The sequence below is a fragment of the Lycorma delicatula genome, chromosome 13 (genome assembly GCF_047948215.1).
Source record: "Lycorma delicatula isolate Av1 chromosome 13, ASM4794821v1, whole genome shotgun sequence".
NCBI lineage: Eukaryota > Metazoa > Arthropoda > Insecta > Hemiptera > Fulgoridae > Lycorma > Lycorma delicatula.
Genome location: NC_134467.1, coordinates 52,197,361 through 52,410,642, shown reverse-complemented (window position 1 = coordinate 52,410,642; position 213,282 = coordinate 52,197,361). Strand labels below are relative to the sequence as shown.

The 213,282-nt window shown below is 33.5% G+C and overlaps 5 protein-coding genes across 6 annotated transcripts; 4 read left to right on the top strand and 1 right to left on the bottom strand.

The window, feature by feature from the left end:
• Positions 1–16,240: 16,240 nt before the first annotated feature.
• LOC142334079 (ATP-dependent translocase ABCB1-like) lies at positions 16,241–114,175 on the bottom strand. The gene is made up of 26 exons (XM_075381756.1): positions 113,793–114,175; positions 94,392–94,473; positions 88,702–88,839; positions 74,227–74,342; positions 73,650–73,779; positions 69,966–70,105; positions 65,691–65,862; positions 62,974–63,098; positions 61,216–61,387; positions 58,650–58,898; positions 56,592–56,717; positions 52,498–52,743; positions 50,521–50,772; positions 47,306–47,451; positions 45,058–45,175; positions 43,328–43,489; positions 41,398–41,499; positions 39,594–39,755; positions 36,863–37,066; positions 33,385–33,485; positions 29,054–29,194; positions 26,940–27,096; positions 25,389–25,583; positions 23,081–23,311; positions 19,192–19,338; positions 16,241–16,494 (listed from the first exon to the last, which is right to left on the bottom strand). Exons 1-26 carry the CDS (start codon positions 113,924–113,926, stop codon positions 16,300–16,302), a joined length of 4,143 nt encoding a protein of 1,380 aa, XP_075237871.1. The 5' UTR covers positions 113,927–114,175; the 3' UTR covers positions 16,241–16,299.
• Positions 114,176–118,763: 4,588 nt separating this feature from the next.
• LOC142333606 (uncharacterized) lies at positions 118,764–119,276 on the top strand. The gene has a single exon (XM_075380927.1). The coding sequence runs from the start codon at positions 118,764–118,766 to the stop codon at positions 119,274–119,276; it is 513 nt and encodes a 170-aa protein (XP_075237042.1).
• Positions 119,277–123,652: 4,376 nt separating this feature from the next.
• On the top strand, positions 123,653–153,781 carry LOC142333672 (tumor protein p63-regulated gene 1-like protein). 2 transcript variants are annotated; one of them, XM_075381084.1, is made up of 6 exons: positions 123,653–123,936; positions 129,668–129,839; positions 132,311–132,487; positions 147,042–147,191; positions 151,170–151,300; positions 153,440–153,781. In XM_075381084.1, exons 1-6 carry the CDS (start codon positions 123,762–123,764, stop codon positions 153,649–153,651), a joined length of 1,017 nt encoding a protein of 338 aa, XP_075237199.1. In that variant the 5' UTR covers positions 123,653–123,761; the 3' UTR covers positions 153,652–153,781. The 2 variants fall into 2 exon arrangements, with proteins under 2 accessions (XP_075237199.1, XP_075237200.1); XM_075381085.1 differs by lacking the exon at positions 132,311–132,487.
• Positions 153,782–177,488: 23,707 nt separating this feature from the next.
• LOC142333727 (replication protein A 14 kDa subunit-like) lies at positions 177,489–183,839 on the top strand. The gene is made up of 3 exons (XM_075381173.1): positions 177,489–177,736; positions 180,183–180,369; positions 183,714–183,839. Exons 1-3 carry the CDS (start codon positions 177,641–177,643, stop codon positions 183,773–183,775), a joined length of 345 nt encoding a protein of 114 aa, XP_075237288.1. The 5' UTR covers positions 177,489–177,640; the 3' UTR covers positions 183,776–183,839.
• A 14,987-nt stretch (positions 183,840–198,826) lies between these two features.
• On the top strand, positions 198,827–201,908 carry Rpn6 (regulatory particle non-ATPase 6). Its single transcript, XM_075381937.1, has one exon. It carries the CDS (start codon positions 198,874–198,876, stop codon positions 200,122–200,124), a length of 1,251 nt encoding a protein of 416 aa, XP_075238052.1. The 5' UTR covers positions 198,827–198,873; the 3' UTR covers positions 200,125–201,908.
• Positions 201,909–213,282: the final 11,374 nt, after the last annotated feature.

The window sequence follows — 213,282 nt, the reverse complement described above, 5'->3', positions numbered from 1 at the left end:
TTTGTGAGCGGTTGAAGTAACTTATTTGTACAATTACAGTTGCAGCTGAGCGGTGAATTTTCTGTTCTCATAATTGAGCGGTCTTGAGTTGGAGTTTGTGGTTTTTTTTAACTTTAACTCTTTTTTTACTTGTATGCTAACACAGATGATCTATTTTAATTTAATTATATAGAATTTATAATAATATTTATAAGAATCTGTAAAAAAAAAAAATTCACGTTTGCCGATTATTATTTTATTTAAATGTGTTAATCTCTGTTTCATTAATTATTATTCCCTTAGCCGCAGAAACGGGTGAAATTTTTACAGGAGGCATTTTTGTAACAGAACTTTTTGATTAATAAACGGTAAGTGGACAAACAAGAGCGTTTGAAAATTTTCCCTTGAAAACTTAATTGTCGGTTGATCTTTCAAGGTGTATTTAGAATCTGTATCCCTGTTTGTTGATGCGCTTATAAGAAATAATTATGAAATGAGAAGCACACATAACGAGCACTTGAACACTTTTGATGACAGTTTGATTTCTACGACGCTGTCACACTGTAATGATTGAATGCTCTCTCGTTATGCGGAGAAGACTCAGAACGAACTGGATTTGGTTTCAGTTAGGTAGCGATAATGGGAATCTATTCAAATAAGATTACAGGAAAATTCCAGTACTACTCATTATTTATTAGACAAAAAGATTTACATAAATAATCCTACAGGGGTAGTCACACTGTAATGATTGAATGCTCTCTCGTTATGCGGAGAAGACTCAGAACGAACTGGATTTGGTTTCAGTTAGGTAGCGATAATGGGAATCTATTCAAATAAGATTACAGGAAAATTCCAGTACTACTCATTATTTATTAGACAAAAAGATTTACATAAATAATCCTACAGGGGTAAATAAAATTAATTATCTGACGAAGGTCTGGTTGATAAATACCTAAAAATCGATAAATTACATTTTTAAACGGTAACAGTAACATATTTAACAGTAACTCATGCGATAAGAATTATCAAGATCTAATTACAAGGATTTAGTTGTTTTTATTTTACTTTTTATACCTTAGATCTTAATCTTTTAATTTTTCTTTGCAGTAATGTTGTTTATTTGATAAAATTTTGAGATCATTTGATCGGCTGTTATATATTCTAATACTTATAATATAACTATTTTTATTAATCTTTGCTTTCAGTATATGCTTATTAGTTGTCCTACTGTTTGTGTTAAGAAATTTGTGTATTTTTTGTTATAATTGTACCGCAAAGACTAGAAAGCAGCGGTTAAGATCATCAGATAGTCTTTTATAATAAACGTGATCTTTTATAATTTTCAATAGTATTTTGAAGTCTGTAATAAATTTAGGTAATTCCTCTAAGCTCCTCCCCGATCAGTTATTCCTTAACTGATAAGACTGAAAAAAAAGCATAGTAAATCGTTTTCAGTGTTTCTGTTTGCATGTTCGTAGCTATTTTAAAAACGTAGATACAAATCTAATAAATATTAATGATTTAATCATTATATTATTAATAAACCGATTATCTAATTTTATTATTAAAGAATCCGATGTGCTTGTTCCGTTTTAGATAGAACTAAGATAATCCACAAGTACTTAAAGTTGTTCACTCTTTTCAATTATTTTCACTTATTTTATATGTAGATTTTTTCAATATAGATTTTTTCCTATATTCAGAGATTAGCTAATTAATGCTAACCGGTTAGCTATCCTTTCTAAGTATTTGTCCATTTTCAACTCTACCGTATTCTACGAATCATCTGTATTGTCGGTGTAGATTGGAATAGTGTTTTCCGGCATATCTTACTAACAGATTATTATTAACATACAGACTACTAAATAGTAGCGGTCCCGGTAGGTATTGTTCCTTGAGGGTCAATCCATATCATATCATCCAGGTCGTGAAAACCACGGTCTCAGAATGTCATGAAAATTTTTTTATTTGTTCTATTTGCCATCCTTATTAACCGTGTAAAGTTTTATTTTGTTATCTTAAATATTTTTTAAGTTTGTTATAAAATACGTTATTGTTGTTTCTGAGGCTTTTAGTGACTGACGATTTAGTAAAAAACTAACGACTTTTCAATTTTCATCGCATCACAATGGTTTTTTCACTAAAATTTTCAGAAAAATATATAGAATAAGGTAAAAATGCATTTAGCAACTTATCTCTCAATCGCTGCAGTAAATATAAGTTCAAACCTGGATTTTATATTTTTTTTGAAGGAAAAACGTAAAAATTAAAATTGTGATTTAAGATAAAAGGCGCTACAAAAACCAAAGTATTTTTTTTTTATGAAAATTGACAAAGTTGTGAGTTTTTTTACTAAACCAATGTCGCCATCGCTAAAAGCGTCAGAATCATCAGTAACATATTTTTTAACAAATTTAAAAAATTAATAACATAAAAAGTAATTAAGTATCAAAGTAAAATTTTACACTGTTAGCAAGGGTGGCAAATAAAAAAAAAAATTTATGACATACTGAGATCATGGGTTTCCTTTTAATTTTTAGGTGGATGATTTGAAACGGACTGACCTTCAAGGAATTCATGTTGCTATTTTGTTGTAATCTCAATTATTTTTTCTAACTTTCTGTTGTCTGTTATATAAATAACCTATCAGTGGTTTGTGTACATTTCCTTAGCGATAAAGTTTCTTTCAATAGAATTTTGTGATTTAATATTGTATCAAACATTTTTCGTGAAATCCAAGAATGTTATTGCTATTGGTTTACTTTTACCAGGTTTGCGATATATGTTGTCAGTAATGTAACAAATGATTGATTTAATTTTTTTTAATAAAATCAGATGTCCCATTATAGATTGTACTTTCCAGGAAGTTTTGGTATATTTGATATAGGTTTACAGTTAAATGCGCCAAATCAGCATTATATGTATCATCTTAGCTTTATTCACTGTATCTGGCCAAATAGATAAATAGATTTTTCTATACCTATATTAAAATATATGATTATCTACTCGATCATTTTTAATTTTTATATTATCAATTAATTTTCGTATTTCACTGCGATCAATAGGTTTAATAAATAATCTCTGTTCGTTTTATTTTTAAAATAAGAGATCGCTTAATTTTTATACTTATTTTGTTCTTACTTTACAAACGTATGAAGAATCCACCGAGTTAGCTATTTCCATCAGTTTGATCATTTTTTGATCGTTTTCATCATATATGTGACTTACGACACATCTTTCTTACAGAGTTTAGAATTTATGATTTTCAACAGTCGCCCGTTGTTAATATTATTATTCTTATCAATAAGGTTTTTTAATGTTTAATTTTAGCAGCCTTGATGACCGTTTGAAATCTTTACTTAGTATTTTATATCAATTATTAATTTCAGTGAATATTTTAATCTTTAAAAAAGTCCTCTGATGTTCAACCCTCAAATTTTCCCCAAAAATATATTATTTGAAATGCGATGCTAATGTACTAATATTAACAAATTTTGGTTATCGCTTTATTTTGTTGAGCGACTTTGCTTCAAAAATTAAAATTAAAAGCTCTAAATATTATCAAAATGCATTTACAAGTATATTCGATTCACCGAATTGAAAAACTAGTCGCCTAACTTGACCGGCAACCGGGAAAGTTATGCTATTCATCGCCGGCTTTATTTCATCTATCAGTAGCTTTGTTTATGCGTCGATGAAATAACTTTCCAATTTTTTCGACTAGTTTTATCGTACGGTTTATTTAGTCTGTTAAACTGTACGCCTCTTTCTCCATTTTTAGTTTTGACTTTAGTAATATTTACAAATAAAGGATAACGATCTGTAATAGGGTTCATTAATCTAAGGGTTTCGGTGATTTCAATAACCGTTTCATTACAATTGTTCTCAGACGGTCTGATTATATTATGAAAACCTGTTACTATGACCTTTTAATAAAAATTCTTGGTTAACACTATTCAGTTACAATAAATCAGTACCGTAATCTCTGAGAATTAAATTATTTTTAATATTTATTTTTATTTTAAGAGTATTTCAAAGTATACGAATTCTGGTTTCGGTAGATCATGAGAACTACATGATGAAGAAATCTACATATTGTTATCTATTCTTATATAACAGTTAGGAATTGTGAAACTACCGGTTTCTATTCGGTATTTTTAACATTTTCTGCGATAACATTCAACTGCATTGTGTGATTTATTTATCTTTAGTTATTGTAATACATTTCACAGCCAGATATTGATAGTCGTTATAATATTCTTGATTCTACGTTTCAGGGCATACTATAACGTTTGGTTTGTTTTTTAAACTCTATAAATATTTCAAGTTTAGAAAAATTGCCGTTTAGGCTTCTTATATTAAGATGTAAAATCGATTTATCTTTATTATTTGTGTCTTTATTGAGAGTTTGAGATCACGATAAAAACCTTTGTTGTTGAACGGTTTCTTGATGATTAGTTTCAACAAAATGGCTAATAATACCGATTGTTGGCTAATAGTATGCATTGGCTGTAGGATGATCTTAATGTGCTAGACGGTGAAGTTGGCTTCATTGTCTTTCCTTTCTGTTGAAGAATTTCTACTTCATTTGAGTACGATAAAGCAGGTTTTGCGGGATAATCCATTTTCAATCTTTTCAATTCGGCCTTTAAAAAATCTTACACGCAGCGATATCAATTGTGATATTATATATATGTCGTAATTGATTTTATATCTTGTATTACTGAAAATACAGTTTGGAATTTAATATTTTGGCTATTGCAAGTACTAAGTTTACATGGCCTTGGAACAGTTTAAGCAAATTGAATTGTTAGGACATTTTGTACTATTTTGTCCAAATCTTCCACAATTAAAACACGGTCTTCCATTTATAATATAATGCGCCTTTGATATACTACAAACACTTAATTTCTCTGCTATGCTTTTATATTTCAGCCGGTGCTTCCATTTTTATTTTTTATTTTTTTTTTTTTTACTTGCACACATATTTTTTTACAGTTTTCATATTTGAAATTTCTTTCATTTATTACCTTGTTTGATTCCTTGTAGGTCCATTTTCAAATTATCTCCAGAGTATTTTTAATTTTAGTTAATTGGCCGTTCGGTTTGAATCTTGAAACCTATTTGACGATATGTTTTTTGCAACATTTTTTCAGCGATATTTTTTCACTTTCATCATTAATGCGGTTAAAAATTACTTCATCATCATTTTTCTAAAATATTTTGTTTGTAACTTTTTTACTTTGTTAAAAAACCGAGTTAGATATTCCTTGATGTCTGGTTTACGATCTTTATATTTTTCACTATTATTCTAGGAACACGCTTCTGTTGAAGTTTAATATTAATAGTCGCTTCAGCAAACTGTTATTTTTTTTATAATTAACATTAGATCCTTTTTGTCTTACGAAGTTCTTTCAGCAGTGAACTTTTATGTTATAGTTAAGCGATACATTAACCTTTTTAGTAAACCATTTTCGGTTTTCACGGTATAAAATTCTGCGTTATTAAGATAACGCAGAATTACATTTTTAATTTCATTTACTATAGCCATTTTTGTCGTCTTATTTAGCATAATGTCATAAATTTTGGAGTTTAGATTCTGACGCATATGTTAAGTATATATTACTAATGTTTCAATGTTAATTTTACAAAATCACTGTGTCAGTACACATTTTCACAAATAATACATGTAATTGTCTCTGTATTTTTTTTGGGGTGATATTTGTAAATCTTTCATTTTCTACGGGTAGAGTCTTTCCCCTCCGATGCCATCTATTAGCGTATTGTAATAAATATGATGGGGGGTTTTTTTGGGGATATTTTCTTTAATTTGATGTATATTGTTATCTTCTTATTCTCTATAAGTTCATAGTTTATCTTTCTGTAAAAGTCTTTAGTAAAAGGTGAATGATTTTGAGAAATAAGTTGAGACCAGTATAATGAATTTAAAATTTGTGATAAAAAAAAGCCTCATTAGCGATTAGAATTGTTCACTAGCAAATCAAATTGATGTTGCTGATCGTTCGATAGCCTCTGTAAATAACTGAATATACAAAATTAGATAACAGAGTTTTGACGACCGAGCCGCCAATTATAGGCCCAAAATGCCGGTAGAATCGATTAATCTACTGCCGTGATCAAAGACAACAAAACAATTTATATCGATTTCTTTCGAATGTAAAATAAAAATTTTCTCGTACTTATTTGATGAAAAAACGCAGTTTAGTTGATTACTGAACTGCAAAATACGGTCTAAAATTTATTTAAAAACTTCATTGTTTTCACAAAAGAAAATTAAAAAAAAGCTCATCCCCTCCAATAGTAAGCCTATAAAATTATAATTCTTTAATATTTAATATTATATTTTAATTATTAATAAAGAGTACGAAAAAGATATAGTATACCTAGAAAAAATATAAAATTTGAAAAAATTCAATTTCATTAAAATTATTTTTCAATTATCATATGTTTAGATTATTTAAAGACTTCTGATTTAAAAAAAAATATCGTAATATATGTATACATAATTATACACGCTATCTGAAAAGTCCCACACGGTAGGTGAAATCACAGTATTTGTTCATTATCCCTTCAATTGAATTCCGGATAGGTCTGGAGCTGAATTGCAGGTTTGAACATCCTGGGACGATAATAAATGTTTACGGCTCGGCATCATATGAGGCACCAGGATGGAGGTCATATGATGCCGATATACTGACATACAGGATAGGACATACTGTACACCTGGAACTTCAGATACCTCTAGAATGAAAAGTCCATTCCGTTCAAATCTGGAAACCGCGGATCCCATTCGACAGGTCCTGTGTTCAAGAAAGGTTTCATCCGACCGGTGTCATACAGCACTTGTAATGCGGTGAAGCTCCGTCTTGCGTGAGCCGTTCAGAATGCTCCGTCGATATTCAGCGCGGGTATCGGCCGATCTAAGCGTTTTTCTGGTATTTTTTGCCGTTCACATTTCCTTCAAAAAAATACGGGCCGATGATAAAATTGTTCCAGATGTCTCACCGCACCGCTGTACGATCAGACTCCTGCTGTATGCAGGGATGATACCGATGGGGCGACCAGTAGCACGGATTTTGTCCGTCGTCTTCACCTTCCGCATAAAAATTAGTCTCTTAGAAAACATTACAGACGATGGGGAAGTCTGCGTTCTCCGGTAGAAAAGCCAGCTGCACGTTTCCATCGTACGATCAGGATTATATTTTGATAAGCGTTTCGCGAGTCGGAGCTGGAACGGGGGAAATTTTTCCTTCCTCAGGATATCGTGGACGGTGGATCGAGCGGAACGTTTAGTTCCGGATCGGATCGCCGTAGACCTTGGCGGTTACGGCTTCCGGTTAAACGTAGAAAAACATGGTGCTTCTACCTCGAAATAATTTATCGTTTGGGGTATGACAGAGTTCTAAGTACCGGGGAAGCGGGCGACTCAAAGCGTTATGTATTTTAAAGGACATTGGAATACAAAAAAACATTTCAGGCACTGACAACGCGCACCAAAATGATCACGATTTCATTTTCTATAGCGGTAGCGGCACTAGTTAAATTTGTTTATTTTAAGATTTCCGTATTTATTAATACTTTCTTTTTCCTGTTTAGCCTCCTGTATTACCGTTCAGATAATACTTCAGAGGATGATATGTACGAGTGTAAATGAAGTGTAGTCTTGTACGGTGTCGGTTCGACTGTTCCTGACGTGTGCGGTTAATTGAAACCCGACCGCCAAAGAACACCGGTATTCACGATCTAATATTAAAATCCGTGTAAAAATAACCGACTTTACTAGGACTTGAACGCTGGACTCTCGACTTCCAAATCGGCTGATTTGGGAAGACGCGTTCACCACTAGACCGACCCGGTGATTTATTCTAATTAATAATTAATATACTAATTATACTACGTATAATTATCGTAACTTGGCAACAAAACAATTTTATTGTTTAAATACTTTTTTTAATGAAATATATCCAAATTTTACATAAATTCAAAGGTAGTAATGAAGTTTTTTTTGAAATAAACAATGTTTTGTGAATAAAAAGAGAAAATACGATTTAATTCCGACAGTATATAATGCCGTTAAATATCTACAAAAGTATAAAATAGGACAAAATTATAAATTTACGAGCATATCATCGTCATCGTTATTTTACAAAATTATGATAAAATGTTAGAAAACGAGAACAACGTAAAATACATAGAAAGAGAATGTTTGAAATTGGTTAAGTATGCAATTTATCGTGCTTTATCTAAACAGTTATTAGAAACATCATCGTCCGGTGGATTTCTATTAAAGTTAGGCGCTAATTTTGATAATAACAAAAGAGAAAATGAAGAAAATAAAATTAAAAAACAAATTTCAGCAAGAGATGATACGCGCATAGATAATTCAAGCAAAAAAACTTGTAGAATAATAATAAAAAAAGTAGTGCGGCAAACTTGTAACGCTAGATCAAAAAAGAACCGCGATAAAAGTAAATTAAAAATCAAAACTAAAACGAAAAATAATAAAACGTTAACTTCAAGTTATAAACAAAAATTAAGTAATCGTGACGATACTAATACAGATGACACCTGTATAAACAGACATTATATTACGATGCTGAAAAAATATATTCTATCCGACGGCAAAAAATGGACTCGATGCGCTTCAGATGTATTTACGAATAATAATTCACCTGTTAGTTCGAAAACGATACGTTTAAGAAGAAATGAAAGTCTATTAGCCAAAGAAGTTAAAAAAACAAATAAATAACAGTAAGAACAAAAAGGAATGTTAATCGGCCGATTTTTAGTTTATCAATATTTAAATATCAATAAATCTCGGATAAAATATATAATAGAATTTATTTCAAAATAATTTGTTTTCTGCACACCGTGTCCTGCTGATTAATTTATTAATTAGTTCTCTTAAGTAATCGACAAATCACGGTGTTTTTTTCTTATTTGCTTCAAATAATCTTTATTTTCAACGTTTCGTTTTATTAGTTATTTTAAAAAAAATAATTTTTCAAGTCCAAAAATTAAAAAAGCTAGATACCGCTGTTTAGTTTATATCGAGAAACGATTTCGTCGTATCGATGTTACATTCGTTCCGGCTACGTTTCAAAATTATTCCTTATTTATTTAATACTGCGGATACTTCTCAAATAAGGAAATGTTTCGTCGACAAATATTCTTCTAGGCCAGTGTCCCCAGCCTCCAAACTCTTCTATCCCGCCGATTTTCCTCCTTCAAATTCCTTCTCTCCATCGCCTTCAGATATTCACCGCTTTGGAGGCCGTCCACGTTTCCTCCTCTCTCCTGGAGTCCGTTCCGATATACTCCTCCGTTCTCAGAACACCCCCGTATCGTTTTAATCTACTCCCCTCCAAAACTTCTTCTGATCTCGTTTATTTCGCGTCGCATTCTAGAAACTCCACGACTCCTGCGCGGCACATTCGTCTCCGCAACCGACAACCTTCCTTCATCTCTTTTTCTAATTTCCCGAGCTTCTGACCCGTACAATAAAATGCTCTCGATAACGCTCTTGCGTGACCTATATTTATACCTTCAGAACGCAAAAAAGAGTTGCGCTTCTGGATAGCCATCCGCTCCCAAAGCTATACGATGATTTACATCTTTTTCATTATCCTGTGACAATATAGAGCCGAGGTGCATCAGCCTATCGACAGTCGTCTTTTGCACCGGCCACTAGATACTTCGTCGTACTAAAATTTATCTTCAATTCCCGCTTGATAAAGGTTTTCGTCAATTTTCTTGTGTAGGTGTTATCAAACCGATCTGATGCTACGATGACCCGATCGTCTGCAAACGACGTGTATATAATATATATATATATATATATATATACTCGCCATTTACCTTCGCTTCCATCCTTCTACATTTTTTCCGCCATTCTTTCATTACTTATCCAAGTAAAGCTTGAACAGAGCGGGAGAAGGGCATCAACCTTGAGGTAAACCCTTATTAACTTTAAAAAACTTTGACAGAAGTTTTCCTACTTTAACAGCGCTTACTTGTTTCTCATACGTACGTCAGATGAAGTGTTGAGAGTGTGCGAATGGAGTATTGTAGAGTATTTTTAACAGACGTCTCGAGGGGCAGGAAATGCCAAAGGTATGGATACCGGCATATATTATTTCAATATATAAGAACGAAGCTAGAACAGACTGTAGGAACTATAGAGGGATAAGTGTCACGTCGTCTATCGGGTTTTACATTTATAATTCGTACGGACGAATTATAAATGAGAATAGAGAGGGAGATAGTGATCGGAGAGCCGGCTGGTTTTACGTGCAGTAATATTTTTATTCTGAGACGACTATTAGGTAAAAGGATAGCGAGAAGTTTGGAGAGCCACCCGGTTTTCGTAGACCTTTTTTTCCTGTTTAGCCTCCGGGAATCACCGTCGGGTATTACTTCAGAGGATGATACGTACGAATGTAAGTGAAGCGTTGTCTTGTACGGTCTCAGGTCGACCGTTTCTAAGATGTGCGATTAATTGAAACCTAAGTGCCAAAGAACACCGGCATCCACGTTCTAGTATTCAAATCCGTATAAAAGTAACCGCCTTTACTAGGATTTGAACGTTGGAATTCTCGACTTCGAAATCATCTGATTTGTGAAGACGCGTTCACCGTTAGACCGACCCGGTGGGTATCACATTATCTATTAACTTCATTATTCTTTTTCCCTTCCGAAGCGGTTGTCGGGATTTCTTTTCCTACGACCGCATGTCCTAACCGGTTCCCTTTTCTTTTGTGTACTTTCCACGTAAGCGCTCTTTCTTCTTGAATCCTGTTCGTTACTTCATTTCTTTATTTATCCTTCTTACTTTCTCCATATCCGCATCCAAAAATTTTCAATCCGGATCCTGTTCCTCTTTCTCTTCGTCCGCGCTTCACTTCCGTACAATAAAACGCCATACATAGCGTTTGGCTTATCTCTTCCGTAACTCAAATCCAGACTTTTACCGTATTGTAATTTCTTCTTTTTATCCGAGGGATTCCTTTGTACACTCATAGTCACTCGCGGTTTTTACATAAATCATCGCGTACGATTTATTTTATTTTATTTATCGATTCGTCTACTTTTTCCATCGATAGGATGGCTCGCAAAAAACAATACAAATTAAAAAAAGTAACGTTATATTGGTCGTCGGTTCTGACGAGTCGTAATCGTTCGTCGAGAATAATTCGCTATTCGACAAAGGTGCCCGTCACTTGTTTTTCGTTTCAAAGCCGGTTTGGCATTATGCGCGATAGTTACTGGTGTTTAACGTTGTCTGAAGCGGGGGTTTTCTTTTCGATCTTCAATTCCAGCGTTTGCTGCACCCGGTAGTCGTTTGAAATCGGTATTTTCATATTCTTCTAGAAGGCGTAAGAGATGTTTCTCCCGATTTTACTGGGGTTTTTGCCCGTTTTCTGCTCGTTTGTCCTCTTTTTAATTTCACGCTTCATATTATCAAGCGTTTTCTTTATTTTTTCGATACTTTCTTTTCTGTAGACCGTTAAAATTCTTTTAAAATGTATGCCCGTGCTTTTTCTTTAGCGTAAATAAATTTAGGCCAAAACCTTATTTAAACTTCTCAATACGTTTACTAACATCGCCGTAGCCGTGATTCGGATGAAAGTTGCGTCTCTTTTTTGCTCGACCCTGTAAACGGTATTGAACGGCGCGGATTATACGATATAAATGAGGCGATTTATTTAACGCGCGATCGAATGACATCATCGTAGACGGAGAAGAATCGTATTCAAATAAATAAAAATGAATACGTGTCATCAGAAAAAAATATACTTACGGCTATAAGTAATCGTTTATTCACCTACTTTTAAGAAATTACGACCGGTAATCTGTATACTTTATTGACATTATCCGATGTCTGCTATTATTAGTTCAGCCTATTATATTTAAAAAAGGAGATAAAGTAAACGCTACAATTACGGTCGTATACCTTTGTCGCGTGCCGATTACAAGATCTTCTCAAAGATTTTAACGGATTGGGTGCAAGTTATATCTGAAGCGACATCGTTGAAAAAACAAAATGGTTTTTTGAAGGGGCGTTCACCGCATCGATAACGTTTTCACTTAGTAGCAGATTATTGAAAAAAATAATCTCTCCAGAAAATTATGAAGCATTTCTCCAACTCGGTTTCTTTAAATATGCAACATTCAATCATACGTTCAATTCATTTTTAATCTCATCTGCCTGAAGGTGTTAAATTATGTTTCTACCGCATTTACAGTAAGTAGTTTTATTCTTGTACGTTAATATTTACTAATATAAATACAGATATTTACTACTAATATAAATTAGTAGACGATTTATTGTATATAAATTACGCGACAGGGCAGCGGTGCGAAGGGTTAATAGATATCTAAGGAGGAATCTTTAAAAGAGTATTATTTTAAAGCTCTTATCAGATTTTCGACACTTCCTTATTAACTCATCGTGATGTGGCGATAAAAATCTACATAATTACCGATTTTATTTTAATAAAAACGACTGCGTGTAAGAGCTTTTGGTTTGCTTGGCATTTCTTTCGCCACCACCCCGTTCGGTCGTCCTAAAGCGTAAGACCGAATGTCTGTGCCGCAAACGGCTGCTGAGCCTCGAACAGTTTAGCGATCGGTATCCTAAATAGCTCCTAGAGCTTACCTAACAGCGTGAGCGGACTAAGCGCGGTGCCGTACACCATCGGCTTACGCGTCCTAACCGCTCAGTTGTCATATATTTGCTAAAACGGGTAGCGCACCCCCTCGATTACTAAAAATATATATGACATCGTAAATTAAAATTTTTTTCGTCTGGACAGCAATTCGCTGCCACGCCCAGGTCGCTTTAATACGGTGGACAGGTCGTACCTGTCCACCGTATTAAAGCGCTTGGAGCCTTAATTGCTTGGTGATCAGCCATAATATCTCTAGGTTAGTTTCCCACAGCGGTACGGTCGGAGTCTTTTCCCCTTAGGTAAACTACTGATGTCGGTTGAAAAAAGCAACCGCATCAAGGAACTCCTACACGGATCGACAATGCGGCTCTCGCCTCGTGTGAGCGGCCAATTTTCCCCTTGACCTCTAAGTTCCAAGGTGGCCCGGTTTCTGGCCCTCCCCAAGAGCAGGGCAGTGTGCAAGAACCGAAAAAAGTATGTGCGGCAGGCCGGCATAGAGTTGTATAACTATATCGGGTTTGTCCTGTATAAGTTTTTGTTTCAAATACGCCGCACGGTTTTTAGACGTACATAATTATACGATATTTATAGTAGAACCGAGGAAAAGAGGAGATTTTCAGTAAAAAAAACCGGGTACCGATTTGATCAAATTACGTTTTTACCTTAAAAGACATGCGGTATTAAAATTATATTATCGCTTAACATAAAAACATAATTTTTTTAATAAAAAAAAAAGTGAGTTCCATTTAATTCCCTCCCTCCCTTGCTTGACTGCTACCTCGTATATCATTTCTAATAACGCCCACGACTTAAAAATAATAGTTATAATTATAAAAAGAAATTATAAAAAGATTCAAACAAATTGTTAAATTCTCAATTCCTGTGTCACGGGCATTTTTTTTAAAAAAAAAAAGGTTTCCCGGCGTGCATTAATATTTATTAGGAAATGTTTATAAGGAAAGTAAGTATTAGGAAATATTTATTTAAACTCGATGGTTTTTGTTCTGAAAAATTGAATAAAATGGACTCAGAATTTTACCTCCGTATTTTCACAAGTGTGTGCTTGTGTATGCTAGCTAAACTTATAGTTATTTTTGTGTTACTATATAGCTGTCCGACGGTTGAGACGTGTCCATGTATTCGACGTAGGATCTGCGTAGCGGTTTGGAATCTAACACCGTCGTATCTAATTTCTTGTTACTTTTTCTTTTTATTCTTTGTTATTAATGTTTGTTCTGTGGACTATACGGCGCTGAAATTAATGTTTTGTGATTTATTACGGCTTGAAATTTCATACAGGACTTTAACTTTAATTACAACTATTGTATATTACTTATTTTGGGGATTCCTTAAAGATCTCCTTACCGCGTGGTTTTGCCAGAAAATTTACCTACGGCTCCGCAGGGGACCCGATTGTAAATATAATAGTAAACAAGTATTTTCACGATATCCATCGTAAAACAGAAAAATTCGGTTACGAAAAACATTTTTTTTTTAGGTTTGATGTACAACTTTGTAAACCGACTAATAAGCGCGTAAATTTTATTATCGAAACTTTTAGACTTATAATAAAGTCTGTTAAAAACGAAAAAAGAAGAAAACTTTTAACGCTAAAACGTTATGAATTTGTAAAAATTGAAAAACAGCTGTTTGTAGAAAAATAAATTCAGACGTTTGAAAAAGTAAAATACTTTTAATTTACTTTAAAAAGAATATTCACCGAGTTTTATACCCTCTCCTTTTCCGTTTAGCCTCCGGAACCGCCGTAAGGTATTTCTTGAGAGGATGACGTGGTGAATGTAAACGAAGCGTAGTCTTGTACGGTCCACGTCAGCCGTTCCTGAGATGTTCGGTTAATTGAAAAACCCGACCGCCAAAGAACACCGGTAGAAAATTATTTGCACCCTCTGAACTCGTAAAACAAATTTTTTTTTCCGTAACGCGAATGTCCCAACTTCCGGTTGTTTATCGGGTTTTGATTTTTAAATTGAATTCTATAAAAAAAACCTAAAACAGAAATTCAATCGGAAAACGGAACGACTCGATCGCGGGATTAAAACTAAAAACTATACTTTCGGTTCCGTTTTGAAAGAAATATTAATTACAAAAATGAATCGGCGCGTTTGAAAAGTAACAACTATATACCTGTCGTGCACTACGTAACGTCGAATTGCGTTACAATAGTTGTTGGAAACGGTTCTCGTGAACGTCCAAACGTATCCGTACACGTTTCTTCTTGTTCTCGAAGACTCTCGTAACTTTTTCACGCGGAATGTTTTCGTTGATTTTATTTTACGAGTAAATATATCGGTAACGAGACCGATATCACCATCGCTAATGAACCGACTCGCTCGGTTTGTTCTACGATTTCTTCGACTTTTTCAGCGATAAGCCGACCAGAGCGAAGCGCATCGTCAGATTGAAAACCGTCGAACCGGGTTTGTATCGCACGTATTTATACCGCATCGTGTCCGTAAACATCCTACAGATAGCGCTGTAGTAGAGCTAATCGCACTAAAAGAGAAAGTATTGTAATCGGTCTGATTTCGGGATACCAAAAAACCGGACGAAATGTGTGTTTTCCGGATCTGTGTGTTCGGTGTCGGCCTCTAAATCACCTTATATTTCTACAACTACCGGACGGATTTCGACCAAACTTTGTCAGATTACTTCTATATATGGGGCATCGATGCCGTTAAATTTCAACAAAAGGTCAACGTTTTGATACTGTAGACCAAGGTCGCTCTCAGTATCTCGAGATCGACCGATTAAGGTCGCATTTTTCTTAGGCGTATTTGTTAACGGTTAAAAAATAACAATATTTACAACAAAAAACATTTTTGCACGATCGCAACCCTCCTTCAATAAACGCTGTTGTTGTCATCTGCTGTGTTGTGACGTCGCAGGTGAGCGGTAGAATTAAATAAATTAATAATATTTAAAGCGCAAAAACGTAACTCGCTCTGGCCCGATCTCGAACTCGATTTTCCGCTTGACTCGGTACCTGATGCGTTAAGCCTCGCGACTACACGGTCTGCCGACCGTACAAGCCAAATTTTTTCTACGTAAGTAGTGAAATTACGTTAGTTTGGTAAGTGCCGCTAGTAAATACGCACCCGCGTGAATTAAATACGGTATGCAAGCGCGCTTTAGTTAGAATCGTCGAATTAAGTAAAGGAAAAAATATTTATTTAAATAAAATGTAAATATTTTAAATTAAGTTTCGAATATACGTACGTGTGTGTAAGCCGTGCGTAAGACACTACCCGCAGTTCTAGGACTTTCCCGGAACTCGGCTTTAGCCGCGTGACGCGGTTTTTTTTTAATGCGACTTGAGCCGCATTCTTCCCGTTTTTTCAGAAAAAATTCAAAATTCATTTCTTCATTTTCATTCGTTCTCAAGCCGCAATAACTATTAAATAACCTTTCAAATCGTGCAAGTATAACCAAATTTTATTAAAATTATCAAAGTTGTACGACTCTAAAAAACCGTTTACCGGAGAATACGAATAAACATTCTCCCCGATCGCATATTTAAGAATCGAACGGATTAAAATAAAAAGCGAATAAAAACACTCACTGTGTATTTAATTTTCATAATAACAATAACTATAACGATAAAAAACGATCAAATATTCTGTCTTTTTATTAACTGATAATATCTCTGTTGTTTGTTTTTCAGTTCTTCATGAGTTCCTTGTTCGACTATAACACCGTGATGTACGACGGCAATCGTATCTGCATTTTGAATCGTGGAAAGTCTGTGCGCTACTATAATACAAGTTCTGCCTTGCCGTGCTCGATCCAAAGCTTCTTGAACGACCTGTTATAACAAAATACAATTAAATAAAAAACTATAACAGCAGTCGACACGGTTATTTGGTTCAGACAAAAATAAAATATTTACCGAAACAACTCTTTTTTTTTTTGGTCGAGGATATCACGTAAGTTTCAAATTTGAGCGCGGGATATGGAAATTAAATTTTGTAGCGTGCGAAAAATTCCGTGTTCTGTTATCGAACTTGGGACCTCTTTTCTTTCACATATAAAAAAAGCCACTAAAAAACTCCGTTTTTTCCCTATTATTCTACATTATTACCGTAAACTACGCACAGCCGACGGTGGATCTCGGCTGCAGATGTTTCTTCCGCTTACGAGAAACGATCGAAACTGGATGGTTGGGACAATCGCCTCCTGATTTCACCGCGTACTATTGAACGGGGCACAGAGTGAAATGACAACCGATAGTATTTTTAACGACGGTTAAGCTCATCTGATTGCTACTGCGCATGCAGTATGTTGCTATGGAAACCGGTTTGTTTGTAACGCTTGACCGGACTTCATTTATAAATAACCTGTGGACGTTACGTAACTTCCTTGTATGCCGATTAAATTACACATATATATTTTTTGTTATTATTGAATTATTGTTTATCGTAATTTTTTTTTACGATCGGAGGTTAATAATTATTAACGATAAATCGATATATTTAAATTAAAAAAAAGAAATGAAGTCGCATTCTTACCGATGTGTTTTCCGCTTGTAAGATCAAAATATTTCATTAATTAAAATTTTATCGGGCTATAACTCTGGAACCGTTGAAAATCTTGCTATGTATGCGGTTAAGAAAAAGTCCAAAATGAAATTTTGTTGGATTTTGGGCTTTTTTTGGACACTCGGTCCGGTCGTGCTATCAAAAGGGGAGGTGCATAACTAGATGTTACAACAGTCCTAAATCCAAAATTTCAACATTCTACTGCTAATCGGTTTTAAGTTATGCGAGATACATATGTACCTACAGACGTCACGCCGAAACTAGACAAAATTGATATTTCCGTTGAAATATGAAAACCGAAATTTTACGCCATTACAATACTTGTACGCAAAATTCAGTAGATGTCACAATTAATGCTTAATTTTGTGGAAGCGATTAAAAAACATGAAGATTTCCACTATAATGTGTCATTTGTATCCTTTATATGACATCTAGCGGTAATATTTGAAATTGTAATAATCAATTTAAACGCGTTGCAAGCTTGAACCGGACCGGGTAGATTAATCCATTACAATCCCTGTCGAGACTCGGCGATGGAAACAAAGTTAGGGTTTACGCAAACATCTTTTTTTTTCATATAAAGGCCAAAAGATCTTTTAATTTTTGCGAATCAGAAGTACTAAATATTTAATACTATTCTATTGAAATACAAACAAATAATAAAAATAATCTGCTATCAAATACAAAACAGAAGTTTGTAAATTACGAATAAGTGAACGTAGTAAAGATGAAAAAATGATATAGATGCGACGGTGTCGTTGTAAGGTTGCTGTTAATCCACAGAAAAGAACGAGAATGCTCACAAGCAGACCGTTCTTCTTTACCCGGGAAGTACGCGACATCTATTTAGGGCGAAATAATGAAGCGAACATTAGAATAAAAGAGAGACCTGTGTAGGTGCGTCTACTCATTTTTTCTGAGATATTTGCTCTCCTCTTCCAGTCGTCTTACGCGTGAGCTGACAAATCTGTATCTATCCCTTCTCAAACACAGATCCCTGTTTTTAAACTTATAAAATACGTATATGGATATTTATCGTAATAATTCGACTAAAAACAAGGTTTGGCCAAAACTAAAGAACGTAATTTAAATCGGGGTCTCTTTATTTTACGGTACTTTTTCGTTTTACGTCGTCCACTTTTTTTCGCGTAGACGTTACTTAATACAGCGCGGTTTATAATGATCGATGAATAAAACATTAGAGAAAACACACTAACGTGCTGATTTATACCGTTCGTTTTAGACGCTCTTCGTATTAGCGTATTTTACATATTAAAATTGTAAGCATTATCGCTTACAATTATATATATTATCTCGACCGCAGTTGACCTATTCTCGCTTCGCTCGCTAACCTTGACTAATTAACAGTAATGTTTTGATTATTTAAAAAATAAATTCAGTAATATTTTATTTAAGTAATAAAATATTACCGTTAATTAGTGAAGGAGAGCGAGGTTTTATACCTACAGATTTGGAAGAACTGTACCTTTAAAATGATGACTCGTCTATTTGTACCGTCCTTCCTGGACCGCCTTTTTAATAACGATCGGCACACACACTTCTCTCAGGTATCCGTTATCGCTTCGCTTGACATTAACCTGCGCTCGCTAACCTTGACTGATAAATTAATATCTTTAAAATGACCGGTATAAAACTGTACGTTAGTGCGTTAATGTTTTATTCATCGATTATTATAAAACGCGCTGTATTAAGTAATTTTTTTTACGAAGAAAGAAAACGAAAAAGTACCTATTCTATAACAGATACGTGAATATATATTATTTATTTCGGAGCTTAAGGAAATCCTCAGTCGATCTCAGAATTCTGTGGGAGTAACCGTCTAAACTATAAATCGTTCTCAGCCGACCGCATAAAAATAATTTATTATTGTTACCGTTACGGGATGAAGAATGATTTGTAATCGATTCAAGGTTTACACCGCGATTAGTAAATTATTTATTCACCTTTTCGCTTTCGGTATCTAAAGCAGAAGTTGCTTCATCCAGTAGTAATATTTTTGGATCTCTAATTAGAGCTCTGGCAATCGCAATTCGTTGTTTTTGACCACCCGATAATTTACTGCCTCCAGCACCAACAGGAGTATCATATCCCTGAAATAAGAAAAAAAAAAAAATATATATATATATATATATCAATAAACTAGATTAACAAGCTTTTATTAAACTTACTGATTTTCATGAGCTTTCTGAATCCATCGGTTGTAAAATATTACGATTATCATCATTACATCGGTTGTTACAGTCAACCGGTTAAAATAATGTTTAGAATTATTAAACAGGTGAGCGACGTAACTAGTTTTAATGTTAAAAATTTACTTCTCGTTCGTAAGTGTTGAACGATAATAGTATAAATATAATATTCAAAATTATTAATTCATATTACTGATTTCTTATATCCGTCGATCGGCAAAGTTTAAAAAATTATTTCTTCGATCGTAAAAATATTATTTTAAAGAACTTAATAGTTTTATCGATGTTTAAAATCGATTCGATAATTCCCCTTATGCGGTGTTTATCGCTTTAAAATATATTCTATAATTTTAACCCTATTTTAGCCGTTAAATACGATTTTATTTATATTTTTATTAACGTTGCTATAAGTAATATATCCTAGAACAGTGATTCTCAACCTTTGTTCCACGACCCCGAGAAAGTAAAAAAAAAAAAAAAAAAAACTCGTATGAATAATTGGTGACTGTCCGATCCCGAGCAGATGAAACTTATTAAAACTATTTAACCGCGTTGATAGCGACGGGTATGAACGCGCGTGCGTGAAGTGTAAAAACACGAGCGACTTACAGGTTCCTCATAGTTTGGTCTGCTTGCATGATATTCGCTGTGAGAGCGGCATGTTCTCAGCAGTATAAAAGATGCGTAAGGGATTACAGAACGTCGGTTTAGTTCGTGCGTCGGTGCGAAGCGTGCGTCTGACTTTCATCGAGAACGATGATAATTATTGACGTTTCGGTTTTTTAATGTCCGGTCGAACGGTGTAAAGATTTTTTTCGATTAGATTCTTACGCAAAACGGATAAATCTGTGAAAAATGACGACAGCCATCAACATCCGGCGAATAGATTAGTAAAAAGACAAGATTATACGATGATATCCTGACCCCGTAGGGGAAGATACCCTACGCCACCCCCTACGTTACGAGCTCTTATGGGCTTTACCGGAGGTCCTCTTCGAAACCTCGCAGTCCGCCTCGGCCAGGATGCCACGATTAACATTCCCATCGGTATACTACTAGTTAATGAACTCAAAACAAAACGCGTCTCGCCGAGTCTTAAGCGAGACTGAAAATACCTGACTAACAAAGGAATCGAACTACCTACCCGTAGAAGGTTATTGAAATCGTCCTTTTACCGCGTCGGATGGAAACGAACAGTGCGTTGTTTGCTTTCAAGTCATCTCCGATGAAAGTACGAAGCCGTCGAAATTAATTCGACGTTCGGAAAGTAAGCATCCGGATCGCAAAAGCAAACCGTTGGAAATTTTCGAAAGAAAATTACATATTTTGAAAAGTCAACAAGCTTCTGTCTATAAATAAAGCCGTACCGATAAAAGGACACTTGAAACATCTTATTCGTAGCATTAAGAGTACCTAAGACGTTCAAACCCCATGCGATCGCAGAAAACCTCGTATTGCGTACTGTAATTCATACGGCCAGTGTTTTAAGAGGCGCGGAAGAAGCAAAAACGTTGAAAAAAAATCCCGCTTTCTAACGACACAGTATCGAGGCGAATCGATGACAATTAGATGAGTCAAATTAACAGATGGGGCAAACGTTTCACGGTTTTTATATTTCGTGAGATATGAATGCGATAAGCGCAGATCGACCGAAGAAAATATGTTGTTTTTTAATAAATATCTGGTCGTGCAGGAGGATAGTCTTTTTGATGTTTTTTTTATGAAACTACTAAAAACTACGCATAGGTTAGACAAAATATATTGCGGTATGTAGTGACTGTAGGGAAAGAACAATGGATTTCTGAAAAAAATAAAAGATCGTCTAATACCGAGGGCTTTCTTCACAGACATGTACTTGCATTTCAAACAAATTCTTTGTAAAGCCGTAAAAAAAAGGTTAATTTTATTACAAGTGGACCGTTACCGAACAGGCGGTTTTCTAAACTATCCGATGAAACGGGCGAAAAGAAAAAATCTCATCTTTTTCGTACAGAATTCAGACGGTTATCGCGGAGGAAAGTGTTAACCCGGTTGTTGGAATTTCGACATGAATTAATAATATTTTTCAAGAATAAACAAACTGCACTCGATTTTTTTTTTACAGAATAATAAGTGTATGTTGCTGTCGGCTTACTTAGCGATGCGTTTTCACATTTAAACGTCTTGAATGTGAATTTACAAGGATGTGATAAAAACACTTTATTCACGACAAAAGTTCGCTTTCAAGATTTCTTTAAGAAGCTTCATACTTGGAGTATACGCCTTCAAAGAAAACATTTTGATACGTTTCCGCCTGACTATATAGAACAAAAATTTGGATGAAGACGCTATTATTCGCCGCAGTTTGAATACCGTGAAGATTCATTTGCGCGAGCTAAAAATTCACTCGGCGGAGTGTTTTTCGGAAGATAAAAATGGTTTTCGGAAGAGACGGCTATCGAATACGTTCGGCGATAAAGTTGGTACAGCTGCTAAGTTACGGGTCGACCGGCTAATCGAAATGTCTGCCGGTAAAACATTACAACTACGATCCGCATCTAAAGATTTAGGTGCGTTTCGGGTCGCCCGTCGAAGTGAATATGAAAATTTAGTCGCAGAAGTGTTGAAAATATTAATCCTTTTGCCACGTCTTATTTGTGCGAAAAGGGTTTTTCGTCTACGGCTGCGCTAAACCTAAATAAAAAAATCGCTTTTTATCACCGGAATTTTCTTTCGTGTTTTTCTAATAACGCTGATCCGCGTTTAGAGAAACTTTCAAATGAAAAACAAACGAGACCGTAGAGCATTAATTAATTTTTTTTCGTTTGTATTTGTAAAATGTTTATAATAAATAATTTTTTCCTCGCGAACGAGGAAAAAATTATTCCTCCTTCCTTAAACGATTTCATTATCGTTTACGTGTAGAGTTGCAGGCAAATTTCGCGACCCCCATGTTGAGAAACGCTGTTTTAGAATTATGCTTTTTTTTCAAATTTGTACAAAATAACTTGCAGTTGCGATTGATCCGACGTGAATAGCAAGTTATTAAAATGTTACAGCCAAGCTCAACAATTTCAATTTCATCCCTTACTAGGCTTATAAAGGAAAGCGAGGAGCGAATCTGTCTCCCGAAGTCTTTACTAAACGAAATATATGGTCGCATAACAACAACATATTCCGCCCGCTGAAACGAATAAGAAAATTGTTAAGACTCGGGTTTCATTTGCTCCTTTTTTATTAAAAGTAGGAACTTTTACATTTTTAAATAAGAATTATCACTTTTTCTTACGCTTATTAATTGGATTGGTTTAATGACTCAACATGTTTTTTGTTACGAACGTATAATTGATGTAATAATGATATATATATATATATATATATATATACATATTATTATTATAAAAATAATTTATATTATAAACGAAATAAAAACTTTTATTCATTTACTTGAACCAGGGAATATTAAATATTTAAAATAATTAAACCTAACCGAGGTATTGAACCACGGCTTCAATAAGTGTAAATAGAAAAGCTGTAAAAAAATTTCATATTCGAACATTTATTTTTTAATTCACCACAAACTTTGTTTGTTCATTTGTTTAATATTGCCTTTTGAAATCGGATAATCTTTTAGATAGGTGCTGTACAATAAGTGTAAATTTACCTGAGGTAAATTGATAATGAAATTGTGTATGTTGGCAGCCTTGGCAGCACCGATTACTTGATCCATGTTGTATATATCATTATCGTTATCTTCGTCTAAATCGTCTTGAAGCCCGTACAAAATATTATCTTTTATCGAACAATTAAATAACACTGGTTCCTGGGTTACTAAACCGATATTGCTTCGTAAATATCGTACATTAATCGAACGAATATTAAACCTGTCGATCATCTGAAAAACACAATAAAAAATATATCATAATCGATAAAAAAAGTTAACGGTGTTTTTATTTACAAACGTGCAGTCTTTGCTATAAAGAACTGTCAAAAAATAAATAAAACTACGATAAAATAAAACACCCTTAAAAAGTCATTATATTTCCCTGTACAATTTACACGGATTAACGCTAATTAACAAAATTAATTTTATAAACGTCGAGAATATTATTATTGAATATTATTATTATTATTATTGAATATTATTATTATTATTATTATTATTATTATTATTATTATTATTATTATTATTATTATTATTATTATTATTGAATATAATATTATTATTGAATATTATGATTACCAAAATAAAATTTAAATATCAAAATTTCGAATAAAAAAACTTTTGATTTTCGGGGCTTCCTTACTCTACGGAGAAAATTTAGGAAACATTTATTTATAAAAAAGCTATCCCTGACAGAAATAAAATTAATTTAAAAGATAATTGTTAAAAATATTGAAAAAAGCTGACAACACAATTGACTTTCCCGTCACGCGTGTACACGCAGTTCAGTGCTACACTAGCGCTCGTTCTGGCGACAGGGGGTACTATTAACGCTGTATACCCGCTTAGCCTCTAGTTCAGAGAATTTTTTTGGGTGGGGTGCGATTTTGCAAAAAAAAACTTTTTGCAAATATTATTTTTTAATCGTTAACGTATGATTTTAATTAGGCGAAATTTCGCGTTAGAGTGATCTTGCTCTACAGCCTCACCCTATAGACGTTTTAACTTAAAAATTTAATGACATTAATGTCTCGTATACAACGCGTCATATATAAAAGTAATCTGTAATGACGATCGGTAATGACAAGTCAAATCGATCAAAATCTTAATAATTGGATGTACGAGGCTCGGCTGATAAATTTTGCACACTAGCGTGCTACACGGAGACAAAAGGTACTACCGAATTGGGCGTGGCAGCACGTGATAGCTAAGATCTCCCTCTACAAACCTGCAGTAATACGTTGAAATCCGTTCACCGGTTTGTTTTCAGTAGCGGTTAAAATGGAGTCGAGTACGGCCAATACGTCAACTCGGTTTAAACAGCGCGCAGTGATCGAACTTTTAACAACGGAAAATGTGAATCCTACGAATATTTTTCATCGTTTAAAGTCGGTTTACGGTAGCGAAACAGTGGACAGGAGTACTGCGAATAGGTGGGCCGGTAAAGCGACAATCGAGGACGCGCCTCACATCGGACGACCTGTTTCTGCTGCTGACGAGAAACGTCGAAAGGAGGTGGACGATTTGCTTCAAAGCGACAGGCGAATCGTCCAGGATCGCATCGCCATTCGGTTAGGCGTATCTGAAGAACGAGTAGGCCGTATTATCGACGATCGGGTTACCGTAAAATCTATGCAGGATGGGTACCGCGCAAACTGACGGACGAACACAAGCAGCGTCGTGTCGAATGTTAAGAAGAACTTTTACAGAGCTATCGTCCCGAAAAAATAGAATGAAATGAGAGAGAGGTCCGCCATGTAATGCTAAAGATTACAATAAAAACAGTTTTTACCCGCAATAAAAGCAGCCTAGGCGTGGGAGAGAATTGACCTATTCTCTTCGATTTTCCCTCATTTAGCAGCGCGATTAAAAGAATTGGTTCGTGTATTAAATTATCAAAAAAACATTCAGTTTTATAAAATATTTTTATTCATCGATTTAAAATAACTACGAAAACAATAAACCTTGACTGTTTTTTCTACGTTATGTAATTCTGATGATAAAAAATTGTTTTACTAATCGAATAACAACTGAAAGACTTTAAAATAATCTGAAATTTTGTAGGCGATAAAATAATATAACGGGACAGCTCGTGGAAAATTTGAACGCAATCGGTCCAGTAATTCTTTAGTAACAAATTATCAAAGTCAAGGGACGAAAAAAAAAAAACGGTAACTTTTCATTCGTGACTAACGGTGATAATTAATATCGCCGAAAGTAGTCTAAAATAATTTATAATTAAAGTACGATGCAAACGTGGTGGTATTTAAGAATACATACTTTCTTCTGCGCCGATCGTAAAACTTACCACAGAACCAGATAACGGATCGTAGAAACGTTCTAATAAAGATACAATTGTACTTTTACCGCAACCAGATTCACCGACCAACGCTAGAGTCTTGCCGGGTTCAAGAACAAAACTCATTCCTCTTAAAATTTTCGTATCTGGCCTTGAAGGATAACAAAAATGTACCGAATCGAACTCGATCCTTCCGTTTATTATCTGTAATCATACGAACAAAAATAAATAAATAAACAATTATAAAAAATAATAAACAGTCGTCAAATAATTCAGTATTTATTTATGGACGTAAGAAAGTCGGAAAATTTTACACAGTGTTGTATTTAAAATTTACGTCCGCTTTAGTCTACCCTGATTTATAAATTCTGGCACTGCTACTATTACGTAAAATCATGATAAACGGTTCCACCGAATTATATATTCATTCAAAGGTATATCTACAACGATTTTTATCGAATACTAGGTAACATCTCGAGTAAAACTTCTACCGATCTCCGCGGGGGAGATCCGCGCCTCGACCTTTCTTCCAGAGGTTCCGGGTTCGAATCCCGGTTAGTCATGACGTTTTTTCATACGCTACATAAATTCCATTTTCATATCCTACGCACAAGCTTCGAGCTTTTATGAGGATATAGCCGAAAAAGTAAAATAAAAATGATACGCGAGCTTTAATAAAAATTTGGCACCGATGCTATAAAGGTACACAGATAGAAAAAATAGAGTAACAGTTTACCGTTTGCTATACTTTGGTATAAAATAATAAAATGTTGATACGACCTATAAGTCAAATCGTTGACATTATTAAAAAATAAAATTTGTAATTTAATCGTAAAAAATATATAAAATTGTAAAAAATTCGACCGAGGAAATGCAAAATCCGTTTACATCATCGTAACAGGAGACGAAATTCGTACGAGCTGGAAATTAAGCGACAATCAACCGTTCAGGTGTTCCAAGTGAACCGAATCCAGCAAAAGCGGTTCGTTCGCGAACCACTTTCAAGAAAATGATCGGTTGTTTCTTTGGTTATACTGGACGTGTAGCGACCCCGTTTCTTTAAAGGATCGAAACACAATTAATGCCGAACGAAATCAGGAAAAGCAACCGAAAACGTCGCATCATTCTTCATCAAGACAGTACCAGCTCTCGCACAGCACGTCAAACAATCGAATACTTGACGGAGAAAAAATACTGACGTAATCTCACCGCCCGTATTCATCCGATTTATCGCCTAACGATTTCTTTTTGTTCCCGAATGTCAACAAAAAATACGCGGACAGCGATTTTCAAATCGCTTCAAGAAACTGTTGAATCCTTCCAAAACCGTTTTTTTGAGGTACCGACTTCACAGTGAAAAAAATGTTTAGAGAATTGGTTTGAACGCACGCAAAAGTGGATAAATCTTAAAAGCGTACAATAAAACGATTTATACAAAAAAATTATTTTTCTTTCATTGTTTCTGTAAAAACTTAAAAGCCACTGATACACACACACACACACACACACACACACACACACACACACACACTTGTTTTAATAAATAAAAAAAGAACTTACTGGTTTTATTCCGATGCGTGAATCGACATCAATACTTGATTTAGTGTCGATTAATTTAAAGAGACTCTCGGCGGATAATTTTGCTTTTAGATAATCTTTGCCATAAGCAGCTGTCTGACCGATGGCCGCTGCACAAAATGCCAGTGCAAAAAATACTCTATATGAACAAAGCAAACATAATTATTAATTAGATTATACAGTATTAGGTAGATTTCATAAGAATACTACCTATTGTAACGGGTACCGTGATTTGTCTTCCGGAAAATTTTGACAGTTCTTCGCGTTTCACATCCCTCAGACCCCAAAACCACAGCCCGTTCGAAAATAAATATATCTATTTACATATATTTCACTTTCTTGTGGACACGATAACTGCTGTAATTTTGTATCGGTCGCTTTCAAATTGTTCCTTAAAAAAAACTCGACCCAAAATTTCGGTCGACTTTGTTAACGGCTAAAATCGGACCACGGGGGTGGAAACGGGGTGGCTTTTTCGAAAAAACAAAAGTCGCTATAACTTTTTTAATAAGTAAAATATCGAACTCGTTTAAAGTAAATCAAATTATCGCGTATAAGTTTAGTTGTAATGTTTCTAGCGTTTTAAAATTCTGGAAATAAAAGTTTCCGTAAAACGTAAAAAACATGACACTTTGCAAGAAGATGCCATTAGCCGATCTGTATTTAGTCGGTTGTTGTGATAGATGGGACCACTGAAAGAGAAAATGAATAGTACATATCTTTCTTTTTAAATACATACATTGTACTTAATATCGTTAAAATATTACCACGATAATGTAATAATAAAATAGTAAAATTAAGTACTCTATTTTTTGAGTACAGTAATATACCGTATATCAAAACAAGAACCTACCCTTTTATTCTGGATTAAATGTCAGTCTCAATTTACGCGATTTCATTATACGCGGAAATTTTCCGGAACGTAACACCCGGGTAAATCGCATGCGAACGATTTTTTAAAACGGCACTGTTTATACCAAACAAGTATTCAAAGTGAAATAAAAAACGGTAGTTATGATACGATGGAAATAATTTACGTCAGAATTAAAAGAAAATCGAAAAATACAAAAGTATTTGTACGCGGTAAACAAGAGTGCACGAAACAAAAAATAACTACACTACTCAAAGTATAGTGCTAGTATCTGGCGGGGAGAAAAACTGTACTAAAGAAGACAAAATAAGCTTTAAAATGAGTCCTAAATGAACAAAAGTGAAGCGAACGTAAACGAACAAATATAATTATTAGTAAGATATGATTTTATTACAGAAGTGACCTTTACGTTAAAAAGTATAGCGCTTAATAAAAGCGCTATTCGAGCAATTCTAGTCGCAGAATTAAAAATAAATAGTATCGGTTGTTAGCAAGTAAAATATATAATTCGATTAAAATACGTTAAACATTCTAAGACATCGGTCGGCGTCTCGTTATCCACGGTCGCTATGAGACAAAAATTAACGTCTCAAATTTATTTTTTAATATTTCAAAAATTAAGTCGCAAAGTGAAACCGGTATCAAAAATTATTAATAAGGTAACAAAATCTTCATTGAAATTGAAAAAAATAAATAAATGGCAGCAGCGGTGGATATTTTTAGCAAAATAAGCGTCGCGGCCTTAGAAATGTTACATTTTTCAGTGCGGCTGTCAACCTGTTAACAATAAGCGGGTTGGAGAAATTTACACCGGTCGTTTTAAACATTCTCCGTATTGACGTATTTTACATATTAAAAATATAAGCGTTATTGCTTATAATTATAAATATAATCTAACAAAACTTAATCTACGCTCGCAAACCTTGACTGATTAACACAGCAATATTTTCATTATTTAAATAATTAATAGAAATACGGTAAGCGTGCGCGCTTTATTTAGAATATTGAATTAAATAAAGAAAAAATATTACATTTAAATCAAACGATAACTGTGATTGTAAGCCGTGTATCAGAAACGATCCACAGTTTTAGGACTTCCGGGAAAGTCCTAAAACTGTGTTGTCAGATTTTTTCCATTTCGTACATAAAATGTTACACTAGTCGGTTTTACTTTCCCTTCGTGACTGTTTATTAATAGATTAAAATATCAAGGAAAACAACTAACCTGTAAACATCGGTCGGAGTCATATCACCGTGTTCGATCAAATAAGCGCCGAATCTGAACGCCGCTGCGTACATGACGAATATAATCGCTTGTGAAAATGAAAATACCATTGCGAATACGACTCCTTGGTATTTAGCCTCTCTGCAAATAAATAAATACATTTATAGCAGATTAGTAATTCTGCGGACGGCAGATAAACAAATAATAATTTTTCTGATCGTAAAACTAGCGGTGGGGTGCGCTTCGCTCGCCCGACCGTCTAGCCGGCGGACCAGGTCGGCGCAGGTAAGCCCCGAGGGCTCCCAGGGCTGTAAAGCTCGCTTAGCCGGCCGTTCCCGACCGGCCAGAACACTAGCAGCGTTCGTTACCCTCATTGTCGTCAGAATAATAAGAATTAAAACGGGCTTTATAGAAATCTGAAAAAGAAATTTAATTATAAAAGCCAGAATAGCAGCGACTAAAGTATAGAGACTTTTGACGGTCTAGGTCTTCGGTTTACGGCTTAAAACTTTCCCTGAGATAACACGAATCCTGCAAACTGAAAGTAATCGGTCGGTTGTATGTTGTCGCGACACGCGATAACATACTAACAGATAGATAAAGAAACACACTTTCGGCTACGTATATAAGAAAGGTGTATTTATATTTTATTCAACGTATTTGAGAAATGTTGGAACGTTTTATTTTTATCGAATATTTTGTTTTAACCTTCTAACGGTTACGTTATTAAAGTATTAATTAATCGTTTTTTAATTTTCTTTAAATAATTTCTTCTGAAACGCGTATTGAAATTATTTCAAAATACGAATACCGACGATCCTTTTTTCAAAGACGTATAAAAATCCTTTTTCAAATTTATTTAATTTTATAACTATTCCGAGTCGATATATTTCATATTAAATTAGATATTTTATCTTATCGTAAACTAGTCGTTTCCCTTTAACCTATTCGGTAAATCAGGACCGGTGAACCGATCCTGGAAATTTTGAGATAAAATATAAAGATTCGCATAAGTTTAACAAATTGTCGACACGACTATTGTTTTAGCCCTTTCCGCAGTAATCGGACTTGATGAAGCCCGATGGCGTTCCAAATTCAATCCTCGCAAAGCTTTACGCTTACTAAGAAAACTTTCTGGTGGTGCAAATCTTGTTTGAGGTGAGCCTGTAGGTAATTACGTGTCAGATGTAGAGGAAGATACGAGGGGAAAAGATAGGTACGATGAAACCTGAAATAATATCGAAAGGTAAACCGGATAAATTAAAAGATATAGGTTTACTTCTAGGTAAACGTTATAGTGAAAATTGAAAAGAAGACGGCCGGTCGCTATTTTATAGAAACTTAATGTCCGTGACAACAGTAATAATTCTGCGGCTAATAACTCTGATGAAGACGACTGCGGTTGTCGTCTGTTTCGTAAGTCTATTCCATAAGTTCCTCTGTCCAATCGTTTATAAAATAACGCGGAAAATATTTTTGAAAAATTCAGGGCTTGTTTCGTCGAATGTTTTTACGAATTATAAAAAAATTCATACGTTTATTTTTCCTAGCGGCAGAGTTTTCTGTGTTTTCCTCGACTTCAGATTCGGTGAACGTAGAAAGTTTTGGAACCGGACGACTCGTTTATTAGTCGGTAGATATTTATTAATACTTAGCGTATCTCAATACGTTCTATATCTCAATCTTCTTTTATAGCCCTACGTCGATACGTGCTTGTTGCTGCTCCATTATATTGCTAATTACACAGCAGAAAGGTTTTGATGGGAAATACTGGAACGTACTTTATACGATTCAGATTTGGTACCGTCTGGTTTTAATCTTTTTCTTAAACTAAGGGCATTGTATAATGGAAAATTTATGTAGAATGATTACACCGAGAAAGGATCATTAGAATCGTCTTTGAGGTTCTGTTTTCGTAAAACTCAAATACGTATTGTTTTATCGACCTGTTGTTCATTCTGTACAAACGTCTATAACATTTTATTTACTTTCTTGTAAATTCCATCTTTGTATTGTTTTTGTAAACTCTACTTTTCAATTTGTATATCCATCTTCATGTTTTGATCGGTATACTCGTATTTTTGTTCGAATTCTTTTCTCTACTTTTGTTATTTGTCGTTAAGTGTTTACGGTAGGACCGTAGATTAATAATTCCTTAATTTTGAATTAAACAGGGGTTTTTTGTTATAAACATTCTTTGTCGGATGACAGGCGATTTCTATTTTTCGCATTTTGCTTTTCATTCCGCTGTTTTTCAGTCGTATTTGGAGAAATGATTTTTCCCAGATATTTAGATTTTTTGGATTCAATTTATTTTTTTTGTTTTATGAAATTTTAACGGTTTGAATTTAATTCTCTTTTTTGTCGAAAAATCCCGTTCTGTTTTTTCTTAAGAAATTACTAGATAAATTTTGGTGACGTATTCGTCTAGTTTTTTTTTAATTTTGAGTTTCGCTTCCTCTATATCTTTTTAAAAAATTACAATCGCTAATAGGCTAATAGGTTTGTATTTATGTCCTTTTTATATTTTCAAGTACGTCTAACTTTTTCTTCCATGTCCTTACAGTCTTTTCTAGAGCACAATTAAAAACGATCGGTGACAATCCATCTCTTTGTCCGATTTCATTTCAGTTTGAAACGGTTCTGAAAGTTCTCCTAAAAATTCTACTTTAATTTTTCGTTTAAAACTTGTTTTTATAATATTTATTGTTTTGGGATCGTTTTAAGGATTTTAACTAGTCATTCCCTGAGGCTTTCTTAAAATCTAGAAAAAGTATACTAAGTTTAAGCTTTTTATTTTTGGTATAGTTAGATTTGTTTCAGATTAAAAATTTGATCGGTTCAACTTCTTCCAGATCGTAATCCATTTCGATATTCTCAAATTTATTTTTCTATTGTCGGCTGAATTTTTGTTTAATAGTGTTTTAAACAAAATTTTGTACGAAACTGACAACTGTGAAATCTCTCTGTAATTTTTTATATTTGTCCTACCTTTTTTTTTCTGTATCGAAGCTTTTATTATTAATATTCTAGAATTTTTTCCGTTTCCAAAATTAAAAAGAAAACATTTTTCAAATCTTTCTCATCGTTTATCGCTCGATATTTCAACATTTTTTTCGGTTTGACGGTACAGTTACGTAAGCTTGAAGCTTGTGTGCGGATACGATGTAATTCCATTTCTGTATCGTATCTCATGCACAAGCTTCAAACTTATGTAGCGGTATCATAAAGCCAAAAAAATTTGTAATAAAAAAAAAAAATTAATTTGTAATGAAAAATGCCACGCCTGACCGGGATTCAAATACGGGACCTCCAGATGAAAGGCCGAGACGATACCGTTCCGCCACGGAGATCGGCGGAAATTTTTGTTAGAAGTTTTATTATTTATTTTATTTCTTGTGCGCTCGGTGGTCGGGAATTTTGTCTTTTTCCCTAGGATGAGGCGGTTGAACGGGTTTTCAAAATATTTAACCGATCGTTTTATTCCTTATTCGTTTTTAAAAGTTCAAATCGGGTTAAAGCCGGCCTGATAATTCGGATTTAAAAATTTGCTGTAAAACTCTTGTATTATATTTAGTCCGATATGGAGTTACTGATCTCCCGTCGACGCCTCATCGGGTCCAAAATCAAGGCTGCTGTCTTGTTAGCGGTTGACTCTCCAAAGGGTCGGGGAAGAAAACCCGTATAAAAAATCCCGGTCTCCAAGCGGGTGGTTTTGCGTCCGACCGGTAAACAAGCCTCGGAAACGAAACGGAAGGATGATCTTATAAGGACGGAGCGATGGATAGGCCAACGCTCAACGTCGGACTGTAATATCGAAGAAGAGACATTTTTAGTGAAAATTTCTTGGAAAATTTACATTAATGTTTTTCGTACGTAATGATTTTAGAGTTTATTTTTTCTCCGTTTTGAAGGCGTTCTCGCAGACGTTATTCCGTGAAAATTATTTTTTTCTTTTTAGGGTCTATACTGACTTTCATTTTATTATAGTATCGTAAAAGTAAATATTTGTTTTTCGTCGCGATAATGAAACATAGAAGACGCTCTAAACCGTCTTTCATACTTAGAGGGAAAAATGTGTTATGTTAAGTGTTTTACCATCGATGTTTACTTGTAGCTGTGGAGATTTCTGCTGTTGATTGTAGAATACTCGTTAATAAATATTTAAAATTTTCACTTACTGAAATATTAATTCGTAAATTATTTGTGTTTGGAGATAGAGAGAGAGAGAGAGTGAGAGGATATTTACGGATAAAAGTCCGGTGGGCGTGGGCTCCCACCGGACTCGCACGAGTCCGTGAAAGTAATAATATTTTAATAATAACGTTTACCTGTAGGGTTCTATAATGTAATCTGTATACAACTGTAAAAATACTTTCTCTTTACTCAACGATTGAACCGTCCTAATATTCGATACGCATTCTGATGCGACCTGAAAAAAATAAAAAATACAACATTAATAATTGTATAATTTTAATTATCGTCTTATAATATATTTGTCATATAATAGACCGATAGACTAATATATTGTCATCAGAGAACACATCGAGGGGTCTGACGATATGAAAATGTCCCGTTAATTATATATAAGCCGATTCCTATCGACTGTACGACCAACATTTTCCATCCTTTAATATAATTAAAAGATGTAACAGCAAAAACTGATTTTTGATTTTTAGCTCGCCGTATATTTTAAAACACTCAAATGAGAAATTGTGTGCAAAGTACAAATTTAGTTCACAAAAATTTGACAGACTAAAAATTACTTCGGTTAATTACTTTTTTAAATACTGAAAATTTTCTACGTTAATAGATTTACGTAATCGGTAGATATTACTATATTTTACGGGTGGGGGGATAAGATACGTTGCCCTTATTGTAAAATTTTAATAAAACTGTGTATTACGTCGTATAAAAATCATTTATAAGTTTCAGCAGTCGATTTTTACTTCCTTGTACGAAGTAAAGAAAATGTTGTGAAATCTCGGTTTCCAGATTCCAACGGAAATATCTATTTTGACCATCCCTGAATCAATTTTGACTAGTTTCGGCGTGACGTCTGTACGTACGCGTTATCTCGCATAACTCAAAAACGATTAGCCGTAGGATGTCGAAATTTTGTATTTAGGACTGTTGTAACATCTACTTGTGCACCTTTCCTTATGATTGCAATCGACCGAACCAAAAGCGTCCAAAAACCCCCAAAATCCAAACAATTTGGACTTTAGACTTTTTGTTAACTGCAGTAAAAAGCATTCATCGAGAGCTTTTCAACGATATATCACAAGCGCTTCTTATTTTTATCGGTTCCAGAGTTAGAGCCAAATGAAATTTTAATTAATGAAATATTTGGATCTTACAAGGGAAGACGCATCGGTTCGAATCGGATTCATCTTCATTTTTTTTTAACTTTTTTTTTTCATTTAAATATATCGATTTATTAATAATTATTTACCCGTAATTATAAAAAAAATTATAATAAATAATTATTCAATAACAAAAAAAAAAGAAAAAATGAAAAAAATCAGCAGTTATTAGCGCAATAAAATTTTATAACCTTTAAAAATGTGTATATGTAATTTAATAAGTATTATTACATATGTGTATGTGTAATAGAGTCGGTGAAACATCTGATTATTTAATATTAATTGAAAATTATAATTTAGAATCGTATTATTTTTGGATTTTACAGTTTAATTTCTGTTTAATTTTATGTACATTAAAGTTAACTACAGAGTGACAGAAAAATAAACCACCGCAAGAACAACATATACACTGAGGCATACAGGCCCGATCTTTGATAAATTGCAAAAAATTCTTATCTTTTAGTTCGTTACTCCTCTGATGTTGTAGGACAATATTCTCCCGAAGTCGGAGTCGATTATCATTTCGTTTATTTGTTTTTTGTTGTCGAATGATGTTTGGTTTGATATAATTCTTCCGATCTTAATCTGCGTACACGTTCTCTAGTTTTCAAATTCCCTCTCTTTATATTTTTATATACTCTCCTAATCTTTTTATTCTTTCCTTGGTCTTGACGTTTTCTTCCTCTTTATATTTATCATCTTCTTTTAATATTCTTGTTCTTAATAATTTCTTCAGCTTCATATTCATCTTTTTGTCGTTTTTAGATATATTTCTTTTTCGTTTTTGATTATTCACCAAATATTCCGATAATAAAAACTGAATATTTTACGGTCAGGTCGAAATTAACATTTGTAACCGGTATACAGGAGTTCATTAAACGAAATAGTTTAATTATTATTAACATTTATTTACGGTTAATCAGCAACTCACGAGGATATTAATAATGCTGATCTAGTAATACGAGTAATAAATGGAATTTTACTCTATCCTAATATTTCATGAATTAATAATCATATAGATATTTGATGTTAATAAAAACTAATATTTCAGCAATTACGTAACTGTCCGCTTTATTAAAGAATTGGAGGATCGTATCTCACTTTCAAATGAGATAAGTTATGAAGTGCAGCAAAAAATGTGTATATATAATTTAATAGGCGTACATGACTTTTAAAAAAAATATCACTAGTTTTGTAACAAATCTATTTATTGTTAATTTTAATAAAATGCTATTTATTTTTCAATTTTCGCAATAATCTTCTTTTTTTTATTGAAACGATTACAAAAATAAGAAAAAAAATTGATATGGCCATCACATGACTTTCTTGTACGGCTATTAAATTACATATATTTTTTTTTGTTATTATTGAATTATTTTTATTGGAATTTTTTTTTTACAATCGGAGGTTAATAATTATTAATAAATCGATATGTTTAAATTAAATAAAAAAGAAATTAAAAAAAAAAGAAAATAAAGTCGCATTCGAACCGATGTATCTTCCCCTTGTAAGATCGAAATATTTCATTAATTAAAATTTTATTCGGCTATAAATCTGGAATCGATGAAAATAAGTACCACTTATGGTGTATCGTTTACTCCCCCTCCCTCCTGAAGTAATGCTCAGGAGGTGGGGTCGCCAGGGTTCGAGGTTTAGTCGGTAGTGCGCAGGAATACGTACGCAATTTCTGTAACAGCTTGCGGAACCTGTTGTTAGCAAGTCCGACACTGCTTCGGCGCCCGTAAATGGGGTTCCTCCACCTCAAAAAAAAAAAAAAATGGTGTATCGTTAAAAAACTCTCGATGAGGGCTTATTACTACGATTAAGAAAAAGCCCAAAATCCAAACGATTTGGATTTTGGGCTTTTATGAACGCTTTTGGTTCAGTCGATTGCAATCAAAAGGGAAGGTGCATAACTAGATGTTACAACAGTCCTAAATACAAAATTTCAACATTCTACGGCTAATCGTTATGTACTTACGTACGTTCAAACGTCATGCCGATTGGATATTTCCGTTGAAATCTGAAAACCGAAATTTTTCGCGATTATAATACTTCCTTGTACGAAGTACAAAGGAGAAAGCCAGAATTTTCTACGTGTACATAAATATGTTCTCGTAATTGTGAATTATTTTGTAAAACTCTTTTACGTTATTTAATACATTTACCCGAATATTATTTCGTGTATCGGGGTTTTAATTTATTATTTTTTTATTTTCCTGGGGATAATAAATTTTGTACTTTTTTATTATAAAAACAGAACATCACATCTACCGCTGAGAGTTCCACATTAACCGACCCGTTCTAGAAACCGGTTCCTCTCCGAATGGAAGTTTCAACTATTGTAAAGCGGCAGGGTTATTACCCCACCTTTGTAAACAGCATGCATCGACATAACATATCGTTCCGTATAACATATAAAAGACTGAATTATCTTATTTACCCTGCCGGCGTTATCCATGTATTTTAAATCCCGTAACTGATTCCGTCTTATTATTGCCGTTTGGTGATACGAAGCGCCGGCGATTAACGGTATTCCTATTAGTAACATACATGCTAGTTGCCAGCCGTATATAAACGCTATAGTTAATGCAGCCATCAAAGTTACACCGGCTGAAACTAAATGTCCTGCTCGAACCCCTGCGGCCTGAAATCAATAAAAAGTGTTAGTAATTAATAATAAGTTAACAATTTTTTTATTATTTGTAATTTTTCTCCAAAATAACAATTTAAAAAAGTCAGATTGATTCTCCACGAGGTGCGCCTGGATATATCCGGAACAAATAGGAGAAATTTGTCCGATGAACTGAATCTAAACAAACTTCACGGCTTCTTTTACCATCACCTTTCACGATCACATTTACAGTTGTAACTCGGGATCTAGTCCAACCGCAGGCGACCCCTTGACAATATTATCAAAGGCGGATAAACTCCAGAAAATCGGAAGAACCTGCATCGATAAAAAGTACCAGAAAGACGGGCGGTGATGGATCGTGCCCGACAAAGTCGTGTACAGAGAGTTAGAATCCGTCACCGATACTGTGCGTAAGAGGAGACTATGTTTCTTTGGACGTAATATGAGAATTCAAGATTCAGGACATCTGAAACGGCTAGTACAGCACGGTCTCGACTCGAAAAACACCGAGACAGGATGCAGATGGATCGGAGAAATAAGAGAGGATCTGAAGGAAATCGGTTTTACACCAGAAGACGCCACAGAGCAGATGCGAATCTATAGAGACTTGGAGTTGGATGACGGATGATCAAGGGAGGCCAGCTTCTGGGGATGGTCGCCGGGGGCTCCTCGGAGTCGTCGCTCGTCGATCGCTCCCTGGGGACGCCTTCCGGTCATACGGATTCGGATAGTAGAGCGCCTGGGTGATCATACAGGGGCTGTACGTAGCATATGGCTTAGATCCGGCCCCTGCATGATAGAGGGAGAGGTTTTTTAGCGAGTGAGAGCCCCGCACTGCCGTCAGTGCGGGCCTGACGGCGGCTGGCAGAGCTTTTTCCTCAGTAGTAGAGTTACTTACAGTAGTAGACTGTAAAAATACAAATAAGCTTAGCGGACCACTTGAAAACCTTTAAATAGAATTATTTTAAAATGCAGACAGAATGAAAGCTGCCGTTTTCGATTTAAAGTAAAGAACCTCCTCCTCGATAAGTTCCATTGAAAGCCGACTGACTGCCTCTCCTTACCGTTTTACTTATTCAATTTTCCTTCTTTTCTATAGACATTCATTAGATTTTAATCTTCTATGTTAGAAAGCTAATTTACTTTTCCGATAACATCATCTTTTCTGTGAATCTTATAAAATTTATTCTACTTCCTCTTCATATTTTTGTATAGCATTTTTGGGTTTTATCTTCGATGCGCACATTAAACAAAGTCGCCGGTAGGCAACATCCTCGTTTATGTCTCTTACTTTGTCAAACCGGTAAGTTTGCGGCCTCCTATTTCTGTAACTATTTTACGATTCAGATACAGTTCTGTAATCGAACTTATATCATTCCGGTGTACTGTATCTTTGGCTTTAATGTTTCCATTAATTTCCTATCTGACACGGAGTCAAACGCTGTTTTTTCCGTATCTACGAAACACAGATTTTTTCTTTATCTGTGTATATAGCTCAAACCGATAGTTCTGGTCAAATTCCCCTCCTAAATCGATGTTGTCTTCTGTAACTGTTTACTCGTTTTTCCTCGGCTTTCTGTTCAGAATTCAAAGAAATACGTCTTTATTAAATGTAAAATTAAAGTAATTCTGTTTTCCTTTTATCTTGACGTTAAATGCGTTATTTACGGTCTGAGAATTTCGGATCGTGAATGTTTTAAAATAATCTTCTGGCCGCATCCTGCTGTTTTATTACACTGTTTCAACATCCTTTGTAATCCTTCTTCATTAAGATATTAATCGCTCCTGTCGGCGGCTCATGTTGTCTCTTGGTTTTGCCGACCTTCATTCCTTTGGTTGTTTACAAAATTTCTGATTTTAGAATTTTTGCTCTTACTTCATCCTGATCTGAACGGAGATCATTCGGTTTTCTGTTCGACCGGTATATTTCTAAGTATTAGTTCCACCTTTTAAGTACCGTCACATTTTGCCGTTTTTAGCGGCGATTTCTTTAGCGTCTAAATTATTTCTTTATTTACGATTTTCTTCTCGTAAAGTGGACGCTCAAACGTGATGCGAGGGTTTTCAGTCGTGCGGTACCCGGTGCTGCGGGAATTAACACGCCCAGACGAACCGTCCCTTCTGACTTGAATACAGCGTCGGATCTATTTGTTGGTCAGAAATGTTTTTGAGAAGCCGGCGCAATAATTAAAACGTTTCGGTTTGTCTGTTCTCTTAAATCGTTGAGCAGTCGTGAGATACGGTTTCAAATTTAAGTCGTGAATAGTTTTACGGCAAACCGGAGCCGGTAGTAATAGTAGAGGTGTTAAACACGACCTTAAATAACTGCAGTTTGCTCGGTTCGGTTTGAAGTCGCTCTGCCGATGTAATATGTATGTTTTATAGGATAATTTGAACTAGAAACGACAAAAGTATCGTTTCAACATCGGATATAAATATAATGAAAACCGCAAAGAAGCGAACATTTTAAGTATAGATTCCTGCAGGTTTCTTTATACCGATTCCACTATCTAATCTAAAAATAAACGATAACACTTACATATCTAAGCATCGGTGCGTCCCTGGCTAATTTCGTAATTAATTTACCAGGAGAATTTTCATCGCTATCAGACCACCCGACCGGCTGCCTTAGTATATTTTGAAATGCCATTAATCGAATTCTAGAGAGCAAATTCTCTGCTGCAGATGACAGACTCAAAATCTGAAAAAAAAAATTGTAATTAATCTTATTATTTACTTTAATATTTCGTAAATTATAGACCGATTAATTTTAAATGTACTTTTAAAACGTAAATTTATTTTTTTAATTAAATCGTTAAAAAATATAAATCTATTACGCGGCGGACTAAGAATCGGTTTTCTGTGCGCGAGTATTTAAATTCTTTAACGAATAGTAAATTTTGGTTAAAGATATTTTGATAGTTATCATAAAATCACTTTTCGGTCGTTGTTATTTCATTTTTATACCTTTGTTGAGATTAACCGCGTTTAAGTATAAACAAGTACAAGTTTTTAACGCTACTGTCGTCATTCGTGAAGAATTCCGTGCGATATTTCTGATTCTCCGCCGTCAACCTATCGGCATTCGCTTAAGTTAAACGTACATCAGAGACGGTCCACGTCAGGAACTAGCTGCATTTTACAAGATGAACAACTCGTTACGGAGGTATCGGTATATCACAAGAGCTCTCGAATGCCGACCGGAAAGGCTTCTGTTACGCTGGAAATTCCCAGAAAAACCTTACAAAAAAATTCTAAAGGAATTGAAGTTTAACCGTAACCGATGAGATCGCATCAGGAAAATTATTTACGAAAAGAATAAGATTTCGCGAGGAATCTGTTATTCGTCGTGAATCGCGCTCGCGCCAAAAAATCGTATTTATTAGTCCGATGAAAATATTTGCAAAATTATGTGGAATAGAGGTGAAGGATCGCGGAAAAAAGCGTCGGCATCTTATTTCTTTGACCCGGCGATTCGTTATTCGATACGGTATGAGGTGTGATTTTTCCAAGCTATCGCAACAACCGTGTTCAGCGGCGAGACGGGTATCTCCTTACCTTGTCGTTCGAGCCGGAGACTAGCTCCATCGCCTAATCGATTGCGATTTGACGCCTTACGATATTTTATCCACAGGGACTCTTCAAAGACACGGTATTTTCAAATCGAAATTGCTCGGTCGATTTTATAAACAAGGATGAAAAAAGTTCATCTTAATAAACGTATAATGTATAATACAGCGCTTAACATTTGCTACGAACGCTTTAATGAAGAAGGATGACCGCTTTCTCTACGTCATTTAATAATAAAATAGTTTTTGTTTTTTCTGGTTGTCTTTTACTCCGACCGAATCGTTAAAGTGAAAGCAGAGTTTACCGAATAATATCTTTACTCGCCGCAAAAGTTTTGTCGAGCTTAGACTAACGTTTTCGTCGTTTCGTTTTACCGTTGAATCGACTCCAGGAAAATTTTTAAAGGTTGAAACCGGAAAACTTATATAAAGTACTTACGTATTTTATTTGTTATTTAATTTTACATTTGGAGTTAATTTTAGCGCGAATTAAACGTTTGAAAAAAATATTCGGACACGTAATCCGTGTTTTTCATGTTTAAACGATTACTCAAATCTTTGTATATTACAAGAGTTTTTAACCGATTTAACATAAGCGCCGTAAACAGGTGCCGCTATCGATACCGTCAGAAAAGAAGCGGTATAGCAGCTTCAGAAATATCTGGAAGTACTCTTTCGTTTAATTAATCTTTTAACGAGGTTTTTATTTTTAAAATATTCAATGAAAATTAATTTAAAGAAAAAAATCTATATAAATTTGAACGTACTACTTACCTGTAGTATGTAAAACGATCCGCTAATTAGTGCCAATGCGAAAAACATTAAAGTCCAAAATCTTGCGGCCGATTCTAATTCATCACCCAGTAATGTGAACGTCTAAAAAAATAAAAGAAGATCGATTACCGATCGCTCTTTTTAAACCGATTTCACAGACTTTAAAAAAGTAAAACTATAAACTAATAATAATAATAACGACGGAAATCATTACTGCATCTTAATTTCCTTAATCGATGTATCTGTAAAGGGCATTTTTAAATTCGTACATATGTTTATATGTATGTAGGAACATCCTGATCGATTTAATCGTTATTGATTTTCCCGCTTTCAAGACGGTTTAAGTACAGAAAAATTATTCTAAATAGGGCGGCTAGAATAATTTCAAATGTATAATTTTGGATTAATATTCTAAATGTAAAGATTCGCTTTAAAAGAAGCGCTGAGAACGGAAGAGGTGAAAATTAGCGTGAATGTTTTCCTATTAGTAAGCTACTGCGATGAGATCTTTTCCTCGCTTACTCCTGAGATAAAAAGAAGTGGATACCGAGTACGAGAAAGGTGGAAAAATACAAAGTGAGAAACGTAAAGCCGAACCCGTAACGTAGCCGCTGCAGAATCGGTAGGTTATATTACAAAAGATGTTCAAAACGACCACTCTGGGCGTCGATGCGCTTTTGTGCTCGACTGATCATATCGAGAGTCGTCTGACGCAAGACGTTGTTCTCTATCGCGTTGAATGTTCACCTTCGGTTCATTAATATTGTGGGGATTAGATGAATAAACTCTCTCCTTTAAGTAGCCCCAAAGGAAAAAGTCGCAAGTAGAAACGTAGAGGCCACGTTGTCTGTACCCTTCAGTTGTTGCACGGTTGTAACGGGGTACGATTTCCATCTTAATTCGTGAAGAATTTTACGATATGATGTGCATTTAAGACCGGATTGTCATCGTACTGATTTTTTTCTCCTTTCGATACGGGCGATGGCCTGTGGAGTTCTAACGGAAGGTTGCCTATTTCGTTTTGCATTTGAAACTGAACCGTTTGTACGCCATTTTTTAATTAAATCGTGTACGCTACTCTTCGCTGGGATAAAGGCATTCGGAAATTTTTCTACGAATACTTGGCGTGATTCTTCAAATATAGGCCTCGACTATAGCTATCCTCTCCCGGATTGAATAAGGCATTTTACACAAACACAACTGCACTGTAACAAAACGTATACTGCACCGACACGTAACAACCACCTGTCAAACTGCAGTAATAATCGGTAGTAACATAATTGTGTGAGAATCTTTCATAAATAGTGTCGGATAGCGGTTTCATTATAGGTTGCTCGCTCTGTATAAACTTGAAATTCTGCACGGTTCCGAAGTCTGGGAAATACACCTGCCGGAGTGAAAGCCAAATCGCGAAAGTCAAAATCGACTTTCACGGTTCCTAAATACATTTCATTCGACTGCAGTTAGTCGGCTAAAATTTGGCTTTAATAATAATTTTAACGATACCTACAAAAGGTTTTTTATTCCTTTTTGCTAATCCTGTAAAAGGGTTGTCTGTTTATCGAGAGGATCGAATTCTAAATACGGTAATTAATTAACTTATTAATTTGTCTTCGCACGATTTATTAAGGATAAGGATATCTCCATATTCCTTAGACGCTAAAATATCAAAAGGCTAATAATAATAATAAAATAAATTTCCAGATGGAGCTAGAGCCTAGAGCGTTTATAAAAGTCGTAGAATATTCTTTTTCTCTTGCGGCAAACGATAATTGTCAAATCTCTCTGTCAACGTGAAATCGAACGTGGAAAAATTGAAATCCAGAGATTTTAACGATTTGGTAAAATAATAAATTATAAACGATAATTTATAAAAAATTAAATTAATATACTAGTCATCGCTAGGTTAATGCAAAAAAAGAATACTTACGGAAAACATTTCGCCGTAGAAAAATGCAAAAACCGGCATTGTTATACCGGATACTGAACACCCAATTAAGCCGAAGAGCACCCAATACCATTCTGGAGAATTGAGTTTTAATAAACGCCACATCACGTCGGTTTGGTTGTCATCGTCAGATTTTTGTTCGTACTAGAAGAAAAAAGTCAAAAAAATATAAAATATACACTAATAGTAAAATATGCGCTAAATTTGTTAAGCTTAAACTCGGAGAAATTTTTTAAAATCTTCCAGTTACGTCCGATAAATGTATTATTGGACCGGTACGGGGAATTTCCCCTATTCCCCAAAAATAAAACAAAAAACAGCTCGTTTTTTGTATATCGGTCTTTAGTATAATTTTACAAAAATTATTTAATAAATGAACACAAGAATCTTCGAACGGAATTAGAAATCTGTCTCGTTATTCTAAAAACGAAAACAAAAGAAATCATTACCCTCGTCTTTTGCGGTCGATTTAGCATCTCTAACCCAAAACCCGGAATAAACAGAAATTCAACATAATCTCGACAAAGAGGTGGCGGAAAATACCAGATTACAAATTACCATAGAAAAAACCAACATCGATTTAATATGAATTTAATTTACGCGTTTTCTATTTATAACTTTGCTGTTTAATTATTTTGTAATTTCGTGAAAATTTACTAAAATTGTAAGAAATTATTCGGTAAATTTATTTACTCTAGGAAAATATTAATCGAGGTACGATTTATAAATCGTAAAATAATTGGAATGTACACAAAAAAAAATCTTGTAGTCTTGGCTCTAATATATTTATTAACGGCTAAAAAAAAATCAACCTACCGTCTTAATACTTTTTAACGAAGATTAAAAAGACATTAACCCCTACAAGTGACATCGGTAAACTTCCTACTGAGGGTTATTCTAGATATAAAAGTAACTTAGTAATTGTTTTGTATATTATTTTAAAGTCGACTTTTTGAATTTTTATTTAGAAATAACTACGAAACCGTGTTATCATGCCTGTTACACAAAAGTCTGAAATTTAAGAATCGTACATGAAAAATATCTCATCGTCATCCGGTCGTACTCGGATAATCTCTGCGTTCCGGATGACCCCGGTTACTGTAACAAGAAATCATGTTAGAAAGAAGGATATCTATTTCGTAGAATATTACAGAGCACTAACGGCATAGACGTTCATTTTCATTGATATCTGATAAATCCCTGAAATTAATTCGCAAATAAACTTCGATAATAATTTATGTAATTCTCTTAGCTCTCCCGCATAATGCGAGCCGCTGCACAGACCAAAGGTTTCATTGATCACTGAATCCAAGGCCGCATGGAACCCGACCGCTATTGTCCCGCAATCCGCAAACAATATTTCTGACTCGAGATGAGACGTTAAATACTGCACACTATAATATAATTATGCGGGGAACACGGTTACCGCGTAATAAATGTGAACGTATAATTTTGAGCTGTGCACGTTAAGCGTGTAATCGTACTTTCTTGTTTAAACTAGGCCGGTGGGCCGTCTATTAATATATCCAAGTTTAGATAATTTGGTATTAGAGAACACGTAAAACACCAGACCGGAAGGTAAACGAAGATAAAAATTGCGGTGCGTAAAGCGTATTAATATTAAAAAAATAATAATTTTATCTGTCAGCGGGGGACGGATCAACATACAAAGCAAAAAAAGATATTAACTACAGTCGTTTGTAAATATGTACCTCATCATTAATGCAATTGTACTCTGATTTATCGTGCGGCTTTTTCCCTGGAGAATCCATTTTCTTTATCGAGCGACTCATTTTTTTCCATTCTTTTGATGTTAAAGTGATCTCATTTCTGAAAAAAAAAACAACAAATACATTTTTAAAAAAATACACGTCGAAGTTAAACTGAACTTCTACCGTAAAACATCGAGGTAGTAAAATATTTTTTAACGTATCACGACTAAAAATGTCGGATCGTAATTTTTTTAATAATGAATATTTAAAGACCTATTCCTTTTCAGTTTCCTTTAATCCAAGTTTCGGAATGAATACAGGTCGCTACATCATAATGACCACTCCTTGCGGTATTATAACGTAGGACACGTTGTGACCGCCGTATGATCATAGCTTGCCGAAGAGCCCTAGCACTCGCTAGGTATCAGCACCCGACGGCACAAGTGGAACGTAACAATATATATATATATATATGTTTGTCTTATTGTATCGCGTTTGGTATTTGTTTAGTAATCTATCTACTGAGAGGCGGGGAAAAATTTATTTGTGTTCTCCTAGTAGGTGGCTTTAGGATCGCATAACTCTGGTAATAACAACACTTGGGTACTTTTGAAAGGTAACATATCCCCGACTATTTTTACAAAGGCTATGATTTATTAAAAAGTTATCGAGTCTTGAAAAAACGAATGAAAGCGAAGCAGAAATTCGATAAGTTTTATCACTAAAAAGGGAAGAATGAGACTTAAGTTTTTAAAAAAATTTGTGGTGTTTATAGACACGATGCGGTATCACTTAGCTGGCGCTAACGCGGTTCAATGTTTGCAATCTGGAAATCCTTACGTCGATGATGCGACTCGCTCTGGTCGGTCGGTGACTGAAAAAGTAAATGAGATCGTGAGAAAAAATGAGAACGGTCACCGCATTAGCGGTTATGATTTCAGCATCGAATTAAACGTCGACCTCAAAACGGTTTTAAGCCGTTTGAAGAAGGCCGGATATGTTTGGGTACCGCATTTTTTAACAAAGAAGAATTTAACGGATCGAATTTTCATTTGCGAATCGTCGCTAAAACGGAACGAAACGGAACCGTTTTGAACCGGCTTATTACGTGCGATGAAAAACGGCGCACCTGCCGCAATAAAGTATAGAAAATACCGATTGAAGCTAGGTAAAGCTCCACAAAAGGCGGCAAGGAAAGCTATGCTGTGTACGTAGCGGGATCGGAAAGAAATCGATCGTTCATTACGAGCTGCTGTCGCTCCGTCGAACGATCGATTCTAACAACTGAAAAGATTACGGCAAGCGATCAAGATAAAGGTTCAAGACTAGCCTGCGGTACTGCCGTAAGGTATTACTTCAGAGGATGAATGAGGATGATGTGTATAAATGAAAATCAAGTATCTCAGTCGCGTAAATCAAGTCTCAGATCGGTCGTTTCTGAGACGTACGGTTAATTGAAATCCGATCGCCAAAGAACACCGGTATCCACAATCCGCTATTCAAATCCGTATAAAAGTAACCTGCTTTTACTAAAATTTGAATCTCACAACTCTCGACTTCGAAATCTGCTGATTTGCGACGACGTGTTCACCATCAGACATTTTTGGTGAGGGGGTCGAAAATTAAAAGAGCTCCTCCAGCCGCACCTCGAGTTGCGACAATCGCCTCTGTATTTCACCGCGTACTACAAGAGCGATACAGAACGAAACGGCGAAATATAGCTAAAGTCGACTGTGCTTTCGTAGATTAATCTATAGATACTCTACGTATCATAATGTTTACACAGTATCAAGTCGGTAATTCGTTTAAGATTCAAGTAGTAAACTTTATTAGATGTTGTAAAGTGTGATTTATCCGTACGATTTAAAGATTTATAATTTTTTAAATCGACGGTGAATATTTCTTGAGAAACGGGAAGTTTTAAGGGAGCTGAAAAATACTCTTTATTGAAAGTTACGTGAATTAAAGTTCTAAGAGTGAAAATAACAGCTTGATGATTTTTTTAAATACCGACAGAAATTTCGTCGATAATCGTCGAATGTTTAATAGTTTTTATATATTTAAAATATTTCTGAACGTTTTCACGATAATATCTGTTAACATTATTAAAGAACAATAATTTATATATAATTAGGATCGCATTCTTATACGAGATAAAAATATTCGATTTGATATTTTGAATCTCGGTATCAAAAAAAGCTTAATATTTAAGGAATAAAATTTTCAAATTGACAGTAGTAACAGTTACTTGTGTTTGTCCGATATCTGATCACCGGTATCTTCGTCATCACTGTCTTCCGGTGTATTCGCAGTCTGAGACGTCACCAGATTGTAATATAAACCTTGCGCTGACATCAGTTCATCGTGATTTCCAAATTCACCGACGACGCCATCCTGTTAAAAAAATGCAAACATCGGTATATATTTTCAAAACCGCATGAAAATAAAGCGATTACTGGAAAAAGAATAATTTCAAACGCGACAAAATTTTAAACGAAAAGAAAGATAAAAAAAGAACGAATATAATTATTATTACTATAAGAATATAATTTACAGAAGAACGAAATAACTTAAATTACTTTATTGTACAGTCTTAAACATCACAACGGTCATATACGTGAATCGAGATAATGATTCTTGTGACGACTTTGTCGCACGTTTATACCAAACAAACTTGTTATCCGATCCGTTAGTTAATGATATCCGAGTACTGCCGTTATACGGAGGTCGTTCAGTAACTAGAGACAAACGCCGTAACAGAAAAACTATTTAATTATACGTATAAATTAAAAACGTCTATCGTTGAAGTCGGTACCCGACATTGAAAATATTAGTTTTCATTATTACAACTTATTTTTTTCTTTCAAAAAGGTCGGTTTCGTTTTAAACGAGTATGCGGCAGAACGGCTGCTATGAAATTTATATTTCCCGGTCGGTTTGCTTGGCATTTCTCCCGCCGCCACCCTATTCGGTCGCCTTAAAGCATAACATCGAATATCTGTGCCGCAAACGGCTACTGAGCCGCGAAACAGTTTAGCGACCGGTGTCCTAACTAGCTCCAAGAGCTAACCTAAAAGCGCGGTACCGTACACCGTTCGCAAGCGAGTGGTGTTGGAACCGCGCATTACGGCCAAAATTCACTAGCGTGTGTTAAAACAGGATACGCAGTAAAAAGTACATTAACTGTGGAAATTTTTATAAGCGCACCGAACAGTTTAAATCGGCAAGAACAGACATAACGGAAGACAGGTGGAAGTTTCGGATTTACGTGACAATTAGACATCTTTACCCCTTAAAGGGAAGACACCCGCCTTGTGGGTGTCATCCGGTCCTCGCACCGACCCTCCGTTCACAACTCTGATGAAATTTTCTGGAGGTCGTCTTATTACCCTCAGACACCGATTACATATCGGTGATCGGCTAGGCCTCTGTCAGGATGCCACCGATGTAAATATAGATATCGGTAGACGTTTCCATCGGCGAGTTTTAACTCGTCTTTGTCTTCGATGTAGGCTTCTTCGGACAGCTTCGCTCTTCTGTCGTATTTCGTAGCCCTCACAACTATTTAACAGAGTCCGCGGAAGCGCGATCCCCTTGCCTCGCTCTAACGCAGAAGCGTTCTAATTCTTCTGTGAAGAATTAGAATGTCTGATTAATTAGAATTAATCAAAAATCGTTAAAAACAGATGGCTGTTTTTAATGCGCTTTTGTATGGAGCCGTACATTACCTCAAACGCGATAAAGTGTCTTTACAAAGAAACAAAGAAATAGAAATAACCAAAAGCATTGCCGTTACAATATTAATGCTTTAAAATAAATTATATAATAAAATTATTATTATCGGATAAAACTGAAAAAAATATACATAAAAAATGAATACACTCCATACAGTCAAAAAATCGAAAAGAAAATTAACACCTGCTCAAACTACAAATAATAAATTAATGAAATATATTAATAATAATTGCGATAAGACAATAGACATTAATGGGGGTTTATAGTGTGGCTTGTGAGGATCGCGTATGATTTACGTCGTTATGACCAATCGTAAATTTGGTATACGTGCAAAGAACACATTGGTAATATTAAGAGCAATAAACCCGAAAATTCTAATTTTTCTAAACATATTTTAGATAATACTATCCAAATACGTTTACAAACGTTTTAGGTATTTCTTAAAATCGTTTTAATACACATAATTTTAAGAAATTACACGTATATAATAAGCGAAGAATTATAATTGATGAACAACAATTTTTTAAACAAGATAAATTATTTAAACGAGTACTAAATACAAAAATAAAGAAATAATAATAATAACGACTAAAATATAACACTGTTTTCCTTTTAATTACCTTTCTATTCCGTTCGGCATACTCTTAACATGCAAACAGTCATCGCTGTATACGTATTTTAACTTTGACTTGTTTGTAATATTTTAACTCCTGATGACGGTTTGAAAAAACCGAAAGATTTCAACGACTAAACGCTTATTTACCGGTAAGGTGGCTATATCGGTTATTATTACTTTTAATTATTTTACAATTAGAATTATAATTAATCGTTTAATTATAAACAAACTTCTGGACTGCAGCGACAAGAAATTTAGAATAATTTGAGTGCGATAATATCAAAGGTGTTTCTCTCACACCTCACAAAATTGTTGATCGGACCGGTGGTAGTTTTGATCTACAACTGTGATTAATTAAATTATCAAAGTAACAAAGCGGGAAACTTCACAAGCGTCCCATCATTCCGATGAAATTTCCACCGACTTATCAAGCGGGTTCGCTTTCGGAGGCGAGGTCAGTGCGAGATTAGGTCCATCGGAGAGGAAAAAAATAGTTAATTCCAACATCTAACTTAACAGAGGCCGAAACGCCTATCTTGGCGAAGTAAGCGCCCAAGCGGGCCCCTGTCTACCGGGCCACAAATGTATTACAACATCAAACCCTCTGTGACTCTCCGCAAGCCTAGAGACCTAAAAAAGCCGACAATCGTGCTCCATTCTGTACGAGTGTTCCGATCGGTTCGCAGATCTAGAAAAGAATTAATATTCTCAAGCTCCCTAAGTACGTTCAGTCTCGTACTTGGGACAAACGTACAGGACACGGTTCGCATTGTCATATATTCACAGACCGGGCGTCAAACCAAACCTTATCGACTTGGCCCTCCAGACGGAAATCGTGTAATATGTCGATCGGGGAAAACCCCGCCTAACAACTCGTAAACCTTTAATATTAAAAAAAAAATACCGTGCTTGTAACGCGCGGCAAACTTGAAAAAAACGTCGAATATTAAGATCGATTATCAGGCTATGTAAAGAACAGACCGTGAAAGTAGATTCGGTATATACATTAATCCGGTGGAAAAAATTCTTCGACTCGTATGTAGGAGTATATAAAAGTAATTAGGTGATGAAATTTAAAAGTAATCTAAACGAATTAATTGTCGGAAACAAACCTTTAAAACGTAAATAACATCGGCGTTACGTATAGTAGACAATCTGTGCGCAACGATTATTGTCGTACGTCCCTTCATAGCCTTTTCTAACGCCTCTTGTACTAAACCTTCGCTATGAGAATCTAACGCTGAAGTCGCTTCGTCTAAAAGTAGTATTTTTGGATCTCGTATTATCGCACGGGCGATAGCGATACGTTGCTTTTGTCCACCTGATAATTGGGCGCCATGATCTCCAACCTTTGTTCGGTAACCCTGTCAAAAGACATTAAATTATAATAATTTTAATCGGTTTTTTTCACATCACATTTTTGTCAAAATTATATTACAAAAGTTATTATTAATTGATCCTAAAAAGGTTTTTTTTTCGATTACTGTGAACCGCATCTCTGAAAGCTACACGCATGCGCTGTTTGATATTTCATTTTCAATTCCACCCAGAATCATCGTTAATGTTTTTTTTTTCATTAAAAAAGTAATACGTTTAGGAAATGAGTTCTACCCGAAAAGATTTCCTACTTTAGGACTGAAATTGCAGCCTATTCTTCCGTTTTATCCTTTACTGGAGCTTCTTTATTTTTTTGATAAAAATAGTTTCTTATTATCGCATAAGTGTTACCGTTTACAGTAGGCTGTTCAAAGATATAATATTATAGACTCTAAAATGCCTTGATGACCCGTATTTGTTGTAATTGTTCAATGAAAATGCAGCAAACTGTACTTTACACCTACTTTTTCAAATTAAAAAAACGATTAACCCGACCTTATTATCCGAAATATACAAAGTTTCTTCCAGGGTAAGGTTCTTCCGCGGTAACGATGTTAATTAATATCCTTCCCGTGACCGCTATTTAATCCTAACACCTGCCCCCCGGCTCTAAAAATAAAAATGAATCGTCTATCGCACCCGTTCATTGTGTCATCTCTCGCCCAAATTCCATCTCGGTTTTGAATACGAATTCTCATACTGCGACTGCCAGCCCCTTCCGAACTAACGCTTCGTAATATCCTGTCTCATCCTCCATTCACGCTTTGTGACGATCCCGGTCGCCGCAACAACTCCTCCGTTCCCAGCCTTGACGGGCTTTACTGGAGGTCGTCTTTTAGAGCCTCAAAACTCATCTATTTGGCCTCTATCAGGATGCCGCCGATGCGAATGCAGACAATTCGGTCGGTGTATTTACACAATCTATTGTCGCCTTCGTACGGTCACTTTCGACCACGACCACCTATTATAATTTACAACCCTCGACTGTCAAATTAACAAATTCGCGGAAGCGCGGCCCCACGTCTTCCTCTAAACCCGGAGTTTTCACAAAAAACATCCGGATCATTACTCGATCGATTTTTTAAACCCCAAAAATACCGTCCTCATACCGACAAAACAACTGCTGATCGCAACATCGAAATTCAATACGATCAAAGTACTGTTGAGTACACCGTCGGTTTACATATAACGGGCTTGAAAAATTCTCGGCCGTTTTTCATACCATCCGCGCTTTCCGTTCGATTCTCATTTTAGCTCGTTCACGATATAACCTGCTCTCCGACCGTTTAAATATTCGATAATAATTAAAACTCATTTGCAATAAAAACGAGCTTAATAAATCGATTCCCGTTTCCAGATCGATAATGCATTTCGGAGTGTCAAAAATCTTTTGTCAGGAAGCGGCACCGAAAGCGTTCCGGCTTCTCACACGCCTTAATGCCCCGTATTTGTACTCCGCATGTAACGCAGTATTCCAAGCAGCCTCTCCAGGCTGCTTGGAATACTGCACTCTTAAACAAAATCGGAAAGGAAAAATGTATAGCGCACAGTATTCAGCGCGAATTAAGCGACCGTTGTCCTCTCTTCACGATGTCGCGCAAACGATAACGGTGTTGTACTTTTACTCCCAAATATTTTAATAATAATTAATAACGCGTATACTATTACCGATATTAATAATTTAAAAAAAAAAAAAAATACTATTTACTTACCTTTGGTAAAGCGGTGATAAATTGGTGCGCATTAGCGAGAGTGGCGGCTTTAATAATGTCGTCCATAGACACATCTGGAATGCGACCGGCAAATTTATTTGTCTCATTAAAAGCTGTAGGAAAACCGTATTTAATATTATCCGCTATAGTCATGCCGAATAATACCGGTTCTTGTGAAACAACTCCGATCTGATTGCGAAACCACGGCACATTATATTCTCTCAGCGGTATACCATCAACAACGATCTGTAAAAAAAAACAAAATTTCAATAAAACATTGAGCAAGTTACAGACGAACCGCTTCAACTAAACGCAATTGAAATATGTAAGCGTTTGGCACCGTTGGTATTAATACAATTGTATAAATTAAATTTCCTTCTACCGATAATTTTCAAATATATTTCCAAACGCTTTCGGAGTGGCTACTCCATCATCAGGGATTTCTTATAAGGTGTTAATTAAAAATTCATGTCATTTGTGTAATTATATTTCAATTAAAATTGTTACGTTCATAATAATCGGTCGTCAAGAAATAAAAAATAATTTATACGTCAATAAGACTGTAACTTCATGTCCGTAAGATGTTTACGACTATTATGAAAGTAACAATTTTAATTTAAATATAATTATACACTCGACATATGAATTTTAAATTAACATCTTATAAGAAATCTCTGATGATGGAGTAGCAACGCCGAAAGTACTTGGAAATATATTTGAAAATTGTTGGTAACCGCAACTTTAATTTACACGTAATTTTAAGAATAAAATTAAAAAATTAAAACTTAATAAAATAAAATTTTGTATTTACGTTGACAAAAGTTTACATATTTTTATAAAAAATGTTTGAAGCGATCGACGTGCACAATAATGCACTCTTATGCTCGATCATATTGAGAGTCACCTGACAAAAAACGTCGTTGTCGATCCCGTCGATTTCTTGTTGAACGTTCTCCTCCGATTCATCGATAGTATGGGGATTCGATTAATAAACTTTATCCTTCCAATAGCTGCGAAGAAAAAAATTATTAAAACATTTTTTTTTTAAATTAGTGGTGGATTGTGCCCGACAAAGTCGTGTACAAAGAGCTAGAATCCATCACCGATACCGTGCGTAAGAGACTACGTTTCTTTGTACGTATCGTGAGGATGCAAGATTCAGGACTTCTGAAACGGCTAGTACAGCACGGCCTCGACTCGAAAAATACCGAGACAGGATCGTGATGGATCGGAGAAATAAGAGAAGATCTGAAGGAAATCGGCTTTACATCAGAAGACGCCACAGATAAGATAGAATTACACAAGAAAATCAAGAACAAAAACACTCGCTTCACACTCGCAAGAAAAAACTCCCGACACAAACATTTTGAACACTACAAAAGGCACAAAGATCGGAACGTATGAAAAAGTTCTAGGAGGACCGCAAGGCCTAAACAGTTCCATCGAAGAGACTTGTATAATAGACTGAATAAAGTCATCCTGTGCGGTCGTAAAAGACAATAATAATTAATACGTTTCGGTTTTGTCTGTTCTCTTAATTTGTTCCACGATACGTTTTCAAATTTATATCGTGATGAATCTCCCGGCAAGATAAACTATTTTACACGGTTGTCTTGTAATAACTTAGGTAAATATTTTTTCGTATCGGCAGAAATTCTTCTTCGAATACGGGCTATGATTTCTAGATTTCTAATGAAAGGTTTCGTTTTACGTGTGAAATCGACCTCCGTGGTATACCGTTTTACTGGAACCGAGAAATTTTTGTGAGAATATTTGTTGAAAGGATCCAGAACGCTTATAAGCTTCCGATGTAGCAACCAGCAACCCGTTCCTCAATCGAATAAGGTATTTTTTTAGAAAAACAGAACCGTAAAGAAGGATGTGAACTGTGCACATCTCATACCGATAGAATTGAGTAGTAACATAAACAACCGATTAGTAACTGCAACTGTAAACTGCAGTTCGAGCCGGCTCGGTTTTTAAGTTACACGGTTTTTTTTAAACGACACATCGTAATCGTGTATAATCGTAACAGCGAGTTCAGCTCTTTAAAAGATTTCTAGGTCCAGAATTTAGTTTGTCGAGTAAAACATATACGCTGTTGATCTTGTACTAATCTGACATTTCATTGTATTTATTCCAGCTATTGCCGGGTCTGGGTGAAAGTGTGAATAGGGAATTGTAATTACCGCCACCGGATCGCCAGACCTGACGTAGCTGTTATGTTAAATGTAAACGTACCGGTAAACATATAGTCTGGAACAGACTCAGGTCGACCGCTCCTGAGACGTGCGCTCCAGATCGACGGTTAAATCGAAACCCGACCGTCATAGGACACCGGTATCCACCGTATATCATTCAGATCCATACGAAAGCGACCTGCCTTCATAAGGATTGGAACCTTAGAACTCTCGACTTCAAAAATCAGCTGATTTTACGACGACGAGTTTAACCGGCAGACTAACCCGGGGGCGGGTTACTTTATAAGTATTAAGTAAATTCAATTTTTACTGCGAATAAAACGATACGCCGTATTGAAATCGATCGATTAACGACTGTACCGCTCTTTTTTTTAATTGAAAAACGTTTTATTAAAATTACAAACTAGCCGTTTAATTTTTGAAATAAAATTGCGTAGTTAAGATTCCCTTTCTCCGACGTTTTGTCCTCTATTCTTTCTTCTCAGTCTTTCACGATGTTTGGGATGTCGCATTAATTTCTTTCATTTTTTCAGAATTCAAAATTATAAACCCTTTCCTACATAATTCTCTTCGTGAAATATAAAAAATATCTAATTATTCTGTTTTGTTTAAGTTTCTTGCCGCCGTAAAAATCAAATACGTTTACTTAATCTATTATTATTATTAATTCGGAAAAAATAATATTCGCTACTTAATACTTTGGAAAATATTTTCATTTTTTTTTATAAATTCTCGTTAGATTTTAACGATCGAATTATATGTTTGATTCTCGGGCCTAATATTTTTCTTCTTTTTCATAATATCTAATTGTTCGTTTAAGTATGGAGTTAAACGTACAAACTTTCCGGTTTTATCCCTCGATTACAATATCTTAATTTTCGGTGATGCTTTATAAATATTCTTTTTTTGTAAATCCGTTGTGTTAACTCGTATTAATTTTTTATTTATTCGCCCGAATTCCATCGGCTTTTTTTTACCGCCCGCTCGAATTATTTCTCCCAGGTATTTAAAACCGTTAACTTTTTTGTATATTGCGTTTAAAAAAAGTAAGGTGAATTTTTTTTGTAATTCTGTTTGTTGTGCATTTTATTCTAAAGTAATTATTTTTTTAATTTTCGACTTCTATTTTGTCGTTCGGTAAAGTCGCAAGATCTTCCGCAAAGGCCAAAAAATTTATATCGATTCTACTTTTCTAGTGCCGATTTCAAAACTTATTTTACTTTCATCCGATTTTGATCGCCAAACTTGTGGTGTTTTTATCAAAAACGCTTTAAAAAGAAGCTGTGCTCTTTATTATTAAAATAAATCGGAAAACAAGATGGTAATAAAATTATAATACTATAGTATAATATAATACAATACACGTATATATATCATATTTCCCGTAAAAAAAGGACGGCGCGTGGGTTTATTTGTGCGATGTAGGTTCTCACATTTTTACTTTAGCTCCTATCGGTGCAGAGCAAATACCTGGTGCGCCATGTGGCTGCGCGCAGAACACAAACGATTCATTCGTTCGTACCATTTATACTTCTCGATACGAACGACTTATCTGAAATTATATTTGTGTTTTGGAGATAAAAAAGGAAAACGTCGGGGTTAAAGCAGCGTTAAAAAACACAACTCGAGAAACAGCAAAAAATGTTCAGAATTTTGAAGCTTTTTGTGTTGTTAGTGCGCTAAATTCACGAACATTATTTAGTTACAACCGGCAAAAACATTTAATGAAACGTAAACCGTGTAACGTTTTCTCTTAGTCTAATATTTTACTGTTATAATATACTTAAATTATTTACAAAAATGTTACTTAAAATCTAAAACTAGATGTTACTAAAAATAATATACTTCATCCGACCGGATTGGTTTTCTAGAACGCGATAAATATTTAATTACCTCTCCGCATGTAGGATCGTAAAATCTTAACAGTAGGCTGACAACAGTGCTTTTACCGCTCCCACTTTCACCGACCAACGCCACAGTTTTACCAGATTCTATGTTCAAATCCAATCCTCTTAAGACCTGACATTAAGGAAACAAAACATAAATACATAATTAATCAAATATTTCCGTTTTTTCAAACAATATACGGAGTGTTCCGGGACGTATTCGCCCGACTTCAAGTACCGATTCGACCTAAGTACTCTCTCGCTTTGTTTTCCTTCGACGAAAAAATTATTTCTCGGGGACGGTAAACCTACTTTAATTAAATTTGACAGATCTAAGACTAGCGTCTTGTTCTACAAAATAAAAAATTCTGAAAACGTTACCTTCAAAAATGCCAAAATGGCGGCCATCATTATCTTTGTAATTATTTGTTTGAACCGATTTTTCCCTATTAAAAAATCTATTAAGCATTATATTTTGAACCTGATTTGTAAAAATTCTTTGACAAGCGATCGAGTTATTGCAGACAGTTGTCCCGTCATTTGCAAGCAGATAATCTTTATTAATTTACTATTATTAACGGTTTTTATTACATTTAGCGAAGGAAATAAAAAAGACAATAAATTATCGGCTTGCATTACGGTGCGCAAGAGTTCTTCCGGGTTGCATTAATCGTCTACGGATTTTTATAAACGAGGTGTCATTTTGTTCAAAATAAAACGCTTAATAAATTTCGTAACAAAATAAAGTGTCGATCGAAAAAATAATTACAAAGAATGATGGCCGCCATTTTGAGATTTTTGAAGATGACGTTTTAATTTTTTTTTATTTTGTCTTAGATTTTCCTAATCTAATTAAAGCAGGCTTACCCGTTCCAGAGAAATAGATTTTTTTTTTAAATCACGAAATGGCGTCCAGAAGGAAAACAAAGCAAAATAGGACTTATGTCGATATGAACTTTTTTGTTCGTTTTGGAACCTGAAGTTCAGGGAATAAGTCTTGGAACAATCTGTATAAAAAAAATCTACCGACTATTTGGTGGATCTCAACTTCAGGTTTGTGGACCTCGGTAAATATATTAACGTTCACAGCAGCTTTTGATGAATATCATGTTTTTTTTTTCAGAGCGATCGATCTCTTTAATTAATTAATTTTAATTGTTACCTTTCTCTAAAATTTTACCTTCTACACAGCACTCTTATCGCCAAATTAACTTGGATATATTCATAAATTTGCTTCAAAGATCTACTTTATCTCTGTTCGCGACTTCTGCCGCATATTTCTCACCTATCTCTCCTCTCGGTTCTCCTCTTCGGTTCAGATTTTGTCGATGCGATTTTCCCTTTTGAAAAGGGAATGATAGAACGCCATACGAAGAGAAAGAAGTAGAGAAAGACGGAAGGAATACACGGAGGGCCTATATACGACAAGAGAGAGGAACTAAACGCAGAAAAGGAATGCCGGGTAGTCGATGAAGGTAAAGGATGAAGCGTAGAAAGCGATTAAAAAGATGAAGAATAAAAAACCGACTGGAGAAGATGAAATACAAATAGATTTTTATAAACCGTGCGCTCTGAATACCTTGGTTTCTCACAGTCGGCAGTTCTCGAAAGATAGCGCTGAGTCGATGAGGTTGTTCAACGCACGTTAGAATACATGAAAAAATGTCGTATGCGCTGTGACGGTGCAGTGATGATTTCGAGTAGGAATTCCACTCGGATGCATCCGAGTAAGCGGTATCAAACATCGTATTACTTACCTCGGGGAACTTGTAAGGATATTGTTTTTTCCTCCCCCCTACCTGCTGATCTCTTTGAAACCGTACTATCGCCATCGCTGTTGCAATATTGATCGAGCGTATAGGATACATTTTTACATCATATATATGTTGTAAATCTACAAATCCGTCGTACCTACAAAGATGATTATCGATCTTCTTTGAGACGCGTAGTAAAAAGTCGGGGAGTTTGCCTTAATCTTAATGTATAATGTAAAATTTGCATTATAATTTGTTAAAAGTGACTGTTTATAATGCGTCTTTTACTTACGATTAACCCTCGTACTTACCTGTACGTCTGGCCTAGCCGGATATGAGAATCTGACGTTATTAAATTTAATACGACTTGTTGGATCGTCGCTCATAAATTTACGATCGACTGACGGTATAAATCCGGTTTTTGAATACGGATCGATATCTGGTAATCTGTCGATAACATTAAATATTGTACTTGCGGCTCCAACAGCTGTACTCACTGAATTTACAAACGGTAACGCGTTACCGACTGAAAATGCACCTGCCATTACGCTAAAAAATACCTGTAAACGAAAGAATACATTAATTACGATATAATTATAAATAAATTTACAGTATTAATCGAAAATATAAAATACATCTTTTTATCTAACATTTTATAAAACCAGATTTCAAAGTACCTCGTTTTCAAAGTTTTCAAAGCGGTTACAAAGTGTGAATTTAATTCCCCCAAAACTATCGGTTAGTGTTAAACTGTCAAACGATTTAATCGGAATTATTTCGGTTAATATTTACGTACGCGTTTTAACTGATGCGGCTGTAAACCTCAAGCTAACAGAAGCCACTGGTTAGTTGATATTACAAAAGCGATTAATATTTACAGGTAAACATCTGTCTAAAAATGAATGACCAAATTTAAAGTAGTTTGTTAACAATACATGTTGTATGAAATTTAGCAAAATGCTGAAAGCGGGCTACGATATGAATATTCAGAAAGAATCAAGAGGCTGTACCTAGAAGTAGACAGCCAAAACAAAAATAGCGGTTGCTAACATGAATAAAGTGCAACATTTGATAGAACTCTACCGATGTGGAACCTGTGACAAAAGAGTGATGATTTAAAAACGAATCAAGAGTCGGCAGAATTTAGAATCCGGCACGGGAAATTTGTACCTTAAAACTCGAGAAACAAACGGAAACAACAATCGGTTAAAAATGTTCTTGCAAATAAAATAAACACGTTTCCTAGTAATTACGGTGACCAAATATGTTTTTGGATCGTATTTTCCAATATGACTACAAAGCAATATTCCAGAGTACCTAGTGGAAATCCCTAAGTTTACGACACATGAAAAGAGCATCCTTGCCGTATTCATAGTTTGAAACTATGGCGGTACACTTCCTCAATCACGAGCAGCTAGTACGATATGAATTTATTGAACGGTAACAAAGTCAACTAATTCTTTTCAACTTTTTTTTTTTTACTTCAGAGGATGAATGAGGATGATATGTATAAGTAAGTGAAGTGAAGTCTTGTACAGATCGTTTCTGAGATGTAATAATTTACGATTAACACATCTCAAAAAATCGATTACCGTTTAGGACATTCTGTTTATTTGCTAATTTACTCGCCTTAGCCTCCTGTGACTTCTGGTTATTCCTAAATAAAAAAGATGAAGATTTTCTGAAGTCGCTGATATCCAGCACTATGCGGTAAAGGAACTCAAGCACGGGGGTCGGTGAAATATATTCCGGACGTTTTATCTTCAGGTCTTGAGAACGAACACAAACGGGCTGGCAAAGAGAGATACTGATGGCGGAGATGTGGCGGCGAGGGATTACGCGCTCCAACCGCCTTGTCATTCGCATTTCTCCGATCAAGAGCGTCTCGTCAAAGCAAGAGATTCCATCATCGGTTGCGCAGTGTGTTATCGTGATGTTTTTGACGAATGAATGCGTCAAAATTTTCCAAAATTTTGACTAGATGATCACCATCTTTGCGTCGATGAAATCGCTTCGAAAGCGGGTATCGGTCGTGGAATCACCCGTTACATTATCATCAGTAACTCTGTCCGTTTCTAAATTCTGTGATCCTTCACTCTGGGATCATCTTCCGTCGGCCTTTTAGGAATCGATTTTCATCGTGCGGTACAGGTCTGTATCGGGGTATGCGCTCAAATGTTTTCTTATGGATGTAAGACCGGCAGCCTGGGTGAGACAAAAGTAACAATCTGAAATGTGACGGCGAGGTTCCCTCCAGATTTAGTTTTTTAGGCAAAGCAAAAAGTATCGAGCTTTTTTTTCCAGTAAGCCGTGCTCTAAGGTCGTTTGCACAAGCTAAACAATACATATATGGGGTTTGTCTTGGTCTCCGACCGCGCAACAAAAATAAGTTTATACCAAGTCATTGTCTTCCTTAGTACCTTAGTACTATACTTGAATATAAGTATTTGGTTAGCTGGCATCTCTCCCGCCCACCCCGTTCGGTCGCCCTAGAGCATAGACCAAATGTTCCGTGCCAAATAACGGCTACTGTGCCTCAAAACAGATTTGCGACCTCGTTATTCCTAATGCTCCTAGTGAGCTCCTATCTTGCGTGATACTGGAATATATTACCTTGTAATTAAGGTAGTCGCTGTACTACCACGCATATGCGCGTGGTCAGCAGGTTTCATGGATTCATAGAACACACGCCCGCAATTCATCGGCACTGAATGTGTAGTTCTATTCTCGACACTCGTTTTCAAAATTACTTATAAGAAGTTAAATTCAAAATTTGTTCGGTCGCTTGACGTAAAACAATCAAGAAACACAACGTTCTAGAAATCGCATTTAAGTCTTTAATTACTATGAATATTACTATGAAAATTAATTACTCACTGTGAAAACACTTCCAGGAGTCGATACGCCGGCACCAATAAGTTCAGCACCGAACCAGAATGCAAGACCGAATGAGGCGTACATTATGAAGAATACAGCTCCGATACCGAATGCTATTATGTAATATTTCTTCATCGCTATTTTTTTACCTTCTTCCAATGCCACGTGATATCTAGCGGTAAAAAATAAATAAATCAAAATGTTAAATGCGTTAAAACTTTTGTTTAATGTGTTTTTTGAAGGTATTTATATAAAGTGAACAACTTAAAACAGATCGCTATCGCTACAGTTTAAACACGGTTGCGATACGTAACAATTTATAAATGAAAACGTAATTAAATTGAATTCTGTATTTACATTTGCAAACGTTTACGTATTTGGTATACCGGGTGATTAAAAAAGGACTTGGCAACTTTAAAAGCGTATAAAGATTTATCGAGATAACTTACAGATTCGGTTGACCTCTCATTTCGTAGCAAAACAATCGAGTTTGTCCCGCGACATTCGCTTCAATTTGTAATGCGATATAAATCCCTTGCTTTTAAAGTTGTGAAGTTCTCTTTGAATCACCCGTTATTTTTATACGCTTTTATTTTTCGTATTCTGTGGACTTTGTTTCACGGCGAGACGGTCAAAATTTTGTCAGCGATATTTAACCTACTTCCGGACGATAGAAGGCTAAAATTGTGCACACGTGTTTGTCGTCGACGTCGATGCGTTGTGATAACAAAAAATTCCATAAACAAATCTATTTTCATAGAAAATTTGTTTTTGCAAAAAACGGAAATTCAAATAACCGCGCGTGCGTACGAAAGACCTGGACGCCGAGTGCCTGACAGCTGTGCTTTCTGCTACGCACAAATGAATAGTCAGTCTGTAATGTGAAGATGGGTTATACAGTATAATCCGCGAAGATAGGGATAAACTTTTAGGACATCGCCCGCCTGATGGGCAATGTTATATCTACCTGAGAATTAAAATGTAACGGTTTTATCCGCATTTAAAGTAGACGGTTACATACAATCCGTGAATAATTTTTTGAGGTCCTGTCGTACGATTTTCAATTTTTTTAAAATCATCTTCGGAAATAGATTCGGTTTAATCGTCCGCGAAAAGGATTACAATGAACGGCTCACGAATTTTAGGCGGGTCATTAATAAACAATAAAAAAAAGCAACGGACCGAGAACACTTCTCTGCGGCGCTCCGCGGTTTACATGTTGAAGAGAAGACTTAAATTTTTTCAAAAGATAAAACTTCAACCGCTTGTTTACGACTTTAATTAATCGTATACCGTGTTGATATCTGTCATACGACAAACTTTAAAAGATTTCCTGGGAAACCGTTAACGTGTGCCGATTTTTAAAATAGTTTTTTTTCAAAAGTTTCATCAAAAGATCTGTTTCATTTGTAATCGCTGTATTACCCGATGATAAATTTACGCGTTCAAAATAACGCTTATTAAATAAACGGAATACAATGTACGAATGTGGGGAATAGAAAACCTTGAAGAAACCGTGTAAATTATGCGAGAAATGAACATCTTTTGCGATTTCCTTCAAAAAGGTACGTGGAATATACTTTTTTTCACAAATACACAGTAACTTAATACGAGTTTACATCGAATGTTATTTGATGTCTTTATACGCGGTTTTTATTAATTATTACAACACACGCATACACGCACACTTTCGCGTGCGCGAAAGTGTGGGTGTATGCGCACCTTTTATTTTTTACCTTTTTTCTTTTCTTTTTTTACCTTTTTATTTCTTTAAATTCTCCTCCGAATGCGACAACAGTTCTAAGTGAATTTAATACTTCATCTGCAATGCAACCGGCAAAGGAATACTTCTCTTGTTCTCTGGCTGCTGTGGATGATGATGTCTTACCACCGTAAAACATAAAACAAAAATAAACCGTCAAACAGAAATAAAATTTTCTAATTATTAAAAAAATGTAACAAATTATTATTACTCGTATAATTTTCAGGAAATTATTCCTGAAAAAGGATGCGTTCCTTCCTCGGTTGAAACCGGGCCGTGTAAAAATAAAGCTAAGCGATTTACACCTAAAGGTCATTCGAAAAAGATATCCTTATAGTAAATATTAAATCCGTTTCTTTAAGGCAGAATGACTGTAATCAACCTGGTAATTTACACGTAGCTAAATATGTGGCATTTGTTTAATTTAATTCGCATTAAATCAGACATTCAATATATGGCCATATGCGAAACTAAAACTTTCTTTTTGTTCTTTGATTCTAGCCTTAAATCGACACTTCATCTAAGAAACACCGTAGCAAATTAGAACGTTGATTTTTTTTTCTTTTTTTTTTGTAGAACCGTCGTTATAAATATACGATTAATTAATTATATGGGAAAATTTAAGTTCTACTATAAAATTAATATTTTGTCGATGTCAGCTTAATAATTCGCTTTTCTTTGCTTTGTCCTAAACTTGTATAAATACGGGAATAAAATTTTCAAATAACCTGTAAAAGGAATATATTTTGTTCACGGTCAAAATAAATAATTTTTTTGAGGTATTTCAGCTGTTACAAAATCATGTTGAATAGAGTCACCAACATCTGCATGCGCACATATAAATTATATATCCGTACCGTTATACGGTATTCTTTTAAATTTCTTTCTTTCTTTTTAGATTTGGAGCGCGATAAAATTAAACAATAATGCATAATCAAGAACCTTTTACCACCAGATGACCCTTTCGTGCGTGCAAAGTACTTCCGATCTTACCTTCACGCGTAACGTTCGTAGTTCGTACTTATAATTTTCTGTAAAATCACCTAATAAATTAAATTTTTATTTCGATTATTATATGAAATAATAATTATATACATAGGTGACGTAAGGAACTGGTATATGTGCTACTTCACGGGTAAAAGAAAAGGAAATTCTCCAACATTTGCCTGGATAAATCAAGGGAAACCACGTGGAAAAATTGATCACAAAAATAAAACTAATTTTAAAAAGTTAAAAATAAATAAACGATTAAACGCCGTAATAATTTGTTCGCGCTAAACAAAGACGAAGAAGATTCAGGGTATTAAAAAGTATTTTCTTTTCAGCGCTTTCTTCGGTCCTAGAAGAAAAAGTATTACGTCGGACCGATTTGGGCATATGCGGTTTTTACCGGATCTTGACGTTGACACCTAAGGAACCCAAAGATGTCGATGTTCGTATGTACGTATACGTGTTCGGTGAAGGCCTCTAAATCAGGACCGATTTTGACCAAAAACGGTCAGATTACTTTTACATACGGGGCATTTATGCCGTTAAATTTCGACTTAAAATGTCAACGGGGTGAGGCTGTAGAGCAAGGTCACCCTCGGTATCTCGAGATAGCCTAATTAAGGTCGTCTTTTTGTTATGCGCATTGTTAAACGATTAAAAAATAACATCGTTCCAAAAAATCTTTTAATTGAAAAATCGCACCCCCATCCCAAAAGAATACTCTACTAGCGCCTAAGTGTGCATACTGCCGTCAATAGTACCCCTATCACCACAAGGAGCGCTTGTGTCGCAGTTCGCCATCTTGGAATTTCCCTTTTCTCCGTCCACTTGAACCGGGAAATTTGAAATTCCATAGGGTCGCCGACCATATTATTTTTATTTTTTAGAGTAAAGATATAATTCGGTCTGGACGGGTCCCGAACTCGATCACCCGTTCGACTCGGTACCTGGGGAATTAACCCTCGCGGCTACATCGGTCTGACGACCGTACAAGCGAAACTTATTCTGTATAAGTTGAGAAATTTCATTAGTTTAGTTAGTGCCGACCGTAATTAGAATCGTTGAATTTAATAAACGAAAAACTATTATATTTAATTAAAACGATAAATATTTTAAATTATATTTTGTGTGTGTAAGCCGCGCATCAGAAACAATCAACAGTAATAGGACTTTCCCGGGACGCGGCTAAGCGGGGATGTTGTCAGCTTTTTCGAATTAATGTTATTTCAAAATTCATCGAGTAAAAAAAAAATCTTATATTTTAAGTAGACCAGCGGTAGAACTTTTTAACTGGCTTCTGAGATACCGTCCTAAAATTATTTTTTACCTTTTAGTGCGTTTAATTCAAGAGCGGTGTTTTAAAAACATTTTTGAAATATTTTTAAAAATTATTTATGCGATCGATTGTCCTCGTAAAATATGAATTGTAACTAAAAGTAGTCACCGGAATGTACCGATCGCTAGCGGAAAATCTCGATTCGTTAGAATCAACTTTTAGAGTTAAATTTCTAATTTAACTTTCTTTATATCGATTTTCATCGTTCAAAAAAAAAATGTACAAAAGGTAATCAATTTTAGACACCTAACAATCCATTTATCATTAAGGTGTAGCTGCGGAAGAAATGAGCCGTAGTCACGCCCTATAGCTAGTTAAATAAATAATTATTAATTAATTATCGATACAAATAATTAGGTGAGTAAACAAAGTATTATAAACACTTACCCTAGCCATGTATGCAGAGGTACCGATTAGAATCGGTCCTATACATAATATGGCTGAAGTTAGTTGCCAGTTAGCGATAAAGCCGACTGCAATTCCAGAAAAAAATGTTGAGATATACTGGACGACCATACTGAATTTACTTCCGATACCTTCGCGTATACGTTCCAGATCACTGTAATCAGTTAATATACATTTTTGTGTGAATCGATGAAATCTAAATATCGCTAGAGAAAAAGCTTACAAATATCTACGCTATACACATTAATCTAGAAATTTAGCGGTAGAGAAAAATGCGGTTACTGCAAACGAGAAATACAAATGTATGATGCGCTTAAATATAAACAGACTTTTGGAAAATTAAATCAGAACGTATTAACATCTAGCAGGTGAAGCTGGAAAATCAATTTTAGGCAAACGAAACGAGCTAACAGAGAGTAGGAACATATAGAGAAAGTCGACGTACTTCACACGCGTATTCGTCTCGTCAAAATAACGGATAAAGTTCACATAAACGTAGTTCTGGTAACGCTTCGTTAGCGAGTAACAGCTAGCGAAATATTTCGCCCGGAATTCAGCTCCCCCGGTGAAATGACGTCGTACTGAAATTGTGAGGACGTTAATTGAGGGGCGAAGTTAACGGTTTCTGTGGTTTTTGACCTAAAAAATTGAATAGAATAGGTTCAGAACTGTATCTCAAAAACTTTTCGTGATGTACCAAGTAAAACTGAAATATCTGTTGTCTGAAGACCGTTTTTCACTTCCTTGTACAAAGTAAAAGAAATGTTGTGATCGCGAAAAATTCCGGTTTTGAGATTTCAACGGAAATATATTTATTTTTACTAATTTTGGCGGTGTCGTCTGTACTTACGTACGTATGTATTTCGCGTAACTCAAAAACGATTAGCCGTAGGTCGTTGAAATTTTTGATTTAGGATGGTTATAACATCTAGTTGTGCACCTGCCCTTTTGATTGCAATCGACCGGACCAAAAGCGTCCAAAAAAGCCGAAAACCCCCGCAAAAATGATTTTGGACTTTTTTTTAACCGCAGTAATAAGCCCTTATCGAGATCTTTTCAACGATATATCATAAGCGGTACTTATTTTCATCGGTTCCAGAGTTATAGCCAAATATAATTTTAATTAATGAAATATTTTGATCGCACTTCGGTTCGAATCCGACTTCATATATAAATATATTTTTTTTTAGATTTAAATATATCTATTTATTAATAATCATTAACCTCTGTAAAAAAAATGTCTACAATAAATAATAATTCAAAAATAAGAATAAAAAAATTAAAAATACGATAAAATATCAGAAATTATGATCGAAATAAAATCACGGTTACCGCTGTTATATTTAATAAATTATTTAAAAAAATATTAAAAAATTAAAAATCCACCTTACCAACAAATTAAGTGTGACTCAAGATCTTTCGGTTTATTTCAAAACCGAATCGTAAGGAGTTAAAAATATTGTAATAAGTTAAAATATTAAAATGTCAAAGGTTAAAATACAGTCGTGGCTGTATTAATGCTAATAATATACTCGTAAATACAATAAAATAATAAAATAACATATAAATATAAGAAATAAAATTTTATTTACTTCTAAAAATGTATATATGTAATTTAATAGGTGTACAAGGAAGTCATGCGGTGTTCATATCAGATTTTTAGGTTTGCAACACATAATTTTGTTCAACGACTAGCAAATGAGTAAAATGTATCAACAAAACTTGTAGAGAATTTAATTCTAAAAATAGCGGTAAAATCGCGAGTAGGTATTCTTCTATTCGGCAATCTTCTTTCGCATTCACGTTTTGCTATTTCCATTAATAAAACCGTAAACGAAAACAATAATTGCGTATTCTTGATTTAAAAATTTCAGTGGCGTCTCAATTTTTAAAGTCATAAAAAGTGGACGTACACTACACAAATCGCAGATAACAGACTGATTATGATTAATGATAAGTTAATTCGATTCAAATTTTCTTTCTGAAAAAAACAACTTTAGGTTTTCAATAAACTTAAACAACTTCAATTAATATAGTATTCTAGAAATGCTGTTTTTGTAAAACGTTTTGTAAGTATTTAATTAACTAAATCTTATAGTATTTGTTTATTATTAACCGTCTTTTTTAAACGAAAAAATGAACGGATCGCAAAAATTTCCAGAATAAATCATTTCATTTATTTTTGTTCTGTTTCTTCTTTAGTAAAATTTTATTTTTTTAAAACGTTTATTTGATTTTTACCGTACTTATTTTCAATAATATTTTTACAACTAAATTTTCTACAAGTTTTGTTTAAAATTTTACGCGTTTATTAGTCGTTTAACAATTGTATTTTATTACAAACCTAAGGAACTAACAACATCGTTAAAATCTTTGTTACGCGTAATTAGGGAGTAACTTTTAACTTTTTTTTTTTTTAATCGTAAAAATCATATTTCATTGTCCCACGAAGAAATAGAGAAACTTTCAGGACATTTTCTACCGTTGATAATAATGAAAAAGGTTCGCGTAAACATAGGTACGGAAATACTTTGTTTTCGAGTTACGAATAGCGAAAGATTTCGCGGGAATTTCAATTCTTCTAATTAAAATAAGACCTGCTGTAATTTTTGAGAACCAAAATTAAGGAGTAAAGTAGGTGGTTTTTTTAATGTATTTTGAGCTGGGAAATAGGATAAAACAGGTCCCAGAACTGTTACTTCAGGAGCTTTTAACATATCCGATGTAAAACACAAAATTCGGCGTCGAAAATAAGTTTTATTTAGGTTTGTAGGACGGTAGCTTCGTTAAACGATTAATAAATGCGGAAGATCGAGGAACAAAATTTGTAGACATTTTAATCGTGAGAAAATTAATATAAATACAGCCGATAAAAAGAAAATAAAAAAATTTAAAATTGTCCTTTATCGAAGCAAAATAGACCGAAATTCGTATTATTCTTTTTGAACCTGATAAAAATTCTTCGGTGTATCGGTATTTACGAACGAAAGGATCGCTTCCAACGTGTTCGTTTTCTGTGAACGCAAGGTAAATCGACGAATTAGCGATGAACATCGTGCGATTCAGCGCAGCCCAGGCGATGCGATAGTTTGTAAAAATATTTTATTAAAGAAAATATTACCGTTGCACCATCCAGCCGGAAAATCATTTGCGATTTAGTTTGTAAACACGTTCCAAAAAAGCCGGCGACTTATTTTTCAAAAAACCAACTTATGCATCTCCCGTAACGTTTTCGTTAAAAACAAACGGTCTTAGAATTTTTTCATAATAATGCCACGACAAACATTAAAGTGAAATCTACGGTGGAAACTAGTTTCCGCATTGTCATGTGGATCGTCTTAATGCGGCTCCGTAAATGACTATTATTAGAATTAAACATTCCTTTTAAAAGCGGCTTTATCCGTAAATAAAATTGAATTTATCTATCGGCGTTGTCTAGAAACCGATGACAGAAGTTTAACCGCCGGAGGTAATCTGTCGATCGCAAATTTTGATCCTTTTGCAAGCGGAAAAGATAAAGATTTTCTTTGCATAGGATGCGCCACACTTTGTTTTTGACAAACAAGTGCGACATGAATTTTGAATCGTACTAGTGCCTGGTCTACGAAAATTATGCCGAACCGCACGACGATTTACTTCGTTGGAACCGACTATTTCGTTCGTAAATGCCGATACTCTGAAGAACTTTTAAAAAGAATGTTTATTAGATTTCCTGTCTATTTTTCGTCCGTTTTGCTTCGATAAAACACCGATTTGTAAAACGTTTTGTTTACTTTTTACGGGATATATTTACATTAATCTCAGAATTAAATTATCTACGAGTTTTATTACCGACTCTTTCGGACTTATTAGTCGTTTGACAAAGCCGCTCTACTACAAACCTAAAAAAAAAACTTGTTTTTCAACACCGAATTTTGTGTTTTCGTCGGATATCTTAAGAAATACTGGAGTTACAGTTCTGGGAACTATTTTATCCTATTTCTCGCCTAAAATTCCATAAAAAACCACAGACTTTACTCCTTAATTTGGGTCTCAAAAATTACAGTAGACCTTCTTTTCATTAGAAGAGCTGAAATCCGGGCGAAATCTTTCGCTAGCAGTAACTCGAAAAAGAGTTTCCAAACCTACGTTTCTGTGTTCGTTTTTCATTATTTTAACCGGTAGAACGTATACCGAACGTTTGTTTGTTTCTACGTGGGACGCTCCGTATACGAATTGATAACTGTTAAAATTAATTTATTATATTTTTTTACTTACTCGGCTAATTTTGTGGTTAAATCGCCGTCGTCTTTAGTCCTTAAATCGTACCAGGTAATATCTTGTCTTAAAACTTGTCCGAAGAATACCTGATGAAGACGGTGAATTTGTTTCTCAGCCGCCAATTCCCAACAGACCACCTGTAAAATAGTCGTATTTTAATATATTTTTTCTTTTTTTTATAACGACTTGTTCGTGTAATTATGTATTTATATAATTTATTACAGTCGAACATCCGTATAACGAACCTCGATATTACAAAAAACTAGATTTTGCAAATTTGTTTACTGCACCGTGACATTTTAATAAAGCTACATATAGATTTACCTCTAATAATGAAATGTTGACGGATCGCGTATAATACGGTGTGTAGTAACATACAGTAATTTTTACGAAACGACATTAAATTTAGTATTTTGGACATCTCTGTGAGTTTAAGGTAGTTGTTATTTTGGTTTCCGTACCTAAATTGTAACTGTACACGAACGCAAAGTACGCTTGACAATAGTCAAGAGTAACAGATTATTTTTATCGAACCGGTAAAGCGAGAATTCCGAATTCGTTAACGATAAAATTCTAAAAAATATTTAAACAGGTGTTCTGCAGTCGCCTGCCTGTACGTTAAGGTACAGGCAGACGGTATTAAGGTATTTCGCGAAATACATTAACTAACGCACGTCGCTAAATTACTTTGGAAACTTTTATTCGTTTATCTAAACGAGACCTTCACCTTCAGTACGTAGACGTAAGAAATAGAATTCTTAGAGGATATTTAACGCATACTCCCATGTTGTTCAGCGCGTACGTACAGTTCAGTATTGATTTTTCCTAGGATTAATTCACTCGATCTGTGTCTTTAGTAAATTCTATTAACGAAAACCTCTATTTAACTAATTTTCCGGGATTCTCGATTCGGTTATTTAGAGGATCGACTGTATTATGTACCGGAGAGAATGAAAGATTTAGTTATTAGTTCGTTCGTACACACTACTGCGTACCTAATTCCTAGGTTTAAAATTTTGTGAAAATTATTCAAACGCGATTTACTACTTTTCATTCTCGCTGTCGATAGTTGAAATCTGACCCGATAAGAATCTGATCTCACTTTTTTTACATTTTCAATAGATTTTGATCCGGACGGTCTTTCGGAATTTCGGCTCATCTTATGGCCCTCTAAACGTACTTTATCTACCTGAAAACTTGTAATCTACATAAAACAGAAGACCCGTTTTCACAGACCTGTGTAAAAAATTATAATAAATGTTAATTACGACCTCACCGTATACGATAAAAAATTAACAACGCCTCTCGTCTTTTATCAGACGAAAACGCAGACGCAGTAGAATACACAGATGGGTCGAGGCAGAATGACAGAACCTATGTGTTCGATCTACCCGGTCTACGATGTTGAACTTTACGCCATCAAAATATCGTCACGTCCTTATCTGTAGCGATCCAAGCTATAGAGGATTTGTATTCCAGACGTCCTATCATCACCGAAATACATAATATAATCTCTAAATTAAATCGTCACAACACACGGGAGAACGTGCGGATTCCGCTGTTAAGGATGCACGTAGCCGATCGTCTTTCTCCATTCGAGTTACTATTACCGATTTTATTAATTTCATTAAACGTACGCTTCGATGACCGAACCGCTACAGAGAATAATAAACACCGATACATCAAAGATACGATGTTACCGAGGAATTCTTCACGCCGAGAGGAAGCGGTCCTGCGCCGATTACGATTAGGACATACCAGAGCTATTCACGGGTACCTGATGACGGCGGAGAGCGCACCACTGTGCGTGCGATGCGACTGCCGCTTGACTGTGCAGCACATCTTTGTAGATGGCATCTGCTATGAGGCTTTATGTCGCAAATTTAAATTTGCCGAGGGGCATACGGCGCATCCTAGGAAACGATAAGAACTTACTAGACCGAATATTACGACTTCTAAGAAGAATCTATATACTAGATAAGATTTAATGATAATCGACCGTAAATTTTATGTCGTTATTCGTGTTACGCATTTTATCCTGACGGTTACGATTCTTTATTATTTTAGTTTTAAACTTGTTTTATTCATATTTTAATATCTGAGATGGGGCTTTTTGTTAGTTTTTGACTCGGGCAATAATAACGCGAAAGCGTGTCCCGCCCCTCAAAAAAAACACAGACCTGTTTCATATTCTCCTGTAAAGTTTGTACCGCATTTTTTCAAATCCTCAACAACATTATAAAATTGTTCAACATTTTTCAATTCATAAATAACTTAAACCGGATGTTTGTTTTAAAACGTAACGTGAGCAAAATACCTTTTAGAAAATTTAATAAGATAATTTCGGATGAAGGGGGAGGCACCTATACCTATTATTGTTTTATAATCGGCCGATGTAATTCTGTGTTTATTTTTTGTGAACTATTAATTATTTTTGGTCATCTGTGTTTTTTATTAAGAAGAAACGGTCTTGAACACGGAAGAAAGGATTTCTATTGTGGAAAATTATTTAACGACTAAATGTTTTGTTTTGCGGCAAGAAGTGTTACGATCGAAGTTTCCGGGTAAGAATGTACCAAACAAATCTTCGGTTTATCGTTTGATAAAATGTAGCGGGACCGATTTTGTTTGCGATCAGAGACGCGGTCGAAAACGTTCAGTACTTGACGACGAAACGTCGGAAGATTTTAGAGTAAACTTTTTAAACTCGCCTAAAAAATCATTACTAAAACTTGCGCGACAAAATGGAATGCATTTACCCGGCTGCTTAACTTAAAACCGTACCGAATTAATATATCGCTACTGCAGCTCCTACAATCTTCACATCATCCGTTCACGTCCTGCACACTCACAGAAAATCGTGCGGTGTGTAATTTCCAAGCGAAAAATAATCGCCCGCAGATTCTTTGAAAACACTCTTACTGCAGACGTCTACCGAGAAATTGTAACGCAGTCTATTGCAGATTTAGAATTAAACGAGAGAGATTTGTTATTTCAAGACGGGGCGACAAGTCAGACGGCAAGAGTAACAGTGGACCTTTTGAGAAATTTCTTCGGTGAAAAATAAATATCGACCGGCTTGTGGCCAGCCCGGTCACCTGATCTTTCTCCTGCAAATTTTTCTCTGGGGATATCTATAAGGTTGTGTATTCCAAAATAATACACAAACCGTTGAAGAATCGGAAGGTAACGTAACACAAAAATTCAAGAATTACGAGAAATCGGAAGAGGTACTTTTCGAAAGTTTGCACGGAATACGGAAAAGCGGGTAAAGGCTTGCATCGATGAAAACGGGGGACATTTCAGCATTTGTTATAAAAGAGGATTTGATCTCGGTATTAGTTTAGCACGAGGAATTGTAATATTTTCATGAAATCGCGATAAATATTGCGCGTTACCTTTCTTTAAATCGGTTGCGTTTTAAAACAAACACTCTATAAATTGAAATGAAAAAGGACCCTTTTCAGATGTACCAGGGATGTCAATACTGTACGGGTAAACAAAATGAAACAAATAATTAAAAATAAAGGATATAAACAGTACGTTGAAGTTTAAGACGCGAGAACAAAATACTTAGAAAGAATTTCAGAATTTTAGCGGTCGAATGAACGACCACAATAAATAATCTCGTTACGATAAAATTAGAGAAATCCATATTAAAATACAATTATATATACGTACCTGTATATATGAGGTGATTAAAACTCCGAGTCCGATGCATAAATAGTACATCGAGAAGGTGCCCATGTAATGTGTAAATTGGACCGGCGTCATCGGTGATGACATTTCATCTTCTAAACTTGATGACTCGCTGTAAAACAATAATCAATTACGTTAATTATTTATCCATCCGTTCAAATATAATTCATAGTATTTATACGTTCCATTAAACTGTAGTTCAACCGGGCCGATACACTCCACTTGATGTTAATTACCACACACGATGCTGTAATTCTCTGTGTTTCTAACAGAAATATTACAATAAAAAACAAACATCTTTAGAATCTACAATTTTTTTTTGAAAGACGTTAACATTTTTTAATCGACTTAAAAAAAGAGGCGGTTCTTCGTTCAACCTGTTTTTGTTTTTTTAAACGCTTATTCCAGTTTCCAACTAGACCGGAACGTTGAATTTAACATGCTGTTTCACAATAGAAAGGAATCGATTACAGTCCTTATATCTACAACACATGTAAAGAAAAATTATATGTCTACGACTAAAATATAAATAGAAATTTTCAAAATATTAATAAATTACCTCGTAGTTGATAGTGTAGCGGATGGTATTCTGTCGTTATATTCATTAATAACGTTTTCAAAATGTTTTACGGAACTATTTAAAATTGAAATTTCATTTTCTGGTAACTTGAAACCCTGAAAAAAAATTAATTTTAGATGAAAAATCGTTTGAAATAAATAATATATTTCGTATACTACGATACTCTTCTTCTGAGTAAATCTTAATCGAAACACATTTGAAGGAGCTGAAAGTAAAATGTCTATAAGTGTTAGACGTACTGAGAGTTCTATGTAATACTCGTCGGGAAGCCATCTTGACCCCGGGAGGAAGACACCCGCCATGTGACGAGTGACATATCCATCGGTGTACCGCGCCTAGCGCGTAGATGTTAAGCAAGACCGTTCGATCGAGCTGCACTAGAATCCTACCCGGAGTTAGGGTGAGCTCAACACGCAAAACAGGCTTTAAACCCTAATCCAAAAATTAAAATCCATAAATATGAAAATCTAACCGAAACAAATAACAATAAATCGCAAAAACACTAACGCGATATTAAAAACTAAACCGAGAATAAAAGAAACCTAATAAACCGCAAGGAAGAATCGACTCCATGTAAAACAATAAATAAATAAAAAAGTTAAAATATATAATTAAAACTACATAAAGATTCGACAAACCTGATAAAACTCAAAAAATAAATCGACACAAGATCCTAAACAGAAAACAGAAAAATACTAAACCGGGTCGTAAAACCTTAAATCACAACAAATATAAAGAAATCAAAAACAAAAACCAAACTGATCTAAAGCCTAAAAAAATAACGTGAAATCATTAAATTAAAAAATAAAACAAAACAAAAAGAAAACGTAAACCAAAAATTAACACGGTAACTGAATACAGAGAATCAAAACAGAAAAACCTAACAACTAAAAACTGCCAAAACGCTAATCCTAAAGCGACTAACTAAATGTCAATCCTACCACTTAATAGGTCCCGCGCACGCTTGTGCGGTAGACCTTCTGAACGACAATCGCGGTCGCCTGGCTTCCGAACACGGCAAAATATCTCCACGCCCCAAGAAATCGCGTCGGTTCGATTCGATGTCAAAATGATGCTCTGTTTTTTCGATTTTAATGGAATCGTGCGTTTGGAATTCTTGCCGCGAGGTGAAGCGGTGAACCGTACGTACTATCAAGGCGTTTTATAACGGTTACGAGAAAAAATCCGCAAAAAGAGATCGGTGTTGCGGGCGAGACGAATCACGGTTCTTTCGCCACTCATCGGGACGATGCGCCCGCACACTCGCCTTTGTCAATTCGTCAATTTTATGCCAAAAATCAAACGACTGTCCTCCCTCAGCCACCCTACACGCCAGACCTGGTTCTTGTGATTTTTTGTTATTTCCAAAATTAAAATCGGCGATGAAAGGACGCCGTTTTGAGACTATCGATGACATTAAACCGAATTCGTCCCGAACCTTCAAGGCCATTTCGTATGAAGCTATCGAGAACCGCTTCGCGAAGCGGAAACACCGCTGGGAAAAGCGTGTAAATCGGTGAGGGGACTACTTTGAAGGGGACAAGGATCAATAATCTGTAAAATTAAAAAAATATAAAGTTCCGTTATTTTCTGAACAGACCTCGTATTTCAGACGCTAAGAAAAATATGAATTGTTTGTTACATCTCGAAAAAGAAAAACGATGTAGAAACATCAACAAAGACGTGGACTCTTCCTGAGGGTTTGTTCAAAAGCGATCGTCGGTGAGTCAATTCTAGTACAGAAATCCATTGATTTTGATGAGAAATTTATATCAAGATGAAAGTGTTAACGGGGTTCGAAGGTCGTACAACTTGAAATTCATGAAGAAAGTTTATTATCGGTAAACATCCCGGCAACAAATGAATTTATTCGACGATTTAATGATCTGTAGAAATATTATGACGGATACTTTGTTCGTAACGCTGACAAAACGGTCCTTGAACGGAAAGCTTTTTCCAAGAAAACTTAGTTTCCTTGTAAAGAAGAATCGGTTCCAGGCTGCAAAATGTCTAAAGAACGCGTGACGTCGGTAACGCGACTAGATCGTGGATACCGGTATTCTTTGGTGTCGGGTTTCAACCGACCGCACTTCATTTACATTCATACATATCATCCTCTGAAGTAATACCTTACGGTGGTTCCGGAGGCTAAATAGAAAAAGAAAGGCAACGCGATCGGAGATTACATCTTACGCCGATCGACAAATTAATTAGTATATTTTCAGCAGTCTTTTTATTAAACCGATATCCAGGCTGTAGTTAGAATGATACGTCCGGCCCGAATATCTATATTTATGATTATCCGGATTCGCGCTTGCAAAAGGTCAATCTGTTTCATTTTACACGCGTATGTTGCCGGTAATATCGTCGAGCAATGATTTAGAGAAATATTAGATTCGATTTGCAATTTTAATTGTCCGACTTACAGCACCTTAAATATCGATTAATCTTTGCCTGCAACGGTAAACAATGTCCGATTTATTGGATATTAAATATAAAAACGATTTATATCGTTTTTAGTTTTTTCCTTTTGATTGTAAAAGAAAAGAAATATAATAATGTTGTACAGTACAGCAGACCCAAAGGTCAAAAAAAAAAAAAAAAACAATGTTCACACAATAAATTAATTAACACAAATTATTTAAAAATTATTCTTTTAAGTAATCTTGGAAAGATATGTATGAATACAATAGGTCGTTTATAACAGCAATTAGTTACTAATAAAATGTAAATATATATTATATAAATTGTACTGTATTATATAATCGATTCTGATATTGTTGATTGTTGAACAACAGTATAAAAAATTTTACGCTACATTTCATTTCTTTAATTATCCGAAAGAATGAAATATTTTTACGAATTTTTTTTAACGATGCGATCAAAATAAAATGTCTTAATTTTTCTAATATATTTTTTTTCTAGAATCTCTGATAATAAAATTCATAAATCAAACAAATAAATTTATTCGATATAATAATTGTTTATTTCTTCATAAAACGATAGAATTTCACCCGATTACGACAAATTTACGACATATGAATTTTGTAACGTATGAAAATAGGTCAGGATTTCAACTCAAAACCTTCAGAATGAAAGACAAGACATCGACAATAATAATAATAAAAATAATAAAATCGATTTTTTTAACTGTAATTTTATCTAAAAAAATCAATATGTGAACATAGATAAAAAGATTACATTTAAACAAAACGCTAGCAAAAGGATACATAATTTCCCGGCTTAGAATATTATTCTAAAATACGGCATAGATATTAATGACTTAATTATGAAATATTTAGAGCACAATCGCGAAAAAAAATCAAAATGTTTGGTTCCGATTTTAGGATTTGATCGACTGAAATTTTTATCTTTCTGATTACTTCTGTACAAAATGCGATTTTTTTGTACGTTTGTCTTTGTATTGCTCGATCCCATCGGTACGTACGGAAGATACAACCGATTGAATATCGCATTCGTTTCAGAAGCGACTCGACTTCAGGAAACGAGGCCTTTCTATGATGAGCGTACTGACATCCGGCGGTGAATTTTGGAAGTCGGTGCATAGTAGTTAAACATATTGACGAAGTGGGACCTACCAGGTCGGTCTAGTGGTGAACGCGTCTTCCCAAATCAGCCGATTTGGAAGTCGAGAGTTCAAGCGTTCCAGTCCTAGTAAAGTCAATTATTTTTATACGGATATGAATACTAGGTCGTGGATACCGGTGTTCTTTGGCGGTCGGGTTTCAGTTAACCGCACGTCTCAGGAACGGTCGAACCGAGACCGTACAAGACCACCGTTTACACTCGTACGTATCATCCTCTCAAGTATTACCGGAAGCTAAGCGGCAAAAATTAAAAAGATCGACGAAATGGAGGCTTGTGTTTTTAACGCGTTAGATATTCCAAACGCAAAAATAAAAGAAAGAAACAAGAGTGAAAAGTATCGGATCTTGAACATTCAAATTACAAAGGAAAACTTATTCCGGCAAGACGTACCGGCGACAGTTGCAGGTAAGCTATCGACAACAGAATTAAAACGCTGTTCGTGCACGGGAGATCCCCAGTAGACATGAGAGGCATCCTTAACGAGAAACAAGCTATACCAAAAACGAATATAGACTATATTACGATCGTATTTCTAAATTTCCTGTGAAACGCAGTCGTTATTCATCACGAGAATACGGTTATTTAGATGCGAGGTTGAACGATAAAAAATGTATGAAATGTTCAAGGAAATCCGGTACTATTTTAAATATTTCAATAATAACTTTGAATCTGCTTTCGGGCGGCCCCAAATAGACACGTGTGTTACATGCGAGCGACTCCTAGTAAAAACGAAAAGCCCCGGATCGAATGAACGCGTCAACAAGTAGCTGCGGCTGAACGTACGGTGCACAAGCGACGTGTTAAAACATATTTTACTAAAACGAAAGAAAGTAAAGAAGCAAGTAAGAAAGACGATACGATTATCTCGCTCCGTTTAGAATTCGTGTAAAATCTGAATTTTATCTACGACCGCTACGGGGGTTTATGTATTTAAAATAGATAATCTAAGTACAGGAAGATCTGTTATGTACGTATACCGAGAAGACGAAGGAGAAAAGGGTGCGAACGAAATTTGCTCCTTCATTCTTTATTACATAAAAAATTTTGTCCCTGTCACAGAGACCCGACTCCATCTCTTCTCAGATGGATATGCGGGACAAAACAAAGATCACTCTCAGATTACAACACGCACAGCCTCAGCCGACATCAAAAGATTTGAAAAAAATTATCCTTTCTTCCTTCAGAGGCCATTCGTTCCACGCATGCGACTGAGACTTTGGCCTCGTGAAAAGATTTCTTCGAAGATGTATTCTATAATGGAATACGTCGAGATTATTGTAAACGCAGCAAAAAAAAAAAATTAAATAAAATAAAAAAAATAGGTTTGCTGTAAAACTTTAGGATATTTTAAATGATAACCGATGGCGGCGAACATTTTATAAAAAAAAACCTATTTTTCTCGTGAAACACGGAATGAGAAAATAACGCGGCAGCGTACAATGCTCGTGGAATTCGGTTATTATTCCGACCATCCAGGACAAGTTTGTGCAAAAAAGTACATCGGAAATTTTTGTCGGTTATACATTTGAGCTGAAAATATGTGCTACAACACCTGTGAGCCTGCCCGACGTATGTGCGTTCACCGAAAACGTTCCCATCGATGAGAAAAAAAAAGATTTGTCAAAACTGCTGTTTATATTGCAGAAGATCATCGACGTTTTTACAAGACACATTTGCACGGCCTGTTACCAACAAAGACCCAGAAAAATGAAAAAACCGAACGAAATTCTTTCAGCCGAATTATTTTTTTCTTCAATGTTTGTAATTAAACATTACTAGGCCTAAATAATTTTTAATAATAGATTACGGTTCCTTTGTTATTTCTGTGTTGCTTTATCGAAGGTTATTTGTCTTTTTTATTTTTGCTTGACCGTTCATTTAAGAACGGGCTCGCATAAATACATAAAAATTAACGTTATTAATATTTAAAACGCCCAAATGTTTATGTTACTCTAGAACTTTGTAACAGTAGCGATAAACGTAAGGATGAATTAAGGTTTTATGTGTCTCCTGAAAAATTAGAAACGATCTCGACGGGCCCTTTCTTAAATGACCGATTTAATTATGCGGTGTTAAAACTATAATTGAAAAAAAAATCAAAATTCTAAGTAAAATATTTTGACCTCCTTAACGAAACACTTTTTTATCGACAAAATTAGACTATATTCCCAAAAAATTAACATTTTTTGTAAAAAACTTCGGTCACTCGACCGCTTGCTCGATACCTGTATAATATTTTAGATGATAGCAACAACTTGAAAACAAAAAAATATAAACAATTATAAAATAAAAAACATTTAACGATTCCCTTATAACAAAACATTTTAACTAAATTTCGCATTTAGTACAAAATTTGTTTAATGAAATCAGAAGAAGATTAATAAAATGTGGAATCCGGTACCGTTGAAAGTAAGGGTACAGACTGGAAATACTGCAGTATGATAATTTTGGGGATCCCCTTTAACGGTTTTAGTCACAAGCTGTTTATCAAACAGCTTGAACAAATGATGTGCCATTTCGTTCGCAATAAAAGGCTTAACGTTTAATATAATCAAACGTAATTCGATAAAACTAATATTTACAGAGCTATTAACGATTAAAAGATTTTAATGGCTGCCGTTTTCTTAATTTCGTAAAAAATGTTATTTCGGTATAAATACACCAAATTTCAAGAAAACATCTAAATCCGTCCCAAAAAGATGAATATGTTTATTGAAAAAACTGAAAATTATTTTTTGTTTGTTTATTTTGATGTCCTAAATTAAATCAGTCCCTTAAGTTTCGCTAACATCTCCCGAGACACTCTGTATAGCTATCTGGGTACCGTAAAATTGCGTGATCCGATGCGGAGGAAAATCAGGCCGATGCTAGAATTCATACAGCGGAATATTTATGTCGGTTTTCAACTTTTTTGTGCGACAGGCTTTTGAGACGCGAGCCAAAATCCTTTTAAAAATAATGCCGAATATTCTTCACCCCTTTTTCCGATCGACTTAAAATTTTGGAGTTTTAATTAGTTAATAACTATTTTCATCGTATATTAAACCTCAATTTTGTATGACCTCTATAAATAAAATCTGATGTGGACACCACATAACTCTCTTGTTCGCCTATTAAATTACATACACGCATTTTTTTTTTTAAATGAAAAGTAGATAAATTTTATCTCATTAATAACTTCGGATATTTTTTTAAAATTTTTATTATTGATTTGCTACAATAGTTTGCAAAAACTACACGTATATTTTAAATTTAAATAAATTTAAGATATTATATTTGAGTTTTTTAAGTTATGAAATCGTCAATCGTCCATAAACAGTAAAAGTTCACTAATTCTTAGACTAAATTTCTACGATAATAAATTGAATTCAGTTTTCGTCATGTGATTGCGAGAAATCCGAAGTGCTACCACCGGGAGGCTGAATTTTGTTTTTTATTATACTATCCGATTTCCAATAATTTGGTTCGATAGTAAAAACAAAATTTATTACGTGTTTTGAACGGGTTTTCCATTCCTACTGGCGTGTTTTATAGATGGCTTTTAAGCGTAGATTTTAACATCAGATATTTTAATAGCGGTGTTTTTTAACGCTGCGTAACTTTTGATTTATCCACGCGTTAACTCGATCGGGTTGAGTACACGATAGAGGTAATCGAAGCACGGTTTTACCATTCCCCCTTGGATCTTGCTAACGCATCGATTTTGTACGCATTAAAATTACTTTTAATACGCGAAACCCTTCTCGATAATCGGATCTTAAGTTCATCCTCTTTAAAAATCGCTCCTTTTGAACTAAGTCGCACTTGGATATTCTTTTTCCTACACGCGGCTGGAATTCTTTCCTTTTTACGTTAATCACAAAGGGCGTTGTCTAAGACAATAACCGAATTATTTTTGACAGGAGGTAATACATCGCTAAACCGTTTCTCAGTAAATAAAATTCGTGTACTTTTTTACGAATCGCGTTTTTATCGAAATCGTCAATGTTTTCTTCGATCGACCTGCGGGATTTTGCTTTGTAGAAGACCGTAATTCATTAGTAGATTTATACTCGCGAGTCGCATTGTACACTGAAGCGGCACAACTTCCGCTTACGTTAGCGGTTTTATTAACGACATCCGAAATTAACGCCGTCGGATTACTCTGTAATTCGTTTTTGTAAGCGTTTAAATGATATGTTTTTGCACCACTTACGGGCTTTTTTCGCCGCTTATTTTTCGGAAGGGATATCCATAATCGTGCACTATTTTCAGCCGAATCGGTATCAGACGGAGTCAAAATAAGCTTATAACTCGTGTCGTACAGACACAAATCTAGGAATGCACTACACTCACGTTCCGATTATCGGATTATATTAACTTTAAATACTAGAATACAAAAATTAAACGCGCGAACAAAAGAATGATCGTATGAAAAGATCGAGGGTTTTAGTCGAACTGTGAAGACGTAACATTTTTAAACGTTTGATTACATCGACTGCTACGAGTATAATCTAATATATGAGTAATGATTGTATATAGAAATGGCCGCGTTGTAAATCGTCACCGATACACTTAACGTGATTCAGTAACTCTCTAACACAAATGCAACGATTGTCGGCTAACCGAATACAATGTAGACATTACTAATCGGTTATTTCTTAGTAATTTAAAGATGAATTATAAATCTGTAATTATCTTCTCGTCTGTAGCTCCTGTCGCTGCCGTATAACTTATAAACTCGATTAATTCGGAATTTCTATGTCGGGTTTTTTGCGAACGTCGACGTTTCACAACCCCTGAGAAAATAAGCGCTAAATACGTTATAGAAATTTTCAGAATTTATACTGTATGCACGTATGCATAAATACGTATTGGACTGCCTTTTGATTAATATCGAAATACAAATGCAAAAATCCGGTTTATATCAAACCTGAATTGGCGCGACATAAATTTCGAAAACGGGTCAAAAAAGATTTACATATGGGACATAGACGTTACTAAATTTCGGACAAAATGAAAAAAAAAGGTGTTGGGGTATTTTTCGCCATTTGTAATTTTTTTATTTTTGTAAAACGTCGTAGAAAATTGATTTTCAGTAAATACTATCCGCAGGGCGTGCCGACGGCACGCCTCCGCAGCTGGTTAAATTAGAAATTTAACTCTAGAAATCGATATTAACGAATCGGATTCTACACTCGTGATCGGCACATTCCGGTGCCTACTTTTTTGTTATAAATCATTATTTTATGAAGTAAATAAGTAAAAAATATGTAAAAAAATGTTTAAAACACCCCTCTTAAATTAAACGCACTAAAATGTAAAAGATAATTTTAGGACATTCCATTCTACGAGAATGAATTTGAGAACAAACTTTGACGGCGATATGTAAGATTATGTGAAAGTCGTAACTTCAAATTAAAAATTTAATGTTTTTAATGGCCTAAAGAGCGGGGTGCCGCGGCATCACGCTTATGAAAAATCGACTAAAATATGAAATTTTTAATTTGAAGCTACGACTTACATACGCTCACATATCACTATCAAAGCTTGTCCAATCCATTCTAAAATCCGTCCTAAAATTATTCTTTACATTTTAGTGCGTTTAATTCAATAGTGGTATTTTTAAAAAAATGTTTACATATTTTTTAATTTTTAACGAATCGGAATTTTCCGCTAGCGATCGGTACATTCCGGTGCTAAGCTAGGTTGGACGCACATACAGACACGCATACAAATGCCGTTTAGTAGGCTAGGATAAGCGTGAACTAATTATTATGTTATTTAAAATTCCAATATTTTAAGTCGGTCGGATTAAGGAGATGATATATATTCAATATTATTTCTAAACGGTTTTCACCTCGCATCTCGAAAACCTTTTGATCAAAAAATTAAAAATGCAGTCTGATTTTCATCTGACGACTGTAATGCCGGTACTTTTTTTTTACGAATTATAATTCGTTTTAGTCTTGTCGAATAATATTACATCATCGGTAGCGTCTCGCATTCGAATCTCGGTCAGGCACGGCATTTTTCATACGCTAAAAAATTCCATTTCCATATCTGACGCACAAGCCAGGCCCAAAAAAAATCTAATTGATTTTTTTGATGTAATGTGAAGTAATTACTCCGATTAATAAATTTTAAGTCGATAAAACCGTATGAAATCCATATTTAAGATAATATTTTTTTAAGTTTTAATTTTAAAGATTAAAAATCCAACCGGCCCGACGGACCGGTCTAGCGGTCGGTTCAGTCGTGGTCGTAAATCGTTTGTTTAACAGCTGATTTTCCAAGTCGAAAATCTGAGGTTCAAATTTTAGTAAACGTCGATCGCTTTTAAACGGATTTGAATACTAGATCGTTGATACCGGTCTAGTTTGACGGTCGGAGTTCAATTAACTAGACATCTCAGGAACGGTCGGCCTCAGTCTGTACAAGACTACACACCTCATTTACATTTCATACATATATCATCTTCATCTCGTTGGCCCGTGGGTGTCGGATTTGTTCGTAAGGTGAACAGATTGCAACGCACACATTAGGAAAATAAAAACCCGACTGTACCTTTGTTAACATAGACGATACGGAAACGTTTTTTTAACGGTGTCTCACGGAATCCGACTTAAGAATTAATTGTTTTCAGTTTTCTATAATTTCTGATACTTACCTGCTTTTTTCAAATTGAGGTTGTTTTAAAAAACGTTATCCGACTTAGTTGTAGACCAATAAGAACACAAACGGGACCGAAATCTTGTTTTATAAAAACGTTAACTTTTTAATGTCTTTTTTAGCAGTTAAATAAGCATAATTGTGATTAAAAAAACCGTCATTTGATCGAGCGAATCAGATTTGACTCGAATCTTTACGACGAACGATTTTATATTTTTCACAATAATTGCACTTTAAACGCTAAGTCGTTAACGTTTAAAAACCCTACCTAGTGTTTATAATAAAAATCTGTCAAGAGCAAGTTAAATACACCTTTTACTGCCTTTTTTACGATTATCTTGTTTCAAGCAACGATACAGGTCTACGGTACCAGGTTAATAAATCTTGTCGCCGGTAAATATTTTGATACGGATATTATACAGGCACAATTTTGGATATAACTCTTAAACTAGGAGATCTATAAATTCATTGACGTACACAGCTGTTTTCAACAAACCGTTTATTAAACCGATAATAGCGTTGCCGGATATGCATTCACTTGTTCCGTAATACGATAAAACGGTGGATACGTTTTTCGTTTTACACCCCCCACTTTTTTCGCACTTTTTCACATAAAAATGACATAATGTAGCGCGTCTTATAATAACGTTAAAGTAAAACATCAGAGAAAACACATTAACATGCTGTTTTATACCGGTCATTTTAAATATAATAACACGTTAGTCGAGGGTAGCGAACGTATTTAATGTCAAGCGAGCGATAACAGATTGGAAAATGTACACGAGAGAAATGCGTGTTCTGATCGTTTATTTAAAAACCCGAAAAAGGTAGGTGGTCCAGCAACGACGATAGAAATAGACGAGTACTCGTTTTCAAAAAGAAAGGACTATAGAGGGAGAATTATTCCAAATCAGCGGGTATGCAGATAAATTATAATCTAACCAAACTTAATCTACGCCCGCTAACCTTGACTGATTAACAGTAATTTTTTATAATTTAAGTATTAGATTTAATAATTTTTTCAAATATTTATTACTTAAATAATTAAAACATTACTATTTTGTTATAATTATAAGCGATAATGCTTACTTATGTTTAATATGTAAAATACGTTATACGGAGAATTTTTAAAACGACCGGTATAAAAATTGTTAGTGTGTTTTCTCTTATGTACTATCGGGTTATTTTTATCGAGTTACAATGTTACTACGGTATTTCTCCAGCGTTTTATTCATCGATTATTATTATAAAACGTGCTGTATTAAGTATTATTATGTGAAAAAATGCGAAAAAAGTTGGCGGCGTAAACCGATACGTTTGTCAAGACACATATAGCTGTGAGCACCTTCTAACCGTGACTTTCCCGAGTCTGTTGCCGGTATTTCGATCGATTCGTTGGTGCGTCGTTATAGGTAATTTCATTCTGTTTGTATTATTATATTTTTGTTATGTTTTTTGTTAATATATTTCGACTAAATTAGAACGTACGTTTTGTCATTACTTATCCTATAGTAATTAAAATCGATGAAATAACTGAAAATATTTACGTAAAAAAAATTAAGTAATTAAATTATTTATAACAGTCGCGTATTAATCATTTATAATAGGGGAAAGTTACATCGACGTCGCTTTGGTGACGGGCGACTTGCTGCGAAGTACAGGTAGTTGGACTGCCTAGCCCGAGGCCAGCGTGAGCGATCACAGGCTTATAACCTATGAGATCGTTTACGGAGGCGGTCTAAGAGCTCCAGATTCGGGACGCTATTACCTAAGGGTCCTGGATCATCACTGGCTCCGGCGTGAGCGCGCGGCTGCCTTGCAGTGGTTGGACGCCTCCTAACGGAGATTATCGTTGATGACGTGCGCGCTGAGCGTCTGCGGATCTACCGGCCGCCCGTAATGAGTATTTTCATGCCATCAAGGAAGCCAGACTCAAGTTACGGCATGACTCCAATCGCGACTTGCAACGCAGCCCCTGGCAGCTCGCAATATCATGTTAACGGCCAAAGCCATTGCACGTGCTGTCCAGTGTTCGATGCGGGTTTGGTGGTCGTGACCGCACTTTAACATCTGTAGCGATTTACCAGGCGTTCCTGGATACTCTGTTTCCAGATGCTCCGGAAGGTGAAGCAGAGGTCGACGTTAGGACGGGGGCTACGCCCTTCCCTGGCGTACGGGCTGTGGATCCCGTATATATAGGCCGAGCGGTTTCTCGATTTCACCGAAAAAGGCACCGGGGATTGACCGACTTGACCCGGATATATTCTACCATCTGCGGCCTGTCATAAGAGAGCCGCTTGACAGGCTGTTCACGAGGTGCCTTAGTTGGGCTGCTTCCCGACTTGTTGGAAAGTGGCTTGGGTGAGGGTGCTCAGGAAAGAATCCTAGTGAAGTCGGCAGTTATCGGCCGATCAGCCTCTTGCCGGTAATCGGCAAGTTGCTTTAAATGCTGGTTGTGGAACGACTCTGGAAAGCATTGAGGTGAACTGTTTACTAGATCGAGATCAGTATGGCTTCACGTAAGGGGTTGGCACTGAGGATTGCATCTTAAATGTTCTTGCCGAGGTGGAAAGCGTTGACTGTAAGTATGTTTTGGCAATTTTTATAGTCATAGAGGCAGCATTTCCTTCCTTGTATTGGAGTTCTGTCCTCTATGAGTTGGAACGCCGCAATGTTCCCGTAGCTCTGCAGGCCGTAGTACGTGAATATTTGTCTAATCGTACGGCTCTGTTTAAAGATGCGCACCTAGCTGTGGAAAAATTCGTCACCAGGGGAAGCCCGCAGGGTTCCGTTCTCAGTCCCCTACTGTGAAACCCGGTATTTAACGGGTTTCTGGGATTGACGTTCCCAGAAGCCTGTGCCGATGGCTCAGGCTTTCCCCGATGACTGTCTCCTTTTCGTTCGTGGTAATTCACGACCGCAGCTGGAAGATCGAGCGCAAGCGACCTTGTCGACTGCGGAGGGCTGGATGGACATTAAAAATTTAAAGATTTCGGGCCGGGCCAGTACCGGATCGGAACGGTGGTGCACCGGATCAAAATGTTGTTCGGTTGCCCATCTCCCGCCTGCGGAAGAGACTGCAGAGCCTCGCGATGGAAGCACGGCAGCTGGAATGGGACACCACGACTAAGGGAAGATCCCTGTACAAGTTTATAAGGAATCTGGAGAGATGGTATGCCTCGAGTTTGTTTTTAAGGGCAACGGGTGCCCAGGTGCTCACCAACCATGTTAATTTGAACCGATATCTGTTTCGGTTCCGCCTAGCAGCTGATGAGATGTGCGTCTGCGGGGAGATCCAGTCAAATGAACACCTGATATTTGACTTCCCTGCTCATTAGAAGGACCAGAGACCGGGCCGCTCTGGAACTTAGAGGTCAAGGGGAAAATTGGCCGTTTACAAGAGGCGAGTCGATGTGGCGAGAGCCGCAATGTCGGACGTTGTGGGAATTCCTTGATGCGGTTGCTATGTTCAACCGATATCAGTGGTTTACTTAAGGGAAAGACTCCTAACGCACTGCTGTGGGAAGCTAACCTTGAGATATACGGGTGACCACCAGCCAGTTAGGGCTCCAATCGCTTTAATATGGCGGACAGGTACTTGCTGGCATTCAGCGACCTAGGCGTGGCAGCGAATTGCTGTCTTGACAAAGTAAATTTTAATTTATAGATGTCATATATTTTTAGTAGTTGACGGGGTGCGCCTTACCGTTTTAGTGAACATATGACAAGTAAGCGGTTGGGACACGTAAGCCGGTAGGAGCTATTTAGGACACTGGTCGCTAAACTGTTTCGAGGTTCAGTAGCCGTTCGTGGCACATACAGTCGGCGTTATGCTTTAGGGCGACCGAATGGGGTGGTGACGGGAGAAATGCCAAGCAAACTAATACCAAAAACCAATACATTTTTGACAAATCGTTTTTTTTTTTAGCAGTAAAATCTATTATAACAGTATAATTTTCACATAAATTTATTTATTTTACTGTTAAAAAATTTTCAATTTTTCGGTTGGAATTTTTTTTTTTTAGATGCCTCCGTCGTATTAGTGATAGATTGATTATTATCTAAAAAATAATTTTCTGAACCGAGAATGCTCGACCGATTCAGATAATTAAATTAAATTTATTTAATTAAATCGTAGATCATTTTTATTTGATGTGATTTACACGCAGTAAATAAAATTTATTTAATACGTACCTGAGTCGCTTGTACTATAAATGTGTTCGTCATACGACCGAATACAAGAGCAAGAATCGGCAAACTTGCTCCGTGAAGCAATGCAAACAGCAAACCGATAATCATTAACAGCTTATCTCCTTTTGAAGAATATCGAAACTGAAACAAAAAAATTAAAAATTTTAATTAGATGAACGGTTTAGAATATTTCGTATACCGATGTGCAACAATAAATTTGCCACCGTAAAAAATCTGACGTGGACACCACATGACTTCCTTGAACGCCTATTAAATTAATATACACATTTTTTATTGCCCTTCATTTAAACTTATTTCATTTGCAAGTGAGATACGATCCTCCAATTCTTTAATAAAGTGCACAGTAACGCGATCGCATCGTGGTGGACACCACATGCATTACATTTGTGGTGTCCGTATCTACAGTTTGTATTAGTTTATATATTAATTTTGTTTCACGTCGCCTAAGTAGTTTTGTGGTGTGAATGAGAAGTGTCGGATCCGTATCTCGAACACATCGGTACGAATCTGACTCCATATACATGTATTTTTTTAAATTTAAATATATTGATTTATTAATAATTATTAACCCCTGTAAAAATTTTAGAATTAAAATGATATGTACATAAAATTTTTTTTCACTAATAACTTCCGATTTTTTCATATTTTTATTTTTATTTTTCTTGTTTTTATTGAATTATTATTTATTGTAAAAGTCGCCTTACAATCACAAGTTAATAATCATCATTAATAAATCAATATATTTAAATTAAAAAAAAAAAGTTAGACAAAAACGTATGAATTCGGATTGGAACCGATATGCCTTCCCCTTATGATCCGATTATTTCGTTAATTAAAATTTCATTTGGCTATAACTTTAGAACCGATGAAAATAAGTACCGCTTATGATATATCGTTGAAAAGCTCTCGACGAGGGCTTATTACTGCGGTTAACAAAAAATGTAAATCCCAAATGTTTTGAATTTTGGACTTTTTTGGACGCTTTTGGTTCAGTCGATTGCAATCAGAAGGGAAGGTACACAACTAGTTATTACAGCAGTCCTAAATCAAAAATTTCAACTTCCTACGGCTTAATCGTTTTTGTGTTATGCGAGTTACATACGTACGTACAGACATCTCGCCGAAAGCAGTCAAAATGGCTTCAGGGATGGTCAAAATGGATATTTCCGTTGAAATCTGAAAGCCGAAATTTTTGCGATCGCAATACTTCCTTTACTTCGTACAAGGAAGTAAAAAGACTAGAGTAAACCGCTTCCCTCCTGAATTCTGTTAGAAAGCTCGGCACGGGACGGTTGTTATCTTGAGTTTCCGGAGTGATTTTTATCTCATATTAAATCACCTACAACCTTTGACCTGTTCCTTTTTCTAGCGAACATAACCTTGATGTAAGCACTTGTGCTTTCAAGCCGCGTATTCTACGTCGATCTTCAAATAGGTTTGCTTTATATATATTATTTGTAGAAAACGGCAAAAAAGTTATTACCCGTTACTCAATTTTAAAAAAATTGTCGTATATCGAATCGTACAGTCGACATAACGAAATAAATATTTCGGTTTAAGAAACAAAATCGTCGATTACAAATTTCGGTAGATGTCGTTCTTAATTATTGTTTAACTAAACACTGTTCGACTTAATTTTAAATACTTATCGTTTTTTGAAATGTAATATTTTTTCGTTTATTTAATTCAATGATTCTAACTAAAGCGCGCTCGCATAACGTATTTAATTCGCGAGGGTGTGGCGGTACTAGCGGCGAGGGTCGGAACTAACTAAATTAATGTAATTTCACGACTTACATAGAACAAATTTCGCTTCTACGTCGGCAGACCGGTGTCGCCGCGAGGCTTAACGCACCAGGTACCTAGTCGGCCAGACCGAATTACTTTTTTATACTTTAAATATTATTCATTTATTTAATTATACCGCTCACCTGTGACGTCACAACATAGCAGTAGTTTAAAGTCTTTTTTGGGGTGGGAGTGCGATTTTACAAAACTTTTTTTTGCAAATATTGTTATTTTTAATCGTAAACAAATGCGCCTAAAAAAAAAAAGTGATCTTAATTAGGCGAAATCTCGTAATATTGAGGGTAACTTTGCTCTACAGTCTCACCGCGTTGACCTTTTAAGTTGAAAATTTAACGACATCGATGTCCCATATATATACGTAATTAACAAAGTTTGATCAAAATCGCTCCAGTAGATCTGGAGGTAAGAGGCTGACACCAAACAAACACACACGTCCATACAAACATTAACATCCGGAAAATTTGCTTCTGGTTTCTTGGTTTTTGGGTTCGTTAGGTGTTAAAACGTCAAGATTCGGTGAAAAGCGCATATGCCTAAATCGGACCGATTACAATTCTTTACTTTCTAGAGTTTTATAGCGCTGACGGGAAAGGGAAAATTTCATCCCGGCACACAAGATTAATGTAAAAGTCTTCAAGAAATCCAGATTTCTAATATAAGAAATACATCGATCGTACGATTTCAGCTTTTGAAAATAAGAATATCGTACGGTTAAATCGAATTTTAAACTTTCACCGTGAAATTTTAGCGACGTAAGATAATATTTACAGAACCGATTTCTACAGTTGAAAAATCACGGGAATGATGCGTTAAATTAAAAATTCAAAAGGAGTCGAATCTGAGGTCTACTACATGTTGGCTATTCCTGGAATATATGTCAGCAGGCATTCCTCAGAGGTAAAAGATAAAAACATTATGTATTGTTTGTAAAACATTGTTATCGGCAAAAGAAATAGTACTTCAGCCGAATAAATCTACTTTTAATCTACATATGTAACTTTGAGGACGTGTTCTACTGCTGAAAATAGTGAAAAACTTGCTATAAACGTAGTTCTGGAAACGCTTTGTTTTCGAGTTACGGCTAACGAAATTTCTTCATCTTAGCTATCAGCTGCGTTTTTAACGGTTGCGGCGCTGAAATGGGATATTTTGACTTTAATTTTCCGTTTGAATCGATTAGTACGCGAGGATTATTTTCTTTAAAACATAACCCTAAAGAAAATAATTTACGGGCGATAAGTCGGGGATTTAGATGGCCATAGATCACAGGAAATGAATTTCTGCCCGAAGAACTCAAGCGGCAGCAACGTTGTGCTGTGCGTTGTGCGGGTGTTTCACCGTTTTGTTGCAGCAACAACCGCGTGCAGGTTCTTCTAGCAGCGCTATGAAATGAGCTTTAATCTTCTGGAAGCGTTCAGATTTTATTACTTCCGTGAAAAAATATCGGACCAAATATTTTTTTACGAGAAATCGCGCACCAAACTCCAATCTTTTTTGAGTGTAATATAGTCGTGAAGACCTGAGGGTTCTCTGCACTCTAATACCGGTTTTGGCTGTTTAAATAGCCGCTTAGATGTAACCGTGTCTAGTCGGGAAAGAAAAAGTAATCGGAGACCCGAATACTGTCACGAAAAAAATTCATAAACTATTTGCAAGAATCGAGTCTTTTTCCGTGATCGGTTCTAGAAATTCGGGCACGGACGTAATTTTAGTTTCTTTATGGTTTTACGTACACTCCGGTCACATTCATTCCCGATCTTTCATTCGGTGTTTAGCCTCCAGAATTTCAGAGGATGAATGAGGATGATATGTACGAGTGTGAGTGAAATGTAGTCTTGTACGGTCTCAGGTCGACCGTTTCTGAGTTGTGCGGTTAATTGAAACGCGATCGCCAAAGAACACCGGTATCAACGATCTAGTATTCAAATCCGTATAAAAGCAACTGCCTTTACTAGGATTTGAACCTTAGAACTGTCGACTTAGAAACCAACCGTTTTGCGATGATGAGTTCACCTCTAGACCCGCTCGGTGGATTGACATTCCGATCTGCTGAGATAGCCTTCTTTATTGACTTTCCAAGTAATCGGCCAAAGAAGACGTTCTGAGGATTTGTCCGTTAAAACTCTCGACCGGCCGGAAAAGTTTTCGTTATATTAAGGATGACCGGCTCGTTCGTTAATGCCGACGTAAAACAATTTTCCCGCTTAATGAAATCAGGGTCACCTAACTTTTCACTCGTTCTGTAGTAACGCGTTACTTAATGAAGTTGTCATAGTAACTCCGGAGTCCTCATCACCAAACAGATACAACGGCTGAATAACTTTTTGACCTTCAGCGCTCAGCCGTATCTATGAAAAAGGCACAGTGCCAACGCTGCATTTTAAACAGAGTTCAGCGGTGCAGTAAACGTACGTTACAATTTTTTTTTCGTGATTACTTTCTTTCACACGAACACGCACTCGCGTTACTTTTTTTAATCTCCTCTCTTTTTTTTTGTTTTTAATATTTCGGATCACATTAAACGTTTTGCCGGTATAAGTATACCGGCAAAACGTTTAATGTGATCTGCTACTGCTACGTTTATAAAAGGTGTTGAAAATTCCTCCTTCAACACCGTACACGTTTCACATTGTTTTCAAACACTTTAACCGGCTGATTTACCGGAACGTCTCGTACGTATGCTGTTATTGTAGTTTTCATTTCGTCAACCGAGGGTGGTCTGTCGCGTACATCGCTTGTTTCGCTGCCCCCCGCAGAAAATAATCTGGAGGAATCAGATATCAGATCGGGCGATCGTGCGGGCCCAAACCCCTCGAAATAATTTGTTTACCAAAGACGTTTCATTAAAAAGTCATCGACCTGTTTGTTAGCTGTGTGCACTGTGGCGCCATCTTTTTGAAACAGACCGCGATTGATTTCCACTTGTCAACCGACTAATGAAGTTTGCTAAAACGTCACAATAACTATCGCTATCAACTGTATTTTCGAAAAAGATTGGACCCCCAATGCAAGTTCTACTCGTACCGACCCAGACTCCGATTTTCGCTTCGTATAAAGATTGTTCGTGTAATTCACCGGGGTTAGTTGTCGACCGCAGTCGTGTATTTTGTGAATTAATATACCTTCTTACGCTTCATCTGTAAAAAAAGTAATGTCGAGGATACCTACGGAATTTTGGTCGATAAAACGTTTAAACCTTCGACAATAATTTAGTCTTTCGACATGACCTGCAGGTTTCGGTTCTTGAACACGCATTAATATGTTCAGGAAAAATTTCAGTTCTTTTCTTACGGCTTTACGTGCGGTAGCAAGTCCGATATGGAGCTGTTACGCTACTTACGCGTTTTCTTTACGCCATAGCATCCGAAATTTCAAGCAGCTTCTGTTCGTTTAATTTAGGCGGTCTACCGCTTAGGTCAGTTTCTTCAACAAAGTCTGTTGCCCGAAATTTTTCGATAAGGGTACGAACCGCATTACGGTAAGGAACAGGATTATTTGTAAACTTTTCAGGAAACGTGTGTTTTACAAAATCAGTATGCTTGTCGCCTTCACGAAAGATGTGTTCAACGAGAAAAATGCGTTCCTCTACCGAAAAAACCGTTACGTTTCTCGGAAATATTGATTCCGATAAACGAAACACGTTCGATCACAACTCAACTGACGTCTAGGTTTACAGCTGAAAAAAGCCCAACGAACCCGCAGGGCAACCGACCTAAGGCCGAAAGAACAGAATGTACCACGTAATTCTAAAGCGTACTGTACAGCGATTTTCCGAACGCACTTTATAACGTTTTAGAAACTAAATTTATAAGGATTTAAACATGTAAGACGTACGAATAGTGAAATATATGAACTTAACTTACCATTCCCAGTATGCCAGATGTTTTTTCATCTTTGTTATGAATATCGTCCTTTCCGCTTTGAAATATTTTAATCCTTTTTCCTCTGAAACAATAATTAAACGCATACGTATAAAAACGATGAAATAATTTTTATAAATTTATTAAAACGAATAATATTGTCGTACGCTAAAATAATTCGATACGACCCTCACAAACACAAAAAGCTTAAGTAACAGTCGTGGAAGAAATCTTAGAAAAATTTGAAATTAAAATAGAAATAAAATAACGGGATGGTTTATCAGCGATTGCTTTTTAACCGTGAAAGAGTATTAAGAGAATAAGAAAAGAAGACGAAATAAACTGAAAAACATATCGTATAAAATCGGATCTGAAATTGAAACGAATTGGAATTAATTTCCTAGCCTTAGCATCGCCAGTATTTTCATCGCTGAGCTGTATGCCGTTAATATAATTAGTCCAACATTTCGACGTTTTTGTTTGCACAGATTCCAAGATTGCCGTACAGGCGATTGATAAATGCACTCCAGACACCCTATTGTCAGTGAAATTCAGGATGTTATTTCGCAAATGAATCGCCGAAGTGCAACAGTGAGATTCTACTTGACCACCAGAATGCGGCAAAGGAGATTTATTTCCAGCCTCCTCCTACCCGTCGCGTTGCTTCGAACGAACTTGTCTGTTTTGTAAAGAGGGCGGTTCACGATAAGCGGGAAAGCGAACCGGACGGTAATATTAACGATAAACTTCATCTAATTAACAACAACGTATCACCGTGGAGCTCCTATGTTTTATTGATTTTTTGGGGCCGTCCGTTCATATCCAAATAATTTAATTACTGTAGTGTGTTTTAGCTACTCGCGTCACTTGCCGTAAAGCGGACGGTAATTTTATTATTTTTATTAAAATATATAATGCGATATATCTTTATTTATTAAAACAAATATATCGCGTCGGGAGATGATAACGCGAAAACATTTTACGCCCGAGAAAAAACTTAGCCTTTCCAGACGATACTACAATCAAATTATAGAATCCTGAAACGGCGACAGCCAAATAAACCGTCTAAAATAAATCTCCGAGAAAGTAGGGCGCAAAAATTCCCTTCGAAAATACTAAATTCGTGACCGAATCAAAGATTCTTCCTAAACTCTAAATATGAAACGCGGAATAATAAAAAAGTAAATAAATTTAAATATCTGGTTTTAATAATACGAATGAACTTTTTTTTAGAAAAAGAGGCGGATCAAATAAGATCGTAAAAGTGGAATCGGACTGTCGACTAAAAAGAGACAAAGAACATCTCAATAGAAGCCAAAATGAGGCATACAATACGGTAATCAAAACCAAAAGGCCTGAACGCATCAGAAGTTACCTTCAATTTGAAATAAATCCGACGGGGAAAAAAAAGGAAATTCTTGAGAAAAATTCTAAAACCGATAAAAATCGGTTAAAAAGAATAAAGATTTATAAGTAATCAGGATCTTTTGAAATACAATGAAACCGAGAAAGTGAAACAGGAAAAAGAAGGGCCGATTTCTTCGACCCGCTCATGACAACGTACGATGACAGGCTGAAAAAACAAGTCTTCAACCGCACGTACAATAAAAAGAACGGATATCATCGGACCTAAGCGGCTCAAAAAGACCAAAAATAAATGATAATGTATACGAAGAATTAGTACAAAACAGAACCGAGTTCAGGATACTAATAACAAATTTCAGGTGTTTCCAAGAGGAGGAGAAAAAAGAAACTGACGTCTGTGAGAAGAGAGAAGGCAAAAACAAAACGAAAGAACCGATTATCGGAAGACCAGAAAAGATATCGCGCAGAAGAAAAAGAAATTACTATAAAACGTCGCTTCACGAAGTCCTCAGTCGGTCATTTCATACAGAACTAGACGGCAAAAAGTTATCATCGACTGAGCTTACTAAACGAAATAAGTTAGAAAAGTTTACGTATAGTAATCGTCAAAAAATGGGGTTTAAGACATAAATTAAATAAAAACAAAAATAACTATATCGTTTTATTTGTCAAATTCTTCATCTCAAATAGCGTTATTACTTAATCGATAAATTTCAATTTGCTCGCCCTTCGTCACTCGGCAAATATCCAATCGATATTTAGTACATAATAAAACCCGTTCGTAACGTAATATAATCGTCCTCTGTTGCGGTTGTAATTTCCTTTAAGCGATTCAAGTCTTGTAATTTTTGCGAGTAAACGATGTTTTTAATGTATTTCGGCAAAAAGAAAACCATAACAGGGGATCTGTTTAGAGTTCTTGGGGGCAAGGTTAATAGGGCCTTCTCGGCCTATTCTTTCTGCGTATTTTTCATTCGAAGCCTGACTAACAAAGGGGTACTACCGTTTGAAGGGCGGGTTATGTCGGAAATAAATTCGATATACGTTTGCGACATATTCGAGATCGAGAAAATCGGAAGTAATTTATTACATCGAGATAAATATTTCATTAATAATCTTTTTAGCGAAGAAAAAATCTAACACAGTCCCGTCAGCCGCGTTTCGGGAAAGTCCTACGACTGTGAATTGTTTCCGATACACGGCTTACACGCATAACCTAATTTAAAATACTTATCGTTTTATTTAAACCTAATATTTTTTCGTTTATTTAATTCGACGATTCTAACTAAAGCGCGCCGCATACCGTATTAATTCGTGCGGACGTGGCGGTACTAACGGCGACGGTCGGCACTAACTAAACCGATGTAATTTCACAAGTTACATAGAACTAATCTCGCTCGTTCGGTCGGCAGACCGGTGTAGCCGCGAGGCTTAACGCACCAGGTGCCGAGTCGACCGGGCGATCGAGTTCGAGCCCCGGCCAGACCGAGTTACTTTTTTACGCTTAAATATTATTCATTTATTTAATTCTACCGCTCACCTGCGACGTCACAACACGCAGTAGTTTTTTTGGGTGGGGGTACGATTTTGCAAAGTTTTTGCAAAATGCGCTTTTCGCAGTAAAAAATGCGCCTAAGAAAGATAAGACCTTAATTAGGCTAAATCTCGAGGTACTGAGGGTGACCTTGCTCTACAGCTTCACCCCCTCGAACTTTTAAGTTGAAAATTTAGCGGCATCAACGGCCCATATATAGAAGTAATCGGATCAAGTTTGGACAAAATCGGTCCGGTAGGTCTGGAAGTATAAGGCGATTAGGAGAAGGAGGAAAAGAAAGAGGCCGACACCGAACACACGTACGTTCATGCGAACGGAAAATTTCCAGATGTTAATCTGGAAATGTGGTTCCTTAGGTGTGAAAACATCAAGATCTGGTGAAAAGCACATACGCCTAAATCGGACCTATTACATTACTTTCTCTTCTGCAGCTACAGCTCTGTTAACGGGAAAATAAAAATCGATCATTTTAACGACGCCTTTAAATTATTTCTAAAATTTTTTTGACGAACTTGGTCTATCGCTAAGTTATATGGAGTTATAAATTTTGTACCGGATTTAACCTTCCAGGGATAAAGTGCTGCCGTAATCGATATAGTTTATTTTACTGAAACGCGTTCCTTTGATCGTTTAATTTGTTAAAATATAATCCAGTCGCTTAAGGATTGCAACAAATTATTTCGTGACGACTGTAGTTTTAGCACTTGAAAGATAAAAATGGAAAATATAAATTATTTTCATTCGACAACCCGAATGTAGAATACGAGTAATAAAAAAAAATAAATAATAAATAAAAAAAATAAAAAATGTATTATGAAATATAATACTATTTATATATATTATATACTAGCAGACCCAGCGATGCTTCGCTATTACTAGATTTGAGAATACGTTAGATTTAATAAACACGATTAAAAGTACGATAAAAAACATTAACAAAATGAACATAACGGAACTTCATAAAATTTAACTTTTCCCTTTCACCCTTTTCCCTCTTCCCTCTTCCCTTTCCTACTTTTCCTTTTTCCCCTTTCCCCATTTCCTTTTCCCGTTTTCATTTAATCATTTCCTTCCCTTTCCCCGTTTCCCTAATTTCCCGTTTTCCTTCCCCTTCCGGAAACATTGAAACGGAATCGTAAAATATTTAGTATAGGGTTTGTTGCTTTTACGTCCAACAGATAGCGCTGTTTTTAAAAAAGCACGTTTTTACCTGCTCACAGGTGTGACATCTTAGGTATATAAAAACACGCGCGTATTCAAATACAACGTTGTGTCAAAATTTCAATACGATCGACGAAGAACTTTCTGAATTGAAGATTTTGAACAAACGAACGTTTACATTTTTATTTATACAGATATTATTATATATACTATTTACTAATTATCTCCCGATAATAATTATTTAGCGATGGAAATCGCCATCTTGTTTTAAATTTTAAACGACAAATTGTTTTTCAATTTAAATCGTGTTTCGGTTTATTTAACGTCGTATCTTATCAGACGATATTGCACTTTATTACATCGACTTATCGTTTTTAAAGTTTAAAGGTAATTAAATGAAAAAATTCACGTAAATATTATGCGAGAATTAAAATACCCTTTCTTATGAATTTAAAATTTTAAATAAACGATGTTTTTAATTTAACATCGATTTTAATAATTAAAATCTGGAATAAACGCTACGGTTTTTAAAGAAACAATATTCTTCAATTTAATCGCGTTTTTGTTTTGACATGTAATCGTAAAAAAAATGCAGTTTAATTAAATAAATTTTAGATTAATTTTATTTCCGACCGAAAAAAAAAGAATATTAAACAATTTACGTGGCGACTGACCAGTATTTTTGACGGCTGCCAGTTTTTAAACGACCGTACATTACGTACGAGGCAAACGGTAGGAGAATGTTTAACCGATTTGTAGATCGATCCCGCATTTATGTCTTATCGGTTTTGCTGTATATGTTGTAAAAAATATTCTCCCAGAAACACAAGTTTGCGGTAGGTTATTTAAAGGATATTTTATTTTAGAATTGAAATCAGTTTGGGCTTTATTAGATACAATCGTACAAAACTCGGTTCAATATTTATTCTTAAACAATAACAATACGTAATCTGATTTACAAACTCAAATAAAAGTAATCGTATTTAAATCCAGGTAGAACTTTTTTCAACCCCCCCCCCCTTAATACAAAATAATTTAATCAAGTATGTGTAATCTTTTCACGGATAATAAAATAATAATGTTGTAATTCGGTGTTTCGACCATTTTATTTTTTATCCCCTACTTAGAACCAGTGAAATCTAACTCCGCCTTCCGGCGTGCCGAAAGAGATTTCTTTTGTTGTCACGGTTATAAAACTTTTTCTGGGAACGGATTTTGCTGGAATTTTAAACGTATCTTAAGCGCATATTCTTCTGGCGTGAAAATAAATATAAAAACAAAATTTCATTTGTAAATAATAAAAATTCACAAAAATTTTAATTCCTGTTTTGTTAGTAAACCAAACCTTCAGTCTCCATTTTTACTCGACAGGTAGCAGCATCGAACCGACTGATTACAGTATTTTTATCTAGATTTGTTATTTTATTAATTATTGTTATTTTATTAAAACAAAATTCACATCGTCGAATGAATATGACAGTTTAATAAATATATTTTCATTTTAATTGTTATTTAATATAGCGGCATAATAATTCCGTAACGATACACATTACTATGCATATATGCACAACGATGCGTACTAAATCGTGGATATGGGTGTTCTTTGGTGGTTGGGTTTTAATTTATCGCACATCAAAGAAATCGTCGACCTGAGAACGTACAAGACTACATAACTTACACTCATACATATCATCCTCTGAAGTAATACCTGACGATGATACCCCGGAGGTTAAACAGGGAAAAAACCACGCACCTATCCAGAGGCTCCAGGTTTGAATCCCGGTCAGGCATGGCATTTTCACACGTTACTTATCATTCATATCATCCTCTGATATGTATAATAATACCTAACGAACGGTGGTCCCGGAGGTAAAAACGAAAAACTGTGCACCTATTTTATTTTCTATACTGCGAGTAGGCTTTGATATTATTAAGAAAAAATCATATCTTTTCACCGACGGTTTCAATCAACAGATAATCAATTTGCTTTAGTCGGGTTAAAACTAATAAAGATTTCACTAATATATTTTTTTCCTAAATTTAATTTTTTTTAGAATTTAAACAAAAATTGATTTTTCTAGATAATGCGTGTATTTGTATTTATTTTAATATTAATATGTAGATATATTTATCTTAATGGTGTATTTTTAGACTGGAATAAAATGTTCAGCGTTTTAAAAAATTTAGAATTTAAGTATAGAAATAGAAGAATCGCTAACATTTACAAAAACCAAACTGAAATAATCGAATAGCGTAAGAATGAAGCTGTAATAAAAAATGGAGTCGGACAAGGATGTTCCCTATCCCCGTTACTTTTTAATCTTTACACAGAACTAGCAGTTAATGATATTAAAGAAAAATTTAGATTCCGACTAGCAGTGCAAGTTGAAAAGAAAAAAGATGCTACGATTTGCTGACGATATAGTAATTCTAGCCGAGAGTAAAAGAAATTTAGAAGAAACAACGAATGGCACGGATGAAGTCCTACGCTAGGAAAAGAAAAGATTATGGAGGTAGAAGAATTCTATTATTTGGGTAGTAGAATTACTAAAGATGGAGAAGCAGGGGCGATATAAAATGCCGTATAGCACAGGCAAATCGAACTTTCAGTCAGAAATATAATTTGCTTACATCAAAAATTAATTTAAACGCCAGGAAAACATTTTTGAAAGTGTAAGTTTGGATCGTAGCTTTATATGGAAGTGAAACTTGGACGATCATCGGAGTACCCGATAAGAAAAGATTAGACGCTTTTGAAATGCGGTGCTATAGGAGAATGTTAAAAATCAGACGGGTGGATAAACTGACAAATGAAGAGGTGTTGCGGTAAATCGATTAAGAAAGAAGCGTTTGGAAAAATATAGTTAAAATGAGAGATAGACTTATAGGCCACATATTAAGGCATCCTGCAATAGTCGCTTTAATATCGGAGGGACTGGTAAATGTGAAAAATTGTGCTGGTAGGCAACGTTTGGAATGCCTAAAACAAATTGTTAGGGATGTAGGATGTAGGGGGTATACCGAAACGAAACGAATGGTACTACATGAAGCAGGTTGGAGAGCTGCTTCAAACCGGTCAAATGACTGAAGACCAAAAAGAAAAGTGGTATTTCACGTGTTAATATTTTAAATACGAATAATTAATACTGTAGACTTTAAATCGCATCTATTTTTTTATTTTATAATCGTTGTATTTATTTATGCTGTGCCGATAAAGGTTTTACCGATGTTTCCTTTGATCTATCCAGGCTAAACGGCTTAGGATCTAGCCTAGGCTATCTAGCCTGAAGACAGATCCTAGGATAGATACCTTAGCCTATGAATCGGCAGTACTGTGCCGGCCCCGTTTTTAATCGGTCGAGTAGCATAACTGTCCTGTTTCTGATGCGATCTATTTAACGCATTATTATGTCCCGATTAAAATAAAAGATTTATTTACTCGTAAATGTTAAAACGATAAACGTGTTTATCGTCTTAAAAAGATTAAATATTTAAATTCGATCGACCCCGAAGGGTTATTTTTTAAAACGTTTTTCGTTTGGAAATGAATTAAATTTTATGTTCAAGGCAAATTTCAAAGAGCTCTAATAAGATCATCGTTAAAATTTTTAAACTGCTGTACCTTTTTTCCTAATAACTTAATCTCTAGAACTTACCGTATTTAAAAATTAAAAGGAATATTTAACTATTTAAAAAGATTACACTCGCTTGTTATTCATAATAATAAAAAATAAAAATATATTATTAATTTTAAGTGTGTTTTTGGAAGTTTTTAATAATCTTTGTGTATTAATTAACGCATTTTAAAAAGACAGCAGATGAACCGTCGTAGAATATATCAACCGAAACCATCAGGAAGTGTATAATTGGACACACGCACACGCATTTAAAGTTGATAAATATGTAGCCTAAATAGTCGATAGGAATTTTTTTTAACGTATTATTTTACTTATTATTTAGTCTCGTATTTTATAAATGAAAATAAAATAAAAAAATCCATTATAAACACGTGTTCGGAATACGCTAAACATGAGTTCTCGAAAACGCTTCGTTTTCGAGTTATTTGTTACGAAAACTTTTATCCTAATACTACTCTAAGGATTAAATGAAGCCATTGGAAATAAAATTAAGGGGTAAATCGGACGGGTTTTGATTTAAAAAATTTAATAAAATAAAATTCGAACTCTATCTCTCTTAATTATTGTTAAACACGAAAAATTGATGTCGCAAAAAATAATTTTTGAGTTTTTATTACCGATAGATAAAAAAATTTTGCAAAAAAGTTTGTAGAGAATTTTATTCTTTGAAAATCTATGCGACAATACTGATCGATTAAAAAAAAGTTTAAGAAATTTTACTTTTGTAAAAAAAAAACGAAACGACCGGAATGTGGCTGAAAAATGTATATTACTAAGACAATTGTGTGTGTGCGGAGGGGGGGTTGTAGGTGTGTGTAGGGAGGTCAATATGGTGGTATGTGGATGGTGGGGGATGTGAGAGAGCGTAACGCTAATACGAAATCGAGCGAAATAAATGTTATACTCTTACAGAGTACCAAATATTACCTGATGACACCGATTGACACTACACCAAACTTGATAGTATTTAAAACATTCGAGGATTAACGTCAAATACGAGTATTATTATTATTATTATTATTATTATTATTATTATTATTATTATTATTATTATTATTGTAATTACCTTAAATTAGCATATTTAGCGAACTTTTATGGGTTTTGATTGCAGCCGTCTTTATTAGATTGTCAAAAGTTAAAAAAAAAAAATATTCTTCAAGAATGAGAAATAACCTTTATTATTATTAAAAATATGTTGAAAAAACTGAAACTAATAAAGGTGGGGTTTCCGGACCCACGTTTGTATGCACTTTTTTTATTATCGCTTATAGAACATGTCCTGAAATTCTTTTTTTTTGTTCATATATACATATATATATTAGCATCCTCTTCGCCCACGCTATATAGTAACTTGCGTTTCCTGTCGCGGTCAGGGGATATTTAGCCGGTCATTTTCCCTTCGTTGCCCTTCCCGTCTAGCCAGAGGGCTCTGTCCCTTGGACCCCCCTGTGTTCATTAAACTCGTGCTTGTGGGGATAACGAAGAAAAATAAAAATTAAATTCTATTCGATTTATAAAAGAATCAGTGTACTGTAATTTTTTCAGAGCGACAATTTACCGGTACAGGACCCGAAACTTTGAACGATCTAAAAATGTGGGGTTCAAAACGGTCGACTTCCGTCTTAAAAATATTAGTTATAACCGGTTGCCCGTACGGATAAAAATGTATTTTGCCCGGTTATTAGCGCTACCCGTTAACAGCGCTAGGAGGTGAGAGTTGTTCATTTTTTCTAGTTTTTTAATGACTTTTTACCGAAGTAACCGGAGGTAGGTGCAGTCAGTCGCGTCGCACATAAAGAAAGTAACATAGGCTTTGTCGATTCAACCGCCGCGCCGTACTCTCTTGTACCCCTTAAAAAACCGAAACGGTTTTAAGATATTTATCTGAAGAGTATTTGTACACCACAGTCTACCGGATATCTCGTGTAGTATAGTCGGAAATCGAGAAAATTTTTAATCGTTTTTCAAATTATTTTACCTCTCTTCGCCCGTTTCAAGGTCGAATTTCGAAAAATCCAGAAACCGGTTTTTAGATATTTACTTGAAAATTAAAGACGCCAAATATCAAGTTGATATCTTCATTTTTTACCGAGAAATTAAAAAAAAATTGTAAATTTCATTTTTACTCCGTTTTAACTCTTTAAACTCGGAATTTCCAAAAGTCCTTTCTTAGTGCTCAGTTACACCGTAAGAAGAACGTGTGTACATCACACGTGTCTTCATCGATTTATCTTCAGTAGCCTTTCCTCGGCGTAGATGAATCGGTCAGTCGTGACAAGTTGCTTTATAGGTACAGATATTCATAGAGAAGCGTCCAAGGAGATGTTGGTTAATCTTAACGGGGCTGAATCAGGACATCAAAATAAAATAAAATTCACGTAAACAAACGACCGATCTCGATTCTTTTTCACTTCGTTAACCGCTTTGTATTTTTCAAACAAAAATTCATATCTTAACGGATCGAGATATTTTAAGAAATTTAGTCCGTTAAAATGAGACCCGAGTAATAAGTCGTACTAATAAAAGGGTAGTGGAATCGACAGTAGCCTACGGATCGTAGGATATCCGTAGATTAGCCGGAATAGAGAACGGATGATCTGAAGGTAAATCGTGTAAAACGTACCGATAAATTTTAAAATTAATGCATGTTACGAGTAAAACTATAAAAAAAAAACAGGCCGTGAATCGAGAAACTCGGCGGTTCATCGAGTGGAAATGCTAGAAGGGCGGGGGTGACAAAGCGACCGAAAAAGATTTTGGGCTAGATTTCCGGAAAACCACCGGAGAAGAGGTCGTCCCAGAAAGACTTAACCGGAGGATGCGATGGAGATAATGCACGATGATAAATGACTGGCGTCCGGGATGCGGTGAAAGAACCCGTAGCACCGATGCTAAAAGTTAGTCGTTTCGATCTATTTTTGTAATTATTATCTTATTTCTATTCGTTTCTGCCGAACTATTTTAGTAATCGTGTTTTTTATACTACTAATTAGGACCGGAAATGAGGGACATATTTTACATAAAAGGCGGTAGAGTTTGTGATATATTATTAAGAGATAATATAGTAACCGAGGTCGTAATTTTTTATCTGTAATTTAAATAACGATAATTATTTTCTAATTATAATATTTGAAGTTAAAAACTCTCAGAATGTTCACGCATAGCGTAGTCAGTTTATACTATTACACAGTGTTGCGTAATCTTTATTTTTATAATACGTACGCTTGGTTTGAAAAAACACTTAATTTTTTGTCGCTGTATTATTATTGTAGACGGTTTTTATATAATTTATTTTCTATACCTTTTATTTACGATATATTTGTAGAGTTTTTTAAAACGTCCTTCTGAAAGACAATACACCGACAAGAATAGGTCACTCAACCGATCACCCCGTAAAAATAGATTTTATTTAATCGTATATGAACTGTTATGATATCGCTACGGGTTATGACAAATACTGAACGATAATTATTTATCAAATTTTCGTTTAAATTAAAGAATTTAGTTTGTAATACATATTAGCTATATCTATTGAACTTTAAGCGAGGTTTGTTGTTTATTCGAATAACTATTAAATTAATCGAACTGAACCTTCGTTGTTACTTTTCTTCTAGTAGTAATAATTTTAAGATTAATCTGGTGAGTATCGAGGATATGAAATAGAGTCGGTTTAAATTTCAACGTCACAAGAGCCTCGCCGGTTGTACGCGATGTGTGTGGCAGAGGATTGCGTGCATATAATGCATGTGCAGGGGACTGCATAATTATCGGCTCCGTGGATTGTCGAACACGACACACACACACACACACACACACACACACACACACACACACACACGTCTCCTTAACGTATCTACATATCACGCACAATTTACGGTCGATCCGACTCGTAGCCGTTGTAAAATAGCGCACAGCGTTAACTTTTCTTCGCTAAAAATCCAGTCGCTGTACGTTGTTTTAGACGCGTTGATTTACCAGGAGGTACTGATAAGAGGACGTAGGTCGGTCAAGGAGTTTGTTTTAAGCCAGCGGGGTGGTCTAGCGGTGAATGCGTCTTCCCAAATCAGCCGATTTGGAAGTCGAGAGTTCCGGCGTTCAAGTCCTAGTAAAGGCGTTTATTTTTATACGGATTTGAATACTAGATCGTTGATACCGGTGTTCTTTGGCGGTCGGGTTTCAATTAATCACAGATCTCAGGAACGGTCGAACTGAGACCGTACAAGACGCCACTTCATTTACGCTCGTACAGGGTGATAATCCTCATTCATCCTCTGAAGTAATACCTGAACGGTAATTTCCGGAGGCTAAACAGGAAAAAGAAACAAGATCAACGAGTCTTGGAACGTTAGCGATAGGGTAATGAATCTACAAGACGGCAGCTCCTGTCGCTTTGTGCGACATTTTGTTCTCTCGTTACGTTCCAGTGTGCATTAAATTTCAGCCGCCCCTCGTATACATAAAATAAAAAAAATGTCGTTAAGCAGCACCATAATGCATCTTCAGTTTGAAATTAGATAAAATAAACGGAATAAAAAAGAAAACTCTTCGGACCCCGATAACGATACAAATCCGGAAGTAATAAAGATCATTGCAAATAAAATACAATGAAACAGAAAATATCGGATTTCGTCAGGAAAAGAAGGAGCGAACTCCTTGGCCGTCTTATGAGAATTAATGAAACAGGGTCGCAAAAAAATCTTTTCGATCACATTTGTATCAGAAAAAATGGAAATCGATGGATTTCAGCGCTTCAGAAGGAAGCGAAGAAATGGAAATTAAAACATGAAAATATTTTAAAAAATAGAAGACGAAAAAGAACCTGAAAAAGATATGCGATAACGTTCGCTCAGAAGATAGAAGGAGAAAACGAAACGAAAGAATTTCAAAAAATAATGAAACGTCAGGAAAGAAAACGCCCAGAATAAAAATAAATGGATCCAAAACGTCGTTTTACGAGGTCCTAACTCAGAAAAAAAACTAACAAGTAAATAATCAATATTTAAAAATAATATTAAATTTTCGTTAAAATATTAAATTTTTAGTTACGATTTCAGGATAAAATAAAAAAGCCGACAAACGGTTTGCTTGAATTTCCCATCTTTACCCTAAACAGATTTTATTTCAAATACCCGACAAGAGGATGAAGAAGAAGACCAAGACAATCCGGAATACGGTACTGGGGCGCATCGACCCCTGGAAGTGATGTTTTTAATCGTTTTCGGAAAATCGCATAAGACCCGTTGCGTAAGGAACCGCTTAAAGTAGGTAAATTAAATTTTTACGGCGTGTTTGTGCAGGTAAGATACAGCCATCGAGTTTTTTTTTAAGACCTAACGATGTACGTTTTCTAAGATACATAACGTTCTGCGCAAACAATAGCAAAATCGAATAAAAATTTCAAGCGAAACAACTTTTGTATTAAAAGTATGAAAAACCTCAGCGGCTAAAAGAAAGACCTTAAATCTTCGTACCGAATTCGCATTGTGTCCCGAGATAACGCGCGTTAAAGTTAGAAAAAATAAAATTATCGAGAATTAAGGTACCGGGTGCCTACGTACGAGTGTGTTACCGCTGTCGTCTATCGTTATCATTTGTAAACCGTTCGCGCTTCAGCCCGCTATACTTCTCTTCTTTGCAGATCTGTTTTTCTAAAACGCCTGATTCGATCTATAACGGAAGCCGGTCGGTTCTCGATTCTTTCAAGAAACGCGTCAGATATTCGCGGAAAAATTTCCGAATTTACACGATTCGGTTAAAAAGCGGGACCGGGAAGAATTTTTCCCGGTCCGAAAAACATCTATACATAATATAATACAAGCGCTCTTACCGTAAGATTCTTCGCTATTTAAATTTGAAACCTTATCGCGTAAAAACCGTTCGACGACTTCAGAAAACCATCGAACCGAAACGTTTTAATTATTGCGACCCGCTTCTCAAAAACATCGGACAAATAGATCCGACGATGTATTTCACGTCGTACGATGAACGGTTTCGTTTTATCCGGACATGTTAATTCCCGTAACACCTCGTATCGGATGAAATAAACTCCTCAGCGGGCGTTTTAGCGTCCGATTCGCTTCGATCCGTGTACGGTTGCTCTTTCAGAAAATCGCATAGCGAGACCGATATTTTTTCATCGGACTGTCAGTATAGAAAACTTTTCGAAGAATTCTACGTTCGGTTAAAAAATCGTGAAAAAGAGCTCTTCCGACGATACGAAACAACGCGTCGCTCGTCAAACGATTCGCGGGACTTTTACAGAATAACGAATCGTTTACAGAGGATGACGGTTTTCGCGTTCTCAAAATTCGTCCGGTTGCGATTTTTTCCTACGGGGCTATTCGAAGGATGGAGATTACGAATCGAAGGCGAACGTTCGACGAGAAATCGACGGCGTTAACGACATAAAGACTCGACCCTCTTGAGATGCGGTCGTTCGGATGAATGTTACGAATAGCCTGGATAAATAGGTTCACGAACGAAGAGGTCTTTGGTAAATCGTCAAGAAAAATAACTTAATAAGGGCGTAAAAGCATTCGTTTTTAAAAACTCTTTCGATCCGGCGATGAGAAGACAACGTTATAGACTTTATCGCTAAAAGTGAAATGCAGGACGACAAAGGATATCGCGTTTGCTGCGTATACTAAAAAACGATTTAATTGTAGATCGAATAAGTTATTTTGAATAAAATTTATAAAAAAGCCTTCGTTCGAGGACGCGGACGTTACTACATTGTCGGGGATTATTGCGATATAAGTATTATTTTTAATACGGACTATATAATTTTTATTTTACGCTTATAAGATATGTTTACGAATAGATTTACACTAAAAGGGTATCAGACCGTTGAAAAAAAACAAAATTATTCTCATTGTAGATTTTAATACTACGTAAATGTTATTTTATCGGTTTATGAAAGAACACTATCGATTCAGAAATATATATATATTTATATTATATATACAAAAATGTTAATAAGATTATATTTTACCGTTCATCCGAGACGAACAAAAGTTCAAACAGATACCGCTTTTTATGAATATATATTTCTGATACCGGTAAAATCTTTTTTTACTGCCTTTTAACCGTGATATGATATGCTGCGTCTCATTTTGTTGCATCGTTGGCTATATATCGTATGATATAACAATAAAAAAAATATATATATACATTTGGTTAGCGACTTTTTATTATTCGTACCAGTCATTTTCTATTTTTTCACGCTAAAACTTTCATTATGATCCGTCGATAACAAACAGATGCTGTGTTATAAAGCTGTGAATCCCGCCTACGCCACAGGCGTCTTCTATGTTGTGACGTCACAGGCGAGCGGTAGAATTAAATAAACGAATAATATTTAAAGCGCAAAAAAATAACTCGGTCCGGCCCGATCTCGAACTCGATTTTCCGCTCGACTCGGTACCTGATGCGTTAAGCCTCGCGACTACATTGTCTGTCGACCGTACAAGCCAAATTTTTTCTACGTAAGTCGTGAAATTTTATTAGTTTGATTAATGCCGACTGTCGCCGATAGTACCGCCACACCCGTACGAATTAAATACGCGCTTTACTTAGAATCGTCGAATTAAATAAACGAAAAATTATATTTAAATAAAACGATAAATATTTTAAATAAAATTGTGCGTGTAAACCGTGCATAGAAACCACCTGCAGTTGTCTATAGAATAGCATACCTACCCCCGTTCCACACTTGATCTAATTTGCTGTGTATCGATCATAAATCAAATAAGTTTTAAGTAACACGAAGGAGAGAATTAATCGGATCGATTAAGGAATTATTTGTATATTCATTACTTAAATTTAAACGAAGACGGGATCGTAATTTACAAAATAACGTTTTGATTACCGTAAATGAATTTTTTTTAAAGAAGAATAAATTTATAAAAACCTGGTAAATTGTGTTTTAGTTAACAAAAATTTATTAGAGAAAATATTACGGGATCGTAAATTTTCTTCATATTCGTAGATAAAAGAGCAACGAAATGTTTTTAAAAAATAACGTAGAATTTAATATTAAAAACGGCGATTTATATCTTTACTAATTCATACGACTTATACGGGTTGTCTAAAAAGTATTGAGCCTTTGAAGGCCAATATTGAGGTTACGTTTATCGTTATTGGAAAATAACATGAGACCACATATGCGCCGTTTTTTCTGCCGATACCGTAATGCCGTCGCTATATAATTTCTGCGGTTTCCGGTCAAAATGTTATGACACTTGGTTTTCACAGGACTCTTTTAAAACTAATTTAACACCGTTCAGGGAGTTCTACGGAGACCGAAACAAAGATAGCCTGACGGTGCCGGGTTCGGGCTACACGGTGTACGCGTTAAAACCTCCCGGTCAAGTTCTCTCGAAGATGTATGCGGTCAGCGCGCGTGCGGCACGCTTCTGACGACCGGTTCTGGTCGTTTTTTTTTAACCGCTAAGTACAATCGCCGTAATCGTCGAGAGTACAGGTCTGAGTCTATCGTTCTGCCAAGCGGCAGCAGCTTGTGACGCACGTTGCCCTTCCGATCTCACCAAACGCATAGCGTAACATTCCTCGGCGTCGGTGTGGGCTCTGCCGCAGACCGTGGAAGTTTTCCTCTTTTCGACCGCAATCTTCTTCGCGTTGTTGTCTTAAATTATTAACTACGACACTCGCGATCAACCGCTTCAAAACAGTCGATTTCATTACGATTCGGTAGAGATTCGCAGAAGATAGAAAGTCGATAGAATCCATTTTTTGGAGTCAAAACGTGCGGCACCCGAACGTCGAGCTTCTTTTTGTAACCGGCTTTCTCCAAACGGTTTCACGCTGTTTGGTAATGGATGTTTAGATCATGACAGCTTACGTGTCGGTCTTCTTCGACTTTCGCCGGAATACGCTAACGCTTTCTCTTGCGCAAAGCGGGTTCAATACTTCTTAGACTACCTACTGTTATATATTATTAAAATGAGTTTTAACCGGTTTATTTTACGAGCCCGATCTTATGAAACTCTTATTATAGTTTCTCTTGACCGTTCCAGGAAAATAGTCAGGGGAATCGATTTTTTTTGCCCGTCGAGTAATATTTAACTATTTATTAACGGGTAATGCAGTAATAGGCGTTCGGACACCCCAAAAAGTCGGTTAGAAACGTGAACGTCAGCATCGTTCTAATCGCTAATTTCCATCTTACTTTGTTTTCGAGGGTGCTAAATCTTAATACGAAGTTTATTTTCATCTAAAACGGGGAAACGTGTTAAAATTAATATTTTAGCCGAAAATGAAAAAAAAATGTTTTCACGATTTTTTGCGATTAACTCGCCGTATCTCAGCCGGGTATTAATATTTCTTAACGAAGTTTTTACCGTACTATGTTTAAATGATTCTTCGAAAAACTAGACCGGAGCGATTTTTTCCAAAGCATTTTTCGGCTAAGTTACGGTTTTGGAAAAGCTTAGGTGCGTTTTCACGAGTTAGCACGTTCAATCCTCTAAAAACACAGAACTCACACGTTCTGCGATGCGTGACACGTCCTTCAGTTCTGCGATGCGTGATAAACGACTCGATAGCCTGCGAGAAAACTTGCCGAGGCGCGCACGATTTTCAGCGAGGGACTATAATTTAATAAATGCACCCGCCGATCGGTTGAAGTTCAAAAATTAAAAACTCGATTTCGATAGATGTTCTAAAAGTCAAAACAAACTTTAAATAATAATTTATCGATACCGAAGCGCGTCTATTTTTTAAAAAAATGCAAATATGAGAGCGGCTGCTTCTTCGATTCAAAAAATTTTCAACCGTATCGGTTATATTTAGATATAATAACGTATATATTGTTATTAAATAGTCTGATTAGCGATGAAAATACATAAAAATACATCTTAAAACAAAGTATTCGGTAAGGTATTTTTTTTGTAACAGTCGGCACGCTTTCGCAAATAGCTGCCTGAGAGCAGCTCGCGCGCGCTCGAGCGTCCGCCACCCGTGCTAGTTCGATGTATTTCCATAACTTTTTTCTACGACATATTAAGAGGTGTAGCTTTGTGAAAAATTTCACGTCTTAACTTTTAATACTGTACGGGTTAAAAGTGAAAATTTGAAAACTTGGTCGGTCAAATTTTGCGGCTGAACGTGCTAACTAGTGAAAATGCTCCTATAATTTTCAAAAAATCGTAACTCAACCGGAAAATGCTTCGGAAAATTCGATGCGGTTTTGATTTCTAAGAATCGCTTGACGATCATACCGTTAAAATTTCGTTAAGAAATATTAATATCCGGCTGAGATACGGCGAGTTAAACACAAAAAATCATGAAAATGTCTTTTTTTCATTTTCGGCTAAAATGTCGATTTGACAATGTTCCTCGTTCCCAGATCAAAATAAACTTCATATTCAGATTTAAATATATCGATTTATTAATAATTTTTAATCTCTGATCGTAAAAAAAAATTAACGTTAAATAACAATTCAATAACAACAATACCGAAAAAATCACAAGTTATTAGCGAAATAAAATCGTATGTACTATTCATTTTAATTCAAAAATTTTTACTATCGGAGGTTAATAAATATTAATAAATCAATATATTTAAATAAAAAAAAAATTAAAAAATTTACGCATATGAAGTCGGATTTGAACCGTTGCGGATCCGACACGTTTTACTTACACCGCATATCTGCACACATCACCAGAACTATCGGACCGATTTTGACCAAAGTCGGTCAGAATAATTTTGTATTCGGGGCATCGATGTCGTTAAATTTTCAGCTTAAAAGGTCTACGGGTGAGGCTATAAAGCAAGGTCACCCTCAGCATCTCGATATTTCACCTAATTAAGGTCGTATTTTTCTTAGGCGAATTCGTTAACGATTAAAAACTAACGATATTTGCAGAAAGAGATCTTTGCAAAATCGCACTGCCGCCCCTTGTTGTCGTCTGCTACGGTAGAATTAAAAAAATTAATAATATTTTAGCGTTTAGCGTTTAAAACTCGGTCTGGCCGGTCGACTCGGTACCCGTGCGTTAAGCCTCGCGGCTACACCGGTCTGCCGACCGTACAAGCGAAACCTTTTCTACGTAAGTCGTGAAATTACATCGGTTTAGTTAGCGCCGACCGTCGCCGCTAGTACCGCCACACCCGCGCGAATTAAATACGGTGTGCGCGCGCGCTTTAGTTAGAATCATCAACGCTTTAGTTGGACGAAAAAATATTAATTAAATAAAACGATAAATATTTTTAATTAAACGGTGCGTGTAAGCCGTTCGTTAGAAACAAAGGACTTTGCCGGTCCTACAACTGTACAACTGTATTGTCGGTTTTCTTTTTATCGCGATTAATAAATATCGATTATTACAATTATTTTATTACGATTAATGTTATTATCCTGCGGTATTCTGCCTGTCGGCAGGTCCCTGTCACCACCGTTGTCTCCATCTCTTTCTGTCCCAGAAATAGATGGAAACGATTACGCGAATACAATTAATTATTACGATAAAAAATTTAGGCAAAATATTTTGTAGAACCGGTGTAGTCGACCTCTGAGTAGCGATTAAATCTTATCCTCTAATCTAATTAAACTGATTCGTGAATAAACAGGAAGGTTGTTACGAATTTAAAAATTCGTTCCGAATAATGTAATGCAAAGTACGTAAAACTAAAATAATAATAATAGTATTTATATAAATACGTACCTGTTCTTATCTGGAATTGTACCGTATTTAAGTTCAATTTGTTTATTCGGATATATGAGCGAAATTTCTTCTTTTTTATCACTATTATGATTGATTAATTTAATACTGCTTCGAAACGAACGCTTGAAGCTCATTATTTCAACTACCGGTTAAATTAGTCTTGAATTTAATAGAATGATTTTACTTTATTTTATAATTAATAAATTTGAGCTAAAAATTTAAATAAAAACAATATTAACGGAATTTAAATTAAAATAATTAAATAAAAATTATATAATTTAAATAAAAGATAGAATAAAGAATAATAAACTTTTCTCCCTATTTAGATAAATTAAATATTATTTACATCGCTAAGAAATAATAAAATATTTATTAAAATTATTGATTTTAATAATGTTTATTGAATGAACTTCTTAAACGCACTGAAGCCGTAACAAAAATTATACTTATGTTGTACACCCTACCCAACCCCCACCACACGCTGTTACTTTACAACCGATCTTGTATCTTCTAATCAAGACTGCTATCTCGTTGTAGTTCATATATATATATATATATATATATATATATATATATATATATAGAAAGATATATGTGTGTGTGTGTTTGTAACTATTTAAATTATTCTTATCTTCTGTTTGTAACCATTTTTTTATTATATTTTTTTATTGAGGATGTACAACAATTTTTTTTTCTAATCGACAAAGATAATTTAACGTTACGTGAAAACAAAATTATCGTTTAAATTTTATTCCGCACATTTCGAATAATATAGGTATAAATAACATTAGAAAATATTAATGAAAAAATTAAATATTTTTCCGATATCCGTGGCGGAACGGTAGCGTCTCGGTCTATCATCCGAGATCCCGGGTTCGAATCCGATGAGGCACGGTTTTTTCATACAAATGTCGTATTCGCACGGTTTACTACAAATTTCGTATTCCATTCGCAAGCGTTTCTGTAAGCTTCCGTGACGAATTAATTCATCAGTCAAAAAAAAATCTGACGACAGAGTCGCAGGACTTTCCCGTCACAAGGCTAAAGCCGCGTACCGGGAAAATCCTACTGCTGCGGGTTGTTTCTGATGCGCGCTTACACACGCGATTAAATTAAAATATTTATCGTTTTAATTAAATACAATATTTTTTTCGTTTATTTAATTCATCGATTCTAACTAAAACGCGCGCGTGCGCATACCGTATTTGATTTGCTCGGATGTAGCGGTACTACCGGGAACGGTCGGCACTAGCTAAACTGATGTAATTTCACGACTTACGTAAAACAAATTTCACTTGTACGGTCGGTAGACCGGTGTAGCCGCGAGGCTTAACGCACCAGGTACCAAGTCGACCGGGCGATCGAGTTACTACTGTTTTACACTTTAAATATTATTCATTTTTTTGCCGGCCTCCATGGCGCCAGCGGTAGAGTCTCGGCCTTTCATGCAGAGGTCCCGGGTTTGAATCCCGGTCAGGCATGGCATTATTACACGCGCTACAAATCATTCGTCTCATCTCTGAAGCAATAACTAACGGTGGACCCGGAGGTTAAACGAGAAAAAAATATTATTCGTTTATTTAATTCAACCGCTCACCTGCGACGTCACAACATAGCGGTCGACTACAACAGCTGACTGACTACGTCAGTGCTACCGACCTTTGAAATGTAACTAAACGAAATAAAATATATAATTAATAATTAAAGTGTAAAAAATAATTTGGTCTACAACCCTGTGGAATTTCAAATTTCCCGTCCAAGAGGACGAAGGAAAAGGGAGATTTTCCACAGGGAAATTCAGAGATGGCCGACTGCAACACTAGGGCTCTTTTTGATGACAGGGGGTACTATTGACGGGGTATGGCCACTTAGCCACTAGTTTAGAGCATTTTTGTGGGCGGGGGTGGGGTGTGATTTTGACATTCGCCAGCATGAGCTTAAGCATTACCGGTTAGCCCGCACGTCCAGCCTCTGGTGCGGTGGTCATTATTTCCACAATTAAGACGCTTTTTGGGTTCTTGGCAAGTCGCAATTTTGTGACCCCTACCGCCACAATTGAAGCATAATTCCAGCCGATCTAGACCGGTGCAGTCTTGTCTTCTACGCCCCGTGCCCCAGCATCGATAGAATCTTTCCTCCTCTCGGATGTAAGCTCTGCAATTTACCCATCCGATCCGTATCCTCTGTTCTACGAGCTTTCATGCTGCCCTGTATGACGTGATTACTGTAATGTTTTGGGTCTCACCGAAGCCCCGTCTCGTGGATGAGATTTTAACTTCCTCTCCGTCTCCTACTCTGTCTTTAATGGCGGCCATGATTCGGACTCAGATGTTTCCATCTCCACATCACGAATATGCCCGATGGTTCTTCTGCAAGCCCTGGTCTTGAAGTCCACCTGCAGATCGACTGCTTTATCTCGAGGAGCCGTTGCAAAGTCAACTGTCTTCTGAACTCCTTGGATCCTTACATGTAATTCCTCGTTCCTCCCTCTGCGAAGTGAGATGACGTCGCTTGCCTCGTCAATTTTTACTGCGGCCTTCATTGTACGCAGTAGGTCTGCGTAAGACTTCCCCGTCGCTTTCACTATGACAGTCCTGCTTTCTTCAGCAAGCGGAGTGACCTTTTTGATCAGGACTTGCCCTGGTCTAACCTGTCTTGTTGGTACTTCTGTATGTTGAATCGACACCTGGACCGGTTCTATTCGGTCCTTTAGGATGTATGAAAGAGCCTTCTTAATCGCAATTCTTATTGTGCTTGCTGGTAATGTGAATATAACTTCCGGTGACTGCTGTAGCACTCTTCTTATCGCCCCGAGAATAACACTCATTGAAGATTTCTCTGGTACTGTTGTGTCATAGTCTTATATTCTTGGATGTAACCAGTAACACCGGTAATCATCCGCTCCCGTAAATTCTTCACTATCTCGACACTAATTATGTTTAGATTTTCACTGGCGCTCGAAATGAACTATCTTCGAAAAAACCTTTATAACTTTTGTAATCCTCAACCGAAAATCTTGAAACTTGGTGTCCGCGTCCATTAACCGTTCAACCACAATATCCAGTGTCCGGATTCGTAAAATTCTACCAAAAAACCGATCAAAAAGAGTAAGAACGCAGAGCAACAAATGACAAATGTCTCCACAATGAAGTTTCCAATTTGACTAGGGATTCGGCACCTTGGACACCCGCAGAGCTTACGTCGGTCACCATTCCCGTCTACCCAGAGGGCTACGCCCCCTGTACCCCCAGACTGTTCCTTATCCTCATAATTGTGAGAATTATACTGATAAATAACAATTAAGGTATTCAGGCTTTATAGAAACCTGAAAAACAAACTAAATTACAAAAGACAGATTAATAGTAGCTACAGTAACTGGGGGTGTATGGGTTGCATGGAGGGACAGCACCTTTCATATGCATGACGACCACATCTCAAGATGGTCATGCAACACTGGTTCCCACATGCAGCCAACTCTCACTTTTGGTTCCAAGAAGGCTAAAAGATTGTAGCCTGCCATACCCTGGTAAACCATGTTGGTCCATGGACTAAACATAGTGAAGGTCTCCAGTGATTGCTATTTACTCACTGGTAAGGCAGCGTCTGTTCTCCAGGTTAGGAGTGGCTGCGAAAGGTGTCTGGTCCCTGTGTTAGGGGCGGCCTATTAATATGGTTAGGCTACCAAACACCTAGGTGGAAAGCAACAGGAAACTACCACCATATACTATTCCCCAGGAACACACATGATGGTCCTCAGTGTTAAAGAATCCAGAGTTAAAGCTTCCCCTCAATCGGTTCTCAGGGAGGGAGAAACATCGAAGTCACGTGTAGATAAAATTAGAATTGGAACTTGGAATGTTTTGACGTTACTTAGAGTAGGAAAGCTAGAGAATGTAAAAAGAGAAATGGAAAAGAATAGGTTGGATGTGCTGGGTTTGAGTGAGCTGAGATGGGAAGGAAGGGGGAAGTTACGGAGTGGAGGGTACAAAATCTTTTATTCAGGCAGAGAAAAGAGTGGTGAATATGGAGTGGGAATTTCGCTGAGCCCACAGATGAAAGACATTACAGAAAGAGTAAGATATGTAAATGAAAGAATATTATTGTTGAGATTGAAGGGCAAAGGAAAAGATCTAGTGATAATACAAGTGTATATGCCAACAACCCAACATCAAGATGGGGAGATTGAAGAATGCTATAATAAGATCAGAAACTGATAGATGGGGAAAAGAGAAGGGCTGCATTATAGTGATGGGAGATTGGAATGTGATGGTAGGGGAAGGATCAGAGGGAAATTTTGTGGGAGACTTTGGGTGAGATATAAGAATCGCAAGAGGGGCAAGATTGGTGGATTTCTGTAAGGAGAACTCTTTGTAATTGGTGATACACTATTCCAAGCCCACAAGAGATGCCGATACGCATGAACATTAAGAATAAATGGAGAGAGGTACCAGATAGATTACTTTATGATAGAAGACAGGTATAGAAATTGTTGAAAAAAATTAAAAGCGTATCCAGGAGCAGATGTAGATTCAGACCATAATCTTGTGGTGGGAGAGTTACAGATGAGGATGAAAAAGTGAACAAAGGAAAAAGAGTATAGAGGTTAAATAGGGAGGTACTGAAAGATGGAGAAAAAAGGGAAAAGCTGTGGAGGGATATATATGAAGGAGGATCTAATGAATTCTATCAACGATGCTGGGGGTGAAAAGCAGACTAAGAGGATAAAGAAAGAATGGGTTGCTGAGGTGATGCTGGATGAGAGAAGAAAGTGGAGGAATGTCAGAACAGAAGAAGGTAAGAAAATGTACAGAAACTAAATAATGAATTAAGAAGAGAGATTGAAAGGGCGCAGCAAACATGGTTGATGGAGAGGTGTGAAGATATTCAGAAATTGGAGAGGGTAGGGAAGTTTGAAGAGATGTATAGAGTAGTTATGAACTGGTATTTAAAAAGGGAAAAGGTAAAACTAGAATGGAAATAGCAACAGAAGATGGGGAGGTGATTGATGGGGAGAACAAGGTTCTATGGAAACAATATGTGGAAAGATTTTTCAAAGTAGATAAGAGACCAGAAATCCTAGGAATTGGAGATGAATCGGAAGTGTGTGAAGAGGAGAAAGGTTGTTACATTTTGGAGGGAGAGGTAGAAAAAGCCTTAAAGGAAATGAACAGGAAAGCATGTGGAGACGATGAAGTACCGGCTGAGCTATGGAAAGGTTTAGTGAAAAGGGGAATTAGGGATATGACAAGCCTGTGTAATTTTATATATGAGAGTGGTGATTGGCCGAAAGATTTTGTGACTACTATTATGGTCCCAATCAAAAAGAAGAGTAATACATTGAAATGTGAGGAATATAGCCTTATATTGCATGCAGCTAAGATACTGCTAAGACTGTTGAATGGGAGAATTTATGGAAGACTAGAGAGATCAATTGGGGAAGAGCAGTTTGGGTTTAGAATGGGAAGGGAACAAGGGATGCAATAGGGTTAAAAAGAGTGATCGGAAAAAGATATATTGAAAAGCAAAGAAATTTATAAGTGGTCTTCATAGATCTGGAGAAGGCATTTGATAGGGTGGAATGGGATAAATTGCTGAGAATCTTAAAGGAAAAAGGAGTCGCTTAGAGGGAAAGTAATTTAATAAGAAATCTGTACTTGTCACAGAAGGTAAAAATAAAGATTGGGAATGAGTTATTGGAGAAAAGCAGACTTGGGAGAGGGGTGCGGCAGGGATATTGCATGTCACCGACTTTGTTCAACTGTTACCTAGAATTGATAATTGAAAAGAGTCTAACTAAGGGTCTAAGAGTGTAAATATTGGAGGAAGGAGGATAGAGTGCGTTAGGTTTGCTGATGACATGGCAGTGTTGGCAGAAAGTGAGTACATGATGAATGAAATGCTGAGAAGAATAAATCAAACCTGCAAGGAATATGGGATGAAGATAAATACAAAGAAGACAAAGAGCATGATAATTAGCAAGTCAACCAAAAGGGCAACGATTTGGATTGGAGGAAATAAAGTTGAGCAAGTGGCATTCTTCAAGTACCTGGGATGTATCATTAAGGAAGATATGAAGTGCGATCAGGAAGTTAAAGTACGAATTGCTACAGCAAAGGAAGCATTCAGCAAAATGAGGAGTGCTATTAGCAAACTAGATCTGCTACTAAGGAAAAAACTTGCGAAATATTTTGTGTGGAGTGTGGCCCTCTATGGGGCAGAGACATGAACTATTAGGAAGGGAGAGGAGAGAAGATTGGAGGCCTTTGAAAAAGATAAGTGGGTTGGAGGAGGATGGAAAAGAACAGATGGACGGAGCGAATTCGGAATGAGGATGTGCTTCATAGAGTAGGAGAAGAGAGGGCGATTATTGAAATAATAAAAAGAAGAAAATGCAGTTGGTTGGGACTGGCTGAGACGTGACTGCCGTTGGTGACGGCATTGGAAGGATTTATAACGGGGAGGAAAGCAAGAGATCGGAGACGAATGAAAAAAGAAAGACAATATTAAAAGGGAAGAAGTTACTATAAAATGAAACGGATGGCACAGAATCGAGTAGAATGGAGGGCGGCCATGTGAAAACCTGCCTTTGGGCAGAACACTTATTATTACAGTAACTAATGTACACACACCACTGACGACGAAAATTCAAATCTCATCTGTTTGCCATAGAGGCAGAAATACTCTAATAATAATGAAGTAAAAGGATTAATCTTTTTTTCCTTAATGAATATATTTAATTTACAACCCTCCTTGGGATGAAGAAGTCTATGCTGTTATATAAAGAATAAAAGTTTTTGTTTGTTCGGATTAACAAAAAAACTACTCGATCAATCGCAACCAGATTTAAAAATAGTCATTATCTCTTTACCTCCAATGAGGTTAAAGTTTTTAATATTTTAACCTTCGACGGAGCTAGTTCTTCGGTCTGTGCTTAAAACCTTCCGTGGTATAATACGAATGTATCCTAAAAATTTGAAAGCAAAATCGATTGATTCTTCGAGATTTTTGAGATGAAATATATCTAAAAAAAACCTTCTCAGTTATGCCAACAAACGTGAGTAAAAATTTGGTTGCGATTGTCGAGCTTTTTTTTTTGTTTATCCCGAACAAACAAAACCCTCGTGTTCTTTATATAATAGTATACATTTTATTTAACGTAAATTCAACTCTATTATTTTTATAATATTATTCATTAGATTGATTCGAATCATTCAGTTTAAACCCAGCTCATACAGTGATAGAGACTCACAATTCAATAATTCAATTTATTAATGTTTGTGCTTCAACCGGCAAATCTCCACTACTCATACAATTATGTTTTTTTCGAGAGTTCTTTCAAGATGAAATATATTTAAAATCCTTCTCAGTTATGCCAAGAAACACGGGTAAAAATTTGATTGCGATTTATCGAGTAATTTTGTTGTTTTTTTTATTATCCCGAACAAACAAAAACCCTTTTTGTCTTTGTATAATAGTACATATTAGATACAATTTTTAGCTTTTTATTGTGATCAAAAATACATCTGTTCTACATCATTTGTTCTAATCGACTGATAAACAGTTGAGATGAAAGGTTGGATCGCAAAAATTACTTAGCCTAACAATTTTGTGCCTATTCTGTTATTACTAACAGTAGAAATCATAATATTTATTACTTAGCGAAAGAAATGAAAACAGGAAGGACTTTTTTATTTTTGATGTAATTTTTTATTTTGATGTACACACTCTGTATATAAATCATTACCTGGATTTATCTCCATGATTATTTTACTATTTTGTACAGAAACGTTCTTGTGGTTCCATTATAACATATTCTACAATGTATTTTAAAACAGAGATTTTTTTACATCGTTCACTTACGTAAGTGATTTTATTTTTCCTAATGCGTAGGTTGCAATTCCCCCCACGGACCGATGATATGTACACGTAAATGAGGTATAGTTTTTTACAAACTCAGGTCGACCGTTTCTGAGACGTTTGATTATCTGAACCCCCGACCACAGAATCATATAAATTGTCATTTATGTCCCCGCTTCTGAATTGTGAATTATTATGTATTTAAACAATTAATATGAACTTAAATCGTATTTATAATTAATCGTGTATTCTGTGTAGTGTGATCTGATCGTGGTTTTACTACGGTTCCTTTGATCCATCCAGGTAAATGCTGGGATAGTTCCTTCTTTTTTATTTATTCACGGAGTAGTATGGCTAGATGCCATACACTGACGTGTTTTCTATAATGTATTATTATGTATCGGGTCAAAATAAAAGATCTATTTATTATTGACAGGTCGCCAGACGATATCCGTAACGTATTTAATACGTTACATTCAGAAGAAATATTCAGATTATTCCCTTTCTGACCTCATAAATTCACAACAGAATTTATACCTCTGAATTTCAATAAATCTATTCCAGATATAAAATTAGCTGAATTTTTAACTGACAACTTCAGACGGATCAGTAATTTGGGTTTAAAAAAGTACCATATCTTTAACCATTTTCTTAAGCAAAAAATCGAAAGGAGTCAAATCATACGAACGCGGTGGCTGATCGATTATTCTAACCGTTCAGTCTATTTCAGATACTAATGATGTTCATTTTGTAGCTACGGTTTTAGTGAAACATGTATGGCTGAATATAACTTGGACTTTAGTGAAGTTAACATGCCGTGTATAATAGTATGTTGAGTTCAGTGAAAAAGTCTATGGAAACCACTTCAGTCTTATATTTTCTTACGGATTCTGGCACGAAATCCTTTTTATTCTTAAGATTTCTACATTGGGTTTTAGAGTGACTTCACCGATCGTTTTGTTCGTAATAATTTTCCGAGTAATTATAAATATTTAATAAATTTTCTGACATTTCATACATTTTATTTTCACGCATAATATGTATCTTGAAATCCTATTTTTAAGCACATTCCCACTTTTAAATATCGCTTCTTACATGCCATTTTATTTTCAACAAATTTTGATATATCCGGTATCAAGTGTACTACATAAACAAATTTTTTAATAGCTATTTAATGAAAATCTGTCCAGTTAAAGCGGGTACAAACATATATATATATATATACATATATATATATATATTATATATATGTGTGTGTGTGTGTAAAATATATACCTAGACAGCTCCAAGCACTTAACCCTCCTTTACTGGCCTTGGGTAAAATTTCATAAAATGAAATCTAGGTATTAGATAATTATTTTTAGAATTTTTACTTGCATTTTTTTATTGTAATGTAAATATTGTTTATTTTTATCGTCCGTTTAATATTTTAATCGGCCACAATAACGCTATAATATGATCGGTTAAAATTTTATTAAGGAATTTTTGAGATATAATCGTTAGTATTTTTCCCTTTTATTGAAAAGATTGCGTTCTTGTGATGCTATATTCTTATGAGAATCTGATATAATTTCTCGAATTTTTTCTCCGTTTTTCGAGTACTTTTAGATTTCTGGGCTACGTCGAATAGGATTTGATTTTCGGCAGGAATACAATTTTTTTGTAATTATTTTTCAAGAAGGTTTGATCGTAAATAACGCGTACTTTGAATCAATAGTTGCATAACAATAGATATGGATTTATATTTCATGTTATGTCTAAACTATTTAGCAACAGCTAATTTTCTTTTTCACATGAAATTCGGGAGTAATAAGAGTTTGTCCCTCAAACCATCTATATTAAACTTATGTAGGGTTATAAAAAGAAAGCTTTCTGTAATTAATTAATAACGTAGAGTTGTTTAAAGGTTGACTTGTATGTTGCAGTTCAAGTCTAAATAGAATGCCGCATCCCGTCGTTGAGATCAATTCACTCTTTTGTAGAACACATGCGCGATAAAACTGTCATAATATAAGTAGTTAACCAACAAAGTCGATGTTGTTTGATCAGGTTTATAAACACCTGTAATTTTATTATAATAAATATTTAGATTACTTCATAAATAATATAAATATGATGTCGAATGAAGAGTTAGGTGAAGGACCGACAATCGATTTTAAAGGTACTACTTTGCAAATAAATGATTCCGATAGCGATATGAAACTAAATCGTTCCGAAGACAATGTATTGTTTTCTTCGTCTGCATTAAATAAAAACGATACATCAGTATTGAATAATGATTCTAGAGGTATGCCTTTTAATTTACGATAATTTTTTTTTTTACTGTGATATGAAATGTTCCGTTTGCATAGATCTAATTGCCTGCCTGATAATGAACCCTTTAATTAAATAAGGTAAACGCGTAATATATTTTCAAGCCTGTTAACATTTTCTTTAAAGTATGAGAACTGTACTGTACATGGATTAAATTGTCAATTCCTTAGGCGGTATTTTCAATGACTTCGTAATTTTCCTTTTATTTATTTCTTTTCATTGTTAAATGTTGAATGTTTTTTTAATAAAAAGTTCATTTACTTTATAATTAAATAAAAATTATACAAATTGAATTTTTAAAACCATGATATGCCTTGTTTAAACATTTTTTTAAAGTTGTTTAACCAAACTGTGTATATAAAGGGGCAATAAAAACTTTATCTTCGTTTGTTTTTCTCTTAAGTTTTGAATTGTGCAATTTTGGTATGTCTTATCGGTGGGTCATGTATTATTGTGGGAAATTGTGTTTTATATTTTTACTACATGTAAAAAGTGCTTCTGCAGGTGTGTAGATAATAGTCGTAACTTTGATTTGTTTAGTAGCGTAAGTTACAGTAAATTTCTTCTTAAAATAAAGTGAATTGTAATAAAATTTTGAGAAATTATAAATATTTAACTAGGCAATAAAATTTGTGTCATTTAATGTTAATAATGTATGTTCTAAAAGAAAAAGTAAACATTAACAAGTCAGCAGCTGCATGCTTCTTTGCTTCTGCTAGCCTTTACCTTGATGTTACACTGTCTAGTGTCTTCTTTATCAAATAATAAATTTTCCACTGCTTTATAAGATACAAAAGAAAATATTTCTTTTTTTTAAACATGGTGAGTAAAATACAATGAGAGAGAATCAGTATGTGTATGAAGCACAGAAAAGATTAATAAAAACGATACATCAGTATTGAATAATGATTCTAGAGATATGCGTTTTAATTTACGATAATTTTTTTTTTTACTGTGATATGAAATGTTCCGTTTGCATAGATCTAATTGCCTGCCTGATAATGAACCCTTTAATTAAATAAGGTAAACGCGTAATATATTTTCAAGCCTGTTAACATTCTCTTTAAAGTATGACAACTGTGTAAGTTACATAATGTAAAAGTTTTACATTATATTTACTTTTTAATTAGTTACTTTCAGCAGCTGTAAACTTTTGTCAGTGCTCGTATATTTTTTTTCTAATATTTCTGAAATCTATTTTTTTAGAAACCTTTTTTTGGTTAACTTCATTGCATTACTGATGATGTCATTGTCAGCATCTTGTATTATTTCCTTTTCCATAAACCATTTCAAATGGAAAAAAAAACATAAATATCTGTTGGCATATTATAGTACTTGAAAGATAGCAGGTACTATAGAGCTTTTACATTGTGCAGAACTAGATAATTGCTAGTTAGATTTGTTACAACATTTTTGAATCCATGAACCGTTAGAGTTTTGCGAAGAGAACAGTGTTGTGCAAATTAGTGGAAGCATTGTACTTTAGAAGGACATTTCAGTTAATTCAATCACAATCCCCCTTGAAAGATATCATTGTTGATTATTTTATAAACAGCTGAGCTCACAGTTGTCATTTGTTATAATCAAGGGTAAAGATACTATGTTTTATAAAGTTTACTTTATAAAAATTTGTTTACTTTTTAAAAATTAGTGTATTGATTTTTAACTACTACTTGTTGTCAAATTTTTTATTTTGATCATTCAATATGCTATTTTTGAGGGATCTTACACCAAAAAATAAATAACTGAAATCATAACTTCCGTGAACATTCTTTAATGTCTTTATATCAAATTGAAGCTCAGTGTGAAAAGAGCTGAAAAGCTGTTGATTCTGTTATCCCCTGAAAAAATAGGTTTTTCTGTTGAGCCATGAAAAAAGGAAAGGTTTGGCAGAAAAAGAGATGATATCTTACCAGCTAGTTATGCAGTCATCCTTTAAATTTAGTTGTAAGGTTGAGAAAAACAAAGATATGTACTTCTAGAATATTTTTATTTTTATTTTTTTAAATTTAATATAAATTTAGAATTATATAAAGCCTAGAAAAAAAAGTTTAATAATTGAATTACTTAATTAAATAAATAAGTAATTTATTCTGATGATTACATAATAATTCATTATATAGTTCATGTCATGAACAGGTGGATGCTCTATTCTTTGGATAAAAAAAGGAACTTTCCTAAAAGTTAATCCTAAAACATCAAGTGTGATTTTCAAAGGAAAATGGCTGGCTTCATGATTCAATTGTGCAACAGATATTGCTTAAATGAGCTCAGAAAGCATGATGTCCATTGAAAAAAGCAACTCCTAACAGGAAATATTAAGAAAAAGAGACCATCCTTGGGCTAAGAAATATGTAAATTGAACTTTTTGAAGATTGGTCAAACCAATAGTGATTTTTTTTTGTATTTAATTGCAGAAAAAATGTCTACAATTTATTCAGATTGTAAATGAAAAGTCTGTTTCTCATGAAATACATTGTTCAGTCGGTGAAACACCCAGTAAAAAAATGTTTATGGAATGTTTTTCTCTTGAAGGATCTTATTGTGCTGTTCGTATCAAAGGAATGATGAATACAGAAAAAACAGTCATTTTGAAAAAAGAGTTATGCTTCTTGTAGATCTCATTTTTCTTAAGCGATAATAATATTTGTTAGACTGGCCAGGAAAATTACCCGATCAAAATCTATTCAAAAATTTATTGGGCATATTCAAGAAATAAAATGAAATATTCAGGAAATGAAGAAGCTAAACCAATGATGGCTAGCTTTTTTGAGAAGTGGGTCAAATTTTGTTTATTATTTTTTTTAATACTAGCCCATGGGTCACCAAGTCAGTGGCATCACTTGGAAAGAGGGGGGAGGGTGTGGTAAAAAGGGTACCAATAATATGGAAACACCGAAAATTTGTTAACAGAAAAACTTGAGAGTTGACACTTTTTTTGGTTCTCATTTTAAAATCGTCTAAAAAGGTTTTTGTTTCGATTTTGTTTTAAAAATTACTTAGTTACAGATATGTGTATGTATTATAAAGTTGATAGAATTATATTTAACGTAAAATTTGTTGTTGCTTATTTTCAGATAGTTTCTTAATATTAGGTTTGTATTCCATATTCATTAGTTTAGCGCATTTTCCAGTTAATTCATGTCCAGATTTATTTCTCCTCGTGGATTTTACAAAATTCTTTGAGGAAAACAATTTTTCACACAAATATGTGGACCCAAACATAGTTAAAAGAACATTATTGAGTTTCTTCATCAATATAAACTTGTTTGGTAAAGAATCCCAAACGTTTAATATAATATTTTCAGTTTTTACTGTGGGATCATTATTATCTGCACTACTTTCAGAAATATTTCCTTCTACTTAAGAAATCGATTTTTCAAATTTATTTTTCCACACTTTACTGCTTTAAAGTTCAGCCCCCTTTCTAAATCATGAATACCTAATTGCATGAATTCAGTTAACTCCTTTGTTTCGAATTCTGTTTTGTATATGTATAGAATAAAGTGAAATGTATTTTCCAAACTTTTAAATCGATTAAATCTCCTGAAAAGCTTGTTTTATTTCATGTATAATGATTAAACATTTTTTATTGCATTTTCTTGAATGGCAAGTGTTTTTTTGTAATCTAGGAAAATATTTCATGATTTTAATTTCCAAATCTTCAGTTAAGATGTCAATTTTCGTCATAAATGTTATATTTTCAAACATCATTAATACAATTTGTCAATTTCCCTGAAGGGTTTTAATCGGTTCACTGAAATGCTAAGTGTTGTCACAGAACATCATTTAATCGATCTATATTTGAAAATTTGTCATAAGTATTGTTTGTTTTTTTTTCATTCAAAAAGAGCTTTATTTCTTCTAATAAACTGACAAACCGATTAAGAAATTGACCACAACGGAGCCATCAAATGTTTTATGTCAAAATCCCAGAATATTGGCATTCAATTTCCTCTAATATTGTGCAAAGTCTAGTTTATTAAGATGTTTGCATTTATAAAGTCGGTGACTTTCATTACAACTGAAATTTCATTAGAAAATGTTTTTAAACCTTGCTTTGCACTTAGAACTTGCTGGCGTATTATACGATGAAATTCAATCAAAGAATGTCTAATATTTTGCTTAAGCTACTGAATGAAACCGATGTTTTTTCCCATCATACTGGGTGCACCGTCTGTTGTTACAGAAACAATTTTCTGTAGGTCAATATCCATTTCTTTAATGCATTATCAAATTCTTTAAAAAATCAAAACTGGTACACTTGCCTTCCAACATGATCAGTTTCATTAGCTCTTCTTTAGTTATATTACCAGATTTATATAGAGCAAAACCTGCTAGTTGTTTGTAACCATTTACATCATTACTCTCATCGAAAGCAGTTGAATATATTTCCGCATACTTTAAGTTATGTATTTGTGAAGTAATATGTCTTTGTAATTCTATTAGTTGATCTTTAATTTTATTGTGGCTTATTGGTAACTCATTTAAACGCTTTATAATCAAGCCTTTTTCTTTAAAATCTTCTAAAAAAGCAGCACTACATTCTAAAAACGCTTATTTTACAAACTCTCCTTCTGAAAGAGGTTTCCCATGGCAAACAATGCAGCGGGCTACTTGAAAATTAATACTATTAGAATACAGTAATTTTAGAAGAAATTTTTTATTAACGTTCTTGATTTATATACATATGTAGATGGGAAAATGTAATCATAAAAAAATAATAATAAAGTCGAATTATTAAACACTTCTAGACTCGTACGCCAAGGCACCGATTAGTTCAACATCCTGATACATCCCTGTTCCTCAATGCATGACAAGTTTATGACCGACTGTCATGAGTCATACATAGGTGCAGCGATACAGAAAGTCAGTTAGCCAATATACACTTGGAAATACTTTTTTTTTTATAAATTCGATATTTATACTTAATATTTAAACATTTTTGACTGTCTGTTTTCTCTTTTATGATATAAAAGATAAGTTTATAAAAATCAACATGCGGGTCACTAAAAAGCCTTCATGGGTCAGTGTCTGACCCGCAAATCACAGGTTCACCACCACTGAGCTAGATGGAAGAAGAAGATGATTTAAGTATGCTAACAGTATTTGGTTTCAGGGTGAAGTATTTAAAGATTAGTGTGTAAAACTAATTCAGCTTATCCTGAAAAAAGAGTAAAAGAGGTGATAAAGTGCAAAGATACGGACATATATCATACTAACAAGATTGTGTGGTGTATATAAGTAAAATATAAAAGTTTGTTAAAATTAAAAATGATTTCCATTAATTTGCACAACACTACTGTAAGTGAAAATTCGCACTGATTTTTCAGTCTCTGACAATTATTTCCTCAAAGATTTCCTTCTGTTACATAACTATTTGCTTTTTCAAGGAATTTATTATCTCTTGTAAAATCTGCAATTTTTATATTATTATTAAGCAAGATGAAAATTTTAAACTGCGGTGTTACACGCAAGAGTAAAATTTAGCTGTTGCTGCTGTTAAAGAAGAAAAAAATCTTAGCGTATTGTTATATCAATATTTCTGCCGATTTATAAAACAAAATTTTCCACGTTTTAAATTACTATTACTATTTTCTTGGTTTTAACATACCGATTTTAGGAATGTTTTGAGGTTACCTTTTATAATTATATTATTTTACATCTGCATTCACTAATTCGTCTTGTTTGGTTTTTTTCATTAGATGTCGGATGTAGCAGCGACAGTAGTACAGCTATAGTGCCTTGGTGGGGAGAAGGTGTAGAAGAATATTTTTCCAATAGAGCTGGTCTAATCGAACTGGCTGTTGAAGAATGTAGAAAATCAGTCGTTTCTGACGAAGATGGTGATTATATCGGTGCTTGGCTTTTAACAGAGTACGTTTCAAACGTCTATTAATTTTAAATTACTTATTTGTATATATGAGATCCTAATAACCGTTTGCTTAGAATCAGAAAAATTAATGTATTTGTCCAAAAGCAAAAATTTATTAAGTATATTAATATGCAGTATTGTGCGATTACCATTTGTTCTATTGCATGTTCTTTCTTCTACTATTTCTGTTCTACGTTAATCTTTTAATTATATATTTACTACATCGTTTATCCTCAGCGCTCTGTTTCATATATTTCAATCTTTGCCTTCTACAGTTAGTACATTTACGTCGTATTGCTTTATATTGTATTATTGAAAAAAAACTGTGTAGAATCATGAAGCAGGAACCAGCCCTTGGTTTTATTAAAATATAGTTGCGCATGAAGAATTCACTCTGATAAACTTTTCAGGAATCTCGGTAGGTAGCATCCAGTAATTCACGCGCTGTTATAAACACTTTTATCGCTTCAGCTAGTTATTGGCCTATCTCCTCTCTCATCATTTTCTAATGAATCCAACCGTCAATAGAACGAGCAAACCACTTAAACACACGTGAACAAGACATCGCTTAATCGCCATGCGCTTGTTTTATCATTTCAAACGTTTCTGTAACGCTTATTTTTCAAGCAAAAAACAAAATTTTATGTTTATATGTTTTTCTTTTTTTTTAAATCCAACAATAGACGTAAAAATATCTTAAAAAACGGATATACAAAACAAATCGCTAACACAAGCCGATCGAGCTTCGGTTATGTTGTTCATTACTCTTCTCTCAACAAGTAACGACCACAGTCACAAGATTACACCGCCAGTTCCATTTTTGAAACCTTAGTCCAGAACATTTTGTACAGACCGTGTACAACGTTTAACTATATCGCGATAAGTTTGACCTGCATGCAGGTTATTAGGTATTTAAAAAAGGGGACAAGATGTTATACGGTAATTATGTCGGTATTACATTACCGCATCAGAAGGAAGACAGAGAGGGTGTTGGTAAAGGAGCAGATGAGATTCAGATACGGTAGATCTACTGCGTATGCAATATTTGCGCCGAGACAATCGAGTAAGAAGAAGCGGGATTATAATAAGAAATTAATAGGGATTCTTGGACATAGTAAAGGCATACGATAACACGAATAGGGAAGTTGTGCGGTAGGTGCTAGAAGAAGGAAATGTAGATAAAGCAGACATCCGGACGGTTTAAGTTACGCATGAGGGGAGCAAGAGTTGCATCAGGACAAGGCTGGAAAGGTCAGATCGATTTGAGATAGAGAATGAATTGAGACGAGGAAGGAACTAACTTTTATAATAATTTTTTTTTTATTCTTTAAGAAAGTTAAAAAGGAAATAACAGAAGGAACGAGCAACTTGTTATTTGCAGATGACCTAGTTATAAAAGAGATGTCGAGTATGCGATAAATCGGTGGAAATGCGGTATGCATTTTATCGTTGAGCAAAGTAAAACGGTTGCGCAAGAGAAAGGGAAATTCAATGTACGTATTATGAACGGTAGAAAAATAAAAATGGTAAAAGAGGTTACTTAACTGGAAAAAGTTTTCCTAAGGGTGGGAGAACGGTTAAAGAAATAAGTACAAGAATACAGTAGGCGCGGGATTTTATCGGCGTAAGAAGTCTGATTTGTAACAAGGAGGTACCTTTGCGGTGTAAAGCGTACTTTGTGCCGATTCTTACCTGCACTGTAGAAAGATGGAGGATTGAATACAGGCAAGTGAAATGATATCTGGAGAAGCACGCTAGGGAAGACAAGAAGGGAGTGGATAAAGAGCGGTATGATAAGAGATGAACCGATATCTAAAAGCCTTGTCGAGTCGATCGGAAGATCAAAATTCAGGTGATTTGGACATATTAAAAGGACGGATGAGGAAAGATTACCGAATAGGGTAACGCATGCAGAGGAAACAGATAGTAGATGAAGATGAAACCGATAAATACTGTGTTGGAGGATGTGCGTCAGAGAGGGGATGCGGTGAGAATAACGGAAGAGAGATTATTCACGGATCGAGGCAAGTAGAGAAATTTTGTAGAAGGCCTTAACTGAGAATATTTGGATTAAAAGGAGTTGAAAATTACGATGACGAAAAAAGGAACGGAGAAATATACCGTTGAAGTATGGAAATGATGTTTTTTTTATAGACAAAATGTCGTCACCGATATGGACATTTAGCGATACGATATTTACTACTTTTTATTTTTAAATTATAAAAATATATTTTAATACTCTACTCTCATTACTGCTTACTACTATCCAGTCGTAACAGGTTATCTATCTGGCATTCAAACCGTTAAATCGGAAAACTTATTAATTAACATTGTTATATATTGTAATTATTCCTATGAGCCTAGCCTAATGCCATCTGACAATTAACGCAATTTTTTCACGTACGTTTTCTTTTTATGTAAAACGGCATGCGATTTAATGAAATATTATTTTAATTTTGTTTTTAATTTTTAGGATTAGCAGCTGGGATAACGAGAAGGAACGCCTCATTGTTTTAACAACTTCAACGGTTATAACAATAAAATACGATTTTATCGCTTTAAAATTATTAGATCATTGTAAGGTGTTGTTATCAGATATCGACACTGTCATTGTCGGTGGTCTCGTGTATCCGAATAATTCTTTAATTCCGTAAGTATCAAACAGTTAAATATTTTACTTCAAAATTTATTTATTATTATATTAAAATAACGTTTTTGTAATTACGTAATACCGACTTGCTACCCTTTGCTACCCTCGCTACCCTTTAATAAGGGTAATAAAAGGGTTTAATAAACCCTTTTGTAAGGGTAGTAATAATAATAATAAAGGTCTTCCTTTTGCGGGACTGCGGTCCCGCAGTCGCTTTTGCAATCGAAGGGCCCGTGTTCACCCGGCTGTTTGCGGTGAAAGGCCGCCCGGGCAGAAAAGATACAAAAGGCAGAGGAATCGAAAATACAAGCGGAGCATAATAGGCGATGCAGGCTAATGCGGAGAGAAACGAGGCAAAAGGAGAAGGAGGAAAGAGAAGCGAAAGAAAAGGAGGAGAAATGCGCACAGGGTCCTGATGTAGATTCAGACGTAGAATTAATGGACCGACCGTTCGGTCGTACAACAAGCCGATCGACAGGTCGTATCGCCGTTGAAAACCAGAAAGGTTAAAGTAGCAGCCGTTAAAAATCTAGAAGAGCGATTGTCGTCGTGGTGACAGAGGTGATCGGAATGTAAAATGCTCTCCGTAATGAGGTTGAGAAGTAGAACGTTACAGAGAGGAGTGCGATATGTATAACGACGATTTTAACAGCCGAACGTGTTGATAGACTACAGGGATACATAGAGAGTTTCAGAGCCGGTACGGGACAGCAACAGATGACTGAAACGATACCGACAAAGAGGACGGTAGTAGAAGTCGTGAAGGCTCAGAGACAAAGGGTGAGATGGTGAAGAGCCTGGAAGCCGGGAAAAAAGGACCGAGGATAGTTGGCGTTTAGGATGTACGAATCGTGGCTAAAGAATCAGAAATAATGAAGCGATAAATAAATATCCCCTCACGACTGTCACCCCAAAGGTCTTCAGGTCACGGTTAACTGTATACGACGTTACACGACGTATCGTCGAGGAAAGGTTTGTCGATGCGGTAAGAGTTTAAAATACAGATAAGTCTGTGAAAGAATTCCGGGCTAGCCGCAGAGAATGTAATTCGGTGCAATGCGAGAAGAGATTGTGTTGTGAACAAAATTCCTAGAAAACGGTTCGGTCGCGTAAAATTAAAGATTATTTAAACGTCGGTCGATGTTTTCGTCGTCAGAGCCTCGGCTACGTAGCCGGGGTTTGCAAGGAGAAGGAATTTTTTCCTTCTGCGGCAAGGACGGGCATCTGGCGAAGGATTATCAGGGTAGAAAGGACAGGGATCCCCCTACCTGCATAAACTGCTTTCGAGCCCCGAAGCTGGCGAATCGCGATTAGCAGTTGCGACGAATGTCCCGCATACAGACGCGGTCGAGAACTTTTGAGCAGCAGAATAAGTTTGTAGGCGGTTAGTAATAGGGTTAAATGTTTTCCTGAATTTCAGGTTGTCGACTTATCCGTTTAGTTTTCGGTTTTACGTTTTACTTTATTTTTGATGTTTTGTTTATTCTGCTATATTTGTTATTTTTATTTTGTTTCGCGTAAGTTTTTACCGATAGGAGTCGGTATAGATTTTGTATGTTGTTTATTCTTGTTTTGGTCGGTTTAATTTTGCGTTTACGGTTGTCACATGTTTATTGTAGTTTTATATTTGTAGGTATTTTGTTAGTTTTTATGCGATTTGTTTAGTTTATGTTTACGACTGTCCACACTTGTTGTTTTAAGTTTAGGTTTTGTTTATTAAGGTTAATAGGTTTATTTTTTTAGGGTAGTTTTATTATTAGTTTTTATTTTGCGCTCTTGAGGCATTATTTTGGTTCGGTGTTTATCGTTCCTTATTCGGTTACCGTTTTGTATTACGGATAGTTTAGTTTTTATTTAGTTTGTCAAAAAAATCTTGAAAACGTTTACTTCGTATAATTTTTCATTTTTTGCATCGATTTATTTCATCCGATATACGTAATAAAAGTTATTAATAATAAAAATTGTCGGCTAGCTTTACAGTGCGCAAGCGTTGTGCAGGATAATCGTCTGCAATAACTCGATCGTTTTTTAACGGATTTTTACAAACGAGGTGTCATTTTCAAAATAAAACGCTTAAAACATTTCGTCGTAAGTAAAAATTTTATCGTACAAGTAATTACAAATATATTGAAAATTAAATAATTAAGGCGGTTGCCGATTTGACATTTTTGAGGTGACGTTTTCAAAACGTTTTTACGTTGCCGGTCGTAGATTTGCCAAATTTAATTAAAGCGGGTTTACCCGTCGCCGAGAAATAACTTTTTTCTTGAAAATCAAAAAACGGCATCCGGAAGGAAAACAAAGATATGAACTTTTTGCTCGCCTTGGTGTCCCGAATCGGTACCTGAAGTTCGGGGAATACGTCCCGGAATACTCGGTATTTTGCAAATATTATGTAAAAAAAGTATTAATATCTAAAAACCGAACGTTTGAAATAAAATTCTGTCAGGGGCAAAACCGTGCAAGTCGTACTAAAATTGTTAATTGAAATTTAATTAATATTTTTCAGTCGTCGGGGGTTTATTTTTTCCTATGAATTTCTACAATTTCGGTAAAAATACACCGATATCTCGCATAAATTTACTAATAATTCTAACTAAAAATTACAATACCGTTTGAAAAATGAATCGTCGATAAACATTTATCGACGATATATTTAAATAAGTATGTATTTACAGCCTACGTAAATATTCGATGACCTACATTAATGTTAGTAGATAAATTTACGGCGGTTGTCTCCGTATAACAATGAAGCGTTGTAATAATCTATATTGCGTAAATTATAGCCCAGAAATTTAAAATTAGATCTTGCACGTCTAAAAAACGACGGTAACTTTTTTATCGCGGTAGAAGATTTATCGGATTAAAACCGGTTCGATTTCTAAAAGGCAAGGTACAAGAATGATATTCCGTTCCTCCGATTAAAATTTTAAGAAAATATATACTTAAATATGAGGAAAAATTATTTGCGATCTATACCGGATCAAAGTAGCGGTTAAAACAGAAAATAGAGAAAAGCGTTCTACTATTCAGAAAGGAGTAGTGCAAGGATGTAGTCTGACCCCTTGATTTACGTAGAAGCTCCGCAGGAATTTAAGGAAAAGTTCGGAGTAGTAGTTATCACCGATTACATCTTGTTTTGCAAAAATCCAAGACGCGTTAGAATAAATGCCGAGCGGCAGATAATTATCGCCAGGAAGGCGATTCATTCTGAAAATAAATAATCGTAAAACAAATATAACGAAGAAGGACAACGAGGAGTTCAATACGTCGTGCGATCCACGCTCGTACGTTTGTTGTTACAGGAGAGATATTTTGCTGAAATTACTAGATCGGGTCAAAACGGATAGCTCGCACGAGTTGTCGGCTCTTTTTATAGCGGAAGTACGACGTACGTTTATCGCGTAACATTATTTAATCGTCCTGTCGTATTCTGAATGCCAGAACATTTTTACGGCTTTTTTTCCGACAACGCCGTACCAAATAAATCTGCTATTTTTTAGATCTTGTCAAACGGGAAGCGTAGCCGATCGTAGGTTTTATACGACACACGACGGCAGTCTGCACGAAATTCGTCGGTCGGTCTTACGTTCTTCAGGAATATCGCTCGGTAAACTTTCTGGAGATACTGGACGCTCGTGTCGAGTTGTGCGCTCGAATAGTACAAAAACTCGGAAATTTTACATCGACAGACGACTTCAACGGCGTAGATAGTTTAACCGTTTCGTTCGAGGTAGTACGCGTGTTTCGGATGAATTTTTAAGTAATACCGATTAAAAATATTCGAACAAACCTTGAATTTTCTGTCCGCGTTCCGACGGACAAATAGTTATTTTTACTTCCTTGTACGAAGCGAAGTAAGTATTGCGATCGTGAAAAATTTCAGGTTTAAGATTTCAACGGAAATATTCATTTTGACTAGTTTCGGCGTGATATCTGTACGTAAATATGTATCTCGCGTAACTCGAAAACGATTACCCGTAAGATGTCGAAATTTTGGATTTAGGACTGTTGTCCTAACATTTACTTGTGCGCCTCCCCTTTTGGCCGCGATCGAATAAACCAGGACCGTGCAAAAAAGTCCAAAATCCAAACGAAATTGGATTTTGGACGTTTTTTAACCGCAGTAATAAGCCCTTATCGAGAACTTTTCGACGAAGCATAAGCGGTACTTATTTTCATCGGTTCCAGAGTTATAGCCTAATAAAATTTTAATTAATGAAATAGTCGGATCGTATCAGGGGAAGCACATCGGTTCGAATCAGACTTCATCTGTTTTTTTTTAAATTTATTTTTAATTTAATTATAATGATTTATTAATAATTATTAACTTCTGCGATTGTAAAAAAAAATTTACAATAAATAACAATTCGCTAATAACGATAAAAAATGAAAAAATATCACAAGTTATTAACGAAATAAAATTATTTGTACTTTTGTTTTTAAAAATGCGTTTATGCAATTTAATAGGCGTACAAGTAAGTCGTGCGGTGTCCACATATGATTTGGTGAAACATCTGATTATTCGTTTTTGTTATCATTTTATTGACGGTTATATCGTAATAATTAAAAAAAAAATCGTATTAGATACATATAAGACGTACATTTATTTAAATAGTAATAAAGGGACTTTTACTCTATTCTAATATGTCATATAAAATTGTCGAATTAATAATCGTATAGATATTTGACGTTAATAAAAACTAATATTTCAGCAGTCGTTTAATCGTCCGCTTTATTAAAAAAGTGGAGGATCGTATCTCAATTTCAAACGAAATAAGCTTAAACGAAGCGCAGCAAAAAATGCGTATATGTAATTTAATAGGCGTACAAGGAAGTCGTGCGGTGTCCGCATCAGATTTTTTATTTTAGTCTCTTCAGTTATCGACCTTAACGTTATTTCTTTTGTCTATTTTTTACTTTTTATTATATTTTCTGTGACGAAGCTCCGATCAAAGTTTTCCCCGGTTTTTCGTTCGATTTAATTCTTTTTTCTGTGAATCGGTTACGTATGAAACGATTCGTATTGCAGATGCCGTATGTGCCGCTGTTAGAATTAAAAACGGTTACCGTTTTCAAAAACACTAGATAAGATTTTTTAAAAACTTTAAACAACAGAAATATCTTTTTTTTTATTAAAAATTAAGTTACCGGTAAAGTACGGGATACTTTTTATCGGTGGTAAACGGTTTTCTTCAAGATAATAAATTTAAAACCGTATAAATTATCAGACGTATAATAAGAAGCGACTTGTAATAGATAAGTTTTATCTTTTGTAGGCGGTGATCGTATAATAATTCCGACGTTTCTCTCTTTCTTTTTTTTAATAAAAAAATTAAGAAAAATCAGTTAGGTCGTAGGGTGATTTTATCGTTCAAGAATAAGTTGTTACATTGTAAACTGTACGCCAACGCCGAGAGCGACATTGTTGCAATAATCGATAACCGAGATAGTTGTGTAATTAGTACTTTTACGCGTTATTTTCTAACAGAAGGAAGGTTTTTTTGACCCTTGCGCTGTTTTCCTAATCGTTTATTTTTATGTTATTTAGACATCGTATGTCGTAACGATATGAAATTAAATAAATGACGCGTAACGTTTTTGTTCGTTACGAAATTTAATCGTAAATTAAATAATAGAATTTATTTTATTAAGAAAATAAATCTTTATTTTACGCTGCAGATAAACAGAAAAATTGACGGTTTTGTCGATCGACAATGTTACTTTTGTGTAATTAATTATAACCGTTTTTAAGATTAATTATAACCGTTGTAATTGTTATACAGAATGCGGCGTAAAATTCCGGCAGTTTTAAAATTACCGAACGTATATAAAAATTTACTTTTCTGATACGACGCTATTTTTCGGTTACGCAAAGATACGAAAACAAAATCGAATTTTAAAATTATATCGTCCAAACGATATCCGTTTTTCACCGAGCGCTCTTTAAGTCTTTCACTTAAGCCCTGGAGGACAACCTGACGTCATTTACATTACCGGATTATAGCCTCTTTAAGTTAATATAAATTGCGGGCGTTTATTCGCACGTCCTCTGAATTAAAGATAAACCCGAAGGAAAAAAATTATATTTGCCGAAAGAATTTTCTGTTACAGATAATAATCCGTTGTAGCGGTAGCCGTCAGGACGGTCGCTTTATGTTGTCGTTACCGAAATCGATGTTGAAGTTCTGGCGTTAGGAAATACGAAGCGTGGAGATTTAAGGGGCTAGTTTCCGACGCTCGCCTGACGCGCTCGATGTTACCCGACATACTGGCCGATATCGATCTCGCTGTCGGGCTACTTTTTAAAGCTCTGAAATTGTGGAACCGGGCTCGGATATTAACACTATTCTCGGCGTTTGATTCTCACTCCATCGCACTAAAACGGTCCCATTCCTTTCCCCCTCCGCTCATAACTCTGTCGATGCTGTACGGGTACGGTGCACAGTTCGGCCTTTACAAGAGCTATGAGATTTATTTAATAATAGACTGGCAAACGGAGTACCGATAAGTAAATCGACTGCGATCCAGATTCGAAGAAACCGGTACCGTAAAGCATCGTCCTCGCACCGGTAGCCCGAGAAAACGGTGTCACAACCGTTGACGAGTCCTTTTCGATTCGGAAAGCTGTCGTTCGACATGGCAACGGTTACTTTTCGGTTCAAAAATTTCTTAAAAGAAATAAATTTAACCCTTACAAGCAGCTACATCTGGTACAAGAACTTTCGGAAGATGATTTTGACCGACCGTCGAGTCGAGTATCGTGATATAATGCAATAATTAGACGTAGACGCAAATTTTCCTAATCGAATATATTTATTGATGAAGCGACTTTTATGTTAAACTGCGATGCGAATAAGCAAAACTATCGATATTGGAGCGATATGACCCCAGATTGATGTCGGAAGCTTATACGCAGCACGCTCAGGTCAACGTTGGGGCGGGAATCGCCGTCATTAAATTACAGGCCCTTTTATTTTACACGACACTCTTACAGGAGGTGCTTACTGCAGCTTGTTAGCCGATAGGATTTTACCGAATATCCTAGAAAATGTCGGATAAGAATTAAATAATAACATACGGTTTCAGCAAAACGCGGAGAAACCTCTTTTTTTAAATTTAACGATAAGCAATCGTTTATCAAATTAACAAAGGTCGTAGAGGAGCCGTAGAATGGCTTGCCAGGTCCCCGGACGTAACTCTTACCGGATTACTTTTTTCCAAGTCCCCGAAACGTAACGTTTACAAAACAAAACCCGCTGGCAGTGACGTATCGAAAAGAAGAATAATCGACGAATCTCGTCTTGTACCACCAGACACGTTGCAAGTTATAAACGGATATTACTTGAGGGTAGCACACTGTCAACCTGTAAAGGGGAAGCGTTTTGAATATTTATTACACGCTGTGCTTACAAAATTTACTTCGTTAGTAATTTACGATCGAAAACGTGTAATTAAATTTTTTAAATAAATAATATCGGTCGATACGGTCGTTTAACGATAAAAGGATAGCGTTCTGTGTTGTTAATTATCTGTTATTGTTTACCGTAATCGATGTTATAGCGCCGTTTAAAGTTTGTTATTTGTATCGATTACGAAGTTAAATGTAATCGTTCGTGTAGCGCGTTTCACCTCGTTTTAATGTTAACACGATTATTTTTCCATCGTCGCAACTTTGAACGCTTACGGTTCTATAACGAAGGCGTTAACACCTAAACGGGTTTCATCGTCGTTTTTCTTGTAAAATCGCGTGTCGTATGTGCACCTTCCTCTTTAAAAAGTTAAGTTTGATCCAAGATTGCGGACAAAAATTAAAAACAGATTTTTAATATAGATTTCCGACTATATATAAATCGTTTTCTTTCTACCTCTAAATACCTTTCCCGTTAAAGCCCATCAAGGCTAGGAACGGGGGAGCGGTGTGGCGACGAACCTCACCAGGCGGATGTCTTCTCCTACGGGGTCGGGATGCCTCTAAATACCTCTCTGATATACAGTATGAAGCTGTTTGCGCGGTAAGTCTGTACTCAGATAAGTGAACAAAGTAGCAGGTTATTAACGAAGTACGACGACCCTAAAAATTCAATTTTAAAATTTCACTATAACGCTTTAAAAATAAATGAACGACTGATAAATTCGAAAAAAAATTTTTTCCGGCGCAGGGCATTTATCGTGGACTTTGTAAATGTCGTGTGACGCGAAACATTACTTCATATTGTGCAATCTCTTGTACCGATAATTTTAATGAAAGTACCAAAATATTCGTTACAAACAAATTATATTAACAAATCGGCATAATATTGTAATTCGATCGCGATTTATTTTAATTTGCTTGTCGATGTGAACTCCTCGTCATCCATCAGGAAAACTAATATAAAAGCCGAGTTAAGATTTATAAAAACGTTTTAATTAAATCGCCGATTAACGATCCCCTGTGTATTTCATAACCCCTACGTAATATTCTTAATCGTCCCCTTTAAAATATTTGCAATTTCATACGCTTTCTTCTGGTCTCATCGCCGGCACTGTATCCTTCCTCGTAAAGTGAACGTAACTCCTTATCTCCCTGGGTGCACACGAGCAGATATGAACGCTGTTTTCCTATGCAGCCGTAAAAAAAATTCTACGTTACCGATATATAAATTTCAACTTTCTCACAACAGCCCGTACGTTTCCATTTACATCTTGTTCGGTGAAAAATCAAAAATACTCGGAATACAATATCCTCCTGCCGAGTAACAAATTACAATCAAAACCTTGCCGTTCGTTTTCGTATGTTATACCACCCTTCTGTTTCGATACCGTTCGGTTAAAATTACGGTAGATATAACATTATGGATCGTACGGTAGAATTCCCAGTAACGATAACGACAGTAATTCTGCCTCCCGTAAGATGAGATTTTGCGATTTTTTATCGGATGAAAAATCGTTTAAGAAAAATCAAATCGATTTCGTTTAAAATAAAATCAAACGTCGTAATAGAACGCTAAGCTTGTAATATTTATTTTGCCTGTGTACGACTACATTCGCGTCTGAAAAATGAAGAGATCCAGATTAAGCACCAAAATGATGATCGTATCGCCCATCAACACGTCGCCTTCCAGATAAGCGTATTGAAAAAACGAGTAGTATACATTATCGCGCGAACGGGCTACTGTAAACACTCGGAAAAAAAATAATAAAAATAAACGGAACGCTTCTAAAATGTTATCGCGATAAGACATACGACTTCATTTTCAACATCGTGACGGAAGATGAAACTCGGATGAATCGTTACGACCCCGAAAAAGAACGACAGAGCGTAGAATACTGGCGCTGTAGGTTCGCGGCGATCAAAAGACTTCAGAACCTAACCCTCTGGAAAGAATTCAAGTTGAAATTTAAACCTATTCCTCGCCGTCCGTACTACCGGATTTGGCGCCCTGCGATTTTCACTTCTTTCTAGAATTAAAAATCGATTTAGCAGTACCCTTATCGATTAATCGATTCGTTAGACCGCAGATGACGAACTAAAAGGTCGAGATGAGGTCGTGCGTTTAGGAATGACTGCCGGCTTTCTTCGTCGACGGAATGAGAAAACCGGTTCACCGGGAGTAATGTGTAGCTGTAAACGGGGACTGTGGGAAAAATAAATGTAACTTTTTATAACAAATAGAATGTACTTTTACGCCGTTGTTCGGTTTGCGAGATTCTTATCGCGTTTCAACCGCTCGTAAAATATTTGCTTTACAGTCGATCGAACCGGGAAATGCGAGGTGCGATCACCTACGTATGACGGCAATAACTATTTAAGGTGAAGATTCATTTTTACAATAAACAAAATAAATAAAGTAAATTCTTAAAGATAAATGACAAAGAATATCGTTAACGTAATAACTAAGGAATTTAGTACCGTTGACCTCTTTTAATAGTAAACGTTGTCGAATATCAATATTGATTTTAAAACTAAAATCAACTCGAACGATTACCGATGTTTTGTATTAAATTCCACAGTTAAAAAAACAAATAATACTGTAAATGTAAATTCCGTGTGAATAACAAAATATCATCTTATATTTATTTACGGGTAAAATCTATCTTAAATATTTTTATCGCGGAATAAATAGCCAAATCAGTCGTAAAGACCGTTTACATAATCTCATGTTGTATAAATTTTTTTTCGGTTGCGATATATACATCGTCTGAAGTATAAGCGATACTGATCGGCATTGCTTTTGCCGAGAGTAATCTTCCTGGGTCGAAGATATTATCTGAAGGATTTAATAATACTTCTTTAATCGTTCTAATATGCGACAATATAATCGTTAATTTCAGCAAAGGAGACGACGAGAAACTATTTCGGTATACGGGATAAATTCTTATTACCGGAAAGGCTGGGTTTTTTGTCGGGTTAACGACGTACAACAACCCTTAAGTAACATTTCAACAGTTCTTGAAACGATATATTTTTCAGTAGAAGACCACCGCACCGCAAGAGCCCAGGGACAGCTCAAAGATTTTAACCTGAAGGGTAGGGCTGTGACAAAATTGATGTAAAATGTCATCCCTAAAATAAACGGCGACTATTTAATATTTTTCCGGCTAGTTTCAGAAACGACTTACAGCGTACCAAAAATTAGATCGTTTTGAGGTAGGAGCGTTTGCTCAATTTTTTTGTTCAGAATTATCAAAAAAATTAGAAGGCGATTGCTATCGGACCTACTAGATTATTAATGGGAATTTTGTTCTTGACTTCTCCTTGTTTTCCCTTTCCCTTCTGTATCACCCACTTAATTTTAATTCTTATTCGTCTGTCAGTATTTTAGATAACGATCCTCTGAAGGTAAAAATCTGTTCGATAATTCAAATCGATACGAGGGACGTTCAATAATTAACGAGGCGAATCGATATAGAGAAAAAACAATTTATACCGTGACGATGAAACACGACATAGTCTCCGGCAACATTTAGACACTTGTCCGACCGTTTTGTGAGCTTTCTGATTTCCGTGTAGTAGATGTCTGAACCGTTTTTTACCTCTTCGTTGCGTCAAACTTCTTGCCGCGTTAAATGTCTTTGAGCGGCCCGAACAAATGAAAATCGGACGGGGCGAGGTCTGGGCACAACACCTCCCGACCTGACTTCTCAAGCGTTTCGCACGTTCTCTGAGCGATGTGGGACGCGCATTGTCGTGCAAAAAATCGCATCTTTTGAGAAAGCTCCCTGACGTTTTCGCCGTATCGCGAGCCTCGCTTTCTGTTGGTACATGTTAGAATACTACTCGCCGTTCACGGTACGTTGTTCTTCTAAATAGTCGCCAAAAATTGGGCCTTGCGAGTCTCAGAAGACCGTCAACATCACTTTACCGGCTGACGCGCGAGTTTTGAATTTTTTTTGGCGGGCGAATCCGGATGTTTTTACTCAAGACTTTGCCGTTTCGATTCGTCATCGAAATGGTGTATCCGCGTTTCATCACAGGTTATTTTACGATTTAGAAAATCATTACCGTCCCCTTCACACCGTTTTTTGAGCTCGGAACAAATGCGATTCGACTGTTTTGGAACCCATCTAGAACACGTTTTGCGATAATTCAGCACGTCTTGAACGATTGGATGCGCGGTTCCAACGCAAAAATTACACAAACTAGCGATTTGGGAAATTTTGACTCGCATGTCTTCGCGAATAAGATGATTTATGCGATATTGCAGTGCGGTAGCAAAAACTTCATCCGGTCTTCCAGAGCGATGGAGATCACTCACACTTGTTCTGCCCGAATTAAACTGTTCCCCCATAAACATTTATCACATTGCCGTTTCAACATTCTTGAGTAAATTTCTGCCGGTTTCATACTTTCTGATAACAAGAATGGTACCGCTGAACGTTGCTCTTCCAGTGAATACATTTCAAGCGGACCTGACGTTCTGAAACAACAAAAGAGGTTATGTTTAGATTAATTATGATCGAACAGCTGATTAATGTGTGTTTCCAAGGTTGCCGACAAGTTTTATTGTTATTGGATGAACCGTTTTTTCTTTACGTCAAATTTCTTAATTATTTTTATATTGAACATCCCTCGTATTTCCCCATTTTTAACTATTAAATTAGTTATACGCTAAAATTTTCACGTAGATTGACTAATAGAATCCATCATATTAAAAAGATTTTCACTGTAAAAATAACATTTATATCTTACAAAAATATAATTTGCCTTTTTTTACCAAAAAATTGTTTTATTTTTTAAGCGATTTTTAACATTATTTAAAATGAATATTAACTTTATATCAAACTACTTTTAATTTTATTCCTTCTTTTCAATAAAAATTAAGGTTGAAAGAAATTCCAGTCTGCCCTTTGGAATTGAAGCGTTAAATAAAGGCTGATTTTTATATTTATTTAGGAAAACCCCTCTAGAATAAAGTAACTAACAAATTCAGTCGATAAATGTAAAGTTCATCCGGTTGAATTTTTATCTGTTCGTGATAAAAATCTAACTGTTCATTCCTAAAATATTAATCTCCAAACTTAGTCAAATATAACAAGTTTAAATCAGTATTATTTAAATTACACGGATATATTTAAATTTGGATTCTGGAATCGTTGTAAATAAATTGTTCCAGCTCAAGGTCAGGTTAGTAAACTCAATCGCAACCGTGGCACAAATAGGATAAGCAGCGATAAGTAAAAGATTGCTAACCTATAAATAAACTGTTTAATATTATAACTAATTTTATTTTCCTATATTGAGTAGGGATACTTTGTACTATGTATTGTTTCGCAAAGAAAGGAGTACATTATATGAATTACATTAGGTACAGTTAGATATGCTTTTATCATCTACAGATGGTAAAAGAACTGCACCACCTTTTACCTGAATGGATTTTAAGAGGCAAACTGTTACAGAAATCTTCATGAGAATACTGTTTTAAAGATACATAATTAATTAGAAAAATAGATATGATGAAAATATATATTAATTAATATGAACTCGCTGTATAATATTAAAATAAATTCATGAAGATAATAATTATAAAAGATAACTACAAAGTAAATCGTAATTCAGAAGGTGTTATTGAAATTATTTGAGCGTATATTTATGTAAACAAGCAGAGATGTAAAAAATTAAAGTGTTATTAATTCTTTAATTAGTATTAAAAATTCATAGTTAGAATGATATTTTTGTAAAACAAAATTTTTGAATTGTATTTTAAATAAACTTAAAGGAAGATCTTTTAAGCGATTCAGTAATTTATTAAAAATTACTACAGAAATGTAATAAATTCTTTACTTGTAACCTGAAATATTTTGTCAAATTAAAGGATTGTTATTGTTATTTTTCATAAATATAAACACTAGATAAATTAGAACTTTTAATTTACCAAATATCAGTATGCATAATTGATATTTATGAGTGTCAGTCAATGATCTCGCACCCATTTTTCTTTTAAAAACTTGTTCTGATTTTTGAGTAAATTCCAAAATAATACTCAAACAAGAATATATTAGTCGTAGTAAATATTTAATTAACGACGAGTTTAGCATTTTACTTAAATATTTTAAAATAAAATAATGTAGTTTATTACTTAACATTATCTCTCTCTGACTTTGATGCGTGTAAAGCGTCTGAGGTACAAGTAGCACTCATCAAGAGTTTTTTCACTGAAAGTAATGATGTTTGTTACACAGTTAGTCTGTGTGATGACATATTTAATATATTTTTTCTTGCGTTACATATTAACTTTGTTGATTATTCTTGAAAAATTTGGTCCGGTGAAAGAAGACAACGGGAAACTACTTTATTCGTCATTCTCCTCGGTAAAACCGATAAGGGATGCTTGTTATTCTTTGAAAAAATGACTGTTATCTTTTGGAGTGACTTATAGCACGTCAGATCATCTATAACTATTACAGTTATGGTACTCTATATACATTCATCTTATGTTAATAGTATTTTGTACACGATTTAAGAAAATATAAAAACATGTGGAACTCTCTCTTTCTGTTTAGCCTCTGGAACCACTGTAAGGTGTTACTTCAGAGGATGCTATGTATGAATGTAAATGAAGTGTAGTCTTGTACGGTCTCAGGTCAACTGTTCCTGAGATTTGTGGTTAATTGAAACTTGACCGCCAAAGAACACTTGTGTCCACAATCTAGCATTCAAATCTGTATAAAAGTAACTGCCTTTACTAGGATATAAACCTTAGAACTCTCGACTGATTTGCTGATCGGCTGATTTGCGATGAAAATTTAACCATCAGACCTAAGAATGTTTGGAACTAAGCATTTTCAATGAATTCAAGGCCTACTGGTAACAAAGTTAAATGTAAGTTTACATCCGTTTCAAAGTGGAATTAACTATAATAGTTCAGTTATGACAGAAATATAAAATAAACCAAATTAAATATAATTTTATTAGTTTCAAAAACATGTAATGATAAAATTTTTTCAAAATTATTTTTGTGATTTACATCATTCTTAATCTTTAATCGAGGAACTGATGCTGTCTATGACTTTTAATTTATACTAATTACTAATTTTAGTTATATATTGTTAATTTTTTTCTGTTTTCTCCAAGACGTTTAAATGGTCTGGTGTCTGGGGTAAGTGGAGTTGTCCGCGGTTGTGTACTTCAACCTCTTTACGAAGGACTTTTGTCAACGAATCCATCTTCTCAACAACAATTGAGTAATAAACATCCTTTAGAGTACGCTAATTTTGAACCAAGGTATTTACTAATACTAGGAAAAGATAAATTTAACTGTTTGTGCCAGATTATTGTTTACCGTTGAAAATATCAGTTTCAGTATAAATATGTCACTTATTTAATGTATATAGATTCTTATATATATATAATATATAAAATGTTTCCTTCAGTTCAAGGAAAATTCCTTGAACTTTCCTTGAACTGAACGATAAAAACTTAAAAGTACAAACAAATTTGATGATAATAACTGAAAGAAGTTATCATGAGGTAATTTATTTGTTTCACATGTTGCATCACATAGGACTATCTGGGTTGCTGCCGTGTTTTAATATTGGAAGCATATTTTTAATTTATAAAATTGCATTTTGATTTAAGCGTAATAAAAATTCATACTTTTTATTCTAAGAAATCAAGCTGAAAGAGCTTGAATAAGAAATTTGAACAAGAAAGAGAACAGGGAAAAGTTTTATCTATCTCTTTGTAAACACTTTTTCTTTTGCTTAGTCGATTTGCATATTTCAGGTACAATTTTGTTTACACTGGACTGTAACTGACATCATGCTGTACGAATCAGAAACAATTAAAGATTTTGTTATAAAAAAATTGAATAACTAAAGGTTTAATGTACAGTTTTACTAAGGTATTAAGGCATGGAATTTTATTCAGATTCAACTGCAGAATAATAATCATCAACTGCATCAATAATAACAACTGCATCAATAATTGATAATATAATTTCTCTTGAATAATATTATACTAATTTTATATCTAAGATTTTTTTAATTTATAATTTTTTTACTAGTGAGAAGTACTGTAGTTATTGGTCACTAATAAATGTAACCGCATGAGTTTACCCACAAAATATGAATTCTTTTATAACATTTTACAACATTTTAGTTGTGTGTACTTTTTACTTTCTCGACTCTATCTATTGTTGTTGTAACAGCACAGTTATAAAGGGAAAGTGTAGCAATCTGCCAAAATTGTAGGCGTCAGGCTTTTTGCAAATGTCAATGTTTCAACACCCTCTTAGTCAAAAAAACAGAAAAACAACTTATAGAATTTTCTGGAAGATGTATGTATGTACATTAGCCTCCACATAACAGTAACCTTGAATGATCGCCCAAACGTCACCGATATACTACTGTTCATTAGTCATCTCTTAGTATCATAAACATGATGCACGACATGTCAGGTAGTAATCGTCGCCGTTCCAAGCTCACCTTACTTGGCGACGACTGTATGTACATAGATTTATTAGCCTATATTTTAATTTTATTATTGATAATATTTCCAGAGCGGCTCAACATAAATTCGTTGAAAATAGCTCAAAAGAATGTCTATATATGGCGGGGCATTGATAGCATTATATTTTGAACAAAATTAAAATAGGAGGAGGAATAGTTTTCATCGCTTTTAATTTGTACAAGGTGGTAGCAAAATTGAGCTTTATTATTAAAAAAAATACTTTTTAAATTATTTAAAATTCCAAACTTTTAATTCGATTGAATTTAGGGTTGGGGGATATTCAACATCATTTTTAAATGATTTTTCCATCATGTCTCAAAAACCTGTTGTTTAAAGTTTAAATTTGCACAAATAATTGGCTGATTAAAAATCAGGCCAGATTTGGCCTGATTTTCAACCTCCATTAGGCACGGGAGCATCATGGTACATAAAAGTTTTTTTTTTAATAGAAAACTATAATTTTTGTTTTAGCCCTGTTGAATAATATTGCATCAAATTAGGCTGATTTATTAAGTAAATAATTACATCAGCCCCAAAAAGTAAGGGGTTGAATGAAACCCTTACTTTAATTACCAATTTTTTAAACTTAATTTTCAAGTTTGAAAATATACATGAGAATTTAAAAATAAATGGTACTGTGGGACCTGACTTAAGAATTTAAAAGTTTGTTTGAATTTTTTATAATTTATGATATTTTATCTGTTTTTAAAGCGCATGCTATTAAAAATGTCAAAGTAGATTTGAGCAAGGAGGTCGATGGGACACCATCATCGTTTTACTAATAACCTATTTTCTTTGGCAGTTTTTACTATAAGCAGAGGGCAGTTCTAATGATAAAAATGCCATTTCTTTGTGGTGGGCCAAAATTTATTACTAAAAATTTGGATTTATTTGTTTTTATAAGTTTTAATACTGCACAATTTTTAACATAAAATCATTCATCAATCAAGCGCACAAATCAGATACAAATTTTTTTACTAAACAATTTTATCTTTTTCATAATTTTACTGTAAATATTGCTTAATTAATAATTTAATGTTTAAAAATCCTATAGTGCTGAAATAAAAATCTGTCAGGAACAAAGCCAGGGGAGTCGTGCAACCTTTCACTAGTTTTTATCTGGTTTTAAATAAGTTGATTTTCTTAAAAAAGCGATTTTTATGGTATAAACCAAACTTTTTTCCATAAAGTTGTCTGTAACACTGCAGAGAAGGTAAGTTTTGTGTTTGATATTTAATATTTTATGTTCTTTAATAAATATTTAATGGTCATTCACGAAGTAAAAAGACAGATATGTATAAATTTTACTAGTACAGATTTGAATATTTACATTATTTCTCAATGTAATCTCTCTGTTCACTATACATTTATACCATCTTTCTGTGAGTTTAATAGTCAGTTGACTACTAAAGTTTTTCGGGTACCTCAGAACCATGTTTGCAAGGTTTTTCACTTTTCATTATCTTGAAATTATCTTTCATTTGAGCAGATTTTAACGGTCCAAAAAGGTGATAGTCTGACGGCACCAAATCACTACTGTATGTCTTCATGTAGTCAAATCACATGAAGTTAGTCTTCCCAATTTATTTGGTGATCGTATCATGTCTTTGTTCGATGACATGAGGACGAGCATTGTCATGTTGAAGAATCATTCTTTTTCTCAACAGTCTACGTACTTTAGCGTAAACGGTTACTTTCAAATAATTTTTCTACAAAAATAATTATAATTATTCTGAAATAATAGTTTCTTTAATTTATTTTATTTTTCAAATGATTGGCATTATTGACCGTACTTTAATCTTCTAAGTAATGACTTTTCATGTCCAAAAAAATAAAAAATTTTTTTTTGTTTTATTTAATTTTTTTGCCGCTGAAAATCTGAGAAGTTTTCATTCTTTACTCTGGTGTTTCAATTTTGATTTATAATAGTGTAGCCAATTCTCATAACATATCACTATTTAGCTAAGAAATGTCTCATCATTACAATGAAATCAAGATTTCAGTTGTACACAGATTTGTAATGGTATTTTGTATGCTTGTCATAATTTTTTGTATCTGACATTTCTTAACAAATCGCAAGTTGTTGTGGATCACCTTTTTCAGTGTACCAATATGAACACTGTGTTTCTGCATTATATCTTCCATATTAAATCGAACAATCGACATTTTTTTCCTCAAAACTTCTGTTGACTCCTTTGCTGATCTTCTTGAATGTCTTCGACTGTAAGACTTATCATCCGCATTTAAATTTGTCTTCTGTACATAGAAAAGTCACATAGTTCATCGGATTCTCACCATATTGAGCGTTCATTCAGCAAAAAATATCAGCAGGTTTTACTCCTACAAATAACTGTATGGTGCTCCTTTAAAGCGCACATCTGACAACGGCATGTCAGTACTTAAACGGGTACTGCATATGTATCTGTGAACATGGACGTGTACATCTCCACATTGTATTCTACATGGATTCCAGTCAAACAATTGCTGCATATCAAAGGCTCACGCTGATGTTGATGACCTTCACACAATCAACTGTACAAGCTAGTTCCCCTTCCATGTGTATTTGTCTGTTTACTTATTGAGTGACCCTTGTACAATGTAATTTTTAACCGATATTTTTTTTTATAATTATGTTGTCTAGAAAGATTAACATAGAAAAAATAAATGTAGAATAGCTTCAGTGTAGGCAAATGACATACTAATAATTAATAAAAAAATTACATTAACTAAGAAGAATTTTGTTTTTTTTAGGTCAAGAAATATAAATGGTGTTCGTACAATGTGGAACAACGGTAAAGAACTTCCATTTATTAAAAAATGGAATCCATTTTCAAAAATTCCATGGACAACATATACATCTCATCCTTTATTATGGTGCAAAGGTAAAAAATATTATTAACTTTTTTGTTAATCACTTTTATCTTGTTTTTCTTGGGTGCTGTAACGTTAATGATTGACATGGTAATCTGACATTAATGACATATAATTACTTAATAATGACAGTTATTGTCATGAGTAATAAATTTTCCACGTCAGCTTTACTAAATTGAGGAGTAAAGTGGTGCACCTCTATTATTTTTCCATTGAGCTGAATATATTTTTCATCAGGGGATCTCTCACTTTTTTTCTGTACGGAACCACCATAAGGCATTACTTCAGAGGATGAATGAGGATGATAAGTATGAATGTGAATGTAGTGTAGTCTTGTACAGTCTCAAGTTGACCACTCCTGAGAAGTGTGGTTAATTGAAACCCAACCACCAAAAAACACCGGTATCCACGATCTAGTATTCAGATCTGAATAAAAGTAACTGCCTTTGTTAGGATTTGACCTTAGAACTCTCGACTTCGAAATCAACTGATTTGCGATGACGATTTAACCACTAGACCAGGCCAGTGGGCTACATCAAGGGTATCCAACCCATTGAAATTCATACGATATAAGCGAATGTTATAAGCAACAATAAGCGAAACTTTGGTTTGTTCACTTCACTAGGTCAGGCGTCAGCTAATAAAAATATTTATCGATGCCCTTTTTCAGGGATCTAAAGTAAGCCTTAATATTTCATTAATTTTCATTTATATATGTATATATATATATATATATATATGTTGGGAAAAACTTACTTTTGAATCTTTTGTGAAAGATTTCTGCTCTAAATGTCAAGTAATGCTATAATAAAATTCTATGAACATAAATTATTGAGCAAAATTAGAGGTTTTATATGCTGTTTTAAGTTAAAGATTGAAATTAAGTTATTCTCAGAATCGTATTCCCAGTAGTTTTCAAGAAAATTATTTTAAAATTAAAAAAAAGTGACTCAAAAAACATGCATACTTTAAGTTTGGCATAGATTTACTTTATTAAGTTGTGAATAACCGAATAAAATTTTAAGCCAAAATTTTTAAAGAATTGATGCAATTAAGTCAGTAATAATCAAATAAAAATGGATTCCAAATTTTTTTAATTTTAAAATGATTTTCTTGGAAATTACTGAAGGTGCTTATACAAAAGGATATAACAAGCCTTATGTGTTACGACAAATGAAAAGTTAATTTTTGACTGACCTACATTATATATATATATATATATATGGGGGTGTTCCGGGACGTATTCCCTGAACTTCATGTACTGATTTAGGACACCAAAATGAGCAAAAAAGATCATATCGTCATAAGTCCTATTATGCTTTGTTTTCCTTCTGGATGACATTTTGTGATTTTCAACAAAAAAAAAACTATTTCCCAGGAACAGGTTAGCCTACTTCAATTATATTTGGCAGATCTAAGACTAGTGTCTTATTCTAGAAAATAAGAAACTTTGAAAACGTCACCTTCAAAAATGTCAAAATGGTGGCCATCTTAATTTTTTTAATCTTCAATATCTTTGTAATGATTTGTTTGATCAAATTTTTACTTATTATAAAATTTATTAAGCATTTTATTTTGAAAAGAATGACAACTCATATGTAAAAATCCATTGACAAAAAATTGAGTTATTGTAAACAATTAATCTGGCAGTATGCTTGAGTACCATAATGCAAGCTGATAATTTTTTACCTGTTTTTATTTCCATCACTAAATGTAATAAAAATTATTAATAATAGTAAATTAATAAAAATTATCACTTTGCATTACGGTGAGGTGTAATTTTGTTAAAAATAAAATGCTTAATAAATGTTGTAATACGTAAAAATTTGATGAAACAATTACAAAGATATTGAAGATTAAAAAATTAAGATAGTCACCATTTTTACATTTTTGAAGGTGACGTTTTCAAAATTCTTTATTTTCTAGAATAAGACACTAGTCCTAGATTTGCCAAATTTAATTAAAGTAGGTTTACCTTGCCTACGATGTAATTTTTTTGTTGAAAATCACAGAATGGCATCCAGAAGGAAAACAAAGCAAAATAGGACTTATGTCGATATGAAATTTTTGCTCGGTTTGTTGTCCTGAATCGGTACCTGAAATTCAGGAATATATTCTGGAACACTCTATAAATTTTTATTTTTTTTTAGGTAGCATGGATGAAAAAAGACAGAAGATGTACAATGTGGATGAATTCACTCAGAATTTAGTTCAGGCTGTTGAAAGAATCAATGAAAGGTCAACGCCGTGTAATATTGAACATCGTCCAATAATACTGGAAAATTATATTAATTTACCATCGTTAATACATAATAAAAATGCTCTTGGTTTTTTCAAAGTCAGAGGAAAATTTAGCTTTTAAGTTTTTTAAATTTTTATCTATTTTAATTTCAGTATTTTGTTTTGTTCACATTCCATATTTTTATGATATTTCATGTTTAAATAAATTCAATCGATCTTGTATTAATAAAATTTCACGATTACATTTTTAAGTTCTCTGCTCTGTATCATTATAAGCCTTCACAGATTACTACTACAGAATTAAGTGTAATATGTGAATCGGGAAGTTTTGCGTTAATGTTTTACTTATAAATTTTTATGGAATTTTCATCAGGGAATTTTGAGCTTTATTAAAAAAATTATTTGAATATTTATTTCTTTAGTTTTCTAAATCTTCAATTTCTTTTCTTTCTTATTTAGAGTCTGTCAATTTTCAAACTTACATGTCTATAACAAACATATATTGGAAGATGAACTCACGATCAACCTCCTGTAGACCCTCTGTATTCTGTTTACTTTTACTCATTAGAGACTGTACATTCTGTAGAACATTAAGTAATTCTAAAACAAGACATTGATGCTACCTTTGGTGTGTAATCTGAAATATAAGCTGAGACATCTGTGATGAACGGGTTTAAATTGCATTATTTCACTATATGTAACCGAGGATAGATATGATTTATGATTTGTCATCAGAGGGTTAAGACCTCGTCTGTTGACTCCAGCTACTTCCCAAGAAAAACATTTTGGGCAGAGATACTTGATTCCCTTTTTATCAACGTTAATTTCTATGAAGATTTAAATATAAAATATCCATTTATTTAACCGGAGTTCTTTTTTATTAAACGTAAGTGAAATAAATCGCAAAGTATTTTTATCCAACTATGATAGATGTAAAATAAGTAAAAGATTTAATAATCACATCAGAAGTTGATTTTATATTTATTTCAGTATTATTTGAACTTATTTTTAGCTTAAAAACTAAATAAATGAATGTAAACGTTTAAAATAATGTTTGCATTTTTTTTTTTAATTTTGAGAAAAGGATGAGAACTTGATAACAGTTACATCAAATGTAAATTTAAGTTTGTGGTTTTATTTTTATGTTTTAGTAACTAAATTAAGCTTTGGTTATTTAATTTTATTCAACAAATTCATAAATTAAAAAATCTGTTTTTGTATCGAGATTTAAAAATACTGTATAAAATGTAATAAATTTATTTACACTAGAATGTTAGCATTGAAGAAAATAGAATGAAGATTTACGTGAAAGCATTCAAGCAATGATAAAATTAATAAAAAAATGTTTAAGTTAACCATTATTAGCATCATATTAAAAGATATATGAATGAGGTCTGTTTATAAAGAAGTGAAACTTTTTTTTAAACATTTATTTGATAACTTACATATTATTCTGGGTTGTCTCAGTTCCACTTCATTTGTCGTTGGATCGAGGGAAATCGTGATAAAACCTTGCATCACAAAATAAAAAATAATGTGATTTCAAGTTCATATTAATTATGTGAAGTAATATTAAGGTAAATATTTATACATGTTTGAAGATGTTTAATATAAAAAATAATTTACAATTTAGAAGGTATTAATGAGAATTATTCTTGCACATATTTATCTGCAAGTCGATCAGGATGTAGAAAATACAGTTTTAAAAAAAATTAATATCTGTTACAAATTCATCAAATGAGAGTAATATTTTTTCTGTAAAACAATATCTTAATTAAGGGGTTTAGAAGAAGCCAACAGGTACGAGTGACAAAAACAACTTTTTGAGATGAGGACTAAAGTTCAAGGATTACTGTAATTGAGGTAATAAACTTCAGCTTGTTTTTGTTATACTACTTTTTACTTTTTTGTGGTACCCTAAAAATTTCAGCTCTTTTTTTTTTTTTTATAATTAGACAAATGGATGTAGAGAAAAAATGATTTATTCAGTGACTATAAAATGTACACCGCTTTTCAGCATAGTCTTCAGCAACATTTAGACACTTGACCCACCGTTCTGTGAGCTTTCTTATTCCCATAGCATAGAAGTCTTAACCTTCCTGTTTGAACTATTCGTGTACCGCTTTTTTGACCACATTGTTGTCAAACTTCTTACCGTGTAAAAAGTCTTTGAGCAGGCCGAACAAATGAAAATCAGACAGGGTGAGGTCTGAACTGTAAGGAGGATGCCTCTTCCTTACAGTCAGGAGGACACCTCCCGGACCCAAATTTTTGAGTGTTTTTCCGTTCTCTGAGCGATGTGGGGGCGCTTGTTGCCATGCAAGAGAATCACACCTTTTGAGAGAGCGCCCTGTCATTTTCATCTTATCACCGGTCTCACTTTGTTGGAGCATGTTAGAATAGAACTTTCTGTTCACGGTACGCCTGTTTTCAGAAATAAGACCATTTATACGATTTTTCAGCACGATAAACGAAACTTCAACTGGTCTTCCAGAGCGATGGAGATCAGTCACACATGTTCTGCTGAATTAAACTGTTCCACCCACTATATACATTACCACGGTTTAAACACTTTTCAACATTCTTGAGAAAATTTCTGCTGGTTTTGCTCCTGATAACAAAAATCTTATTGCTGAAAGTTGCTCTTCCGGTGTAAATGTTTCAAGTAGAGCTGACATTTTGAAATCAACAAAAGAGGCTAGGTTTAGATTAATTATGATCGAACAGCTGATTAAATGTGTCCCCAAGGTAGCCAACATGACCCTCAAGATGTTTCATTGTCATTGAATGAATCTTTTTTTCTCTACATCAGTTTGTCTTGTTAATTATTGAACGTCCCTTTTAGCATTTAATATGAAGAATTTTTTGAATTGTCACACTGTTTTAATAGTTTATTTATAACCATTTTGGTTGGTCATGAAAACAATCGGTTTTTAAAAATGATAATGTTTAACCTGGTTAGTATTTTATTACTGATTATGAAGCCGTAGAATCAGAAACATTATTATATAAATTTATATAAAACTTGTTATTTTTATACGTTCGTAGATGTATTTCATTAATCATTATTGACAACACAATAGATATACATACTATTTAGCAAAATTAGGAGATAAATTATATTTGTTTATTTCTTAATTTTTATTTAACAACATTAGCAAAAACGACACTAAGATTAAACTAAGCTGTTAAAAAAAAACTTCAAATTTTGTGGATTGTATAACACTTTGTAGCAATAAATAAAAGATAATCGAAAGTAAATAAAAGTTTGAAAAATGAAAATATTGATATATATTTTAAACATGCAATTTTATTTGACATTAAAACACATTTGGAGAGAAAATTCTTTTTTTTATTATGTTTAATTGTAAAAATATTAAAAATATGAAGCATATTCTGTTTTATCATGGAACTGAATCAAACTATTCTGTAAAACAATTTCTAATAAATATTCCCAAATTTAATATATTTTTGTAACATTTACTGTTAAGTTATGAAATGAAGTCGGTTAACTTTGCAACTGATTATTACATTATAGTTGGTAATGAGGCTGCTAGGTAATATGTGAGTGCTGTTGTTCTGACATCCATAAACCATTGTTTATTTTTAATTTACCTGTAAAATACTTTTTGACTGTAGAATAATTGCATAATTCTGAATAATTTGTGAAATTTACTGAGAAAATCTCATTATGTAATGCCACAAGGTCAGTGGCTTTTATGCCCATTGTCTATGTGAACTTATTCCTTAATATGGTTTCTTTGTAGACAGACCTGATAATAATTCAGATTAAATCTTATTGACTGTGATTTTCTTTTTTTTTGTAATAATAATTTGTTGTGATTTTTTAAATCGATTCCAACATTTTTATTTTAGCAGTATTATATTTGTGATAGAATCTTTTTAGATTTATTTATATTTTTATTTGTAGTTATATTGTAAGCAGTTATTTATTACTTGGTAGTGTGCATAAGTGATAACGGGTTTGAAATAGTTCTTTTTTTTTGTTAACATTTATTTATGATTAAAATAAAGAACACAACATGAGGTTACTTAACATTATAAGTAGAGAAATACATCCTTTAAATGTCTTCCTTTTTCAGCTTTGCACAGACGAGCTTTTTTATGGCATGTTTGATAATATCTTTTATTACCTGTGGCTGTAGTACCCTAATTTCTGCACGAGTATTATTTTGTTGTGGAACTATTTTGTCGGGAAACCTTTCTTTTGGGTTTCCCCATAAAAAGAGGTCAGGGGCTATCAGATCTGCAGACCGTGGCAGCCAATCTGCTGCAAATTTTCTCCTTTATCCAAAAATGTTTGTAAAGCTGCATTGTGGCTTCAGCTGTACAGCAAGTGGTTCCATCTTTTTGAGACCAGATTTCAGATGTGTTCTCCACTGCAGAACTTATAAAATTTCAAAACATTTCCCAATATCGTTCCTCTATTAACCATCACAGTATCACCATTGTCATTTTCGAAGAACGATGGTCTGATGACACCCTACAATGTTACTCTACACCAGATTGTACATTCAAGAGAGTGCAATTCATGCCACTGCATAACTCTTGGATTTTCGGTGCTTCAAATTCTACATCTCCGCCGATTTACAAATCTGCTGAATTGGAAGTGAGTCTCATCGGACATAATGTGCATATATATAGTGCACTGCACACACACTGTACACAGTATAATTTATCATGTTAAGTGACAAATCATTGATTTTGAGGGCGCAACTCTAATATTAAAATCTTGACGATATGCTTGACATTCTAACAATTGAATGTTTGCTTTCAAAGTAAAACTGAACAATTTGGTGACTTGTAGGGTTGTAAATCTTTCACGGTCAATTTTCATCTACTGACCACAACTTCTAAATCAAAAGGAAAAAAATATCAGTCCAAGTTCTTACCGGTCAAAACCAAAAATTGTATAAAAGCAACAGGGCAGTTTCCCTTTCCTTTTGATCGTCTAACTAATTTCTTCCCCTCCAGAAATGAACTACCCCTCCCCCTTGCAATTGAATCAAAAAATTTGATTCTGGGTTTTACATTCTTGAAGTTTCAGTGAAAAAATACATATGAAGGATAAATGGAATAAAGAGGATCATTTTTAGAACATTTTTACAATTTTTAAGCTTTTTTTTTCTATTATTTTTCATATGACTCCGATGAACATCGCCTTAATTTGTTCATAGATCATTGTTAATCATTTATGATTCATACAAATATGGCCTATAAAAAAGTGACTGAGACGTTTTTAAATGTAAACCGTACAAGAAAATTTTTCAGAATGAAAGTGTTCAGTCACATTGTTTTATCTCATTTACTTTCACACACGCACCCAGAGTTGTATTAATAAAGCAAACTTAATTCTGTTTTTAATGCTGTTTAATTATATACCAAAAACTCAATTCTTTAAATATATAACTTGATAGGAAATAATGATAGGTTTTTTATGATTTTTTGTAACATTCATTTTAAAAAGTTATTTTTTCTTCCTGTCCATAAAACTGTCCTAGAATTTGTAAATCAGACAGTTTGCTTCACTGATTGGTATTTGATCTAAAATAGTAACAGAAATAATAAGATATCTGCAAGATTTTATACGATGCTTGTATAATTGTTAAATAATAGATTCATGAAAATCTTTTTCATGTTTTTTGATGTTTTTCTTTTTCAAGTGAATTCAATTTTCTATTATAAAATATGCCTTTATCAGAAAAACATTTTCATTATACAATAGTATTATATTTGAATGTTGGATATTTATTAAAAAATGTATAATTTTAGTTTAAAGAATATATTGTAGTTGCATTTCTTGAATGTAAAAATCCACAGTGAATCATTAAAAAATATTCAAGAAGAATACAGAAAAAGTTAGTTTAATTTTGGAATAGTCTTCATGAAAGATTGTCCCATAATACATTTAGGCTAAGTGTAATTCATTTCACATTTCTGTTGGCCTAATCTCCTTTATTCTTGGTTTTTTGTTTTTAAATGAACTGAACTCCTTGATATTGAAACTGAAAACACATTAAAATCATCTTATATCACTACATCTTTTGATTCTAATACCAAAGTTTATCAAAGAAAAGACTTATCCCCTTTACTTCTGTTATTCTTCATATAAATAGAGGAGGCACAGCCCCAGTCAACATTGCACTTCCTCTTTCTCTTTCTTTTTCTTTTTCTGTTTAGCCTCCGGAACCACCGTAAGGTATTATTTCAGAGGATGATTGGTATGAATGTAAATGAAGTGTAGTCTTGTACAGTGTCAGATCGACCGTTTCTGAGATGTGTGGTTAATTGAAGCCAACCGCCAAAGAACACCGGTATCCAGATCTAGTATTCAAATCTGTATAAAAGTAACTGCCTTTATTAGAATTTGAAGCCTAGAACTCTTGACTTCAAAATCAGCTGATTTGCGATGACTAGTTAACCGCTAGACCAGCTCGGTGGGCTAGAGGCGCAGCTCCACTTTGGTTCGTTTGAGGAAACAATCTTTTTTTTAAATTTTTCATAACTTTTTAATGAATATTTAACTTTTAAAAAAAAGTATAAATTTGAAATTGCTGGTGTAGCATTATATTTTTACCTCTGTCCAGTTGCCCAAACGATTACCGGCTCTGTTTATTGAAATATGAAATTGTACTTTATCTCCCGTAAAATACAGCATCAGATTAAATTTATTCTAACCGTGATTTTATTGATAATCTGTGACCGTAATTATATCTCCCTGTCTCCATTCCTCGCATCATATACCCTGAAACCATCATGATATACCTTCCAACTTTATTATGAATATACATTTTGTGCTTGTTGTAAGTCATTTTAAACATAAATTTGACAAAATACCCTACAAAATGATGTCATGTTTTTACCGCAGTATCTTATTTTATGCCAACATCATGGAATCTGCAGAAACGATTGGCAGTCACAGACTAAAACTAAGAAAAGCCATTATTAATTTCCTCACTCTTTTACTACTTTATTCCGCTTTATTTTTAGAAAATAGTTTGTAGAAATATTTATAGTTTTATAACTTCAAATTGTGTAGACTTAGAAAATTTAAAACTGATACTGATGTTCTAGTCTTAAAGTCATATGCAGATAGTAATTTTTTTTTACAGTTAGTTATTTTTTAAATTTTATAACAGATTATTTCTTTTGATAATGAAATTTTTGTATTATTTTTTAACAAGCGTGGTTTTTTTATATTTTTACAAGGATTTATAAATCGATAAGGTAATTTTTTTTTCAAAAAACAAAATGAATCGCTCATTTGAGAAACCACACAAGTCGTGTAATTATAATTTTCAGAAAATCAAAAAAAAAACTTTTTATCTGTTCAACAGATAAGGCTAAAATACTGGAAAAAATTACACAATTATTTTAGACCCTATGTTAATCTCTACTTCATTAAAAAATTTATTTTTTAGTAAAGGAAATGGCTTCCTATTTCCGCCGACTATGTTTCTCAAATTCATGGAATTTTTTACCAACTTTTACCTTATTTCTACAATATTTATGAGTAATTACACCAGGAAACACTTTTTTTAAATAAAACAACATTGTATGAGATATTATAATATTATATCAAATCATAAAAAAATCTCCTCACAAAACCGTCATCTTGTTCATTTAAGAAACCACATGATTCAATTGAATAATGTAGTTTCTCTTATGAAAAAAATTTTAAATGCATTATAATGTGAAGAAATGGCATCTGAAAAATGCAGTTACTCGCTGGAATGTGTCTATATATGAATATAATAAAAATACAGCAATCTCATTTTTGGAAAAATAGTGACTTACGGGGTTTCTCAAATGACCGATTCAAATGTACCTGTTACTTATCTGTGTCTTCTTGTCTTTTATAATAATGGATTATCTTGCTGTTGTTATTAATAGTTGTAAGGCTGTGATGACCCTGTAAAAATGTTATGAATACACATTTTGTGTTTGTTATAAATTAATTTGAACGTTCGTTTAACCAAATGCCCTACAGAATGATGTTATTATATTTTCCAAAATGGGTAGTATTTAAGTATAGCTTAGCCTTTCTGTATTTTGTATGATTGCATTTGTGTCTAGATCCACAAAACTGCATGTATGGGTTCACTGTAAGACGGTTAAACTCTTCTTTGTTAAGGCAGTTGTATGACCGCCAGCAGCCACCGATTATTGTTGTGCTGGATATTTGTGTTATTTGATAATCGAAAGCGACATATCAGCGATACATCATAACAAATGAGTTCAAATGTAATGAAATGTTTTCAGTTATATTTTTCTCCTACCAAGTTTCATCAAAATCTGTTAAAAATCGCACCCAAAAAATACCCAAATTGGAAAAAAGCTGAAAATGTACCCAAAAATCCTGTTTTTTGGCTCTAATTACATTTCTTGTGAACCGATTCGCTTTAAAATCAATAGGACTCTTCCCAGTAGGTTTACATCATCCCACCAAGTGTTGTTAAAATCAGTTAGGATTTGCATAAAGTAGAGCAGATAGAAAAATCTTATACCATACATATAAACACAACCAGGCGCAGTAGCAATTCCCAAATTCTTTGGAAATCTGCTGAAAAATAATATATTTTCATACCTTTCAGAGAGCCTTATATCATTATCTTTATCGTTGTTGTTTATTTGCGCTCAGTTTTTTTTTTTATTATCTATTCAGTTTTCTCACCTTAATGTATTTCGTGACAGGCTTGTATTTATTTTTGTAGGTTTATTTATTTTTCATATAAATATTAAAAAAGAGTATGAACTTAAAAGCAATACAAATAAAACAACTTCAAAAAATTAGGAAGTAGAATTCTAATTTTTTCCATAACTATAAGCCCAGATATTTAGTACAATTTCTTCTTCTTACTGACGGCTTCCTTCCTATTATTTACATTGCATTCTTCCAGTTTTCTGTAACCATAATCAAGAAATAACTGTAATTTTTTACTGTTTCTATTCTTCCTTCACCTCTCCTTACTATTAAATTCTCTTTGTTTTTTTTTTACTTTCATTATTTTAGTTTTACTTACAATCATTTTCATTACATATACTTTTATTTCTTCCTCCTGGGCTGTCTTTCAAGCGTGTATGTGCCGTCACTAAAATTACCATGTTGTCCATAAAGCTTAAAGTTTCTTGTTTTTCATCCTCTTTTTCTCTTTTTTCTAATATATTCCTTATCATACCAGCAATGAAAGTGTTGAACAATATCGGTGAGAGGGAGTGTTTTTAACGTAACACTTCAACCTAGACTCGTTCAGTCAATTGCCTTCTCTAAATCTATGAAACACAGACTCATACCTCTCCCTCGCTCTCTTTTTCTCACACACACACACACACACACACACACCCAATGATCCTTAGTAGCTCAGTGGCATCACTGGTTTCTTTTCCAAAGCCAAACTGTTCCTCTCTTGCATTCTTTCCGTTATTCTTACCGTTAAGGACTCTTAATAATATTTTAGCAGCACTGAGTATTAAACTTGTTCTATGTTCTGTGCATTTTCTGGTACCAATATTATTTGGAATCGATATCATTATTTTCACAGCCTTCAGGCCATTTGCCTGTATCATATATCTTATTTCACAGTTCAACATTTCTCCCGTATCTTCCTTATCTAAGCATTTATAAAATTCTACACGAAGTTCATCTACTCTTGTCAGTTTTTTATTCTTCACTTCGGTAATCGCTTTATGTACTTCACATTTTAATATAGATAATCATTTATCCTCTTTCGCTATCTCCCATTCTTTAAATGTTTAGCACCTCAGGTTTCTCTCTTGTCATGTACAGGTCCTTTATATATTCCTTTCATCTTTCTCTTACTTATTTCTCCTCATGCAGCATTTTATCATACTTATCCGCAATTTTTCTCATTTTACCATTCGCTTTCCGTTTATCCGATGAAATGCTCTTCACCTTATTATACATCATAATCGTAGTGGCCTTTCTTTACTAGATCCTTAGTATCATTGCACTCTTCCTTCGACCACATTTCCCTTGCTTTTTGTGTTTCCCTCCTTAATTCTATGTTTAATTTGCGATACATTCCTCTTCCATTTTCTCTAGTCTTGTTCTTTTACTGCCTTCTTTCTTCAAATTTCTGTTGTTACCCGTGGTTTCGTGGCTTTATTTCCCTCATAATAACCTATTTCCTCTGCTGTTATTATGATTATACTTTTTATTGTCATCCAGATCCCACTGTTCTCATTTTCCTTTTTGCTTTCTTTAATTGCCATAGCAAGCTTTTCTCATTGTTTCATTGTTCAATACAAATTCCTTTGTAAGAAATGTAATTCTGCTTTTTTCAGTCTGTGCCAAATACATCATTATAAGAATATTTACCTTAAGCAGTTCCTTTGCATATTATTTGTTTTCAGTTTCTTTTTTCTAATTTAGTTCTTGATCGGTTACAATTTCCTTTTAGGTTGTCTGTCATTTTTAATTTTTCATTCTTTCATTTTTGCACCTTTTACAGGATCTTTCTAATACTTTTAATAAATCTTCCTTTCATATTATGTCCTAACCAGTTGCATTTCCTAGTACAAAATTTTTCTGATAAGCTTCTATTCTCATTAACTCTCTTCATCACTTTATATTTTCTCCCTGTGTCCGTAATTCTCTCCAATCTTCTTCATACCCTCATTTCAGTTGCATTTTTTTATCCATACGAAAGTTCAAACCAAATTGTAGTTCTTTTTAAATGCTTCTTCAAACCCAATTTTATTAAAAATAACCGTTTAATTCCATTAAATAACCATTGTTATTCTTATTTTTATTTCATTTATTTTCACTTATTATATCTTTGTTCTTTTGTGCTGACACTCATCGTTTTATTGTCTTCTATCTTCATTCTTTTGTTTTCTAATATTTATTTTCATTCCACATTCTTTTACGTGTTTTCTGATTTTTAAATCATCTTCTCAATATTCTGTGCTTTATCTTCCAAAAAAAAAACATATCATCTTCAAATCTTGAATAGTTTATTTTTCTTTTACTTATTCCATAGTTTTCCAAACTTATTCGGTGTGCTACTCTTTTTTTAAAATAAGATAATTACTCACCGTCCCTAAAAAATCTACATTCTGTAGCTGAACAAACAAAAAGAAAATGTAGTTAAAAACTTTTGTAGTATGTCATCTATTCCAGGTTAAAGTATAGGTAATTTATTTTTGTTTCTTCCCTATTTAATTTTATATTATGTACATTAATCATAAACTTCTTTGTTTTATTTTTGAAGCCAAAAAATTTGTAACAGCAAGGTATTTGAGTAAGTACATCGCATGATGTTTAATTTATTTATAAATAAACATTCTTTAGTTAATTGTTTGAAGTTACCTGTTACATTATAATTATATATATGCAGTGAAACCTCGATAACTTGAAATGCTAATTAAAGAAATATCCGTTCCCATCAATTATGTGTACTATGTAACGTTAAATTTAACCTTGTAATTCAAAATTTCAAAATAAAAGTATTTATTAAATCAAAGTTCTTATTTTCATTTATTCAGTTTCTTTACATTAAATTTACTGAAAAGCAGTTGCAATTCAGTCATTGAAGCGACGCCTTTCTTTTATCGGTTACATTTCTTGTCAGTGACATCATATTGGTGTTTCACAAATATTCCTACTCTATGTCTGTACTACATTCATGTTTGGTAGTACCTGAGAGATGGATCTATGATCTGTAATTTTTGTTTACTGTTTATTTGCCTAGTAGTGTTTCACTGTTTTTTTTTTTTTTTTGTGTATGGCATTAATTTTTTTGCGATCTGTTAATTGACATGTCAAATAACTGTAAATACAAAAGTGTAAATTTGAAAGGAAAGTCTGAAATTATTAAAGCAGTTAAAAGTGGAGGAACAACAAAGTCTGATGTAGCAATAGAATATGGAATTCCTTGTATCGACATGTCCATCCATCTGCTTAAAAAATAAGGATTAGATTACAGAGTTGACTGCAGTGAAGATAAATCAAAGAAAAGACAAAGGGGGGGCTTGAATTTACAGATATTGATCGGTGCTTAATGAAGTGGTTTTACAGAAGTAAGAAGCCACGATACATTGTCAAGTGGTCTGGTTATTTGATCTAAAGGTGAAGAATTTGCTGAACTGTTAGGAAACATTGGATTTCCAGTGCTGGATGGCTTGAAAGATTTACTGAAAAGAATGGAATTTCTTTTAAACAGATTTGTAAACAAAGATCATCCATAGTTCAAGAGGATTTTGATCGGTAGAAAGGTAAACATCCTCAGCTGTTAAAAGAATATAGCTCTTGTGATGTTTTCAATGTAAATGAATTAGGGTTGTTTTATAAGTATACTCCCAACAGAACTTGTACTTTGATCCATGCACTGGTGAAAAACTCAGCAAAGAACGAGTTACCATTTTAGTCGGCGTGAACATGGACTGTACAGAAAAGTTTCTCCTCTAACGATTGGCAAGTATGCACGTCCACGCCGGTTTAAAAATGTGAGATCGTTACCGGTTGAGTATACTGCAAATCGCAAAGCACAGCAATCTCCTTTGAAAGTTGGGTTCGGAAACTGGATAAAAAATTTATTTTGTAGTCAAGAAAAGTCATTTTATTCATAGACAACCATCCCGCACAACCTCCTCTTACTAACTTAAATGCAATCAGACTTCAATTTTTTCCACCAAATATGACTTCTGTGTTTCAACCGATGGTCTAAGGTGTTATAATTAAGTTAATCGATTATTTTCACAAACTCTTGGAAAATAAGATAATGGAAATCGATTCAAACACAAGTACAGCTGTTAATTTGTTAGATCCAAATCAAATGATATTAACCGCACTAGAACAAATAAAACCTGAAACCGTTTCAAACTGTTTTAAGAAAGTTAGATTAACTGTAGAAACAGATGGAAGTAATGTTTGTGAAGAACGATGAAGACAATAGTATAAGCGAATCGGAAAATTGGAACGAACTTGCTAGTATACTCTTTGCTAAATTTGTGAGTGTGGACAGTATGATCGTTAGTCGTGAAACACCGTATAAAGAAATCCTAACCAAAGTTAGAAAGCGATGAAGACAACAAAGTTGAAGGACAGCTGCCACTACCTGGCAATAAAGAAGTGTCGGAAATGTTAAAGAAATTACAGTCAAACTTTGAAGGCTAAGTTAATTCAGAACCAGAAATGTTTAGTTGTTCAAGTAAGTTAGAACAAAGCGTGATGAAAATTCAAAATAAACAAGTTAAAATTACAGCGTATTTTTTTACACACCAATAAAGTAGTTATAAATATATACACAGTATGTACTGTATTTATTACCGTTAAACTTAATAATCATCTTTAAAGATGTTCTATTATTTTGTTCACATCTAAGTTAATAAAAATATGTTGCCTTACAAAAAAGGAACCAAAAGAAAGAATGTATAACATAAACATTAAGATGGTTGGTAATTTGGATTTTGTTATACTAGCCATTAATTTGAAATTTGTTAATTGTCCCTTGCGTTTCAAATTATCTAGGTTTCACAGTATATAGATGCATATATACTTATAATTTCTTGACTTGGCTTATATTATTATTATTGTAGTTATATAATATAGTATATTTTTATATATATAAATCAATTCCATTTCATACTTTTTATCAAATTCATATTGTATCTAATATATTTATTTATTTATTGCATTGTAGTATATTTTAAACATTAACCAATTTTATTAGTAAACTCCCAGTTATCTGTGATTACAAAAGTATATTCTTGTTATATGTGGATGAATCTACATTTGGAATGATAAGATCTGATTGGAATTAGATCTGTTTTAATTAGCTCGAATGCATTGCGAATGAGAACTGAAAATACAATAAATATTTTCCCTGAAGAATGGTTGCATATATACACAAATCAGAAGGAGCAAGATTGTAAATAAATATATTAAGGTCTAAAATGGTACTTAGAAGTTTAATTACATTAAAAGTAATTAAAAATATATAGTTGTTTCAAACTGTTTTATTTTACGTATAAATTAACAAAACAGAAAATTCTCACTTACATAAAATGCCTCCTTACATAAAATAAGCCTTAACTGTAAATTCTCATTTGTGGAAAATAGTTGTCATAATCAAATTCCACACGTGCTCAAGTTAATGAGCACGTGTGGACTTCAATCTTATTTCATACTAACTTCTCCCATCTTTAACTTCAAAACGAGGAAGCAAATCAGGTGGATTATGCTTATTTAAAACTTGCACATTCACATTTTCTTTCTATACTCAGATAAGTTTTTCTTCTTCATCCATCAAAATATATATTTTGCATATATATCGATTAAAGAAATAAATATATGTTGTAATTATAAATAATAATAACAAGTACAAATAATACATATATATTAATACCCAAAAAAGATTACAATGAATTTGTAAACCGTACGGTAAGTCTTGCAGATAACAAAATGATACCGATATCAAAAAAGACTACATTTGTATTATCAAAGCCTGTTATTAATTTAGAATTTTGTTTAAAAAAAAGAATATTTGTTAAATATGTAGACAATAGATGTACAATAGTAGATAATAAAAAATTTTTAAGCGTTCCATATAATAAGCAAAAAAATAGAAACATTTGTTACAAAAGTCTTACCGACCCTATTTCATTTATTAAACAAAATCATATAATTACAGGAGTAGGATAAAGTCATTACCACAATTAAGGTTGAATTTGACAATTATAAATTTGCTATCACAAATTTATCATCTGGTAGCGTTAATATTGCACATTGACTTATATTAGTGATTCAACGTCTTTTCTTCAATTACATGCTTGTTTTGAAAGTAATTTTCACTTTAATTCACTGTGACTCGTATTTATTTAAGTATTCAATATTATTTCATGTTTTTAACGCGATGAAAATTCAGTTTTTCATAGAATGTATGTTTTAACGCAATATTTTTCCTAAAAGATATAAAAAGATAAAAAATCAAATAAATGCATTTTGCATAAATTTCTTTAATATTCTGATCTTTTTTTTTTTTAGCAACAGATGTATTGATTATTCATTTACCTAGAAATAATAAAGATTCAATTTAGCGTAGTTTCTTTGATGTTCAGAATGCGTTATGGATAAAAAATGAAATATGTAATACATTTCACACATACAGAAATAATACAATTCTTATGATTATTCGTTGTTTACTTTTATATGGAACGTTTAAACATTTTTTATTATCTATTGTCTATGTACTAAACATGTATTTTTTTTTAAACAAAATTTTAAATTAATAACAGATTTTAATAATAGAAATGACCTTTCTTTATATTTTTATAATTTTGTTATCTGCTAGATTCCTACCGTACGGTTTACAATTTGATGGTAATTTTTTTTTATATCGCTGCATTTTGTTAGGATTATTATTTATTTTTTTTGTTTTTATGAAGTACCGATTGTTATCTTATGGATGTATTATTAAAATTTAGTGCCTTTCTAGAACAAATCGACATTTTGTTAATTTCTCGGCCAATTTTTTTTTTGTTGATAGTCATAATTCACTTCATACCGTATTTTTACTTTAAAACTAATATAATGACCTTCACGAATCTAAGATACGCGATGTAATATTGCACTTAGTACTTTGTAAATGTAACCTACGATTTTTTCATATCCTTGGACGCACTTATTAAATTTTCTTTTTTTTTATTTCTCCATCGATTGTTCAAATAGTTATAACTGTTGAATAAAAACCTTTTGTACGCTGCCTAGCACTATAAGTACTGCTACCCAACGGCGCGATTTGTACCGCTTTCCTACTGTTCGTGTTTTTTGTGTTTTATTAGCAATTTAACAGCTATAATCTCTTATAAACTAATACTTTTATTTATTTTTTTAACGAAGTAATCGGAATTAAAAAATTGTTTCATCTTTAGCAATATTATGTTTTCGTGCTTATTTTTTCCCCCCGTTTTCATTTCACGTTTAGGTTAGATCATATTTACAACTGTGAACATAGTTCGTTGACTTCGCCGTGCAGTCCAGTTCATCTGCGGACTGTTACCGGCGAAATTCGAACGAACTTATCGTTAACAAGTACACACCTGACCACCACGAGACAGGTACTAACGAATCGGGATTTTACGCTAGCGATCGGTACATTCTGGTACGGGGGACGGACACACACAAATACAAATGCTCTTAAGTGGGTTAGGATTTACATGGAGCATAAGTTTGTGCATTTAAAATAGATACTTTTAACATGAATTTAATCAAAATTGTAATTACGAATAATTATTTTTGTAATATAAACAGAAATTTAATTTAATAAATTAATCAAATCGGTCGATATTATTATCATTTTAATTACATAAACGAAATTAAATTTACTACAAATTATCTATGATGTTTCCGTACTATATAAACATCAAATCAAACAATCCGTACTATATAAACAAAGTACTCTCCAAAATTTATCAACCCAGGTTAAATTGTTTTCTTCCTATAAATACATCGAACCTGGTTATGTAAGTAGCACATAACAAATCTGTATTTTGTCGTTTTTTTTTAGCACGATCGGAATCTGTTTCCTTTTCTCAATTTTGACGGATGGTTTTTTATTAGAAATATTAAATCCATTAGCCTCTAACTCATCAAACTGACTTTCTTTGAACATATTGTGCGGCCTCAATGCGTTATACAATTTATAAAGTTAAGAGTTCCACGATTAACTAATGTTTACATCTGTACCTACGCCGATTACCGATAACGAAATAATACGAGATTACTACTGTCAAAACTCAACAGCTATCGGTACCGACCTTAGAAAATAAAAATTTAACGGTTAGATTACTTCAAATCTTTTTTATCTTATGAACTAAAATCTTGCGGTAAGTATTTTCACGATATTATTTAGCGATTTTTGAATAATTTCACATTCTATAAAAAAATGAAACGTATTGGTGGAGGGGGAGTCAAAAAGGCTCGTTTATATTTATATAAAATGAACGATAAAAAATTTTTCTCAAACGATATTGTGTAGAGTTTACTGACAACCGCCTACAAGAATATGAATTTTAAAACAAAAGTAGTAACGCAAAATCGAAAAGAATAAAATGACTGTTAAAACTATTCGATTTTGTTTTTATTTATTATTCAAAATTGTTTACTTTTAAAATATAAAGTCATTATGTGTTTTATTTCGATTTTTCAAGTTTTTTATAACATTCTTTAAACCCCCATCGCTTGTAAGTCTCCTCAAAGTGTACTCTTGTATAACGTTTTTAGAAATAATCTTGTAATTTTGTTTTGTTAAAAGTTTTTTAAATAGTTACCCGATTATTTTTACCGGTTTTTAATGTTTTGCCGCTTTAAAATCTTTCTTTTTTTTAAGAAAAGGCGGTGCGTCAGATGTAGATCGTTTCGTTGGAGTGAAATTTTTATCGTGTATAAGACCGATATTGATCCGATCTGCTTCGTTGTCGTTACGATTTCCTTTTCTGGATTTTACGATATAAAATTTATTTACAATGCAACGTGCTCTATCGGTCTTATGCGTATTCCTTATATTATTCAAACTCGAGATAAAGTTGTCATCTCAAGTCCTATATTGTTTTAAAGTTATTTTAAAACGTAACCTTTTTTTATTTAAATAATATTTATCGATGCCATTTTATAGCGACAAATTATCGATGTTCTACCGTATTTGTTTTGCGATACGTTCATTCCCTACATATAAAAATAGATTTATTATTCCAGGAGTGGCTTTTGCATTCTTTTCACAGATAATAATCAGGAGTTTACTGTATTAATATACAGATAATAATCAGGAATTTACTGTATTAATATACATATAAATATCAGTATTTTGTTGTATTATTATTGTTAGTATTTGTTATTTAAATAAATGAATTGCTTCTTTTATAGTTGATTTTTATTACCGATGTGTTACTGTTTTTATAATGTAATACGATTAGTTTGCCCATTTTTGTGGAGGCACACGCTAGCTCAAATTTTGCACCTACAGTAAGTGCTACGCCTGCTTGGAATTTGAACAAGGATCTTTACGATGAGAGGCTGAAACGCTACCGCTCCGCTGTGGAAGTCAGCGGAGTAGTGACTGATGCCGCAATAATATATTATTTTATCTATACTACCGTATAAAGAGAAAAGAGGGTTTTTGTTCGTTCAGGATAAACAAAAAAAGTATTCGATCGATCGCAACCAAATTTTTACCCGTGTTTCTTGGCATAACTGAAAAGGATTTTTGATATTTTTTTTAAATCGATTCTTTTAATAACCGATACTCCTCCGTAATTTATATTTAAGACATCAATCCGAGTACAGAACGATTAAAATAGGATGATTTACCTTATTTCATCACATAAGCAGAAGTGCTTTCGCGAACTTAATTCACATCATCAGCTGCATCTTATATCTAGAATATAAGCTATCTCAATAGACATGTCAAAATATTTTGTATAGTAGGCCTACATTATTATCTGAAAAAATACATGCTGTGAATTTTTTTGATACTTTCTTCACGGTTAGAAGAAACTGTGTTATTTTATTGCTTTGATGACTTCATTACCGGTCAGTTCCTTTAAGTAACAAAATAAATTTTAAACGGTTTTATATTACATAAAATGTACTTACTGCTGTAAAAATTTCAGATTTTTGGCACCTGTCTCGCATGTGGTTTTTAGGTCCTAAAGGTGAAACGTTTTCAAAATGTTACGATTTGGTGGAAATTTGTTTTAATGAAGTTCACTCGGTAACAGTCCAATTTTTTTTTACAAATACTACTAGAATCTAAGAGTTAAAAGTTAAAAATCAGTTCTGTTACTCTAAGCCCTACATTATTTATTTCGGGCCCAGAATTTGAAAATACAACAATTTGTAAACGTAATTTCAGTAAATACAAGAATCGTTTAATTACATTAATCTTGTGATTACAAGATTTTGTTATATAAAAAAATGAAATTTGAGTACGCTAAGATGAAATTCCATCTTTACACTTTGCAAAAAGACCTTTTTGATCTCTGTATGATGTAAAATAAGAATGCTACAGATCGTGGAAGTAGTGATGGAAATGTCTGTTTTTTACCTGTCGGCAAGTAAGAAAAGAGTCTATTACTCGAGAAAAAGATTTTTTTAAATATGGTCACTACAAGGTGGGTAGTTACATACCAAATATCATCAAAATCAGAAATAGTGATGCGATAAAACTTTTGAAAATTTATTGAATTAAAAGGGAATACCTGTACATACTCTGTTCATTTTTTATATCTTTTAGTTCAGATGCATTCACAGTGCCCCTTCTTTATACAAATAGATTTCAGGATACTGCACTTGATTTTTTTGTGTTTTAGACATCAAAAATGTATGTTGTACCACACCTGGAATTTTGCGCAGCATTTTGCATATGCCCGGCCATTTTTTATCAAATTTAGATCGATATAAACTGCTTATTTCAAAGGAAACTTTCTTATTCCCATGTTTATGCATGGTTTCTCTATTAACTGCAGCTTTTTTGTAATATTTAGGCCACCATGACTCAAGTCCAAAAATTCATTGTTGTCATTGATTTGTATTACAATGAATTTTTGATTTTTACTACTAGTTACAATCAAATCTGATAATTCATCGACAGTATGTAACCAATCTCGCCTTAAATGATAAAGAAATCCCTATCATAAAGCAGATAACTGTGACCTCTAACTGGGAAAAATTGTTTAATCTTTTGGAATCTCTGAAAGCCATCAGAAAATTTGAAGCACAGCGATTCTTGTTCTGACCTGGAAAATTGTCACCATACAGATGCAATTCAGAATAAAGGAGGTCAACCATGGTATTTACATACATAAGCAATAGTGGGGTTAGTAGTAACAGGTTTAAAGGTGACTCAAATAACCAGTTTAAGTGGATTCGTTTCAGTTTTAAGTTGCTCATGAGGTTTTATTTACATAATAAAACCTAAAGGCTTTACACTTAACTTAAAAGTTTTCAATCAAGGTTAAATTATAAAAAATATAATTATGATAAAAATTATCATAATTTCTACATCCTTATGCATATTTACTAAAACATCATTATCATATGCTGTGTCCGCCTAAATTATTTTAAGCATTGGAAAAGCTAGCAGCTTCTTGTTTTAGTGGCAAGCTTCCATATTATAATAGAAAATTCCTAGCATTTTCAAAGAAGTTCTAGAAGTTTTTACGTGGATATGTAACTAAATGAACGATTCTTAAAATACCTTAGCTAACTATCAAGGTATTGATATTTAAAAATTTTCCCTGTATATTTTTAACCTTGATTGAAAACTTTTAAGTTAATTGTAAAGCCTTTAGGTTTTATTTACATAATAAAACCTATTGTCCTATTGCCCATTGTAATGGGCAACTTAAAACTGAAACGAACCCGCTCAAAATGCAGTTATTTGAGAGTCACCTTTAACCCTGTTACTACTAATCCCACTATTGCTTATGTATGTTAATACTCTCATTATATCATTATCATTATCAGCATTATCATTATCAGTATATCATTATCATTTGTAAACTGTTAATGCTTCAGTGCAGTATAATTTCATTTTTTACAGTTGTGTTTTCTTATTCTATTGAAGAAAGGGTCGCTATTATAAAAACTTATGTGCATTCTGGATCCTTTCAAGGAACATGTCAAATAATCACGGAAAAATTTCCGAATGACAGTACCTCAGCAAAAGTAACGTTAACAATCAGGTTAAAAAATGGTGTTCCACAAGGTCAGTTTAAAATGCAAAATGAATTAGGTGCGACCTTCCGTTAGAACCAGAGGCCACAGTCTACACTCAAAGAAGGATTTCTGCTGGTCTGAAAAAATCTGTACATAAATTATCACAACAAAGCGATGTGAAATACACATGTTACCGTAAGATTCTTCATGATTTAAACGACTGTGTAACAATTTAAGAGAACAAACTAAAACATCTTAATTATTGCGACCGACTTCTCAAAAACATTGTCGATGTACAGGTAGAATCGATTTCATTTCAGTCAAAACACTCTTTAATTTATGTAGGCATGTTAATTCACACACCAGATAATGGACAACTGTGAAAATCCTCACTAGATGTTTGAGCGTCCTCTTTATGGTATGTGCCGTTTCCAGTATCGGTTTAGACGGGCCAATATTCTTTGGGCGGGCTGTCAATATAGAAGTATAAAATTTTTCGAAGAATTCTACACTCGGTTAACAGATTGTTAAAAAGAGTACATACAGCTTCTTCCAACAAGTCAGAGCAACCTGTCGCACGTCAAACGATTCACTAGCATTTGTTCGTGCGGCTTTTACATAAGAACTAACTGTCGCCAGAGGGCGGTGGTTTTCACATCCTCCGGATTTGTTAGTTGCGGTTTTTTTCTTTAGGACTGTTTGAAGGTAGATTTTACCAATGGAATCCCTTACACTATCGGTGAGCATTTAACGACGACGACATTGACAACAACCTTTTGCATAAAGTGCAGTGCAACACGGATTTTTGCCTTGCACCGAGCCCCCTTTGAACAAACCTCTGACATTTAGAACTTGTTTTCCTGATCCTAAATATATACTATGGTATATCAAAGTGTAAACAAAATTGAAGTTGATTAAGCAATTCCTCAGAATCACCAAAACAATTATTATGGAGAAGTATTATTTCTAGTGCGAATCCATTAGAGAGTAGGTAAAAATTACCGGTTAAAGTTACTATGTAATTTTATATTTCATATCTTAAATGTTTTTCTTTGTGCTTTTTTCACTAAAGAGAAAACCGATTAGTAATTTTAATCTACAAAATTAAGTTTTTATTTAAAACATTCCTTCTTTAAATGTTATATTAAACTAGACTTAGACCAATCCAGAAGTATCCAAGTACCTTTAGGAAAAATTTGTGATGTCATTGATAAATAAGAGAACAGTCATTCTTGAAATTTCATTACAATACCTTACATAAATGATTTGCTTTACATAGAGTGTTCCGGCAGTCATTTGTCAACCTTTTAAGGGATTGATTTAGGACATCAAAATAAAAAAAGATCATATTGACAAATCCTCTAACTTGCATCATTATCTCCTCTGTCTACCATTTCACATTTTATTTATTTTTTTTTTTTCAATAAAATTCTATATTTTAAGAACAAATTGAGATAGTTTTATGATATTTGGTGTGCATGTACCTGAAAAAATCTCTATCAAATACATTTTTGAAAATTTTACTTTTGAAATTTTCAAAATGACCAATTTTTTTTTAATCATTAATAGCTTCATAAATATTCATTTTTGTCAAATTATGGATAAAATATTAAGCCTTTTATTGTGAACAAAATGATAAATCATTTGTCAAATTGGTTGATATATAGTTGGGATGTGTGTGAAATTTTTAAACTGAATCGTAAAAATTGTGTCTAACAATTTTGTGCCTATTTTCCCGTACCTTGCTAGTTGATTTAAAAATATTTAATGTCTCTTATCTATTAAAATAACAGCTTGAAGTTTAATAATTACGAGGATTCATTAAAAAAATTCTTATTCAACACATCATTTTACATGAGGATTAGGTGTACATTTCCAACAAATTATTACTCGTAAGTTATTTCTTACTATTTGAGTTTTCATATGAAAACACTGATTAATAGTAAATTCTTCATGTTAACTAATGCTAAGTAATTTAAAATTAATTTAAAGCAATAACTACGTTGGGTGTTGAAATGATATGGCTTCCCGTAGAAATTATAAAATTAATATATATATTATTCAAATCGCTACATAATTATTCATTACTTAGAGTATGTTAAGATTGGGAGGGTGAATATTCCACAAATAAAAATGCACTAAAAAACAATCCTTTAAATTCTCAGTTTAAAATGCGGCATCAAATTAAAAACAATTGCAAACCCCTAATTTGGTACAGACCTCAAAACATTGTAATTTAGAGAAGAATTAAATGTGTATCCTTTTTTGTGTATTGTTTAGTCTGTTTATTTTTATTACAATTTGAACAGAATACATTTTTGTATCGTAGCCTTTTGGCTACCTGTTTTAAAAAAGGCATTTACAAGAGACAAAGGAAAAAATTTTCTCATCATGAGACCTCTGGAATGTGAAAATACTTAACGTTAATTTTTTTATCCTAAGTTTATTAAATAATTTTACTGAATTTTCATATTAAAAGTATTATAAATACCAGAATGACAGGGTATACACAGTTACAATTTGATATTAGGCAATGATTACAAAAATCAAATTTTAAATGTATTGTCTGTTTAAACAAACTAATTTTTATTTAAAATACGACCCGCTGAAAGGTTTGAAAAAGAAACTTCTAAACTCCTTTTGTTTTGAAAAACAGGATTTCCAGTGGAACTACTTCTACAAAATAAAAAAGAAATCAGAATTTGTAGTATTTGATTCACTATTAATGGAATGCTTATATAGAATAATGAACAATAAAACTTGTGAAATTATGGATTTAAAGTGAAGGAAAAGATAGCTTTTGTGCTGACAATGAATTTTTAAAATCACTGTTTTTCAACTGTTACCAACGGCTTATAGCAACTGTTGTGACTACATACTATATTTATACTGTAGAAATACATTCTAAATTTCAGTGGTTGTGACGTATTGTATTCTTCTAAAATTGGAATTTGACTTTTTGTTAGAATTACGATTGATCATATCGCGTAAATTGTGTAATAATATAATCGCTGAAAATAATCATTTTCATTTATCTGATTGGTTCATAAAAACTATTTAAATATTGTTTATAATAATTCATTTAGAATCAGATAATTCGATTAGTTAATTTTTTTTATTACAGAAGCCAGTTTTTATACATAAATATATTAATTTTATTCCAATTTTTCCATCACTATCGGTATTATTCGATTTTAGAAATAGTAAGTAATATTTAATTATTCATAGCCATAAGTTTACAATATTATAAGTTGGCTGAGAGAGCGCGCCAATACGCCTTTATTATGTTTAGTCAATCCTAACCTTCAATCTGTTTGTAACTTGTTTCAAGTGTTTTTCTGTTTTTAAGCGTTTATTTTTCCATTTTCTTATTACTTATTTACTTGAAAATATTAACTTATAATAATTCAAAATGGCAAGTGACTCGTGCTTCCGAAATCAAATTAATGGTTCCATGGTTGCACAATATCAAGGAAGAAATGTTTCTGTAATCGGTAAAGTCATTAACGTAAGAACAAATTCGTTATTTATTATATCATTGTTATGTGAAAATTTTAAAAACTTTTAAATGCGAGTGACGCTAACAGAAAACCCGGAATTATTTACATTCTTAGAACTATTTTTTAATTTAAATATAGAATTTCCTTAGATGAGGAATATAAAGTAAAATTAGAAATAGAAGACAATCAGCTGTATAACTTAAATTTAGCTGAAGGTATATTTTGTACTGATAGCTGATTTATGTCATTTTTCTATTTCTTAAGTGGTAGGTTACATGTCATGAGTCAGAACTGTGGTTGTTACATGATAGGGGAAAGTTTTATTTGTGGAATATCCTAAGTTATATGAATATAACTTGCATCTGGTAATACTATACCAATTTAGATAACAATAATGGATTTTTTTTAAAAGTATAGCAAAGAATTGTTTACAAAAAGTCTGCTCTGAATTTGATATTTTGATTTTTAACGTTATAATTTGTATACCTAAACTAACAGGTGAATGCAAATAGAAAATTTAAAAACTAATAATTTAAGTAAACAAAAACTGAGGTGTAAACTTACACCTCTAACTAAAAACACCAGTGTAAAAAAAAATATATAACCTTGCTGTATATAAAGTAAAAGTAATACGTTAGCTTACAAATATTCTACACAATCTGAATTGTCAACCATGCCCCATTCAACTCCCTTTTTCTAAAGTAGGATGAACAGATTTATCCTACAACTAAAGAGAAACCAACAACTAATCTTTTTTTTGTAATAATTTTTTTCTTAGTAAAATTTAACATTGTTGTGATAGAAAAATTTAGATAAATATTTGCACAGAATTTTATTTATTAAAACGCATAGATTATTTTTTACTAATGAAAGAATTTACCAACTATGTTATCAGAGAAGCTGTTTATAATTGGTTAAATAGCAGTTAAAAAAAATATTTACTGGCCAGATTATAACCATTTAACTTTAAATATGGATAAAAATGTTGCATTGTGCTTTTCAGGTAGACGTGTTATTGCCGATTGCTTGGGTAATTTTCTGCTGCCTATAGTGAAATTTTTATTCTCTTTCGTTTCTGTTCTTTTCTTTCAGTTTAAACGGATTTTTTCCCCTTTGACTCCCTCACAAAATCATGAATTTTTAAGTGTGAGTCGTGTAGACCAAATATAGAAAATTAAATATGTTATATATTTATAAATGTGCAATCATAACTAAAAAAAATGGTCACATTCTTAAAAAATAACCCCTCTCAAACAATGGAACTGTTTATATAACTCGATACAATACTTAGGCCTATGAGAAAGAGCTGTATTATGCTTTTTTGCCAATTGCAATAAATTACCAAACCATTTGAAAAATTTTTCCACCAATTTGTGTAAAATATATTTAAAAGGCTTTCTTTTCAAAAACAACAACTGGAGAATGAATCTGTAAATAATACTAATTAAAAAAATAATTAATCCTATTTACCTGCATTCCATTTAATTTGTTCATAAACATGAGGTCAAAATAATTTTCAGTAATCGCTTTTGAATTTTAGATTATCTTATAGCCTTGTAAATTTGTATATTTTATGTATTTAACTTAGATTATTTTTATTTATATTTAAAATAATTAATAAGGACTTAATTTTTTTATCTTATAAGGACATGATCTATACAATGTATTATTATTCTGGTCAGGTAACAACCCTGTTAGCAGTGACATTTTATTGTGTGTGTGTGTGTGTGTGTGTGTGTGTGTGTGTTGGAGCTTTGTATTAGCAGTAAGAATCCTCATCTTGCTAAAAATGTTTTTATTTTTGTAAGCTACTTCTTGCTTATCTATTCTATTTCAGTAAATATTTTAATGAGCATTAATTAATTATTATTTTTATCATATATATAAAAAGTTATTATGTTTCTATTCAAATAAATTTGTTAAATAATGTGTTTTCATCACCAAAAAGGAGACGATGTCTTTGAATGTGTAATTAAAATTACTATACTTGCCGTGATTCAAACTGGATTTTGGTGGGACAGTTTATACCATAATAATACATTTATGCCGAACAGTTCTGAAAGTAATGCAATTTCTTATGAATTGAATGTAAGAAAAGAGTCAATGCTCGCTGCCTGTTAGACATATTGGAGAAAATGCTCGGTCAGAATATAGTTTTGCTCATGCTATATCTTCTTTGCTTAAACAATCCTTGTTGTCTATCCCTTTTTCTTATCCTTAAGGATTTGGGAATATTGTTGCTTATTCCATACTGAGAACATAGCAACCCGTCCTGAAATTTAATTGAACATGTCATACCTGTGGAATTGTCAAGAACTGTTTCCTATCTGATACCTGTACAAATAAGTCTAGCAGTACAATATACATTGCTGCAGTAAAGCTGGGCATCCTAAAATCATTAAAAAATAATATATCATAAGTATGATGTTATTAATTTACAAATTATTTTTACAGACAAATCCAAATGGATTATCGTTTGAGATACGAACCGGTGATGATATGATTGTAAATGTTACGATGCAAAGACCGTTAACCGAACCGATTTCTGAATTAATAGAAGTCAAAGGTAAATGTCAGGGTCGTATGAATATATTATGTGATTCTTACATTATGTTCCCCTCCGATCTTGCTAAAACTTTTGGTAAGTATACAAAAATTTAGTATCATATCTAAATTATTTTTAGTTAATTTTATTAATTCATGTTTTATTTTATACGCTTTTATTTAACTCTCTCTTCGTATCTATCATTTGATGGCAGCAGCATGGTTAAAACTTTCCCATATATTTTTAACCTACTTCACGATAAGCTAGCAAGCTCAAAATCAGCTTGCATGTTTGTACAATGCAGTTTGATGCAAAACATTTTTCATGAATAAATTATATTCAATAGAAAATTAATCGCTTCAAAAATATACGATTTCAAACACACATTCGAAGTTGGGTGAGAAAGGTAGAGAGAGAGAGAAAGAGTGTGTATGTTGCCTGCTAATGTGATTTGTCTGATTCCTTGACAGTGTGCATTCAGGACAGCTCCATATCAGCGGAAAAGTCCATGGTAGTTCTTCCTGATTTCAGTGATGTGATCTTGTGCTTTGTTAGCTACCTAAGTTCCATATGTAGTTAATCTGAGGACAATAAGAAAAGGTTTGAAAACAATAAGACACACAAAGTGATTTGTTTGTCCTAGGAAGCAGAATAAGGTGAGGATGTCATTTATCCCAAATTTATTTTACATTATTTTAAAGATTATCAAAAATGGTCTAGAAGAAGAAGAAGGTAAATTAATTGTGCAAAGTTTGCAAATGAGATAATTTTTTTTATGAGATGTAGCAGAGGATATTCAGTTATTTAAAAATTATAAGATACGGCAGAATAGGATATATCGTATAGGAAAATGACCTGATTGTGAATACAGTAATGATAGACTGAAAAGAAAACTGTTATCGCAAAGATCGATCAGAGAAAAATATTTAGAAAGAGGAAGTGAAATGAGCCTGTGTTGTTTCTTAGATTTGAAGAAGAAAATTTGGTAGGGTTGAATGCAAGAAAATGATGTAGATTGTTAAAGAAAAAGTATAATGGAAAGACAGAAGGTTAATTGAAGAATTATATAGGCGATAAACAATCGCAACTAAAGTAAATAAGAAAATGACTTGACTGTTAAGATGTTAGGCAAAGATGCTGCTTCTCATCTACACTGTTCAACATTTACATTGAAGATATAATAAGGAATATATTAAAAGACACAGAAAAAGTTATAACAGAATGAAAAATAAAATTCATAAGGTTTACCTGTAATATAGTAATTCTAACTGATGGTACACACATCCTTCCCCCCTTTTTTTTAATTTCCAGGTCCGCAGTCAAGCAATTTTTTCTGCAGAGGATGAGATGAATGTTTTGTAGCATGTGTAAAAAATGCCATGTCTGACCGGGATTCAAACCCAGGGCCTCCTGTTGAAAGGCCGAGACACATCCAGTCACACCATGGAGGCCGGCATAGCCTTCCCACTGGAAGAAATGAAAGAGTGTGGAATGAAAATAAATATAGGAAAAATAAAGTAATGGAAATAAACAACAAAGAGGATTTGGCAGTAAGTACAAGCGAGGGGAAAAGAAAAAGTAAAAAATGACAGATATTTGAGGACTACGGTGACAGAGAACTAGAATAGTACAATGGAATTAAAAATAATCGTAGCGATGGCAAAGAACATTCTTTGGTAAGACGAAATTATTATGTCATAAAAATGTTCACTCAGAGTTAAGGAAGAGGTTAGTCAAATGTTATGTACAGAAATGAAGCTTGGTTGATGTTGGAGAGGGACTGGATTGAGGATTTGGGATGTGGATAAGGGGAAGGATTGATAAAGTAAGATGGACAAATAGAATGAGAATGTAATGAACAGGATTAAAGAAAAAAGTAAACAAAAGAGAAAGGAGACCGGTTAGTTCATGCGATTGGAGGGAGTGGAATATTCACGACTATATCAAAAGGGTCAGTAGAAGTAGAAATTAGTAGCGAAGAAGAAGGATGAAGTTAATAGATGAGGTTGAAGATTTTAAACAACGAGGGGCTGAAGAAAAAGCCTTGGGACAAAACAGATGGAGAGATCTGGGGGCGATGCAGAACACCAGATGTTGATGCAGAATGTGGCTTATATGTTAACAGATTAAACTTAATGATTGTATGACATAAGTAATTGAAATCAACTATTAAATTGAATGGAAGACTGCAAAAGTGAAAATAAAATAAAAACAAGAATAGCAGTGTTTAAGGAAGCATTTAACATAAAGAAAGTGTTTTCAATTTGTGAAGATAGTGTTAGATTTGAAGAAGCATTTTGTGAAGTGTTATGTTTGGTATGTGTACTCTGTTTAGGTGTGAAACAAGAACGCTAAGAAAAAAGATTTATGAAAAGCTTGATACATTTGAAATATTGGGTTGTAAGAGATCGCAGATGTTAAATGGGCAGACAAAGTGAAAAATGAAGATGTCGCGAGGAGAATGAGCAAGAGTAGAAACTTCAGCGGTACAATAAAAAAATTAAGTTTTATTAAAATAATGCTGTAAAGTCCAGTGGAAGGTAAAAAAAGTAGCAAGAAAAACAAACAGTCTAAAATGATAAGGGAGCTGTCAGCTTTTTCCCAGCTCCTTGCAGCTCGGAGCTGGAAATGTGTATTTTACATTTCCTAAAATGTGAATCATCTTAAAATTTTCAGTTGTTCTTACGACCATCTTCAATAATGATCCTGCTGCTACTGTTGACTGCTGGACTGTGGTTTCAGTTCACGTTATTGCTGACAATTTCTTTGAATCGACTTAATCCAGTAACATCAGGTAAAGTAGTAATTAAAAGCAAGAGGCTGTTGTTACTAGCACTAAACATGACTATTATAAAACCAGTTGAACATTTTAATGGGGCGACAAAAACATTCATTTAAATTAAATTTAATAACAGGTTTTTTATGCTAAAGTAATACATGCAGAACAGAAAGATAGAGTAAAGTATCATAATACTTGTATAACATGATGATAAAACCGATCCTGATAAATTCTGAAAAATAAATAACGGTTGTGCTCAGAGAAGAGTGGAGTTCATAGTTGAAATTTCCAAATATCTTAAATATTATTTTCTTTATTAGTTTAATTTAATTTAAAATATTTTGTTAAAATGTACTCTCAGCTGGTAAGCCTTAAATAATTTTTTAAACAAAATTGGAATTGGAGCACCCTTAAAAGAATTTAAAAGTATTTTATAGACCTTATTGTCTCTTATAAGACAGACTATAGTCAAATGCATTGTAACTGAGTAAATAAAATACTGTTTTTTAGTGAAGAGTGTACAGATGGATGTAGGACCACGTGTAAAATTTTTGTTGTAACTTAGATTAGATGTAGTTAAAATGAATTCATCCCTCATTATTATTAAGCTGTTTCTACAATAAATGTAACAGAGCATATTAATTATTTTAATTTTTTTCAGATGCTGCTATGGATAACGAAGCTGTTATTTTATGTAACAGTATTGCCAATCCTTGGAAATAGTTCATCTAATTTATTACGTTATATAATTTAATGTACTTTTTTGAATATATTTAATTTAAATTCATTTTTTTTTTTTTTTTTTTGTCTTCAGTCATTTGACTGGTTTGATGCAGCTCTCCAAGATTCCCTATCTAGTGCTAGTCGTTTCATTTCAGTATACCCTCTACATCCTACATCCCCAACAATTTGTTTTACATACTCCAAACGTGGCCTGCCTACACAGTTTTTCCCTTCTACCTGTCCTTCCAATATTAAAGCGACTATTCCAGAATGCCTTAGTATGTGGCCTATAAATCTGTCTCTTCTTTTAACTATATTTTTCCAAATGCTTCTTTCTTCATCTATTTGTCGCAATACCTCTTCATTTGTCACTTTATCCACCCATCTGATTTTTAACATTCTCCTATAGCACCACATTTCAAAAGCTTCTAATCTTTTCTTCTCAGATACTCCGATTGTCCAAGTTTCACTTCCATATAAAGCGACACTCCAAACATACACTTTCAAAAATCTTTTCCTGAGATTTAAATTAATTTTTGATGTAAACAAAGTCTATTTCTTACTGAAGGCTCGTTTAGCTTGTGCTATTCGGCATTTTATATCGCTCCTGCTTCGTCCATCTTTAGTAATTTTACTTCCCAAATAACAAAATTCTTCTACCTCCATAATCTTTTCTCCTCCTATTTTCACATTCAGCGGTCCATCTTTGTTATTTCTACTACATTTCATTACTTTTGTTTTGTTCTTGTTTATTTTCATGCGATAGTTCTTGCGTAGGACTTCATCTATGCCGTTCATTGTTTCTTCTAAATCCTTTTTACTCTCGGCTAGAATTACTATATCATCAGCAAATTGTAGCATCTTTATCTTTTCACCTTGTACTGTTACTCCGAATCTAAATTGTTCTTTAACATCATTAACTGCTAGTTCCATGTAAAGATTAAAAAGTAACGGAGATAGGGAACATCCTTGTCGGACTCCCTTTCTTATTACGGCCTCTTTCGTATGTTCTTCAATTATTACTGTTGCTGTTTGGTTCCTGTACATGTTAGCAATTGTTCTTCTATCTCTGTATTTGAACCCTAATTTTTTTAAAATGCTGAACATTTTATTCCAATCTACGTTATCGAAAGCCTTTTCTAGGTCTATAAACGCCAAGTATGTTGGTTTGTTTTTCTTTAATCTTCCTTCTACTATTAATCTGAGGCCTAAAATTGCTTCCCTTGTCCCTATACTTTTCCTGAAACCAAATTGGTCTTCTCCTAACACTTCTTCCACTCTCCTCTCAATTCTTCTGTATAAAATTCTAGTTAAGATTTTTGATGCATGACTAGTTAAACTAATTGTTCTATATTCTTCACATTTATCTGCCCCTGCTTTCTTTGGTATCATAACTATAACACTTTTTTTGAAGTCTGACGGAAATTCCCCTTTTTCATAAATATTACACACCAGTTTGTATAATCTATCAATCACTTCCTCACCTGCACTGCGCAGTAATTCTACAGGTATTCCGTCTATTCCAGGAGCCTTTCTGCCATTTAAATCTTTTAATGCTCTCTTAAATTCAGATCTCAGTATTTTTTCTCCCATTTCATCCTCCTCAACTTCCTCTTCTTCCTCTATAAAACCATTTTCTAATTCATTTTCTCCGTATAACTCTTCAATATATTCCACCCATCTATCGACTTTACCTTTCGTATTATATATCAGTGTACCATCTTTGTTTAACACATTATTAGATTTTAATTTATGTACCACAAAATTTTCCTTAACTTTCCTGTATGCTCAGTCTATTTTACCAATGTTCATTTCTCTTTCCACTTCTGAACACTTTTCTTTAATCCACTCTTCTTTCGCCAGTTTGCTCTTCCTGTTTATAGCATTTCTTAATTGCCGATAGTTCCTTTTACTTTCTTCATCACTAGCATTCTTATATTTTCTACGTTCATCCATCAGCTGCAATATATCGTCTGAAACCCAAGGTTTTCTACCAGTTCTCTTTATTCCGCCTAAGTTTGCTTCTGCTGATTTAAGAATTTCCTTTTTAACATTCTCTCATACTTCTTCTACATTTTCTACCTTATCTTTTTTACTCAGACCTCTTGCGATGTCCTCCTCAAAAATCTTCTTTACCTCCTCTTCCTCGAGCTTCTCTAAATTCCACCGATTCATCTGACAACTTTTCTTCAGGTTTTTAAACCCCAATCTACATTTCATTATCACCAAATTATGGTCGCTATCAATGTCTGCTCCAGGGTAAGTTTTGCAGTCAACGAGTTGATTTCTAAATCTTTGCTTAACCATGATATAATCTATCTGATACCTTGCAGTATCGCCTGGCTTTTTCCAAGTGTATATTCTTCTATTATGATTTTTAAATTGGGTGTTGGCAATTACTAAATTATACTTCGTGCAAAACAATATAAGTCGGTCCCCTCTTTCATTTCTTCTGCCCAGCCCGTATTCACCCACTATATTTCCTTCCTTGCCTTTTCCAATCTCCAACTATTATTAAATTTTCATCTCCTTTTACGTGTTTAATTGCTTCATCAATCTCTTCGTATACACACTCTACCTCATCATCATCATGGGCGCTTGTAGGCATATAAACGTTAACAATCGTTGTCGGTTTAGGTTTTGATTTTATCCTTATTACAATGATTCTATCGCTATGCGTTTTGAAATACTCCACTCTCCTCCCTATCTTCTTGTTCATCACGAAACCTACTCCTGCCTGCCCATTATTTGACGCTGAGTTAATTACTCTAAAATCACCTGACCAAAAGTCGCCTTCCTCTTCCCACCGAAACTCACTAATTCCTACTATATCCACATTTGTCCTACCCATTTCCCTTTTTAAATTTTCTAGCCTACCTACCTTTTTTAAGCTTCTAACATTCCACGCTCCGACTCGTAGAATGTTATTTTTTAATTTTCTGGTGACCCCTTCCTTAGTAGTCCCCACCCGGAGATCCGAACGGGGGACTATTTTACCTCCGGAATATTTTACCAAGGAAGGCGCCTCCATTATTGCTATGTGAAAATGCAGAGAGCCACATTTTCTTGGAAAAAAAAAGCAGCTGTAGTTTTCCATTGCTTTCAGCTGCGCAGTACTCAGAGGACTGAGTGATGTTGATACGGCCGTTTAAGTCATTGTGACTCACGCCCCTAACAACTACTGAAAGAGCTGCTGCCCTCTTTCAGGAATCATTCCTTAGTCTGGCTCTCAACAGATACCTCTCCGATATGGTTGCACCTTCGGTCCAGCTACTCTGTATCCCTGGGCACTCAAGCCCCCTCACCAACGGCAAGGTCTCATGATTCATAGAGGAGGTTAAATTCATTATTGAACTTTTTTTTTTTCTAATTTAAATAAGTTTTATTACTGGATTTTTGGAATAAAACATGTAGGTAGTCTTATAAATTTTTTACATGACTGCCCAAAAAGGAGTGTACTCTATTCAGGGTATATTTAATGTATGTTTGTCCACCACCATAGCACCTCAACGACTGAACCAATTTAGATATATGACCTCGCATTGGAATCCTTACATTACTGGAAATAAATTTAAAAAAAAATTTATTATAGTAAAATTTTTACTATATATAAAATTGTCACCCACGTATTCTTTAATTATCCTATATTAGTAATTATGCCATTAAAGAGTATTGTTTATCAGCAATGGTTTTTTTTTTGGCAGTTGTGCTTTTTAATTTTTTAATATTTACCTCTTGTGTTACAGTTTGAATGAGGAAAAAGCTCTGTTTGACTTATTTTAATATAAATACCTTTTTCAACGGGTAATTAAATTTAACCAATGCTTTTACCCGAAAACAATTATTTTTCAACATGAGACCATCACACTCCCAAGTCACTGTGGGGGCTAGCAACTGAGAAATTTTAATGTAAAAAAACTTTAGATTTTTGACAGCCCTAAATAAAATAACGGCTATGTAATACTTTTATGGCTAGTTTCAGAAGCAGACTACAGTATTTTTTAAATAACTGCTCAAGATTGAAACTTTAAGAAAAATTATATTTAGGAAATAGTATCCCAAAATGATATTTTCTCTATGAAAAATATTGAATAGCCGTCTAGAGTTGTCATAAGCCAAAGGTTTTGTCAATGCCTCTCTCCATAGGGCAACTCAAATATTTATTTTAAATGCTTGAAGTTGAAGGTCTCATACCAAAAAATAGATAGTTTCAGAAAAGTAGCATTGGCTAGACTGCTAAATTTAATTTTTTTATGTAAATTGTTGAAAAGTTATTAAGAGTTTCCATACTTTACTAAAAGTTTTTGTAAGTAAACACGTACATATACTTAAAAGCCATCTCTGACATTTATTCTTCTTCACATGCCATCTCCATTATAAATGCTGGCAATTTTCAACAATATGGCTCTGCATAATGATGCCAACATATAATTTCTCATCTCAAAAGCAAGAGAATACCTAAAATACAGGCTAGTGGCACTTTGCCAAGGTGGATCTTTTATTCCAGAGGTCACCCAGCCGGTTGACATAATATTGCTAGTTGCTTGGATAAAATTACCATTAATGATAACAATAGTATTTCTGTGCAGTTAAAGAAAACTTTCCAGATATTTTACTAGATTACAAGTTCTTGTGGGATGATCAATTTAATTTTATTTGTAATAAAATCAGACTACTGATTTCCTTTGAAGCACCTTGAAAAATGCTAAGCTTGTCTTCATTATTAAGTATTTATATATGTATGCACAAGATTTGATAAAAAAATGCAGAATTTTAAATTTTGTGGGCTGTATAAGTCCAATTGGCACAATTTTGTTTGTTTGTACACTTGTCCTTAACATAGGTTTACATTGGTAGGTACATAAGTTGGTTTACATATGTACCAATAGGTACATATTGGATACTTAGTTTATTATTGGCTGTATTATGTTTTTTGGTATGGTCAGCGATTTTTAACTTGTGGAAAAAATTGAACAAAGAGTTTGCATTAAATTTTGCTTTAAGAATGGAATAAAGTGCATCATTTAACATTGGAAATGTTAAATGATGCTTTTGGCGATTCTTCTATGAATAAAACAAGCGAAGACAGGTGGTACAAATGTTTCCAAATGGCCTGTGAAGATGTAGCCCAGGATGTCCCACCACATCAACAACCAATGACAACATCGAAAAAGTGAAGCAAATGATTTTGGACAATTGGCAAATCACTATAAGAGTCAATAAGGATTATTACCTAAATGTTCTACACTGTGTTTGTGTGAAGCAGTCTGAAGAAACCTTGATTTGTGGCGAAACAATTCATGGTGACTGCATCGCAATAATGCATTTGCTCACACTTCACTGCTAGTTTGTGAATTTTTGGCAAAAAACAACTCAGTTAAGATGCCTCAGCCTCCATATTCGCCCAACATGGTTCCCTTTGACATATTCCTATTGCCCAAGCTGAAAATAACCATGAAAGATGACGTTTTGCTAACATTGAAGAAATAAAAACAGAATTGCTCAAGGAGCTAAATACCGTACCATAAATTGCATTGCACAAGTACTTCGAAAATTGGAAAAATCACTGGCACAACTATATTATAACTGAAAATGAGTACTTTAAAGGTGACTAAAATCAACATTGATGAATAAATAAAGACTTTTTGAGAAAAACTAAAATTCTGTATATATTTTTTATCAAACCTTGTACATCCCCATTTACATCTCTTGGTGCTCCCTAAAAAAGTCAAAACAAGTTTTTATGATACAAAAATCGGCTGTCAGATCATTATCTGGTGTCCATAAGTATAAATTGTATAGTCCAATGTTTAAAAAATTAATATGATAATGTATTCTTGTGTTTATATTTATGAATGTTTCACTCTTAGCCAAAAATAATAGTCCGTACTTGTCCATTTATTTAAACACCACCTATTTTTCACCTTTTTTTTTACCAATAACTACTATTACAACATATATGACCTAGATGTAACCTAATCTATAACTTTAACCTTACAATTAAAGTTAAGTAACTAACGATTCCATGTACTGAACTTCGTTTGCTAATCTCATCTAATTAACCTTAACTATTAGATTAGCCTATTGTATTCTTTGACCTATTGTACTAACTGAAGGTTCGAATCCTAAAGAAATTATAAAAATTAGTAAATTAAGAGAAAACAGAAAAATTGAAATGGAGTATGATAAGGAATAAAACCACCGACAGATAATCACAATACACAACAAACAGCTTGGTATTCAGATAACTGACAAATACAAATAAAATGAATGCAATATTGAAAGTGATTTAATAAATTAGTATATAAAAAGCTTGAAAACACAATTCTAGAAAGACATTAGCATTACAAACTTGAAAATGTTCCAAAAAATGTGATGCCTACACCAGATCATTAGAGTCTCGCTTCGTGATCACACCTGAAATGAAGATATGTACCACCATTGTGATCAACAGCCAACAGTCTAGGAAAAAATGAAAACTACGATGGTTTGGTCTTGTCTGGAGAATCCAACGAACAGTTCCAAAGAAAACATTTATCAAGCAGATTGATGATGATGTAAAAAACTGCAGGCTAAGCCTTAATGACGCCAGGACAATAACCATGGATTGCAATGCATGGAGGCATCTTGTTAATGAAATCAGACAACCACGGGCACCCACAGCAGCACATGGGCTTAGGACTCGATCCAAATCCAGACTCCAGCTAAGGCTTAAGTAGTAGTAGAAGTAGGCAACAGGAAATTTTGTTTGCAGTTATACATAGTATCTGCCTGACAATATTTTTTTTGGGCGAGTTGATTTGTTTGTCCATTTTTTTTAAATTCTACCAAATGTGAAATCATTTTAAAATTATAAATTTGATGATTTGGCCTTAAAATCTAAAAGATTTTGTTTATTTTCACAACTATGAACATGACCGTACTTATTTGGCCATAACTTAACACTATTACAATCAAGGGATTAAATTATTTGTAATTTCTAAACTTCATGTTTAAAAAAAAATATTTTTATTATCAATACATAATATTGTATTATGTAGATCATATCATTATAAAATAAGAAGTAAAAAAGAAAAATTATAAAATAAATGTTTAAATTCCTGACTCCCATCCATATTAATTATTTAAATACAAACATTGAATAATGTTAAGTAAAATATAAAAATATTACTACAGAATAATTCAGAAGCCACTATGGAAGTTATTCGAGTGCATGTTTATGTTCACATTGAATGGGATGCAGATTAATCTTTTTTTCTTTCCTTTTTAATCAACATTATTTAAAAATTCATTGACAGATTAATATTGTTTTTGTAAAAGAAAATCATTTATGAGTAGTTGCATTTTAAATTAATTCTTGATTGTTGATCTGTTCATTTATGATTGTTTTATTGTTCATTTTTAATTATAGATTTCTAGATTTTCTAAAATGTTAATTTTTCTCCCTTAATATATTTTTCAATTGATATTAATTATTATTATTATTGAAGATATTAAAAATACATTTTTCCCTATGGGTTTTTTATTTATATTTTCAAAAAAAAGCACATTAAGCAAAATAACACACATACGTCCATAATTGTATACAACTTTGGATTTGGGGAATTCAAAATTTTGCCTGTTTCAATAATATTCTATAGTTCATAGGAAAATAATATAAAACTGATTCATGACAGTTATAAAATCAGGAAGATATGAAACGAATAACACACTTTGTTAAATTATTAATAAATAAAATTGGAAACAATCCAAAATAATTCAACTGCTTAGTTTACCATTCACCAAAATAGTATAATAAACAAACAGATGACAAAAATAACACAAAAAATGTAATATATTTCTCACATAATTTATTTTCTTCAATATTATTATACTCTTTTCTTCTAAAATAAACTTTACACACAGCATGACCTAGTTTCAATGAAGTGCTATTAATATACATTGAATTCTGTAGCTTTACATTCAGTTAATATAAATAATTAACATTTGAATAATTTTGTTCATTTATTTTTTATTTTTGGTTATTATTTATCATTCAGCTTTTTACGAAATATATAAAAAAAACAATGCACATTTTTGTGTCATTCAGCTTTTTACGAAATATATAAAAAAAACAATGCACATTTTTGTGTCATTAGGTTGCATAATTTATTCATGTAAAACAAAGGAGTACTTAAGATAACAGATTTATTTATAAAAATAAAAATTCATTTTCAGTTAGTATTAAAGTTAGTATTAGTATTAAAGTATTATAAACAAATTGATAGAATGAATAACAATGGGTAACCTCCTATCTGGATTTCTAGTTAATTTTTTCTTGGCTAAACTAGAAAATGTAAACTAAAAAGAATTTTCCACGAGTTTTGTTAAGTTATGCGGATGATATTTTTATTGCATCTGTTATATCTCGTAGAATTGATAATTTAAAAAAAAAATTAAACAACAAAGCAAATGGCAAAAATTTATTTGTGTGAATGAAAGCAAACAGATGTTATCAATGAACAGTTAATTATTGAATTCAATATGTATGTGTGTGAACACTTTTTGTCTCGTATTTTAATTTCAGATCTTTAGAGGATTACAAAAACTCAAGAATGGCTGCAATTGGCTCTTGGATTCACCTCAAATTGCTGCCAAAATTAATAGTTTGTAATCATTATTAAATAACTGAGTGACATATAAAGTTGGTTGAAAATCACTAATGTAAGGTTTACTAAATGCATAAAATATATAAATATCAATTTTGTAAATCATCAGTAAGACCCCAAAATGGTGGAAAAACTAACTTTCTAATAATTGGAAAGAAATGCCCTAAAACCACCATGAGATAAAGAAATTATATTAATTTAATGGTATGTAGCGTAAGTAGAAGTTAGAGATAACACCTTAGAAATGAATTAATTGAGAGAACAGTAATAATCATTTTCATTGGCAAAATTTTATTAAACGTTTCATCGATAACTGGTTGGATTTAAAATTAATCTGGTAAGATAGATTTGAGGTTTACAAGAAAACCATTTATAATGATAAATACATCACCAATGATTCTTTTTGTCATCTTCAGGATTATGATGGCAACTTTTAATGAGACTGTATGCATAGCAAACTGGGTATTGCTTGCTGTGGAAGCTTTTCAGAGAGAAATGAATTTTATTAAAAGTATAACTGTGTTCAATAGTTTTACTAGAAAAATTCCTGTCTTGTGTGGAAGTGAATCTTGGACATGAAGTAGAAGACTGGATTAAGGCTTTTGAGATGTAGGTAGAGAGAAGGATAGAGATAAAATAACACGGGCGGATAAAGTCAGGAATGAAGTAATGAACAGGATTAAAGAAAGATGAGCACTTGTGTAAAAATTGTACAAAAGAAACTGATTAGGACATGTGGTTATGGGGAATAAAATCTTGACAATTGCATAGGAGGAGTCAGCAGAAGGAGAAAGGAAGAAGAATGAACTTAATAGATGAAATGAAGATTGGAAACTACCAGGGAATGAAGGAGAAGGCTTGGAACAGAGGCAGCAATGGTATAAGGGACTTGTTGGTAGGCAGAACACCAGAAGATGATGTTCCTTAAAAAATGCCAAAGGTAAAATACTAAACCAATTTATAAAGTAGGTATTCATAAATTGTTGTGTATAAAAATAATTGCAATTTAGTATATACAGTGTAGGGCAAACTAAATGAAAGAACTGGAATAAGGGAATATTTGGTTCATTATAGGTATAAAAGGTTGCATTGTAGACCCCATCAGTCACCTGTTTTTATTTTATTTTTTTACGCTTAAAATGTTTGTTAGTATTGTTTATTTTTCCATTACCATTTTTTTAATATACCAGATTTCCTCATTATTTACCAGTGATTATTCAATGATCAAATAACTTAATTTTACATGCAAATTATTTTTGACCATTTTATTTACAAATTTAATTCAACAACTGTTTATTTGTGTAAATGATAATGGTTTTGATCACAAGTTTAATAAGAAATTTAAATAAATGTAAGACATTAAATGATTAAACAAAGAAATATTTTATTCTGGTCAGTATATAACTTGATCACATCATAAACTGGAAGGTGTGTACCCCAATGGATGTTTAAGTAACTATCTCAACATTTATCTGAATGGATTGACAGAAACCATGTTAATACTTGGTATAAAAATTTTGTGCAATCTTTTAAACGGGTTAGTAATTTAATGACCGAGCAAAGCGATGTCAAAATTTTAATAAGTTTTTGACACTTCGTCTATTGGTGAAGCGAATATGACATAATAAATTCTACAGCTTTTATCAAAATCATTATTTTGTTTCCTTCTGTTAGTAGAACAAAATATGTATAAAACTTTCTGTTTTAGAACAGCAACTTCCGTGTTTCTTAGACAGAAAGAAGGTGAATGAATTGCAGTGTAATGAAAGTACTGTTACTTAGCCCTTACTGCAAAAGAACAAACTAAAGGTTTTCCCCATTTCGATTCATTGCCCGCTTCACTTCTGGTCTGTCTCAGCGGTTACAAGTAAAGATACTTCACTCTTTCATGTTTTAGTCTTACTTTAAGCCTAAATTTTATCTTAGAGGTGTTCTATTATTGTACAACATTTTGCCTTTCTCAATATTTTTTCTTCATCTTTATGTGTCATGTTCTATCAAAGGTCAACTGTATGACAACAATGGAACCATTCTCGTGCTTTATTTCCATTACTTTTACCATTCGCTTCTGATTATTATCTTAAGTAACAAATATTTTTCCCCTTCCAGAATAGTATAATTTCCTCTTTACTAAATTGATAACTTCTAATTAATAATATGTATTCCCTAAAACATTGTTATTGCACATTATTTTTTTCCAAACTATTTTAAACATTCATCGGCAACTGAAAAATAAATCTCTTATTCTGATCGGATAAAATAAATAATACATTATATGTATTGCCGCATCTTATTGTACGCCACCTGGTACTGGTTTGTCCAAATACATCTTTTAGAGGCTCGCTACAAGACATCCATAATCTTCTCCCCGAAGCATTGGAATGACTGACCTATGTTTGTGATAAAAAAGGTGCAATAAACATAATATTATGTTTGCAAGTTCATTCATATATATATATATATAATACATTATATAGAATTGCATCAGAAATTGGGTAGATATGATACAGCTCTGGTAAAAAGAAGGAACTGCCTTAGCAGTTTACCTGGATATACCAAGGGGAACTGCGGTAAAATCTTGATCAGAGTAGCAACACAAAAAATAAAATCAAATACATCCCAATTAAAGTCTATATTAATTTTTTTTTTAAATATATAAACTCTTTTATAAAATACTGAATGTAACAAATGCAATTCAAAAGCGTTATTGAAAATTATTTAGGTTTTTTAATTTTTTTATGAGATGTATGGGCATCAACTGCTATGGTCATTTAGGCCAAATGGAAATTTGTAGTGTGAAAAATTCCATGCCTGACCAGAATTCAAACCTGGGACTACAGATGAAAGGCTGAGAAGCTACCACTCAGCCACGGAAATTGGAATATTATTGTAATGGTATTTTTAAAAATTCATCAACAGAATAGTATCATTTCTGTAAAAGAAAATCTTTTAATTGTATTTTAAATAAACTGTTGAAAAGATTTTAAAAAATGATTTGATAATTTATTAAAAATAGCAATGTAAGCAAGTCCATTTCTTATTACTGAAATATTGTTGTATTGAATTTAACTGAAACAATTCTGTTATCAAATTCATAGATGTGTATTTTATTATTTTTTAAGAATTCATGATTAATTTTTATCAAAAATTGTAATTTCAAATATATATATAAAGCCAAGGCAATAGGCTCTTACCACTATTATTCAACTGCGCTCTAAAAATGGTAATGAGGGAATGGCTCAAAAAATTAAAAATAGGCCGAAAAATCAAAACAAACTGTCTTGATTTTGCCAACAACTTGTTACTGCTAGCAACTGTAATCGACAAAGCTAAATCACAGATATTGTAACTTCAAAACATTGCAAATAAATTTGGCCTCAAAATATCATTTGTAAAGACAAAAATTATGCCCCAAAAACCAACATGATTAAAAGAAGTAAACATGAACAGTAATAAAATTAAAATACCTTGAAGAAATAATAACAAAAAACCTTGATGCAAATAAAAGGAAACAAACTAGCTAAAGCTCAAAAATTAACCTGGGACACTTAACAGTAAAAAATGCCTCCCAAAGAAACAAAAATAAACGCAAAAGTATGGGAAATTATAAAACTAGAAACCACTTATGCAGCAGAAACACTCTTCCAACTGAACAAACAATCTAAGACAAACTCCAAAAAATCAAATTTTGTATTTTAATGACTTGGAAGACCCAAGAGATAATATACTGTAGATGGGAACATACATAAACATAAATATTTCATAATCGTAAATTTATTTGCATTTTATTAAGGCGCTTCAGAGCAAAAGAGTATGGTTTGAGAGAGTAATCTAATCTTTTATGTTAGTGTCCAAGTATTAAGTACATTATTCTTTAATTTGTTTTCAATAAATTTATTTTTTTATTATTTTCCAATTTATTTACAAAAATGATTCAAGCATCATTCTTAATACAATTGGAGTTTGGCTGAGTCATCTCTGCCTTCTGTGGAATGTTGATGGTATTCACTCCATTGTTATCGCAAATCAGCTGATTTCAAAGTCGAGTTCTAAGAATCATAGTAAAAGCAGTTACTTTTATTCAGATTTGAATACTAGATCGTGGATACTGGTGATTGGGTTTCAATTAACCACACTTCTCAGCAGTGGTCAACCTGAGACTACAAGACTACACTTCATTCACATTCATATACATCATCCTCTGAAGTAATACCTCACAGTGGTTCCGGAGGTTAAACAGTAAAAGAGATTGACATGGAACACATTATGTTCCAAGCGAACTGCACTTCCACCTGTTCATCTTAAGGCTTTTATTTTATCCTTTGCACTTTTGCAAAAAACTCATCAGAATTTTTTTATGAAATCTATTTTAAAACATTTTTTTTAGTACTAATATGGAGAATAAAATTGCAAAAATGAATTTTATAAATAATCATATTTTGCTGTTAGAATGCCATTTGCTAAATTATTTAATAACACCAAAGAAAGAGGAAGGGGGTCAGATTAACATGACAGTATTGCACGATCTCATGAACTGGAAATACTAAGATGGTTTACCGGCGATTAGAATGTGTGGTAAGATATATTTGATGAAACAACTTTCCTGTCTAAAGGTATCAAGAAATACATCAACACCTATTTACGATGTCTTCTTGCTGGATGGACTGATTTGGCCATGGGGCATTAACACCATTATATTCTACCATAATTAGCCCAGGGGATCCTGCATCCAGTACTGAATTAAGCCTCTACTGAGCCCTGTTTATATAAGTTGCAGACAACTTCAAAGGGTAATAAGTAAAGTTCCTTTTTAGCATCGGAAAAGAAGACTGCCTCCTCATATTTTTATGATTTTAAAAAGAAAAAAATATTTAAATTTTAATCTGTGATGTTCATCTCCAAGGGGGAGCCACAGCCTCCCCTTGGATCCACCAGTGGTATTAATCCAATTTTATTTGTCAAATATGATGACATTTATTTGTATTATTTAAAGATAATAAAATAGTATTCTACATTATTAAAGATAAAATTAAAAAATATTTTTTATTGGTTAAAACAGCCTTGCCTGTATCTCAAATTTTACTCAAAGAGAAGGTAAATCTTTTCAAATAATTTAATGACCTTTAGGTAATTAAGATATTCGTTTTCACTCATATTACCTACAAAGGGGTGAAAGCAAAAAATATTTGCTCCCACAAGAAAATATTTTTTTTGTCATTGCTGCACTAAAAATGAAATTTTTTACTAATTATTTGATTCCATTACACTAGTATGTTATTTTAGTTGTGTATTTCTGCAGTTTCATTTGGGGGTAAGAGAGATAGATAGGTAGCGTCTGCCTTTCAACTGGTCAATTCTGGGTTCAAAGCCAGTCAGGCTTGAAAATTTTCATGTGCTGCTGCACAATTCATCTCTCATGACAAAAAAAAAAGATGGAGGCTAACTGCAATTGGGCAACAGCCTATAGTGGCTACAGCGAATAAATAGGAAAATTCTGATCAGGGACACATTTTGGGTTAAATACTTCTTAAGTATGGATGTGTCATATTTACGCTACATAAGCACAAAAACCAATTAATTATGATATTGATAAAGTAATAAAAAAAATAAAATGCAAATTCAAGTATGTTAACAAAGAATGTATTAAAATTAAACAAACAAGAAATGAAATAAAAAAGAGTAATTCATGTACTCTGATAAATAATTTATAAAATTCTCTAACCAAAAGTGCGGCTTACTTTTTCATAATGAACTTGTTACATTACCTCCCATGTAGGAGCGCTAGTTGTTTGTTAATAACTTCACAAGATATTACTAAAAATTCCAAAGAAATATTATAAATAAATGACAATATATAATGAAAACTATTAATTTAATAATTATTGTTTGAAATAATTACTTGAAAATCTTTTTAACCGCAGTTAAGTTCTACCTGCTTAGGTTATAAAATACTGGTATATCTTTTTAGCTATTTTTTTTAATATAAAACATAACGTACAGTCTTTTTTAATAATTACCTACTATTTTTTTAAAATCTGCACACGCCATGAAAATATAGTAGTGTTATATCTTCCTATAGACAAAAAAGAATCGATTTCGCAGCGGTGAAAAAATTGAAATGAGTGAAACAGTTCAGAGAAATTTATTGCAACAGAAAAGTATGTATTTTTTCACCGAGAGAAAAATACATAATATGTAGGAGTTATCGAAAACGAACAATTCAATTGTAAGATTTTATTTTTATCAATCTCATAGATTTTTTTAAATTTATTTGCGTTATATTTTAGAATTACTATCTTTATAAGAAGCTATATTTTAAACAAAGAAACATTAATTAATAACAGCTGATTTTCCTACCAGGAAATACGATATATTATTTCCAATGTCATGTTGTGAAAGCAGGAAGAAGAAGAAGTATATGATGACCGAGCGTTTCGGAGTAAAACTAAAATGGCGGGTGCAATGTTGTTCGAGAGATCTGTGCCAACTTCCAGCCGCGAAGATTTACGTCAAAATTTAGTACATCAAGGTGTAATTGAAGAAAATGAAGAAGATGATATCAAAGCGAAGGAACAAGGAATACTTCAGCTGGGAGAACAATACAGAAATGAAGGTAAAGCTAAAGAGTTGGCCGAGCTTATCAAAGCGACCAGGCCCTTCTTAAGTTTAATCAGTAAAGCTAAAGCTGCTAAGTTGGTTCGTTCTTTAGTCGATTTCTTTTTGGATTTAGAAGCGGGTATCGGTATCGAAGTGCAGTTGTGTAAAGAGTGTATAGAATGGGCGAAAGAAGAAAGAAGAACCTTTCTCAGGCAGTCCTTAGAAGCTCGACTTGTTGCCCTCTATTTCGATACAGGTATGTTTACAGAAGCCCTTCAGCTCGGTTCAAATCTTTTAAAAGAATTAAAAAAGCTTGACGATAAAAATCTGTTAGTAGAGGTGTTACTTTTGGAAAGTAAAACCTATCATGCTTTAAGTAACCTTTCTAAAGCTCGTGCTGCATTAACATCTGCACGCACTACAGCAAATGCTGTATATTGTCCACCTAAAATGCAAGCCGCTTTGGATTTACAATCGGGAATACTTCATGCCGCTGATGAACAAGACTTTAAAATCGCATATTCATATTTTTGTGAAGCGTTTGAAGGTTATGACAGTATAGAAAGCCCTAAAGCGTTGACCGCTCTAAAGTATATGTTGTTATCCAAAATAATGTTAAACACCCCAGAAGATGTACAGCAAATAATTAGTGGAAAATTGGCATTAAAATATGGTGGAAAAGATATAGAGGCGATGAAGTCTGTAGCACAGGCAAGTCACAAACGATCTCTTGCTGATTTTCAACAGTGTTTAAAAAATTATAAAAAAGAACTTGAAGAAGATCCTATTGTTCGTGCTCATCTTGGTACACTTTATGACAATATGTTGGAACAAAATTTATGCCGTATTATAGAGCCTTATTCAAGAGTCCAGGTAGAATTCATCTCTCAAGCTATTAAATTACCTAATTTGCAAGTAGAAAAAAAACTATCTCAAATGATTCTTGATAAAAAATTTCATGGAATTCTTGATCAAGGTGAAGGTGTACTTGTAGTTTTTGAGGAAACAACTATGGACAAAACTTATGAAATGGCATTAGAAACTATTACAAGTATGGGTAAAGTAGTCGATACACTTTATCAAAAAGCTAAAAAACTTTCTTAATTTTTTATTTTATTTTGTAATTTAAGTAATATTAATAATGCATAATAGAGAGTTTATAAAGTGGACTGTGTATTGGAAGTGATAAGACATTAATAATTTTCATTAATTTCTTTTTGTTGTGATGATTTGTATAATTACTAAATTACTAATAAAATTTATCTGGTTAATTGGTAAGTAATGATTTTCTTTTATATTTTAAAACATTTTTTATATAATATAAAAATTGTAAATCATTTTTTTATAGTTAGTGAGTTTTTGGTAGTTCATTTTTATTATCTAACCAGGAGTTAGATTATTATGAAATGTGTTTTGCTATATCCAGTATGATACTTCTATTTTGTTTAAAAATATAATTCCAGTGATCTAATATAGTGTAACTGGATTTATTATTAATTTCAAAACCGTGTTCTAAAATTTTTCCCTGTTTTTCATTGTATAGGGATAGTATATTTTGTGTGTTTATATTTATTTTTTTCCATTGTTTGATTTTTATAAACTTTTCATTGTGTATTTACTACAAGTTATATTGTTTAAAATTTCTATATATTTTTTTTATATTATTTTAATCAATCTTTTATTTACTGCATTATTTTGTGTATTGTTTCTAATAAACTATTCATTTATAAAACGTAACAAATGGACTACCAAAATTCTTGTAAATATATAAATATTACATTATTTTAGAATTGGATATATTAGTGTAATTGTATCCCATTAATTTATTATAATTAAATTTAATTAATTAATTAAATTTTTATTTTAACATTTGAGATACATTCTTTAATTCATAGTTATTTGTATGTAACATAATGCATATGTCCATAGGTTGTCTTGTGTAGTTTATCTATATAATTTCTTTCTTCTCAAATAATAAGACTTTTTGTTTGGTAAAGGGTTCTTCTACCAATTTATCTAAAATAATTTTTAAAAAAAGAAGAATTTAAAGTAGGTTTTTGACATTAATATATCACCAGTTTAAAATTTATTTTGCTGTAAGAAAAGGAAATATTTTATAAAAATTTGTATATAAAATATTAATTTAAAAATATTTAAATAAAATGTAATATCACTTTAATCAATTCAGTTGAATGTACTGAAAATAAGTTCATCAAAACAATTTACAAATTTTAGGTGTATCTTAGTAGTTTTTACATATCATTTCATTTATTTTAATAAATACATTATTTTAGTTATTAATACAATCTATGTTCTTGAACTTGAAAAAATTTGATTGTTTTATTGCAGCTAAAATTTTGTAATAGGTTTGTTACAGTTTTTATTGTTTCTCCACCATAATTTCAGGAGAATATTTATATATATGAATGACTTATACTTCAAACTTTCAATAAATTATGTTAAATTTTTTGTGCCTTTTTTTAAATTAAATTTTGTAACAATTGAAAGAATATTTTTTGTATATTAAAGAGACATTACAGGTTCTTTATAAATTAGACTTAAAAAAGGAGAATGCAATATGCAGCACCAATTTTATAAAGTTTTGATAATTTTACAAAAGTAAATTGCTATTTTTGTTACTGTTCAGTCTTGGAGTTTAATTTAAAACCATTTGTAATGGATGCAACTTACTAAATTAGTTTTAATGTAGTTATATTTCTGTATGATACATATACTATGATAAATATTTATTATCATTGTACACTTATTGGAATTTAAAACTAACATTTTTACCCTGTGCATTATTGTTGAAATATATATTTTTTTGTTTTTGTTTATTATTATATTTATTTTGAAATCTAATAAAATTTGTGTTTTTCTTTATTTAATATGTGTATGTTTATTTCTGTAATCATTAGTTTATTTTTTTTGACAAATTAAACATTTAAATTATATATTTTTGTCTAAGATTGTTGGTCATAAAAATCAGTTTGAATTATAAATTGTTTAAATGAACGATTAATTGAATAAGTTTTATAAATATATAATTTTGAGATGCTCTTACTAGTCTTAAATGACTAGTGTTGCTGTTTTCACTCTTGCATCATCTACTGTTACTGTTAGCACTTTTTTCCTCTAAATTGTGACCATTAATTTAATATGTCATTGTTGTGTGATTACTTCATAATGTTTTGAATGTGTTATACATAATTGATTTTTGTATACGTGTAGAATATAAAGGTTGTTATTGATGTCTGTAAATTTTTGGTTTATATCTGTTTTATTATTTTTTGATCATTTGATTGTATTGTTTTAGAGGGTTTGTTTAATCGATTATATTCTTGTATGAAGCTTTATCATAAACTATCATTTATTACTATCATTGATTTGACCGATGTAGAACGGTAACTTAAACAGTTTAGTTTGTATGTTACAAGAGCATTGCGTTAAATTATCGTCTTATATTTGTATCTGGTTTTTGTTTATTGTATTGAAATTTATCACATCATACATATTCAGATTTTAAAAAAATTAAGCTTTTTAAGTCTGACAAATCACAAATACAGTAGCTTTGATAGTCTATTTGTATACAAAAGCATACCACATAATGGAATTTAAATCAAAAACTGCATTTTAAATATGTTTACCTAACACAGAAATTGACTGGCAATAACATCAGCTGATGTACCGCAGCACTGATCACTGAAGATTGTTGCAAGAATAACAGAAAAAAACATTGCTTTATGTAAGTTTTAAAAATATTATAATTTTAAAATTTGCTTGATTTGTAATGGCAGGTGTCTGCTTACAACAAAGTTGATTAATGCCCTTGTAATTGAGAGATCTGGATTTTTTTTATAAGAATCTTTAAAAAAAGGAAATAAATGTCATGTTTTTTCTGCTGATTATCATTTTATTTGAATTTAACAATGATCAACATAAAAATCTTTATGAACATAAGGGAACAATAGGCATCACGTGAAAGAATATAACAAACCGATTTTGTTTTACAAAACTTGAAAAAATAATTAAGTTTAGTTAGATTAACGATTGATTGTTATATTCAAATAAATTAATCTGCAAATGTGAAATTCATATAGGTTTTCCATATTTTTTTATTATTATTAAAGATATTGTGTAATAAAAACTCATCTATATAATTAAATGGACCGAGGAAGTAAAACTGGTACGTTCCAAGAAAAAGAAGGAAAAATGGTTGTGGTTGTTAATAGGCTGCTTCAAGAGGAAAATCATTGTTAGTATATATGTAAAGAAAAAAAGATAATACAGAAACTCAAGTCAAAGACCTCTTGATTACTGAAATCTTGACATTCGGCCACTCCTGTGAATGTAGTTGTATAAATAAGCTATTTGAATTGCTCTGATATGTTTAAGTGAACCTTACTCAGACATGGGACCGAACTGAAAGCTGCCATTTTGGATTTAAAAAGTAAGGGACCGCCCTTTCACATTTTAAGTTGTGCGGCTGTGTTTGTTAGCTGTTAACAAATTTATAGTTTTGAATGAGGATGTTTTAATTAATAGTTTGAACAGCCAGTTTTCAAAAAATTGAAGGTTTGTAGAGGTGTGTTGAAGATTTTTGTGTAAGTGCCAACATCAGGGTTTCCAGACAAGTGAAAAATAAAGAAGGTATAATAAACTGAGATAAAAATCATTGAAACTGAAGTATATAACAAAAATAATATTTGTACTTTTGACAAGTATATTTAGGAAAATGCCGGGTAATAATTTGTTACAGGCATGAAAAGGTGTTTTCACCGAAAGGGTGCCAAATTATATATATATATATAAAGTTTTCTCTTTTTATAATTACAAGTTTTGCCTCAAAACCATTAAATTTTTTTGAAAAAAGAATTCACACCTAACTTACATTGTAATGTAATTAGTTGCATACCATTTTAAAAGTCAAAATTTAAATATGCATTATCTTTCATTTTACTTTTAAAATAAAATAATTTGTTTATTATTATTCACAGCCTGAGTTATCTATTTTCATCTCTTTGATAATTTATTAGGATTATTTATATAGATTTATTATTCCTTTTACATTTTTTTCTATAATTTTGTTTAAGAATGATTAACCGAATTTGATTTTTTTAAATATTTTGGTGTTACACGTTTTTCTTAATAATTTAGCTTATTCTCATTAGTGTTATTATTTGAGATTATATTGAGGAAAAGATTTAATTTTTAATTCTTAAAAATTATTACATTTTTTTGTTGTTTAAATTTGCCAGTTTGTATTTTTTTCTTTTACCTTTAACTATTTATTATCTACATGCAGTATACTTTTATATGAAATTTGATCATAAATAAAACAGAATTTTTTTTTATAATATAAATTTAATACAATAAAAAGACATTAAATAGGAAATATTAGAGGCCATTGACCTTTTTTTTTAAATGTATTTAATTTTAATAACTTATGATTCTGGAGAGTTTTAAGCAAATAGTAATGACCAAAAGTTTTTTTTAGGAGAAAAAGTATAAATTATAAAAAAATATTTATTATAAGACCTTTAAAGCTTATAAGACATCCTGCAATTTGATTTTTTTTTTGTAGACTAAAAAATAGTCTACTTTTAGATTTTAGCATTACTCTGATAATCAACTGGCAATTAATCTTACATTAATGAAATAAAAAAAAATGAAACTTTTGTTTTTTAAGGAATAAGTTGTGCAATTATTATTAATGTATAAAACAAATATGTATATTTGTAAAAAAACTTAAAAATCATAAAACAACAATATTTGTTATTGTGAAATTTAGGTCAAGAAGAATTTATTTGGGTTTAGACATCTAAATTTTAGCAGTTAGTAAAGTGTGGGAACGCTTAAATCAATTTTCATCTATAAAACAGAAAAATTAACAAATATTTGTTCAGACTTTAAAACAATGTTATTTTTCAGTGCGAGATCACCACTCAACTAAACCTCGTATTTCAAGAGGGGTGACTCAAAATGTTTGGTGTAGTGTTAAAAAAGACTTAAGACTATAACAACCCTGATGAAAATTGTGGCCGTTTTAATGTTTTTCACAGCTGGTTTCAAAAAGTGGTCTACTGTAACTCATAAATTACTGCTCTACATTTGTTCATAGAAAAAAAAATTCACCAAGTGTTCTACCTGAAAACAGTGTTTTTTTACAAGTTTTGAAGGTAAAGTAAAGAATGAAAATGCAGATTGTAGGAAAATAATTTCTATTAAATGTTTGTTTAAAGTTGACTTAGTTTAAAAGTCAATTATAAAATACTAACATAAGCACTGGGATCATATTTAGAGGGGGGGGGGGGTTAGAATGTAGTAATATTATTTCTTTTTTGTAGAGTGGAAAATAAGAATAAAAGAACCTTCTTTTGGTGCTTCTATAACACTTTAGGAAGTATGTTTACTTTTGTGTATTGTATTTGACAATTCGTTGAACCGATAATTCTGTAATACAATATTACGGATACATGAAATGCGTGCAACTACTGAGGCTCTTGTGAAGTTGAAATTTGAACCTATTACACGCCTTCCATACTTAGCAGATTTGGTATCTTGTAAATTTTCACTGTCCCCTACCACAATGAAAGGCATTCGTTTCACCATGGATGATGAACTGAAGGAAATACCACTGGCATTATTCATTGGCAGAGTGAGAAAAGTGGCATTATGAGATGTAAATTATTATAAACTTGAAAGAGATGTTAATTTTTGTAGCAAATAAAACATAAGTTTATCCCAAATATACTAGTGAACAGCTGTGTGTTACATTTCACCCACCTCTTGTATTTACAATTTTTCATTTCCCCTTTTTACATATAGATAATCGTATTTGCTGTTACTTTAGAATTGTAATAAGCGAGTAAAAAATATTACTTGATTACGGTAAGCTAAAACTACGAGTAGTTATGATAAAAATAAGAAAACACCTTTAAATTGTTAGTAGATGAAAAAACTTCTTTGTAAGATCGAAGAAGTGATGTAAATGGACAGATACAAATCGGCAATTTAGATTAAGATTACAAAAGAGTTGTAATTTATTTCTTTTACGGTGGGTTATTATTCGATGCAATAGTTTCTGAATTAAACTGGGAAACAAAAATAAAACTACGGTAAAATAGAGAAAGAATATTTATTGTTAGTTTAAACAGCAATTTATGAGTCGTAGAGTCATTCTGTAATAACAGAAATATAGCAGTAAATTGTTAGTTATGTACATTGTATCTTATAGGCACTAAATCTATATCTTATTGTTTGTGTAAAGAAATACTGATGATTCAGTATTATTAAAGCTGACAGAGGAAGATCAACAGGTAAACTATAATTATGCTTGAACGGTATTGTGGAACAATATAATTTAATGTTAAATTGATGTGTAAATATATAAAAATAAACTGACACCTGTTAATTAAAAAAAAAAATGTTATTTTTCTGTTATTATAAATAATTAATTTTCAATTCCACCTGATTTTCAAATTAATGATTGTCATTAATTTATTTGGTTAAAGCTTGCATCAAATGGAAAGGGATGGGTTGTTTTTTGGAAATTTTACTTCTTCTTACAAGTGACACGGAGAGTAAAATATTTTTATGCAAGATTCCAGGTAAAATTTATTCTTAGTTTCTATATGTTAAAATTGAATCAAAATTTTCTGATTCAGTTAAAAATAAAATTAAACCCCTAGTGTTATTTTTGATAAAAATTATTGGATATTACACCAGCCCAATTTTTTTTTATACTTCATTAAATTTTTCATATTATATTATATAATTTCAGGAAAAAATTAATTTATTTAAAAGTTTCATAGATTATTTTTAAGTAATAAAACAAATTAATTTAAAAATGTGAAAATAAAGGTATAATTAATTTTTGGGAATTATTTTTTAATTTGATACTCCTCTCATATCTGCGTACTTAGTTTTATGTTAAATCAGAATTTTTGATTCCTCCCTTATTATTATTATTTAAATAAGCCGTTAAAATTGGCAAATATTTCAACATTAACTTTGTTGATTCACATAATCTCTTTACCCAATAAACCACCTTTTCATATTTTGAAATAGATATTAGTTCAAAGATGCCAAGTAGGGTTGATGCGGAAGAGTTTTTGAAGTGTAAACAAATAATTTTTCTTCTTTATTGTCTCAGCCGATTCAAAATGTGTTCCTTTAAGCACAGAGAAATAAAATAAAATGTTTTCTTTTAAGGGAAAAGAAAAAGTTGCACAGTGGTGAACACGGAGTAATTTCAGCATAGTAATATATATGTTTGTAGGTTCCAGTCTGACTGACTGCTGCGTCATAATAATATTGTCTGGGACTTCAGAGGATAAGATGAATGACGATTTTTGTAGTGTGTGAAAATGCCATGCCTGACAGGGATTTGAACCCAAGATCTCTGGATGAAAGGCCAAGACGCTACTGCTTGACTCCCAGAGGCCATATTAATATGTTTGTCAGCCAAAAAGTGCTGTGCGATCAAGTACATTGCCCTGATAAAGAATGGAATCATTATTTTCACTTTACTGGCTTTTGTCAAAATTTCCTTATAATAATGTTCAGTGTTCTGGAACCTTCCAAAATTATGCACTTTACTTAAAATAACACTATGAACGTGCTTTGAATTTGGACTAATGCTTTACAGTCTAATTTGTTTTGTCTCGGGATTATAGTGGAAGATCTAGATTTTAATAAGTGTTAATTTTTTTAAATGTCAGCCAGCATCAAGTCGCTGCAGCATTGAGCACAAATTTCCTTGTGCTGTTCCGTTTTGCTCAGGTATGAGAACCGTAGGTTCAATCGTAGCATAAATTTTTTTCACGTCTAGATCTTCATGTAAAAGTTTCCATGTTGTGTCTTTGTGAATGTTCATAGCTTCGATTATCATTCAAACGATGAGTTTGGTGGTATTCTCGAACGATACAGCTTATTTATTTCTACATTTTCTTTAGTTTTTGTAGCAGAAGGGCATTCATCATCTTCCATGTTCTGACCTGTCGCTTGATCTTTTGTGTTCTAAAACACATTTAGTCTTCCTCCGATGTTTGAAAACATTCAGTTCGTGTTTTGTTTCAATTTTTCTAAAACATTTTAGTATATAACTTCATTATCTAAACTAAATGATGATACAATCAACTGAATGGCCGAAAGTTGATATTTATAATGGAGGTTCAGATTTGTTCAAGATTTCTCCCAAAGAGCTCCAATAAGTTCTATCCTTTATTTAACAGACACGCTTCATATTGCTTATGATGTTAAAAAGACTGGCTAAACATTTAAACCTTATTGAGAAAATTTTAGGTCTTCTAAAAAGATCTTTATCTTTTCTTTTTTTCAGAAGAATGCAAATATTAATCCCTCTATGAATCATGAGACTTTGCCGATGGTAAGGGGCTTGAGTGCTCAGTGATACAGAGTAGCTGGACCGAAGGTGCAACCATGTCGGAGAGGTATCTGTTGAGAGCCAGACTAAGGAATGATTCCTAAAGGAGAACAGCAGCTCTTTCAGTAGTTGTTAAGGGCGTAGGTGAAATAGGTTGTCAAATGCGGTTGTATAGGAGAATGTTAAAAATCAGACGGGTGGATAAAGTGACAAATGAAGAGGTGTTGCGGCAAATCGATGAAGAAAGAAGTGTTTGAAAAAATATAGTTAAAAGAAGAGACAGACTTATAGGCCACATATTAAGACAGCCTGGAATATTCGCTTTAATATTAGAGGGACATGTAGATGGGAAAAATTGTGCAGGCGGGCAACGTTTGGAATATGTAAAACAAATTGTTTGGATGTAGGGGGTATACCAAAATGAAAAACTGGCACTAGATAGGTAATCTTGGAGAGTTCCATCAAACCAGTCAAATGACTAAAGATGAAAAAAGCAAATATTAGTTTCATACTTTGCGAAAGTAGGTAGTTTTGGAATGCTCTCTATCCACTCTTCTATTGTAAAGAAATTCGAGCTAAAAACCTAATATGCTTTGCTTCAGAATGTTGCCTCAATATACTGTGTGTAATAAATATGGAAACTCTTTCAAATTTGTAAAATATTTTTTCAATCGGCTGCATCACAGTGTCTAATTCATGTCACAAAAACTGTCGGCTTTTTTTAAGCCAGATTGTTTTTAATGCATAGTGCATTAAAAACCTACAACAGCTGTTTGATTTTGTTGTCTTCCTCATCATACCGGTTGGTTATTGACAGATTAATATTTTACTTAAAATTTATTCTGTACGTCAATCTAAATCTCTTGCTATTCTGTTCTGTGTGTAATGATTTGTTTTCAGAAATAAATTTTCTCTGCAGGTGTAAATATAATTCATTGTACTATAATGTGTTGAAAATAAATACACGTAAACTTTATGTATTGACATATGGCAGAATTACTAAAACGTACAACTGTTCATTTTATATTTAGTTAATGTGTCACAAACATTTAACACTACATAAACTCAACAGTCAGTGCATGCTGTTTATTTACTAGTGATGATTAAAATCTTATTTCAAAAACCTATTAGGTATATGATACGATGAAATTGGAAAATGATTTTAATTATTGAGTTTTTTTATGATTCTGTTTAAGATCATCCAGAATTAAAGTTATCAATTTGTAAATTGAGAGATTTTCGTGAACTTTAACTGAAAAATATTTTTTATTTATTTTGTTTTTGTTCAATTTAGATAATTAACTTAAACAAATGTTTTCATTGTTGTAAATATTATTAAAGTTTTGCATTACTTTTTAGTATTTAAAAATTTATTCTACATATAAAATTTCTTAATGTCAATAAAATTTAAGACGACCTACAGTGGTTTTGGTGCCAGGGTATTTGGAGCTGATTCTGCGTATACTTGATGTGCTGAATTCAAATATGGCATTAGTTTTTGTCTGGGAGCTTTAGTGTCTCAGGTGTTACACTATTTTAAGTTGAACCTGTGGATCAGGAAAAAACTAAAATTTATAAATTTGTTTTTATTTTTTAGAAAAATTAAAGTAACTTAAAAATAATATACGAGAAAAAAAATACTGTTGCGAAAAGAGAATTCTAGTAATACTAAACTATCTACAGTTACACATAGTCTTAAAGAAGAGAAAAAGGTCATTGATGAAAGAAAAGTCACTTAACACTTTTGGAAGGTTTTTTGCGTGACATTCTTGAATGAATATTTTTAGAACACCTCTTTTCAGGCTTAAACAGTAATCTGCCAACACATGCGTACCCCACCTTCCTTGGACTTCCATAGTTTTTATAACCTGGTGAAATCTTTCAGCTTGTTCTTCACTGCTAGTTCCTGAATTTTCAGGAAAATGCTCCAAGTGGCTGTGTAAGTAGTGAATGCTTATATTACACCCAACTTGTCTTAAAATTTTTGAACATGTCGTTTACTAGCTCAACTTAGTTTTCAGTTTTGGGGTTGCCTAGAAAACATTTTACAATTTCAACAAATGACACGTGCTTTTCACTCAGTCTCATTCATAAAATCTACAAAAGTTGGATCCTTTATGAAGCGTCTTATTTATTTATTTCATCATAAATCCACCTTTCAATTTTCTTGTACTCAACTCCGGGATTTTTCTTACGATGTACACAAAGCATCTGTTCTTATTAAGAGCCTTTACAAACTATTTCTTTAGCCCCGGCTTGATATCCAACAGAGGAAATATGATTTTTCCCTCGTCTAACTTAAGGCTCGTTAATGACATTAATTTCCTCAACAACCGTGTTTTCTGTCTTAGGCCGCTCTTGTTTTACCCGGGTTTTTTTTGTCTCTGCTATCCCAGAGGCGCAGAGGATATTTTGTAAAGCCACTTTGTTGACCGAGGAGAAAGTTGACCATTTTTAAGTTCACACAAATTACCCGTTCATTTTCACGTTACTTGATTTTCTCCACGACCAAAGCTACGCTGAGACATATTCTTTCATTTCTGTTGAGTGAGCGATCGGTAATGATCCGTATTTGTCGCGATTGTGTAGAACACATTTCACACTTCGCTTAGAGCTGTTGATAAACAGGCACCAATCATCTGGAAAATATTCAGGGAGATTTTGTTTCCCCTAACTATGTCCTAATCGGTTTCCTTTTCTTTTGTACAATTTTCACATAAGCGGTTGTTTTTCTTTAATCCTGTCCATTACTTCCTAATTCCTGTCTATCCGCCTGTGTTACTTTCTCCACGGTTCTTTTTATCTACATCTCAAAAGCCTTAATCCTGCTCTCTCCCTCATTGTCTAAACTTCACTTCCACACGTCACTTCATACGTATCGTTTGGCCGACTGCTTAATCAGTTCTAAATCCAAAATTTTATTACATAGTAATCTCTTCTTACTGAAGGTTCCCTTGCCGTCGTTATTCTTCCTTTTATTTAAATTGCGCCGCTGTTCTAGCCCACTGTCACCGTAGTCCCCAAAAATTTGTAATTTCTTACGTTTTCTTTTCTTCCTTCGCTCGTCCTTACCGCTTTTTGTTATTACTCCGTACTTTTTTATTCCATCCTCAAACTGCTGTTAACAGTCTAAACCCAAATGTACTATCGGCTCGAATTACCATATCGTCAGCAGACCGTATGCGTCTTATTTTTCCTTGTATCTTATTCATTCTTCTAATATATTCTTTATCATACATTCAACATAAATCTTGAACGGTATCGGTGAGAGGCGGCAATTTTGCCCATTATCTCAACCTAGATGCACCTCTCTCTTTTTTCCTGTTTAGCCTCCGGTAACTACCGTTTAGATAATTCTTCAGAGGATGATATGTATGAGTGTGTAAATGAAGTGTAGTCTTGTACATTCTCAGTTCGACCGTTCCTGAGATGTGTGGTTAATTGAAACCCAACCACCAAAGAACATCGGTATCCACGATCTAGTATTCAAATCCGTGTAAAAATAACTGGCTTTACTAGGACTTGAACGCTGTAACTCTCGACTTCCCAAATCAGCTGATTTCGGAAAACCACTAGACCAACCCGATGGGTTAACCTAGATGCACCTAGCCGATCGTATTCTTACTTACTGTCATCGTTGCTGTTTGTCGTATATTATTCTTTAATTACAATTATATATGAGAGATAAATTTTTTAGCGTATGGAGATTTACTAGGGGTTGGAAACCGTAACGTTTCAGAAGAAATCAGAAGTGCTACCGCTGTGTCGTGGAGGTCAGTGGAACAACATTTTTTCATTTTTACCGATGAACTGAAACATTTTTTCATTATTTATTACATTTAATTTTTATTAATATATTATGTATTAGCGATTAGAATTTGTTTTTTTTTCCTTTTGATTCTTAGCAAATAGTTTACGTCATATATTGTGGCAACCGACCTGCTAAATAAACATATTAAAGTCGATAGTAAATATTATTTATTTTTATCTTATTTTTTTAAATGAAAGTTACGATTTTATCTTCTTTCATTATTATATTAAAAAATGATTCATTAATACAACTAACGTCATGATGGATTCGTGGAATAGTAATTGTAATTATAATTATTAGTAAAAATAATACAATTATTTTAATTAATTTGATTACAAAATAGTTGTATTTTTTCTAACGATAGTTATATTTATTTAACGTTTAATATTAAAATTTAACTGTTTATTAATAAATAAATAATCATTTACATAAATGTAATGCGCTTTTATTTACATACCGACTTGATTTCCGATGTTCCTGCTTGTACGGAACACCGTGTTGTCTGTACTCAACACAGAACCCTCGGGTCAAAAATCGAAAAAAAATATTTTATATGAATTTTTTTTTAAATTTATAATCCGTCTGTAGCAAATACATCACAATTCTTGTAAGAGGGAGATGAAGCGCGTATCTGGAATTTCAAACAAATCTGTGATGAAAATCGTTTAAAATTTACTTTTCTTTAACGGTTAATATTAAAAAAAATAAATAAAAAGACTTAAGAAAGTAGTTCCAAATCTTATTTTTTCATTTATGAAGTAACCAGTCGGTTAGAGTAATTGTTACGTTTGTAACTGAATATATTTACGCGCGTAATTGTGTATAAAAATGAATTATTTCATTTCCCGCCGTTTTCTTTCTTTATATTTATTACTTTCACATACTTCAGCAGAACATTTCGTGGCGAAATTAGACTTAATTAAATAAAATATTAAATATTTATAACGTCACGCTTATCATCTGTCGGTTCTGCTTTAGATAACTTAGTTTTATAGAGATCTGAAAATTAGACAATGCACACCGGTATTTTGTCGGTCGGGATTCAATTAACCGAGTCGGACCG

Coding starts and splice junctions, on each gene's coding strand:
- LOC142334079 (XM_075381756.1), bottom strand. CDS start 113,926: ATGAGCTTCAAGCGTTCGTTTCGAAGCAGTATTAAATTAATCAATCAT. Junction 43,490..45,057: donor ACAATTGCATTAATGATGAG/GTACATATTTAC, acceptor TTTTTCTTCTAG/TACGAACAAAAATCTGACGA. Junction 41,500..43,327: donor TCTACGGCGAAATGTTTTCC/GTAAGTATTCTT, acceptor TTATTTTTTTAG/ACGTTCACATTACTGGGTGA.
- LOC142333606 (XM_075380927.1), top strand. CDS start 118,764: ATGGAAATAGCAACAGAAGATGGGGAGGTGATTGATGGGGAGAACAAG.
- LOC142333672 (XM_075381084.1), top strand. CDS start 123,762: ATGATGTCGAATGAAGAGTTAGGTGAAGGACCGACAATCGATTTTAAA. Junction 123,937..129,667: donor ATTGAATAATGATTCTAGAG/GTATGCCTTTTA, acceptor TTTTTTCATTAG/ATGTCGGATGTAGCAGCGAC. Junction 151,301..153,439: donor TCCTTTATTATGGTGCAAAG/GTAAAAAATATT, acceptor ATTTTTTTTTAG/GTAGCATGGATGAAAAAAGA.
- LOC142333727 (XM_075381173.1), top strand. CDS start 177,641: ATGGCAAGTGACTCGTGCTTCCGAAATCAAATTAATGGTTCCATGGTT. Junction 177,737..180,182: donor TAATCGGTAAAGTCATTAAC/GTAAGAACAAAT, acceptor TTATTTTTACAG/ACAAATCCAAATGGATTATC. Junction 180,370..183,713: donor CGATCTTGCTAAAACTTTTG/GTAAGTATACAA, acceptor AATTTTTTTCAG/ATGCTGCTATGGATAACGAA.
- Rpn6 (XM_075381937.1), top strand. CDS start 198,874: ATGGCGGGTGCAATGTTGTTCGAGAGATCTGTGCCAACTTCCAGCCGC.